The sequence below is a fragment of the Aythya marila genome (genome assembly GCF_965140915.1).
Source record: "Aythya marila genome assembly, chromosome: 1".
Lineage (NCBI taxonomy): Eukaryota > Metazoa > Chordata > Aves > Anseriformes > Anatidae > Aythya > Aythya marila.
The window spans coordinates 133,669,479-133,911,276 of record NC_139042.1 but is presented as its reverse complement, the minus strand read 5'-3'; the positions used below and the strand labels follow the sequence as shown (position 1 = coordinate 133,911,276).

General features: G+C 40.6%; 4 protein-coding genes and 1 long non-coding RNA gene across 10 annotated transcripts; all 5 read right to left on the bottom strand.

The window, feature by feature from the left end:
- Nucleotides 1-26,054: 26,054 nt before the first annotated feature.
- LOC309874082 lies at nt 26,055-42,056 on the bottom strand. Its single transcript, XR_014316776.1, has 3 exons — nt 41,885-42,056; nt 29,777-29,858; nt 26,055-26,143 (listed from the first exon to the last, which is right to left on the bottom strand). It is a non-coding gene; the product is annotated as an uncharacterized lncRNA (long non-coding RNA).
- Nucleotides 42,057-48,198: 6,142 nt separating this feature from the next.
- Nucleotides 48,199-72,070, bottom strand: PARVG (parvin gamma). 2 transcript variants are annotated; one of them, XM_082751866.1, is made up of 13 exons: nt 71,919-72,070; nt 67,136-67,238; nt 66,536-66,600; nt 63,797-63,899; nt 62,625-62,765; nt 62,101-62,216; nt 59,868-59,923; nt 58,938-58,960; nt 57,407-57,468; nt 57,225-57,293; nt 56,046-56,147; nt 52,077-52,149; nt 48,199-50,906 (listed from the first exon to the last, which is right to left on the bottom strand). In XM_082751866.1, exons 2-13 carry the CDS (start codon nt 67,212-67,214, stop codon nt 50,827-50,829), a joined length of 969 nt encoding a protein of 322 aa, XP_082607992.1. In that variant the 5' UTR covers nt 67,215-67,238; nt 71,919-72,070; the 3' UTR covers nt 48,199-50,826. The 2 variants fall into 2 exon arrangements, with proteins under 2 accessions (XP_082607992.1, XP_082607993.1); XM_082751867.1 differs by lacking the exon at nt 62,625-62,765.
- Nucleotides 72,071-73,928: 1,858 nt separating this feature from the next.
- PARVB (parvin beta) lies at nt 73,929-159,144 on the bottom strand. 4 transcript variants are annotated; one of them, XM_082770411.1, is made up of 14 exons: nt 158,822-158,951; nt 143,303-143,361; nt 130,445-130,534; nt 127,683-127,753; nt 117,198-117,300; nt 111,135-111,275; nt 110,163-110,278; nt 97,170-97,228; nt 93,992-94,011; nt 89,219-89,280; nt 86,426-86,494; nt 83,989-84,090; nt 80,674-80,746; nt 73,929-77,686 (listed from the first exon to the last, which is right to left on the bottom strand). In XM_082770411.1, exons 2-14 carry the CDS (start codon nt 143,346-143,348, stop codon nt 77,610-77,612), a joined length of 1,029 nt encoding a protein of 342 aa, XP_082626537.1. In that variant the 5' UTR covers nt 143,349-143,361; nt 158,822-158,951; the 3' UTR covers nt 73,929-77,609. The 4 variants fall into 4 exon arrangements, with proteins under 4 accessions (XP_082626537.1, XP_082626535.1, XP_082626538.1 ...); XM_082770409.1 differs by lacking the exon at nt 143,303-143,361 and having other exon boundaries at nt 158,822-159,143; XM_082770412.1 differs by lacking the exons at nt 143,303-143,361; nt 158,822-158,951 and adding an exon at nt 142,066-142,116.
- A 4,467-nt stretch (nt 159,145-163,611) lies between these two features.
- SAMM50 (SAMM50 sorting and assembly machinery component) lies at nt 163,612-186,309 on the bottom strand. Of its 2 annotated transcripts, XM_082766160.1 has the most exons (16): nt 186,209-186,309; nt 184,500-184,610; nt 182,874-182,975; nt 181,578-181,673; nt 180,077-180,164; nt 178,633-178,739; nt 176,352-176,482; nt 176,093-176,180; nt 175,478-175,606; nt 174,704-174,775; nt 173,447-173,533; nt 172,085-172,155; nt 171,228-171,295; nt 170,575-170,721; nt 169,277-169,418; nt 163,612-168,436 (listed from the first exon to the last, which is right to left on the bottom strand). In XM_082766160.1, exons 1-16 carry the CDS (start codon nt 186,227-186,229, stop codon nt 168,391-168,393), a joined length of 1,506 nt encoding a protein of 501 aa, XP_082622286.1. In that variant the 5' UTR covers nt 186,230-186,309; the 3' UTR covers nt 163,612-168,390. The 2 variants fall into 2 exon arrangements, with proteins under 2 accessions (XP_082622286.1, XP_082622287.1); XM_082766161.1 differs by lacking the exon at nt 181,578-181,673 and having other exon boundaries at nt 163,614-168,436.
- Nucleotides 186,310-187,438: 1,129 nt separating this feature from the next.
- Nucleotides 187,439-205,967, bottom strand: LOC309873741 (1-acylglycerol-3-phosphate O-acyltransferase Pnpla3-like). Its single transcript, XM_082751436.1, has 9 exons — nt 205,718-205,967; nt 202,100-202,332; nt 201,076-201,141; nt 198,276-198,485; nt 197,064-197,124; nt 194,628-194,843; nt 193,513-193,645; nt 192,540-192,656; nt 187,439-189,816 (listed from the first exon to the last, which is right to left on the bottom strand). The coding sequence occupies exons 1-9, from the start codon at nt 205,902-205,904 to the stop codon at nt 189,519-189,521; spliced, it is 1,521 nt and encodes a 506-aa protein (XP_082607562.1). The 5' UTR covers nt 205,905-205,967; the 3' UTR covers nt 187,439-189,518.
- Between the last annotated feature and the right edge of the window lie 35,831 nt (nt 205,968-241,798).

Genomic DNA, 241,798 nt, shown 5'->3' with positions numbered 1-241,798 from the left:
AATCAGATTTAAAAGATATCCCTGTGCTCAGCATTAGAGACAACCCACATTTCCTCTTGTGCTTTCCCAGGGTGCTTGAATTCCCTAAGGAAGCTAAGTGTCCAAGTGCTACACTAAGGTACCAGTTTCCACGCACTGCTAATTCCACCTTTTTGCCCATAAAAAGTGGAATTTAGTTACCAAACCATCTTGCATCATTTTAGATGCCATGGGGTGCTCCGGCTAATCTCCAGCTGCCGTCATTTCAGAAAGAGCATGCATTCCTTAAATCCCATCATCTTTATAATATTCTCCATTGGAGCCCAAACACCTCAGACTACTGAAAATATGTCTATGGGCCCCAGGTCTGGGCAATCAAATCCCACCTTACATAACATACCCAAGTTATCACATGCGTAGTTTGTGGCACGACTAATACTTTGACCACAACATTTTTCCCCCACTTTTTCCTAATTGTCTTGCTATCATTCATGGTTCACTGGGCTCATGGATGCACTTTAGTTTTTGTTTGTTTGGTTGGTTGGTTGTTGTTGTTTTTGAACAGAAGCAAGAGCTAAACCACTTTGATGCTCAGGAAGAATAAAGGTCAACAAGATGCTGCTCTTCCCTGGATAAATGTATATAAATATTCGGTGTATAAATTCTGAAATTTAGAGGGTATTCTCTCACAAATAAAGAGTTATTGCCATGAATGCAAATAGACAAAACAACACAAGTTTTTTTAACTGGAGGCAGTTAGGAAAACTCACAATAAGCCTTCAAGGCCAAACCTTTCAAAGCAGAAGATGTATATTATAGCTCAGTTATTGCTATTCAGCATGTTCTGCCTGGCTTGTGGCCTTGCAGTGATCATAACCAGATTGAATTTCCCCAGGTACATTCTTGATACTAATACATGCAGTAAAATTTGGATATCTTATTCTTGCCAGGTGTTGAGCATCCTCTTCTTCCACAGACTAGAGGAAATCTGAGGTTTCATAGTCTTGATGGATCAACATCAAGAAATTTCCCTAAAATCTTTCAGGCCTCAGATAATATTTCAAAGTGTTTCTGATTGCTCAGAATTGGTCACGTCAGGCCATGGAAAAAAGGTGGTATGTATTGTATGCCGACATTTTAAAGCTCACCTGGAAAAACAGCAGCTGAAGGTTTTTCACAGTATAGGAGAGAAATATGAAATCCTTTTGAAGGGCTTTACGGTCTCAGAAGTTAGACAGAATGTTTTCTGTCCTATCCTGGGATCTAGTCTTTAAAAGGCTTTTGCAGTTTGTCTACTTTCAAATACAACTGCAATCACAAAACTTAAATACTAGAGATATGTATGATCCAAAGACCCTTACAGGAAAAACAAACAAATAAGCAAATAAAATCAGTAGTTTCACCTAACTAATTCAGTTAAGTTAAAAAAAAAAAAAAAAAAAAAAAAAAAAAAAAAAAAAAGCACTATCAGAGAACTATATCTCATTTTATTTTCAAGAAGGTTAGATAAAGTTGATTAATTAATAATTAATTGTATTAACATGATATCAGATGGCTAAGTGTCAACAGCTGTATAAAATACAAGGAAAGAGTGATGTAGGAGCATTTTGTTGCCATGGAAGGAAAACATTACTTCAATAGCCTCTCCTAATTTATAATTCCTATAATTGTATTATCTCATAAGGATAATAACCTCCAGGATATCTTGGTCAATGACAGTTCTGTTCAACTGCAGTGTTCTCAGACCAGTTTTGTTAGATAACATATTTTCCAGGAATATTTTGTCCTAGTCTAGCCAATCTTCAGACAGAAAAGGTCACTAATGTACCAGCTCAGTGCAGCTCTAGCTACAGCAGTTAGATCACGGACTGTATGCACAAACAAGTTGTACCTTGTTCAGTGTAAAATTAATCTGTTGGAAGTTTGAGCACTAAGACTCAGGAAATTATTACACAGCTAAGAACCACTCAACAAGCCCTTTTGTTCCCTGTAACACTACTCAACATCATCAGCCAAGCATGAGAGGCTGAGGCCAAGCAGCTAAACACTGAAACATCTTTCCCTGCAGAGCACTTGGTGGAGGGACTGTCAGGAGCAAAGCATAGCAACACATTTCCCAGAACAGGCAAGAGACTGGAGACAGTAGCTTTACAGCTTCAAAATTACAACAACCTGCATGTATTGTCTGGTGGGCAGGAGACACTAAGTGGCAGACAGGGGTCCAAGAGTTATGTTCCTGAGCTTGCTTTCTTAAGCCTTCAGGAACTGCCATGCCTTGTGAACAGCAGCAAAACATTTTGTCTTGCTTTCAGAATTAGAGCTTCCCTTTTAGAATTAGAGAGTCTGGATTTTATCACAGCACCCCACATTGCCATCTTGAAAGTGGCCAGCTCTTCAGATCTCCCACCTGGACTGAGCACTTCACTCCTGTCTAGCCAGAGTGGTCCTCTCAGTGCTCCTCTGTGCCAAAGAGCAGTCTTTTTTAGCATCTATGTGGTGAAGCTTGAGAAAATCATTTTCTTTCTAGATCACAAAATAATTTTGTGAAGAGAAGCAGCACTAGGGCTGTCCCTCAGCCCCAGACAAACAAATAGAAAACAGTCTCTCCTGAGGGCCACGGAGGCCCTCCCAACACCAAGCAGAAGAAGAGAAGTGTACTTTGAAGTTGCTATAGACCCTTTTTTCCAGGGAGTATATGCAAAGCTTACTGCAAAGGCACCAGTCAAAAAGTTGGCCTACAATACTAGATTATGACCAGTTTTCTCTTTTGAATATGTATTCACATATGAAATACATATGGCCTTGAAAATCTGTTCATAGTCACCCAATTTTCTCTTTCTTATATGTTCTATATTTGAAAAAATCACTTCCCTCATTTCCTAATGTATCTCACACCACGTTTTTTTCAAGCAATACAAGCCATCATATGCTTTAACCTTGTCAGGTCATGTAAGCTAGGCAGGGGTGGAACAGAATCATGTGGATGGGATACCTACAGCACATCTTTAGAAAGTACAAAAAAAGAGGTGCTTATGAATAAATATGTGCCATCTTTCCCCCAGGGGGACATAAACCAAAGCTCCCAAGAAAAATGGGACTGGAATCTTGAATGGCCCATGTTTTGAAACCTGCTGTAATTAGTCTGGCTTAAAGCCCAAATTAGACCCAGGCTCATTTCAGCAACAACAAAAAAGGATCTGTTTGTTGTATTGCTTTGATATTGAAGAACACATTTTTCAAAGAGCATCTAAATTTATGCCTGATAATTATAAGCACGATTATTTTGTACCAATGGGATAGTTCGACAGCCAGCTAAATGGTTGGCACACAGAGTTGCTTATGGATGCAGAGTTCACATAGGGAAAATGTATTCACAGCACTGATATCTCCTTGAAAATGTCACAGTACTGCCCTAAAGCTCTAGAGAAAAAGGCTGAGCCAGTGTACTGTCTCAGCTCTAAAAAGGAGGCTGAGGACCTTTTTTGTTTTCACAACTTAGTTGTGAAATATATTAAATTTAAAACCACAAGTCACAAAATAAAGACAAGGTTTTAAAATGCAATGTTTTCGGTTCAAAACAACCTAATAATAAACAGGCAAAGAGGTTGCCCTTCCCACTCATGCCCTTTAAAAATTCAATATAAAATCAACAAAAGCTTGAAAAATTATGGTATCCCTTGCTCTGCTCTTCCTCTATAGAGCATAATTTCCTGTATTCCTATTCATTCTGCTCCTGAATTGTTCAGGCAGTTTCTTCTATCAGAATTGATAATATTTCATTGCCTTTTATTGTTTCAAAAGTCTGTCAATTTATAAAGCAGAAAACTTAGCCATTCATAAGGGCAGAATTAGAAAAAGAATTATTAGAAATCCCTTTAAGTCCAAATTCTAGTGTCATATTTGTACAACAAAATACTATATGAAGGCAATTCTCTTTCTTTGCCATCTCATAAATTTCCATGTCATCCTATAAAATAACTCGACAACAAAATCATTGTGGTGAGCAAGCCAACAATTATAATTATAGAAAGTAGATGGAATTCAGTCAGCCATGAAACACTGAAATTACTTAGGTGTATGAAAATGTGGCTAATCAGAACAGCATGGTTAGATGCAGTTACTCCAGCCAGAAGGAGCTTGAAATGCCATAAAATATCAAAGATCTTGAGTGTCACTAACAAACCAGAAATCAAGAATGGCTCCCTCACATAGCTAGAATCCAGTCTCGTAATTATTCACCAGGTAAATTGTGACCAGTCAGCTGTACATACTTCAGCCCAAACTACAACGTGTGCAGCCACTGTAATCCAGTGTCTGAGGCAGTTCCAGTTGTCTCACACATGAGAATTGCCAGCAGCAATATAGAAGGGTACATACTGCTAAAACCAAGGGTTTCAGCATTTACGTAAGTATGGGAGCTATGAAGTGTTGGTTATACAGAAACAACATTCTGAAAGATATATATATATATTTAATAGTTGTGTATAGGTAGTGCCAATTAAAAAACATATCTAGTGGAAGATTTTTTGGAGGAATAATCACTGTTCAGTGATTGGTGGGAGAGAGAAAAAAATCATGGAATCCAATCAAAATGGATTTTAGAAATGTAAATGCTATTTGATTAAAACAAAGTTTGGGGAGTGTTCTGTGCTCCATTTAGAATGAACCGTGAAGGTTTCTTCCTACCAAATAATTAGCTTAACTGGAGTGAGTCTGTGCGTATGTCCAGTCTTTGAAGAACAATTTTATACCAGGAGCAACAAAAATCTTTTTATTTTTCTTTCATTTTGAAGAATAAGCCAGGTAACAAGTGTATTGAAAACCATTTTGACTGTGAACAACACAAAACTCTAAGTGTCCCATCTAATGACCCTCTCCCCCTCCACAAAAGGCATCTTTGCTCTGATCCACGTTTCAGATACTGCTGTCTGTCCCAGTCTCAGTAAAAGGTCATCCACAGACTCAAAGAATGCAAATTAAAATTTAATTGAGCTCTGAAAATAACTTTTCATCTCTAATGATGTGTTATAATCTCCCTGCAAAATACTAATAATTTATAAGCCTTGTTGAGGTAATTGTGTTTACCCAAATCCCTAAGTCTGAAGTATTGACGTGCTGCATTTTAGAGGCTGGTAACAAAGACCCAATTCAAGAACATTCATTTTAATTTAACTTACTGATTTTTATCCCTCCACACATCTTCCTGAGTCTTTTAGAGCCAGGGAAAGAAGGAAAATAGAAGATACTTCTCCCAGCCTTCCACATTCTTCTAGCCTTATTCCCCTCATTTTTCTTTCAAAAAGGTCTCCTGTGAAAGACTGCATCAGCTCAGTGTGGCAGAAAGCAGTAGTTGCAGTCCAATTCAAATAGCAGGAATACTTATGATAGTGTCAGCACATTTAAAGGGTCATACTGTTACTGAGAACCTACCACATTGATTACAAATATCTTTACAAACTGATAATTAAGACATTGAGGATATATGTTTTTCATGAAAATGGTTGCAGCTCCTGGCAACTCTGATGGTGATGAGCACCTCAGAAGAAATTAATGCAACAGAGCTATAAGAAAAAGGTCCCAGAGAGGTGCTGTGCAATGGGGTGGGCCTACACCCTCATGTTGCTCTCTCAGTAACATTGCATGCTTTCTCTAAATGCCACCTCTTACATATTCATTATTTTTCTTTCATTATTTCAAGGGAATCTTGAGAGGGGAAAAAAAATTAAGATTTTTTTCCCAAGACAAAAACTTTGGATAACCCAAATGCTCAAAAGCTCGGAGGAAAAATTGAGAGTCTTTATTCTTAATCTCCCATTTTTTAAACATCCAGCATTTTCTACATGCTTAAAGTTGAAAATTGAATTTATTCCACCCTTTTCTGCTTCATATTTAGATAAGCAGAAGTTATCTAGAAACACACTGACCAGAACAGTTAATTTTTATGTAAAGTAATAGATTATGGAAGGTTACAGAGAGCGTGGAAAGAGTGCATCAGAGTCACGTCACCAAGAACTGAAATAACGTGGCATGTACAAGCACAAATGAGCAACCAGGACCTTTGCTACTATTTCTGTAGTGTTTTGCCACCACAGATAAGATTAGAAAATTATGGTGACAATGGGAAGAGAGAGAGGAGAAATCTTTGAGTTAAACTCTTCTGTAAAATGGCACCCAGGTTAAAGCAGGAATTCAATAATTTCCTTTTTCATTTCCAGAGAGACAAGGGACAGGCAGAGGATCCCCACTTTGGTGAGCAAGGAGGTAAGGTGGGATTCTTGTCTGCCATTACCATCCATTCCTCCTTTTACATTTAACACAAAGAAATCAGTGTTTGCAGGCTAGGGCACACTGGTGGCTCTTTTAGATGCTGAGATAGGGGTACATTCACAGCAGAAGTCCCTTTTTTTTCCCCAGCTGTGAGGGGAGTCTTAGCAGTTCAAAAAGGTACAAATATGAGGAGCACCAACATAACTGAGATCCCACACACAGCCTGTGGAGTTTTCCAGGGTCTGGAGACTAGTCAGCCAGTATCTGGAAGGTAAAACTATGTATTTGCAAGAAAGGAAAGACAAACACATATGAAAATCTAGGATCCTCAACACATGAGCTATTCCATCAACACATTATCCCCTTCACAGAAAATAAGCAATATGTGACCTAAATTATTTCTAAGATTTTTTTCTCCAAGCATCCCATAAGAGGTATTGATATGCTTCAGGATCAATAGTCACCATCAAGATTTCCTTTGTCCATGATTTTTATGAGCTCTGGGAAGCTGCAATGTAAAGAAGCTTAGATTTGGGGGATATTTGGGAATATGATTACCAACCCTGACCTTAATTGACAGAGATCACTTCACTTCACTGTAAAGGATTTGTCCACTCCACATCTTCAATCACTTGCTCTTTAAATAAGATCTGCAATATTTTTCTAAAATTTTCCAGTGGGCCATATCAATTTAGGACTGTGGAAATAATAAATAAATTAATAATAATGATAATAATAAACACCTGCAGCTCAAACTAAGGCAGATGTTCCTTGCAGGATTTTCCACCCCTTTTTAAGTTACTGCATAAAATCTAATCACACTGTGTAGTATCTGCAGTATGCACAACATTTATCACTAAAGTTTTCATTAGTTAAAATTCATTCTTATCAGTAAAAACACAGATGGCTCCTAAAAAGCTGCTTTTTCTATACCAAACGGTCTTATACATCTTCATCCCATGCTTTGTAGACACTTAACAGAATTCTTTAAAAAACTGTGTTTCTTTGTGGTGCAACATTTTAGAGCATATGTTGCCATTTGATTAACCGTAGGACTACTGCATATTTGATTCAAGGAGTGGTGTCAACATGTTGTCTCCTTTTTTTTTTTTTTTTTTTTTTTTAAAGATCTTTGACATTAGAGTGACATATCTAAAAGCTGTTAGTAATTTCTATAAATCAACTCACCAATTTTAACTGTATCTGTCAGTGTGTAATGAACAGTGTTTAGCTGACTTAGGCTGCTTCCAAATGGGAAATACTATGAAATCTCATAAAACGCCTTCTAAATTTTTAGTTGTGGTGGACTGAGTTTGTCAGCTTGCACAATTCTGCATGCTGCCACCACTGCTTCCTCTGCAAGCTGCATTTGACAGGATTCTGGTGGGAGAGAGAGTTTTTCTCACCCGCCCAAGTGGAAAGACTGCTCTCAGGGCTGGTGCAGAGGGCTGTGAATGAGGCAGAAATGCACAGGCTCCATGATTTCCCCATCATGGTCCCTACATGCTCCCTGCTTTTCTGCAGACACCTGGCAATGCACTCATAACACCAGAAGCTGAGTGACTGGTTGCAGAGTGACCGACTACTAATGAAACACTTGAAACACCCATTACTCTTACAGAACTGAGAATCAGAGTGGAAAACTGAGACCAAATATTTATACAAACAAGCCACACGGCTGCAGATCTACCTATCTAGTCTGCTTCTATCAGCTGCTTTGTTAAAGAACACTTGGGAACCAGGCTGAAAGATTGTCTTAGAGTGAGAAATTATGTACAGAATAATTAATCCCTTTTTCGTTACTTGCTTACAAAATATGTTCATGTAAACAACCACTCTCTTTTCCTTATATACATACACACTCCCATTCTTGTTTCCCATCTAAAATAATAATTTCCTCAAGAAATTCTGCTGTAAAATATTAGACTACCATCCATAAAAGTTATCAAAATAGCTACTGATCAGCCAAAATTATTTATGCTAGCATCCAAATTAGCATCAGACTGATAAATACATGTCAGTCTGAAACTGCTGACCCTACAAAACAGAAATAGCTAGAAGGTCTTAATTTGACATCACCCAGATTGCCACCATACCTTGAGGTATATCAATAACAGTAAGGATGCCATCCACTGCCCAGAACTGGATGTTTAATAGGATCAAGGGAGCAAAAGACTGGACCTGAGAAGTAGCCTTTCTTTTCCATCGAAAAAGATTTATTTGTCACTTCTGTGGCTTATACGAAAGAAAGAAAGAAAAAAAAAAAGTGCTCTTTCCAATATTTAATTATTTAATTTAGGGCAGAAGTATCTCAGCAAAATTTCCACATTGCAAAGAAAGGGATAAAAGAGAATTTAGTTAATGAACCTGTTCCTGAAAATGTGATAGCATTTCCCCCACCTTCTCTTGTATTTATCTATTAAGCATAATGAAAAAGCTTGTGGACCAGGTACTCTAATGCAAATGGCAGTTTATGAATATAATATAGGCTACTGAACACACTGCAAGCAGCAAGACTCTTAAAAAAAAAAAAAATCTCCCTTTGTCTCCATGACAAATTATTTCTGCCATTTGCGCTAATTGATTAAATATCACAGAATCACAGAATTTTCTATGTTGGAAGAGACCTCAAGGTCATCGAGTCCAACCTCCAACCTAACGCTAACAGCTCTCCACTAAACCATATCCCTAAGCTCTACATCTAAATGTCTTTTGAAGACTTCCAGGGATGGTGACTCCACCACTTCCCTGGGCAGCCTGTTCCAATGCCTCACAACCCTTTCAGTGAAGAAGTTCTTCCTAACATCTAACCTAAAACTCCCCTGGCTCAACTTAAGCCCATTCCCCCTCGTCCTGTCACCAGGCACGTGGGAGAACAGGCCAACCCCCACCTCGCTACAGCCTCCCTTGAGGTACCTAAAAAGAGCGATAAGGTCACCCCTGAGCCTCCTGTTCTCCAGGCTGAACAAGCCCAGCTCCCTCAGCCGCTCCTCGTAGGACTTGTTCTCCAGGCCCCTCACCAGCTTCGTTGCCCTTCTCTGCACCCGCTCAAGCACCTCGATGTCCTTCTTGTAGCGAGGGGCCCAAAACTGAACACAGTACTCGAGGTGCGGCCTCACCAGAGCTGAGTACAGGGGGGGGCTCATATGAGGCTGATAAGCACAGTATGTGGCATATAGAGCATCGCAACTTAATCTTTGGGTCTGGTTTAAAACGATGTATCCTCATGGATTTCAAAGGAATTATTTCCAATTTGTCTTTCAACTTATACCCTTGCATCAAAATTAAATAGCAAACTGGTTCTAAAAAATGAGGTCATTCAAGACTAAATCCGTGTTAAGCAAGACAAAAGCACAGTTATTGGCATACTGAGATTATTAGAAGCACTAGGAAATCCCACAGCAGCACATAAGCCTTTAAAAGTTTGGCCAAAATTGTACTGGGACATCTGAATGGGAATGGCACTGGCAGCTCCCAAATTCTCGGTTCTGTGAAGACACCTAAGAGCAAGTCACACTGACTGCTATAAAACTACTGGTGCACTGCAAGTCCAGTGTGTACTAGGCCATAACAGCATGTTGTCCCGCTATCATTGAGAATGCCAGCATGAGAGTAAATACCTACTGAAATAATGAATTGATTCAGCCCTTCCTCCTCTTCATGCTCTGTCCTAGAAATGGCCATCAAACTTTTAGAAATATCTTTACTATGCAAAGGAACAGGAGGTTGGATGTTTCCATATGCTGGATGTCACCACTGTTATGGTGTAGCATGACCTGCATCAGTTATTTGCAATTCATGTTGTATGGCTGATTACTAAAGTCACTGAGAAATATTTCTCCCCTCCCCAAGAGGCTTCCAAATGGCTGATTAGCATGTACAGAAGAAATATTTGGTGAAAACACTCTTTTGCCTGGGTACATGCTGATAAATATATTTATTTATTTTCAGAAACAAGTGTTTTCTACAAACACTAGATGTTAAAAGAATGAAAAAGATAAGGAAATGGTTTGAAATCTAACATGTCAGAATGTCATCTTCATTTGACTTCAAGTAATAATGATAACAATAACAACAGCATAAAAAAAAAAGTAAGAATCGGAAATTAATATAGTACTTGTGGGACAAAGTGAGTCAAAAATAGAGAGGGTGCACCACAAAAATTACCACTCTATGAAAATCTAGTTTAATAAATTATTTTACACCTATTAAAAATAAATAAATAAATAAATAAAAATCCTCTCTATCTGCCTTGCTTTCCTTTTCCTCTGTGAGTCCAAAAAATTACCACCTTAGTTTGAACACTAATTTCATCCAAAGGGATGCTGTGTGTTAACCAAAGATGATAAAAAGGATTAAGATGCTATGGGCTTTATGAAGTCAGATAGGAGACTCATTAAATTCTGCTAGCAATCTACCCTGCTGCCTTACAGGCAATTTTGAATTGAGGTATTAGATTTAGGGACTATGTCTTTCTACCCAATTCACACAGCATCATCTGTAGCTCCTGTTTATCCAATGTCTCTTCTGCCTCTAAGGGCAGGAAGACGACTGTCTCAGGTGAGACCCATCTTCCTTGTTGAGGCTCTAACCAGTGCGTGACCTTCAACATGCCTCCCTGATTACAAAAGGAACCGTGTGCCTTGACACTTTATGAAACGCTTCCCAATGCATGGTGGATGAAATTGCATTAAAGGCCACAGCATCGGTTGTCTCGGTGCTTCAGCAGTCTCATTGCAAAGTGGAACTGACTGCATGATGTTCAAGAGAGTATCTAAACAGATTCAAAAAAGCAAGCAGAAAAATGATAATATCAGAAACCCAGCCAAAAAAGCAGAATGTGTAATTTGCCTCAGTTCAGAAAGAATGAATAGCAGAGCTGGGAACTGAAAGCAGAAAGCAGATCTTCTCGTCTTAACTTTAAAAATATCCATTGACAGTACTACCTTTCCCAAGTGAGATTTGATAGAAAAGAAGCTCTTTTATTTATTCTTCCTCTGAAGGAAAATTTCACTGTAAACAAGATGATATAGCGAGGCAGAATCTAATCAGAACTGGGACAGCATCTGGCAGGGCTATCAGTATTGATGTTCTAAGAGCCTAAGTCCTTCTTAAAGGACTCAAGGGAAAGTGTTTGCTCCCCAGTTCATGAGTCTGTCTCAAAGGCTAGCTTTACCCTATAATTGGGGTAACTGGATTAAATAAATTCATAAGGTAGCTGGGAAGGGGTGTTTGAGCATGGGTGTTAGGCAACAATTTAGCTTCAGTAATGACGGATGTAGCTGGGTTTCAAAAGCCATGCTAATCTTCACAGAACAGATGAAAAAAGCTTTGATCAAAATGCAACTAAGTTAGGAAAAAAAAAAAAAAAAGACAACATAAAGAAAAAAAGTGGAGGATGTCCACGACCAGTTTAAGACAATCTCACTTTTTATGAGATAAGAGTCATCCTATTGTTTATAGGAGCATAAAGGCTAGCCTCATGACAACAAAGTCCTTAACTCCTTTTATGTTTCAGAACAATTGCAAAATCAGTAATGTTACAATCTTATTATAACAAAAATGCATCTGCCCGTTTTTATAGAACTATTTAAAAGTGGAATAAATTGAGGTATAGTCTGGAACAATTAAACTGAAAACATTTCATAACACAGAGACTCTCTCATACACAACTACCTATTACAGCTCTAACAAGCAGCATGTACAGCCACATTGCTTCAGCATCCAGACTAGTTTTTAAATGCTTGTGGTCTTTCCACATGAGCCTGTTGTGTTTTTTTTTGTTTTTTTTTTTTTTTTTCCCAGAAGGATCTCACAATCAGAACCTATTTTCAAGACATTCTGTGTTTTAAAATTACTTGTTTTTTTCCCTTATGTATTTAGAATCATTTGCAAATATGACGACAGCAGATTTTTTTTTCCCATGTCACTATGTTTTGTGATATTTGCTGGACATGTGCATCTCCTTTTCAGAAATCTAATGAACTTTACAGACTATTGGTAAGCTGTGCTTTAGATCTAAAAGAGCTGAATTCTCTTACTGTGTTCCAAATTAACCACAGTACAACAGAAACACTTCACTATGGAGAGGCAGGCAACAAAGATGGCAAAGATTGCACTGGCAACAAGTTATTATGATGTATTACAAAAACAGACACAGTTATTTAGGGATGATAGATACAGCACCCAGCCTTCACAAACAATTTCTTCTTTTCTAAAAATTTCAGACCTACAACAAAACACAATCTACTGCCTATGGCATTAAACTCCTTCCCTGTGTTATGGGTTTTATTATGAATAAGAAAAAGAGGAAAAATGTACTAAGTGCTAGATATCCATTGAGAGAACCTTTTCTAGGTATTGCCTGAGGAGTGGCAGTGCAAACCATTGTAAAAGGGCAGCATGGCTCTTTTCAGAAGCACAGCTGGCGCTGTCAGGTTTGAACCTGAGGACAGGCCAAGAAGCAGCAGGCGCTTTCTAACTAGATTTGCAACAAGCAGCTCTTCAGCACAGAGAGGTCTTTGTTTGGGAAAGACATTGAAGCTCAAGGCACATTTTGAAGAATAAGGCAAGTGATGGAAAACACTCAATAAAAGATACAAAAAACAAAGCATTCAAAAAGAATTGTGCAGAGAAGGGCGACGAAGCTGGTGAGGGGCCTGGAGAACAAGTCCTACGAGGAGCGGCTGAGGGAGCTGGGCTTGTTCAGCCTGGAGAACAGGAGGCTCAGGGGCGACCTTATCGCTCTCTACAGGTACCTCAAGGGAGGCTGTAGCGAGGTGGGGGTTGGTTTGTTCTCCCATATGCCTGGTGACAGGACGAGGGGGAATGGGCTAAAGTTGAACCAGGGGAGTTTTAGGTTAGATGTTAGGAAGAACGTCTTTACTGAAAGGGTTGTGAGGCATTGGAACAGGCTGCCCAGGGAAGTGGTGGAGTCACCATCCCTGGAAGTCTTCAAAAGATGTTTAGATGTAGAGCTTAGGGATATGGTTTAGTGGGGACTGCTAGCGTTAGGTCAGAGGTTGGACTCGATGATCTTGAGGTCTCTTCCAACCTAGAAATTCTGTGATTCTGTGAAAAAGATACAGCACAGTGTTGTCTCTGCTGTTTAGTTCTCCACTGCTAAATGGTGATGAATGTGGATGGAGGTAGACCACAGCCAACTTGGAGGAACGAAGTGCAAAAAGTAATTTGAAACAAGGAAAAAAAGAAAAAATAAAATCACCTTAGAGCTGAGTAACATGTCAGATCACCCAAAGGAGGCAGATGGCAGCTTTCCTAGAAAAGCAGAGATGAAAGTGGTACAATTAAAAATGAAGCAAGGAGCAGAATGAAGATTGCACTGCCCCCATTGAGAGATAATGAGATGTCATTTCCAGCAAATAAGATAAAAGAGGTCAACTGAAAGAGTCAGTAGAAACTCAAGGAATGTAGAAGGAAGATTATGATAGCAGAGACAGTGTTAACAGAGTATGTAAATTAATTGCTTACCTTCCTGATCACATGGTGAGATGTGAACTGGTGTCAAGGAAACTGAATTTTATTTTTCAGGAGATGGTAGGAACTAGGACAAAACAAGCTGGTAACAACAAATTAGGAAAATTATTGGGTCTCCTCAAGCTTCACCACAGATTTAGAGACTGCTAAAAGTGTAAAATCTGATCACTAGCTGCAGAGAGAATATCAATTAGAGCAGCCAGACCCAAATACCCAAATACTTAGCCTGAAAAAAACTTCTACATGGATTTATGAAAGAAGAAACACCAAAACTAAATGTGGTAATGCTTAAGAGGCAAGTATTAATAAAGGACACTGGAGCACTTGATTTGGTATTCTGGGCTAGCAGTCAGGAAACAGCTTGGCCTGAGACCTTGAGGGATCACACACGCAACAAATCTCTGCCCTTTGTTTTGTTTTTACACAGTAAACTCTCTGGGTCCAGTGCTGCTCAAACTCCAGACAGTCCACCTCCATTAAGGATCCATAGCATAATGCACTGAGTTGTTTTACATAAAAGCAATCACATAGGACCAGGAATAAAGTAAAGATTAGAGGAAAAGCCTAGAAATACCTTTTATTTAAGAGCAAGAACAAAAATCAGCATTCCAGAAGGAGAAACATGGGAGAAAGTAACAAAACGTTGTAGATGTTATCACAGCACATACTGTCTCAACAGTGAGCTACAGTAAATGACTGGAACAGCACAGAAAACAGAAGAGATAAATCAAATTCAGAAGAGCATGGAAAGTTGAGGAACATTGGCAGATATAGGCTATGTAATGTACAGCCTGATGCACATGAATATTCACAGGTCTTTGCTGGGAACAATGCCAGACATGCTTTAGGCTATCTATTTGCTTTCATTTACTTTCAGTGGAAAGTCTCCAAATCTGTTTTGTCCTGGATAAGCATAAGCATTCCATGTACACATCTCATGTGGTTGTACCAGTGGATGCAAAGCTTTCATACAGTGTTTCTTTTTTCCAGACAGATAAGCATATCTGTTAACCAGGTTTCCTCTATCAGCAGGTGCTTTTCTTTTTTTTTTATTATTTTATTTTATTTTTTCCCAGTTATTTTTCTCCATAGAGGAGAAAATGAACAGGGCATGAGAGAAAAAAAAAAAAAAAAAGTAAAGGAGACACACTCTAAAACATGCAAGTATTACTAAAACAAGGTTCAGCTAGGTAGGGAAAAAAGGAAGATAGATGACATCTTATATGTTTGTCCTCTCAGCTGCAGCAATTTACAAAGAGATCCAAGCCTGGTTTAAAGGAGTGGTTTAAATGAGTTCCCTTAGGTAGTGCAAGCCCTCTGTCAGCCTGGTGCACAGCATGTGCTCATCACCCCTGCTGGCAGTAGCAGTTGAACTAGACTGCTCTGAGAGCCCAGTCATCTTGTTCAGGCTGTGAGGAGGGAAACAGGGCTGAGCTGACACCAGGTTTGACCCAGCAGTCACCAGATTTTTTCTTTTAAGTGTGAACAGTGGTAAGTAGTTGAGCAAGTGATGAGACCTCTCAGTCAGTGGAAGCAAGAGTTTGGTAACTTCCTCTTGTGTTAGGAGGAATTTCCTTGCTTTTTAGGAGCAGTGGGAAAGGTTTTCTCCTATCTCAGCATCAGCTAGAATGGGTCCTCTGACCCTGCTGTCAATGAAATTTTGCTGTCTCTGGGTTATAAAGTATGGGACATGACAAACATGCCTCATTGCGAAAAATCATACATATCTTCAAAAGCAGTTATAGATGAGGTAACTTGGAATATTTCTCCAGCATTATTGTTAATTAAAATAGAGCCATTACGCTAAACCTGCACTTTTCTTCCAGGTCTGTGACACGATCTCATGCTCCTTCTCTTCTCCAGAGGGTTGCGTGGGTGCTCATCAGGACTCACCCTTTCACAGCCCAGATGACACAGACTGAAACAAGCACTCAGCCCTATGAGGGAGCATGCATAGCTCAAATATCCTCTACAATACCTTTAAAATTTTCCATTTCTGAACTACTGCAGTTTTGTTTTCCTCACAGAAAAATCGTGAAAATGTTGTCTTCTCCCAGTACATTTAAAAGCTCTGTATTCCTTATCAGGGCTGAAGGCATATTCAGTCAACTCTGGCATACTTTAACTGGTATATTAAAATACACATTAAAATAACGCCCTATTTAAATTAAAAAAAAAAAAAAAAAATACAAAATGGATATAGCCCAAAAATACAGCTCAGAAAAGGAAGGAGGGAAGGAAGGGAGGGAGGAAGATAGTGCTAAGAACCATTGCTACAGGATAACATGTTGACTAATGATACGAAACTGTTGGCACATTTTGGAGTGTTTGCTTATCCCCAACACTATTAAGAGTGAGAAATTAAGAAGTCAGAGGAAAACTAGTGAAAGCTTCTGATTTAGAAAGCTGAACCATACAGAACCACAGAGAAAGCCTTGACTGCTCTAGTCCTGTATCATCTGCTTGTGACAGAGCAAAATGGGACCTTGTATCAACATGCAGTGTGCTTGAAAACACTAAAGGAGGACCTGCATACAAGAAATTGTGTCCTGACCAGAGACAAAATACTGAAAGGGTCAGGTTTAAAGGAGCATAAGTAAAATACCATTTTGCAGACATCAGTTAATCTCCTCTGTGAGTAAATTCTGAAAGACACTGTTAGGTAATTTTGGTGAGTAAGGATGAAGTAGATACTCCAGAGGTCTTAACCTGAGTATTGTTTGCATCTTTTCTACCTTCTCTAGTTCATGTTTCTAGTTGAGAGAAACTAAGGAATTAAATTTCTGTCTCTCCCTCATTTTCTACTGAGTTGCAACCACTTTTAATACCATGGCTAGATGCTAAGTCCTTCAGGGGGAGGTTCCACAAGCCAGTCTAATGCTATCATGAACAAACAGACAAGCAATCTGAGGAGCCACGTGTAAGAGGCTTGACAGACTGCAGTTTGGGTTATTAACTCTACCTGACTATTCAACAAGATGTCTTTATTAAAAAAAACAAATATCACACAGCCTTCTACGGCTTGCATATTTCAGAATTTTTCTATCAAAAATGGTTTCGTTTCCACACTGACCATGTCCGAATTCCTCCTCATTGCTCCCATAGAGCTCTGAAATTATGAAAATATTGTAGTACAACTGCATGTAGAAAACACAGTTTCAGCTAAGGCCTCATTGCAACAAGCCCTGCTTATTCACAAGATTAAAAATATTCCCTGTTATAGCCTAAATATAGAAATGAAGAAAAAAAAGGAGAAATAAATCCTCACACTTTGTAGCTAAGAAACCAAAGCTCCAAGACATGCAGAAACAGCTCCCTGCAGCTGGTTAACATTTCTAACAGTCTTCTTTCAACATTCAGCCTTGTGTGACAAAATATCCAAAGACTGCAGCACAGTTTTTAGATGTCTCTGACACACCTAAACCAAAGCCACTCAAAGTCACTGAGCCAAACACCACAATATAACCTTTTTCCCTCCCTCAACTCTACCCAGTATGTTATCTTCCCAGTGACTTCTCAGTATTTGACATAAAACTAATTCACCTTCACCCAATGAAAAATAAATTCCACATGGCTTCCAGCTCTGCCATGAGAAACTAAAAAAAAAAAAAAAAAAAGTCTCTAGTCTCTACCTTAAATCGTTTTCCATCTTCTTTTCCTTTCTCATTTTCAACAACTCTGTTAACGTGCCCATGTTCACATATTAATCTTTTTATCTTTAAATCAGAAAAATATCCAAGTTTATATCTATCCCTATTGAACCAATCACAGAGACATGCATTTCATATCAATGTTCCACTTAAATCCCATAGATTTCAGTACTTTCAGAATGTGGCAGACAAGCAGTAGCAGCTTAACTTTTTTCCTTATTAATGACAGATAGATGACTAGTAAATGAATATACATCATTCATCATCTTTTTATTGATAGTGGAGGTGGTGATACCTGACTCTCTTATTAAAAAACTCTTCCCTGATATACAGATTCATTGAACTTAAAGCACTGAAGAGGAAGCTCCAAGGCTGCTTTTTGAAAGCAACAAGAAAAATATTGCTTCTTAGCATAAAGCTGGGGGAAAATGTTGCTATTAAAATTTTTTGAAAAAGTGTTTTATTGAGAAATTATTGAGATGATATCTCCCACAATTTGAAGGATTATATGACAAATTTGCAGAGACTTTTCCAGTATTTTTCTGTGCCTTTGCCACTCTGGCTATAGGTACATAGAGAGAGAGTTTGGAAGTTTCATTCCCCAAGTGTATTATCTGCTCTTAGCTTACTCTTTATAGGTCTGCAGAGGCAAATCCAGCTTCCCCGCCTGTGTCCCTCAAGCACAAGGTGTTGTGTGGTCAGAGGGGAGCTGAGGTGGTATGGCTAGAAAAGCAGGCACATTGAACTAGAACTGTCTCCTGCGTCAAGGTTGTTGTGATCAGGCAGCTATATAAATACTTTTATAGCTGACCAACCTCCACCTCAAGAACAGTTTTTCCTCCACTACTGCTGCAGGAAGGTTACTGAAAAACCTTATTGTCCTGGCAGCTGAAAACCTTCTAATTGTCAACCAAAATACATGCATACCCAGCAAGCACCTGTTAGTTACTCTTCTATTACAAGCAGCTTTTTTTTTTTCTCGATCCAGCTGCCTGCTACTCCTCCGTCCTCAGATAGATAAATATATGCTCCCAGCTTTGTGTCAGCAGCAAATTCCATTAATGTATTCTTACTTTTTCTGCCTGTGTCATTAAATAAGTACTAAATAAAAATAATCACAAAAGCAAGTGATGAAGTCCAACTGGCACATTTTCTTACAAAACACCCTGTTAACTGCCCACCTCTATTCACTCCAGGACAACAGCGTAAGAATATACCAGACTACCTTCCCCCTCACATCTGTGCACCAGTCTTTAATACTCATTTGTATCCTGGGTTTTTCTCCCCAGCAGTGAAATTATGTAACATTGCTCAGTGTTGTGCAAGTATTTTGAGCAACCAGTGACTCCCTCACATGTTTTTTTCTGATAAACTGCAATGGTTTTGGAAAGGAATGTATCTTTTGCATTGCAAAATGTCCTTTCTCAAGTCCAGAGCACTCCTTAGAAATGAATAGTTGTGTGTGCCTGCATACATTCCTTCCACAGACTAAGACAACAGAGACCCCTACAAGTATCACTGATTACATACACATCTGTTGGTCAGAGATTTATTTATCATATCATGCTGCAGTTTCAAGATTGTCGTCAACTAGCTACCTAGCAACCATGAAAATCACAGGGTCAGATAATTTGTACTGATCAGACACCCAATCAGTTGATTAACTCCAATTAATTTGGAGTTCGGTTTCTTAATTTTTCAGCCACCTGTTCCCAGGGAGATTTCAACCCTTCTCAGTGTTTCTCAATGAACAATAGCTCAGATAGTATCACTGAATTTTGAATAAATATCTTCCTCTCAAGAATTAAGGTGCATACTGCTTGTTATATATGCAGGAAGAACAGCAATAGAGTGAACACTGCAGCAGCACAAAATGTTCCTGTGCACATTGAGTAGAAATTGTTCAATAGTGTATTTTTTACACCTGCAAGTTTTCGTTCCCTGCACATGACCAATTAGAAGAAGCAAAGCCTCCTATTTACAGTTTGCCAAAATCCTGTTTTCCCAAATGTCTGCATTTGGAAACAGACTCCTTTAGTTTGGATTGAACCTTCCTTATTCTTGCCTCTTCCCAGTGGAGGCAATACTTGATTTCTGCAGGCAAATTTTCAAAGTGATAGAAGAGAGAACTGATAGAAGGTTCAGTCTTTGTCCTCTTCCTAAAACACTTGAAAATAAGTGTAATTAACTCAAATTGCATACTCCAATAAATTGCCAACAATTGAATGGTCACAAATCTCCACAGTTACAATTTGAAGTGTTGGGCAATTCCCTCTCTAATATTCCATGGTCCTGTACTAAAAAGAGATCATACAGGAGAGATTCACATTTGGCTCATATCTATACAGGCTTCTGTCTTCATGCTTAAAGAAATGAAGATGCATGTATACAGATGCCATAAGTCAATTCTAGGCAGCATTGCTCATTCTTGGGGTGAGGGGGGACGGGGTACACAAACCACTGTGTACAGTCCTTTTAAAGATCCGGCAAGTTTTTAACACTCTTTCATAGAGAAAGCTACAACAATTCATAGGTTGTTATAGAGAAAGGCTCCTACCGCATCCTGCATTCAGTTGGGCCATGTGTCATAAGGGTTATGCACAAACTGTCCTCTGCAACCAATATTGTTCTAATTAGCACGTACACCCTATAATCACTTTGAATAACATTCTAATGTGATATTTGTGATTTTTAAATTATGTTAATGCTTTTTATCTCCAAGTTCTGACTTCTGCCAATATATAGTGAACACACACAAAGAAGTCCACATTTATGACACCTCTAGGACAAAAGTGCACCAGACCTTGAAACAGCTGTGATATTTGCACAGGAAGTAACAAAAGGAAATACAGTTTTAAAAGGGCCTGTCTTGTGACCCAGAAAGAAATAATGCACTTTGAGAGAAGCATACACTAAGAGCTTCCAACTCTAAGAGCTTCTGTATGGAAAAATAATGAGGCAACAATTCTTTCTTCAAATACCCAGTCAAGCTGTAGGACTGCTCAGTGGCAGGGGCTGCTCTTGTACCATTGATACAGGCAGCTGCTGTGTGCAAATGGGAGGCCAAGAGAATCATACAATCATAGGATCATTAAGGTTGGAAAAGACCTCCAAGATCATCTGGCCCAACCTTCACCCTACTACCAGTGTCACCCACTAAGCACCAGGTCCCGTTCCAGTGCCTGACTACTCTTTCTGAGAAGGAATGTCTCCTAATTTCCAACCTGAACTTCCCCTGGCACAACTTGAGGCCATTCCCTCTTGTCACATGCATCAATCTCCCTGATTATTAAAACACACAGCTTTTCTTTCAGTTAAGTAGCTAAAATTAGGTTTTAAGTGCCTGTAAGTGAGGTATTCATTCACCGGCCAAACTTTCAGACTTGAAGAAATACCCTCTCTTTCTTTCCCTTCCCCCCTCTAACAGCACATAGACCCTCCAGACACGAACTGAAGCTTGTGTGGGACAGGGGCCCTCCTGGAAACACTCACCTTTAGCTCTCCAAAGATGCAAACCAACACTGTGGAAGAGGCAGGCTGGGACAGCGTAAAATTAAGCATTACTGCTTTTGAAGTGCTGTTAGGGAGTACTGGGCTGCAGCTTAACAAAGGAGAGGCATGGCTAATTCAGACGGAGCTGAACTCACTTTGTCCTTAGTAAAACATGTATCTTCTCACCTTGTCTTGCAATGTGAGGTACAGACTGCTTTTGCTCCATATTAACATCTCCACTGTTGGAAAGCTGCAGCATGAATTGTCTCCTGCTTTGCCACAGCAAGCTGCACTGAAGATGCAAATCCTGGCTGGCTTGCCAGCTCCATTCAGCACAGGAAGGCACCACAGAAGATCACAGGATGGCTTAGGCTGGAAAGGATGCCTGGCAGTCACCAAGCCAAGCCTGTTCCTCCAAGCAGAGCCAGCTCCCAAAATAAGGTGCCTGAGGGCATTTGTCTGGCCAGCATTCAACTCTCTAAAATGTAGGCACCACCACCCCTCTGGGCAACTTCCTGCCTATTTGTGCTTTCATTGGAAAGGAAGTTCAGAAAGGAATATATCAATGTAAATATTTTCTGACTTCCTGCTAGTTAAGTGCATGATAACATTTCAGGTCAATTTTTTGAAGAGAATTCCTGCAATATGATGGACAACTTGAAGCAAGATGACTGCTACCCTTGATTTCATTTCAGGAAAACATATGTTTGATTGTAGGAATTAATTTTTTCAGCTAATATTTTGAAACTTCTACAATACGACCAAATTAAAATGATAATAACTGTGTTTGGCTTGTTCATCTTGCACAATGGCTGAATGTACATTAAGGAGGAGCATGTTAATTAGTGCTAATTTGCATGAGATGAAAGCATTGGTTGTACAGAAGCTACGAGATACAACTTAGATACTTTTTACCAGGCTGATTTTTAATTCATTCAGATTAACTGAATGGTTGTACATGTTACTAAGGCTCTGGCCAAAAATACAATTCCAGCTGCATCCAGAGTTACATGAACTCACTTTGCTGGAGATGCACACAAACATGTATCTGATAAATACCTACACTCTGACAGTACCTACAGCTCTTTATAGGGAGTTAATCCTAAAAGAGAGGTTCTACTCCAAAGATGTCGTCCTTTCACCCACTTGTGCAGCAACATCCACATCATTTCACAAAGGCAAGTATAGTTTCTTCTAATTACCAGCTTTGCACATTCAGACCTGGGTATGAAAATCAGACAGTATTCCCTCCTTTTCAGGTTTATTTATACAGTAGCCTATGTGGTAAATTAGAGACTTGTAAATGCATGCATACAACCTCCAGACTAAATCGCCAGGCCATGACCCAAGTGTGGCATTGCAACTGCTACAGGCCAGTACGCTGGCTGGTAACAATGCTGGTGTTTCCTATAGGATCGCTCAACTAATTGCTTTGGTTATTTTTCCCTCCTTGATTTACTGATTCAGAAAATATCCTCTCTGCTACAAATATACTCTGTCATCTTTAGTCATGCAAATAATGCACGATTCCAGTGGTTTAATTAAAAATAAGATCAAAAATTAGAAGAAAAAAGTCATAACACATCAAAGTAACTGCCAACACTACCTCCATAAGCACTGATTCTGTTCCTTTTGAAGCCAGCAGAAATGCTGGCATGTATACTCAAAGTTAATTCAGACATTAGAGAAAAACAGTACTTCCATTACATACCTTAGCTCCCTCTGATATGCTTGCCTTCTCCAGAAGGTTGCTGAAGTGGCCTGATTTCAGTTTTAGAATCTGGCATTAGGAGCTATTGGTTGTCTTCCACTCAGAAGTCTATACATGAAGGAAGAGATTATCATCTTTCTTAGGAAACTAGCCTGTTTAAATCCAAATTTCCTTTGGATTTTTATTTCTTGGACACATTTCAAAATTTATTAAAAAAAAAATACATAAATGAGCTCCACCCCAACAATTTCTGTCTTCCAAAACAACCACCCTACCCCTGACCATCACAGTCTGTTTTCTATCTAGTCTCACCCAATAACCAAGATTAGCACTACTGGATAAAGGCTATAATCTGTTGCCCACTGAGTTTGCTTTTAAAGATTATACCACTTATAATACTAATACTAAGAGGGAAGGGGAAGAATTAACAATTAAATTAAAGAGAAAGACTGTTCCTTTACCATGGACAATGCATTCAGGGGAGAGAGAAGAAGGCAAGTGCTGCCACTTCGTAGCTGCATTACATGGTAAAAAATGCCTAGCAGCTAACAATCTGTTGTGGCAGTCAAAGCAATAATTTTCTTTATCTAACCCCCAAGAAAAAAATCTGTTTGACCTAAGGAATTCAGCAAACATGGAAAATGATGATATGATGACGATAAGGTGAGAATTACTGAGAAGAAAGAACAAACTGCAGACAGAACTAATGCTTTGCCTCTAATTGAAAAGCTCAGGAAAACCAGGTAGTCACAGATCCTTGCAAATCAAATAAAGTTGTACATTGTGAATGTTATCTGATACAAATTGTTGAGAAAAGGGCAGCAGAGGTTCCTAGAAGCAAAAACTTTCTCCATACTAGATGCATTTCAGCACAGAGAATTAGATGAGTCAATACCTAATTCGGTATTTAATATACCATTGAACATTATAACTGTAAGCAAATGTTGGCATTCAGGGATAACAGTGGCAAACAAAAGCAAAATCACTTGTAGCAGAATGCTGCTAATTTGCACATCATTAATCTTCATGTCCCATAATTCAAATGCATAATGACAGTAGTCTCTCTCTTTGTCTCAGCAACAGCTGAATAACGGTGCTGTACTGTAATCTCAAATTATGCATTCAACAGTTGGAGGTGGGGCTGATAATACCATTTATTATTAATATTGCCTAGCATCACCCACACAGAGCCACGCTTGCAGTTGCTTATAGAGCTGTGCCTTCCTTAAGCCATCCAGATGGATGTGGGATGTCTTCCTTAAGGAGATTTTTTTATTTTATTTTATTTTATTTTATTTTATTTTATTTTATTTTATTTTATTTTATTTTATTTTATTTTATTTTATTTTATTTTATTTTATTTTATTTTATTTTATTTTATTTTATTTTAAAGCTTGAAACAAGATAATTTAATTGCTCCTGAAAAAGTGGGCCTGTGAATGGGATGTGTTTTTCTCTGGTGATCTTTTTGGCAAACTGATGCTTTCTGCTTTTGGTCAGCACCTTGGCTGGGGCAGTAGGTACCTCTTCATCATCCCATGTTGTCCTGGCAATCAGTACAACAGCTAAGATGTAAGAACTAACAAACAACCAAACACTCTGCCTCATCACATCTCACAAGGTTTCTATGGCTGAGCATCCCACACATGCACAATCAGCTTGGTGCCACCAAGCATTTACATTTCTTGACAGAGGACACACAGCCTGTCCCTGACACAGCCTCCTGGCACCACAGCCAGGCAGGAGGGAAGGCAACCTACATTTGCTGAGCAAGGAAACCCACATGGGAAGTTCGAAAGCCTGGAGTGGGCTAGAGAAGAACAAGATCATGCTAAGTAAAGAAAGGCAGAGAGGAGCCAAAAATGGAACAAGAGGGTGGGAAGAGCAGAGGAGAGCTGAGCAGTGGGAAAGCCAAAGCACTTGTGCACATTAGACCCTTTCCCTCCAGTGCAAGGCATGGAACTGTAAACCCCAGGCTCTGCTGGTGAGCATTATATCATCCCTTGCTGGTCTTGCTTCACAGAGTGTAACCACCCACCACTATTACTGGCCCACCCTTAGCCTTCTGGCTCCTGGTGGAGGACCTTCAGTCCTGCTGATGACCCACATCAGCATTGCACCAATATTTCTACTTCATCTTCCACAGCTGCAGAAAACACACACAAAAAGTTTAAAAAATATATTCTGAATCAAAGGAGCTGGCAGTCAAAAGTTGGAGTGTATGAAGTTGGAGGCAAAGAGGGGAATCTGAATTTGTCTCCCTCATGCATGCACAGGAAGCACAATCTTTAAATATCTGATCCTGGGCAGTTTTTCCACAAATCACCTTTAAAGATCTGTGTACACAGGCTGTCCTGCATGGGCAGTCATTCTGCTTCTCTAGTGCCTCCAGGCTCTATGCACCACCCGCTGTTCACAGCTTGGGCTGAAACTGCAGCAATTAGTTCTTCTATGGTTTCTCTTCGACATTGCCACCAATGGTACTGTATCCATTTTTAAATAAATAGCCTCCACTTGGTGCATGAATATAAAAATCAATATACACACAGAGTAGCTTGACTCCAGCTGTGCTCAGCATATCTGTAATTCCAGATACCAAGGTCTCAAATAAGGAGACAGTGACCATCCCTGAAAATTTGGCATGTTTGATGAGTAGCAGTAGTAGTAGTAGTAGTAGTATATTTTAGTGGACAGAGCTAGGAGTTATACATATAAAATCAATATTACTTGGTATATCTGAAAAGATATACCAGATGCAAACGTTTTCAACATGAAAAAAAAAAAAAAATAATCATTTTTAGTCAACCTACACAGTATCTTTCAGGAAGAAATGATCAGTTTAATTTTCTTTCAGGATAACTATGTTGAAGACCTTTTAATTTCATTTAGTATATGTCAATTTTCAACAAAAATGACATTTCATACTAAGAAGCCAGTAAGTTTCATCACAAAATTGCAGAAAACAAGCTCTTTCAGTGTTTTCCGTGGGAAAGGACAGAATCCACAGCTCCAGGACAGAAATAAACTGTCACGATTAGATAATCATCTGCTTCAACAAGTATCCAACAAATGTGCAAGGGTCACACGCATGATAACTTATTTTGCTGAAGTACTACAGCAAGGGAAAATACGTTTATGTGATTATGTTAGGCTTTCTGTAGTTTGCACACATAAAACAGCATGATAATTGAACAAGCTTTCTAAATGATGGCAATCCCTGACCTTGGAACTTTAAGAGGTTTTGTTCTGAAACCCACTGTTGTGCTTATATTTCTATAATAAGTTGCAGCTTTTTTATAAATTCTGATATTTCTCAAAAAGAGTCTTGACAAGTCTGATGTTGAAGCAATTTTTGATTTTATGTGTAAAACTTAAATGTGAAACTCTCAGTATGGAAGGAAAACAAAAGATAATCACAGATCCCAACAAAACCACAGCACAAGAAAGCTGCATATCATCCTGTCTCCATCAAAGAATGCTCCACATCCTTCAGCACAGGTTTCTGATACTCAGACCCTCCTCTAGGCTTTTGCTGACCACAGAGTCACTGTGAAAGCAAATGGGAAAAAGAACAATCAGATGCAGCTACAAGAACTGAAGATCAAAGCTACTTACATTCCAATCAACCTGATTATCACTGCCTCTCTTTGAACCTCTGGAATCTAATTCACTGTGCCCATTCCAAAACTCCAATATTTCACAGGGAAAAAAAATCACAGAAAAAAATAGAGAGATTTTATATATAAAATATTTATTTTACATATATACATATAAAGTATATATGTGTGCATAAATATATGTATATGCTTGTATATATTTGGCTATATACAAATTGCAAAAAGAGTGTGTCATGAGTGAAGCATCATATTCACTCCCTAACCTGCAGATTAGGAATGTGGTCACACAAATGACTGTCAGGATTCTCCAAACAGACTGTCACACTGACCACCAGTGCCTAAGATTTCTACTGATCATTGCAGTGGTGAGAAAAGACTAAGAATTAAGGTGAACAAAACATCCTGAAGCCATCATCTGATGCCTCGAGGCTCCCAATTTAGAGTTTCTGTTGTTGTAATGGTATCTGTCAGTATCCAAAAATTTAATTCCTCCTTCCAAGCCATTTCTACATAAAACTGAGAGAGCTAAGTCAACATACTGTTTTTGCAGCATGCTTATAAATACTTAATTCCATAAGACAGCAGATACAGAAAGCACAGCAAAGAAAGCACGCCTCATTGAGACAGAAGGCATCATCATGGAAATACGCTTTTTGCTGTTGAAGTGATTTCCCTGGATTACAACAAGTTGGAAGGGTTCCCATAGCATGGGAGTAAAGCATTTGAGATATGCAAAGTTATGCTTTAGCACATATTCCTACTTAAATATATTAAAAAGGGAGTCCTAGAGATGGAGAGAGATTGTTATTGATAGTACTGCAGTGATAGTAAGTCATCATTATTTGTTGAATACCAGCAATACTTTTCACTCTTATCCATGTTATAGGAAACTTAGAAACCTACAATCAGACAAACGTGAACTGAATGTAAATAGTTTCTGGTGTTATCCAAAAAATCTCAAAAAAGATTAGAAGTAGCAACTCAAACTACTAGCACCATTTTGAAGGCTTATTAGTTTACCCACTTTACAAGATATGCAAACTGAAGTACCTAGGTGCTTCTTCCGTGAATTTACTGCAAATTAGTAAAAGAAACTGGATAGAACTCACTCCATAAACCCTTGAAAGTGAACAGGCTTTGAGGAAGGTTTTTCATTATATCTTTCAAACTACAGAAGCTGAGCACCAGAGTAAAAAGAACCAGACAGATGGAGTCCTCAGATAATCAGCTTTGACTATGTTTGGATCCTTTCTACTTTCATCTCTGCTAATACAGTACTGAATGAGCACAGAAGTCTGTTTTAAACTGATACTAGAGAAAATACTTATTTACATGATAAACTTCATGAAGTAACATGATTAACTCAGTTACAGGAAGTGACTGTGATTCCAGGTGCATTTCTGCCTCACTCCCAGGGTGATTTTTCTCTATGGAACAGATTTATTCTCCTGTTGCATTAAAAACAACAACAAAAAAATGTCTATAAGTGAGTAAAGAGCTAAGCCACTGCAAGGCCTTAGGGTACCTTGTAGCAATCCACCTCAAAATCCCATTTCCAGCTAAACCATCTGTAATTTCATGATTAAATACTCAATCTCAAAATTTCATCCTTCGTGAAAACATTCCTCTAAAACATTTTTCCCCTTTTGTTTTAAAACTCCCAGTTGTTTTCCTGTCATGTATGGGTTCTTTTCAATGGTTTGGCAGGTGACAGTAACACATGCAGAATTTTAATTTCTCTCCTGCTCTGCAAAGTCTCTACCACACCTGTTTGCAGATCCTACTCACCCAAACACCTTGTGTACCACGAGGGGCTATTTGTCTCCCATTACACAACCCAAAATCCTCTCACGGGTATTGATGTGGTGTAGCACATGAATATTCAACAAGATACTTGCAGATCCCTTGGATCTGTATAGCAACAAGCAACAAATGACCTTTCTATCAGGTGTTCAGAGCAACTCTTGACCAATTATGTAATTTAATATGTCCAGTTACCTTTCATTATTCTTTATTATTCATATTTTGTATCTCCTCCCCTCTTAGAGTCTCATTTGAAGTATGAAGTCTCCCATGAAGCAGGAATGAAATTACAGTGACCAAGTTTTGGAGCAATTGAGAAGACTGAACTTGTTTCTTAAGAAAAAATAAGCTAGCTAAATATGTTAGGCCCAAGAAAAAATAAAAAGCATGTAAAGTAACAGTGAAAACAGACAGTGAAAAACTGCAAAGAGTAGTGTGTGTGTAAATTTATTATATTGTGAAGTCCTCTATGCAGGCCACTTTCAGCAGAGAAAAGCCCTGTGAGAAGCTCAATGAGTGGAAGGTAGGTGTTTGGGGCATCTCTAGTTAAAATAAATAAATAAATAAATAAGATAAGTAGGGTACAAAATCAGCATAACTTGGATGTAGGTACAATAATATTCTGTCTTCAACAGGTTGCTAGTAAATATCATGGGCATAATATTCATAGACTATGTTATGAAAAAATTGTGCAGACCAGTTAACTGACATTAAAGAAGCACTTTATGGCTTCAGAAAAAATGGAATTTGTTATGTAAGGTGTTTGTGTGGGGGAATTACTACGCAAACATAAATAATGAAACAGAGATTGGCAGTGGTTAGCCACTCTAGTGTGTCTTCCACACTTGCCATTTGGATACTGAGAAAAAGGACAGTAAATGGATCACATGAACACACCTGTAACAGAAGAGGAAAATGCATGTGGCAATGAGCCATCAAAACCTCTGCAGAGCCAATGGGAGCAGTGATGTTCATCTCAGTGACTGCCACAGTCTGGCAGGGACTCACTGAAAAAATTGACCTCATACTATGCCAGGAGAAACCTACTTTCCATAGCTGCCACAGGCCCCAAGGAAAGGAGAGCATCACTGAGGTCATTCTCATTCCATGTGGAGGATTTGAACTGGTGGGGGGAGTTCTTTGAGGCCCCAGAACTCTTCTGGCAGTAAAATATGCCAAAAGAACTGATTCTGTAATTCCTCGCTGGAGGTAACTCATTCTCGATTTTGTTTCCCCCTCTATCCAGCAAGTTAATAAGCCATATTCCATGTTTTGTTCACATGCCTTTGGGAACCTGACTCTGAAATAGGCATTGATAGTGAAATTGCTTTTTCTGCTGCTCTTTAATAAGGTAACTCAAGCAAACATTGTAAAGGCTAATTCAAATAATTCCATCACCATCAGTCTGGCCCTGTCTAGCTGTGGTGCACTGCTTTGTTTTGACTCACAAGGGGATTTTGTCTTCACTAACCACCCTACTCCAGTGGGGATGCATTACAGATCATTCTGATAATTCACCTGTTGATAAAAAAACAATTTCAGTCATTAATGTGCTGCCTTTTAAGTATGGCTTTAGCAAGCAGACAGGAGCTGTGAGCAGAAACTGTTTCCTAACTACAATCATTTGCTTCCCAGCACAGCAGTCCTTGGGCCAACAGCACATCACTAACCAGGTAATAGATGCTCATCTCCTGCATGTCTACCACTTGATTCCACTCTGTGCTACATAAGTATATCTGTATATCTTCTGTATATCTTACCTGTGTTCATGAAGAGTGGCATACGTGCAGCTGACATGGCTCAAGTTCACTGTGTGGCATAATCAGCTCTTGTACCTCAGTCCTACGTGGAAATGAGAAAATAAGGCATAAAAGGCACACAGCATTATTCATCACTGTTTTCTAAACGAGCTCAGGGAGAGGTTTTTGGGCTTTGGCCAGCCTGAAAAAAAACCCTGAGGGCACATCTGAGGAGGGCTGCTAGATCAGTGTCTGCTATGCTGCTTTTAATGTGGTTGAAGTTCATCTGTTTCTTTCCTGTGCAGAGACCCTGGCACTTTCCTGTCATTAAACATGAAGCCCATACTGATCTGTCTCTTGCACTATTTCTATTCTTCAGGGCAATGGCGCAATCCAAGCACCCCCCAGAAAGAAATCAGTGGCAATCAGCAAGACCCCTAGTGGGTTCTATGGAGCATCAGGTGTTGCCCTCAAATCAGTGCAGGGCCAGGACTGGAGTGAAGGAAATCACTTTAACATCCATTTCCTTCTCAAAAGTGCAGCATCATTTTAAGAGGATTCTGCCTATTTTAGCTGATTAGAGTTTTGCAGAGGAAAGCCATATCAATGCTGATGCCATTTGGACTTCATGGCAAAAAGGCCAGGGAGCACAGTCAGCTAGTCCCTATACAGTTAATGTAGTGGCAACATTCTTGCAGGATGCGGACCACACCAGATAAACATGCTTTGGACATCCCTGGCTGACATGGTTAAATTATTTTTTAATGAGATAGCTGGTTACTGTCAAGAACTACTAAAAGCAGAGTGCACCTCAAGGTAGTGAGTACCACCGGGAGTCTTTAAATAACACAATCTCCATTAAACTACAAGTGCCTCTGTCCTTCCTGGGTAAAAAAGTGCAAAACATTCTCCAGCAGAATTGTCTATCTCCTTTAAATCTAGAGAAGAAAAGTCAGCAGAGCATCTTCCAGCAGTCTGAAAAATATATATTTGGGGAAAATAATAACAACACACACACCGCCCAAAAACTAGGGATAAGTCTTAAAACTAACCAATTCTATTCAGACCACCTACTGCTGATCCAAGGCATAAATTGACAGGTAGAAGAATGTTAGGTCTATGTACCAAGACACAATCAGCCTGTACAGAACAGCAGTGCCATATATGTAATGAATGTACTTGTGAACACACTCAGCTTAAACTGTATGATGTCTCATGCCTCACTTCATGTACACAGCACCACAAGCCAGGATGAATTTCACTTGGTGGCCTTGCACAGAGCTGTGTATGCACAGCTCCAGGTCTATGTTCAATCACCTAAGACTGGATCCTATGCCTCATACTGGCATGAGCAAAAAAATTAGGTACCCCTAAATCCTTCCATCATAGCATTTTATGTCTCTACCTGAGGACTGTCATTTAAAAATGGACAAAGAAATTCTCAGGTGGTCTTCACAACATCTCATCATGTTCTAGCACCTATAGCACACAGTGGATTCCAGTACTGGGAAGCTTGAATTATCATACTGAGATTAAATCTAGCATCCTTAGCTTGCACTAAGCATATCAAGCTGGGTTGTTGGTCTACAAAAAAATAAGCATTCACCAACACTCTCCTTGATTTATGGAGTATTTCCCTGTTAATTCACTTCCCGATGAGAGTGCTAAAAAAACATGGAGTTTTCTTTCAGCGTTTAAAATCTTAGCTGTACAATACCAACAAGAATCTTAGCTGTACAATACCAACCTTTCATCTGTCAAACTTTCATCTGTAAAAACTTCCTTACAAAAGTCACAAGCTACTATTATCTGCCTTAACCATTCTCTTGCACAATTAACTGTCTTAAGGTATTTAAAAAGCTGGTTCATTTACCAAGCCCATTTTACCAAGCCCACCATGCTCACCACCTTCAGAGACCTTGCCACCACCCCTGGAGTTGGGCAGGGGGACCACACCTCATCTGGAGACATCAGTTGTCTTCTCCAGTATGTCACTCGCTACAAAATCAATCCACCTTGCAAAGCACTTTCCTTAAAAAAAATAAAATCCCTCATTAGAGGGCAGCAACCACTAAAAGCATCCATTAAAATCCATCCTCACTGACAGGCAGGTATAAAAATAGACTAGCAGCAATTGGCTTACTAGAGCTGTCAAATCACAGAAAGAAAACTCTTGGAGAGGAACATACCTCCAGCTATCAGTTAATTTTCCAGTACACTAAGAAAGGTTATTTGCTGCAGGATTTTGCCATGTTTGATTACGAATCAGTTAAAAACCCACCCCCTTCCTTTGGAAGTACTGGTTGTCTACAGCCATTTCTCCAAAGATAATGCAAACAGGATTTCTATAAACTTCTTCAGCTGCCTGATAGACAATTAATTCTTAAACCACTAATACTGGTTTTGCTTCTGCACTCAGATGAGAGTAAATCTGAGATATCAGAAAGTAATAAGGAAATATCCTTGTTCATGCCCAAATACCTTTGCTACATGCAAATGTGGCTACATATGTGAATAGGCTCCAGCAGCAAAGTCAGCACAAATGTCTGCAGTTAATCAAAAATAGCTTATGAGTAAAATTGAAGTGAACATTTCATGCTGCTACTAGTATTGCAAAGGAGTGTTTCTTCATTTGACTGGCTCCAAGCCAGCAACAAATGGATTTTCTAGAGCTGCAAAGTTTATAACAGATTTTGTTCCAGAGGAAAGTTGCGAGTAGGAGGTGGCATCACCTTCAGCACCCACGCTAGTAGCTCCCCTCATAACAGGTAAGCACCCAGGTTTCCACACTCATCCTACATTTGCTACATTTGCATTTAACGGATGGTGTCTGTCACTCTCACAAGCACTCAGTGACAGTCCTGTTTGGCCTGGGAGCTGCTCTGGAAGACATCCAGACAACATCCCTATGAATGGCAGACTGCATATTTCAAAAAAGATTTTCCAAAGTCTTCTAAATTTGGCTCTACTCCCACTGAACTTAAAATTAAGTAAATGCTGGGTGTCTTGGAAAAAAACATCCAAAGGACCCAGAAAGTACAAGTTTTGGACAATATCAATTCTTCCCTAGGGTAGAGGGAGGAGAACAGAAAGCATAGCATGCTCCAGTGTATACTCCATCTCTTCTTGCACATGGTCTTACCTGAGAGACTTTCTTCTCTTCTGCCTTGAATATTGCAAGGTCACTTAACTCTTGTGCAAAGCTGACTGTGAATTACTGCTCTTATGTGCTGGCACCATACCCAGTTTCTATAGGAAAAAACTCACACAGAGCAAGATTGTGAGAAGTCAGAGAATAGAGAATTTCCTAGCACACTAAATAAATTCATTTGCTGATGGACTTTGGCATATGTGATTATAAATCAGTTAAAAACTTCCTTTGGAAGTACTGGTTGTCTGCGATCATTTCTGCAAATGATGTGGTCACAGCCACATTATTGAAAAGTCAGCTTATATAAGGTAGGACCGTGGCAAAGATTCAGACCTGAGACACATTTCTCAGGCTCTGGCCAGCAGGAGCAGTACAAGATGAGACCCTTAGTAGCAGGTATAAGTTGACATTAAAGCAGACTGCGTTTGGCCTGCCATTACTGTGACCTGGTCTTTGGGATGTTCAATATATTAGCTCAGCTCCAGGACAAACAGGTAACTTGACAGCAGCTACATATTGTCACTCGTCTGACAAAGCTAAAAGATTACAAGAGCCAGAACAGCTGAGTGTGCTTTCTGGATATATCAGACCAGTCCAGGTGTCGGCCAACTCAACTAAGTACTTTTGTTTGGATTACATTATGGTGTTTTCAAGAAACACTTTCAGAGAAGGGAAAAACATGCAATGACACACAGAGAAGGACCTGAAGAAACTAGTCTTTCCTAAGATCCCTTAGAAATGTGATCATTCATGCTCAGTATGATCAAGCTGTACACAAAGATTTCTTTAATATTCGTTTAAGATCCATGCATGCTTAGCTCTTAATACGGTTTACTGAATGTGTCTGATCATACCTGGTACTGAATCTAATATACCAACCTGCACAGACATGAGGAGTTTGTAGAAAATGTATTTTTTTGCAATAAATTCTGAGATGTTTTATGTTGCTCCCATTCCAAAATAGAAGGGAGGAATTATTTCAAAAAGTATAAAAAAAGGTAATGAAAATACAATTTTGTACCAACTGGAAAGAGACTGAGGCTTTGGAACGTGAATCATTTTCATGGATTTCAGATTGCTTTTTCTACTCACACACTCAAGAGTCCTTCTTCTACCTCCATTCAAGAGCACAACTTCTAGCATTTTCATTATTTAAGAAACGTTGGTTATAGCAGATGACATAAAATGCATTAGCTGCCTACTTTCGCAGAGATGCAAAATGAACTTCAGTAACATACTATGAGCTGAATTAAATTGTCTGCCAAAAGCAAGCAAACTTTTTTAGACAATCTGTTATTTGACACTCTGCAACCAGCCTGTTGTACCATCTGCTCTATATAACGTGCATGGTACATGTTTTACATGGTTTCTAAACTTAGCAATGAACCAGAGTCAACACTTTCACAGTGGGGATTCCCTGTAAGAAATTTTATCAACAATTCTTGCCCTTTTGGCTTCATGTCCAAGATCCTAGAAAATCCCTTTCCATTTAGACTTGTTGCCCTTCCTTACAGACTCTATACCCTCAGGGAGACCAAAATACGGTTCAAAGCATACATGTATCTCTGCTGGTGATCTCATGAGTAACTCTAAGGGTTAAGAAAGCACTAAGACTAAACTTGTGGCTCTTGAAATGCTGTAAGGACACAAGCTTTACATGTGGTTGGGTGTAGAAATTACATGCTTAGATTTCTCTTACCTAAGACACTCTAATTGGGAGGAGTCTTAGTGTGAGAGCTATATTCCTCTTGTCTGTGCTGTAGTTGTCCCAGTAACAACCTGAAAGCTTTGCCTTGGAGATACCCATCCTGGCATTACTGTTTGATATTGATAAAGTCCTTTGTCATTACAAGATTTCTTGCACAGTAAACATGCGAAAAATCTGCAGAGTGTACAGTAAACGAGAGGTGTCAGCTGTTGAGGTACATTCTACACATACCTAACTCTACTGCAAACTCTACACTGCAAACCTGACTCTTCTAGAAGTTACACTACTACACATAACAATACAGCAGAAGGTACATTCCCATCAGTGGGAGACCAGCTGACTTGCAGAAAACAGACTCCACAACCTATAAAATTGTAAAGTAAGTATGTTTATTCGGCACTGCACACACACACTGAGCACAAGGGGGTAGCTCCACCTAACTTGTGCACCAACGGGTACTGGCAGTGTGCTTATATTAGTGGGACAAATGTATATTCATTTAATTTCCTGTAAGTCTCTTGTATATTCATCAGGTCTCCGAAGAATCATTAACATAGGTTCCATCTCTATTTGTATGTGTACTAGCATTCTTGGGTGGTTGGTTGTCTGGCATACTCTGGTGGTCTTCTGTCGAAGGCCAGAAGTCTTCCTCTCTGCTTATCTTCTGGTCTTTCCTGTCTTTGACAGACCTAGCAGTCAAGCCAATTCTTGCTGGTTCCATTATCTACTCATACAGTCTTCTGTTCCCTCATCTTTGGGTCGTTAACATATAATTGTGTTAGCTAAGACCGAGGAATAACCATCTTTTATCTTGTTCCTTCTCACAGCATCCAGAAATCCTACACACAAAAAGTCCTGGTGGACAACAAACTGCATAAGAGGAGTCCAATCTGCTGGGGTTCTCAAAAATTCAGAATTTTTCAACACCTCCTTATTCAACATCTTCCTGCCACAAAGAGAGCACATCCTGGGAAAGTACACACATGCACACATGCTCGCTACCTTGAATAAGAAGGTAAAATGGGGATGGAAAATTAGCTCATTAGCGTGATCTGGACATGTGATCTGCATCCCTAACATACTGGTTCAGTCAAAATGCTATGACTTTTAATTTTTTATTTTTTTTTATGTTGGAGGAAGGACAAAGGTATTATTCTTGCATACCACTGAGAACCATTTTAAATTCTTATACACAGCAGGTAGCTGGTGTTTCCAGAAATTTTTCACAGCTTTTTTGCATTGCAAATGTGACTTTTCTAGAAGACAGCTTCCCAGTGACACGTTGGAAGCAATGAACATGGAGAGGGAAAGGAATAAGCACTGCGAAAAGGCAGCTGCTTGACCATCCAGGCAAGCAGCACAGGGGGGCCACTAGATGGAAGGAAATTTGGGGGGTAAGGAGTCAGAATGCCCAAATATTGAAATATGAAGGAGAAAGAACACAAGTTAGATGCTTGAAGGAGTCTGTGATTTGAGGTTTATTCATGTTTTTGCATGTCTTTAGTTGGTATGTCTGCAGAAAGAGCTGACAGAATATATACATCTGGTTTCGCTAACACTTCTTGATATTCTTACAACTGCATTGTAACTTAACATGGTCCAAATTATCTAAATTCTTTTCTATGACATAACAGAGGTGAAATTGCACTAGAAACACATTTCTTTAGACTACTTTAGATTTTAGTTAAGGTCATATGATATATTTGCAACACTGTTTCTAGTAAAAACATCCATGCTAAGAACTTGTGGCCTTTTGACTCTACACATTTTATTTTTCCTGACTTTTGTCTCAAAAAGCTAGGCTAGTGCTGTGTGTACAGATTCTAAAATATTTGTCATGTTCTCCAGCCTAGAGCTGGCAATTGGCTATGCAACAAGTGTTTCAGAAAGGTAACCACACCAAGGGACAACCTTGCACCCATCAATGCCCTGGACTGTCCTGGAAGGAGGGGGATGATTGAATGTGATGGTTGATATTCATCATTAAAATAAAAATACTTCTCCTATGGGAAAAATGGTCTTTAAACAGAAAAAGGAGGGGAGGGAGTCAGGGGAAAGACGAACAATGAAGAAGGGAATGTATTTGCAGTACACCACAGACATCTGAGTTCTTATATTTCATGTTTCCATCTTTCCATCATGGGCACAACCCTGTAGTTGGGCTCCATTTCACAAGAAAAACTTAACCATACAGCTGCTGTGGAGCCCTTCCTCCCCACAACATGAGGAAGCGCCCAGTGTGGGCTGTAGCTCCCCAGAAGAAGTAAAGCCTGATGGGTGCCTGGGATATAAATGAAGGGGCGATCATAAAACACCTCAACTGCAATTCCCCAGAATTATATGACAGGAGGATTTTAGAACCCCAAACCTGACAGTTCTCACCCTAGCAGCCGGCTGCTGTTCTCCAGATAAAATTAATCAGCTTTTGACCAAACTCCTCCCTTCACCTCTAACATTTATCAGTTATTTCATATTATTACATTGACTTCCTGTCAAGGTGTGTGAAACTAGTACACCCTGAGAAAGAACATCAGTGGATAATGCCCTTAAAATTTTTAATTTTAGGTCGTGGGTGGAACAGAATGGCTTAGGGGACTCCAGATGTCATGGCATGGCACAGGAAAAGGGTATAGATATCTGGAGGCACTTAGATATCGGGGCAAAAGGTGCCTCAATATGCCTTTTTCAAATTCAAAGTGCCAATGAAATAGAAGTGTGGGGGTTTTATTTTAAAATTACAGAAAGTACCACCAGCTGACAGAGAAGATGGGGAGAGAGGATGTTCCAGCCTACAGAACTGTTCTCTTGATTTGATTATCTCTAGGCTCTAAACTCATCTCTCCATATTTTACTCTGTGTCCTGTTCACCTTGTCATAATCCTAGAACATATAGAATAATGCAAGAAACACATCTATCTCCATGGCAAGTAGATGGACACTATTTTGCTTGTGAAGCCTGCAAAGTAAAAATTTGATCTATTCTTTACAGTAATATTAATCAAGTAAGGAAAAAGAAGTGTGTAAAAACTGTCAATTTCATCTATTCTTTATCATAATATTAATCGAGTAGGAAAAAAAAAGGAAAAAAAAAGTGGGTAAAAACTGACAATGGCTGTTATTCTTTAGGGAGATTTTAGAAGCCTGAGACAGAGCAGCAAGATCTTTTTACACGCATATACACGCACCCTTCAAAGACATAGGAAGAATTTGAATTAGCTGCTTGCATGGTTTGAAAGCCTAATTGTTGAGGAGACTTTTAGAAGCAACTGTGGGGATGTCTTCCTGAAAGAAGCAACACAATAGAAATCATAGGAAAAGAACAAGAGGAAAAAAAGAATAAGGGAAGGACAGACACAAAGAATAGGCATCCCCTCCGAGGAGCACAGGTGCTTCTCCTTCTTGCCAAAAGCATTTAGGATCTGCCAGAGCTTGCCCTCCAAAGTTCTGCTGGTCAGATCCCAGCAAGGCACACCAGCAAGGTCCCCATGGGAGAGCTTTAGCCAGCCCAGTGCATTAAGAAATGGCCATGTCAACCTGCAGGAGGCAGCTCCCAAGGAGGAGGATAGGTCCCGATCTCAGGCCTGTGGGAGCATCACCATCCCTAAACTTACCCTGGTATTCATGTGGTTATTTCACCACAAATGGTGCTTGAACAGGGACTCCCTAAATGAACAGGGACAAAAAAAATGAATGAACAGGGACCAGCTAACAGAACAGGGACAAAATCAAAAATGAACGAACAGGGACAGGCTAACAGAATAGGGACAGGGACACTGATCACCTCATGAAGATAGGTTCAGCTGAATCCAGCAAGCTGAAAGGAAACGTACCCAACTGAAAGGAAGCTCAAGCTGAAAGAAGTGACTTCTGGTTGCCGCTGAGAGAAGCAGACTCTGCGCTGAAAGGAAGTGCACTCAAGCTGAAAGAAGCATTGTTGAAAGAAGCGTGCTGAGAGAAGTGTACCCGTGCACACAACTGCCTCTCACCAGGCTAAGGCAAGCCACGGGAAACATGGCTTTAGTAACAAGGAATGTCCTGGGAACTTTCCAGCTTATTCCCAAAAAAACAGGGAAAACCAGTGCCCTCTGCAGCCTTGAAGCAAATGCTTGTATGGGCTACCACGAATGACCCCTTATTACAAATCAGACAGTTTACAATCCTGAAACATGGGACCAAACTGGGGTCAGGCTTTGGGACTCTGCTACTAAAAAAAATAAGGTTGTGGCTGGATTGCTCGGCACGTGGCAAGCAATCTCTGAGGCCTTAATGAGCCATGTGGGATCACAATCAGAAACATCTGGTTTGCCAGATAGTGAGGGAGCTGCAGGCTCATCCACTGATCCACCTGCTACACTATTGCCCCCCCTGCCGCTACCACCATCACAGCAGGCCTTTGCTGTTATGCCCCCTGATGACCTGGACGTTCCTTTTGATCCAGGCCATATAAACCCTGAAAAGGAGCCAGATCTGTTTCCTTTCGATCCAGGAAGAATAGCATATGTAGGGCCTGAAGGCTGAGTTGCTTAACAACTCAAAGTGAGACATATTGTTTCCATGACTAGCCCCTGAAACTTGTCAGTGTCTGTAATCAAGAAAAAAAATGGAAAGCGGAGACTGTTACATGATTTGAGAAAAATTAATGAAGTCAAGGAAGATATGGGAGCACTTCAACCAGGATTGCCATCTCCAACTATGTTCCCCCAGTCATGGACATGAATAATAATAAACTTAAAGGGTTATTTTTCAACATTACACATTTGCCAGAATTCAGAAAACTTCACTATGTTTATGTTTCAATTGATACCTTTTTGCCTGCATGTTTGCATCTGTCCGTGCAGAAGAAAGGGTAAAGGATGTGTGTAAACATCTTCTGTTAGTTTTTGCGACATTAGGAATCCCCAAAACAATTAAAACAGATAATGGGCCAGGATATGTGGCCCACGCAACCCACTTTTTTTCAAGAGTGGGGCATTCAACATCTGACAGGTATACCCCATCCTCCCATGGGTCAAGTACGGGTCAAGACAAAAAAATAAAAATAAAAGGGTCCACAGTACCCTAAAAGCTATTGTCCTGGTTCCAGCCAGGATAGAGTTAATTAATTTTCCTCCTAGTAGCTAGTAGGGTGCTGTTTCGGATTTAGGATGAGAATAATGTTGATAACACGCTAATGTTTTAATTGTTGCAGAGCAGTACTTACGCTAAGCCAAGGACTTTTCAGCTTCTCGCTCTGTCCTGCCAACAGGCAGGCTGGAGGTGCAGTGGGAGCTGGGAGGGGACAGACCCAGGACAGCTGACCCAAACTGGCCAAAGCGGTATTCCATACCATCTGACATCATACTGAACAATATAAAGAGGTGGCTAGATGGGGTGCGGGTACTGGCTGCTCGGGGATAGGCTGGGCATCGGTCAGCAGGTGGTGAGCAACTGCATTGTGCATCACTTGTTTGTACATTATTATTAGTAGTAGTACTATTATCATTATTATTTTTCTTTTCTGTCCTAATAAACTGTTTCTATCTCAGCCCACAGGCTTCATTTTCCTGATTCTCTCCCCCATCCCAGAGAGGCAGGAGGAGAGAATGACTGTGTGGTGCTTAGCTGCCAGCGAGGTTAAACCACAATAGCTATGCTTCAAAAACAAAAAAGGGGGAGTATGGGTATGACCCCCCAGGAAAGGATAGCTAAAGCATGCTATGTTCTTAGTTTTTTTAATCAATGGACAGAGGAAGGTCCTCCAATTCACAGACATTTTAATCATACTATGTTAAAGTCAGTTAAAGAAAGGGCATAAGTCATGATAAAAAAAATAAGCACCAATCAATGGAAAGGGCCCTACTCTCTAATCACTTGGGGCTGAGGTTATGCCTGGCTTTCAACAGGAGCCAGTCCAAGATGGGTGTCATCAGTCTCATCTGCCTCAACATGATCACAGCACTCTCCTCAGCGATTTGGACTCCAGCTCAACCAAAACACAACATATGGGAGTGTCCCGCTGGCACATGCAGGACCAACAAACAGGGGCTCCAGGAGCTGAAGGGGAAGCCAGAACCCACAAGCTGGGCAGCACTCAGTGCCTGCCTCTCCCAGGGAAGTGGTTACAAAGATTGTTAAAGATAGGATTAGTATGCCTGATAGTTTTTCTCTGTGTCTTGATTTGTGTTAATTGTGCTTTCTTTGTTAATAAAGAAGGGGGAGATGTGGGAGTGTTGCCATGGGGGTCAACAAGCTGTGTGGTTGGCGATAACATCAGACTGGTGATGATGAGGCCAGGAGGAATGTAAATAAGTTAGAAGGAACAAAGAACGGAGATGTCTTGCTGTCTCAAACTGCACGTTCTCCAGCCATTAAATCATAGAATCAAATCATAGAATATCTTGAGTTGGAAGGGACCCACAAGGATCACTGAATCCAAATCCTGGTTCCACACAGGACCACCCTAAAATAAAGCCATGTCTGAGGGCGTTGTCCAAATGCTTCTTGAACTCCATCAGGCTTGGTGCTGTGACCACTTCCCTGGGGAGCCTGTTCCAGTGCCTGACAACCCATTGGTGAAGAACCTTCTCCTAATATCCACCCTGAACCTAATCTGTCACAGATTCATGCTATTTGCTTGGAGCCCTGTAGAACCCCACTAGTGACCATCCACCAGCCTGATGTAACCCTATTTACTCTTGTTGAGGGATTTTTGAAACAGCAAAGATCCCATGGCTTTGCAGCTGAGCAAACCTAGCTACCAGGACGACTATGAGAAGTTCCCATGACAGTGTTCCCACATCGCCCAATTGAGGAATTTAGAAAAATATTGTTGCCAGTAGTTGGCTTCAAGGACAAGGTCTACATGACTGCTAATCACAAGGGGGTTGTTTTCTTGCAGGTGGGGTTGTTTTCTTTTAGTTGTTTGTCTGAGTGCTTTTGACCAATAATCTTGTGTGAGACACTATCCGCCCCTGTTAAGTTCACTATAAAAGTCAGGCTATTTGGGTAATAAAATGGAGCATGATCTGACCTGTGTCTGTCGTGTTTTCAGCCGTTCTTCCTGCAACATATGGTGCCCGAACAGGCTGAGAGACCTGACAGACGCTGAGAGAAGCTGAGAGACTTCAGAGACCCGGAGAAGCCCTGTGAGACGCTCAGAGACACAGAGAGACTTTAGAGGCATGGAGAGCCCTGAGAGACGCTTCAGAGACATGAACAGCCCTGAGAGACATGGAGAGACCTGACAGAAGCCAAAACACCTGAGAGACATTGAGAAACTCCAAGCACCGACCCGGACACAGAAATCGCGGTGAGACGCGGAGACAAATCGCGGTGAGACGCGGGGACAAATCGCGGTGAGACATGGAGATTGATTGATAGAAATCGCGGTGAGACGCGGAGATTGATTGACTGATAAAGATCGCGGTGAGACGTGGAGATTAATTGATTGATACCGAGATCGTGGTGAGACGCGGGAAAGTGACGTAATCGCGGTGAGACGCGGGACATCCGGGATCGAGTTGCTACGGGAGACCGGAGGCGTCAGTAAACAACAGCAGACGACCCCCACCGTGTGGCGAGTTGGCACATAGCCGAGGGGTGGAGATCACGACCCTGCAGCCTGTCTGACGTAACCATGGAGGAAGCGGCTGTGCAGCTTCTCTCTAGCATTCTCTCTAAAAGAGGCGTATCTTGCAATGTAAAAAAGATCAAATCCTTGGTACACTGGGCCCAGGCGGAGGGTTTTCTAAAGGAAATCCTTCTAATTTTTAGCCCAGTTGAGTGGCGGCTCGTAGGAGATCATTTACGGGATACAACCATCATAAGCGGAAAGTTTGATAAAGATCTATGTATGACCTGGCTTGCAGTGCTTAACGCGCTGTGTGGTATAAAAGCCGAACAGCAGCCGGCTATGGCAGCAGCGCAAGCTTTCTCAGTACTGTCTGGGACTGACAGACCGCCGAGTATGAAACCTGAGACCTCGGAAATGCAGCTGACACGATCTTTATCATTGGTTCCTACCCCGGTTCGGGGTATGACCTCTCCAGTAAATCAATCAGCAGCAGAAATAACTAAGGGACTATCGGAGAGGAGTGCTGATGGGGAGTGGGGGCTGCCCTCCCCACCCCCTGTGCTGGAAAATCTTGATAAAGCTGTGCTGCCAGCATCGGTGCCGCTGCCAGGCAGCAATAAATCCACTCGGGATGCTTTGCCAATGAGAGGTGCAGCAGCAGCTTGCGAAAATTGACCTTCACTGAAGGAGCTGATGGGTACACTGCAAAGAAAACAAGACCTGATTAACAGACTGGAGTGGAGACTCAGCTAGCAAAACAGAAACAGCTAAGGACTGAGGAACTCAAAATTATTCAAGAGGAAGCTGCCAAGATCAAAGAGTGGGTAACATTTAAGCTGAGAGAGCTTGAGCTAGAAAACTACCACCTGAAAAACTGTAATCAGAGGCTGACAGAGCAAATTAAAGCCCTTCAGGATACATTGCAAGGTATGACCAGCATTTCTCCCTTTAAATCTCTTTGGAGCTGTAATTCTCTGAAGTCCAGAGCAACACAGACTTCTTTACCTGAGAAGATAGACCAGAAATCTATGCTTCTTGCACCTGCTTTCAGGCAGCTATGGCAAACAAGACCTACCAAATGTGTCTTCTCTACAACATGCATCGTCCTTGCCAATGACACCTTCACTGAGGATGGAGCGGACAAATCTCTGCTTTCTCAGAACACACTGAAACTCATGTCTGACCCATCAAGCTGGAATCTCTCTGCAGAAAAAGACATATTTTCAACCATAAGCTCTGAACACAGGTTAGGGTGCTCTGATCCTGTGTCTCTGGACCCTCCAGCTGAGCCCACAAAAGTCCTTGGGGCTTTGACTTTCCGGTCTTCACTAGAGGGAAACCATTGCACTGTGAGCACCTTGCAACAAGTGTCTTTGGACGGAGCTGACTCCTCTGATGATCTGAGTGCCAGGTTCCGTTCCCACCTGGATTCCACTTCCTTAGGAGAAATAATGACCATGCTTGAGGGCACCCTCCAGACTGCTGGGCCACCCCTGGCCATGTCAACGTCAGCTGTTACAGCAGGTTCCATCTGTCCAAGGAGGGACAGGTGCTCCGACGTCATACGTGATGCTTTCATAGAGGGGCATAGGCATGCTACATTCTTGGCCTGCCCTATTATTATCAACCCTGTGCAAGGCACTGGGTTGTGGCAGCCGCATGACTGCAAGCTTGTACAACAAGCTTGAAAAATGGTTTTGGACTATGGATTACAATCCCAGGTGGCTCGACAGATAATTCAATGCATTTTTCAGGCAAAACCAATGTGTCCACTTGACTGTTGAAACTTGGCGTGCTTATTGTTAACTCCTTCCCCATTGTCATTGTTCGAAAGAGAATGCTTGTAGTTACCACAGGGAGAAGCGGGTCAACAGCGTCATCCAGGGGACCCCTTGTATGGGATTACTGCAGAGATGGTAAAGGGAACAGGTCCTTATCTCAATACGCAGATTCAGTCGCAGTTCCCTGCGATTATTCACCAAACAGTTGTGCAGCTTGCACTGAGGGCTCCTCCTAGTCTCCCAGGGGAAAAGAAAGCACCTCCATTTGCATCTGTAGAACAGGCCCCTGGGGAACCATATGCTAAATTTATCAATCAGTCCAGGCAACCAGATGTGGTGGCACAGAACTGTCAGAGATTTGCTTTTACGGTACCCTCCATTAACAAACAGGCCCCAGCAAAGCACTATGAATGGCTAGTGCTTCTACAGGGGATGAGGGATTCCCCTACATTATGTCAATTATATGTGGCCTGGGCATTACAACCAATTCAGACAGCGTGGTGTGATGTAATTATTTACCACTATATGGATAACATTCGGTTTGGTAGGCCAGAATGCTTCCATGATTCAGATTTAAACTTTATTTGGGATACTTTGGAACCAAAAGGGTTGAAGATAGCCCTAGAGAAGGTTCAACAGAAACAGCCATGGCTATACTTGAGATGGAAAATATCAGACTCTACTATTCATCCCCAGATAGGTGATATAACTATGGTATTACATAACTTGATAAATGTACAAATGTTCCTGGATAATATTCACTGGGGTTGCCACATTGTACGGATTACCAATGACGACTTAGCTATATTACTACCTTTATTGCAGTGCAGGACTGCGAAGACGCAGATTACGCTTACAAATGACCATCAGCAGGTTCTTTCACAAATAGCTTCTAAGGTTGCAGCCAGCATTGCTTGCAGACATATAGTAGATGTTGCGCTCTCTTTCATAATTAGCAATCATGTGTCTCTTCAATTTGCGGTGATTGGTCAGTGGCAAAAAGAGAAGGGAGAGAGTAAGGGGCGACAAAGACAGAAACGGTATCAGGAGGATGCCACTGACACTAATAGCATGGGTAATAGGAGTAGTATACGTGACACAGGTGATGGCAAGGGTGGAATGATAGGGCAGCATTTTTGAGTTCTGGAATTGATTTTCCTACAGAATCAGCCAAAAATTAGTGTTCCATATTCTCCCATGGGCCAAGCGATGGTTGAACGATCACATCAGGTTTTAAAGGAACAATTAGTGAGACTAAAAGAGATCAAGAACATTGATGAACGATTGTCCGAGGCATTGGTTGTCTTGAATCACTTGTTTGACTAGTGACTAAGACCCTCCTGCAAGTATTCATTTTCAGACAATAAATATAGCAGCACCAAATGTGTTACCACAAGTAAGAATGAATTACCGAGATCCTGCTACAGGAACTTGGAAAGGGCCATACAGGTACAGAAATACAATTAACACCTGTGATTACAATGACACTGCTAGGCAGGTTTTCGGGGCTTATGGCATGGAGACAAAGGGCAACAACTATAGCATTTGGAACAATCGTACAGCTATGGCCTTACCTCCTGATGTTTTTCTGATTTGCGGGGATAGGGCCTGGCAAGGTATCCCTGTAAATGCTATTGGAGGTCCATGTTACTTAGATAAACTCACTATATTTGCTCCTAGCTTGTCACAGTTGTGTGAGATCACCAGACATAAATGGGCATTGCTCGCACCGGATTGCAATGATAATGTTGAATTGCTTGGTGTTGCAGCTAGAGCGGCATTGGCAATTTCAGTGCCAGGAGTGGCATCTGCGGCCACACTTAACAACTTAGAAAAATTGGTATGCTGGGCCGAGAAGCAAGCCCATACCACAACAGAGATACTTGAGGAGATGTTGCCAGATCAAAATCGCCTGCAACACGTGTTCTTACAGGATCAAGCTGCTATTGACTTCTTGCTTTTGGCTCAAAGGCATGGGTGTGAGGACCTTGAGGGAATGTGCTGTTTAAACCATTTTGATCATAATGGGTCAATTCACAAATCCATTTCTTTCCTGAAAGAGCACATGAGAAAGATTCAAGATGATATCAATCCTTTCAATCGATGGCTCACTGATTTGTTTGAAACGATGCATAGATGTTTACTGGGATTAGTCAAAGAGGGATTAAGGATTGTTTGTTGTGGTGTTAACCATCATTGCATGTTGTATTGTAATAAATGTGATTAAAGGGTTACTTGCAAAACTGTTACATCGGGCTTGGTTTGCTCAAAAAGAAAAAGGGAGAATTGTTGAGGGATTTTTGAAACAGCAAAGATCCCATGACTTTGCAGCTGAGCAAACCTAGCTACCAGGACGACTATGAGAAGTTCCCATGACAGTGTTCCCACATCGCCCAATTGAGGAATTTAGAAAAATATTGTTGCCAGTAGTTGGCTTCAAGGACAAGGTCTACATGACTGCTAATCACAAGGGAGTTGTTTTCTTGCAGGTGGGGTTGTTTTCTTTTAGTTGTTTGTCTGAGTGCTTTTGACCAATAATCTTGTGTGAGACACTATCCGCCCCTGTTAAGTTCACTATAAAAGTCAGGCTATTTGGGTAATAAAATGGAGCATGATCTGACCTGTGTCTGTCGTGTTTTCAGCCGTTCTTCCTGCAACATACTCTAACTCTTTGAGATTGACCCGTCAGCAGGTTGTTTACCACTCATACTATGTATTTACCTAGCTGTATGCTAAGGATATTGTGAGAAGCTTTACTGAAACCCAAAAACATCAACTGGCTTCCATTGGTCAACTACGTGTAATTAACTAGCTGTAATTGGTCAACTAGCTGTAATTAAAGCTGTTGTGCATCTTCCACTTCACTTGAAGTCATCATGGTAGCTCTGCCCCCTGCACCTGCTCTTCTTTCCATAGACCTTTACCACTTGTAGTGGGTTTAGGTGGCAAGGTTTTGGTAGCAGGGACCCATAGGGGTGGTTTCTGTGAGAAAGATTTAGAAGCTGCCCCATGTTTGGGAAGGGCTCCATTGTTTTCCAGAGCCGCGCCAATAAGCGATGTTGTTTTGCGCCTCTGTGAAAGCATATTTAAGACAGAGAAAAAAACGCTGCGCCACACAGCAGCCAGGAGAGTGAAGGGAGTGAGAAACAGCCTTGCAGGTGCCAAGGTCAGTGTAGAAGGAGGGGGAGAGGTGCTCCAGGCACCGGAGCAGAAGTCCCCTGCAGCCTGTGGTGAGGACCATGGTGAAGCAGGATGTCCCCCTGCAGCCCATGGAGTACCACAGTGGAGCAGGGTTCCACGCTGCAGCCCGTGGAGGAGACCACGGTGGAGCAGGTGGCCCTGCACCGACAGAAGCTGCCACCTGTGGAAGACCCCTGCCGGAGCAGATTCCAGGCCGGACCTGTAGCCCGTGGAGAGGAGACCACACAGGAGCAGGTGACCTGGCAGGAGCTGCTGCCCGTAGGGGAGCCAGGTTGGAGCAGTTTTCTCCTGAGGGATGGACCCCGTGGTACAGACCCATATCTGGAGCAGTTCTGGAAGAGCTGCTGCCTGTGGGAAGCCCACGCCGGATCAGTTCATCAAGGACTGCATCCCGTGGGTGGGACCCCACAGCACAGGGGACGAGAGTGACCGAGAAGGAGCGTCAGAGAAGAAGCGCTGTAGACTGACCATAACCCCCATTCCCCCGTTCTCTCCCTGAGGGGGAGTGAGAGAGCGGCTGTGGTGAAGCTCGGCTGCCCACTCGAGTGGAACCATGACACCACTTCACCTCTGCAAAGACACCTTTATATTTACAAGGCAGAGTGTTTTGGAAAGGCAGGACAACAGAAAAATGAAATTAAGCAGGAGTCAGAAACACTTCGGATCTCTTCCAAGTCTTGGCCTTGCTACACGGCCACAAGTCACTTACCTTTGAGACAAGGACAACAACAGAAGCTGCTGTAGGGCTCTTTTCTGGCTCCAAAATTCCTGGACAACATACTGGCCATTTAAGAGTGAAACAGGCTGTAATTTCTTTCTCAGCAAAACTTTGACACAGTCAGTCAATGACCTCACTGTAAAAATGAACAGTCAACTGCAGGTAAACTTGCTAACCTAGCTACAGACACAATAAATTAAAACCTCAACACCTTAATAGTCCACCCCCATTTTCCATCAGAGATGGTTTACTGTCTGGTACTTAAACATGAATATTGCAAACTTTATATGTTAATGAAAAAGCTTGCTCAAAGCTTAGTTCATTCAAATATAGTTAATTTTCAAGCTTAAAGAGTAAGCAGCTTTGCTTTTCATTAATACATGTATTTTTCATTAATTTTCATTTTTCATTAATACATGTATACACTTCAAACAGGAAATGGAAACACGGTATCTTGATGTAAGACAAAAGTAATATCTGAAAACAATAATATATATTTCCATTTTCCCCAGTTTCATACTGTTGGAGTATTCTTTTTTACCTCTGTCAGTTTATATTTACTATTCAAACCAAATCTGTGACTGTATCTCAAATGTAATGTACTTGTATATTCTGCACTGGTTTATGAAGTGGGTGCCTATACAATGGATTAGTAAAATTCCATAGCATGACTTAGGAATCAAACACAGGCTCCTTATCAAAATGTTCAGAGACATCAAGTGTGTTATAAATTGGCTCATAGAATAGAAAAACAGATTAAAACATTCTTATTTGGTCTTGCTGTATTTTTTATTCAAGCACATTATCTGTTTTCTAAAGAATGACTTGTTTATAACAGGGTTAGACAAAATGATGTTGGGAAGTGAATACAACCCTTTCTTTTACTAAATATCAAGAATCAGACTTGGTTGCCCTGACAACAATCTGCAGAAGTGCAAGCACCAGATTTACTTACACCAGAGGTGTGGGCCACAAAACTCAGAGCACACAGAGAAAAATCAACTATTCCCTGAGCAGTGATAACCTCCCAACCAGGCAGCACCAGCTAATCCTCCCCCCATGCCACCTTTACCCAAGGCATAGCCCAGAGGCTATAAAAAAGCCACACACTGGAAATGATTTCTGGTCACAAGCAACAGGGATGAAATTCAGGTTAACAGACTTGGTGGAAAAGGCTGCACTGCTACCATATCTCTGCAAATTGCTCTTCTGCTCCCTCACCCCTACCCTCCACCAGAGATAGCCCAATTTTACCTGCTCAGTAATGATATATTGTGCAACCTACTTAAGATATTACAGCTATGGCAGCAGGGATCTGTGAAGCCAGAACAAACTTTAAAAGTCTCCCGGTAAACTGTTTGAGCCCATTAAGGAATAAAGCAAGATACCTATGGAGACTTGACTTGCACATGAAAGTACAAGTATTTCTGATTTAAGTCTTTCAAAATGTCACATACAACTAACTTGTGTTAGGGAAGCAATTTGATCTTGCAGTTTATTTGCACCACACATTGTTTTTTTCTCTGTAAAAATATAACAAGGTAGTTATTGGTGCAAAAAGGAGTACGCTCACAGCAGTTTGCAGAATGCTTTCATTTAGCAGCTGTGAATTATTACCATTTTCAAAGGCAGGACTTGAAGATTTATCATCATTGCTATCTAAGGATCTTTCTTTGGCTAGGTGATCAAGAACTAGACACAACAAATTCTCATCTGTTAATGTCACCACTTGCACTTAGTGTGCTTTGGTGTCCTGTTAATACACAGATGGAGGATCAGATCAGAGATCAATTGTCAGAGCCACTGACTGCAGGAAACTAAATCAGTTTAGATGGAAGCCAAAATAATATCAAGATTTTTTGTTTTTTAATCACATCCCAAGCTTTATGTAACACAAACATGACATAATTTTAAGGTCAAGGGAGCAGATAAAGGTTTTGAAGGAGTTCAGATTTAAAACCTTAGAGAAAGAGCAAGGGTGACAATTGACATGAATTGTGGTTAGCTAGCTGCATCCAGGGGGGCCTGCTGAGTTGTGTGAGGGTGTTTGCCGGACAAATGCAGCTAGGAAAGTCCCACAAGAGTCTGAGAGCTCCCACATCATGAGTATGCTGTTAGAAGTGGCACAAACTGAGTTTTGTTACTTCCAGCAATGCTTCCCTCTTCTACCAGTTGCAGAGTAAACCAAACCAAGTCCACCCCTGTCTGGAAGGAAATGCAGTCATGTCAGTCTCTCCTGTAACATGCTTGACATCAACATTTCTGCTAGCCGCATGTTACACTAGGGCTGCAACAGGCTGAAGCTGGCTAGTTTGGCATTAGCTTAGCAAGAAAATCAGGGCATCCTTCCATAGCTGTGCAGGTGATCCTTCTGTAACTACTGTCTCACATCAGCGTGTGATCCTAGGTCCCTTTTCCAGATTCAAGTGAGCAAGTGATGAAACTTTTATCAATGACTGTGGTAAGTTCCAATTTCATTTTGGCTAGCTATTCATCTGGTGTCCAATCTACAGTCTCCTGTCTGAGAACAGCTGGCCACCTGTGTAAATAAGTTTTTGAACCTGAATTTTCATACTATATGCAGTCTTCCTGGAGATGCCATGGTTGGTTTTCCCCTTCTCCTGTTTCCAGAGCAAACCAGAAGCAGAAACACAGGGAGATTGTAATAACATCTTCCATATTCATTTCCAGAAGCAAAGATTCCAGAATCTTTTACAAGCATGTGTTACACTTTGCAGCATTAGGGAGTCTCAGAACAAACAAGAGAGAGAGAGACAAGGAGCTACAGACACAGAACTACACAATTTACTGGCCCTGGACATGCACTAACTTTCAGTTACTCAGGGTGTGTGAAACCTTGCACAAATACGTATTTGAACATACAATATTAATACAGCAAGTGTCAAACACAAGTGCATACACAGTGGCAAACAGAGTATCCAAGTTCTTGGTCTTGCTCTTCATGTTTCTTTAGTCTTGTATTTGGAATACAAGCAATACAGAATCCGCATTGTAGACTTCATATCTCCTTTCACAATATCTGTGGATGCACAAGAAACAAACAAACATCAACAACAACAAAACAAAAAAAGATGAGAAGTATTAGCAATTCCTGGAAGAAGAGGAAGCTGCAACTGCCAAAGAATCTTCCACATTTGCCTAGTTATAACACAAACGTGGACTGTCCAATTGCAACAAAAAGCAAAACAGGAACCACAGAGTTAGCAATTTATGTATGTATTAAATGAACATAAGGAAAAGGGACCTTTCGCTGCACTATCTTGCTGGAAGACAAGATAAATAATGCATAGTAATAAATAATTCTTAGCTAGCTCAGAACAAGAGGACAGAGTAGATAATTTAATAGGACTTTACACCTTTTTTTTTATGATTCTCCTGTGGCATAACTCATGTTGGGAATTACCTTACACTATTTTTTGCTTGTAATGTTTCTATCACGTTTTGCTGCTGTAGTTTGTTTTCTTTGTTGTTGTTGTGTTTTTTTTTTTTTTTCTTTTAGTTTTCAGCTTCCATGTTCTTGCTAGGCAACCTGCCCTTGTGTTTAATAATTACAAAGGAAGATGATAACTGATTTAGAAAGTTTACTGTTCTTCTTACATTGTTGTAAACCACCAGAAGAAACACTAACAATGAAACACCAGCAGATGAAATCCTTTAACAGTAAATAGCATAGCTGTAATAAGTACTTCTAAATCATACTAAATTCAGTCACTAGCTGAGAATTTTCCCTATGACCTACCAGCTATTCTAGCTTTAGGTAGAGCAGTCAGTCTTTCTGATCCTCAGGACATCTTCTGAAATGTGTCTTCCCATATGAAACAAGTTTGTTTTTAAATCACTAAAACATTTTATGAGATAGGAAAACAGCTTTCCCTCCATTTCAGCTGCTGCACATTCACTAAAAATTGCCACTGTTCTAAATCTGTAAAACATACTAACTTATTAAACGGTTGAAGTTTAGTGTAAAGTTACTAAAGTTATAGCAATGCAACATTTTTAGCATAGGAATAAAAATTGTTCAAAACCAATTTTCAGCTTTATTATTATTCATTCTGAATGAGGAGCTATCGGGCAGTCATAAAATGCACAAGAGCCACAGTGCAGAACCTACTTTCTTCAATTACTCTAACTTTTGCAAGCCAGGATGTTAGCAAGTCTATTCCAGACAAGTCTGTGTGTCATGACTCACCTTCAGAGTTCACAGAAAAATTTAGAAGACCTCCATCTGTCAGCAAATCCAATGCAAGGTTAACATTGTGAAGCTGTGGATGAGAGAGGGACAGATCAATATAACAGAAAGTACTTTCCATCTAGCAGCACAGTGGCCAGGATGTTTTCAAAAGCATTTCTCTAATAGCTGGAGTAAGATACTGATTCATAAATGTGTACTCACTGCATTAGTTTTGATGGAGGTGCTCTTCAGAACTTCTATCAATTATCACATAAAATCAGATGTAAAATCCATCTCCAACAAAATGTATCCCATGAGGTGGGAAGAACAATCCATTTATTTAAAAATAGACCTTGCATGTGAAAGCCTTGTGCTAATTGATGTTTCCATGGGGAAAAGAGGCTAGATTCATAACTGGATCTAATAGATGCATGGAATTTATGTCTACTTATTTTTAAAATTAAAATAATTTTTAAAATATCCATATGCTTACTGCATTTGGAACTATATATATATTTATATATAAATGAAGTAAAAAGATGTCTATATTTCATTAAGAATTATAAAGATTAGAAATCTTCTGATTAGCTACATTTGTGAGGTAGAAGTTTCTGCTTTAATGTATGAAGATGTATATGCATGGTAACAGTAGTGATGATATCTACTTAATATTACTCAAGAGAAATCAAGCACACCTCTATGAATAAAGGTTGGGGATCTTTTCCTGATTATTTTTTCTCTCTTGTTTTTTTTTCACTTCCCCACATAAAAGTAGCAACAAAGGCATATGCAGTAATTATGAATGATATTTTAAAATAATATAATATCCCACTTACTAGCTTCTTACTAGTTTAAGGGCAGCTGTTTATTTGGATGGTAATTAGCAGGCTCCCTTGCTCTAATGAAGTACCTGTAAGAACTTCAAATTGTTTCTTCATACATTCCATAGGCTACCGAGCAATTTATCCTTCAGGAGGTACATCATAAAACACTGCCATGCTGTTCCCTATTATCTTCTGACAACAAGCACTGGGGTCCTACTTGCATAAGCCAAGAAAAAAACTGTGTGCTCTGAAGTGAAGTAACAGATTTCTTTTTTACCAGGTTCTGTGATATACCAGTAACTGTAACTGACAATTTGAACTCAAGCTTGTTTTCTTCCTTTCATAGTCAGCACATGGGAGAGCTTAGGCTCATACACATCTAAACAATTTTCTGATCAGAATGAATAAATAAAATATTTTCTTATTTAATTGGCACAAGTAAAAGGGTCACGTTTTTCCCTTTGTAAGCATATGAGATTTACAAGGAAAGAAAACATGCAGATTCCAAAATAAACCTTCAGACAGAAATACTGATAAACCAAGAAAGGCAACCTAGAAAAATAAGCTGTTCCATCCAGCTGCATTTCCAGACTATAAAGAGCTGGCAAATTCTCTAGGATTTACAATCTGACAGAGATTGGGACATTCGGGGTACTTCAACTCCAGGACTCTTTTGACAAAATAAACTAAGTCTGCAGTTTTAATATACATAGGCGCCCTCCCAGGTTTCATCTCCTTACCAATGTTCACCCTTGTTTCCAGCCTGACATATTTCATAATTATATCCTTTGTATCAGGACATATGCTTTTCTATCAACATGAGAATACAGGTCTAGACCTTATTTACAATTTCTTATAATTCTCATTGTTTGTAACAAACACCCAGAAAACCTGCACCAAATCTACCCACTCACAACATGGACTTCTTGCACCTGCAGGCCAGTCACCTCCAGGATTTTGGCTCCTTCTTTCCTCAGCTCTCCGGTCCCTCTAATGTCCTCCTTGCCCTTTTCATTTTTTGTTTTTGTTTTCCTCTTCAGTACCATTGCTTTCATCCCAGTACCCTCTCCTTGTGATTCACAAGGTGTATGTATCAGCTTCAAGCTTCCAGCTTGAGTAAAAGTTGATGCACCGCACTGATCTCAATTGCGTGCATGGTTGTCACCATTTTTATAACACAAATGAGATATTTTAAATCTTAGCAAAGTTTATATTTTCACACTTTACTGTACCAATTAACATCAAAAATGATAGGGAGGAAGACGCCACATGGGGATTGAAAGACATATTTTATGTACATATGACAGCTGAACAATGGTAGTTCAATATTTTTAGCTATATTAGCTATATTGTCATCCTGCCTTTTTCTTTTTTTTTTTTTTTTTTTTTTTAAACAAATAGAGAAGAAATAAATGGTAAGTTGAACATTTGGCAAAATGTTCAACTGCAAGTCAAATACTTTAAAGAAACATTGCTAGAATGTGTATTATTGTATCAAACCAGTACACAATCTCATTGTATCCCGTTCTCTGGGGCCAGTGAACAGCACATGCAACAACGTAAGAACTGCTAGAAGGTCTGAGCTCTGGTTTGTACCTAACATTTTAGGACATCTCATTTCTTGAAAGAGATCTGTAAGGCCTGAATAAGACTAATTCAAAAAGAAAAAGATTACCTACAAAATATTAAATGAAAAAAACAGTAATCAACTTCCTCTGAATGAAGTTACTAGAAATGTTAAAAGTTTACTTTTAATTCAATGAACCAGAGCACACAATTTTGGAAACAGGGCAGAGGAAGAGAAAGGGAAAGAAAACCAATGCAAATAAGTGCTTTGATTTTATTTGACTCAACCCTTCAAAATATGTTTTCCTGTTCTGAATCATCTTAGATATAAAACCTAAATTTTCTTAATACCTTTAACAATCATCAGCTTACAACAGTGACTTTTTGACAAAATCTGAACCTAGGTCTCAGATAGTCATGCTTTTAAATGTTTTAATAAAAAGCCCCGCAGAAGTACTTATTATTTAGTAAGGGACCCCTGAGAATTTTCATCACAGATAAATAGTGCCCAAGGTGATTAATTGTGGTTAGACTGGGAATCAAGAGAAAGATTCATTTGTGTGGGAAAACCCCAAATGCAAATCACATCAGAGGAGAGATTCCCATCTCAGCCAGCTCTCAAGCAGAAAGGATTTGACACATTTCACCTTCAGAGATCTAAATTCACACAATCCAGAAAAAACAGCCAGGGTTTGATATTTTTCTGAGCTGTCCAGTGACTCATGGGAAAAAAGTTCCACAGCTTTCACTGATTTTACGGTGAGCAGGCATACAAAACCATCAACATAACTAACGGTCATCATTGGTCAGCTTCCTAGAAGTGCCAGTGATCCAACATGGTCAGCAACTGAGCTTTTGTCTCCTCTGTGATCCTAGCCACACAACAGACAACTTGAAAAGATCTCAAATATCCCAAAATATTTCAATATCATGGATCTGTGGATGAGGCTTTCACAGCAGCATCCCAGCATCCACTACCTTCTGGTTGATCCTTTTTTTTTTTCTTTGGAAGCACTGAAAAATATGCCTGTTGGAGGTTGAGAATGGAGCCAGGCAAAGCTGGCTGGGTAGATTACAGCTCCCAGCCTTGGGAGAGGAAAAGATTCTCAAAAGCTTCTGAAGCACAGAGGGGACTTTCAAAATGTTCTGGTCATGTCTCAATTAAGGTATGGCGTAAGGAAAGCTATATGGATCCAGTTCTGTTTTGCACAATATGTCATCTGGTTAAAGATGTCAATTGTAGTACAGACTTGTAGGAGGATAGCACATCAGTTCCCTGCCACAGAGAGCCTCTGATTTTCACTGGAAGGCTTCAGAAGCATGTATCTACCTAAATAAATGCAAGTAATAACAGTTTGCCTCACATGAGACAATATTTAGTTTTTGAAGGAGAAACAACCTGTCCCAAAGTACTTCAACAGTACCTAAAGCCTGCTTTTGGATTGTCCCAAAGAACTACCAGCAAACACCATGCACACATATGACTCTAAGCGGCAGGAGTAACAGTAAGACATAGGGCTCTTCACTGGCATATGGAAGCAATAAATACACAAGATGTTTGAAGCTTCAAGCTCTAAATGATTAAATAACAAGTTACCATCTCTGTGGTGCTGGCTGGAGTCAGGAAGAAATCCCTTAAATTCAGAAAGTAACCCTCCAGTTGTCCAATTAACAAAAGTAAGAGAACTCCATCTGCAAACTAAAAAAAGGAACAATCTGAATATTATTTATTATGTGGACTTTTAGTAAATTCTTCAGATAAATGCCATTCTAGTGATAAAAGAATTGCAATGGTACTCTAGCAACCAGATGGTCCAATGACTCAGCTTTCTTGACCTCTTAGACGGTGAGCTTCGTATGTACTTACGTAATGTTGCTAATCTCATATTAGTAAAAATATGACCTTGCAAAAGACCAGCTATTAAAACAAATTGTTCCAGATGTGAAAAGACTTCAGACAACCACAAGCAGCAAACACTTATGCCTAGGGGCTGAGATTTATGACAAAACCCTCTCAGAATTTCCTTCCTCACAGCTGTCCACCAGAAAAACCCAGAAGAGCGATGGAGCATGGCCACACTCCTCATCTATGCAGCGTAAATCACAGGGACTGACACTGCATCCAGGGGCTGAGTGACTGAAGCAAAGCAGGACTTGATGGCTGATTTCTTCTGTCATTACTATGCACATGTCTGCAGAAGCAGAGAAAGAAAATGCCACTGGGGATGTCCCCGAGTTCATGTTTGCTCACTCCCCAAAGACAGCATAGGTGTGTTTATGGGACCTGGGAAGGTGATCCTCAGGTGTGCAATGAGCACTTCATGGACTGCAACTTCATGGACTCTAAAGAAGCTTGATGTTCAGAGGATGGGGCTTTGAAATTTAATGAAAGTCAGACCTTCCTACCCTAAAGCAAATCCAGCATTAAGGATCACTAAACACCAGCAACCAACCTGGCTTTCAGTGTAATTGTCAGAACGAGCCTCATTTCCATCCTGACAGAAAGAGTATTCAGGAGTTCTCTGAAAACTGGACTCTGAAAATTACTCCCTGTAGCATTACAAGGACCATGCACTGTTCAATACAACGTTATATTTTACCACTACTTATTAGCTTCAGAAACTTCAGAGACTGAAGCCTCACATCCTAACCCAAAGCTAGATATAATTGTGATGTTGCCAAGAAAAAATTGCTACAACAAAAAGGAGGAAACCTAATGGCAAGAGGAAACACTCGAATGACAAAACATGTTGACATACAGCTCAGAGCAGGCTACCTGAGATTCCATGTCTTTCACATTTAATCCTAATTTTCCAACATGCTGGTTGACGAATTGCAAAAATACCTAAAGAAAAAATAAGGGGAGGAGAGAGGGGAAGGAAGGAGAATTTTATTCAGTGAAGTTATGAATTATGTTTTACCCTACTGATTTTGTCTGTTAAAGAATAAATAAATTACCTTTTTTACATCATCCAGTCTATCTGGAGCACGGCTAAATAATTCATCAAAGGCATCATCCACTGTATCAAAACAACATTAATTGGTATTATTTGGAACAACTGTCATATCAAAGGTTTAAGAAGGCTTGAGGAAAAAGGTGATCACACCTTATAAGCCAGGAAAGAACAAAAACTGTAGGGAGAAGGGGAAAAATCCTACTTTTGAATTTAACACGGGGCAGTAGTAGAAGCTTCCTTTTGGCCTGATTACATCAGTAAAAAACAATTTGCTTCATTCAGCTCTCCCATTCTCACCTGCAGAGATTCTCAAGATCTGTGCTGCACCAGTTCTAGCAGCAAAACTAATTGGAGAATGGGTTTCTACAGTGCAGGAAAGCAAGCACAGCTTTGCTTAAGGAAGATTCCTCCTAAAAGCCAGAAACAGAGAAACCCCTGCTGTGAAGAAGCTTCATTGGGTTTGCCCTCCTTCCCTGTTAGGGTGTTGCTGCAGGAGCACTGTTAAGAAACAGGTGGATTCATCACAGCTCTGAGCCACAGTCTGCAGCCCGCAATAGTCTCACCAACTAGAGAGTCCTCTTCTGGAGCCATGCTCTGGGACTTTGCTCCTTATTAAGCAAGCTGCCTTAAAAATAGAGACAGCATTCCAAAGAGTGAATTTCAGATTTCTCTTTCCAGCAGAATCAGCCTACTAGAAGAAATACCTAATTACAGTGTTTTTTTTTTCACTATATCAGCCTACACTAGAGGCCACTCAGCAGAATAAGTGATAAATACATATTAAATGATACATTTTGCACCTCTGCGAAGGATTAAAATGCTAACATAAAGGGCACAGCAGAGAATTAAACAGTTGCACTAATTCATTGAGGATGAAATGTGCTCCTTTCCAGAAAGGAGGAGCAGCTCATGGTATACAAACCAAAAGCCTCACACTGAAGCTTAAGCAGTGCCCATACCTCCTGCATGCTTTGCACACATGGCCATTTTTCACCTCAGGTGTTTCATGCCCCTCAAAAGCCCTAAGGGTAAAATCTCTGTGGAGGCTGCTTGTTCTACTGAGGTGCCTCCCACCAGCGGTTTCCAGAATCTCATCTGCAAGCTGCAGAAAGGAAATGACATTGGAACTATTTACAGGCAATGAGAAGCACAATCCTCATGGCACTGTGCTCATAAGTAGTTCCAACAGAGAGAATGTGATCAGTACACACTGATTATTTCTTTTAATTCAAGGCATACTTTGTCCCTTACTCAGGGCTTCTCTGCTGGATCATCAACCCACTGTATCATTCTCTGTCTCACAACCCATCCATATTTTGCCCGCAATCTGTGAGCAAAGCAACCACCTCATTTCCAAACTATATTGTGCTGATCTCAACATACTCTAACAGGAGACATTTGGAAAAAAAGTGCTAGGAGAAATCCATGAATCTTCACTAAATGTAGTGGGAACACGCTGATTTTTTCATGAGGTAAAAATGGGTCAGAATCTCAGACAGAGCAACACTGAATTTGGCAATGCCAATACTTACTTGACTGCTCTTCTAAATTCTCTCTAGACATGCAATAAAAAGAAAAAGAGTTAGAAAAAGCAATCAGCAGAACTAATCTTATTCATAAACAAAGCTTATCTGGACCATCAGGCATCTTGTAAAGCAGGAGATACAGTACAAAGTGCCATTAACTTTATGTTAGAGTAACTTTCCAACAGACATTTTTAAACACACTATGTATCTGTGTAGGCATCTGGAAGCATATGAGTTTTTAACTGGCCTAATGAACATCTATTTTATAAGCACAATCTATAATAACCTCTTTCAATAAGCTGTTCATGATATTAGAATTTGAAGATGTTCTAATGTATAAAAGATGACAGTAGAAAAATCTGCTTCTAGTTCTTGGAATGATCTCTGTATTATCTCAGTGTATAAATGGTATCCTACTATTCAACTCCTTTAATAATGATAGCACCTCACAAACTCAACAAGCTCAAACCTTATTTCTTCAACAGTAAAATAAGGAAAAAACTGACTAATTTATCTTAAATTATGGGCACAATAGCAATGAATTAATAGTAGATTTAAACTACTGTGGCTTTATAAAATTTCCTGTTTAATTGGGGACTTTTTTTTGTACAAATTTACAGTACTAGATGTCTATTACTATATGTTACTATAGCCCTTGACAATATCAACCTCAGAAATACTTATATACATTTTCTTGCAGAAGTTTAAATAAAGAGTAGAACAGGAGGGTATTATAACCTAATACCCAATCTGAAGAGAAAAAAAAAAAAAAAAAAAAAAGGAAAGAAACCAGAAACAATTCACATGCATATATACATGTCTGGTTTCATGATTTTTGTCATCATCGTGATCCCAGCTGTTTTTTCTAAGGGGAAAAATACCCACAGTATTTCCTTTCTGATTGACAGTGTGCAAAGCAGATACATTCCTTCTTACTTGCTTCCTGTGATATATTCCACTGCACTTGTCGTCTTTAATCCTTTGGAGGTGTTCTGTTAAGCAAAAAAGTATTTTTGGTTTAGTTACACACAAAAATCTGAAAGCATTAATCACACTTTCACAAACTGTTTGCTGTCTTAAATGATTACCAGAGAGCATTTATTTAAGAAGTCCAGTACAATTAGTATAGGCACTTTCAGAGGTTACTGCTCCCTTCTGCTCTCTTCACTCTTCAACCACAAATGACCTGTTTCCCCAGCAGAGAAAGCCAAAGCAAAAGCATGAGGCCCCTCAGCTGGTGAAGTTCAGAGACTGACCCATTCACTTGGAGCCTTGATGAATGTAATAAGCTGTTCAGGGCAGACACTGATTTATTTTGTGAGCCTCCCTGCATTAAGTGTTCAGTTTTACAGCACCACAGATGCTCACCTCTCTCTTGTGACGACCTTGCTCCATAGCCTACCACCCATCAACAAATCCTCTTGCACAGGACTTAGGTTTGGTGGGTTGCTTAGATTTAAGATGGTGATTCTCACTGTTTCTGAAGGTACTTTGGGCCTTTGTTTACAGAATCACAGAATCATAGTAGCATTCAGGTTGGAAAAGACCTCCAAGATCATCTAGTGCAACCCTTAACCTAGTACTAAAGTCCACCACAAAACTATGCTGCTAAGTTCTACATCTAAGCGTTTCTTGAAGACCTCCAGGGATGGTGACTCAACCACTTCCCTATTCCAGTGCCACACAACCCTTTCAGTAAAGAAATTTCTCTTAATATCCAACTAAACCACCCCTGGTGCAACTTGAGACCATTTCCCCTCATCTTATCACTTGGTGCTTGAGAGAAGAGCCCAATCTCCCCCTTGCTACAACCTCCTTTAAGGTAAAGCAGAATAAGGTCAATCCCGAGCCTTCTTTTCTCCAAACTAATCAACCCCGGCTCCCTCAGCCACTCCTCGTAAGACTTGTTTTCTAGAGCCTTCACCAGCTTCATTGCCTTTCTTTGGGCACAACGTGTTTATGTCCTTATACCTTTTTCCCTCTGCATCTATCACCTTCCTCAACAATTTTCCCTTCCTGCCCTAAGACACTCTCAATCCCCTCTTCCAAGCCTATGCCTCATGGGCTTTCCTCACTTTTCACTTAACAATTACTGTTCCACTGGGTCCATTAATTTCTCCTATGAAGAACCAGCTCATAACCGTAACCCCATCATTTCCATAGCTACTCCTCTCTCTCTCTCTGTTTATCTCTCAGGGCTAATATCCATTGCTGAATCTGCAGTTTCATAGGTAATCCCTCCTGATTTCTGCGCAGCTGAGGCACTTGGAGCCACACAGGGCACTAGAGGAAGTGCTCCTTTACAAAGAGTCTGACTTTTCACTGATGGAATGGATCCACATGACAAGAGCATCTGACTGTGGCACAGCAGCATGCAGTTAGACTCCAATTAGACATCTGAGGGTCTATTTGTGCTTAACTGGTAGGCTGGGATGGGGTCCCAGACAAGGCTGTCCTGCTGGACACTTTGAAACCTCCTAAAGTGAAATACACAGCTTAAGTGCATACATGATCCCAGTTCCAATTATGATCCTCCAAAGACGCAAAGTGTTAGGTAATGCCATACAGTGTGCAGAGCTTCCAACATGAATGAATTGCAACTGTACTGTTAAAACTGTGACATAGTGGTGCTAATTTTCGCAATTGTATCCCAAATTGTGGGCTATGTGATGTTCTCTTGAAGTCCCAGAGCTGACTTTAAGAAACACAACAGAGGAAGAAATCATGGTGATTTCAGCTTGTAGAGAAAAATATCAAAATGTGACCCTAATGGACAGTAAAGACACCCTTTCACTATAGAAACAAATCCTCATCATTAAACTAATGTCATGATCAAGGAGTGCAGGCTTCTACTTTAAAACACTTAGAGATAGCACAAGCAAAATTTCCTCCTCTTTTTTTTTTTTTTTTTCTTTACAGAGATCAACAGCTGTTTTCAGTTTGAACCATCCATTTTTGGATCAAGGAGAAAAAATGGCATAGTGTTTCCATCCTTTTAAAGTTACAGTATCTGAACTGAGTATAAAATGATGGTCTTATCATTAAATTAAAGGGCATAGTTCACAGAAAATAAAAATCTCTCTTTTACAGCTGCACACACAATTCTCCCTAATTCTAAACAAACTAAGTCTCTAGGATCTTCAGTGACAAATATTAAAACTATGATTACCTCAATGGTGATTGTTTCCACTTGAACATTTGGAGGAATAGCCAGACTGGGTTGGAAGTGCTTTGCTATTGCGACCAGAAGATGCAGGGTGCTCAGTAAGTCCTTTGTTAAGATAGCTATTCCATGTAAAGAAAATAAACAACATTTAGTGTGCAAAACAACTAAACCTCATCATAATATCCTAAGTAATATCCCTGTGCGGAGCATCCCATAATCATCAAGGGCTATAGCACAGGCAGGACACTGAGTTGGAGTTTATATTATATGACGATTCAGCAATAACACAAATTAAAAGTCCTTTCTGTGAGACATACACAAGGATGTTGAGGGCTGTTAAGCCACAATCTCAGAGGATGGAGTTGCACCCAGTCATCATCAGATATTCCTGTCTCACTTGTGATTCAAATAGTAATTGCAAACAGATCATTAAATTACTGGTCTGGCACCCCTTTGCCTCACAGCAGTCTTATAACCAGGGAAGCCCTGGGGTGAGTAATTTTGTCCCATTTCACTTCGGAACCTACATTCCACACTCCATTTCAGCTGACTTTCATCCAGTTGCAAACACTTATCCATAGCTTCCAGAATCACGGAGAGTTTTTGCCGCTGTTTTTTTTCTGTTAATGCAATCTTGTCAACATCCAGCTTGAAAGATCCTAGTTTTTCTTTGACAGAGAGCCCATATCAATAAGGTTGCATTTAACACCACCAAAGAGGAAAAAAAAAAAAATATATATATATATATATATGAAGTCATAATAAAGCACACAAAGTCTTGTATTAAATACCAGTACCATTTAATAGCTTCCATGGCACAGACCCATGACCCACAGGCATATGCCTTGTTAAACTCCTGAACTCTCTGAAAGCCTCAGTAAAATCAGTGAAGCTCTACTCACGGGGAAGTACTCAGCCCATTCCTTACAGCAGCATCCCCCATCTACACATTGCACTCCACATTGCTCCATTTCCTAGTGGAAGCTACAGGAATCTGACAAGTGAATCCTTCCTGGGGATACTGCACAAAGGCCATACCAACTCACATATATAGAAGAAATCCAGCTCAGGCAAGAAAACTGTGAAAATAAGCTAATCCAATTCACACTGCTCTCTTCAGCCTTGGGAAAAAGGAGATATGACTTGAAAGGCATCCCCAAAGAGAGTGAAAGGAGAAAGAAAAATAAAGCAGAAACGGGAGAGACAGAGAAACAGAAATGGTTCAAGAGGCCGTTCCAAGAGGGCACGTATAAAAAGCACATATAAAAGCACGTTGTAGTATACACACGGAGCCTCTTAGATTTTCACCAGTTCCAGCTCAGTGTATTAGACCTGGAACCTTTTACTTCCTTCTTTTCATTTTTTTTCCTTTTTATTTTTTTTTCCAAGCTGGAAAACATGAATTATAGTGCTGATCTCCTGATCCCATCCAATGCTTCTGGCAGCATCACAAGTCACCTTCAGAAGGACTGTAATTTCACACTTCCAAGTTAACTTTTTTATTATGTTAACTAGCAGACAAAAAGACTTTCTGAGAAGAAAAATAATTGTATAAAACAATAGTGGATCATCAGGCATTTGTTCAGAATTACCATTATCACAATGTTCATAGCTTTTTCCATTCAAGAGGATGTTTATTCTTTCTTCAAAAAGTTCCTCCAAGATTTATTTGCAAGCTCAAGCCAAAGAGGCAGCTTACCCAAGAGATGATGAAGTACCAGTCCATCATACAGATCTTCTTCCAGACTTTTAACTACTATGTGCTCCTGTTTCAGAGTTGTGTTAATCCAGTCAATCAATAACTGTGGAGGAAAACAAAGCAGCTGAGAATTAGACTCTTGTTGTTTGGACAAGTCCTCAGTGCTATGCTGTGTTTCACCTCTTTCTTTCATCCCTTATCTCACATCTCATTTTGCCTTCAACCTCTACTTCCTTTGTGCTTCTTGGTTCTTTTATAAAGAAAAGGAAAGTTAAGTGGCAGTTAGTTCTCCCTAGTAACACAAGGCTCGCTGGCCAATTTGAGGCAAATTTTTAAGCGTGGTATACACCTCAAGTTATATTCCTATGAATTTTGTAGAAATAGATATACAGATAGAGAAGCAGACCCTATTCCCAATTCTATTAGGGAAAAGGCTTCAGGGAAGGAGGATTTGGAGGAAAGGGAAGGGGAAAGGGAAGAGGATTTGCTGAAGCAGAACTGAAAAGCAGCAGCACCAGCTGGCTGTAAATAAGAACCACTTTCAAAGGGATGGATATTGCTCATACTGATATTGTTATCACTGTAAATGAATATTTGGAGTTTGTTGTATGGACAACACCTTCCTTACTTGCTGTAAACAGAAGACAATTCATAGCAAACCCCTGTAAGTTAGCCAACAGTAACAAAAGTATAAGAAATTGTTTGTAAAAATAAAATATAAATCTCTGAGATGCTTGAAACTGCTTGAGGAGGAAAAAAAAAAAGAGAAAAGAAAAAAAAAGCCTAGCTCAGGCACTTCCCTGAACTGAGGAGCTGACAAAGCATGTGTAGCATACTTCCTCAACTAATAAGTATACACCGTCTTCTAAAGCAGAAAGCTGTGCTCCTCAGCTTGCAGGTTAAGATCTGGTGATGCTATAGATGTGCAAGGGATAAACCTGTACCCCAGGTGTCACAGTACAGGCAGGTGGAAGTCAGAAAAGCAGAAAGTACTGCTAGACATTGATATCTGAGATTCCTCGTCGGCTACCTCAGCTCTTCACAGCCATGGCCACAGCCTACAGCTCAGACAATTCTTTCAAGCCCAGTTATTGGGGCTCTACTCAGCTGTAGAGCAGAGTTGTGTCTAAAATGAGTAAATCAGAAAAGGAATATTTAAAGACATTTGCTACTGGCTTCTAAATGTAACCATATTCTCTTTTACATGCTGGTCAATATTTATAGTCACTACAGCGAGCCATTTCACATTTCCTAGTTCCCAAAAACCTTTCAAAACAAAAATGCAATGCAATACGGTTATTTTCCCAAGTGAGTTTCTTTGCTTCCCTTTTTCTTCCCTCAAAGGTAAGTAACTCCATGTCCCCCCACACTCCAACCTCTTCTCTGAAGGAGCCACAAACTCTTCAGATCAAGAAGGCTAGTGGTGGCACTGGTGGGCACCCATAGGATTCCCTCCTTTGGGTCCCAATTTCTACCTCCCCATCTTCCACAGAGAGGAAATTAGACAATGAAAAACAGTCTTTCAGGAGTCTCTAAGAGAAAATGGATTAAGCACTGAAGCTAACAGAAATCTTCATATAGTGAGGAAATCTCTTCATTTTTGTCAGTCTGAAAAGAACAAATTCAGTGACGCTGTAGACAACATAATTGCATTTTGCAGCACTACCTTTCAGATTTTCTCCTTAATATAAAAACATTGTGAAAGCCTGACACAAAAATTAAATATTTTTGATCAAATGTGCATGAAGGTTTAAGAAAACGTAATATAGAAGCACACATATTTATGGATTTATGAATGCCATATAACACACACATCAACACAAAGCTTAAGCTTGTTTTTGCAACATTCATAACATTTTTAGTATCTCTATAATGCAACAAGTGCCGGTTTCAAAAGAGACATGCCACTTTTCTTCCAGGAAATTTCAGTATGCTAGTTTCCCCCGGGCTATGGCATTAGAAAAACGCAGTGATTGAATGCACGGGGGAATTTTCAAAATTGCTCAGAAATAAAGCACTTTCCTGTGAAATAGGATTCCTTCGCAGCTACCTCAAGCAGACAATGAACTGCACAGCTGCTTGAAGGCTTTACTCCTGAATTCCAGTGGTGACTTGCACACCCTCACCCCTTCTTACTCTGCTGTCTTATCCCCTTCAGGCTGCACCACAGCTTGCCCCAAGCTGGTGGTCACTGGTAGCCAGCAGACAGGAGGCAGAGGACAAAAGAGAAGACTGCTGTCAATCAGCACTGCAATCCGACAGCCTGTTATCATGGGATCAGGAAAGTCAACCTGAATGTATTCAAACATCTCCCATTAGTCACAGCAAGTGCTGACATGGATTTGCTTTCAAATCCATCTGTCTCAGTTGGATTCCTGTTGCCATTACGCTACTGATACAGTGAAGTCACAACCAGGTACTTCAGGTGCAACTCATCCATATGTCCCAGGTTACAAGAGAGATTATGCAAAGAACTCAGATTTTAAACCTACCCTCCATTTCACACACAGCAGTGACCACTCTGGTGCACTATCAGCACTCAAAAGCTTGGTGTTGCACTTGGCAAAAGCCCTGGCATTCTTGTGCACAGATCAAGTGCCAGCACCAGGACATGTCCACGTCCTGAGAGTGGGTGGGACTGGGGCCAAGGAGCCAGGTAATTTACATGGCTGAGCAACCAGGCAGCAGGTGATAGCAACACAAAGTGAGGGTTAAGTGCTATAGCAAAAGAAACGGTACCAGTTTTAACTCCTCCAATTTCGGATTATTGCTTGCAGTGGGTTTTATGAGTTTCTTCTTCTCTCCTATGAAAGGAAGTAAACAAGATCCATTACAATTATCAGACATGACTCAAGTTTTCTATAAAATCTGCTATTGGTTTTACATTATCCAGTATCACTAACTGACATATGTAGAAACTGTCATTTTTTTTTATTTTAACTGATTCTCTGTGAGGAAGAAAATGGCTAAGCAGACTATTATGACTGCTGTCAGAAATTATGTTTCAATTTAATTCAAATCAATAAAATCTACAGGGACAATTCTGGAAACAAATTAAAAACAAAAAACAACAACAACAACAAAAAAACCTTGGGCATGTATAAAATTTAAATCTCAGTTAAAGGATCAGCTAGAAGTTGTGAGTTGTGTCATTTCTTAATGACCTGCCTCGAGAGAGTCAGAGGCTAAATTAACCACACACACAGAGTTTACTTGTTGTTGATAAAGCCATGGGAATGCTGCTGAAAAATAAACAATTCATTTGTACTGCAAGTTTTTTGCTTAGCAATTCAGGTCATTCCTTGGACCTTTTTCTGTCCTGGCTCACAAAGTATGTACCTGGAGTGATGACATTCTCAACAAGGAACTGATTAAGGGCAGCAGGCTGTGTAAACACATTTAAGATGTCTGGATCCATTGTATATTTTTCACTCCTGGTAAACTGGTAAAAGATAAAGGGAAAAGGAAACACGGGTAAAGAATACATGAAAAGATCAAAGTGAATGCTAGGAAGAAAACAAACTGAAGGGTTGTTTTTTTTTTAAGTTACTATTTATTTTTAGAAGTAATCCATAGGTCATCAATCTGAAAATACCTTCATTTTTTTCTGCTAATAATCAGACAATAGGAGGAAAAAAGCCCTTTAGTACTAAATCTCGCCTTAATTCCAACCATTTCATTTGAATTAGATTAGTAAAATCCTATTTCAACCAAAAAGAAAAACCTGTTTTCTTGTTATCAATACACATATGCTATAAAAATGACCAATACTTAAGAATTATTAAATCAAGAATGTGGTAGTTAAATTAGAGACAAGCTTATAAACAGTTTTTGCTACTAGACCATCTGGCATATTTGTGGAAAAAGAATGGCATACTTCTGTGTATACAACTCCAACTTCACGTTAGAAGTACAAGCCATTGCACAGCCTCTCCAGGATTTGTACTTCATACACAGATTGGAAAACAACTTTCCTACCCAATCCAGTTGTCCTGAAATGAAAGCAGAACAGCACTACATAACACAGAGATGAAAATTCCTCGTCAACAAACCCCAAACTATGGGTGAGGTTTTCCAAGATGGCTAGGAGTCATTCAGAAGGACAGCAGAAGCCAGAGAATTGGGCTGTGGGAGCAGGGCAGAAGCCACATAACCCTCCAAATAAGTCCCATCAAACAGAAGTTCACAAATAAGAGGTTGGCAAGATTATCTCCTACTTTTCTCAGTCTCAAATCCAACCACAGTGCAAGCAATGACAAGTCTGAATTTTTAACCACATGTATAAATTTCCATGCATAAGGCTGTGCCATGCTGCCTACACAGCACAAAAGTTAGAGCCAGGCTCTACAGGCATCTTACAGAGTAAGAAATGTTCACTTGTAAGTGCTTGCTTTTGTAGTCTTCATGTTCACGTAAAGGTTATTCGTTCAAGCCTACAGGACTAAGAAAACTAGGATGCTTCAGCTTGGCAAAGTGTAAAAGTTAGGGACAGTAGTACCTGAGTAGTCTCTTTTAAAAATAGATGCAAAAAAGTGGGATGACTCTTCATTAAACCAAAGGTAGGTTAACTTCGGTGCAGAAGAAAGCAGAGAGGTGAGAGGACTACAGACGGATTGTGTCTCTGAATCCCGGACTATCATGGCAGCATATGCACTAGCACAGGCCAGAGGTCTCATCCCTCCTTACAGTCCTAATGAAAACCAGAGCAGAGCAGACAGCAATATGAGCACCAGGAAGGCTTTTTACACTCCTCTGAACCATGCGTTCCTAGCTGCCGGTGGAAGTGGAGCTCCAAGCAGGATGGACTGCTCTCTAACCAATGCTGCTCTCTAACCAATAGTGCCACCTCCTTGTGGAAGAGAAACACTCTCTTCTTGCTGAGGTTCAGTGCTGCAGGGCCTCTGAAGGAGAGAGGAGGCAGGTTTAGTTCCTTTTTAAAAGAAAGCAAGATGCCTCACGTGGCAGGGTCACACAGGAGAGAATTTCTACTGTCTACCTCAGACATCTAAATTAGGAGCTGTGTCTCTCAAGGCCCCCTATGTAGTCAGTAGCCATGGATAGGCACCTTTAAAGAGCAATCCAGAACATTTAAATGAGGGTCGTGGCCCACCTTGCATTTTTCAACTACTCCTTCATGCTGTTACCAGACAGTCTGAGTTGCTAAGGCAGGTGCTTGCAGTTAGACACGAGGACTACCCAGCCCTATACACACAGTGGAGCAAGAGAGTTTCTGCAATTGCTATTCACACTGCCCACAGATGGTCCCCAAAGTGGCATTTCTCTGATAGCTTTATACTCCAAAAAGCACAGTGCCACTCTGCAGGCTGAGTATTCATTAAAGGCTCCAGTCAAAGTGCATTATGAACATGTATTTTATCACAGATTTTGCAAAGTCAAGACTATTGGGACTAATGACAAGACTAATGAAAAAGCATTTAATTGCCATATCAGTCTCGCAAAACAAACCAATATAAAACAAATACCCAGCAAACCACTAGAGAAGAAGGGTCACAAGAGAATCTTTCACTATAGCGGCTGCAAAACTGAATGCTGTGTCTAGAAACATGGTTGGTAATGTAAAATAGTTAGGACAAATTGAGTCATTTAGTGCCTGAGAAGCAGCTGAACAATCTGAGACAAGACTGTCCAGCTGGAATAAACTGGGAGGGAAAAAGTAATTAATACAGAGAAACTTAAGTCCAACTTACTTTTAAATTAGGTTTCTGACACCTGTTATGTCTTGGGAAGTCATGCTGATAAGCCTTATGTAATAGTCCATGTAAACCACAGCTTATACCAACTCAGCTTTGCTGCAATACTAAGCTTGTGTCTCTCTTACACTTTCTTTGAATATTTACACATAAAAATAATGCATACTGCCTGCCACATCCTTGGTCTCTTTGGGCTAAGGAACCCAAACATCAGAAAGCTAGTCTTTTAACATTTGGAAACCTGTAGAAAATGGTCTGAAATTGAGAATTTGCAGCAACAAAAGCTAACGTACTCCAGGGCCTCAGTCCCGTGTGCCCTACTTGGTCAGAATAGTCAAATGGCCATACTGAGTGAGACAAAATATCTCATACCCAGACCCTTACAGCACCCAAAGTCAGATGCTTAGGAAAAACAAACAAACAAAAAACACAGAGCATACACAAGATACTTCCCTAAAACACTCTCATGAGCTTCAACAGCCTGCAGTTCAGCCTTCCTAAAGCAGAAGTGGGGTCCTAGTAGATGCTGCCAATAAATTTACTTCCCACAAACTTCCCAGCCAGCCCTTGAAGGCGTTTCTCTCTCACCATTGCAAGGAGTTGGAGCATGGCTTCACATGCCATGGGGAACCACCCCCTCCAGCTCACTCTGAACGAGGGCTAGCTCCCCCTGAAACTTCCCACTATGCATGTGAAAAGGAGACCCATTGATTCACCTTCTTCGCATCACTGTTACTGTACTACTACCCTACACCCTCAACAGTCATCTCTTTCCAAAGCTGAGGAAGAAACACAGCCTATGTCTTAGTCATCCTTTGCAGTCTGACCCGTTGGTCATCCCAGGTGCCCTTTTCTGAACCCTTTCCAGTGCTACCACATGCTTTTTGTACTGCTGGGGAGGAGAACCATGCAGATTTAGGAAGATGCCCTGTAATGTTCACTGCACTATTCTGCACTCCTTTCCTCCCAATTCCTTATGTCATTTGCTGTTTTGATCGCTGCTGAGCTGACACTTTAATGGAAGTCTCCATTATATCCCCAAGATCTTATTCCTAAATAGCAACACTCCACTCTGAGCTTATTGTTTGTCTGTTGAGCTTGTATTGTTCCTTTCCCCCTCCTCACATTTATCCACACTGATTTTCAACAGCCATTTCAGGGCCTAAGAACTGCAGCTCCTTAGCATTTAATAGACTCATTACTTATTCCTAATAATTAGTGTTCTCAAGCAGTCCCTCATGTGGCAAGACTCATTGCTGTGAGGCTTGATCCAAGGCAGTAATCTTTCAAAAGACAACCTGCTGCAGAAAGAGCATGAAATGGAACATGACGGGGTTTGGACTCCTCCCTGAATTTAGCTGCTTAATGAGAAATAGGAAGGGATGGGAGATTTGGTTCTTAACCACAAGCCTCTGTGTTGGCTGCAACTAACCTTTGCAGATCATCACTTAAATTCACTGCCCATGCCTGTTACTGATGTGCTATTTTCTCCAGCCTCCTGCATGAATTATTTACGGCTACTTGGAGAAGTGATCATTGTAGTAGACAACTGCTTGAATATTGATTGTAGTGGCATTTCACAATTGAATTTTAAAATAACATTCAGCTTTAACTATTCAAATTAAATTATTATTTAATTGTTTAATTGTTCAAATGAAATGGCTTAATTTGGTCCTTCATTGTCTTTTACTGAGACATCACAGGTACACACGCTTGTCCATTTTAAAGGCAACAGGTGTTGTCTTTCTCCTGTGCCACCTGCTGAGGTACAAGCAAGTGAGTTTTATTTAGCCAAGAACTAGGCTATTGCATAATGTTGCAATGCAACAATGACAGATAAAACAATTAATTCTCTAAGTGGGCCAGATCAATTCACTTCTCCTTGACCCTTCACACAGTCCGGCTCCCAGATACCCCTTACATATGATATAAAGCATTAACAAGTGAACAGCAGTCTCTGACATCCAAACTGACCATAGAATGTATGCAAGACACTTACTGACGTTACCAAGTTGTTTCAACTGTTGAATTTCCTGTTTGAAAAACACAAAAGCCCTACTCTGCGTTAGCACAAACACATTTCCTAGGAACAGTTTTCTAAGTAGATCAGACAAAACAGGGAATAAAAAAAAAACAATTCTGAATGCCAATCATAATATTTCTGCCTTCAGAAAACCTGAATTAAAAAAAAAAAAAAAAAGAGAAAAAAAAGGAGAACATGCATTGTCCATCCAGTTTAAAACTTACTTTTACTTCCTCATTCAGTACCAGACTATTCAAGAGCTATTTTTGCTCACTAGCATCAGAAGAGACATTGTCTCAGCAAGAACAATCCACGTGGATGCAGGAAGTTTTACAGATAAAAAAAATAATCAAAACCGCACCCATAAGAGTCCCTTGCCCAGACTTACTATTCTCTCCTTCAGTAATTTTCTGGCAGTTCTTTGCAGATCTTCTCAAAGGAAGTGGGATGCAATTTGCCAGGAGCTGAGGCTGCCCCTGAGGTTCGGCTCCGTGCTGAAGCTGCAGCTCCTGTGCAAGGCAGCAGGAAGTACATACACTGTGCACAAGGGAAGTTGCACTGCGCAATAGTGACTGTGCTCAAAAATGAAACCAGATTTGCATCCGGAACTTCATTGTCTGTGTGCTTGGTCCCTGCTGGAGACTGGAATAAACAGAAATACAAATGCAGGAAACATGCATCCCTACAACTCCTGAGATACTGTCATTCTTCCATAGTACTGCACTGTTTACTAGTCTGCCTCTTGGGGGTGACTCACAGAGCAAATTTTCTTTGCATGTAATAATTGAACAACCAACAGCAGATAAAATTATCATGCTACATTACACCTTTAACTCTTGGTCCTTGGAGCACTTTCTAACGCAGATTGTCATTTTTCTTCCTACCTGGCAAAGGGAGCCTAGGCAGAAGGAAATGAACTCATTTGTCCTTGAATAGCTAGTTAGCCACGCCAGGGTCCAAAATGCTCATCTGCTACAACAGTTACCTTTACTAGGTAGTGCAGATGCTCTGCACTCCCTGTTTTATCACAGATTATAGAGGGAAAGCTCCCCACAGCCATCACTTTCCCTGGACATCTCCTTCAGGTATCATTGACAGTTGTTAACTCTTCTGGAAAGAAAACACGATTCTGCAGTCCTCCATGAAATCCCAGAATGAAACAGACAATCACACTAACTAAGCTGGTCTGGTTTAATGCTATTAAGAAACTGACTCCTGTGTTTAGCTCCACACCATAGATGAAAACTGATAGTTCTGCATGAGCTAAATGGGATAAAGGAAAGTGGGCTGAAAACAGATTTCCAGCTGCCATGAATTCCTAGTGACTGAGAATTTAATTCCAAATCTTTCATCTAAAGGTCGAAGTGAAAACTTAACTGTATTTTCTAAGCAGATAAGCACAACATTACAGCAAATCAGAAAAGACCTAGAGTACCTTCTTATTTATGCAGGAGTGCCTGCCACAGCCTAGAAACGTAGAGAGCAAAACCAAAAAGAAGGTACCGTTGGAGATGTTGTTGCAACCTTTAGACAAATTCAGTTTCATACCAGCAGGCAGAGGAAATATGAAGAATTAAAAATTGGGAAATTGATCTCTAATTACTAGATCTCTCAGTGCTTCAACATTTATCTTGTTTCTTTCTTCATTCACAGTACAATGTGACAATACTAAAAGAACAGCAGTCTCAAGCACACATGGTAGACAGGCACTTTTTTCCTCTAAAATGTTGTCAGAAGTGCATGAAGTGGCCAGTCTTCTGTAGTACAACACTACTAAATTCCGTAACAGAGCTGCATTTGGTTTTATGCCCATCTCCCCCCACAAAACTCTGTACGCTCCCAAAGCACACCTCACATGCACATGCCCCCATACACCTGGCCCTCATATAAAAATAGCAACTGAAGAACAATTCAAGGAATCAGCAGTACTCTCACTAATAACAAGTTCTGATAATGCATTTTCCTGTTCTCCCACATGGCCTTGCTTTATAAGTGAGCCACTCTCTGTTCCCTTCGTACCAGAGCAAGCATACAGGCATTTTCAATGTCATGCCACTCTTGGTTGTGCTTCTGGCTTCCCAAGTGCTCTGCAGACACATGCAGGACTTCAGCTTTGTAAGGCCAGGCCTCCCTCCTGTGTGGCTGCAGAACTTGGCCCTGAGCCTTCTAAAGGTATTAGAGGGTGTAATTCATTTTTCTCCCGTGGAAGGGAGAAGGTGAACAACTTGATCACCTGCCACATCCAGTGGCAGGGAAATACCAAAAAACAGTTGATGAAACGTACATAAGAGTCAGACAGATTTGGTTTGCCTGCGCGTCACCAAAGCCAGAAACCTGAGAGCACTGCTTTGCTAGGTCTACATGGATCACCATGTATCTAGGACCCCCCTTGATGAAGAAGACAGCTACAGCCCACCTTTCAAAAGTTCTTCCCACTGATTTGCCCACTCAGACAAAAAAAAAAAAAAATGTAGAAAACCAAGTGATCATCATTTATTTATTTGAATAAATAGTACAATTATCATAAACCATGCACAACACTCCTACTGTGATCTCTAGCAAACATAGCATTGCATTGTAATTTGCTTACAGTACACAACTCTTGTCACAAAGCTGGATGTGTCCAACATATGACAAGTCCAGAATTTTATCTGCAAGGCTAGTTTTAAGTATGAAATCCAGAGTAAACACTGTTAAAAACAGTAGAAAAGATTCTTTAAAAATACATTAATACTGAAAGCACAAGGGTTGGGGGAGGAGGTGTAAGAAGCCCTTTAAGGTTTAAGCTGATCAAAGAAAATCTGCCATTGCTGCTTTTTCAGCCTGAGAAACGGGATGCAGCTGAAGAATATCTGGGCTTCTTCTGTGGTAATACAGCTTACTGGAACTGAGTATGTCAAGCAGATACACCTAACAGGCAAAGCTGTATGGGCTTGAAAAGACAGACATCCATTAAGTACTTAGAAATATGGACACTTTAACACTGCAAAGCATTCAGCAATCCAGATGAACTCAACCAGATTCAGATCTATCCACTGGTACCTCAGGAAACATACCTAAAATTTCAGTAGAAATGCAGAGTTCATGAATAATATTCTTACCATTCAGTTACCTTTTGAGAGTAAGTATCACGGCTATGTAACAAAGTCGTGCCAAAAACAGGTGTTCAGAGATGGCTCTACCTTTATTGCTTTTCCTGTAAACTGAACTGCCTGGGATGAAGCTCCAGTTCAGTTAAATCCATTCCCTTCCCAGCCCAGTTAGCAATAAAGACAGCATCTAAGAGTGACCTGGCTAGACAGCAAGGAGCTAGGGAATGAACAATGCATTTTCCACGTGCAACATTTACCAATAGACTTAAAAACATAACACAACCCACAAGATGACACCTGCCCCCAGCCTGTCCAATGCATCAAGCCTGCAGTCTTGACTGACTGGAATGTTAATGTAAGGAATGCTAGCAGGGGCCCATGCCTCAGGTTGCAGAGGAGGGATTTGGGTTTCTGCATAGTGACCAGAAACACCTAACTGAACAAAATACAGACTCTTAAAATGTGTTATGTTCACATCTGCTCATAGGCAATTAAATATCGGCCATAAATTTCCATCTCAGAAATAGCCATTCCTTCTCCCAAACCCAAACTGCTCTAATCAATCTCCTCTTGTTACTTTGTTTGCTTTTGATATTAATACTGCCAGCAATTTTAAAACTAGATTCTCTGGAAGTCTTTGCCAACATCTCAGAGAATATAAATAGCACTGGCACTTCCACATCAGCTGAAGGGAAGTAGGAGGAATAAGAGCTCTTTAACAGACTTGTTTCCCACAAGTACATTGCATTAAACAAAAAAAAAGTTTGAGAGAACCTTTGGTTCAATCATTTCCCAGCCTCATGATACACCTATTTCACAGCACAGAAGTTAGACTGATCTTATTAACTAGCCAGCAGAGCTGACCCACCTGGCCTTAGTGCCTCTGCAAGTCTCTGCAATAATTGCCAGCACCATGGTAGAGTCTAAAGGCCCCATCTGAAATTCAAGTCATATTGTACTAGGCATTGTATAAACAGCAAGAGGTCAGCTTCCTCCTAAAGTACAAACAAGCACTGATTCCCACAAAGCCTTACAGGAGAGATGGGCCTGAATTTTTTCATGAGAAAAAAAAAAAAGGGGGAAACTTCTCTTCACCTTTGGTTTGGAGGCATGAGGGGAGGTGGCATAAATAATTCATCACCAGAACTCAGAACCCCAAAATATGAAACAAAGAAGCAGAAGCTCATTTCCCATCTTCCTAAACTTAAAAAATGTTTAAGGAGGGAAGGAAAAAATTCCTGATGTAAAATTCTACAATTCAAATAGCACATTTCCTCTTGAATTCGAAAGGTAAATGATTTTTAGCCGAAGAAATCAATTTTGGGGGGGAAAAAATGCCAACCTACAAGACTCAAGTGATTCCAAAGAGCAGAGCAATGCCACCTGCTTCCTCTTTGGGGTACTCTGCCTTATGTTTCACACAAAATCATGGCTGCCCATAAAAGAGAAGTTGCTGCTGTGATTCTAATCATAGGATCTATGATTCTATGATGCATAAAAGCAGGAGTCAAATCCTTCCCCTAGGCACTCCAAGGAAAGGAGTGCTATTATATACATATTCCACAAATAATTTACTCTGGAAATTACAATTCCATTTCTTTGGCACAGTTCTTCTCCAAAATCTACTCAGACAGCTCATGTGCCAGCACAGCCTCCTTGCACACACAGCTATAACGAGTACACCACCAGCCAGGAACAGATCTGCAGATGAAACCTGTTAAGTACTAAGAGGTAACTTCAGTCTATCAGATAAAACTCACAATCCTTTTGTTTTTAAAAGGCATTCCCACTAAAATCTGTAACAGCTTAGAGACTAGAGTGCTAGACCAGGGTGTAGCAGAGTATTTATTGGGATGACACAGGGCAACTCAATGAAATTAGTTTAAAGCACAACTGAACATCACCGAAGAGCTTCAGATTTGAAGCACTAACCATTGGCTTGCACTGGATACACCTTGTCTAGCACAACCCAGCGCAATGCTCAAGTAAAGGCAATCTCTCATTTATACAGAAATAGTTTTTCACTCTTTAGGAAGGAAAATACATAAAAACTGTTTATAAATGCATGATCACAAAAACTGTACAGCTGCCAGTAACTTCAAGAGGAATCTGACCCATCACCTTAGCTACACAAAACGAAGAGCCAGTCTTTAAACTGCGAAACTCATTTTTCCCCATGTACATTTCAAAAAGGGCTGGGGGCAAAATGCATTAATCCAACCTGGGCATATCTGACCAGCTCCTGACTGACTGACTGGATAGAAGCTGCATGCTTAAAGGATGGTAGTGGTTCTATCAACCAAATTTCTCCTAGAATGGAGAAGAAATAAAAATAGACATGAAAAGATTAGATGGTTATCCCACTGTAAGACTTATTCTGTGTAAACACTGAATGGAAATAACACTGGTTATTATGAGGTGAACACAAAAACTGAAGGTTTTGTCATGTAGCTTCAGATAGTGCCTGTAATTTGACCCCACCCACCCAACAGAACATACAAAACCTTATTTAAAAGAAAGGGCTCAGCTTCTAAATAAATTCCAATGCTGATTTTGTATTACTAATGCTTAAGCCTGGAAAATCTCCAAATGGTAATGGTAACCAAGAAGTTTGCTAAAGAAAGGTTATTATAAAATCAGAGTCTACAGACAGACATTAATAAGTTCTCATGTTGTCCCTGCTTATTTAAGTAGTTAGTGGTATATTTCTTTTATCAAAAGAACATTTGTTGATCATAGCAAATCAGACCCAACAGTATTTTCTGGTAAAAGTGTGAAATATCTACACATTTTCAATCGACCTAGAGAGTACATGTGCATTATTTTTAGTGGGATTGTCATATAAACAGCTATAGAGAGACCACATCAACTGTAGAAAGAATGCATGAAGTATAGCATAAGGCACAAAGGGAGTGTGCAGAGGGCATTTTTATTGTATTTTTTGTCTAAAGAGGCTGGTATGACGAAGACCTCAGCAGATTCCACGATCATTCCACATTCTTGTATTTTGTGAACAGATTGTATAGAACTCTGAGGGTAGACTTCAGATCCAAATTGACAACATCTGTGGAAGAAAAGGAGAAATTCTTAATTTGCTTTTTGTTCTCCACCATTTACCCTCAAAGGAACAAAAGTCCCCACATCTCTGAGCCTGCAGAAACAGCTACAAAAATGTTCTGATCTCCCTAAGCCAAGCTTTTTACATGTCATGCATGATGCACTTCAAAACACCCTCATGATATTACAGTCACAGCTAACTTCTCTGGGAAATGTAAGAAAGAGAATTCCCTTCCTCATCTGATACTGGTTACAGAGAAGGCCTGCTTCTGCCTGAAACCTGGGATAAAGCCTCTGGGAAATGCTACCTTCTGGCAACATCATAGGTAGAGTACCTTCTGAGTTTTCACCAATGACTTTGCTAGCCAGAGAAGAAGCAAAGTAGCCACACACATCTTAGTAGATCCTGAACCTCATACACCCACAATCAATGCCAGGACCTCCCCACCCGTCCCCCCACCCCACACTGGATAACTGTCTATAACCTCCACACTTCATCTGGTATTTTCAGTAACCTCTCAAACTTTTTCCATGTATTGTTTCACCTAACTTATTTGTGATTCTGTATTTTGCATTTGCAAAAGAATCTTTTGCTGTCCTAAAGAAAGGTAAGATCCTAACTGCTGTGAAGTAATACATCCTGAAAAAAAAAGAGAGATCTTACCTGGATGTATGAAATATGTTTCTAAGTTTTCCAGGTATCACAGAAAGCTGCTTACTACCATAGCATTCCCAGTGAGACATGAGCCAGAATCAATCATTGCTTCCTCTGCATCAAAACCCAGTTCCCTCTGAATGGATTTTGAATGTATACATAAATTTAACCATTCCCAAATGAGAAACAACACCTTGCAACAGCCATGCACTTATAAAGCTGGCAAATCAAGGCAAGTATCTGCAGTCACCACCCCTGTGGTTGTTTAAGGAAAGGCTGGATGTGGAGCTTACGGACATGGTTTATTTCGTGATGGTGGTGGTAGGGGAACGGCTCAACCAGATGATCTTGGAGGTCTTTTACAACCTTAATGGTTCTATGATTCTAAGGGACATCTATCAGCAGATTTGACCAGGGATGCTGACAGCCTCTTTTGTTTGCAAAACAATTAAATCAAACACTCCTGGCACTATGAATATATATAATACATACATACATATATATATATACATATATATACATATACACACACACACACACACACACACATATATATATAAAGGCCCCAATAGTCAGCCTTAAGTGAGAATGTAGTGGTCAGAGATGTTTAGGGAATCTGTCCCCCTCCTTCTAATTGTTTTTCTTCTCCCCATGCCGCACATCTTCAGTCTTCCACTGAAAGCAAGGTGGGTCTTTTCCCTCAGCCACTGTTAACCCCAGCTCAGCTGCCATAGCATGAAGAGGTATGATCAAGCCTGGTGGGGTTCAGTTCTTTCCTCTGGCTGACATCCAGCTTCAGAGGCAGGAACTGCCTATGATATAAACCAAGATCAAGGTGCTAATGGTGAGAAATAGAAATCTAAAGGGTAGAACAGAAACACAGCTAGAAGCACAGAAACCAGGGCACATGCTAAGATGTGATGGGATTAAGTGGCAGCAAAGAGCTGCTGCAAAAGCTATGGGTTCAGCTGGAGCACATAATCTCCAGCAGTCATGTACTACATGACTGTACTGCCAAGATCCTGATGCTACAGAGGATTTGATAAAAAATACAGTGACAAGCAGAGCCCAATACATTATTGTCTCGCCCAGTGGAGGAGCTCTTCAAGCAGTCAGTTCTACAGGAAATTCCAGCCACACACACAAGCAAACTCACTAACAGCTGTGAATCACTGCTAATGGGAAGGGGTACACAGACAGATGAGAAAGGAATACACACAAACCCTGCAGCAGCAAAAGAGGCATGTTCATTGAGCTAATTTGGCTCTGACTTCTATTAGAAATTACATTTTCAGTCAGAAAAAACACAAATATATTCTGCTGCCTACTGAATCTACACACCTTGTCTGGAGCAAACAAAAAGTATGCTCTGGTAGAATACCAGTCATGATAGGGTAAGGATATAAAACAGACCTACAAGAAGGTAATTTCCTCTTTAGAACAACTGATGAGAATATAATTTAAAAAAAAAGGGGGGGGGGGGCAAGTTTTCAGTTAGACAAGTTATCTTCTAGGTTTTTAACAAAATCTGTATCTGGAGACAGGCTTGTCTAGCTGATCTGGTTTCTTTTTGTCGTCTTTTTAACCCTTCCACTCAAAAACCTTACTTTCCCAATCCTGCATTCATATTTTTCCACTTTCCCTGTTTTCCACATACAGCTATTGACTCAACTCCAAGTTAATGTCTTGCTTCATGGAATTCTTTTTCAGGAGCACTTTTCATTCCCAAATGTAAAAGAACAGCACTCTGACAGGATATGTACTCACTTAATATTGTTTTTTGTCTTTTTTTAACCACTACAACCAGCTCCACTATTTGTCCACTAATCTATTTGCTATCACCAATTTGTCTTATTTTAAGTCAGACTGAACATCTCCTGGGGGCTCCTCATTTTTCACTTTGTTCTGTAGAAGCCTCTAATACATATAATAGTTTGTAACTCTAGGAATAAAAATTAGCAGTCAGAAAGTTTTAATTCCTCTTTTTAGCATACACAATAGTTAAGAGAATCAGAGCAACAATTATGAGAATTAGACTACGCAAAGCTTCCTGCTTGGACTGTGATTGAGAATACCAGATAAATGTATAATATAGCACTGAACAGCTTCTGAATCATTCACTAAAACTAGATGTGCACACCTCAGTAAACCTATTCCAGACAAGAAACAGAGGTAAATATATACCCCAGATGCAGACGATGAATCCTTTGGAAAACTGTCAAGGTTCACATTTACTCTCCACCAATTAATACTCCCATTATCTTGAATGCAGTTGCACTTGAAATGCATCTACTATTATGTATTTATATATGGTTTAAAGCCACATGTCACAACCATACCTTCAGGACGAGCTTTTGGTTTTTTGAGTCCTCCATCTTGCATCAGCTCAAAAGCAAAGGAAACATTGTGGACCTGAAAAAGGAAAACTGCTTAGAACCCTGAAGTTATACAGGCATTATAAAACCTTTTATGAAATTTTTTAAAATGCTTTGTTCTCTCCACACTGGAATATGAAATGACAATTCCATTTAAATCAATAAAAGACATCTACATGTTCATGCATGACTGAAAGTACTTTTGAGGGAATAAGAAATTAAAGCTTGTATCATTATAGGGCAAATATTGATTTTTTGATACACAAGAAGTAATTTCAAATTTCCAAGTGTAAAAAAATACCAAAAAAAAAAGCCCAGTAAGCCTTGATCTCAGTCTCTACAGCACAGGCCTGAGAGCTCCCAGTAACAACTGGATGCATTTTCAGAGATCTTTCTGCTTGTACCCAAAGCTCAGCATTTCCAACTACAAAGCAGGAGTTCTGTTGCAATCCTGGCAACAAGCAATATTAACAGAAGTGACACAACTGAACAGAGATGACAAAATACACATGGGTATGTCAGAAATAAGAAGACTAAACTAAGTATTTTCAATTAATATTACTCTTCTGCATTATCAGCTGTATACTAAGCAACATAAACATCACATCATCAGGGAGTGAGGCATCTTGGTACTTTAGCTTCCTCTGCTTGAAGAGACAACATTCAAATCAGATTTCTCAAATGAAGGTAAGTGAAACGGTTCGTGGTGACAGTTGCTAGGCAGACTGTGCAGTGAACTTGCAAAACAATCTAGGCACAACTGTGCAGAAAAGGAGACAGCACCCTGAGCAAGCCTCCAAGAACCACACATGAACATAAAGTCAAAGAAAAGAAAACAGACAAAAATGAAAAAGGAAAAAAAGAGGTGAGGCTAAAAGAAAATATTCATGAGGAGGGAACTGTATAGCTTAGAGAGATCTGCACAGAAGCTTTCTGAGTCATGCTTAATGAAATTTAAGACAGGTAATTTGGATTATGAGTTCTGTGCAGTTTTGTCTCTGCAAATGACAGTTCTGGAAATACATAGCAAGAGGAAGGGATTTAATTAAAGTTAGTTATCTTGGAAATCAGGGACTTTAGCATACAAAGCTCCCTGCAACAAGGAAGGCAGGCCCCCTTCACTGGCACTTATTGCTCAGGACTTTATTAATCTCTTTTTACCTGCTTCAGTTTCCCCTCATTCACTGGAACAAAAACAGTAATTCTGCAGATGAAGATATTTTTTCCCTTCCCAAAACACAGTACCTAAACTCTTTGATTTACAAACTCCCTTTCCACAAGGCAAAGTCTCCACTCAAAACCACATTACTTCAGGAATACTGGATAATTATTATGAATTTAAACTATTAACAACAAAATCTTGACTGAACCAGTACTGGCTATGACTCAGCATCCTGCATTTCTAAAAGGCAGAAAACTCAAGCTATTGGGATAAAAAAGCAAGAGAAAGCTATCAAGGCGAGCTTGTTTAGAAGACAGTAGACAAACATGTTCCCACTGCTCTATCAAGTTCACGTACAGTATACAACATTCTAAATGAACTAATCCCCATTCTGTCCACAATCTTAACACCTAAAGAAGCTCTCTTGCCAGTCTGCCTTCAGAGAACCTCTTTAAGCTCCCAAATAGCAACTAGTCACCTACCAATGAATTAAAAAAATGCTATATAACCCATAGAATCAGCAGGCTCAACCCATTAGGCTAGGTCCATAACAGCTCTCATTTGGCACACCTCAATTTCCTCCTGCAACGCTGAGATGATCCACATTGTCAAAGATGGGTTATTGTACCAATGGTAAACCCTGTCCCTCAGGGAGCATTACTGGCACTGAGGGGCACGCTGAAGTTGTACAAAATACCCACCATTGTAAGCAGCCCTTACCATACAAAGCCTTTTCAATCTTCTCACTTATTGCAGTGCTTCCACTCCTGACCTAAGCACATCCTGGCTCCAGTTCAGCCAACACTAGACTTGTATCATCCTCACTACAGAACCTAGCAGAATGAAAAGCAAAGGGCCAAAGCATTACTCCAGCACAATCAGGCTCAGACTATTCCAGTATCAGGTACTGAATATACCCAGATATGTGTGCATGTCCAGGAACAACTGCAGAAAGAGGCAAACTTGCATATGATAATAAAGCACACATGCTGTGTTAAGCCTCTCATCACTAATGCTAGGAATGACACAGAATAGTGCAATGAGTGCATGGATAAAAGCAAGACACTTATTTTGTCCCCTTCCATTTCTAATACCCTGATTAAGACTAAGACCATCCAAGACTTCAAGTAACCCATTCTTTTTTCCACAAAGCTCATTATGTCTAAGGTACTGTTAGACAGAAAGTCATTCACTCCTGACCAAAGAGAAGAAAACAACAACAAAAAGACAAGCTAGTACATTCTCTCAAAAATTTAAGAGCGATGTTGGCAATGACCTTGCTAGGAACTGGACACAAAAACATGTCTGTGTTCACAGACTGGCTTCAGACAGGCAACTCCCTCCCTAGCAGGATTAGGGCCTCCATCTTGACTTTAGATCAGCTACAAAACACATTGGCACTCAACATACAATTTCTAATCCCAGTTCAACCAAAGATCATGGCCCATGTACCAATTCTTACACTACCGCATATCAAGCCTATCAAGTGCATATTAACTAGTGATATTTAGTTTCTAAGAACATCAAATAAACTATAGAAAAAGAACCATTGGGTGTTAGGCAACTGACACTACTGATATCAGGGGTTAGTTTTTAGGGCTGGCACTTTGTGACCTTAGGAAGAAGCTCTATCTTTACATCAATCCCAGTGTACAAAATGCAGATGAAGAGGAGCTTCACAACTCTCACCTTTTGTCTTTCTTCTCTATTTACGTGGTAAACACTAGGCAATGCCAGGCATCATCTCTACTGTCTAGCATAGTAATGCATCCCTGAGCACAAAAAGACTTCAGGCAGTACTGCAATTTAATAAATAACTTTGATTATGAAAAGTACTATACAGTACAAAGCACTTATTACTGATTTATTCCTTTTGGATGTTCACGAGTCTTGTGTGGCATATTATGTTTTTTTTGCTTAACTATGGGGAATTTACCTATTTATTTCACAAGCAACTTTTTGTAGTATTAACTATCAAGTGTCACAACCAGTGCACCTTTGCTACAGCTCCTGAAGAGAAGAGTATATCTACTGGGCACAAAGAGAAAGCAAACAATGATTGAAAAATATCATGAGGTAATAAAGCAAAAGGAATACAACCTAGAATTTCTACCCACCTTTTGATCAAAACTTTCAGGCGTTAAGTAGAAGTTGTGAAGTGGAACAAAATAGTCTTCAAGAAGACCCATGAGCAAAACCAAATAAACACCATCTGCAAACTAAATAGAAACACTAGTGACATTTCTAGGTTGAAGCATCTGTTTTCTAATAAGCATTCATAAACATGCAGAACAATGAATACTTGGACCAAATTATGCACATTGATTTCTAGCACTGTTGTTTGCTAGCACAGAGGCGTAAGACAGTTCAGAAGTCAGTGACTGCGCCTTTCAGGCATAGCAAGAAACCGACAGCAGGTGTAACAAGCATTTAAGGCTTTATTTCATCTGCTCCCTGGATTCACCAATACCCTTGTAATCATCACTGCAGCTGGGCAAGCTGGATCAGACTTGTTTTAGGAGCCTGTTCCTATAGCTGCTTTCTTATCAGTTCTTAAACAATAACAAAACAGGATACAAGGCTTTCTCCCTATATATGATAGCATTATTTCCTCTACCCTCAATTCCTGAATAAAACAAGCCCACTAGCTATAACCCTAACCCATTCAAGAGCATGTGCCAACAAACATTTAAATTACTTATACGTAGTGAATAACTCCAGGCAGTAGAAATTAGAAGCAATTCACCTAGGAGTTATATACAATTTGCACTCCATAGGGGTGTTGAATATTCAGTCTGAACAGGCATAGACCAAAGCAAAAATCTTCTGTATCTCCAGCCAGTTTTCCATTTATTAGGTTACTGAATATGTTGGGGTGAGGTAAAAGTACATATACCCGTTCTTGCTTTTGCTCACTTTTTTAAAAAAGTTCATTTCAAAAATAAGTTTTTGCTCATTTTATTTTATTGAGGAATCTTGCCAACTTCACTGCAGTATTTAACAAAGTTTTTTTCATTAAAAAAAAAAAAAAAAAAAAAAAGAAAGTAAAGAAAAAAAAAGACTTCCTGGGAAACCCTGTTCCATATTATATACTTCCAGTCCTACTACTATAGTACATGACAGTTTCAATCACAATCTATCTTCTCAAATTGTGAGTGTTGAAGATTCTATACACTGCCCTTAATCTGAACTTGAAATTAAATCTCCCCTGTCACAGGTAAAAAGCTTAACTTCACAAAATAAATTCTTTCAAGTCAAAATAAAATGTTCACAGTTTCTGTAAATACTAAATACCATACCAAATACTCTCAGCAATTCTGTTCAGTATCCCTACCAGACAGGAAGACTATTTACTGTCTGGAGGAGGGGGCTGTATTTAAACAGAATTCTCACTTGTGATCCTGATATGGTGTATGTGACATTCTCTAACCTTTTCAAAAGTAAATTGCTGGGTACTTCCAAGGCATTAAGCAACAATTTCTTGTGACAAATCAGATCCAGTCACCCATTTACTTCAGCAAAGCTATAAAATAGCAGTGGATGACTGGTACTAAACCAAGTCAGACTCAAAATCAATTACCAATATCTAAGGAATAATTCTTCAGATTTTTTTTTTTTTTTTTTTTTTTTTGCCAGGACAATAAGGTAACCTCCTTTCCACAGCTCACTGAACTCTGGAAAGAATATTTGTTTCTGTTTGTAAAACTCAGCCAAAGAACCAGTCTGAAAACTGCATAATTTGACCTGCAAAGTGAGAACTAACCCCACTGACACTTCACTGAGAACTATCCCCACTTCACACCTGCTTAAAGTTTCTAAGCATATTCCATGCCTGGTTATGTGCTAGAGGGAGGGAACTCCTACAGAGCTGACTGTGGTGGTAGACAGTTACCTCAGCTAGCTTTAAATAAACTACCTTGGATACCAATGACAGTCAAGCCATGGCAGTACATGAGTTCAGTTGCTAATCCACACTGCTGAGAAGCAAGCACAGTTCACATGCTCACAAGATAGCAGGATAAAGAGGAGGACATGAAGGCCTTCACTGCAACATCAAAATATTTGCCAATCCCTCTTTGATGCGATTAAAGCTAGCACTGGTATTTCTATGATGAACTGCACACTGCAGTGCCAACTCCTCCTGAGAGCCCCAGGCATTTATTAAGAGCTCACACCAGTTCATTATGAACCCTCACTGCTAGAAAGACAAACCCACCATCTACTCATAACTATAGCAACTGCTTTACACCACACCACTTTGATCCAGGAGACAAGCTGCCTGGAGATCCAGCCATATTCTATGGTCATTAATATAGACATAATAAATATCCAATAATTTTACCTTACAATGCAAATTAACAATATGAAGCATATGTAGACATGAGTAAAGGAAGCAAACATCAGTCAACATCATTACTACTTAAAAGACAGAGCCCTGATCCTATAAATTAACATGCCCAAAGATAAACAATCCTATAACAGAGTTTTATGGGGAAAGGACCTACATTTGTAATTTACACAGTTAGATTACAAACAAAAGACCAAGTCTCCTACCTGGGTTTCTAACTCAGTTACTTCCAAATTCAGTTTATTCAAGTGTTTGTTCACAAAGGTGATCAGAGACTACAAAAAGAGAACACCAGAACCAGCGATGTTGAAATTACAGACAATGCTTATGTGAAAGGGTTAACATACTCTTATAAGGCATTTTTAAGCTTAATAAATATGACTGTGTGCTATTTGCTTTGGCATAAATAAGTACTTTAAACTGAAAACTGCTTAGTAGTTATTTTTGTTGCAACATAAGCCAGAAGCCACCAGGTGGTGCTATTACATACTTATAACTTGTTATTTTTCTAGTACAGAAAGCATACTTCTGTCTTGTGGGGAAAAAAAAACTTGACGACGTTGGTTCTTTTGCAAGTTCTTTGTGAAGATGCAGCCAGCAGTAGGTGCAGTTACTGTCCACACTAATCTCTTCAGGTTGTTGGAGAAGATCCACTGCCTGGAAGCAAGGCATCAGCAACACTGACCTAAGACTCCCAACAGAAGATACCAACAGCGCACGGTTCAGCACTCACCTCTCTTCTTGGAGTGATGTGCGCTTATAAATTTCCAAATGACAGTCACAATATAACCCAAATCTTTTCTACACATTTCAATTCCTGCAGGAAACAGACATAGAATCATAGAATCATAGAATATCCTGAGTTGGAAGGGACCATTAAGGATCATCAAGTCCAACTCTTGACACCACACAGGTCTACCCAAAAGTTCAGACCATGTCACTAAGTGCACAGTCCAATCTCTTCTTAAATTCAGACAGGCTCGGTGCAGTGACCACTTCCCTGGGGAGCCTGTTCCAGTGTGCAACCACCCTCTCTGTGAAGAACCCCCTCCTGATGTCAAGCCTAAATTTCCCCTGCCTCAGCTTAACCCCGTTCACACGGGTCCTGTCACTGGTGTAAATGGAGAAAAGGTCTCCTGCCTCTCGACACCCCCTTACGAGGAAGTTGTAGACTGTGATGAGGTCTCCCCTCAGCCTCTTCTTCTCCAGGCTGAACAGGCCTAGTGACCTCAGCCGTTCTTCGTACGTCTTCCCCTCCAGGCCTTTCACCATCTTCGTAGCCCTCCTCTGGACACTCTCCAACGGTTTCATGTCCTTTTTATACTGTGGTGCCCAGAACTGCACACAGTACTCGAGGTGAGGCCGCACCAGCGCAGAGTAGAGCAGGACAATCACCTCCCTTGACCTACTAGCGATGCCGTGCTTGATGCACCCCAGGACACGGTTGGCCCTCCTGGCTGCCAGGGCACACTGCTGGCTCATATTCAACTTGCTGTCTACCACGACCCCCAGATCCCTCTCTTCTAGGCTGCTCTCCAGCGTCTCATCGCCCAGTCTGTACATGCAAGATCCTGCTTAGCCAGACAGGTGATAACATATCAAAGCAGAGATCTGTCTGCTTAAAACACTTCCAAGGGGACAGACACACAGTTGGAAGTTAACATTTCTATCACACGGATACAGTTAAGTTAATTCTCTACCAGCATTGGCAACACTCTTTTAGAAGACTTTCTGACACCACCAGATATTTGTCACCCTGCAGCCCAGCCCTTCCTTGATGGAGGACAGCATCTGGGATATAAAAGCCTGTAAAACTGTCCAGCCAGAATGATCTGGATAACTGCAAATACTGTGCAGTGTAGCTTTTCTAACCTGCACCATTTTGACTGAATCTGATAAAGGAGCAGTTGCTGAGGCAGTTATACAGTTACATGAAGCACTGATCTCTGGCAGGAGGGGGATAAAAGGACAAGCAGCTGGCTGGAGATGGTAACCTTTTAACAGAATCACAGAATTTCTAGGTTGGAAGAGACCTCAAGATCATCGAGTCCAACCTCTGACGTAACACTAACAGTCCTCCCTAAGCTCTACATCTAAACGTCTTTTAAAGACCTCCAGGGATGGTGACTCCACCACTTCCCTGGGCAGCCTGTTCCAATGCCTAACAACCCTTTCAGTAAAGAAGTTCTTCCTAACATCCAACCTAAAACTCCCCTGGCGCAACTTAAGCCCATTCCCCCTTGTCCTGTCACCAGGCACATGGGAGAACAGACCAACCCCCACCTCGCTACAGCCTCCTTTAAGGTACCTGTAGAGAGCGATAAGGTCACCCCTGAGCCTCCTTTTCTCCAGGCTGAACAAGCCCAGCTCCCTTCAGCTGCTCCTCGTAGGACTTGTTCTCCAGACCCCTCATCAGCTTTGTTGCCCTTCTCTGCACCCGCTCAAGCACCTCGATGTCCTTCTTGTAGCGAGGGGTCCAAAACTGAACACAGTACTCGAGGTGCGGCCTCACCAGAGCCGAGTACGAGTACAGGGGGACAATCACCTCCCTAGCCCTATTGGCCACACTGCTTCCTATACAAGCCAGGATGCCATTGGCCTTCTTGGCCACCTGAGCACACTGCTGGCTCATACTCAGCCGACTATCAACCAATACTCCCAGGTTCTTCACCGCCTGGCAGCTTTCCAACCATTCCTCTCCCAGTCTGTAGCTCTGCTTGGGGTTGTTGCGCCCCAGGGGCAGCCAAAATAACCTGTGGCTGCAATCTAAGAGTCAATGTATCTATCGGTGCTGCACAGAAGAGCCTGTATCAATTAACAAGAGCAATCAAAGAAGAGCCTGACTGAAGCCAATGAATCCAGGTATCACCTGGCTCCGAAACAGCGACCCTTTTTATTACTTCACAATCATTTTCTGCCATTTCCAGATCTTTCTGGATATTCTACTAAAAGTAAAAAAAAAAAAAAAAAAGTAGAAAATCTTACTTTATTTTTCTTACCTTTTTGACTACGCTGAGTTTGTCCGGCGCATGATCAAAAAGTGTATCAAAGGCATCACGCTCTGGTTTTAAAAAATTAAAAATAAAAAAATAAAAAAATAAAATCAATACACCTCTAATAGCCAAGTATGAGAAGCAGGTTACTTGTCACAAGCTTAAGTGCCAGTTTCAGAAAGCCAGAGACTCAAGCTAAAAGTTCTCACCCCATTTTGGTGTCTAAACACCAAAGCAAACTGCACTGGGAATTTTAGGAGTAACTGCAAATAAACATATAGTTCTTTGATTGCCATTTCCTATTATTCATAATTGTTACACAAAATAAAGTAGGTGGAAGAAAACGTAAAAACAAATTTTGACTCAATCATAACCTAATCACTGAGCCACTGAAACATCATCTGGTTTTGTTGCACTACAGAAACAATCATGGCTACATTTGTGCCCACTGGTCAGCATCAAAATCAGATGCTCCTATGATTAATTTTAAGCCTACCTTTAGTACCACTGACTTCATCAAAGCTTAAAACTGACCACATAAGTAAAACCTGCTTCAGCACTCTCTAAAGAGCAAAGCTTACATACAGTATAAAGATTTAAATTACTGTAGAACAGTTAAGCCTTACCATTGCACAACATCTAATCCAATCTTAAAATCTACTAAAGTGAAAAGAATTGTGCAATGTGTCACATAGTGGCATTTCAAGGCTGACTGAAATTTTCCAAATACTGAGTTGTTTGGATGATATTTAAAGTTGAACTCTCATCGTCAGGTGAAACAAGAAAAAAACTAAAAATATAACCACTTATAGCCAATTACATTTATGTTTTAAAAAGATACCAAAAACACTGTTGAAGTGTGCTGGTTTTAAGCTGTTAAATTATTCAACACAGCTTTAACAGTTTTTCTGCACTTAAATTATTTTTATTTACAGAACAGAACACATTTACAGAATCACAGAATCATTAGGTTGGAAGAGATCTCCAAGATCACCTAGTACAATCTCTGACCTAACACTAACAAGTCCTCCACTAAACCGTATTGCTAAGCTCTAAATCTAAATGTCTTTTGAAGACCTCCAGGAATGGTGACTCAACCACTTCCCTGGGCAGCCCATTCCAATGCCTAACAACCCTTTCCATAAAGAAGTTCTTCCTAATATCCAACCTAAACCTCCCCTCGTGCTCCTTGTCCTGTCACCAGGCATGTGGGACAACAGACCAATGATCACCTTGCTACAGACTCCTCTAACGTATCTATAGAGTGCGATAAGGTCGCCCCTGAGCCTCCTCTTCTCCAGACTGTCTTCTCGCAGAAAATCCCAGCTCCTCCAGCTGCTCCTCATAAGACTTGTTCTCCAGGCCCCTCACCAGCTTCGTTGCCATTCTCTGGACTCACTTGGGCACCTCCATGTCCTTCTTGTAGCGAGGGGTCCAAAACTGAACACAGTACTCGAGGTGCAGCCTCACCAAAGCACAGCACAGGCGGACAATCACGTCTGTGGTCCTGCTGGCTACATGATTCCTGATACAAGCCAGGATGCTGTTGGCCTTCTTGGCTGCCTGAGCACACTGCTGGCTCATTTTCAGCCGACTATCAACCAATACTCCCAGATCCTTCTCTGCCAGGCAGCTTTCTAACCACTCATCTCCCAGCCTGTAGTGCTGCTTGGGGTTGTTGTGCCCCAGGTGCAGGACCCGACACTTGGCCTTGTTGAACTTCATACAGTTGGCCTCAGCCCATCGGTCCAGCCTATCCAGATCCTCCTGCAGAGCCTTCCTACCCTCGAGCAGATCGACACACGCACCTAACTTGGTGTCATCTGCAAACTTACTGGGGGTGCACTCCATCCCCTCACCCAGATCATCGATAAAGATATTAAAGAGGACTGGCCCTTGTACTGAGCCCTGGGGGACTCCACTAGTGACCGGCCTCCAACTAGATTTAACTCCATTCACCATGACTCTTTGGGCCCTGATATCCAGCCAGTTTCTAACCCAACAAAGAGCATGCCAGTCCAAGCCAAGAGCACCCAGTTTCTTGAGGAGAATGTTGTGGGAAACGGTGTCCAAAGCCTTACTGAATTCAAGGTAGACCAAATCCACAGCCTTTCCCTCATCCACTAAGCACGTCACTTTGTCATAGAAGGAGATCAGGTTTGTCAAGCAGGACCTGTCTTTCATAAACCCATGCTGACTGGGTCTGATCGTCTGGTTGCCCTGCAAGTGCCACATGATGACACTCAAGATAATCTGCTCCATGAGCTTCCCTGACACTGAGGTCAAACTAACAGGCCTATAGTTTCCTGGGTCTACTTTATGGCCCTTCTTGTAGATGGGCGTCACATTTGCTAGCCGCCAGTTGACCGGGACCTCCCCTGATAGCCAGGACTGCTGATAAATGATGGAAAGCGGCTTGGCCAGCTCCTCTTCCAGTTCTCTCAGCACCCGCGGGTGGATCCTACCTGGCCCCACTGAGTTGCATACATCTAAGTGCTGTAGCAGGTCGCCACCCATTTCCTTGTGGATTGTGAGGGCCACATTCTGCTCCCCATCTCCTTCCACCAGCTCAGGGTACTTTGTATCTAGAGAACAACTGGTCTTGCCACTAAAGACTGAGGCAAAGGAGGCATTAAGCACCTCAGCATTTTCCTCATCTCTCGTCGCAAAGGTTCCGCCTGCATCCAGTAAAGGATGGAGATTCTCCGTAGTCCTCCTTTTGGTGTTAATTAAAACATTTATAATGTTTTTTATAAATACATTATTTAGCATAATAAATACAAAAAAGAAACATTATTAAAAAAAACATGTATATTATTATAAAATAAAAAAAACATTTTATAATGTATTTATAAAAACATTTTCTGTTATCTTTAACAGCAGTAGCCGGATTGAGCTCCAGATGAGCTTTGGCCTTTCTAATTTTGTCCCCACGCATCCTTACAACATCCTTATAATCATTCTGAGTGGCCTGCCCTCTTTTCCAAAGATCATAAGCCCTCTTTTTTTTTTCTCCTAAGCTCTAGCCACAACTCTCTGTTCAGCCAGGCTGGTCTTCTTCTGCGCCGGCTCGTCTTTGGGCACGTGGGAACAGACCACTCCTCAGCCATTAAGATTTCCTTCTTGAGAAGTGCCCAGCCTTCCTGGACTCCTCTGCCCTTCAGGACTACCTCCCAAGGGACTCTGCTAACCAGTGTCCTGAACTGCTCAAAGTCTGCCCTCCGGAAGTCCAAGACAGCAATTTTACTCATCCCCTTCCTGACTTCACCAAGAATAGAGAACTCCACCATTTTGTGGTCACTCTGCCCAAGACAGCTCCCGACCACCACATCTCCCACCAGTCCTTCTCTGTTTGTGAAGAGAAGGTCCAGAGAGGCACCTCCCCTGGTAGGCTCACTAACCAGCTGCATCAGGAAGCTATCTTCCTCGCTCTCCAGAAACCTTCTAGACTGCTTCCTCTGAGCTGTATTGCATTTCCAAGGAAGTTGAACTCCCCCATGAGGACAAGAGTTGATGATTTTGCAACTTCTGCCAGCTGTCTGTAGAACTCCTCATCTATCTCCTCATCCTGGTTTGGTAGTCTATTACTGTCCTCCACCAGGATGCTTGCCTTGTTGGCCTTCCTGCCAATCCTAACCCATAGGAACTCAACCTTATCATTCCCAGTCTCAGTCTTGAGTTCCACAACATCAAAGCACTCTCTAAAAGAGCCATACCACCACCCCTTCTGTGCTGCCCGTCCCTTCTGAAGAGCCTATAGCCAGACATTGCAGCACTCCAGTCATGGGAGTGTCCCACCACATTTCAGTGATGGCAACCAAGTCGTAGCCTGCCTGCTGCACGATGGCTTCCAGCTCCTCCTGTTTGTTGCCCATGCTGTGTGCATTAGCGTAGATTTTGATGATTCTCTGCTGCTAAATAAACATATTTATTATTCACATTCCTTTTGTATCCAAGGATGTGTTTTTTAGCCCCCTTCCATTACTTATACTTCAGGTACCTAATTACATATTAATGTAGATATTCTACAAGGCAGGTACTGTTCACAGATTTTGACTGGGAAACAGAAACTAAATGACCTATTCATCATCACATGCAGTCCCTCAGAGAAATCCAGATCTCTCCAGTGAATAGTAAGTGATTTACCACTGCTAACAAAACTAAACGGAAAAAGAAAGAGAAGATCTCTCGGAAGCACCACTAAACACTTAATTTTTGTTTAGAAGACCAGATCTATGGCGGGTAATGTCTCTAAAATCTGGTGAACATGGGGGAGAGAAGACAGTACTCCTTGCAAAGCAATTAGGACCAGTTGTTGAAAGTAGACAGACAGATAAAAAGAGCTTTCTTAGACCTCATAGCATGTACCTTTGCTTAACTAATTTTCACATGTTCACTTATATATAAATTAGATGGTCACATTCTAAAGAAGGTGTCACTTACTACTGGGGATTGCAAAGATTTTTGCTTGAAAGCCATTAACAATGGTACTAGGAAATATCGCCCTGTGTAGCATTTTTGCTATTTGTTACATATGAATGAAAACAGACGAACATAGATGAGTCTAAAGAGCAAAAGCAGCACACTGAATGATCTGGTTCTGCCCATTATGCTCCACATTTGTGTGGAGTAAGAAAACCTGCCCCCACAATACATTCCAACCCTGTGCAATTGCTTAATTCATTGTCTTGATCTGCTGAAGGAAAGCAGACAAGATTTCTGTGCCTGACTTAAATTTAAAAAAAAAAAAAAAAAAAAGCAGTCAACTTTGTTACTTACCAAATCTTCCCATCATCATCCTGCAAGTCAAAGCATTCAAAGACATTGGGTTAGTTCATGAATAATCACTTTGAAAAGACCAGACCATGGGCTTAATGGGCTATTTCCTGCAAGATGCTGAGGGCTAACCACTCCTCCCCATGTCAAGAGGCAGAGTATTTGCAGACCAGACCCAACGTGCTGCAGGAATGTCCTCAGCAGACCACCAGTGATGTCAGGGAGATGCATTTGAAATGAATGGAAATGCATACTTGTGTTTTATACAGAATTGTGATTTTTTTATGTTTAACTATTTTTATGATGAAGAGTGAATGAATATATATGTTTCTGTGGACAGTTTCCACATACAGGGTCAGCAGAAACCACACCAGCTAAACCACACAGCTCAAAAAGAGCAAGGCTACCTATCTCACTTTAGTCTGTTTTATCTGAAGAAATAAAATGTCTATTGTATATGAATATAATGTAAACAATACCGCCACATATGAATTATATACAGTCCAGTGACATCACCAGGCATATGCAGATATTTATCAGCTAGGAATCAGGCCCCAGTTTGCACAGAGGAATTTTTAAAGTATTCAATGAATGTTGTTTTCTGCTGATTACTGCATTTTCTGTACCTATGTGGGTATGCAACACATTAAACAGTAACCTCCTTTTCTATAATATTAACACATTCAGAATAAAACACATGCATAAACATACAGGAGTATCTGTAAACGTCTTTCTTGCTAAGAAATGTCCAAGCCCCACTCCACAGATCACATCTCACAAACCACATCAGAAGGAGAGGATGTCCTGACTATACTGTTCAAGAGCATGGGAGAGAAGGGAAGAATTTTGGCCCACAATACAGAGGCAGAACTTAGATCCTACAAAAAACACTATGGAACTTTAATGTCCACACATACATACAATGATCTCATTTTTGAATGTTTCCATCCGAAAGATCTTCCCCACTGAGCAAGCCACATGGTACTTCATTAATCTTCAAAGTCAGAGAAAGCTGAGCCAACTCCACAGGAAGCCAATGCACTGATACACTGAAGGAGGGCTCATGTAAGCCCCTGTGACATAAGCTGCCTTCAGACCACGTGAAGGAGAATCTCAGCTTTTATTTGCAGCCAAAGTATATGTCTTGCCTTCTCCTTATAAAAAGAATTGTAAAAATATAAAGCAAAGTAAACCCACTGCAAAATCTGGAGAATGAAGAGTTTTGTTTATTTTTGTTGAACTCTAGTCCTCAGGTACTACATGAAAATAGCAATCTCATCTCTCCTTATAACTTTATTAGAGTATCATTTCAGTTTTGAGAGTTACTGCCTTTTGTCAAACTAATCTGCCCTCAAATTATCTACAATAGCCCTTTATTTAGGTGAGGCAACAGCACCAGGCAGAAATGAGTTTAAAATGGTGACCTGCAGAAGGCAGGAAAAAAGGCCCACAAGGATTACTGTCAATGAAACATCCAGTTAAAAGCTTTTGTGACGCAAGAACGTCAAGAAGATACTTCTGTAATTTGGAACGTATTTCCAGAGACAAAGTGATTTTTATATAGTTAAAAAGTGTTTTATATGGAGTGGTAATTCGTGTCGAGAAAATGGTTGATATTAATATAGAAGGGGGAGATTTGAGAATGTGGCCATGGGGGTTGGAAAGCCCCATGGTTGAGATGACATTAAACTCTTAACGATGAGGCCATCAGGAATATAAAAGAGTTTAGAGAGAACAAAGAAGGGTGATTCAGGAGACTCCATGCAGTCTCAGGGTTTCTTGTCCTCCAGATGGTTCCCTTGTTCTCCAGCTGTTAAGGCATGGATGTTTCCGGATGTTTGCTGTTGTTGTTACATTCAAAGTTGTTTGACCAATGAAAAGCTGTTATGAAAAGAACTGCTGTGGAGAGAAGGGTATAAGAGGGGAGCCTGCCCTCAAGATAAAAAAAAGGCAGCACCATGAAGTTACATCAATAAAGAAGCAGGAAAAATAAGTGAAGAGGAACAGGCTGGCAGAATGGAGACCAGGACGGGAACAGGCACTTTGATTGCCTCATGAAGACAGGTTCGGCCAGACTCAGCAAACTGCTCAGAGAAGCTCAGTACAGAAGTACTGAAAGTACTAAGTACAGAAAGTCGCTGGAAACAGGCGCACTGGAGCTGGAGAGAAGCTCGAGCTGAGAGAAGTGGACCCGTGCACACAACTGCCTCTCGCTGGTAAGCAGTTGCGCGTTATGGGGAATCATACGTCCTTAGGAACAAAGACTGTCCTGGTAACCTTACAGCTTATTCTCCTTATTAACAATTGGACAGTTTATGAGCCTGAAATATGGGACCAAACTGAGGTCAAGGTGTGGGACTCTGCAACTAAAAATGACAAGGTTGCAGTGGGATTGCTCGGCACGTGGCGAGCAGTCTCTGGGGCCTTAAAGAGCCATGTGGAGCCACAATCACAAACGTGTGGTTTTCCAGATAGTGAGGGATCTGCGGGCTCCTTTACTGATCCGACTGCTATGCCATCAGTCCCTCTGCTGCTACAGCCATTGAAGGTCTTTGCTGTTATGCCCCCTGTTGACCTGGACATGCCTTTTGACCCAGGCCTCTTGGCCTTCACAAGGAGATGGATACACTTTTCTTCGATCTGGGAAGAACGGGATACATAAGGCCTGAAGACCGAGTTGCTTGACAACTTAAAGCGAGACATATTGTTCAAAAGGAATGGAAAATGGAGACTGTTAAGTCACGGAACTGAAAGGATTGTTTGTTACCTTTTATGTATAGGTGTACTCGATTTTACTAAGTTATGGAACTTAAAGGATTGTTTGTTACCTTTCCTGATTGTACGTATATATAGGCTTACGTGTACTTGTGTTTAGTATGTAAAGCAATGTTCTGTATATTTAGAATGTTTGTGTGTGTGTGCATGTTGGTGGAGTTCCCCACACACCCAGCGCTGTTTACTTGCCTTTTATACCTTTTAGAAATATTTGTTTTATAAATTTTACAAAATTCAGATTGATTTCAGACCTCATTTATAACAAAAGCAACACACTAAGGGATTTTGTTAATTTAGCAGGAGCAGGGGGAGGTGATGCAAATTATGCCTCCATTTTGTTTTTGTGAGGAAATTCACAACACGCACCACAGAAACACACTTTGAAACTAAAGCATTTTGTGCTTACTCTGTTGTAGTCGTCAGCTCCTCTGTAACATGAGTTGTCTGAAGAAGGCCTTCACGTTTCTGGAAGTGATAATAGAAACAGAGACTGAATTAGTATAGGAGAAGATGAACAAGGACTCTGCAGCATTCATCATCTTTCAGAGTCCTGGGGGAGAAAACTGAGTAAAATATGTTTGCTAAGATGAACATTTGTAGGGACAGAGGTGAAACAGCTGACTTGGGAGGGTTCACTTCTACAACAGTGGCATTTATCAGACTTGACAGCCAAATGAGTATTTGGGAAATGTGTATATATTTGCAGCCGATAAACTCGTTAACAATTCTCCTCCTGAGACCAGAGTCAACATCATACCTGGAACACAAATTAGAGAGAGTATGTGAGCCCCATCTTAAAGTCCCCAAGGATATTTGTTTGTGTCAGTGTCAACCAACAATTTGACACAACCAGCAGCCTGGCTCTCAGGACAGGTCTGGGGCTGAAGTAACAGACTGCTGCCCCCATGCCAGGGCCTTCATGTGCTGGCAAAGCTCTCTATGCACAAAGTGGGCTCTCCTAGAGCAGGTCACCAGTGTGACTACTGAGGCCACCAGTCACACTCCTGTCAGGAGCCATCATGGAAACACAAGGAACACAAAAAGACTGACCTGACCAGTGATTTCATGATAGATAGCATCCCCCTGTTACTGGATTTTGTTTCCTTGGGATAGTTTTCTGCATGAGTAAGAATTCTACAACCCAACAGAGTTAGCATGTACTGAGACCCAGTTTCAAAGCAGCTTCCTCCATGGTAAGACACAGACCCATGATATGAGGGGACTCAAATGGTTTTGAGTCTCCCCAAAGTATTGGACACATGGGACACACCTCTTGGAGGCTGGAAATGTTGTTACCTAACTCAAAAAAACTTCTCAGCATCTCTTTCTGAGTCAGTAGGTCCCTTTTAAAATTATGGGACACAGCCTGATGCCTGAAAGGGGGAATTTCTCCCTGCCTTCTTTACGCTGAAAAAGCTGGCAACAAGAGCTCAAATCTCAGCAGGCATCTAAGAACTGGGTCCTGTCAGAATAACTGGCAACACAATTAATAAAGAAAGCTGCTAGCTCTGGTAAGCAGGGTAACGACCACCCCCAGGCACAGCTCTTTACACATATGCCATCTCAATCATTTTCACCAGCTGAACCCCAAACAAGAACCTATTATGGAGAACAGCTTTGAAGAGAAGCACATCCTTCCCCACAAGCAATCTAAGAAATACAAATTGAAATCAAAAAAACAGTAACAAGAATTTCTTCCCTGCCACTCCCCATTCAACAGAAGAACGCAGCGCTGCTTTCTCAAACCACCCAGGGAGCCTGGCTGAAAGCAAGGTGGGAGCTGCTGTCTCCAACCGCTGTGCTGTGGCAGCTTCCCACTTGAGCCAGGCCCCGCGCTGAATCCAGCCCGCTGGCCGTGTCTTCTCAATGTCTTACTTCCATATTACAAATGCATCTTACTCTGCTCCCCTGAAGGAGCCAGGGGAACAGCACCAGAAAGTTTGGTAAAACAAGCCAGGATGACAGTATAGATGGGAAAATTAGGAAGTGTCTGACAGGGCAATATTTTCTTGCAAATGGAACTTTATTGCATTCCACCGAGTCTCTGCTGTACTTGCACCAGTTTCTGGACCTTCCATTCACTGTGTACCTCAGGGAGAAGATGCTATGCCCTGTGAAAAAAAGCTCAGTGAGTGGTGACCAGTGAGTAATGCCTCCAAGCAGCTGACAAGAAAGAGAAAGGGATGCCCACTCTGATTCCCAGTGGGTGAAAATGACAGCACTTCTATGCAACTCTCTCAGAGGCAGCTGAGCATGCTGCTAGTATGAGCATAGCTCCCCTGGCCTTGCAATACAAAAACAAATGTCATCCTTCGATAAAAGTTGGATTCTTTGCATAAGCACCACCAGACACATTTATTCTTCATGCTGCCTTGCCTCTGACTTTTCAGTCTGCAACTCAGACTACAAGGGAATTACTGCAAAAATACCTCAGATCTCCCAGCAGCACCAAGGTGGGACATGCTGCAACTTTTAAAATGGGGAAGAGGAAAGCTAAGTGTAAAAGAAAGCAATTACTGAGCCTTGCAAAAATAAGCAACAATCAGAGAGCCTTAAAAACAATTTTTACCCTTACTCCTGAGAACATTTTTGCTTTCCTGAATTACAGCATTCCATCATCATACAAGTTCATGTTTCAGTTATCAGAAGGTAAAGTCAGCTGGAAGAAAAATCACAGCATTTTCAGTTCTCACTGGAGCCGCTCACTGAAATAATAAAGTTTCAACCCTTCCTGCCCTCACTGAGGAGGGCTAGAACAGGAAAATGTTCATTGATACCAGTATTAAAACATGTACCATCTTAGATTCATAACTTAGCACTTGAAGTAGCTGTCAACAGGATCTTAAGTAAAAGACCCACTTAAACCCTTGCTCTGCTAGGACACTTCAGATATAACTCTGACTTCTATTGCCATTCTCACATTTTCTATTTCACTCAAAAAAGAACAACAGCCAACACCAAACAAAATAAAAAATAAAATAAAAAAAATAAAAAACACAAATCTGGGGGTTGATTTCAAAACAGGTTTGAAAGTAACTCGGTTTCAGAAGCTTCACTCTTGAGAGGGGCTACCTCATGGTGCCCATTATAAAACAATGTAGTGTTTTTCTGCTGGGTTAATCTTGTTACTGTTCTGGGTAATACAGTAGGTAGACAGATACATAGATAAAAGTTCTTCCAGCCAGGGAAAGTAAAACGGAAAGTGCTCTCCAAAACAATTGTGGATTTTCTAAGCAAACTACACTGTGCAGGACCAAAAGAAGACAGTGTATTACTTGACAGATAAAGATCCAACTATCTTTCTCAGAACAGCGACTGCAGAAAGTCTCTGTCTGTCACCTCAAGACTTGAAAGGATAGAATTCAAGGGAAGGCAGAAGCACAACCAGCCTGTGGAGATCTTGATAAATACTTCTCATGTAGGACGGTCCTATCATAATACTATTTCATTTTGTGGACCAGGTCACTAAAAATTAGAGAAGAGAAAGCCCGTGTTTCCACAAGCTAAAAAGGTGTTTGGCATTGCTCTTGGATGGGCTATGAAAATGTACACAGCTTCATTAAGCAGTAACTTGATAAGCCAGTATGACAGTTATTTTCACAGTGTAAACACAGCCCTTCTGGGCAAGAAGCACTTCACAGATCTATACAGTGTGTGAACAGCTCAAATAAACTGATAATGTTAATTCTAAGTGCCAAGGACAACCATGAAAGTGAGACTGATCTAGTTTTGAAAACTTCAGTATAAGTGCATTCTTGCACAATACTTCTGTATTGTGCAAGGTTTTCTTGCTCAAGGGCCAATTCTGCAAAGAAAACAAAAAAGTCTCTCTACAAACTATTGATTAATCCCCTTAAATGCATATGCAGGCAAGAAGAGGCATTTACCCAAAACCTCTCTGAGCAGCCACCTTATATTAATTGTGATCTAGTTTGACAGAATCCTAATAATGATTGGGATCTGTAATAAGAGATCGTTTAACAATTGGTAATTATAATAATAATCTTCTTAATAATAGTTTTCTTACTTGAATTGGGAATAATGCTAACCTCATTACCATTTTTCTATTTGTCAGTGTAACAAAGGCTAAAAAAAAAAACATGTAAAGAGATTTGTGTTACTAAACCAGCATGCATTTTTAGACTAGATTATGAATGCTGAACTACAAAAATTCAATTTACCAAACTCTATGGCCAAAATAATTACCTTCTGCAGGAACACTGCAGAAGAAATATGTTTCAGTATACGTTGTGTTTTGCTTTCCACTTAAATAAACAAGTGGAAGCCTAGCAATGAAACAAGTCTCCTCTTACACAGGCCCAGCTAAGGTAAGCTCAGAACCAGCAGTTGCCATAACCATCTCCAGGACTCAAGGCTCTAGGTCCAAGAGTGAGAGTTTACAGCTCTCAAGCTTAAATTAACCCTCCTTGTAAATAACATGGGCGTTTTCTTCCTCACTCCTTCCCTCCCTTTCCTTCCTTCCTTCCTCCCTCCCTTTCCTTCCTTCTCTTCCTCCCTTCCTCTTTCCCTTCCTTCTCTTCTTCCCTTTCTCTTTCCCTAGCTCCTGTCAGCATTCATTGCATTCCATCTTCATCTCAGCCCTGTCTAATCTTGAGGCTCAGAGGCCCCAGGGAACAAGATCCTCCATTTAGGTGTCCACTTTATACCCCATTGTGTTGGGTCTGTCTGAGCTGGAGTCACCTTTTCCCTGCAGCAGCCCGCACAGTGCTGTACTCTGCACTCGTAGCTGGAACAGCACTGATATCACTCCAGTGTTGTGTCTATAGCTGTGTAGTGCTGGCACAGCATCAGGACTCCTTCCAAGCCCCCAAGAGCCAGCAGGCTGGGGGTGGGCAAGTGATGGGGAGGGGACATTGCCAGGGCAGCTGACCTAAACCAACCAAAGGGATATTCCATAACACCTGATGTCACACTCAGCAATAAAAGGGGGGGCTCTCATGGGGGAGGGGGCTGTTCCTCCTGAACAACCACTACGCGTTTGAGGCCCTGCTTCCCAGGACGTAGCCGAACACCGCTCATTGATGGGAAGTAGAGAATAATTTTTTTTTCTCTCTCTCTGTGCTTCCACGCGGACTGATTGTTTCTTTTGTTTCTGTTTTTCTTCCCCATTCCCTTTCCCTTTAATTAAACCTTTCTCATCTCAAACCTCGAGTTCTCTGTGTTGTGTTTTCTCCCCCTTCCTCTTTGAGGAGAGGGGGAGTGAGAGAGCGGTTGTGGTGGAGCTCAGCTGCCCACCTGAGTAAAACCACCACACCCATAAATATACATAACATATTGTCCTGGTTTCAGTTAGCACAGAATTAATTTTCTTCCTAGTAGCTGGTGGAATGCTGTGTTTTGGCTTAGAATGAGAAGAGTGCTGATAACACCCCGATGCTTTAATTGTTGCAGAGCAGTGCTTATACTAAGCCAAGGACATCCCAGCCTTTGCTCTGTCCTGCCAACGGGCAGGCTGGGGGGTGCAGTAAGAGCTGGGAGGGGACAGACCCAGGACAGGTGACCCAAACTAGCCAAAGGGGTATTCCATACCATCTGACGTCATGCTAAACAATATATAGGGGTGGCTAGCCGGGGGGAGGGGGCCGGACTGCTCGGGGTTAGGCTGGGCATCGGTCAGCGGGTGGTGAGCAATTGCATTGTGCATCACTTGTTTGTACATACTATTATTGCTTTCGTGTTATCACCATTGTATCATCATTATTATTATTATTATTATTATTATTTTCCTGTCTTATTAAACTGTCTTTATCTCAACTCACGGGCTTCACTTTCCGTTTCTCTCCCCCGTCCCAGGGAGGGAGGGGGGAGGGTGAGCGAACGGCTGCGTGGTGTTTGGCTGCCAGCCGGGTTAAACCACGACAGTCTTTTTGGCGCCCAACGTGGGGCTCGAAAGGTTGAGATAACGGCAGATCTGACCAGAGTGTGTTAAACTAAAATTGGTATAAGTATTAGACCTGCTTAATAGTCACTTGTCATAATGCTGATTGCTTTAATCTCAACTGTGCTGCGCCTGTTTTCCAAATTGAGTATTATAGCACGTTATTTTCCGTATGTGCTCTCTGTCATGTTGTTTATCCTCTCCGGGCCCTGGTTTCAGACCATTATAGTACTGTGTGTTGTATCAGTGGCTTATGAGATGATGAAATATCTGGCCATGACTCTAACCTGGTATTTGTACTCAGTAACATCTTCGATTCTATACTTTGGAAACTGTATTTTGGAAACTATTAGCAATTGTATCTGTTGCCTTTTTTCATTAGGGAGTCAATCTGTGGAGGGGAAAGGGGAAGATAATTTTTCTTACTTGATCACTCTCCCTTTCTCCTTCACCACCCCTGTACCCTCCTTGATCACTCTCCCTTCCTCCTTCACCACCCTCTTATCCTCCGAGTTTATTACAATAGCTCTCCAAGATATTGAATATCCTTGGGATACTCAGACCAGCATAGTCCTGTTGTTCTGCCTCCTGAATGCACTTCAGGTTCTGCTTAAAGTTAAACAACTACTTAGGAAGCTCATCCGGAGATCTGCCCGGAGGCAGTATAGTTGTGGGTGGCAGGGAGTATGGGAGGATATGGGCAGGCATCTAGACCAGTTGGCACCCCCAGTGTTTTGGAAATTCACCCCTGAACAAGTGCAAAATCCTCAAAAACTGGCAGAATGCTTGAATAAAAGGTGTCGCGATTCGGGAAGTTCCAAAGTAACACAAATCATTGTAACATGCTGGGGCCTGGCTTACGCCTATCGAGCTGCCATGGATACTGCTATCAACTTAGTGACAGACCCTGCGGCCACTCCAAGTCCCGTGACAGATCCAACGGCCACTGTGACCCCTACGGTGGACTCTGCAGCCGCTCCAGTCCCAGCTTCTGCAGATGCTCCAGTCCCAGCTTCTGCAGATGCTCCAGTCCCAGCTCCTGCAGCCACTCCAGTCCCAGCTCCTGCAGCCGCTCCAGTCCCAGCTCCTGCAGCCGCTCCAGTCCCAGCTCCTGAAGCCGCCCCAGTCCCAGTTCCTGCAGTCGCTCCAGTTCCAGCTCCGGCCGCTACTCCAGTCCCAGTTCCTGCAACTGCTCCAGTCCCAGCTCCTGAAGCTGCTCCAGCTCCAGCTCCTGAAGCCGCTCCAGCTCCAGCTCCTGCAGCTGCTCCAGTCCCAGTTCCTGCAGTCGCTCCAGTTCCAGCTCCGGCCGCTACTCCAGTCCCAGTTCCTGCAACTGCTCCAGTCCCAGCTCCTGAAGTCGCTCCAGCTCCAGCTCCTGAAGCCGCTCCAGCTCCAGCTCCTACTGCTGCTCCAGTCCCAGCTCCTGCAACTGCTCCAGCTCCAACTCCAGCTCCTGTAGCCGCTACAGCTCCGGTTCCTGCAACTGCTCCAGCTCCTGTAGCCGCTCCAGCTCCTGTGGCCGTGTCAGAGAAACGAGCTGTAGCAGTGCAAGTTGACCCTGCAGAGGGCATTCCAACCCCTGTGGCAGACCCTGTAACAAAGTCAGAGAAACGAGCAGTAGCAGTGCAAGCTGCCCCTGTAGAGAAGGTGAAAATATGGTATAGAAATTCAAGTCGTTTAGAACGCAGAGAGTCTTCTGCCAATCCAGGTAAGGCTTCTGCCAAAACTAAGTATAGAGATGACGAAGATGATGACGACGCTGGGCCGTCAAGGATTCAGGAGGAGGAAGATGAGGATGCCGAAAGAGCAACAGTAACTACCCGAAGCCTAAACGAGCGCGAGCTACGAGATGTGCGAAAAGATTTTGGTCGCTGTATAGGTGAGCAGCTTGTCACCTGGCTGCTCCGGTGCTGGGACTCTGGAGCCAATTGTGTGGAATTAGACGGCAGGGAAGCCAAGCGGCTGGGATCCCTTGCTCGAGACGCCGGCATTGACAAAGCAATTGCAGATGGAGCACGACCCACCAGCCTCTGGAGGCGTCTCCTCTCAGCTGTGAGGGAAAGGTATCCCTTCAAGGAAGATATTTTATGTCTACCAGGCAAGTGGACCACTATGGAGAAGGGAATCCAGTACCTGAGGGAATTAGCCGTACGGGAAGTGATTTATGAGGATCTGAGGCCCGCTATACTCCAACTGAAAAGGAGATATTGGCAGCATATGAAGGAGTTCGATCTGCTTCGGAGGTGGTCGGTACTGAAGCGCAGCTCCTCCTAGCACCCCGATTGCCGGTACTAGGCTGGATGTTCAAGGGAAGGGTCTCTTCTACGCATCATGCAACTGATGCTACGTGGAGCAAGTGGGTTGCACTGATCACTCAGCGGGCTCGAATAGGAAACCCCAGTCGCCCAGGAATATTGGAAGTGATTATGGACTGGCCAGAAGGCAAATACTTTGGGATATCATCAGAGGAGGAGGTGGGTCGTGCTGAAGAAGCCCCACTGTACAACCAGTTGCCAGAGAATGAAAAGAAATATGCCCTGTTCACTGATGGGTCCTGTCGTATTGTGGGGAAGCATCGGAGATGGAAGGCTGCTGTATGGAGTCCTACGCGACGAGTTGCAGAAGCTGCTGAGGGAGAAGGTGAATCGAGTCAGTTTGCAGAAGTGAAAGCCATTCAGCTGGCTTTAGACATTGCTGAACGAGAAAAATGGCCAGTTCTCTATCTCTACACCGATTCATGGATGGTAGCAAATGCCCTGTGGGGATGGTTACAGCAATGGAAGCAAAACAACTGGCAGCGTAGGGGCAAACCTATCTGGGCTGCTGCATTGTGGCAAGATATTGCTGCTCGGGTAGAGAACCTGGCTGTGAAAGTACGCCACGTAGATGCTCATGTGCCCAAGAATCGGGCTACTGAAGAACATCAAAACAACCAGCAGGTGGATCAGGCTGCTAAGATTGAAGTAGCTCAGGTGGACCTGGATTGGCAGCATAAAGGTGAATTATTTATAGCCCGATGGGCCCATGACACCTCAGGCCATCAAGGTAGAGATGCAACATACAGATGGGCTCGTGATCGAGGGGTGGACTTGACCATGGACGCTATAGCACAGGTTATTCATGACTGTGAAACATGTGCTGCAATCAAGCAAGCCAAACGGTCAAAGCCTCTTTGGTACGGAGGACGATGGCTGAAATATAAATATGGAGAGGCCTGGCAGATTGATTACATCACACTCCCTCAAACTCGCAATGGCAAGCGCCACGTACTTACAATGGTGGAAGCAACCACCGGATGGCTGGAAACATATCCTGTGCCTCATGCTACCGCCCGGAACACCATCCTGGGCCTTGAAAAGCAAGTCCTATGGCGACATGGCACCCCAGAAAGAATAGAATCAGACAATGGGACTCACTTCCGAAACAACCTTATAGACACTTGGGCCAAAGAACATGGTATTGAATGGGTGTATCACATTCCCTATCATGCACCAGCCTCCGGGAAAGTTGAACGATACAATGGCCTGTTAAAGACTACCTTGAAAGCAATGGGCGCTGGAACGTTCAAAAACTGGGATACGCATTTGGCAAAGGCCACCTGGTTAGTCAATACTAGGGGATCTACCAACCGAGCTGGACCTGCCCAATCAAACCTGTTACGTACTGTAGATGGGGATAAAGTTCCTGTAGTGCATGTAAAAAATATGCTGGGTAAAACAGTCTGGGCTACTCCTGCCTCAGGAAAAGGCAAACCTATTCGTGGAATTGTTTTCGCTCAGGGACCTGGATATACTTGGTGGGTAATGCAAAAGAACGGAGAGGTCCGGTGTGTACCTCAAGGAGATTTAATACTGGGTGAGAATAGCCCATGAACTGAATTGCACCATGTTAAATAGTATATTATACTGTATATTATCACTACCATGATTACTATAGGTGACTAATTAGAATGTATGGAAAAGAGTGTAACCTGAGCATGACATAAATGGTATGGAATAAGGGGTGGATAGATGTCCTGGTTTCAGTTAGCACAGAATTAATTTTCTTCCTAGTAGCTGGTGGAATGCTGTGTTTTGGCTTAGAATGAGAAGAGTGCTGATAACACCCCGATGCTTTAATTGTTGCAGAGCAGTGCTTATACTAAGCCAAGGACATCCCAGCCTTTGCTCTGTCCTGCCAACGGGCAGGCTGGGGGGTGCAGTAAGAGCTGGGAGGGGACAGACCCAGGACAGGTGACCCAAACTAGCCAAAGGGGTATTCCATACCATCTGACGTCATGCTAAACAATATATAGGGGTGGCTAGCCGGGGGGAGGGGGCCGGACTGCTCGGGGTTAGGCTGGGCATCGGTCAGCGGGTGGTGAGCAATTGCATTGTGCATCACTTGTTTGTACATACTATTATTGCTTTCGTGTTATCACCATTGTATCATCATTATTATTATTATTATTATTATTATTTTCCTGTCTTATTAAACTGTCTTTATCTCAACTCACGGGCTTCACTTTCCGTTTCTCTCCCCCGTCCCAGGGAGGGAGGGGGGAGGGTGAGCGAACGGCTGCGTGGTGTTTGGCTGCCAGCCGGGTTAAACCACGACAGTCTTTTTGGCGCCCAACGTGGGGCTCGAAAGGTTGAGATAACGGCAGATCTGACCAGAGTGTGTTAAACTAAAATTGGTATAAGTATTAGACCTGCTTAATAGTCACTTGTCATAATGCTGATTGCTTTAATCTCAACTGTGCTGCGCCTGTTTTCCAAATTGAGTATTATAGCACGTTATTTTCCGTATGTGCTCTCTGTCATGTTGTTTATCCTCTCCGGGCCCTGGTTTCAGACCATTATAGTACTGTGTGTTGTATCAGTGGCTTATGAGATGATGAAATATCTGGCCATGACTCTAACCTGGTATTTGTACTCAGTAACATCTTCGATTCTATACTTTGGAAACTGTATTTTGGAAACTATTAGCAATTGTATCTGTTGCCTTTTTTCATTAGGGAGTCAATCTGTGGAGGGGAAAGGGGAAGATAATTTTTCTTACTTGATCACTCTCCCTTTCTCCTTCATAACATATACACACATAACATTATATATAACAGGAAAGGATGTGAAAATATGTTCTCCACAGACTTGCCAACACTACAGAGATGGAGAGTCCTGAAGCTGTGAAATAAGGATGAGGAAAGAGCAGCTTTCCCTCTTTACCTAAGTGTTTTTTTTTATTTGTTTGTTTTTTTCCCTCACAAATCGCCGCTACAGAAGACACTTTACTGTACTGGGCAGAAGGAAATTTCAGGCATTAGGGTGACAGAAGACTGTAGACCACTTTATATTTGTATTTCCTCCTTACCTTTCTAAGGTAGTCAAGAAAAAAAACAAACTAGTCTTCTATTTACATTCATGTTACTTTATACCTAATTCACCTTTCTTAAAATGGAGAGAACTATAGGAGCTTGAAAGCAGCTCAAAATCCTCTCTTAAAGAGAATGCATAATATTTACTGTGAGCTAGGGAATATCTGTCAATTACCCACTTACATCATACCCTGTACCTCTAGAGCATTCAGGCATGCAGCCTAGAAAATGCCATTATTTAAACTTAAAGCAAAATGGGGCTTGCCTAACCAACCACAATGCAATTGCATCTTGTAAGGGGATCTACATTTGCAAAATAGAGACCAATATCACTTTATCTTCTTGATTTTTTAAAGGAATCCTACTACAGCTTGACAGCTCTAACAGCAACTGGCACGTACAGGAGCATTTCCTCAGCCTTTTGCCAGAAGCTGAGCCTGCCTCGCGACAACAGTGCTGAGCACCACAGCAAACAGTCATGGCATGATCAGAAAGAGTAGCCAGCTGCAACAGATCTGTCTAGAGTTCCAACAGCTGTTCAGAAAAGCTGGGTTCACATGCTGCAGATGGTACCACCCAGCTTCATCTGGGATAGAAGGCAAAATAAAAAGCAATAGTAAGTATACTCCGAAAGCAGAGTACAATGAAAGGAAATGGTCAACACCACGCAGGGAAAGGAAGAACTATAGCAATATCTAAGGCAGGAGGGAAGAAGTCAAGGTTCCTAAGGTCAGATCTATTCTCCATATTTAAGGAAAGCTAACAAAAACGCAAGGCTGTGCAAAAAATTATGAAACTCCATTAGTAAACCAAGGAAAACAACATGTCTGAATAATAAGCCACTTGGGAAAAACAACACCAGTAACAGGCTTCCCAGAATGAGGAGATTCTATGTGCTGAAAATCCTTTCTGTGCTATCTGTGTCAATGGTTTCTCTAAACAAACAAAAAAAAAAAAAAAAAAAAATTCTGAAGTGCCAAAAGTTAGAGACGCAACTATTTTACACAAAATCCCACCACATGATTTTGGCTTCATATTGCATTAGAAAATCACATAAGCATTTAGGTCAGGAAAGACCTCCAAAATCAAGTCCAACCATCACCTAACACTACCAAGTCCATCTCTAAACCATTTTGCTAAGCACCACAATCACATCTTTCAAATACCTCCAGCGATGAGGACTCCACCACTTCCCTGGGCAGCCTGTTCCAATGCTCCTTCTATGAAGAAATCCTTCCTGATATCCAGTCTAAACCTGCCCTGGCACAACCTGAGGCCATTTCCTCACATCCTAAAAAGGCGGTCCTAAGCATATGAGAGATATGTTCTTGGAATCACATTTAAGTACACAAAATGCATCCCAGGACTGGGACTCACTGAACAGTTAGTCGGCTGAATATGAGCCAGCAGTGTGCTCAGGTGGCCAAGAAGGCCAACAGCATCCTGGCTTGCATAGGAAACAGTGTGGCCAAAAGGGCTAGGGAGGTGATCGTCCCCCTGTACTTGGCTCTGGTGAGGCTGCACCTCGAGTACTGTGTTCAGTTTTGGACCCCTTGCTACAAGAAGGACATCGAGGTGCTTGAGCGGGTCCAGAGAAGGGCAACAAAGCTGATGAGGGGTCTGGAGAACAAGTCCTACGAGGAGCGGCTGAGGGAGCTGGGCTTGTTCAGCCTGGAGAAAAGGAGGCTCAGGGGCGACCTTATCGCTCTCTACAGGTACCTTAAAGGAGGCTGTAGCGAGGTGGGGGTTGGTCTGTTCTCCCATGTGCCTGGTGACAGGACAAGGGGGAATGGGCTTAAGTTGCGCCAGGGCAATTTTAGGTTGGATGTTAGGAAGAACTTCTTTACCGAAAGGGTTGTTAGGCATTGGAACAGGCTGCCCAGGGAAGTGGTGGAGTCACCATCCCTGGAAGTCTTTAAGAGACGTTTAGATGTAGAGCTTAGGGATATGGTTTAGTGGGGACTGCTAGCGTTAGGTCAGAGGTTGGACTCGATGATCTTGAGGTCTCTTCCAACCCAGAAATTCTGTGATTCTGTAACAACTAGGACAATAATTTTCTAAATAAGCCAGGAGCAGATAGGAGCAGCCTGGTAGTGTAAAATTAGAGTGATTATTTTGATCAAATTTTCATATGACTTTATACTCACCCGTACCACCACCACTTGTACAGACACATGTTCAGGCAGTCGAGTGGGAGCCTGGAAATGCATTGCCAAAGCTACCAGAAGGTGAAGAATGGAAATCAGATTCTTGCCATGGATTGCTGCGGGGAACAATGAAAAGGAAGCAAATAAAAGAATACTGATGCCTTATTTTAAACTAATACCCCTGGGAAAAAGGTAGAAGAACTAAAAATATGTTTTTCGTGAAGACAGTCTTCTTGTTTCCTTCTTCCTTTTCCTAAATTAACGAAGTTTAGGAAATAATTTTACAGGTAGCAGAGCCTAGATTTAATTCCCTTCAAGCTACATAACAAATTTAGGATTCCAGACACTTCAGCTCCCTCCCTAGTCAGTGAAATAAAAACAAATGGACTCAATCACTTTCCTTCCATTGTACTGGAGAATACTAGATAATTCTGCTTTTAGAAAATGTTCAAGGTGTTAACAAAAGATTACCTGGCTGTAAGAGACAAAAAGCACCCACAACCTACGTGAACCAACTTCCCAAACTTCATTCTCACTTTTGGATCGTAACAGGCCAAGCTGGAACACAGGGCACTTTCTGCTTAGCCTGTCAGAAACAATATCCTTACACAGGATGAAGCATCTTTTTGACTCTCACTGTGGTGGCCTGAAGGCTTAAATCATCCTCTTGTAATTGAATGACTAAAAAAATTCTCATGTCTGTAGGATTCAAATTCAGGAAGCAAACAAAAAAATGCCTAACGAAAGCATATGCCTAAAGAAACAGCACTTCAATTATCCCACAGCCATGTTTGTCTGTCCTTAAACAAAGATCACAGAAGAAGGTACCAGTTACAATCCATACATGGATTTGGTAATACATGCAAATAAATAAAAAAACATGGTAAATCGTAAAGAGTATGATCAAGCTATTGATTATCACGCCCTCCTCTGCCTGTGAAGCTGAGACAGAAAGCATAGCTATGTCCTTACAGTCAACGTTCCACTTGATTGTCCAGCCATGGGGTCGAAGTAAATCATGGACAGCTTCCAGAACAGTCTGCAACTTTTGTTTCTGACCAATTTCAGATTGCGTCACTTCTGCTACATTCAGTTTACGGTCAGCCAATTTTTCTGTATTTGAGGAAAGCAACAAAAAAAGAAACAGGCAATATCAGATTAAACAAGGAGCTGCGTGGGAATAACAACCACAGAATGGTGGGGATCAAAGCTGCGCTCTGATAGAATATTTTCAGCAGAGTAATTTTCCACTGAAAGCAAACCTTTCATCAAAGTGTGTCAGTTCCAATAAACCCTGTGATAGAAAACTGGTAAGGTCTGGCAGAACATGCTCGCCAATCAGGTGTCAAAATATATAAAAAAAAATATAAAAACTTTCAGACAGGCAACAAGTTCGTAGTAATACTTACTGTGCCTCCTCTTTTCTTTCCCTGCTGAAAAACATGTGGCACAAGGTAGCCTTCTCTACACAAGGGACTTCCACTAGTTCAATGGACTTTTCTAATAAGCGAAGTTAATTTAGGAAAAAATAAAAAAAAAAGTGCTTGGGTGGACATTTACTTCAGCTTAGTGAGATCTATTTCAGGTTAGCTGAAGGTCTAAAGGAATCTAAAGGAAAGCATGCCTTCTCAACTCATGAAGAGTCACAGATTTATAGTGACTTACTGGAACCCATTTAGAGAAATACGTTGGTACAATATGGTCATGTTGTCATGACATTGTCACATCATAGTTGATTAATTCCACAAATGAACTAAAGAAGCAAATTTTGTAAAAGGCCATTACTAAGATTTGAACTTTGTTTCTGTAATATAATTATTAGTTGCCAAATTCATAGACAAGCCAGTTCTTCTCTTCCTCTCCACTGTGGCCCTCCTGCCAAAGACATAGGAGCTGAATGTCCCTCTCACAAAAAAAGAAAGCTGTGGAAGGTGCAGAGAGTTCTCCAGCTGCCAGAGTGATGTAGACCACTCATCTGTTTTCTCCTTCCACTCTAGAGAGTCACACTCACTATGCTCCTGGGACTAGGAAATCAGGACTGGATCAATATATTCCAACTATATATTCAAGTATTTAAAACAAAAAAAGAAAATAACATACTTAATCAAAGTAGTTTTCACAAAATGGGATGGGCTTCAGAAACATTCCTAAGTTGTCAAGACATATTATTCCAATAATGAAAATACTTCTGGTCTCAAGTTCAAGAGTGTGTCCTCTAAACATTTTTCATAGCTGTGTATATTTTAAAACAACAGAAAAACAGAAGCATTTTAATAACCCAAACAGAAGAGATTTGTAATTTATCAATTCATGAGTACTTTTAACATTTTGAATGTTTCTATCAATCTATATTAAGAAATTTTTATCATTATCAAAATACTCTTAATAGGAAAAAAGTTCTTTAGCCAAGGCATCTCTGAGCCTTTCTTAAGCTGACTGCCAAAACACTTAAGTATTATTTTAAACAATCTTGGATTTTATTTTTTTTTTTAATAATCTGTCCTAGAAGATTCATTTGTTATGTTATTGTTCCTATCTACTCTCAGCCCAGGTGAACTTCCAGTCAGCAGGAAGAAATTTATTTCTCTTTACCCTGACACCATGTGCACCAAGCCACTCTAGCCACTCTCAGTAGCACAACTTGTACCTGTTGTGTTAAGGGGTGTAGCCAATTAACCGTTTTGGGTCTGGTAGGATTCAGGGTACTGAACTATCACAATCACAGATTCACCAATAACGCATTAACTGTCATGGGTCTGGTCAGATTCAGAGCACTGAACTACCAGAGTCACAGATTCACCAATAACATATAACCGCCCTTACTCTAGTTGCATTCAATGAGAACTACCACAGCTAGGAACAATGCACAAATTATTACAGCAACAGGTACACGGGTTCTTTGTATTGCTACTGATAGTTACTGTCTGCAAAAGCCAGCTAGCATGCATGAAATATACAAGTGCACAGCTTGGAAATTAACATGTTAAAAGGCACAAAGACTCTATAGAAATTTCTAAGTTTCTGCGGAGGCACACAGTATAACCAAGTGTTCAAATCTCACAATCTCACCCAAAGGTCCAAAGGTGTCCCAATGGGGGGGGGGGGGGGGGGGGGGGCAGAACAGAGGCTCAGCCCATTGACTGATCCCAGGAGTCGGGAGGTCCTCAGGATGGTGTATTTCCTCAGAATGGTGTATTCCCTAACATCCCCTCTCTCTTAGGCCAATTTATACTATTCTCTATCTTTTAGGTGGAGCCTGAGTGACTCTAGTCAAGCATATCTTACTTACGATTGGTAAAAATTTTTCCCGTCTCTGTTTAAAGGTATAGGCTCCAAGAAATTCAGAGTGCGTGCTCTGTGAGGGGTGGTCGCACTGTGGAGGCAGGTAGCTTTTGAGATGGAGGTGTGTTTTGGTATTATAATGATATTATAATGAGCAAAAGGAAACTAGGATACAGCGTTTGTCAAAACACGACAGGTCATTGGTTTAGGGTAGCAAAAAGTGCAGCTTATTGGTCTTGGTGTGCACAAGAACAATCAAGGCTCCACCTGGTCACAGAGCCTAGCTGTGGTGTCTCCACTCCACTCTATGCTCCGTACTGTTCCTTAGAGTTCCACCAGGTTCCCCCAGTGCAATAGCATCTAAGGTTGGAAGCCTAGGGAACGCTCAGGTAATGCAGCTATGACCTACCCTGAAAGCCTCTTCAGTGCTGTACATTTTCTTTAAAATGTGAATGTTAGTTTTATTTTTGTAGTTACTTTAGGCAATTGCACCACAGTACCTTGATAAAATTAACTAAGAAAGGAGCCCCACCTGAATCAATCTAACAGTCACTTGCAAATCTCATACTCCAAATAGCTTCAGAGTAAACCCACTAACAAACTGTTGTCTTTCATCTGCCCATCAAGACAGATCTTCTTGGAAACATCTCTCACATACAAGAAGTAGTAACTATTACTTGAGGTTTAATGATCTTGGTTTGTCAGCCCTTCCTGTAGGTATAAAGGACTTGTTACAAAACAGTGGGGTGACTTAATTGTGAGGCCTTAAGCACCAGAAGCACCACTAGCATGACATGCTTTGCTGCCTATTGCATCACTGAGAAAGTATGAAGTTAGATAAATTCAGGAATATACGTTTTGCTGAAGAAATCAAGGCACCACTGAAAAAATCATGTTGAGAGACTGGGGCTGAGTTGTGATGGATTCAGGCTAGGGGAAAAGTATTTGGTCTCCTGTCAGATGCCCAACAGTAAGAAAATAAAGAAAAGTCAGTCCAGTCAAAAGTCTCAGGCCTGCAAGATGTATATGATCACCTCTCCTCCTGTAGGATAAGCTAAGTCCAACTGTATGGCCATGTATGTACAGACAACTAAGCTCTTTCTACACATATGCAAGCCAGAGGGTGGAAATCAAGGCCTCCACAGACACGTTCCCAACAGCAAATGGCTTTTATGAAATAAATTACCACCTGCCCAAACACCGGCATGTAAGCACAGGAAGTACAGTTTTGCCCTCTTCTTATCCTCTAATGTCAGACTGATGTCACACACCAGTGTCTATCTTCAGCACTGAGACCAATTTGCAAATCCATTTGCAATACTTCACCCTGCATCCCAGAAAGGACTCAGAGCAATGCCAGCTCACCTCTTATTTCAAAGAGCTTCCAGAGAAGCAACAGTAAGAAGGCACACACCTGTGGTGATTTTACTCAGGTGGGCAGCCGAGGTTCACCACAGCTGTTCTCTCACTCCCCCTCCTCAAAGGGAAAGGGGGAGAAAATACAATGCAAAGGGCTCAAGAGTTGAAATAAAGACAGGGAAATCACTCAACAATTATCGTCATGGGCAAAACAGATTCATCATAGGGAGATTAATAAAATTTATTGCCTATTACTAACAAGCTAGAGAAGTGAGAAACAAAGAAAACAAACTAGAACACCTTCCCCTCCATTCACCCTCTTCTACCTCCACCCCCCAAAAGTGGAGTAGGCAAATGGGGGCTGCGGTCAGTCCCTGATGCTTCATCTCCACCATTCCTTCATGGTCAGTCTCTGTCCCTGCTCCATGTGGGGTCCCTCCCACAGGATGCCGTCCTTCCCGAACTGGTCCTGCGTGGGCTGCCCACAAACAACAGCTCTTCAAGAACTGCTCCCACATAGGTCGGTACCACAGGCTCTATCCATCGTGACCATACTGCTCCAATCTGGGTCCCCCACGGGCAGCAGCTACCCCCAGACCCCCTGCTCCTTTGCGGGTTCCTCTCCACGGGCTGCAGCTCTGGCCTGGGGCCTGCTCCTGCAGGGGCTCTCCATGGGCCACAGCCTCCTTCAGTGCAGGTCTACCTGCTTCACTGGGGGCTCCTCCACAGGCATGGAGATCTGCTCCACCATGGGACCCATGGACTGCAGGGGGACAGCCTGCTCCATCAGGGGCTTCTCCACAGGCAGCAGAGGAACTTCTTCTGCATGCCTGGAGCACCTCCTGCACTCACCTTGGTGGCTGCAGGGCTAGTTCTCACTCTTTGCTCTCCCAGTTGCTGTTGTGTAGCAGTTTTTTTTGTTTGTTTTGTTTTGTTTTTCCCCTTTTTTCTTAAATCTTCTCTCACAGAGGTGCAAAGAACATCACATATCAGCTCAGCTCTCGGCAGCAGTGGGTCCTTTTGGAGCTGGCTGAAACTGGCACTTATTTAACATGGGGCAGCTGCTGGATTCTTCTCACAGAAGCCATCCCTGCAGTCCCCCTGCTACCAAAACCTTGTCATGTAAATCCACAACACCTCAATGTTAGGACTGGCAAGGTAATTTACTGAGAGATTTATGTAACAGGGTAAGACTTCAGCTCCTTTTTCTGAATGCCTTTATGTAAGAGTACCAGAGCAATGTTCAACTGGAAATTCTCTGTGAGAGACAAAAACCACCAGATGCTATCCCAGACCTGGAACTAATTTGCATTCACACAAATACTCCTCAGCTAAACTAACAATACTCTACCTCACCACACTATGGCTGGATGGTCCCAGTTACAGTCTAACCAAAAAGTATTAGAAGTACTGTCATTTCATTCCTCAAGCTACTTTTAATGGCACGTAAATTGTTATTAACCAATTGTAAAAGCTTATGTTCAGCAAAACACTGCAAATCTTATTTAAGGAGCATATGCAGAAAATTCAGTAAGAAGCATCAGTTAGCACCAAAGGAATTAGCAACACCAAGTCCTCTTGCCCCACTCTGACACACGTATCCATAACCCAGCCCACTCTTGAAAACATAACATAGGCAGATGGCTTTCAGCTTACTTAGCTGTTTCCAAGAAACTGTGTGGATCTACATTGGCACTTGAAGCTTCAAGTCTCTTTGTTTGCTAAAAATACCCCTATAAATCAATGCAACTTCATTAAAGTTCTTCTCCATTGTGCTTCTTGCATAAGCACACATACCAACTGCAGAGATGTAAGGGGGTTGCAAAATCACAGTTGCTTAACTGAGTATATCCCCTCATGTATTATTTGCATAGAAGAGCACATTGTAAATATGTGCCTGGTGTCATGCATTCTCTTTTTTCCTTGTTTTTTTGTTGTTGTTTTTGTTTGTTTGTTTGTTTGTTTGTTTTGTTTTGTTTTGTTTTGTTTTGTTTCTCCCTTAAAAGTAATTCAGTTATGGCCTCAAGAATAGCTTTCGGTCCAAAAAGCTTTCAGGATCAAACTGCAGAAAAAATTTTGGGCCACATGTCTCCTGCTTGGTCTCCCGCTGTAAACACAAATTTCTTCACCTTTCTTCTGCCACATTTCAGATCTCTGGATTATTCTTAGTCCACAAATCAGCTACCTGAGACTCATCCCAATTTCCACCCCTTTTAGCAGTCTGCCTGAGAAGAACAGATGGAAAACCTGACAGTGTAGCTATCACTGAAACAAACGGTATCCCTGGTGAGATGCCAAGTTACTGCACAGACTCCCTACTGTCTGCAGCTTTGGAAGGGATCAATTTTGGACTCCTTCCAGTCTTTGGGGCCACCTTCTCTTGTGTAAACTCACCTAGCAACTTCTGCAGCACCTGCCCATCATAAAGGTCCTCTTCAAGATGTTTGACAATGATTCTCTCCTCCACCAGCACATCATTAATCCAGTCAATTAGAACCTGCAAGTACAGAAAGAGGAGACAAATGTGTAAAAAAAAAATACTGAAATATGTTCCTTTGAGCAGTAATCAGGAACAGAAATATATTCCATGAAATAACCAGGAATAGTAAACAGGAGGAGTAACCGTATTTATGTATTTCCAAGTTACAGAGAAAAAACAGAGATATTTTTGCTTTTTCTGTTTTTAATTCAGGTCTGGCAACATGGCAATCGTAGTGCCCTCTGTTTTTCCTCTTTAAAATGTCTCCTCATTCCACCAATGCTAAAGCAAATAGCAACTAGCAGCTCTACAGCAATCATCTTTGCTAGTATCTAACAAACCTGCTCTCCAAGTCCAAAAAATCCTGTCATCTGTTTTACACAATCAGCAGACCTGCCAGTAGAGAACAAGAGTCCCACAAACACAAAGGCTCCCAGCACTCCCACTGTCATCCCTATCCTGAACAGACATGAGTAGTAGACCAGGAAGAAGAGCTTCGGAGAGGAAACAGTGAATGCTCCCACTAATAGGAGCTAAACAGACCCACTAGATAGATCCTTGCCATTAAGCAAAAGGACTACGCATTTTATCTTCAGCTATTACAGAAGACTGTAATTAAAACTTTGGTTAACTGGGTCTGATAACCATTCAAAAATGTATGTATGTAATAGTCCTCTTATGCTGACCACCATAACTATAAAAATCATTGTCACCTGCAAAACAGGAATGAATGTAAAGAACTTTTAAAAAGAAAAGGAACTGAGTTAAGTTTTCCAGGTGCCAAAGATAATATTTTCCAAACAGTTACAGGAAAAAACGCATTGACTGTTTTAAGTTGGCAGGAATGTTTTCCTCCGATCAATTATTTGGAAAATCAAATTACTTGCAAAATAATATAGTTCTGTGGGAAGAGATGTAAAGTTGCTGCTAAATCCTTGATTCATAAGGGGAGAAGAGTATTGCCAACCACAAATGTTCAAAATACATTAAGGGGAGCTACGTTAAAAAAAATGAGCATCAACTAAAAAGTCTACAGTTTTTAATTTGCTTCACATACAACTTGTGGATGCTTTAAATTCACTTTCTGACTAGGCCCCATAATTCTGCATCTTTTTTGCAGTCAGGATAGCTAAGAACTTTTTGTTTTGTTTTGTTTAATATTCAAGACATTATGAAAAAAAGGTAAATAAAACACAGATAGGATTGCATTGAAACACACATGCGTTGGCAATCCTACAAACACGAATATTTGAGTATATTGGTAACATGGATATTTAAGTAATTCAGCCTACTTACTGAGGTTCACTGAGTCTACCAACTTCAAGGAAGCTTTGTTAGGCTTAATGTTCAAAAGTAAGTTCACAATCCAAATATGAAATTCTTATGCTTCATCTCTAACCTGTATCTTCAGCACTTACAAAGCATGCTGAAAAGTGCAGGGTTGAAACTCAGCTCTAAACAGCATAAGCAGCAAATTTTAGCTGGGTCATATGGCAACCAGTCCATCACAGAAAGCAAGGACCATCATCAATGCATATAGAGGTAACTCAAATCCTTTTTGCCCCCTACAGTGCACAGAAGGAGGAAAACTCTCAATAATAAAAATAACTCTAAGTATCAAAAGTGGTCCTCTCTACTGCAGGTAAAGGAAAGATAAAGTGACATCAAAAAATAGATGTGGATATAAAAGGATAAGCTCCACACCAGTTTAGTTGCTCTACTGCTGCCCTGTAATGTTGCAGGAGCCTTATCTATTACTTGGGTCATTCCCTCCATCAGACGGTCTCCTCTGTGTGGTTATAGTTACCACTGTTGTTTCGACATGTGCATCCAAGACCCATGCTCCCACACCCACCTAATGCCATTTGTTGGGCAGGGGTATCATCCAATTTATACAGAATCACAGAATCATCTAGGCTGGAAGAGACCTCCAAGATCACCTAGTCCAACCTCTAACCTAACACTAACAAGTCCTCCACTAAACCATATGACTAAGCACTACATCTAAACCTCTTTTAAAGACCTCCAGGGATGGTGACTCAACCACTTCTCTGGGTAGCCCAAATTAGTTCATTAGCCTGAAAACTAGTTCACTGGAGATTATAGCCAGCAAAAGTTAAATGCAAGAAGATGCAGTCTAAATAAAGCAGCAGAGTTCTGCTCTGCAGGTGGGAAAACACAACCACATTTGAAGAGAAAACTCCAATTAGCTATTTTTGTCTCTTTCAATCTTTTTCAGAAGACGGACATTTATGGTAAATGGTTGGAGAGAGACATGAGACAAATTAGTAAAGGACTGCCTTATCTGAAAAACAATGAGAAGAGGAATGCTATTGTTGGCCTTGAAAACTATTCACCAGTGATACAGAAAAGCAACTCCTAAGTAATGAGGTATTTTCTTGTCGTAGATCATCTCAGAAGAGATTTTTGAAGTCTTTCAATAAAGTGACCACCCAATTCCAAAATTCCAAAAGCAAGGCTTTTGACACCGTCTCCCACAGCATTCTCCTCAAGAAACTGGCTGCTCTTGGCTTGGACTGGCGCACGCTTCGTTGGGTTAGAAACTGGCTGGATAGCCAGGCCCAAAGAGTCGTGGTAAATGGAGTCAAGTCCAGTTGGAGGCCAGTCACTAGTGGCGTCCCCCAGGGCTCGGTGCTGGGGCCAGTTCTCTTTAATATCTTCATCGATGATCTGGACGAGGGCATAGAGTGCACCCTCAGTAAGTTTGCAGATGACACCAAGTTAGGTGCGTGTGTCGATCTGCTTGAGGGTAGGAAAGCTCTGCAGGAGGATCTGGATAGGCTGCACCGATGGGCTGAGGTCAACTGCATGAAGTTCAACAAGGCCAAGTGCCGGGTCCTGCACCTGGGGCGCAATAACCCCAAGCAGAGCTACAGGCTAGGAGAGGAATGGTTGGAGAGCTGCCAGGCAGAGAAGGACCTGGGAGTGATGGTGGATAGTCGGCTGAATATGAGCCAGCAGTGTGCTCAGGTGGCCAAGAAGGCCAACAGCATCCTGGCTTGTATCAGAAACAGTGTGACCAGCAGGGCTAGGGAGGTGATCGTCCCCCTGTACTCGTACTCGGCTCTGGTGAGGCCGCACCTCGAGTACTGTGTTCAGTTTTGGGCCCCTCGCTACAAGAAGGACATCGAGGTGCTTGAGTGGGTGCAGAGAAGGGCAACAAAGCTGATGAGGGGTCTGGAGAACAAGTCCTACGAGGAGCGGCTGAGGGAGCTGGGCTTGTTCAGCCTGGAGAAAAGGAGGCTCAGGGGTGACCTTATTGCTCTTTACAGATACCTTAAAGGAGGCTGTAGTGAGGTGGGGGTTGGTCTGTTCTCCCACGTGCCTGGTGACAGGACGAGGGGGAATGGGCTTAAGTTGAGCCAGGGGAGTTTTAGGTTAGATGTTAGGAAGAACTTCTTTACCGAAAGGGTTGTGAGGCATTGGAACAGGCTGCCCAGGGAAGTGGTGGAGTCACCATCCCTGGAAGTCTTTAAGAGACGTTTAGATGTAGAGCTTAGGGATATGGTTTAGTGGGGACTGCTAGCGTTAGGTCAGAGGTTGGACTCGATGATCTTGAGGTCTCTTCCAACCTAGAAATTCTGTGATTCTGTGATTTAAAAAAATCACCTGAAATTAAGCTGAAACTATCATATGACAATCAAATCCCCTAATATGAAGATGCTTCATTTCCCTAAGCCCTCAAAAGCATTGTTAAATATGACTTAGGATGCTAAACTATTTGAAACCTGTACTTAACATGTTATTTTCTCCTGTGCTGAATAGTATTGAAGTCAAAATCCACAAAATGCCAAGGAATTAAAAACAAAAGTCTAGAAGTATCTTCTAATATAGGAGCCAACATCTTATTTCCAAAAGTTTAGGTACAGAAGAATTATGAAGCAGCTTTGGAAATATTCTCATATGGGTATAGATTGTTTAAAAAGGGAAATACTTACACTATGTAGTACTTAAATGTTTCAGAGAAATCTAGTACTGAAAAAATTTTGGGAAAAAAGTACATAAAAGGATACAAACGATACGAGGTCTAGCCATAATTATTTTTTTTAATAGAGTAGCACCTGAATGAAAGAAAAATACCCTAAAGACTGTTCTAACTTTAGTATTCAGACTACAACTCCAGCTCTGGTGGGAAAACAAATTTGTAATTTATATTTAAACAAAAAAAAAAAAGTTTTTATACCGTCCTTGAAGAGTGACAAATGTTGCAACTTAAAACAAACAAACTCCACACACCCCCGGTTTTCCTGCTGTAATTCTTAATTTCTTGCGTGTGTCTTAATCAGGAGCCTGGAAAATCTTTCTGCACCGATTTTTATTTTTAACTTTTAATTTTTGCAAGGGATGTAAAGCACCATTTTGCTTATTGAAATGACTAACACACAGAAATGCATTATGACTCTTTTTTCATGGAGAGTCAATGCTCCAGCTCTTTACAATTGCTCCTTCATGCAAAGACAGAAGCAGAAAATATTCAATAACCTGGATTTCTAAAAATTTAAACCGTTTCATACAGGCACAGAGTGGGAAGCAGACATAAGGTGAAGCCAGAGTTTTTCCTGTGTGTGAAAATATGCTTAACTTGGATCTCTCTGGCCTCAAACTCCTCTACCCATTCCTTCACATCTGTGTGTCTGTACTTTACGTATCTTCACTTCAATATTAACTTCTAAGGTAGGGCTATATTTGCTGCCTTTAAAATGTGTGTAAGAGATGCATTGCAGGACTGAGGAATTGCTTGACTGCAAAGCCTGTTGTCCCAGTGTCAGCCCTAGCACCATGCTTCTCCTTACATGCACTGGCTGGTGAAACCACCACCAGATCCCATATACAGCTAACGATCTTGAGTTCACCTCAGCCTCACCTTGTTCAGTACTTGCAGGCTCACAAAGTAGCACACTGGTACATGGAAATGTTCGTTATGTCTCTTAATTAGAGCACACTTTTATGAAAAGCTATTTTTCTATGAATTTTTCATAGAATCATAGAATGGCCTGGGTTGAAAAAAACCCTTAAAGATCATCTAGTTTCAACTCCCCTGCTCTGGAAAGGGTTGCAAATCACTAGAGCAGGCAGTATAGTATTTGGGATTAGCAGTGATTTTAAAACTTTTATATATCCCTGTGTCCTCAAAATCATGCCTGTCCTTTCACACATATTCACACTCATAGAAAACATCTCTGAATTGCATCAAATGCTCAGACACGTGTTTGTAGTTGTAAAATTTCCAGTGATGCTTTAAATTCTGACACATCCACTTATTACATCCTTTTTTGGCCAAATACATATGCCTGATTTAATGAGCCATACTGCATTACTAAACACTGTGTTTAAAACTGAAATTTTCCGTGAGGCAGAAAGCTCTGAGAAAAGAGTGGTAGAAATCCAGAAGGAAAAATAAGTCATCTGCCTGGCCTATTTAGTTTTTAATCCTCACGAAATGGGTTTTTATATCAAACTTCACCAGCTCCGTGAAGTATTTTATTCTGCAGGTTTGCTACTGCCATAGTGGCGAGGCACATTCAGAGTGAATCTGCAGAGTTCAAGGGTATAAGGACCCCACGGCCGCTCTACAGATTAATGAACAAAATGGAAAACAAGACAAGCTGCATGAATGCATCTGGCACAATGAGAAAATGGGAACCCCAGTCACAAAAACAGCAAAGAAAGGAAGCCCTGATTTTAATGACCCAGGGAGAATTAGGAAGCACAAATCAAAAGTATGAAGGTTTAAGTGACTTCAGGGTTGAACATATAAATTAATATTAGAAATTCTTACTCAGGTCCGGAAACTGTTGAATAAGTACAAAGTACTGGCCAGCTGCAAACAGAGAGAAGGCTTCTTGTTTTTAAAGGCAGGCCTTTGAAAGAGCATACAGGAAACAAGATTTCATTTGGTCACACATGAAACCTTACCAAAACAGCTTCATTTTGGTTTTCTCTTCACCACAGTGAATTTTAAAAAGCCGTAAGTGTTGACATTGAAAAGGTGGTAATTTATTGGAAAGTAACTTATTTACTACAAATTCAGAATGCTTACACATTTCAGATAGTACCTAGAGCAGAAGTGTTTGATCCATGCAAAGTTTAGACATTGAAGTTTAGCTTTAAGGGCCAAAGGTTGTTGCAGCATCAGTTGATCTTACCAAGTCTCTGATCTTACCAAGTCACCTTGCAACTCTTAACTTGCTGTCTTTGGTCAAGGTAAGGCATTTACTAACAGAATCCAATTTTTGCAAGCTCCAATTGTATACTTTTGGATTCAAATGGTAAAAGCATATTGTATCTATCAAAATACATGAGAAAAGCCTAGGGAATCTGCCACTTATGTTGGTGGCATAATTGTCAGATCAGAAATGTATGAGTATATTTCTAAGATTCTGATTCAATTCCTACAGCCTATTAAGTACAACTATGTTTCGGATCTTCTACCTCAGTCACATCTGAGCCAGAAGGGGATAAAAAAGATTCCTTCTACCTTTGCATCCCATACACAAAGAAAAATCCATGAACAACAAGGAAAGCACACACAGATCAGCCTCCTAAGTTTTGAACACATTTAAAAAGAGAGCTAGAAGAGCCCACCAACACTCTTTAGAATTAGCAACATGGATCAGCTAAGGTATTATAGGTATTAATGGAAACTGAACTGTAAACAGATTTGCAATAACATAATAGCAAACTAGACTTGATTCTAAGTATCACAGACATTGTTTCTTCTTGTTTGCTCCAGATACATCACAGGATACACTTCAGGATCCAGTCACAAAACAGCCCAAATGCAAAACTCAAACTCTTTCATTTAGTTGTTCTCTTGTCACTTAGCAAATATTGGATGATATGTAAAAGAAGCTCACGTATTTCAGACACTAGAAACAGAGTATTTTGTGAGTAAATTATTTATACTATACATATAAATAACAACACATCTTTTCCTGATCTGAATTTTCAGCTTTGGGTCTGTCTAGCCATGTCCCAAACTGCATTTGCATGCAGAGCAAACAAGGCCATGCAGGGAACTTATCTAAACAAATATGAACATATCACTTCATAGTGACAAATTGTGGTGAACTATTTTTAGAACACTGTCAATGATGATAACAAACAACACTTTAAGGTGTAATTTTAGTTCCTAGTGATTTTAATATGAGCAATAGGATTTAAAGAGTGTATTTTTGCATCCCCAACAAAGCAGCCTTCAGTGAGGGGATTTACTCTATATTTGCTTTAAGAAGAACGAGTTTTGTTTTTTTTTTTTTTTCCTTTTGGATTCTTCATCACCACGGTGTTACACAGTTTGAATCCCAGCAGCTCTGTCAAAATCGCTTCCAAATGCTCACAAAAGCTTACACCAAACAATTCACTATGCTTATAATTCCTATGACACCAGGCTAGTAGAAATTCAAACAACATTTTGCAGAGACAAAGAGGTATTAAATCAGTGTCAGCAACAGATATCTCTGCTTCCTTTCTGCACTGAGTTCTATCTACCCCAACTGCATGTGATTGACAGGGGAACAGAAACACTCAAAATCAGTGATGGCAAACCATTGGCATGTCTTACTCTGGTGTTGAAAGAGATTTGGGCTGGCACCGATGAAACTATGTTATACTGCCAAATTTGAAGAGGCATCAGGCTCTGTTGCTGCTATTGATACATATTTCCCTCTTTGAGGGAAAAAGAGAGAACTACTTTGAAATGCAACAACCTCAATCTATTCAATTCCCTGCTCCTTGCGAGGCCATGGAGATCTTTGATTTCAAGCTCTGTGGGGCAGACAGTCTCTTCTCCTGGCTGCTGCTGTATAGTATTAACATGGCTAATTCTCATCCAGCACTGGGGCTGCCAGAAAATTTCATTAACCACTGAGGAACACAAAATTAGGAATAAATTGTTCATTTGCTTGTATTACCCTCATTCTGTGGCATAAAACAGGTTTTGCCAACATGATTCAAACCTCTCCTTGCCTTACAGATTCACAACAACATAGTGTGAAATGTTTTTCTAACTACATCCTTGTAAAAACTCAACTGCAGAGAGGTATGCAAACGTTCAGCAATTACCTAAATTACATAATTTTTCAAGTAGGCACTCTGCAGGACACATCTCTCTCCTTGGAGGATGATCCCAAGGAAACATTGTGAAGTTACATGCTGTTCCCTGCACCAGCTGCTGCAGTTTAATTGGTAATAAGGTACCCTCACTTCATGCAAGTGCAAACTGGCGTACTGAACCAGAGCCTGGTCCTGCAATGCACTTCAGGCACTCAGACACAATCCCTAGTCCTGCTCTAAGTTTGATTTTCATTCCTTCTGAAGGTTTTCAGCCTTTCAAAAAGAAAAACATAACCTTGTTAGACTGTGACATCCAAGAAAGACTCACCACCTTATATTAAATTCAAAAGCAAAATTTCCAATTTAAAAGCAATTATAATTTCAGTATCAAGTCTCCTGTATCACAGAGTACATTTGGTTTCTTCACTGCAGAAAATATGGTTCAACTGAATTATTCATGGTAATATTACCGCTCCACTAGCAAAGAAACCACAGTGTACTTTGAAAGAGTGGTGCAAGACCACTGTACATTTTGAAAGAATTAATGGATCTAGGTATTAACAAAGAAAGAATGTGCAAAAAAATTAAAAACACACTGTATTCCAGGTAAATTAGAATAACAAAGAAATTTGAACACAGCTCCTTGCTAAACCCTATTTGATGTGGTTTTGTAATCCTAAACATGTTATTGCACTGTTAATAACAGATCATTGGGCTTGTTTTAAAGATCTAGCAGGTGAACAGTTTGCTGAGGCATTCTGCGAAGCATATGCTTGTAGACAGAGGACATGACAGTATCCTAAAAGGAATGTGCCACAGCTCACTCCCCTGTCTGGAGTGGGTAAACACTAGCCAGATTTTTCTGACCCACCTAGCCACAGTTGAACTGCTGTTTCTAAAACATACATATATATATATATAATTTTAATTATTAAAAAAAATAAAGAGGAAGTGTACCGGGAATTATGACATAAGCACAAACCCTTTTGGGGAAGAGATCATATCTGTTCGGAATTGCCAGCACTTCTGTTTCTGCCCAAGCTTTCACTATGCTAATTTCAACAACCTGCCAGATAGAAAAGGTTCTCCAAAATAGCAATCCTTCAAGACCAAACCCTCCATCATAGCTTGCGGAAACTACAAGCACTGCCAGGAGGGAAGAAGCCACACCTCATGTCAGCACAGCTGGGGGCACATTATCACCAGCACCTTGGGCAAGTGTCTCCAACAACAATACCGACTCAGGATGCTCTGGTCCCTGCCCAAGACTACAAGTAAACTAGGGACTTTCTACCTCCCTGCCACATAAACACAGACACAGCAATAACCAGGGAAAAAGAATCATGAGAGGCAGAACCACACAAAACAAAACAAAGTCACTTTGCAGTGCTGTTGCTCAGAATGTAGAGTAGATATAATTCTCTGTTCCAAGAAGCCACTGAAAAAAACGTAACCGAAGTTCTAGAAGACAGTAGGCTCTTTTTCACAAATCTTGAGTTATCCATTGTTAAAGTAAGAACAGTAGGAATTGCACAAAAGATAATCAGAACAAATTCATGTTTAATAATTTTTGAGAAACTAAATTATCAAGTTGTGAGTTAGCAAGTTCTCATGAAATTCAAAATCATTGTTTTGCTCAATGCCTTATTCATACACAATGGGCAGAAAGTAGACATTAGCTAAGGTGTCCATCAGTTCACTCAGCTGTTTGTCTCCATCCATGCTCTGGAGATCAGTATGCTATTCAGGATGAAAACTGAAAAATTCTAACGGCTTTAATTAATAATATATAGGACCAACCTTCTTTACCCTTTTTCTACTTTTTTTTTTTTAAAAAAAAGAAAACAACAGAGTATAAAGGAAGAAGAATCTCATTTCCAACCTTCCTATAACATCATAGGTCTCCTTAGTCTACCCTACCATGTGCTTGCTCATTTTACATGTAGTCCTACTCTTTCCTTCCCAGAAAACTCTCTAAATCTTTCCAAGGCTCCTTTCATGTCTTTGTAGAGAGGAAGAACCTACATTTATGTGCAATGACTACAGTAGATCAAAGCTAAGTATTGATCCTCCCTTTAATAATCACAAGGATGTAAGTGGATAGCGGAGCTCTATTTCATGGGTGCTCTGACATTCAGGGTTTCTTGTTTCTCTCATTGTTGCTTTTAGCCCTACCAACAGCATCCTTGTTTGTCTCCTCAGTTTTCACAGATGTACTTCAGTTACAAGTTGTTCCTCCTCATTGTATTCATGGTAACCAGCTTGTAAATGGCTCTGGCTCAGTGGTTAAAGATCTGAAAAAAGACCAAGTACTGATATCCTACCTTGATCAGTTCTTTGAACTTGGGGTCTTCTTTGGAGTTAGGATCAATCATAGTGCGCTCCTCATTCTCCTCTGTCCAAGTGAAATGGGAAACGAGTTAGATCAAATATACATTGCTGAAATACTGCAACAATTACTATTCATGAAGTGACCTGTCAGCTGATTAAGAAATGACAGTGCCCAGTCATCACCCTGGCAAGAGAATATCCAATGATCAAGTATTAGGGTTTTTTTTTAACAGTCAAACAAAGATAATACGACTTCCTAAAAATAAATTGTTTCCACTGACCTCCTCCAAATCAGATCCTGCTCTGTGTATGCAGAATACATCAGAAAAATCACCATTCTCTATACTGCAGGGCATACTAATACTAACAAACCAAAAAGGGCAGCCAATTACTTTCCTCTTTCTCCTCAATTTGTATGTAGTTTGTATTTGAAAATATAAGGATATTTTCCAAACTACTCTACCTTGAAAAGTAAAGCAAGCTTATGGCACTGCACTTAGTGCAGCTGCTGAGACCCAGACTGACAGTCTGTGCTTCCCTAAAACTTGACACGTAGCAAGGGTCACACACATGTGGCCCTGGGTGCAGGAACTGCTTAATCTCTGGGTAACCCAGAAAATGAAAATTACCCCAATTTACATCAGTTCTGCTTATGTGTGCCGGAAGGACATAAAATATATCTCTCAGGTATACAGTCTTCTATTTCTTCTGTTACTGTGGGATGGCAAGATGTGGAAAATGCTCTCCAATGGCCAACCATTCAACTACAAGAGGTAGGAATGTAAAGATTAACTTTTAGAATGGATGATTTCATACTAAAAAATAGGTAGAAAAATCAACTTTAAATCTGTAAAGCTAACAACCAAACAGCTTTTGGCAGCTTTTTTTATCTTCCCAATAGCATGTGTGAATATATGCATCACATTCAATGTTTATATGCTCTTGTAGTTATGTAGTTATGTATATCAGTATTTAAGAAACAGTTGGAACAAGTGTTGTATTTTAAATTCTGTTGCTTGCTTTCAAGTAGTAGACCTCTCTCCCTGCACCCTTCATTTTAGCTCCTTTAGTAGTTAAGTGACAGCTGTTATCAAGGTTGGATTTGTTCAAGTGGAGAGCAAACCTTGGCTACTACACAACAGGAACACAAGAACAGGTGGTAGTGTCAAAACCGAATGAGGAGATCCACATGCCTTCAGCTAAAATAATAATTTATAGACCCTGTAGATTTATCTTTTGATGAGTCTAGAGAGGCAATTTGAAATCCTATATTCCATTTGATTTCCCAATTCCTTCCAACACGATGACAAGGGAGGGTCTTGGGTATGACCACAGATTGGGCCATTGCTACTTTGCATAGAGGAAATCTTCAAAATCTGACAATGACCAATATACCATGACTTGCTAATACAGTGCTAGATCTCACTGCTCTCAGGTGGGAAACATGACCCTCGCAAATCACAAGGCAAACTATACTATCCTACTGGGTTACCTTAGGCTTTTCCCAGACGTTTGGGTTTGGTATTTTGCAGGGCCTTTAATATTAATAAAAATAAGACCCTTTTATCTGAACACTCTTGACAAATTTCCACAAATCTAGGAAGACACATGATTTCTTCAGCTGTTTTGTTTTTTGTTCTTTTTTTTTCCTCCCTTGTTCCTTTATTTCCTCATTACCCCCTGGGATGAGTCAGGCACTCTAGCTATAAGGAAGTGACACCCAGTACACATCCAAAAAGCTGCAAACTGAAATCCTGAACAAGACCCGTAAGGGTATACAATTCATCATGAAGTTTTGCTTAAGGATCACCAGTGGTCATGGCTTTGCATGACAGGTCTTCAAAACTGATTTTATTATTTGCCACCATGACAGCTTGCTTCAGCTTGCTTCAATTAATTCTGTAGGTTAAGGAAGTTATGTCCAGGAAAGAAAAAAAATATTTTTTTTTCCAACAAGCTTTAAACACTTACTGCTATTACATTATGTTGCTGCTCTTTAATGGACTTGGCAGGGAGGGGAACTGGAACTTGAATACCTGCCTTCTTTCTATAAAGCATTCCTCGTTTTACATATTCCCATATTATTGTTTTCAACAAAATAAATGTTGATTTGTTCATTATCAGGTCCCACTGTGCTGCAACATCACTTGCAAAGTGCCAGCAGTAACCAAAGTCAGAACCTGGCATCCAGCTGTTAACAAAAGTGTAGCACACACATTGAGTTGAGGCAGTTTAATGGTTCTATAGGAACCACAACACACACTTCTGCTACAGACTTTCTGTCAGTTGATCCTTCAGTTTTGCATCTATATGTGGAAAGATACTACTTCCTTACCAAAGAAGGATGTCGAAATAAAGGACAAATAGAGACTGAAATGCAACTAGACAATGGATTAACGACACTGAAGCAACTCTTAAATAGACAAACTCAGCAGTATTTTCCATCTAATTCTTTGCAAATCCCAATTTTCTATGTTTTCAGGATGGCCATAGAAAAATTCAAGTCCTCTGCCAATTCCTTGAGCAAGACTATTTTCTTCTACGCTTACTTAAGTGTAGCTGCATAGGTGGCATTGCTCTTTAAATTCCATTTTAGCATCTCTATTTCCTAGTCTATGTCTATATACAATGATTCTCAATTCTCTCAATTTCAACTTAGCCATCTATATTCAACAAATAAGAAGTGGATATGGAGTCACAGTGGCAGCCTTCATTAATAATAACATAGTTGAGTTCTGTAGCATGAATACTATACCTAAGAAAGTATCTTCTGGATGCATGTCCACAGTGCTTGGATTCATTGGTGCATTGATTGCATTTTTACCCTCTTCTTGCAGGTCACTCACTGAGGAGAAGGAAAAAACAGAAAGAAAGATTGTAATAAACGCAAAGTTTCTGTATATGTAGGGGTAGAAGACATAGTAAGAACAAACATCTGGTAGATCCATTTCAAAATGTGCCCAAAGTTTATGGAACGAAGAACTGCAGCTAGAGTAGAAAATAAATTCAACAGAACATCCTTCTATAGCTAATAAAACTGAGCCACCAGACTACCAGCTGAAAATATTTTGCAAGAAACTCGATCCTATTGTAAAAGCAGTGTCAGAGTGCTTGTTTCTCTAGAATGGAGGCACGTAAGCTTTGTCTGCAGAATGGCCCAGATCTACAGCAGACAGCAAACTGTAAAACCAAACTCACTTTCTGATACCACCACCATCACTCATTACCACCTTTTACAACTGCAGAACACCAAGAACTATTTGCCACTGGCCTCGTTAAAAGCCTCAGAGAATCCCAGGCAGACCTACCAAATGATGAAAACGTATTTAATTTTAGCATTGCAACTGGCTGAAGATAGATATTGCATGGTCTGGTGAACACAAATTTGGAATCTTTCAAGCTCCCAAATGTACCACTCAGTAACAGTTGGGCAAGTCAGCAGAGTATGCTGCATCAATGAAATGGATATTAAAATACTTCCCTACATGTTGCTACATGGGAGAAACTGAATTTGAGTAAAAATTAAATAAATAAAAATTGTTTAGTATTATAGAGCTCAACAGTAAGAAAATCAGTAACAGTACTATAACATTTCTACACTCTCCACGGTCTGGTCTATCTCCCCCTAAACTCGGATAGCAACTACTTATTATAAGGCAACCTATTAAAATACATGCATCTGAAGCAGGAGATAAAAGGAGACTGCAGTAACCCCATCTATTCAGTCACAGGTCTGCGTTAGCACGGACTAAAATCACATGCAGAAGCACTGTTGTATTTCAGTCTCCTTTGGGAGAGGGGTCCAAGTCCCATATTCTTTCATGGGTAAAGCAAGGATTTCCAGACACATAATTATAAGATCTACAAGGGAAGCTTCTGTGGGGAGGGGGGGGAGGGAAGCAAAGGATGGCAATTAACTAATACTCACAGTGTGCTAATAAGCACTTTTGTCAAGAATAGTCAGCATTCCCCTTTCCTGTTTGAAAATCAAATCACAGACTAATCATACGCATGCATTCTGCAAAGGTTACAAAATCCTGCATAAGTACTCACTTTTTTCCAGCTCAATATTAGTGGAAAAGATAGCAATCCTACTGTCCCAGAAGAGGCCAGGAACAACAGCATACTGCAGTCCCCACTCCTCCTCTCACAGATACTTGAAATGAAGGCACTTAAGACGAGTTAGTACATCTCTTAACTCCATTTTGAAGATATTAGCTAGTTCTGTTTCACAGCATGATACTGAGCATGACTAAAATCCTCAATTACGAAAAGCTGTTCCTATGCTCTGCAAGCTGCAAACACCAGTCTTGCATTTTGAGACCTTACAGCTTGCGAACTGTGCTGAAGAGGCCAGTCAGAGCTGAGGTGGCACAAAGCATGGGGGCAGGGGGCCTGCCAGCCACCAGCACAGCTGCTTTCTGTATTGTACTCCTTTTGAAAAGGGAAAGGAGCAGAACAGGGTCTGCAGGCTGAGATTTAGCCTCCTGAATAAACATCATTATTAGCAAAGCTGTAATTGTACCTTTTCTGCATTCGTTCGTATTTTTGGAACGTTCTCCAACCAAAGGTCAGGGAGCTAAGAGACATCACACATCAGACCAAACAGCTTTCACAGTATGCCTCACCCTGCCCTGCTTGCACTTGCCAAGTTAGAGCTTCTTCCCTCAAGCAGCTCCTGCACTGTGATGCCAACAGGAATACAGCCACAAGGAGGCATAAGGAAAGTTGTGTGGGAAACAGACATTAAAGGGGAAGATTTTTGAAGTACTCTTAGGTCTATAAATGCCGAAGTTCCACTTAAATTATAATTCCTTATAGATGTAACTTCCTTTTCATTATTAAAGCACTTCTGTCATTCTGGGAATGCCTAGTGTTTGGTAAGGTCAGAGCATTGGTGTACCTAATGTTTTGCAAATGCAGAAGAGAGCTGCTGAGCTCCTCAGGGCAGTGAATGCACGGTATTGTCTTCAGTGCATGCTACATAAATAAAATACTGCATACATTTCAAGCCAGACTAATTTTAAATGCAGTTAAACTGTTTTTATTCCCAAATGTTCATTTAAGATGATACATTTTCCCCCCTTTTTTTTTAATATCAAAATGATCTCCACACTCTTCCTAACACAAATACCTTGTTTCTGAGCAATTTACTAAACCAAAAGAAAACATCAAGACGGATGTGTGCCCTAAGCCCCCTCCCTCCAGTCACTCACGACATGAAGAGCCACGTAAAACCCTTATACTTGCCTTCAGATCCAGCAAGACTTGTCTAGAACAAGAGCAGAGCATCCTGCCCTACTGCTAACAGCAAAGCAAAGCCGCTTTGGTAGAAAGCCTTCCAGTGCTTGCTGCCCAGAAAGCCCTAGCCACAGAGAGCCCATACACCATGTCCTAAGCTTATGAAGAGGTTCTTGCTGGAAACATGATCTGTAATACCTCCTTTTTTGCGATGTTTACACAGGAGCCCTGCCATTTCAGCCCCCCAGCACCTGGAGGTCCATCACACACATCTGCAGATGAATTGCGTGGGCAGTCTGCGTGCTGAAGGGGCAACAGCAACTGGATGAGGGGCTGACACCTCGATGCTGCCAGCCCCAGCTTAATTCAGGCAGGGTGACACTGACATGGGAGGAGACACTCAGATGGCCTCCCAGCTGTCAGGCTGGGGCAGGAGCCACAGAGGAGGGAGCAAGCAGAGCGCTGCTGCCAGCCAGGATCCTTCCTATCCCCGTCACTTCTGCAGATGACCACGTGCTTGGCTTGGCCTGCTGCTGCCTGCCTCAGGGCAAGTACAGAGACAAGTCCTTTCAAGACGGCATTTTGTGAGGATAGTGAAAGCCCCCTTCATCCTCTGACCAAAGCATGGCCAGGTTCCCCACCCTGACAGCCTGCCCCAAGGACACGTTGGTTCACACAGCAACAGTCAGCATGCAGAAAAGCAGTCATGCTCAGGAGTATAAATCTGCCCAGGTATTCTCAGTACCTGTCAAACTCCAGAACCTTTCCATAATGCATTTGAAGAAATGCTAAGGACCTTTTCCCTGCTCGCTGCCCCCAGTACTCACTTATCTCTGTCGAACAGACAAAGAAACAAGAGCAGTAAAAGGAAAGTGCCCCACATCATTAGGAGAAAAAACAGAGAATCCAAATATAAGCAAATGGAAACTGATAAACAAACAAACAAACAAACAAACAAACAAAAACTTAGCCAGGATGGAGCAAGAGGTACATTTCTGAAAAGAACCTGAATGATGCTTTAATGCAACACATCAAAGAATGTGTTTCAGCCCATGCTTCACAAACCCAAATGATGTACTCCAAATGATTAGACTGATGCCAATACACCTAGTTTGGCAAACACCAACTTCTCCTACTTCGTAACAGCCACAGTGATTTTAGCTGTAAGGCTTACACTGGACGCTTACAGGGAAGGATCCATCTATGCAAAACGGCATTTTACTGCGAGATCAGAGCTCGGCTTGCATACCAGGTTTCAGCCACGTTAAGTCCCCCATGACACATTGCTGCGCCTTGCCTGCTCTCCACCTGCCTGTTTGCAGGAATTCTTCTTTTCCTCTGCCCTTTTCTGCAAGAAACATTTTCTCCTGTTGTTCTGGAGCAATTCTTTGTATGCTCTCTAAATGAGATCTGAGTAAAACATCTTTCTACAATGCCCCATAATTCTATTTCATAGGTCAGTCAGGGAAGCTGCAGCAGGGGAAGACAGCAGAGGTAGTTTGAGTACAGACTGGGACAGCAATCACTTAGTCCAGACCGGTTCCAGTCGATGCGGATCTGTTGCTCCAGGCTGGTTTGATCACTCCACCAGCAGATGTCTCAGTGCCAGCACATTTCCTGCGAGCAGCCCCAGCAACCCGGGAGAGCTCTCCTGCCTGCAGATGGACCTCAACCCACCATGACCCACCACAAGGCCCTGCTGAATGGTCACAGCTTTAACACTTTAACACTTGCAGACAGTCTAATGACTCTGCCATGAACCTGCACAGGGTGGGCCAGGTGTAACCACGGCCTTGGAAAGACCTCTGGCAGAAATAACAGGGACTTCTCCCAGACGTCTGTTACAGCCTGCCTCATTTCTGGCTTGGGATCCCCTCTCTGAGCTGATCCTCACTTAGGAGGCAGCGCCAGTCCTCTGAACCACCTCAGGACCGTGGCAGCCAGCACTAGCAACATCCAAGTGCAAGGTGGGATGGGCAACTGGCCAAGGTATTCAGCAACAGCCTTGATCTTCTCCCTAAACCAGAAATTTAAATTCACACCTAAAAGGTCACTTCTTGACCAGTCCCCTGGAAAGCAGCAACGGTTCCTGGAAGCTCTCCAATGTTTTAACAGGCTCCTGGCAGTATTGGCAATCAACATGGTTTAGTCACAGTGGCAGTTATTGTGGCCTTTCCAAAAAATTAATAAATATAATGAGCAGATCGTATACACACATGCTACACAGTATAACATCTTTAAACCAGGTAGGCTGCCTCGGTGCATGGAGTACAGGCAAACTGCAGCAATTAGCTGCAGAAAGCTGGAAGCACCACCAAGGCTGTTGAGTATTTCTCACAAGTAGGGAAATAAATGATCTTTAAAGTCAGCAGGAGCACTGTGACAAGAAGAAAAGTCCCTGCTTTCTCCTTTTTATAAGAAAGAGCAAGCCATTGTCAACTTATTGGATCCTTTCTACCTTCACTCTTAATAATATTAGTATGATTTAAAAAAAAAAAAAAAAAGTACATAGCGCAGCTCACCTCTTAAATCTTTACTGTTCACTGCTTTGTTACTAAAAAGTTGACCACAAGCTTCTGCCTCTTACAAAACCAAATGCTACTTAATTTTAGCTCTAGTTATTTCTGACTGCAGGGCTGAATCTCACCCCACAGAAAGCAGCAGCTGCTGTAGTGCTCATCATGGGACTGTGGATATGGTGCTTTCCTTTGTTATACATGGAGTGGTAATTCGTGTCGAGAAAATGGTTGATATTAATAAAGAAGAGGGAGATTTGGGAATGTGGCCATGGGGGTTGGAAAACCCCGTGATTGAAATAACATTAGACTCTTAACGACGAGGCCATCAGGAATATAAAAGAGTTTAGAGGGAACAAAGAAGGGTGATTCAGGAGACTCCATGCAGTCTCAGGGTTTCTTGTTCTCCAGATGCTTTCTTGTTCTCCAGCCGTTAAGGTATGGATGTTTCTGGGTGTTTGCTGTTGTTGTTATATGCAAGGTTGTTTGACCAATGAAAAGCTGTTATGAAAAGAACTGCTGTGGAGAGAAGGGTATAAGAGGGGAGCCTGCCCTCAAGATAAAAAAGAAAAAAAAAAAAAGAAAAAGGCAGCAGGATGAAGTTACATCAATAAAGAAGCAGGAAAAAGAAGTGAGGAGGAACAGGCTGGCAGAATGGAGACCAGGACGGGAACAGGCACTTTGATTGCCTTATGAACATAAGTTCGGACAAACTCAGCAAACTGCTCAGAGAAGCTCGTACAGAAAGTCGCTGGAAACAGGCACACTGGAGCTGGAGATGTGGGAATATAAATGTTGTTTTTGCAGAGTTACATTGTTTAGAAGGAAGGAATGTGGTACTGAGATATGCTTACAGTGATAAGAAAGCTTAAGCAGGTGACCTTGTAAAATGCAGACAAACAGACTCCTTAGGACAATTAGGTGAAAATCACGGTGTTAAGTCAAGTCAGGTAAGTGAAGAAACATTACCACTTCAAACAGTAAAAATGTCAAAAGAAATTTGAAATTTAACAGGCCGGCAACTGAAGGCCATGCATTGTTTGTGAAGCATCAGATAGATTGTGAACCTGGATTACCCACTCAACTCGGTGGGGACACAGGGGAGGGTCCCGTCATCAAAAAGTATATAAACTGTGTTTTGGAACTAGTAGATGCGCTCTCTCCTGCTTGTGGGGCGCCCGCCATTGCAATCGCGAATAAATTACTACTTCACCTGAGCCTAAATTATTGGCTACGGAGTGTTTCTCACAGAGAGAAGCTCGAGCTGAAAGAAGTGGACCCGTGCACACAACTGCCTCTCGCTGGTAAGCAGTTGCGCGTTATGGGGAATCATACGTCCTTAGGAACAAAGACTGTCCTGGTAACCTTACAGCTTATTCTCCTTATTAACAATTGGACAGTTTATGAGCCTGAAATATGGGACCAAACTGAGGTCAAGGTGTGGGACTCTGCAACTAAAAACAACAAGGTTGCAGTGGGATTGCTCAGCACCTGGCGAGCAATCTCCGAGGCCTTAAAGAGCCATGTGGAGCCACAATCACAAACGTGTGGTTTTCCAGATAGTGAGGGATCTGCGGGCTCCTTTACTGATCCGACTGCTATGCCATCAGTCCCTCTGCTGCTACAGCCATCGAAGGCCTTTGCTGTTACGCCCCCTGTTGACCTGGACGTGCCTTTTGACCCAGGCCTCTTGGCCTTCACAAGGAGATGGATATGGTTTTCTTTGATCTGGGAAGAACAGCATACATAAGGCCTGAAGACCGAGTTGCTTGACAACTTAAAGCGAGACATATTGTTCAAAAGGAATGGAAAATGGAGACTTGTTTGTACAAGAAAAGGAATGGAAAATGGAGAAACTTAAAGAATTGTTTGTTACCTTTTCTGATTGTACATATGTTTAGGTGTACTCGAGTTAGTAAGTTATGGAACTTAAAGGATTGTTTGTTACCTTTCCTGATTGTACGTATATATAGGTGTACTCGGGTTTAATATGTAAAAGCGATGTTCTATATGTTTAGAATGTTTGATGTTCGTGTGTGCGTGTTGGTGGAGCGTAGACTCCCTGCATACCGAGCGCTGTTTACTTGCCTTTTATACTTTTTATGAATATTTCTTTTATAAATATTACTAAATTCAGATTGAGTTGAGACTTCATTTATGCCATAATCAAGAAAAGGAATGGAAAATGGAGACTGTTAAGTCATGGATCTTAAAGGATTGTTTGTTACCTTTCCTGATTAGTATGTATATGCAAGTATGTATAGGCATACTTGCGTTCTGTATATTTGGAATGTTTGATGTTCGCGTGTGCATGTTGGTGGAGCGTAGACTCCCCGCACACCCAGCACTGTTTACTTGCCTTTTATACCTTTTATAGGTTTTATACCTTTTATAAGTATAAATATTACTAAATTCAGATTGAGTTGAGACTTCACTTATAACAATGTCAAACTCCATTTCTACCCAACTCAGGTCAGTGGCATGACCCCCATCTGTATGCACTTCAGGTGAGAGGTAGACACCAGACAATTCCTCCTGAGGAAGCTGACCAGCCTTACACAAAAGATCAAACATCTCCTGGAGCTACCACTTCCCATGGGAGGTCTGAGACAAGAGGGCAATGGTGCCCTGTGGGGCAAGGGCCTGCTCCTCCCCTTGCTCATCACATACCAACACATGCAGCCACAAGCACAAAATTCTACCTGACACCTGAATGCCCTTCTTAAAAAGAAGTCTTCAAAACTGTAAGCTTTCTAGGAATGCTTAAAAAAAAAAAGTTTTGCAAAAACTGGCATTTTCCAATAAAAACGGTTGTACTGGCACACGTCAAACCAGACCCAAACATGGTGTGCGCTGACACACTTTAGACCGTCTCTTTTCTAGGGGCAAACCGCACACGCAATTCACCAGTCTGCTGCTGCATTACTAATTGCTTAACATTTACAAAAGGCTCTGAGATCTTTTGGTGGAGAATGCAGGAGAAAGACAAAGCCTCCATTAATTACAATAGAGAATTAACAATCCCTGTGCAGATCAAAGGCAAATATTTGATCTCATTCACATAATGGCACTGTATCAAGGGACTGCACTCAAACCAGAAAAGTAATAAAGGAAATTATTGATATGCCTCAGCAAGCAAAGAAAGCACTCACAATGGCCAGGATCTGTCACTTGAAGAAATTTACAGCTAAAGACAGTTTTCAGAAAAGAGCTGTAGTAATCTTTTTGTTTTAGTTGCAAAGAGCAAGCCACACTTGCTTATATGGACATGTTAAACTTACAAAGATGAGTGGCCTATTTTGTGACTGACAGAACAAAGATCACCCCTGTATTTTTGTCAGTGGAAAAATACATATCTACGGTGGCAGCAGCACATGTAACATTTGAGCTAGCCAGAAACTTTTATGAAAAAATGAGCCTTTGTGTTGATTTGGAGGATGAAATATTGTTTTCAGTTTTTTACCATCAAAATCCTTACCTATGAGTGCTGCTGTTTTTAATTGTGGTGAAAAAAGAAAATCTGCATTTTTGATGGGTGACACCTGTGCTGAGTCAAATAACATTAACACTGCTGCAGCTGTCCTGGGTAAGCCCTTCACGTGTATGAGCTCTCCTCAAAAGAAAAAGGGTGTGCTAAAGCAGAAGGGGGAGAGAAGAAATAGCCTGGGAGAAAAGAGACCAAAGCAGACCACAGCAACTATGAGGAGCTTTCAACATCACCAGTGCTGGCAACTAAACACCAAACCAAACAAAATAAGAAACTGTTATTACTAAGTAGAAAGATTTTTAGCCCTAATTGCACAGCACACTTCAACACAGCAGGAAAGCAGAATCCTACAATAAGCAAGCTGCTGCCTGCTGAACCAACGCTGCTTCAGTTCACTGCCCTACCTGGCTGAATGGAAGCTCCTGCCCTTCCGTGGGCAACAGAACAGAAAAAGCAGAGCTGGCCACCACTGCTACTGCTGCTGAGGTATCTGAGAAGGGCCCCCTGACCCACTATTAATCTGGCTCTGATAACAATTTACAAAGCTAGAGCCAGACCACAGCTTCATGGGCAAAAATCAGCAGGGCTATGAGCCAAGGTGAGCCCATTGCATCGGTACAGTGCTGAGGTTTTCAAAGCAGTCAAATCGATCCTCCCAAGCTTCACAGCTGCCACAGGACAAGGCCAGAGCTCATCTCATCTATTTCAGTCCCCTTCTGCTCAGCTCATGCAACAGGTCTAACACCCACACAGTAAGAACTTAACCAGGAATCCTCAGAAATCAGTTCTGCAAGGCAGAAAAGCAAGACACAGACTTTGACAGAAGCATATAGAAAGCTGTAGAGCTAAACCTAATAAGTCAAGATTCACTATTTTGCGGTAAGCCCCTGCTTCCTTTTTCCTTAATTACTGCCCTGAGCCATAGCTATGCAACTGTTTTCTTTGGTAGGCATCCATGCTGTCATCCAACGGGCACTCCAGACTTCCCCTCCATCCCTAGCTGCCACTCACCCCTTCCTCTTTGTTTACGGAAGCCATGCCATGACACAGTGTGGAGGCACAGCATGGCTGAAAACCAACCAGCTAAGACAGAAAAAAATAGTAATTTAATTTTCACTGTACAGATGCGCAAACACTAGTGGCTGAGAAAAAAAAAATGTTGCAGAAGTAAGACTGTAGAAAGGAATGGTGTTTAAAAGTGTTTACAGAGTTACAGCTCCAGAGGTCAGGTTTTCAAGAATGAAAAAAGCCACCCAGTAGCACACTGAACAGATATGCCGACCTGGTCAGCTCTGCTTCACCCTCCCTGCATTGGCCGTACAGCAGCATCCCAGAGCTCTGAAAATAGCACAAGGTTTTAATACCTTTCTTTTTGCCAGATAGTAGTATATTTTCAAGGACAGGAATGTATTTTCAATTACATTTATGTATTTTCAAGTATATTTTCAAGCAGGTCACAGCAAACAGTTCTGACATTTTGTCTTCCCTGCCCAAAATGAAACAATGCTCCCCTTCATGCAGTTGAGCAAGGAAAGGACAACAAACTGAATTTTTATTTGTAGTATCTTTCAGTATTCTCAGGATGCATATTGACTGCTACAATTCAATATTGTGATCACATGTGCACTTCTGAAGTCTGGAACTAACATTTGGGTAGGAGCAGATCTCCTTAAGTTAAATATCATCTATCCACTCATTACATGAGATTTCCTTCCTGTTTCCTGCCTCTTGCACTAGTTTTTGCACAGTCTTGCTAACAAATGAAAATATCTTTCCAGTAAAGAGATGGTGGTCTCAAGCCCTCAAGTCTGTATTTTATTTCTAAAGCAACTGCATGGCTCTCTTAAGCACTAACAGAATATAAACCAAAACTAGACAGCTTCTACACTCCAGGACATAAACTGGATGTACCTTTGACATTTGTGTTGTGCTGAGATTGTAAAAAGATTGCTTTGATGCCCAGCGTTCTTTGACATGGCTGCGTCCTCAAATATCATAGGTAGTAACTGTACCCTAAAAGTGGCTAGGGAAAGCTACACTCCCTTTGCACACAAATTCTACTTGAAAATGTAGGAAATGCACTTCCTCAGTCCCCCTAGTTAAAATTCCATCACAACATACAAGTGGTCATTTCTTCCCAAGAAGCAATGTTGGAGGATTTTGTTCTCCCACACACGTTGCACGAGTGCCTAGACAACTTCCACCTGAAAGAAAGATGCAAAATCAAATCTGTCAGATGAGAATACAAGTAACAAAGTCTGACGAGAAGAGGAAAGAACCAAAGGGGACTTCTGGCTTTAATATGCCCCCACTGGAAAACCTGCAAGGCATTTTAAATTTCCTGCTATCAATTCTCCATGAAATAGTGTATTCCACTATTCAGCACTTAGTACTTCAAGGCTTCTGTGTACTCCTATAGCCAAATATAACAGGCACAAGTAGGCAGGAAAACACACATTCAATCTAGAACTTGGTCTGAGATCCCTACCTAAGCAGACTGATTTCAATGAGCACCAAGCATCAAAAATCTTCCTTAACCTAAAGCAACTCGAAGAAAACAGAATCAACTCATTACGTAAGGTATCCAAGTCTGATGGGTCCAGCCAAAGCCAATTGACAAGAGAAAGGCAGCAGCAGAGCTGAAAGCATTACTCTGGCATAAAGATGCCTAGTCCACTCATTCAGTTCTTGATTTCTCTAGCATAACAAAATCAGGGAGAAAACAGCACTGAAGTTTACCACCACCCACAGTCTTTTCTCTGATCCCCCATACATATCAAACCGTCCAAACTTTATGAAGCAAACACTTGGTATCAAATAAGTCACCACTACTGCACATGGTAATATGTTTTACACCTGAGCTCATTTCCATCCCTCCACTGCCTTCTTTCCACCTTCTCCTCACAATTTGAGGCTTCATTTGCAGGTACCTGAATGAAACCAATTCAGTCAACTAATGACCTGAGCAGTTTTACATGCTTCAGCTTACTGCTTTCCCCACATCCATCACCCTACTTTCCAAAGGCACCAAAAGACTGACAACCACCAAAAGCAGTTCACTGTACAAACACAACATTTGCTGTCACCTTTTCTTCTGAGCATGTCACAAGCAGTAAAGAGGAACAGACTCACTTCTGAAGGCAGTGATGGCAGATGAACACGAGAAGCAACAGAAAGGCAGTCTTCTCCAGCTGATGGTACAGAGCTCAACAAGCAGCCTTCTCGCAAACAGAAAGGAGGATACATCTGTGACTTGCAACTCAAAAAAAAGTACTTTTTTTTTGCTTGTGCAACATGATTCTACAGGAAGAGTAAGCTGAGATAAATGCAAACCACAAAAAGCGCATGTGCCTAATTAATGGAGTTGCCCAAACATCACCCAGAAAGATAAGGAAAACATTTAAAAAAAAACTCATATATTTGCAACACAAATATTTAGGATGTTCTAGTGAATATTAGATTTCAGTTCAAGAGAACACACAGGAACGACAGAGAGATATGCAATACTTGAGACTTGAAACTTTATCCTAAAAAAACAATACAAACTTTTCAGAGTATTTATATACTAAGGTTACTCTTGCCCACGTCTACCTTTTGTTTCCTATCTACATCCAGGGTACCAAAGATGTGTACTGAAAATGAACTGAAATATCTCACTAAACAAGCAGACTCTGCAGAATACAAATAAGTTTTCTCAATGGTTTCCAGACCAGCCATATGTGGAAAATTATTTTACACATTGCTTACAGCACCAAGGGAGCCTGCCAGGACAAGTGCTTCAGTGAAAAGAGCTACAAACCTCACAGTAAAATAAAGTTTGCATCTCAGAGCCGAGACAGATAAAAGCCAGTCCATGAGGGAAAAGCACAGTGAAAATAATGTCTCCCATGGAAGTAGTCAGATGCTTAACTCTGCCTGGGTTAAGTAAGAAATACTTAAAGAAATACACTATCACGTTCTAACTAAGATGCTGAAGACCACACAGAAAGAGAAGCCCAGGCCTCTGACTGCTATTCCAGTCCAGTCTCCCAAACACAGCCCATAAGGAATAACAAAACGAAATCGTGAAACAACAGCCAGCCCAAGAATCACATCAAAACAAGTCCAAGGCACAAGATAATGTCACATTTTGCCTAGTATCAAAGGACCTATAGCTATATTATCTGTTTATTTAAACAGCACGCAAACATTTCACACAGTCTGCAGTTCTAGCTTTCTGTGGTATCATTTAAAGACTGCACAGCCAGTATCAGGTCCTATGACCTAGAAAACATGGTCTGCCAGTGGGGCCAAACATCTTAGAAACCTTCAAGTTCATCTACTTGTCAGTCCTAAAGAGAATTATAACAACACAGCCTCTCTGACTCACCTTTCACATAAAGAAGCAGCCACAGCAGCAGTCCAGTAGAACCCATGCTTTCCTTCCCACTAAAAGGGCAGACAGTGAAAAAAGAAAAAAAAATGTAGTCTTACTAGTATGCTAGTGCAAAAAATCAACAGTCCATGATGAGAAAACAGTTCCTTGCACATCCTTGTATTCACACACTCAGAAATCACTATGCCACAGGCTCTTCACTGTCATGCTGTTCAAGAAATGTACTTACTCCAGCCTTAGAAGGATCTAATTTCCCAGAGAGCCACGTAAGTTCATAGGGAAAAAATCAGGGTGGAAGGGACCTCAGGAGGTCTTAGTCGGACCCTACTCCTCAAAACAGAGTCAGCTCTGAGATCAAACTCAGCTGCTCAGAGCTTTATCATGTAACATCTTAAAACCTCCAAGAACAGAGACTGAACAAACTCTGAGCATCCTGTCCCATTGCTTCATAGCCCCCATCAAGACAAAGTTTCTCCCTTTATCCAGTCTGAACCTCACTTGCAGTAGTTTATTCCTGTTGTCTCTTTCCTCCACTATGAACAGCTGGCTTCATCTTCCCAGTGATCTCCTCAGAGGTACTAGCAGACTGCTTACAGAAGATCTCCCCAAATCCCTTCCTCTCCCAGGTTGAACAAGCCCAGCTCCCTCAGCCTCTCCTCACAGGAGGAGTGCTCCAGCCACCATCCATCCTGGCAGCTCGCTGATGAATGTATTCCAATTTAGTCGTGTCTTCCCGGCACTGAGGAGCCCAAAACTGGCAGTACATGTATGTCAACTTTTGCAGACAACACCAAGTTGGGGGGTAGTGTCGATCTGCCAGAGGGTAGGAAGGCTGTGCAGAGGGACCTGGACAGGTTGGATTGATGGACAGAGGCCAATGTTCAACACGGCCAAGTGCCAGGTCCTGCACTTTCGTCACAACAACCCCATCAGCGCGCTACAGGCTTGGGGCAGAGTGACTCGAAAGCTGTGCAAAGGAAAAGGATCTGGGGGTGTTGGTCGATGCTCGGCTGAAAATGAGCTGGCAGTGTGCTCAGGTGGCCAAGAAGGGCAACAGCATCCTGCCTTGTATCAGGAATCATGTAGCCAGCAGGACCACAAATGTGATCGTCTCCCTGTGCTGTGCTCTGGTGAGGCTGCACCTCGAGTACTGTGTTCAGCTTTGGGCCCCTCACTATAAGAAGGACATCAAGGCCCTGGAGTGTGTCCAGAGAAGGACTACAAAGCTGGTGAAGGTCCTGGAACACAACTCCTATGAGGATCAGCTGAGGGAACTGGTGTTGTTTAGTCTGGAGAAGAGGAGGTTCAGGGGAGACCTTATTGCTCTCTACAACTACCTGAAATGAAGGTGTGGGGAGCTGGGGGTAGGCCTCTTCTCACAGGTAACTAGTGGAATTATTAGTGAACTAGAGGGAATGGCCTCAAGTTGTGCCAGGGGAGGTTTAGGTTGGAAATTAGGAGACATTTCTTTTCAGAAAGAGTAGTCAGGCATTGGAACAGGTTGCCTAGGGAGGTGGTGGAGTCACCATCCCTGGGGTTGTTTAAGGAAAGGTTGGATCTGGTGCTTAGGGACATGGTTTAGTGGGTGACATTGGTAGTAGGTGGATGGTTGGACCAGATGATCTTGGAGGTCTTTTCCAACCTTAGTGATTCTGTGATTCTGTGAACTGGAATCTAATGAGTGCTGCGTACAGGGAGGTAACCACCCTGCTCAAACTACTGGCTGTGCTTCTGTTTAATAGGAATCTTTGTTGCAATGGCACACTGATGGCCTGTGGTCATCTTGCTGCCCACCAAGACCCCCACAGCCTGTCAGCAGAGCTGCTCCCCAGACAGACACCTTTATGCCCATTCTCTTGCACAGCAATCGGTTGTTCTACTTTTACTCTTCCAATATAATAGATATTAAATCTTTCCCACTCCCAGTACCACCCCATCTCACTAGCTATGCTGTGACACAGCAAATTGGTCAGCCTCCCTGGGACAGCGATGCTCATCTCCTGTGCATTCAGCATAAAACTGGAATTCCTCAGCTCAGACAGTTTCAAAGGAGTTGCACTTTCATTCTCAGACAATCCTCTTACCAACCACTGGATCAACTTCACCTTTGCTGAGTAAATAATGGAGATGAGCGAGGATGCTTCTGCCAGGATTCTGGCATGTGACACCATTAATGGGAAGAAAAGTCTCTCACTAAAAATTACAGTTACGAAAAAGAAATACATGCTCATTCCCCCTTGGTTAAAGAGCAGATGGATTAAGGCTCTTTGCCAGGTCCTGAACTGTATCAGCAAATGTTGGTGCCTGTGAGCTCTCTAGTAATGTGTAAATGTCAGGAATTAAGGAAACAGAAATATACAGTTGGAAAGAGAGTATAAAACAAACACCTTATATGTCAGAATCATGGCTTGGTCAAACATCGCTCCCTAGCCTTCTTACCACTCATAATACTAATGTCAGCAGAGAACAGCCACCACAGGTAATTTTTTTATATTAAACAATACTAAGCTGAATGATACCTAGGATCCAAGGTGATGATTTAAACTTTGGCCCCTCGCTACATTAATACAACTGCATCTGCAGTACTGCAGTAAAAATGGGCATTTTCAAGACAGTGGTCTAATCTCAGCACAATCTTGTAAATGGTCAAGAGGGAACCTATTAATCTGAATCTGTGTGAGCAGTAAGAGGAAAACCTCACAAGTACCTAGTTATCCCAGACACTTCATGGAAACAAATATACATACCTTTCTCCTTCAAAGTATACTCAAGGCCAGTCTCCACTTTCATATGCCAAAAAACAGTATCAGTTTGTAAAACAGACAATGTCAGACCTGCTATAGAGGAAGCAGCCTGGTTTTCTCCCAGGTGTAGTCACCTGTTCTGAACACGACATCCTGCACCCAATTAACATACAATTTCCTAATGATGGGTCTCCATTATACGTGCCTGTTTGGTCACCTAATTAGAGTGAAAATACCTGATACACCAAATTCAGTACAGATCCAAGACATATCTACAGTGTTAGCATTCTTGTGTCCTGACTGATTTTCCAGTGGAACCAATTCACTGCAACAATACTGGGAGCAATACACAGGGAGTAAGGCCAACCATAGCTATGAGGAACAAATTTTCAACCCTGTACCTGAAAGAAGAACATTAAGCAGCACAAGCAAACCTGGATGCCCTGGTACTTTCTCCTATTCTACCATTTCTGATCAATACATTGCCAACCTTGCGAAGCCTCGCTGTCCACGTGCTGGACTAGGCAAGCCTGAGACCACATAACACCACTCTATTTTAAAAGTGACAGGAGTCTGCATCTGTTTAATAACACACATGCATACATCTGCCAAACAGACCTAGTGGAAAGACACTTTCTGAGGATTACACATTTTTCTATTTAACGACAGTGAAAAAGACACCATGCTCCATGTAGCCATCAGAATCACTCTCCTCATCCAGCTCTCACTGACTGTGTATGCAACCACCTCAGCTAAAAAAAAAAAAAAAAGTAGCAGGGCTACACGGCAGCTATAATAGAAAATATACTATTTCTTTATATATATATATATAGCATAATCATATATTCTATGATTATGATTCAGCTACTCAGAGAAAGAAGGACTAAAGAAGGAACTGGAATTCCAGGAGCCAGAACAGTTTGCTTATTTTACAATCAAAATGCAAGCTATATTTGATCACCAGACACATCTCAGGGATTATAAAGAAGCCTTTTAACTTGGAGAAACAATCACTGAGAGGCAAACCTGAATTCCCAAACATCCTGTTGATTGCCACTGGCAATGCCACATACAGAATGACGTTCTGCGCCGCTGAGTCTAAAGGCTCCGGAGAGAAGTCCACAGCTGGTGTATGGAAACAAATTGCATGTCCAGCATTTATAATTAGAAGCTTCTTTGTGGGTGTATGTTCCCCCACAAGGAAGTGACAGTGATTTAAGAGCCCAGAGCTCCAGGCCAGCACACTCTGCCAGGTGTGCATGTTCTCTCCACATCTGGTTTTCAGAGCAAGACTTATATGGATTCAAACTACAAAACCCTAAAACCACATATATTAGCCACAATACTTCTCCAGTTAAACTATATCTATCTATATATATACATGCACCTAAAACAGAAATTATGAATTTTGGCTTGCAGCGTTCTACTTGGCCAATGAAAGAGTCCAAATCAGGAAGCTGACACCTGAGTAGGCTGAATACACCCCAGAGCTATCACTTGGCCACTGACCTGCAAGTTCTGCAATACAGAGGTTCCTGTTCCCACTTCCCCTCCACTCTCAGCCTGCTCCCAAAGATAAACTGGGGTCACCATCACCCCCAAGAGACATGCTGGTTTAGCTCCCCAGCCCACAGCCCTGCCTGCAATGGTGGGGTCAGTGTGTGCTGTCACTGGGTGGCCTGTCCTGCAGCAGAGCTCCCAGGAAGCCAGCGCTCCTGAGAACAGCCCAGAAGGGCCCCTGGCAAACAGCAGCACTACAGCACATGCCACACTTCCCTCCACCTCCTGTCCCTCAGCCAAGGCGGAGAAGTGTAAACATCACCTCTGGTCATTGCCTGAGGCAGGTATGCCGCAGCCACACAAGCGGTACATAAAGCAAGGGCCATTCCCTGTATGTGTCATACACTGAGGAGAACACCTGCCACCGAGATGCATACTTTACAAGATACATTCAACAACTCTGATGACTGCGTCAGTTGATTTTGCAATGCCCCTGGGGGTCAAACTAGGCTTCATCAGTGACAATGCACGTGTACAGCACATTTCAATTTCACAGAGCAAACAGAATGTACAAGAAAGAGGATGAGCAACTACTGAAGCCACCATACCAAAGAGCTCAAGTGAAGGGCAGTAAGGCATCTTTCAGTGGACACCGTCACAGATGACCAGTACCATCAGCCACATCCAGGCACTGGCACAGGTTGACAGCAGATCAGATCTTTCTCTGGAGCCATGTGGTTGACTTTTAAGTCACTGCCTTCTACATTAAAGTACCCATTTGTTCAAGGAACATGGACATTTGCTACAATGAACAGAGGTCAGCATAAGAAAAAGCCTTTGGCGAGACAAGCCTCCCCTTCTTTCTTTCTTGCTGGCCTTCAGGTCTCCAGAAATAACTGAACAGAGCTTGAGGACTGGCCCTTGGCATCCTGCTTCAGCAAAGACTTTGGCTCACTGGCATAAGAGCACAGAAAGGCTGAAAATGCTGGAAATAGAGCAAGACTGCAAGGTTATAAGGAAAGTACAGAGCCTTCTGCATTACCAGCAGCACCTAGGGCAACAACAAAACATTATGCTATATGAAAGGTGGAAAACTCCCCCTCCTTATATGTTAGTGTCTTATGTCTGTATGTCAGTACTCTCTTATGTATCCATTGAGACATCATGTCCCAGGAACACTGACAGAAACTACACCTCAGAGGTACCTGTTGACAGGCCAGTACTTCCAGTGGTACCCAAGAAATCTGAACACAATTTCCTTTGAAAACTAAGCCACTTGGTAAGAAGCTTTGAAGTACTAGCAACAACTGCTGCTTCTGCAGCTACAAACTAGAGTCTCCTCAGCTCTGATGATAACACCTGTACACATAAGGAACACACAAAAATTTCTCATCTCAGTTGAACAGCAAAGCTGTAACTGTTGGAACACCAATTCCTGTAAACAGAAGACTCTGCCTTACCCTGGTCTGACTGCAGGCCACATAACCTTGGATCCCTTAGCAACAAGTCGTTCTGACATGCTTCTGCAATGGAAAGAGCTTGCCAGATAATCTCCCAAATCTTCTAACATCAAGGTTTAATCCAAAACCCATGCATTGCATTGAAAAACTCCACCAGCTTCATCTGGTTTTTTGATTTGCTGACCTGTAGCAGTTCTTAAAGTACACAAAAAGACATTTAGCACTGTTATGCCTAAGAATAGTAAGACTTCTGGACTATTGCCAGCATGCAAATCAGTAGGATGCATTTGTATTTATACAGAGCTCTGAAGTATCACAACTCTTAAAAACAAACACTTAAGACAGTATGATGCCATGCACTGCAGCACACAGCCTAATCTCCCCACACAGGTTCACCAACAGGACCAGGAATGGCCCATTCACACTGTCCAGCAAAGAGCATCTGCATGGACTTTGCATGAAGTCACAACTTCGCAGCTGCCTCGCTTCCTGTCAGGTCTGCATGTAGCCCTCCACACATCTAAGTCTCACAAGACTCACACACACACTCCTCGAAACAGAAACAGCCAGATGTCTGCATCTAGAAGCCTCTCCCAAGATATTAACATTCACAAATCCTTTAGAAGTAATGAAAAGAAACAGGTATCACTGAAACATTGCCTTTAAGTGTAAATTAGTTTTTAAGGAAAAGAGAACTACCTGTCCAGTTCCCTGAATTAGTACTTTTAAGAAATTCTGGAATCTGGCTTCGTAAAACTAGAAGTCTTTATAAGCACCTTGCGAAGGCTTTATGATAAGGCATACCAATGTTCTTACAATTATGCTCATTTTAATGATTTCAACATTAAATATTAACAATTTTAGAATGTTTGGTTGTATTAAATAAAAGCAAGTCACTTTTTTCAATTGAGACTGAAGAGCTACAGAGCTATTTTGCATACACTTGCTGCATCCTGTCAGGGAGAAAAATTTTCAACTGTAATTAAAAACTCTACCGTCTCACTGAGAGACTACGCCTAGAGCTGTGTTGGGCAAATGATCCCAGCCTTGATGCAGTTACAGGAGCAAAATGTGTTTTTATGACACTGTAAAAAAGATTATTCTTGTGCACATTAAGCTTATTTTGGTGGAGACATTGACATAAACTATCTACAGTAAAACTTTTGCCAGAACAGAACTCAGTATTAGAGCCCAATCTGGCACTGCTCCAGCAAGACAAAACTGAAGACAGACCTGGTCAGAGGAACAAATGAGCCCTTCAGGAAAAACTCAGCAATTGGGCTGCACAGGTTCTGACTGGAAATTTAAGTCTCTGTTTAAATTAATAGCAGAAAGGATAATAAGTTCAACTTGAATTTGCATATGTCTGCGCACAGTCTTCACATGGATATATAGACATATCTAGAAAGGTATATAATTTAATTAATAGACATATATATATAAATTTATAATTATTTAAAATAATTATATGCAAATTCCTCTCTTAAAAAGCAAGTAGTTTTGCTTAGCCGGCATTCATCTCACCTTCAGCATCAAGCACATTATGATGCACAAATACACTTCCCCAGCCAAGTAACCTCTCCGGCTACAACAAAATTACCTGTGTGAACCAGAACCACAGAACCAGAATGCCACATACTCTGTCTCTCCAGCCAACATGGGATTCACTGCCCCATACTATGGACACTGAGAGTAAGTTCAGGTGGGGGCGAGCTCTAACACATATCTATTGAAGGGAACAGCCTGAACATATATTGAGTATCAGGTCAGGAGATAGTAGGAAGCAGCCAGTTGAAGCTTTTATCACTTTGTACCCCAAGGATCTGCGAGAGGCTGATTTGCTCCCAAAGCTTCCTGGTAGGTGAGAAGCACCATGAGACTAGCCAACATCCTGCAAGTTACTTGGCACTTTACTGCTATTAAGAAATATGGACATGCTTCATGACAAAAGCTCAGGCACCACATCAGCAGCACATTCCATCCTGAGCTTTCTGGGCACCAGATGAATGACAAAGTCCAGTCAGAGTTTGGAGCAATTACTCCGCCAGCACCCATTCATAAAGAACGCCTGGGAACAGCCAGCACAAAATGCCATCTGCAATGGTGAAAAACACTTGTGACTAGGTCAAATACTGGGCAAAAATAATACAACCACAAACAGAGAAGGACTGGTGGGAGATGTGGTGGTCGGGAGCTGTCTTGGGCAGAGTGACCACAAAATGGTGGAGTTCTCTATTCTTGGTGAAGTCAGGAAGGGGATGAGTAAAATTGCTGTCTTGGACTTCCGGAGGGCAGACTTTGAGCAGTTCAGGACACTGGTTAGCAGAGTCCCTTGGGAGGTAGTCCTGAAGGGCAGAGGAGTCCAGGAAGGCTGGGCACTTCTCAAGAAGGAAATCTTAATGGCTGAGGAGTGGTCTGTTCCCACGTGCCCAAAGACGAGCCGGCGCAGAAGAAGACCAGCCTGGCTGAACAGAGAGTTGTGGCTAGAGCTTAGGAGAAAAAAAAAAAGAGGGCTTATGATCTTTGGAAAAGAGGGCAGGCCACTCAGAATGATTATAAGGATGTTGTAAGGATGCGTGGGGACAAAATTAGAAAGGCCAAAGCTCATCTGGAGCTCAATCCGGCTACTGCTGTTAAAGATAACAGAAAATGTTTTTATAAATACATTATAAAATGTTTTTTTTATTTTATAATAATATAAATGTTTTTTTTATAATGTTTCTTTTTTGTATTTATTATGCTAAATAATGTATTTATAAAAAACATTATAAATGTTTTAATTAACACCAAAAGGAGGACTACGGAGAATCTCCATCCTTTACTGGATGCAGGCGGAACCTTTGCGACGAGAGATGAGGAAAATGCTGAGGTGCTTAATGCCTCCTTTGCCTCAGTCTTTAGTGGCAAGACCAGTTGTTCTCTAGATACAAAGTACCCTGAGCTGGTGGAAGGAGATGGGGAGCAGAATGTGGCCCTCACAATCCACAAGGAAATGGGTGGCGACCTGCTACAGCACTTAGATGTATGCAACTCAGTGGGGCCAGGTAGGATCCACCCGCGGGTGCTGAGAGAACTGGAAGAGGAGCTGGCCAAGCCGCTTTCCATCATTTATCAGCAGTCCTGGCTATCAGGGGAGGTCCCGGTCAACTGGCGGCTAGCAAATGTGACGCCCATCTACAAGAAGGGCCATAAAGTAGACCCAGGAAACTATAGGCCTGTTAGTTTGACCTCAGTGTCAGGGAAGCTCATGGAGCAGATTATCTTGAGTGTCATCATGTGGCACTTGCAGGGCAACCAGACGATCAGACCCAGTCAGCATGGGTTTATGAAAGACAGGTCCTGCTTGACAAACCTGATCTCCTTCTATGACAAAGTGACGTGCTTAGTGGATGAGGGAAAGGCTGTGGATTTGGTCTACCTTGAATTCAGTAAGGCTTTGGACACCGTTTCCCACAACATTCTCCTCAAGAAACTGGGTGCTCTTGGCTTGGACTGGCATGCTCTTTGTTGGGTTAGAAACTGGCTGGATATCAGGGCCCAAAGAGTCATGGTGAATGGAGTTAAATCTAGTTGGAGGCCGGTCACTAGTGGAGTCCACCAGGGCTCAGTACAAGGGCCAGTCCTCTTTAATATCTTTATCGATGATCTGGGTGAGGGGATGGAGTGCACCCCCAGTAAGTTTGCAGATGACACCAAGTTAGGTGCGTGTGTCGATCTGCTCGAGGGTAGGAAGGCTCTGCAGGAGGATCTGGATAGGCTGGACCGATGGGCTGAGGCCAACTGTATGAAGTTCAACAAGGCCAAGTGTCGGGTCCTGCACCTGGGGCACAACAACCCCAAGCAGCACTACAGGCTGGGAGATGAGTGGTTAGAAAGCTGCCTGGCAGAGAAGGATCTGGGAGTATTGGTTGATAGTCGGCTGAAAATGAGCCAGCAGTGTGCTCAGGCAGCCAAGAAGGCCAACAGCATCCTGGCTTGTATCAGGAATCATGTAGCCAGCAGGACCACAGACGTGATTGTCCGCCTGTGCTGTGCTTTGGTGAGGCTGCACCTCGAGTACTGTGTTCAGTTTTGGACCCCTCGCTACAAGAAGGACATGGAGGTGCCCAAGTGAGTCCAGAGAATGGCAACGAAGCTGGTGAGGGGCCTGGAGAACAAGTCTTATGAGGAGCAGCTGGAGGAGCTGGGATTTTCTGCGAGAAGACAGTCTGGAGAAGAGGAGGCTCAGGGGCGACCTTATCGCACTCTATAGATACGTTAGAGGAGTCTGTAGCAAGGTGGTCATTGGTCTGTTGTCCCACATGCCTGGTGACAGGACAAGGAGCACGAGGGGAGGTTTAGGTTGGATATTAGGAAGAACTTCTTTATGGAAAGGGTTGTTAGGCATTGGAATGGGCTGCCCAGGGAAGTGGTTGAGTCACCATTCCTGGAGGTCTTCAAAAGACATTTAGATTTAGAGCTTAGCAATACGGTTTAGTGGAGGACTTGTCAGTGTTAGGTCAGAGGACTCGGTGATCTTGGAGGTCTCTTCCAACCTAGGTGATTAGGTGATTTTCAAGCAAAGTACGTCTGTGAGAAGTCTCAAGCAGACACTAAGCAGTGGCTAAAGCACAGCTGCAGCATGTTGAAACAGAGAAGTTTAATTTTTTGCAGAGCATTCACACTGATGTATCTCTGGAGACTACACAGCAGATAGCATTAAAAAAAAGAGCTTTTAATAATTTTCAGTATACCCTCTTCCAGTGAAAGATGAGATCTGTTTTCCAAGCTAAGTCCGATTCTCCTATCCTGTTGTGTTCAAGGGGATGCCTTTGAGTTGAGATGCGCTTATCACATATAAAGGCAATTAAGTAGATCTGAGGAACCTATTTCTGAACCTCTTTTCCCTCCAGAGAACAATTACATGCAGAATCAGCTCCATCAATTTTATAGGAATGATTAAAAAAAAAAAAAAAAAAAAAGCATTTGCTCCAATTTAATTCTGTTGTAGAGCCTATTTCCTCATGTTCTTCCCTCAAGAAAGCCAAAATTGAGCGGACAACAGTTCCATCTGAATAATTTGAAGATGGGCTTTAACCTGTGTAGAGCTGTGGGAAGCGCAGATGCAGATTATGCAGCACCTCTACCTAACTACCACGGCACCAGAGAGGATTCACAAAAAGTTTCTTTCCCCAGCTTTGTCACTGGCTCGCCAGCTGACCGTGAGCTAGCCCAAGAAACCCAACAGTTACTCACCCTCCAGCTTTTCTTGCTGCAAGGCAGAGGGAAGGACTGCTGCCTTTCTGTGGGAGAAAGGAATTTGCCCTCTAGTGAAACACCCACCAACCTATGTACCAAGCTGGCATGCCTGCAGGCAAACACAGGAGGAAACTTTGCAGGACCACACCATCTGACTGTTACACTGAGGCACAGACCCTAACTACAGTGCTTTAACCTGCTCTGATATGCATAAAATCTGTATGTCATCCTGCAGCTGCCGCCTTCTGTAGTGGTCAGTTTGGGCTCCTTTCCCTCCTTTCCCCCACCACCACTGATTTCATCAGGCAGCACAACAAACTGCTCTCTTCTGGAGCACTTTGCAAATCTCTGTGCTCATCCTCCATCATTCCACTAGAAAACAACTGAGCAATCAAGTCTCTTGTATTTCTCTGGATGACTCCTCCATATAGACTATATATAAATATACACACAGACACACGTGCACAGATAATAATAGAAGGCTTATTTAGCCAAACACCTGCTGCTCAAATCTTTCCTACGGTGTGTTACGAGGAGAAAAAAAAAAAAAAAAAAAAAAAGCACTGCAAGTAACCCAGAAGTGACACTTACAGCAAAACACCTCCTTTATTTCAGTTCAAGGACATCACTCTTTGACTGACAGGAAAGGGGAAGTTTTTTAAAGTTCCTTTTATAGATCAAGACAAAATAGAGCATTATCCAAAACAGCATCTAGTACAGGGTCTGAAAAGACGTTTAAAAACTGTACCTTGCTATGAGCCCTGCCAGGACCTCAACAGTTTCCTAAGGTATTTAAAGCAGATTTTGGAGCATCTGAACAGCTGTGCTGAAGTTTTATTAATCACAATGCAGATCTGGCACGTCTTGAAAGCCCAAGATATACCAAGACAGAACCATTTCACAGTAACACCAGGCAAACTTAGACTTCATACGCATTTCCATATAACCTAATATGGGAGGGCTGGGGGGAAATAAACCACATGGTCACATGAGCACTGGAACTAATGCATCCCACTTTCCCCAGGATGTGTGCCATGACTGATTGCAACATACAGAAATGCTCACTGTCACAGTCTCCCCATAGACTTCATTTTTCTGATCACTTCACTCCCACATAAACTCTCATATCTTACACAGGTCAAGTTGGTCAAGTTCATTTGCAGTTTTTCCTGCAATGGTGATCCACTAAGGTCTTTCTGTTCTAACCGCATTGCTCATTTTGACAAAACCTGTAGTCATTTAATAATCCTGATGCTAGTTCTCTCTCAGGGCCATTTTTAGCCAAATGATGGGTGAAAAACATTCCTGGAAAGGAAGAGGAAGGAAGGAGTCAGACAGTGAGATCACATATACCATGGCCATAGGAAATCAGACTAAAAATGTTTTTTCCCAACAAACATCTGTGGTTGTTATTTCTTTTAAGTCAGGTTTGAACGTAAGTCAGTTCATCCATAAAAATTCAGAAACAGGAATATAACATTCAACAGCATAAAGCAAAAGTTCAAGGTACAAATTCAAAGACTTCCTTGGACAGTTAAACAACGTATAGACTTTGAATCTCAAAATGCTTTAGAATTTGAAATCTTAACCACACTTGATCTCCAGGCACCTGCTTACAAAGCATCATATCATGCCATACTGTTAAAGCAGGAGTAACAGCAAAGTTGCTTACATGTCACAGTAAATACTTTGAATACCACCACAGTTACTATCTCCACGATACCTAGGAATTGTATTTATTGTCCCATCATAAAGCAAGGTTATGAGCTTACAGTGGTAGTTTTGATAAGCCTAATGAACATTCCTCTCTAAACACAACCTCTCTAAAAATAGATCACAGCATGTAAGGTTGCCAAAAAATATTTACACTTAGTTGCTTATAGGTCAGCAGCCACATATTATGGTTATTTATGACATGGCTGCCACCTATGATAAAAAAAAAAACCACACTCATAGAAGGAAAAAAAAAAAAATCAGTATTATTCTACAGATCTCTAAGCTATGTAGCTCCCAGGTGAGTTGTGCACAAAGACTAAAAGGATTAATTTAACTGCATTGCAACTGCTGCATGGACCAAGTTAAAGGTCTTGTATATACACACAGTCAAGATGGTGATAACAGGCTTGTATTTACACTATGATAAAAAAGACAGGCCAGCAAAAGCAAGAATTATTAAGAGCTCTCCGGCTTGCTTACTTCTCATGCTATTAGGGGAAGAGGAGGCAAAGATAGTTTGGTTGTGGCAAGTCAGCAAACAACATTTTATTTATTGTGGAGATTAGCTGGTGTAAAAGGCAGTCTACAGTATTGGAAGATCACTCTGACCTCTGCTGGTCCACTCAGAGAAGCTGAGCAGAAACTGCCTGAAGGGAGGCCGAAGTCCCCAAGGGTGAAGTGGTTCCCAAGCACAGAAAAGGTTGACCATATTGTTTTTATGTGGTCTATCAACTCATTGTCACTTAGGTGAACTTCCAATTTGCTTCTGTTTCACAGTCTCATACCAAGATTTAGCTTCTAGCCCTGTACTTTGTTCTGGTGGCCCGTCAAGTCCTAGCACAAGGCTTGAAGAGCCTCTCTCCCTTGACACTGATTCCCACCTCAGCACCTCTTCACAGCTTAGCCCTGGGTCCCCTCCAGTTTCAGGGCTGCGGTCTTAATGACCTGCATGAGAGCCACCAATGCACAAGACACAATGCACAAGACAGCTCAAAGAACACCTTCCGTGGGCCTTAAATCTTCCAAATGAGGAAAAAGTAGAAGGGTAGTAAGCAATTTTCCTCTAAAATGAAGGGCTTCAATGGCCCACAGCACCATAGTGCTGTGCATAAGCACATCATGACCAAAAGACAGCTCCCAGGGTGGGGACTGTGTTTTCTCTGTTCCCCTTGTCAAACTGGAAGGAATACTCAGATTAAAAGCTGAGTCACACATTTCCATTTCCTTCACATCATGCTGGCAAAAGCATAGCCATGCTTTCTATATCACCACAGCATCAGTTCCGCAGTGAACACAAAAGCAGCAACTACAACAGGCCATCCTACAGCAAGGGGAGCTGTGGCCACAGGATCTGACAAAAAAATAATACACAAACTCAGCAAAATGGCCCCAGCTGAGTGACTGCAGCACTCTGACCACGTGACTAGTCTCCTTAAAAACACGGTCTCACAACAATGACAATTCTTGTTGAAGAGGCGCCTCCAACCTGTTTAGGTTTAAAAGTCACCTTTGAATGAACTACTCTTCCCAAGCACGCAGTTGCCATCCCCTGCTAGAAATGTGTTTTCTCCACCATCTTCCTTCAGAAGTAAATGACATCATGGTAAAGGCACGACTGCTTCTGCTGCTCCTCAGCAGAACCGTAACACGGAAACTTGATTTAAAATACATAATGGAGGAAATACCAGTAAGCCACACCAGAACAACCAGGAGAAGGAAAGGGAAGCAATTTCCTTGAGATGGGTTTTGAGGCCAAATATTTTAAGTATTAAAATCTGCCTTCTAAACATCACAGGCAATTAATAGACTCAACATGGGCAAAGCATGCTCACTCAACAGCCAGTCAAAAGGAGACTGAAATTAGAATTGCTTCCTACCCTACACACGTCTAGCACCACAACAGAGCCAAGGCCAATTTTAACCAGCCAGAAAGCCAAAGACAACTTTTTTGTGTAGATAGGGAGGCATGTTGTTTCAGTGCAAGTAGTACTATCTCAGCACAGCCTCTGGTGTAAACAGACAGCTATGAAAACACGTTGTGGGAGTATCTAGATGATAGGCCAGCTGTGGGCAGCTAGCAGCATGCACCCCATGAAGCTCCATGCCCCTAAGATGGGTGCAGCATCAGCTGGTACTGTGGCTGACAGAGCTTCTTCCAGGAGCCCCATGCCAAAGGGGAAGGCGAACACCTTCATTCTGTCGTGTGGGGGGGAGACACCTTTTTGCTTAAGTTAGTCAGTCAGTTACGGAAATCCCCTGTGCAAAATATCTGTGCCAACATAAAAGTCATGGATAAAACAGGCACAAAACACAGGTGGATTTAATCATTCCCTCGCAGCTTTTACAATCCTCACACTTCAACTAAATTTAAAAAAAAAAAAAAAAAAAAAAAAAAAAAGACTCCCACATTGTCATCAGAAGTTTATTTTACAGAAGTAAAGCGGGTTCCCCTCCCAACAGCGAGCGGCCGAGTCAGGCAGCGGCCGAGGGCGCCCCTCTGACTGACTGACTGAACGACCGACCGGACTTCGGCGACCAACCGCCCCCCAGCAACCGCCCGCGGCGGTTGGGGCCGCTCCTCCTCCGCGCCTCGCGCCTACCCCGGCCCCAGCTCAGGTCCAGCTGAGGCTCCACGCCCCGCCGGGGCAGCGCCCGCTCACAGGCCTGAGGGCGGGTGGGTGAGCAGGCAGGCGGGCACGCCGCGGACCCAGCTGCTCTTTCGCCCTCCTCTCCACTGCCCCGGACGGCGTTGCCCGGCCGGAGAACAAAGAGGGTGTCTGCCCTGCTCGGGGGCTGCTGAGGGGGCTCCGGTGGGATACACTTTTTGCCCCCCCCGCCCGCTCGGGCAAACTCACCCTCCTTGGCTTTCTTCTTCCTCGCCAGGGTGCCGCCGATCTTGCCCAGGAACGACTCGTCTTTTTTCATCCTGTGGGGCCGCAGCGTCGGCGAGCGGATGGGAGCAGAGGACATGGGACTTGGGAAAGGGAGTACCGAGGCAGCCGGCCCGAGCCCCGCCGTGCCCTGTGCAGGAGTGTGGAGCGTCCCGCGGAGCCGAACAAAGCCCTGCGAGAGGCGAGGAAGGGGAAAGCTCCCGTCTGGCCGCGGTGGGGAGCAGGGGGCGTGCGAGCCTCGGAGGCGCGGAGGACAGGGGGCGGGGTGGGAGCCGCTGCCGCCGGACACAGCGTTCTTCCACGGCGGGGAAGGCCGCGGGCGGCGGGGGCGGGACGACATGGACATGCGACTCGGGTGGCGGCCGCTCCGGTGGGATGTACCGGGCACCCGGAGAGCCTCGAGGATAAAAAATGAATAAATAATAACATTTGAGGTTTCGAATGTTCAAATTTGAGGAGGAGAGCTGTGCTGATAGGGGTTAGAAAAGGGGGGGTGAATGGACTGCAGCTGTGGCTTCCCCTCCTGGTGCAGGGTGAGGGGCTCCCTGGGCTCCTCTGAGAGGCGCCACCGTAAGCAAAGCGTATAGGCAGAGAAACAGCCGAAACCAGTTAGTTGTGATCCCAAAGAAGTTTTCATTACGGCACCAGATGGCGTGATGAGGGCTCTGTAGAATACGCATTAGAAACATCCTAAAAGAGTTCCTAGTGTTAGGCTCTGATCCTGCAAAGTCTGATGCGCATACTTAACTTTAAGCTCCTGAAGCGATCCCATTGACTTTAATGAGACTACTGGGTACCTAAAGTTATGCACATGCCCTTGGCCATGCTCCTGCCACAGCTCCCCGTCAGCAGCCCTTACTCCAGCACAGAACTTGTCAAGTCAAGGCGACTTGACACAGAGTCCACACACCCAGCCTAGGGCAGCTTGCAGGACACATTTTCCTGCCTGATCGGCGCAGGAGCAGCACTACACAACGCATCCTTGACTTTGCCTTGTGTTTTCAAGAAAGGAGACTGAGTGTTTTGCATTTCTGTTGTAACTGCTGTTACTTGGAACGGTTTTCTACACACAGAGACACCATTAATTACCTATATTGCATTTGTATAAAAATATTTGTTGTTGTTTTTGTTTTGTGTGTGGAAAGTATTATTTAATACAATAGCTAATGACATTGAAGAACACAATGCTTTCTCACATCATTGTGTCTAATTGGTTTTCTGTCTGCATTTGAACCATGGGTTGCCTTAGGGTCTCCACTCCTGCTGTTGCATTTTGCAAATCAACAGGAGAGTGAAAAACAAAGACTGGCAACGCACAAAACCAAGGGGTAGTCACAGGTTTGGAGCAGGACCTGCTTTGAATGTTAGCCTGTAATGGATTAGGTTTCCAGGCTATAATGTCCCTCTGCTCAAGCCAGCTACTGCTCCAGCACGAGGGACAAAGTCACCCACAGCACTGCTGTGCATCGCTGGCAAAAGCAACTGGGAGTTGGGAGCGCTGGCCATGTGTCGCCAATGTCCTGTGTTGCAGATAGCTTGAGCCAGGGCTTCTCCTCAGATTAATAAAGTTCTCTGAGCAATACTGCCACATCTCTAATTTTCCCACACTAACATTACATTGTGTGTTTCCACACACAATAAATATCTCACAAAATAATATGCTTTGCGGATTTTAACAGCAGTAGCTGTTCCTGCAAGCAATGCTTCTTGCATTCAGCTTCTCTGGCCAGGCTGCTGAGCTTCTCCATTCAGGAGCCCTGGAAACTCTGAGCTTAAAAATGGGTTGTTGACAAACAAAATTCTGAGGAAATCCTGAACAAAGTCTCTCTGAAGAAAGTACAACTCCTCCAAAAACAAATGAGGCAAAACAAAGTTGTTAACACCCCATGCTTGAGACCTTCAGGGAGCACAGCGAGTCCCACTGTACATTAGGGCAACCCCTCACCTCTGGCCCAAACATGAGTACAATGTGTTGAATCATTGGGATTAGAAATCAGAGAGCGATTGATTACGAATGAATAAATGCTATATTGCAATGTACTGCGCCTGTGCTGCACTTAGGCCTCCAGGTAACAGGAGCCCATCATGGTTCAGACTTTAACAAAGGGGTCAGAGATAAGGAGACTGCTTACAAAGGGACAAGATAAGGAATGTTAAACATACAAGGCCTCCAGATAACAGGAGCCCCTCAGACCCCAAGAACCAGATCAAACCAACCTTATGGCCCAGATTGTGACCAAGGCCTCAGAGAGCATGCGCAAAGAGATGAGGTGAAAAGTTCAACCCTGATGAAGACATCTTACTTCATCCCCATGACCCTCAATGCCCACCACCACAAGGCACTGAGCAAATACAGACAAGAGGAATTTATGAAAATGACTTCTTGTAGCTAATTTTAATACTAAGCGGGGACCAGTTATGCATATGTATATGCATATTGGGAAACTTCATGCATATGTAACTCTTTACTGCATATAACCATGGCAAGTTGCCACGTCAGGTGCGCACGACTTTGGTGGGACTGCCCCCTTGCTGCCCAGCACTGAATAAACATACCTACTTTACGATCTTACTGATTGTGAAGTCAGCTTTCTGTGAGTCAGTATAGATTCACTCTGATTGATCACAGACTCCATCACAAAAACTGTCATAAAACATTTTTGTTTTATGTTTTTGTTTGGGTAAAGAGAAGCAATGGTCTTTACAAAGAGCACAGAAATGAGGCCTACTTGGCCTATTGTGTTCAGCGGCCCTGCTCCCTCCCAGGTCTTCAGGGAGCATTGTGAGGTGTCCCCTGATGTACCAGTGCACCACCAGTATGCTCTGCACAATTTCCAGCTTCCAGCAGGTCTAGCCCCCAGGGTGGACCAGTGGTGCCCGCCTCCTCTTCCCCACGCTCTGCACACAGCAAATTCCCAAGGCACCCATCACTGACACAACTCACTCAGCCTGTGAGCTGCCTTGGAAGGGTACAAAGTGTTTTAACAGTTGTGAGGAGGCATGTGCAGCCCTGGGATATGAGTTGCACTGCCTGGCATTAAAAACAAAAACAAAACAAAACAACAACAAAAAAAAACACTTTGCCAAGTTGAAGAGCTGTACAAGCTAGGAACAGCAACCAGAAGGTGATTCTAGTAACATGATAAATTGGTGTCCAAACAGAGCACAAACACAGGGCATATTTAAATTGTTTCTTTAAGCACTGGTCGGTCCTGAAACTTACACAGATTTTTTTTTCTTATTCCTGTCAAAAGTGTTTTTTTTTTTTTTCCTCTTGATTTCAGAAAGTAATTTCAATAAGTGGAAATCCTGCTTAAGACATTGGTTATAACCTCAGCTTCTCTTCCAGTTTCCTTGGCATGTCCCAGACCTGCCAGTGGCTTTCAATTCTGATTTTTATTTTTTTTTTTATTGCAAGATACGAGGAAGCATCCTGTGATCAATGTTGCATGGAGCATACAAAAGGGATTTTATAAGGATCTGCCCGCAGTCAATGTTTAACACGTAGCTGATACAAATTGCAGTGACCACACGATCATGTCCACAACATCCTGGCTCCATGTACGTGTCTACCAATACTCCTCTCCCCTAATCTGCTCATATTTTCTTTAAAGGTTACTGCTTCACCAGGGCACTTGTGTCATGCTTTGTTACAAAAGTGTTTGTCTTAATTCATGGGTAGCCCTACCCTGCCTTTAAAAATCTGTGAACTTTATGCTATGCTACTCTGATTTTGTAATGTATGGTAAATCTAAACTAAAAACTGAGGAAGTTGTTCTTGATTAGACAGCCCACTGCCCCAGCCTTAATCAAACATCCTCTTTCCAGCAAACACTTGATCTTTATACCTCACAGCAAGAAAAACCTGTCTTGTGTTTGCCTGTGAAGGATCTTTTGATGAATACTATTTATTGATATGGCTTCTTGGGAAGGACAAATAAGTTTGTTTTCCTGAAACAACAGTGTATTGCCCATAGCAGAGGAGTTTTACCCTGTTCAGTTGTTAGTGGAAAAAATGGATTAACATTCCAAAAATTTCAGGTATTTTACTGTGTAGAATACTACAACCAATTCAGTTAATACACATTTTTCCAGTGAATATTTCAAGACTTAGAGTCATTAACAAGATGCATTTTTGCCAGTCAGACTCAGTTACGGTATGAATAGATGCATCTTTCACACAGTTCTGAGTGTACTTATCCAAAACCGCAGCTGCCTAAATCCCTCAGTACCAAGTTGGCCAGTCAAGTGTTTTTGCATCATTTAGCAATGGTAGTGTCAGTACTGTGGGTGTTGAAGAGTTGCATAATTTATTAAACACAGCTCCTCCAGCTTTTTTGGGGAATGCTCTCAAAATCTTCACAGAGTGAAAGATCTATGATCTATAAGACTTGTGTTACAATACAAGCACTGGCAGTAAAATTAACTCCTGTGCAGCAGATGGCTCAGGACAAAGACCAGGCATACACTGCATCCACAGAGAAGAGTCCATGCAGTTCTTTCCACTTTGTAAGTTAATGTTAAAATAAGTATTTTGGGTTAACAGAAGGGAAAACAAAACAAACAAAAAAAGACAGTGGTGGGAGGGAAATAGAGTGGTAGCCTTACTTATGCCGAAGAGGTACACGAAGTTATTCATTGATTAAGTTGCCCATTTCATTTAAGGATATTATATATTTTTGCAAAATTATGTAATTAGCAAGGAATTTACCTGCATTCAACAGGCATAGCCCAAGTGAGATAGCTTACAAATGCAATTTTCAGTGCATAGAAAATAACCTGAATCCATAAAACAAATACTAGCATCACTGCAGCACATACAAATGTTAAATTAACAGCAGGACTACCACAGTGGTTGTTTCATTTCATAAAATTAACACTGAAGTCTTAGATTACACTTAGCTTTACTGCATTGTGGAAAAAACTTTTTATCCAACCTTTAGAGAAAAAAAAAAAAAAAAAATCAATCACTTCACATACCAGAATGTTTTTATGAAATTGTAATCTGAAAATCTGTAAGTACAAACTCCAACCAAGAAAGCACAAAAATTGGTTCACAAGCTATACACACAGTCCAAACAGCATATAAAACTTAACCAACCTAAGTACAGCACTTGAAATTTAAAGACTTATATGCAAATATCTTTCAATAATTTAAAGAAAAACACACAAATACATCAATTCACCTCACTTTGATATCCTATATGTTTATAACAGAAATGTTTAAATTTACAGCCTAAGTAGGAAAAGTATGTCAACCTATTGTAAAATAAAAGGACCCTGGATTGTTTGAGACAAGAAGGGAGTGTCTATGGCAAAAGAAAGCAGTATTACACTTCAAAATAAGAAAACAAAACAAAGTTCAAACAAACAGTGCTCTTCTAAATAGGATATGAAGAGCTTATGTGAGGACTTTCATCACGTGTTTGTTAGTCTTTAATAATTTAACTGGCTGATAGCCATTCTGAGTGGCACAGCTGCTGCTGCATGAGTTGAATGGCCTTCCATTTGAAGTCTGTGCTCTGTGTAAAGAGGAGTACTGAGGCAGCCAGTTACATTATTCATTGAAACCTTCCACACAGAATGAGATACCAGCAGTTTATGACCCAGAAAATTCTCTCTGGTACCCTCTTCTGTCAGGAGATTTCTGTGAGAGTATAGTCATTAAGAAAACACGTCTTTCAAAAAAAAATTACACTGGAAAGACCAAATCTAGTTCAAAAATCTATTTTAATTTCATCCCAGAATTGTTAGGTTTAACATTTTGCTGAACACTTAAAAGTCTGGATTGACATTTGCTCATTTTAACATTGATAGTTTTTTTTATAGGTTTTTGTTGTTGTTGTTGCTTCCTCTACTTTAGCATTTGATACTCCATTCAAAATGAGATTAGTGTAATTAGGTGTGTCACAAAGTAATGGTGACCTGGGATATATGGGGCAATGGTCTCTCATAGTTCTTCACATAATGAATTAAAGCAGAACCACATGGTTTTTCAAAATAGAAAATCATTCCATACAGTCTTCCTCTATTATAATAATATGCATACTGATTTTTCTCAGATGATAGATAATTTAGACATGAGATGCTATTATTTTTTCTCTCTGGTCTACCAAATGATTGAAAATGCTTTTTTTTTTGTTGTCATTTTGGTTTTATTTTTAAATAATGGTACTTGTTCACTACTGAGGTAGAAATGTGCCTCTTAACTGATGCTACTGATTTGCTTCAGAATAATTTATATTACGTATTCTAGTTGAAAATTTTTTACAAAGACCATTTATTCCATGCAGACATTAGCTCTATAGCTGCAGACCAGTTTGTATTTTCTAACAATGGAAGGAAGCTGAGTGCTCTGACTTGCACAGACCACATTCTGCATAAAGTCTTGTCCCAATTAACTTAATATCACCAAGAGCACTGCAGCTGCTAACAGCAATTTAGCACTGATGGCATAAACCATGCAGTAAACTCCACAATTTCAAAAACCTTTTCATGGCAGAGAAATTGTGTAAAAATTCTTCTCAAATCTGTTGCTAGCACTGGCGCTGCCAGGTTCTAGGCTTTTTAAAGAGATGAGAATGCCAGAAAAATACTGCTATCTTGCACACTGAAATTCTGTAATTTTAGGTGATTTTCTTAAGTTATCCCATACAAAATTCAAGATAATATGCCAGGCATATGACCAACTTCACTATTCCCATTGAGGAATGAGGCTTTTTTCCCCCTGCAACATCAGTACAAATTACTATTTTCTCATTCAAGTAACTGCTCATGCATACCAGGGAAGGGAGACCCAGTCTGACCCATACTCACATTTCCATCTGTCTGTATATTTTATTGTACATGGGCAAGTACAGTTCTGCACATTTCCCTCCAAGGACATGACAGGGACAACACTTTCTACAAAATTCAATAGGTATTTTGGAAAGGCACTGAGTATCAGACATTAGTTGCTACATCTCTGCTGAGATTTTCACTAACAACAGGTACAGACCTGTATTAAGAAAAGCACAGGCCAATAGCAAACGTACTTTTGTTTGAAGCACATTACCATATTATAAGTTTGCATCCTATTTTATTTTTAAAGCTTGTATTTTTCAAATCAAATGCAGTTTTGCTCTCAATATCACAACAAACCTGCCCCCTACACTCGAACAACCTCCCTGTTTCCTCATCCACCTTCGCCCAAAGTCCCCCTAACAGCTTACTCATTAGCATTGCCTCATGCCACCAGCTCTCCCAAACATAAAGAATGTTCTCAACTTTGTTTTATGCAGGTGGAACAGCTCCAATAAATCACTGCCTTAGAACTGGTGATAGAAACACTAGCCCTGTTACTGATGCATTTCTCTGCTCTCACTGGTTCAGAGGTGCCCTCAAGACAGCAGCAGTAAGACTGCACAGTCCTTGTCCCCAGAAGCTCCTGCTACTTCTTGACTATAAGGAAGGTGCTCTTCTCCCCTCTCCAGGTCTTTTTTAGCCCGTAGAAAGAACTGTAGGCACTGAAAAAACACCACAGCCAACAAAGCTCTGCTTCAGATGGCATCTGAATTTCCCCATTCATCCTTTAATTTATTGTATAGATCAGTTTTCTCAAAACTTAATTGTAAGCTAGATTCTTAGTGCACAGTTTAAGACTATTTCTACTCAGGAAGGCTACCTTGCCCTCTAGAATAGAAAACTGATACTAGTTTAGGACTCTCACACAATATTAAAAGACTAAATGTGAGAAGACTTCAATAACAATGCACACAAAATAGAGTTCCTAGGGTATCAGAATGCATCTATTTTTATCAACATTACCAAAATAAACTTGGAACTCCTGGGAGAAAATCCTAACAATATTTTAGTATCTAAACATTCACATTATTCTCACTAAAAATATTTTTGTATGTTAAAATGTAGATAGTGCTGGAGAAAAAAACCTTTACATTTGTTGACATTCTTAACATAGTGTCATATTTTATCTTGTAACAACAAAAAATCATCAGAAATGCTTTGTTAAATATGTATCTGCTATACAACCCGTTAGATACACACACACACAAAAATCTTTATATTAAATGTTGGTATTTGAAGTAGATCCGACTTCTGTAATTCACACTTTGTTTTGAACATCTGTGATCCTGTTGATAAACTTTATAAAAAGGGGAAGGATGTTCAGTCAAGTGGAGCTCCGCAAAGCTACACAGACCAGTTTCTAGGCTTTGTATTTCAGAAAGTGAGTTATCAACATGAACAGATTTAGTCACTGTATTAGTACAATAACAATATATACCACTGCTAAAGCAGTGCATAAAACTGTAGCCTCTTTAAAGAACAGCGTGCCCGCCAGCACTAACTTGACTGGGAACAAGATTTCATGAATCCTGACATCAATCAGCAAAGTCACACAGCTTCTCAGTATGTGCAAACCCATGCCTTTAGTTGGATAGAAGAAAGTGGGAGTATAATAGTTTGTCTAGCACTGGTTCTTGAGCAGAAGTATACAATTACATTAGGAGATTTAGAGTCAAGGACAGACTGGACAAAGCTGGGAAGTTCTACTCTCCCAGAATATTATTTGTATTGTAATTCTATCTTTTCCAATGCCTAAAACAACAACAGAAAAGTAAATTTAGATGCAGGAAAAGTAGATTACAGGTTCACTCTCTTATAACAACTGAAGACTGATGTAGGTCTATCAACCTATCTAAACTATCTTCAAAAAGTCCTTCATTAGGACTGAACTAGTGAATTACTCCAGTCTCAGAGGCCACTTTTGTGATTAGCATCTAAAAAAGGTAGTAGTGAGGCATGCCTCTGACACAAAAGCAAACAAGGTAGCATCACGTGATCACTTCCAGATGTCTGTTTTTGCAACTGCTACAGAAGATCTAATCAGCAAGACCCAAAATCAATGGCTTGACTAAGATCACTAAAGACTCAAAACTGCCTCAGAGTTGAGAATCTTTCAAAGTTATTCTTGAATTCTAGCATTCACTATGCTAGGCAAAGAACACATTTACACATGGATGATTTTACAGTAGTGAAACATACCTGAATCAGAACATTCTGCTTCACTAAATACCATTATTTTTTGTACCAAATCATTTTTGATGCATTTTGAAGATGGAGAAAAACTGTTACCCCTTAATTTCCACTCCGACCATACACGCACTGGATCATCCCAGCACTTGAGAGACTTCCAGTTGGAAGACTGAAGGCTATGCAGGCCAATGACAATTACAGTCATGTCGAATGTATTCAAGAACCAATTTCCAACACAACTGTCTCACTTTTTATGAAACTACTGCTAAGTAAAAACTAAAATAGCTAGAATCTTACATTCTCCCATCTTTGATAAGAATCAGAGGTACAATGAACCTTTAGAGCATAATTCTTTTAATATAGTTTCTTGTGGAGTCTGAGGTAAATCACTCAAATGTGTATCAGTATTTCAAGAAAAAAAATAGACCATATCAAGCTGTATAGTCTTGATTTCAATTACAGAGCTCAACTTCGTAGTACTGATGTAAATAATTTCCGTATTATAGAAATCTGATTCCTGCTCCAAACTGAACACCATCACATATCCTGAAAAGACACAAATAATAAACAACATAAGTGATTTATAGCATACTGATGAAATTAAAATTAATTCGCCTTACCCCCAGGCTTCCAAGGCTTTCAGTCTCTGGAAAGTTACAGTTCAAACTTCAGCTGACAAAGGCTCTTTCAAATAAATGCTTTGCCAATCTGTCATCCATATGGAGTGCTTACATTTGTAAAATAAAGCCCATAATTTTCAAATTGCTGTTATTCATTCACATTTCACATGAATGACACGTAGAAACATAATCTGATTCCTGTACAAAATAGAGTTTCTCCTACACTATTCATGGTACTTCACAGGCAAGAGCCCCAATTAAGCTTTTCTATTACATATTTTAATATTTGCTTGGTGTAGGGTAATTGGTTGCTAACAAATTGGTTGCTAACAAATTAGATTAAGTTGTTCTCCCTTTCTCATTATCTATACAGTTACACTTGTGTTCATTTTTCAAGGAAAGACATTGAGCTTGCTATTTATCCAATCATTTGTTTTTGGAAGGCTTCGGAAAATCCTGTGAGCTGTCTGAGTGATCATTTCCCCTAAAGAAATGAAACCTGCTACATAGCTATTTATACTTTTCAACACCTGATGTCAAGTTAAATGAACTCTGAAACCTGATATAAACAGGCTTAAGCTAAGAAGTATTGTGAAACCAACATAAATATAACCAGCTGAAAGAAAAGAGCATCAAGTATTGAAAAAAAATCTCTGAACTGTCACTGAATAAATAAAAGACAGCAGTTCTCTCTGCCAAAACCAGACAGAAGTGCAGTCACTTTTAAAACTAGTTACTGTTAAAGAAATTGGTGTAAAAAACAAACCTGTCACCAGACTGTACTCCCATGGGGAAACAGTAATTAAGTTCCAATCTAGCAATGTTTCCAAGTCGGAGAACTATTCCGGCACCGTAAGACCATCGGATATACTCTGCCAGCTTCTGCAGGTGAGCTCTGGGACCATCACCTAAAAGCAAAAGACCAGGAGAACAAGAATCAAAGTAGATGGCCAAGATGTTCAAAGACAAGCTGGAATGCCAGAGCTAGAAGACTGACTACTTGGGAGCACCTTCTGAAGATTAAAAATTTATTACCCACAAATCTTGTAAATGCCAAGTAGTTTGGACTCAAACTACCCACTTCTAAGGTTCTGTTTGAGCTTCTTTTCTCATCACATCTTATGCATACTTGCATGAATCCAGAAATGAGTACTAAAACTGAACTAAAAGTCTTTAGCTAGCTCTGCTAGTTTTAAAGCTGATTCATCTGTTTTTTTTGCACTGCATATAGTACAACCCTCTCACACAGATGCCATCTCTCTTCATCAAGCAAGGGAGACTATATCAAATATCACAATATTCCTGTACTGTTTTTGTCTGAGATAGAGTTAACTTTCTTCATAGCTGCCCATATAGGTGCTATGGTGCTTTGTTTTGGATTTGTAAACAGTGCAGTGTTGATAACACACTGATATTTCAGCTATTACTGAACATTACTTATGCAGCACCAAGGCTTTCTCCATATCTCTGTCATTCCACCCCCCAGCAAATAGGTGGGCAATGGATGAGAATCAGAGGGAAAGCACCTGGGACAGCTGACCAAAACCGACTGAAGGGATATTCTGTACCATATAACATCACTCCCAGTAATAAAACTAGGCTGAAGTTTGCCCGGTGTTACTGTTGTTTGGGGCCTAGCTGGGCATCAAAGAAAAATCCCTTCAACTACCACACCTTCTTCTATCCTCTAATGCCACCACTTTTTATTTAGTCCATCTCCAAAAACGTGAGAGTATCACTATAACATCACTTTCCAGTCTCCTTTTAGAATGTTATAAAACAGCAGGCATGATTCAACTACCCCACACTAGTTTATGAACACCAGCAATTCACAGATTCTGATGTTGCCATCCTAGCTCTCTTTCCTATAAGTTGTGCTATGATTTATGCAAGGAGTAAAAAAAAAAAAAAATACCAAAAACAAAAACACTGGCAATCCACCAAACATGCAAGTTAACAGCAACAGCTTTTTGACGGCCTCCAAAATATGGGTAGTAAACAAATTGCTTTTGAATAAATACTCATAACAGTTCTCTTCTACTTTACAAGGCTACTGAGTCTTACCATAGTTAAGATTGCAGAGATTTCCAGCATTGAGGAAGAAATGTGTTCGGAAAAGGTCTCCAAAACCTCCTCGACCTGGCCGGAAAGGTAGAGGAGTGTACAGATGCAAGCCTCCAGCCCAGTAGGCATCTCCTCCCAAGTAATCACCTATTTATGGAAATGCAGAAATCAAAGCATTTACTGTGAAATACAAGAAAAGACCCAGCTCTTAAAGGTACATCCCCAAGTTGTTCTTAAAGGAAGGGGGAGGAGGGAAGGGGGAGAAGGGAAAGGGGAGGAGGGAGCTCTGGCACCTACTTACTTATTTTAGGAAAAAATATACACTGGTGAAATTCCCTTTAAGAAATGTTAGAAAATGGTGTGTATTTTTATGCACAAAAAGTCTAAAGTCAGTACAAAGAGAACAAATGTAACAGTAACCTACGCAAGTACAAACACAGGATTGTTTTATAGATGTAACTATGTCTTAACTAAGAGCAACTGGGCTTTTTTCCATTGGAAACTAATATATAACGACAGATCAAAGACCTAACAAGTCCTAAAAGGGAGCAATTATTCTAAAGCTATGAAAAGCTAAAGGATAGAATTTGAGTCTTTGTTACACACTAATACTTCCAGTATTGTTAGAAGAGTGGGATTTAAATGTTTCAGACCTTCATTCTGGGGTCCAATGCTGTACATACTGAATCCTCGCACACTTGTTGGTCCACCAAGGTAAAACCTAGTGAATACAGTCAAATTTAGGTTAATGCTTTACTTGTAAGGGTGTATTTGAAACTATCTACTCATACTTTTAACACTGCTTTTCAGAGTTACGGGTGAGCTTATAAAAAGCCTTGTACAGTACACTTAAAGAAATAAAATAAATTACATAAAAATCAAAATCCTGACACATTTAGCAAAAATTTCAAACTAAATCAAGTACTAAACATCAAAACTAGTTTTCCATCATTTACAAAGATGAAAACAGAAGGTACCCCAATACTGAAGAATCAGAACCCTGAATCTCAATCTGTTGTAAGAATTTTGATAGAAATACTCTAGTTAAGATCCATTATATGCGAAGTTAACACAACTGACATTTAGCACTTCTTGTAAATAAATTTAAATCTAAATGCTTTCTGCTAGTGATCTTTAAAAGGAGGTGTTGGAAGGCAAAATTAGAAGTAAAGCTATTATGTAACTTGACTTTATTGGTAAAGATACCTACAGTGTTAACTATGCCCAATATGAAATTTTGGAGATGGTAAATACTCGTTTGCAATTGCAAACATTGGCAGGCAGAGCTACTACTTAGCAATAACAAATTTATCCCTCCCCAATACGAAAATGAAAAACAGAAAACTTGTTTTGATTATTAACATGCAACTAAAGCAAATTTTATTTTATTATCCTCAAAATCAGAGCTACTTCTGCTTCTCTCTTCTGCTATACCATTTTTTTCATACATTACCTGGGTTGACTGCAAGAAATTAAGAAACATTTAGAATGAACAAACAAACAAACTTGCCTATCAGCTATACTGGATGGCTTGTCTCCAATAGGTACTAGCATTCCACCCCAAAGGGATGCCGAAAACACCTTTGGAGGAAAAAAAAAAATATATATATATTTTTTTTTATTTTTTAACAAATACATATTATTTAGTTTCCCTAAAAACGGTGTTAGTAAATTTCCATTGCTTAGTGAAGGCAGAGCTCCCATTAGTCTGACAGAAAGTTGCAAATGTGCATGCATGGATATCACACCTTCAGTAATTGTATTTTCAGGAAACTCATTGCTGCCCTCTTTCTACACTATGCAGTGCTACACCTTGAAGTAGGACTTTAAACCAAGAGCTACTTTCACAATAGCTAAGGGAACACTCATGCAGCTCCTACTTACTTAAAAATTTTCACGCCTTGAAGTAAGACAACACCTGTTGACATAAATTACTTCTGGCAATGTTAAACCTGTAGAAGGCTAAGTCCAGCAAATAGCTACCAGTAAAGTACAATTATTACCTGCCTGTAAATTAGCCTTGTAAGTAAATCAAACTACATCTATCTTTTATAACTCACTATGTTGACATACATTCCATATCACATTATCACAGAATTGTCTAGGTTGGAGGAGACCTCAAGATCATCAAGTCCAACCTCTGACCTAACACTAACAAGTCCTCCACTAAACCATGTCGCTAAGTTCAACATCTAAACGTCTTTTAAAGACAGCCAGGGATGGTGACTCCGTAATAACTGCTTATTTATCTATTTCTTGGGAGCCACATACTCTAACAAACATATTTATTCATTTGCCTCTTGTCTGTGTACAAAGCAGAAGTACTACTACCAAATGGTGAGATCTATTGCTAATACCAAGGCTACGAGTGTTGGATAATTCCCCTGGTCTACACACCACTCCTGCTATGTTCTGCCCTAAGAGTCCCAGACACCTCCCCTGTCATAAGCACATGTGAACTCATCATGAGGTACAAGCACATCTCGTTACAGAGCACATGCAAAGGCCAGTTGTACCCAAGTCCACACTCATGGACAAGGGATCACAGAAAATTATGTACACCTTATGATGAGACTTGCTTCACTTTCATTCGCTTTCATTTCATATTAGTAGCCATGGGAAGAACAAAATCCTTTTTATCTAGCCAAGAAGTCATTGAATTACTTCATAGTAGGATATCCTGTCTTGGTCAACTGAAGGTCAGCAAATACATATTTAATTTCCAAAAATATAAATCAAAGTATCTACACCATCAATCTTTCACTTTCATCATATTTTTCTAATCCATGGTGAAAAATCATCATAAGACACTGATTGATTCAGTAACCTCATTTGTTAATTCAATTAATAAGATATCTTTTAAAAAAATTACCAAATCCCAGAGAAGCTGCTTATTCAACTGAAATTCAAAATCCTCTTTCAGAAATCTCACGTCTCCACCTGTATAGCCAGCTAGCTCCTGCAAAGACAGAAATTTAAAGTTGTAAAGCGTATTATGTGTTTCTTTCAACACAAAATCATCATGCCTGCATCATCATAAGCAGTGTTTTCTGAATAAGAAACACAGACATTGGATATTGAGACACCTGAGTTTTGGAGCAATGAAAAAACACACATAACCCTTTTCTTTCCATTTTCTAACCATTTTCTTTCCCCCATTTACTGTATACGGCTATTAGAAAATTTACTGTATAAGGCATTAAAAAAATTTCAATTTTCTAACCATTTTCTTTCTCCCAAATACTGTATAAGGCTGTTGCTTTCTAAACCATTTCCATAAATGAGGATACAAGAGAATGGAGCTTGAAAATTCAGCACCTGAAATCAAACCTCATTTTATTTACCTAGGACCTGAGATTTCATATGCACTAAAACAGGGCTGAAAAGCCAAAGACAAATGACTGTATTACACCAACACTAGCTGAATAGAATAAGTGACTGAAGCAGCGTTACAGGCAGCATGTAACAATATGCTAACTAAATTCCGAATTAGAACCACCTTTCTTAATCAGAATAGTTCACTGCTGCTTACAGAACAGCAGCACTTCTACTTCCAACGGCATTTCAAAGCAGCCTGCTTCTGAAACACTCCAGAAGTTAATGCTTCTGAAGCATTAACCCATACAGCAGAAAAGCTAGCTTTTCTAAAAGCTCTAAACATAACAAGAGTAAAAACCATTTTCTGTGTTAAAATAATACATGTGTATGTGCCTTTGAGAGTTATTTTTACCCTATCTTTCAATTTTAATTCTAAGATTTGCGAATTTTGTAAGTAGCAATATGACCACAGTCTGGTAGCTTTACCATGCAGTGACAGGAAACAGGAGACTATTATCTGCCATCTAGTGTAGAAACTGTCAGGGATAATGCATCTCAGCTAATAAATGATTTAGTGCTAATGGCACAAAATGAGCTGCATTTTTTTTTTACCAATGGTATACAAATGAAAATTTGCTTCTGTTAAAAAATCACAATTTTAAAAAAGTAACCACTAGTCTTCATTGTATCTTAGTCAATTTACAATTAATTTAATTTCAGGCATTTTTTAATATGAATGGTAGTTAAATAAAATAAGAGTTACTCAAACACACATATAATATCCAATTATGTATAAATGATTTAATACTACCTGATTAATTTTCAGCAAAGCACCTCGTTTTGGCAAGATTGTAGAGTTCCGGGAATCAATTACCATGGCATGCTGAAAAGAATCAACCAATTATTTTTCAGTTCACTTATCTATTGAATACCACAGAGTGACACTATTATTTTCAATCAAAACCTGTGCACACAGTGGAAGACAGCCACAGTTCCAGTTAAGGCTTGTGTAGCTCCATGGATTTGGAAACAATATTCCGACAGAGTAACTCCGTTTTGACTTTAGAGGCCACATCATATATATTTATGATTTTTGGTCATGGAACACATCAGAAATATGGCAACAATGCCTCAGTGTGTATCAGAAACTATTTGCAGTTACTGTCACAAAATTCATCTCCTACAATGTGACCTACAGATCAAAGATGACAAGCAGTCAAAAATTGCGTGTATTTAGAAACAGCAGAACAATCATAGGATGAAGAACATTACTGATACTGTCTTCTGCAAAGTAAGATAATACTGCGAAAATAGATGGCAGATGACAAGGAGGTTCTTTTACACAGCCTTGAAGAAAGAATGGGCCAGCCTATGTAACAGTCAAAATGCAACAGTCATTTTTTCAAAGTGTCTTCTCTTTGGACCTCCTGGGTGAGTGCATGAATGACCAAGCATGGCAAAAGACATCCAAAATAAAACATACTACCTACTAGGAAATAAGACAAAAAGTTCCTTTGCAATCATTCAAAAATATGAGATTACTCACAATAAGACATGCCACATTTAAAATGAGTAAAAGCCTTACAGAGAGGGAAGATTTAAGAGAATGTCCACTTTCTTCTCGAACGGAGAAGGACGCTGTTCTAGCAAGGCAGCCAAGCTCTCTCCACACACCCTCCCACTTCAATGTGTGATTGGTCTTCCAGATTGGAAACTACAAAAAAAAGGGCAATTTTGCTACAAAATTAAAATAAACAAGGCTCTCTCAAGTCTTATTTATACACGAATCTGTGCTTTTTCTTTCCAAACTTTTTGTCTCAGGGAGAAATAATTTTTTATGTGGGAATAATTCTGCTCCAACCAAGAGAGTTTGAAAAAAAAATATCTTGAACTAGATTGAGCGAGGCAACCACCTGTCTTTCTAAAATGCTGCTTTAAACATTAAAAATGTGAAGAAAAACACGTTGAGCATTTTTATATGGTGAAAATAAAATTACATTCTAGAAAAGACTTACAATGTATTACCTCTGTCATTTTAAAATTGACATCTTTTAAATAATAACAAATTTGCCCTGTGCACAAGTGTTTCAGTCATTTTTCACACAGTAAAGCAAATATTTGCAACATATTTGCAAATATTTGTGAGCTGAATCAAATGTAAATGAAGCATGTATTCCACAAACACCCCTGCTACACTTACATTAAGTTCTGTTGATATTCCTCTATCAGTTTCACGAAGAGAGCTCCAAGGGAACTGTCCAGTTACTTTATACAGGTTAACTGAAAAACTGAAACAATATTACTGGTAGATTTGCAAGTGAAACTATATTTAAGTAGATGGAATTTTACATTATCACAAAAAAAAAAACCAAACAGATCTACGAATAATTTTAGTTATTACTCAATGAAATATCTTAAAAATTCATTAAAAAAGAAATACTTAGAAATGCATTCCCTACTTTCTTTCAAAGTTTCCAGGCTGTGGTTTGAAGAATGACAGGCCATATGAAGTTTCCTTTGTTCCATATGAGAACTGGAAGGTTACCTTTTCTGCACGTCCAAAGAGATTGGGGAACTTGAGCCCAAGTACCTAAATAAATTAAAAAAATAAAATAAAATACACAGTTATCAGTTTGCTAAATTGCGTCTTAATCATATGGTGAAGATATGCACATCTACCCTAAGAATGTGAAATAAAGGCATTAAAAAATACTTGTAACTGAATGTGTTGTTCTTGTAAATTAGGTTTCTCTTTGCAATGGCAGCAGCCGTTGCAGTAGCACAAGTTACGTTTAGTATCATCATCCATTCTTTAGTCCTGTCCAATACCTGCCGACATAATCTGCATTCTCTGTATCATCAGTACTGCTATTATTTCAAGCAAAATTTCCCAGCCAGTCTGGAAGCATGGGATAACAAATATTTGGCAACTGCAGTTTCCAGCTGATCATCAGGAAAATTATCTGCCAGGTAGGGTTCACTGGTACCACAGCAGGAAGCCAATAGAAAATCATCAATACAGAGCCACTTACAAATTTTTGTTTTGAGGAACAAAATATTTTTGCAATCAGTCCTGACGGCAGCACAATGTACCATCACAATTTTCCAGAAACTGGAACTGAAACTGTTAAATGTTTTCCCGTTCACACAAAAATTCCCTGTATCCTATTCACAGTACTTGGTCCTTTGGCAGAAATGATAGAACGAGTTTCCCCCAGTCACAGATACATCCAGGATTGTTCTGTTGTGTGTGCTATTTTAAAATAACATTAAAAAGACAAAGTCGATCAGGTTTTTAAAGCTTAACAGCTATTGGAAGGAAATCAGTCATCTGAACTTTGTGATGGTGGCTACTATGCAATTATCCAACTAGAAACCACTAATCCAAAGGGCTATTAGTACAAAATATTATATCAACAGGCTTCAGATGAATTTAAGGGATTAGAATAGATGTCAAATCAATTTAACTCTTAAAGAAACAATCTCTGCTGCCACAATTAGGTGTATACATGAACATGCTTTTATATTGTTCAAGTGTTTTACTTCTCTGTAACAAATGAAAATTAAATTGATAGAGAAGCTGAGTTAAAAAAAAAAAAAAAAAAAAAGAGAGAGAAACCAAGGTAGTTTTCAGACTGTTTTCAAATTGCACTAGAACTGAGCATTGGGTTTATGTGTCAAGGTTGTCATAGCAAGGGGGGCTGCAGGGATGGTCTCACCAAGAGGAGACCAGGAACTGCCCCAAGTCAGGTAAGAGCCAGTTACAGAATTCTGTACCAATTTCATTCAGACCATGATATCCTGAGCATTGATCTCAGCAGCAGAGCTGCATAACCATTTCTCAGTTCACTAGGTTACTATTTGCCCTGCACTCACAAAAGACCACTACCTGACTTGTGCAGTATCTTATCCAGTTAAAAATACCCCTAGGAAGAAAAAGATGAGTCCCTTGATCTGGCTTATCTAGCAGGCCCAAGACGAGCTAAACTGTGCACATGAGAAGGCACAACAGGTACAGGAATGAGCACATGAAAGCAGGATCTATTTAAACTAGCACCACTGTTAAAGCCATGTTAACAGAACAACAGTATGTCTGTTAGTTTTTGTGTTAGTTGGTATATATTTCTCACACCATATTTTAATCTGATGCATTCTTAAGTGAATAAAATGGAAGTAAGTCCCATGGTTTATAATGGTCATGGAAAAACCTAGCATTCTGCAACCCAGATATATATATATATATATATATATATATATATAACTACTAGTGAGCTAAAATAAGTGAAAAATTAGAACAATTTTTAAGTCAAACCTCAAGTATTCTGATTGAGAAGAAAAAACATTTAAATAATTCTCATAGAAGCTAGATGCCAAACTGCTTAATGGTTTCTCTAGTAAATAAAGCATCTTAAATACTATCAATAAATAACTGAATTCATTTTAAGAATTAAAAAAAAAAAAAAAAAAAAAAAACAACATACTGAGGTGGAACAGCTAATTTGTGTTTATACAAAGTTCTTCTCTCATGTGAAACAGGCTTTTGCTGAGTGAAAGCCTGACTAATACAAAGGCTCTTCATAGACAAAAGTCTGACAAAGCCTTAGTAAAGCCGGATCAAGAAAATAATTTGGCTTGGATCAAGTCCTCACTTATCTAATCATCAAATTCCTTGCTAGGTTTGAAATGTGAAAGCAAGAGGAATATCAACAGGAATCAATTAATATTTGAAATGATCCGTACCATACTGCCTTCATTGTTGCCAACCATAGTGTTATAGCTTCCAGTTAGTCTTCTTAATTCTGTTACCTCAAAGGTTACATCTAAACCATTTGGAAGGGCATCATCTCCTAAATAAATAAAAAGCATCATCTCTAGATGGTTACTTAAAAAAAAAAAGAAAAAAAAACAACCAACAAAAAATCCAAACCCACAGACATAAGATCACTTGATTTTTATTATTTTTTTTTAACTGGTTGAATTGAACAATAATAAAACCCCAACATTACAAAGATAAACAGCTCGAGGAAAAGATAGTGAGGGGTCTAGAAGGCAAGATGGATGAGGAAGAGAAGCAGTCACAGCACCAAGCCTGACAGAGTTCAACTCTCTCAGACATGGGGTCTGATTTGATTTTTGGGTGGTCCTGTGTGGAGCCAGGAGTTGGACTCAGTGATCCTTGTGGGTCCCTTCCAACTGAGGATATTCTATGATTTTGAGATGTTGTTTGGATGTGCATTCAGAATTTTTTTCAATCAAAGTGCATCTGGCTTTAATCATCAACTTGCTAGTTTAATAATGAATTAGCAATATTTATTACCCACCTACTAAAAACAAAGCCATACACAAATTCTTATGTTACATGAAATATAAATTAAAGTGGTCCAGACATGTCAAGAATAACGCTGTCAACTAGAGCAGAGCTCCCAGCACTTTGTGGCTAAGTGCTGGACAACAAAAACCATCCGGTTCCCTCAGGGCTCTGGCTGAGGCAGCTGTTCAAAAAACACAGCTGTCAAGGGTACCTAATTCTGCTTGAAGCAACTGGGACAGCAGCCCATCACTAACAGCCTGTGCAACTGCACTGCATTTCCTTCTCAATAATGCCACCTTCTTCTGCTGAAAAGAACACTGAGGTTGCAAAGCGATCACAAGACTGGAGATGCCAAATGAGCCTTATTGAGCAACCTGCATACACACAGCTGCCCCATATGTGTAAGACCATTTTTAATTACAAGCATTGATACAATTACTAGTATTTCCATTAAGCACAACAAATATGTTGATATAATATCACTTAAGTGAGTTTAATACATGGAAGTACAGGAAGTACTTTCAAACTCTTCCTCAAGCATTTATCCTTCCTCTGAAAATTTGCATTAAGGGATGTGTACTGTAATTATTTCAATGCTTGAAATTCACTCATTTTTTCAAATATACAAGTAATAATTATACACATATGCGCAGCCACAGGCAAATACATCTTTTTCATCTGGATATCAGACATAGGCACTTACATTCTTATACATAGCACACCTTCACGTATACCTAAAATACACAACGCTCTCTCATATACCTTTATAAGTTATATACACAAAAAATGCCTGACCTATAGCACAGGGAAAAGTACATTATGTGTGTCTGTGTGTATGAAAAAAAAGGTGAGAATTAATGAGGCAATACATACCTTGACAGGTATCAATCAGAACCTCTACCTGTCTAAAGATTCCTAGACGAAGCAACTTTTCACGAGCTTCATGTGATTTTCTCATTACCTACAGGATGAGATAAATAGCTCAGTCTTTCAGCTTACTAAAATAGTATAAAACAAGATGCTGCTAAGTCATGCAATATTTACAGATTTTGTATACACAGATATATACATATATATATGTGCCTTCAAAATAATCACAACCCACTTTAACATTCAAATCTATCAAGAAATTAAACCCAGAGCATCTGGCTTAATTTCCTACCTAGCTTGCATCCTAATTGTTAGAATGCTTAAACCTATTATTCAAATTGGTTTCAGTACTTAAATCTTACACATCTATTTACTGGACCCATGCTTTTCACAAAAAAAAAGAAAAAAAAACACATTATCCTAATCTATTAAAATCTAGACCAGCCTACACGTAAAGACTTAATGACTCCTTTGCACTTTTTTACAGTGCTAAAAGGAAAGATGCCTAAATTAAAAAGTTGGCACGCACACTTCATCCATAATTTCACACACATACTCTTTTTCTGCCCCAACTGGAGATAAAACCCAGTGAATCTCATTACGAATTCAGTTCCATAATCAAGCACTACAGAGGGACATCTAGTCAGAAAAAACACACAAAACAAGAATTTTGTCTTCATTGTGTACTTGACCTTCACAGCCAGAGCAAGACAATTTACTGCCAGCTGCACTCCAGAAGGAATCACCACCTAGAAGTACAAGGACACACAGCCTAACTTACGCTTTCATCCATTGTAGAGACTGCCACTGGTCATTTTTGCTGAGCTCCAGTAACTTTTCTTAAGCAAATTAATTGAAATTAATTGATGTGATTTTTTTGGACTTCAGCAAGGCTTTTGACACGGTTTCCCATAGGATCCTACTGGACAAAATGTCCAGCATACAGCTAAACAAAAACATCATACGATGGGTGAGCAATTGACTGATGGGCAGGGCTCAAAGGGTTGTGGTAAATGGGGCCACATCTGGCTGGCGGATGGTCACCAGTGGGATCCCTCAAGGCTTAATTTTAGGGCCAGTCCTCTTCAATGATTTATAAATGATTTGGATGTAGGAGTAGAAGGTGTTTTGAGCAAATTTGCCAACGACACCAAACTTGGAGGAGTTGTGGACTCTGTTGAGGGTGGAAAGACCTTGCAGAGAGTTCTAGACAGATTGGAGAGCTGGGCGATCACCAACCACATGAAGTTTAACAAAGGCAAATGCTGGGTCCTGCACCTGGGATGGGGCAACCATGGCTATATGTACAGACTGGGTGATGACACACTAGAGAGCAGTACCGCAGAGAGGGATCTGGGGGTTGTGGTTGACAGCAAGTTGAATATGAGCCAGCAGCGCGCCCTGGCAGCCAGGAGGGCCAACTGTATTCTGGGGTGCATCAAGCATGGCATTACTAGTTGGTCGAAGGAAGAGATTGTCCTGCTCTGCTCTGGTGCAGCCTCACCTTGAGTACTGTCTGCAGTTCTGGGCACCACAGTATAAAAAGGACATTAAGCTGTTGGAGAGTGTCCAGAGGAGGGCAACGAAGATGGTGAAGGGCCTGGAGGGGAAGACATATGATGAGTGGCTGAGGTCACTGGGCCTGTTCAGCCTGGAGAACAGGAGGCTGAGGGGGGACCTCATAATGGTCTACAACTTCCTCATAATGGGGAGTGGAGAAACAGGTGACCTATTCTCTGTAAATACAGAATTTCACACAATTTTTCTAGGTTGGAAGAGACCTCAGGATCATCGAGTCCAACCTCTGACCTAATGCTAACAGTCCCCACTAAACCATATCCCTAAGCTCTACATCTAAACGTCTCTTAAAGACTTCCAGGGATGGTGACTCCACCACTTCCCTGGGCAGCCTGTTCCAATGCCTAACAACCCTTTCAGTAAAGAAGTTCTTCCTAACATCCAACCTAAAACTCCCCTGGCGCAACTTAAGCCCATTCCCCCTCGTCCTGTCACCAGGCACGTGGGAGAACAGACCAACCCCCATCTCACTACAGCCTCCTTTAAGGTATCTGTAAAGAGCAATAAGGTCACCCCTGAGCCTCCTTTTCTCCAGGCTGAACAAGCCCAGCTCCCTCAGCCGCTCCTCGTAGGACTTGTTCTCCAGGCTCCTCACCAGCTTCGTCGCCCTTCTCTGGACCTGCTCAAGCACCTCAATGTCCTTTTTGTAGCGAGGGGCCCAAAACTGAACACAGTAAATACCAGTTGTATGACTTGCGGGAACGGTGTTAAGCTGAGGCAGGGGAAGTTAGGCTGGACTTCAGGAAGAGGCTCTTCACCAAGAGGGTGGCGGCACACTGGAACAGGCTCCCCAGGTAAACAGTCACTTCAACAAGCCTGTCTGAATTTAAGAAGTGATTGGACTGTGCACTTAGTCACATGGTCTAAACTTTTGGGTAGACCTGTGAGGTGCCTTGGAGTTGGACTTGATAATCCTTATGGGTCCCTTCCAACTTGGGATATTCTGATTCTATGAAAACCTCCCCTACCCTGTTAGCAATTCTCAAACAGGAATGGTGAAGCTGAAAATATGCGATTACTGTTTGCCATCTCTCAATGCCTTTGAGCTAAACACATCACAAAATACAGTATCACACATTTAAGTTTGTCTTCCATATGACAAGTTTAGAATCATCACAAAACTAGGCAAAGTTGCATCACATCTGAGAAAAGCCCAATGCAGGAAGATAGAAAACCATAACATGAATTTTTAAATCGAGGTGTCATTCACTATAGTACTTACATCAATGAGATTTTTAGCCTTGAAAACATCAGAGATTTCATACATGATAATGTCATCTTTGGTCCTTCCAAGTCCATCGAAGTGTACATGCTGAACGACCACCTAAAGGTAACAGATGTTGAAACACAAATACTGAGCTTGCATCTAACAATGAGCATCAAAAACAGTTAAAAAAAAAACAAAAAAAAAACAAACAAACACTTTTTTATGTATAATTATTATTACTTTTTTTAAGTGAAAAAAAATCCTGAATATTCCTAGATTGATTACTGCTAGCCTACATCAGGAGAAATCAGTGCCACCTACGTTTCTGGAAAACTGTTCCTTTAACAAGAAAAGTAAAGAGAAAAAACTCGAATAACCAAATCTAATACTGTTTAGAGCAGAAGAGACAGTAGTGGAGTATTGCTGCTGGGGTTTCCTAAGTGTTAAGATGGTGAAATAAGACACCACAGAAATAATATTAACATATTGAGACACTTAAGGCAAAGCATGTTTTTAGCTGTAGTTAGCCGTTTCTTGCATCAGCTACACATAAGGAAAGAAAAAAAAAAAAACAACAACAACAAAACAAAACCCACCTCAAGTCATATATATTTAAACTATTAAAATTCTTACTACCACTGGAGCTTTGTAGCTTAAAGTGCATATTAATATCACAGCATTATCTCTTTTCTTAAATATATTCATCTTTTTGTATCATTAACTGAGACCATTTTATGTTAAAAATCACAACAGATTCCAGGTTAGCTGATGCAATAACTGTAGTGCATTTGAATTTCCCTTATTTTTCCAATCTTTTCAGTGTATTATAATTTTAGGGATAACTACCAAAAAATCCTGCAAATGCTTCATGTATTTGTAATGAATAAGATAGCAGAATAAGAACAACCTACCATTAATGCAAATTGCATAATAAAAAAAAATATCAGAATAAATATGGAATAAACAAAATAAAATAATAATTAAAAATATATATATTACCAAGCTTCTAGGGCAGTAACTCTGAATTGAATAAGGAAAAGGAAAATTATACAGAAACTACGATGATGCATGACATCTCTTCCCACTAGTATGGTTAAAACTATTATGAGCCAAAGCAGACATATGAAATAAAAATCAAAATAGAACAGAAAAACATCTTTTGCTGAAGTTAGTATTTACCATAGTGACATAATTCACGCAGTGGCCGTTTACCCAAAACATGGCTAAACATATAATCATAGAATGATTAAGATTGGAAAAGAACTCCAAGATCTGGTCCCAGCCACTGCCCTACCACCAATATCCCCCACTAAACTATGCCCCTAATACTGCACTCAAGCAGATTAAGGACTGTTACATAGCTTGCTGCTAAACAGTATTACAGGGCAGAAATCTCTTATGAAAGAAGGAAGAAATCAGCATCTAGAAACACGTCTATTAGCTCAAAGCTTAATAATAACCCCTGTGGCAAGTTAAAAAAGGACAGAAACTAGACAACAACAGATTAAATTTACGGTACTAAATTTAATTCTTTCACATCTCACACCATAGTTTAGAAAATTCCCTCAGGAAAAAAATGAAAGTGCCCTAAGACATTTATGTTAAGAAAAAAAAACATCAGGATGTTGACGTGGTACCTACATCTTTGTTTTCAAGAATTTCCTGCTTGGTTTCAGGTTCAACTTCAACCAGCTCGGCTTCTTCTCCCAAGGCACCAAAGTCTGGCCCACTCATTGGAAGGGGCTCCAAACTCTGAAAGTATACCAAAAAGCTCCATTTAATATAGTCCGTGATTTGCAAGTTGTCTTCTTTAAAGAAAAATGATGGTTCCTGACCCTGTGTTCATCAGGTCACAGGGGAGCAAAAAAGATAAACAGAACAACTAAAGTGAGGGGAATTACCAGCATACTTGTTAACTACGTGCTTACTGACAATTTTAGTGAAATAAAAATAGCTTCCATGATTTATCAAAATAATACTGCCCTCTTCCAAGAATAACCTTATTTGTAAAGCATGCATCCTGTGTTAAACATGAATTGTACCTTTTTTTTGTTGTTTTGTTATTATTTTAAAATAAGTGAGCCAACACTTAGCTTGGGTTTCTGGGAGCAAGAGGAGTGCAAAGGATGAACAATGAAGAAAAGAGGTGTGTTCAGTGCACTACTTGGCTTTACGTACATTTTTACATACTTTTGTATTTTAATGTCTTTTAAAAGCATCCTTCTGAGTAATGTTCAAGAACCTCAGTCCCCATCCATCAGAGCTCTTCAGGTGAGTGTTGTAATCAAAATGTTTTGCAGTACATTATGGCTTTATCTTGAAAGAGCCCTACAGTAATAAGACTCTTAACAGAAGACAATGGAATCAAGCAAGAGTGAATATAGGTTTACCTGCAAAATCAGAAGCCAGGATTGGATAACTCTGTAAATACACTTTTAGTCTTAAATCACTAATTCAGTACTTGCTACATTATTTAAGAATTACTGGAATAGCAAATTCCTGTTACACATCAGAAACAAGTTAAAACAGTCCTTCCTTGCTCTCAATAGCTCTAAGGCAAATATGGAATGCACTGCCTCCACATGATATTGAATAGCAATTCACAGATGAATGTGAAACCAAAAATAGGAGAAAAATATCAAAATATAATTTAAGTCATGCTAATGAGGTTCAGCAAGGCCAAGTGCAAGGTGCTGCGCCTAGGTTGGGGTAATCCCACACATGAGCACAGACTGGGAGAACAACTCATTGAGAGCAGCTCTGCAGAAAGGACTTGGGGTTCTGGTGGACCAAAAGCTTGGCCTGAGTCAGCAATGCATACTTGCAACCCAGAAGGCCAACTGCATCCTGGGCTGTAGCAACAGAGGGGTGGCCAGAAGCAGGTCGACGGAGGGGATTATCCCCCTCCCTGCCTTGTGAGGCCCCACTTGGAGTGCCGCAGCCAGCTCTGGGGCCCCCAGCAACAGAAGCATGTAGACATCTTAGAGCGGGTCCAGAGGAGAGCCACAAAGATGCACAGAGGGCTGAAGCACTTCTGCTTTGGGACTACAACCGCAGTTACGCACGTCGCGATTGCAGGCGTCTCCAGGTCGGCTCCCCTGGGCCGCGTTAAGGGAAGGACAGCGGGGCCGCTCCGCGGGGCCCCTGATTGCCCCAAGGTCAGCGCAGGCAGCCCCCGGCCGGGACAGGCCGCTCCCATGTCCCCGTGCCCCCCCAGAGGGAACCCGCTCGGCCACCCGGTGCCGCCACCCGGACCCGCCTGAAGGTCGCCGAAGGGAGAGCTTGGTGGAGGCAGCGAGGCCACCCTCTCGCGGTCCCTGCCCAACCGCTGCCCGCGGCGCGGCCCCTACCCGGGCGTACACGGTGCCCATGGCGGCGGCGGAATCGGCGACGGAGACCTCTGGTGTTCAAGGCCGCAGCGCGGGGGTGGCCATGACAGGCGGCACCGCCCCGGCCCTCATTGGGTGGCGGGGGGGAAGCGGTGGGGCGGAGCCAGCGGCGCACGGATGTCGCAAAATGGCGGCGCTCGGCGCCTACGGGACACGGGCGGGGTAAGGGTCGTGGGGCTTGATGGAGGGGTAGAGGGGAAGGGGCCGCGGAAGACGTCGAGGCTGTCTCCGTCGTGTTTGGAAAGTCGTGGCGGTCAGGTGGAGTCACCGATGACTGGAAAAAGGGAAACATTGCTCCTGTTTTTAATAAAGGGTAGAAAGGAGGACCCAGGGAACTGCAGACCAGGAGCCTCCCCTTTGTGCCTGAGAAGTTCATGGAACAGATCCTCCTAGAAGCAACGTTAACGTACATGCAAGACAAAGCTTCACCAAGGGCAGATTCTGCCTGACCAATCTGGGCCTTCAGTGGTAGAGTGACAACATCAGGTGACAAGACTGACCTGTCACCTAGGTGGACTTCTGCAAGGCCTTTGACAGTCCCATATGACAACCAGATCTCTCAAACTGGATGTGAAGGGCGGACCTTTCAGTGGGCAAGGACTTGGCTTAAAAAAAAAAAAAAAAAAAAAAAGGCAGGTCAAGGTAGGGGATCATCCCCCTTGCCCTTGTGAGGCCCCACTTGGAGTATTGTGTCCAGCTTTTAGATCCCCAGCACCAGAAGGATGTGGGGATATTAGAGTGAGTCCAGAGGAGGGCCGCAAAGATTCTCAAAGAACTGGAGACCTCTCCCATGAAGAAAAGGTGAGAGGGATGGGGCTGTTCAGCCTGAAAGAGAGGATTCCAGGCTGATCTCACTGCAGCTTTTCAATACTTACAGGGGGCTCATAAGAAAGATGGAGAGCATATTTTTGCTCAGGCAAATGACAGGAAAATAGTGATTGGTTTTAAACTAAAAGAGGGTGTATTAAGATTAGATTTTGTGAGAAAATTGTGAAGCACTGGAGCCCAAAGAAACTGTGGAGGCCCTATCCCTGAAGATGTTCAGGACCAGGTCAGATGAAGCCCCGGACAACCTGATTTAATGGGTGGCCCCTGGCAGGGGCGTTGAAACTGGATGATCTTTAAGGTCCCTTGCAACCCAAGCCATTCTATGATTCTATGAAATTAATGCATTCTGACTTAAGTTGCAGTCAGTCAGTTATACTGCAGAAAGCTTAGTAACAAGAAAATGTGGTAACAAAAGATTGTCTTTTTATTTTAGAAGAATTAGACAAAATTGGAGCTATGCAGAATGGAAGAAGGGGATAAGATTGCTTTAAATCTATTTAGTAGAACTACCTCAGTACCTAGAAAGCAGAACTTGGCAATCACACTTAAATTCTAAAAGATACTGTTAAAACTAATTGTATGATGCTCTGTTAAATGTTACAGAGAACTTGAGACAATAAAACTCAGAAGTTCTATCTTTTAGTTGTGGTTACAATAACAATTGTTGTTACTATTACAATTCTTGCAAATTTAAAAATACATACAATAAGTGAATAAAGCAGTTGAAATAAAATAGCACCAGTCTTCTGTAACATAAAATTGATAGCTTGACAGTTTCTCCCCTGTCCCCCACCATTCTGAAATCATTTTAATGTTGTAAAATTTAGCACTTTGAGTGTAGCGAAATCTGGGAAACACAGAAATCATTTAAAGGCTGGTCTGATTCAGAAACGCTAGATTTTGCTATCTGAAAGATTTCTACATAGCATAGTTGACAATACAGCAAGAGACATGCCCTTTTCTTCCCTCCTGAGCATCACATTCCTAACTCCTTTTACAGGATGCTTTCAGTAAGCATGCAGAGTCTCTTCCCTGGACTGTACCTGGATTGCCCAGAATTCATATTCTTGAAAGAGAAGCCTTCAAACATCATAGACCTGCCCCATCCCACGTGCGTAACTTCACCTCTGAAGACACAGTTGTTGCCTTCTACTGTAAAAACAACTGTGTCAAAGACATGATACCAAAACATCAAGAGGGGAGTTAATCTCAGCAGTTACTTATTTTTCCTGAAGTATTCATATACTGATATGTTGTCTTTATTAAAATTATACATAATGTTTGTAGTGGGGTATTTAAAATCCTCATCACTCAACACATAAGAGTTGGCTGGTTTTCAAATCATAATTTGAGGCCTTTGCACATGGCCCTGGATATTGCTACTTTGATAAGTCTTTTTTGCTTCTTCCAACAATTGTTCTTAGAAAGCTTCCTTTGTGCTATCATACCTCACTGAGATAGAAAAGACCTTTTTTTCTTCACCCCTCTAGCAAGAGCGAAGTGAAAGGAGAGAAAAAAATATCTCAAGCAAGGCAGGGGAAATTATCAAGAATGATTGGGTAGCAATTAGAAGACCAAAACAACATCCACCACTTTCTATACATTGATGTATGTTAATATTTATGTGCCATAAAGTTAAACACCTCAAATTACTTTGTGCTACTAATCACAGCCACTATTTTACCTACTTTTCAATACTTAGTCAAGTATTAAGCTCTTATTAAGTACACAAAAGTCCTGTGAAGTCACTGAAACTGCACCTGTTTACACTTCATGTGGAAGTGTCCCAGTTCTTACAACTTTTTCCACTGAAGTATTTAAAACAAGAAAGAGCCATAGAGGAACTTGAGCAGTAATATGAATTGTGTAGTAAGTAGAATAACCTAGAATAATACTGTTCCTACAGCATCTCATGCAGACAACTTTTCCATAAATAGACCAGTATGTTCAAACTGAAGGCAAACAGACATAGGAAGCCACTAAAAAGCTCAAAATGTGTAACTCCCTTTATGTAGTACACATCCAATTTCATTTAAGTGTTATAAAAGTAATCCCAAAACATACTATTAGGAATTGTATTTTTAAAAAACTTTTGTTTTCAGTGTTTGTCTAACAAGCTGCTTACAGAATTGATTTTTTATTTTGAAAGTAGACTTTAAAAAGCTAATTTCCAGAGAGACTTTTTTTACTGCAATCCCTATTATAGTTCACTGAGCTGGTGCTTAGACAGACATGCAGTCTGTTACTTCGTAATAGCAACCACATTTATTTTTTTTTTTTTTTATAATCCATAATATATAAGAATTTTTAAAGGCAGATTTTTTAGGAAACTGTAAACAATACTGCAAGACTAATTGGCAATAAAGAAAATGACCTTTAGTCTTTTAGGATTTAAATTTCTCTGCCAAATTGGAATTTTGGAAGTTTGGAATCTATTTCCACATTAATTTTCTGGAATTAATTCTGGACAAGTTTGGAAACTTGTCTCTGAGGAAGAGTCAAAATCTATTTCCAGTCCAGACTCATCAGAATTTGGGAGAAAATTAGCATAGGAGTCTGACTGCTCTTTTGGATTAGCAGAAACATGTTTCAAAACTGAGTCCATGTGTTGTGAAGATTCCCAGAGCCAGGTTTCAATGTCCGCAGAAGAGTGAGGCATTTTAAGATGACAGTATGAGGAATGAAATTCCACAGCAGATGGGGCAGTTTGACATTTCCTTAATGATGCATATTTGTCTTTCCTGTTTAAGAAGAAAAAAAAAAAGATTAATAATGTTTCAATGACAATTCTATTACTGTTCAGATATTTTACAGGGAATCTCCAAGAGGAAGAACACTACAGGAAAAAGGTTAATACTAAATGCATTTATTGAGTTAGGACGTAGGACAACAGGAAAATAATCTTAAAGCAATCTTACCTAGAATAAGGTAACCTACCATTATGTATTTTCCATAGATGTAGGTACAAAATTGTTATATTAAAAATCATCATACTGTTCTGATACCACGTAAGTTACCACTTAAGGAGTTCTGATCTCCCCCAGCTATCCACCTGGAGTGTTTGGTCACTTACCAATCACAGCGGTTAGCCAACATTAATTAGCATGGTCTCAACATTCACAAGCAAAGATAGTTGTTTGACTTTATGAACACCATCTCTGCATTACACTTCACAACCAGCTATGTATCACCAACTTAAATAGCTGGAACAGAACTTTAAGCTTTACAACAGCACCTGAACCACCAGGTTAGTCCTTTGTAATTTGAGAAATAGGAAACTGAAGCTGTCACCAAGAATGCACTTTTTTTTTTTCCTAAAAAGTTATGTCTCCTCTCTTTCAGTGTCTTTGCAAATAGACAAAAAAAAAAACTACAAAAACATATCAAACCACCTCTCTTCTCCCCCCCCAAAACAAACTCCCTCCCTATCACACTTTTCAACTTCAGTTTCCATACTTGAATTTCACATGCACTAGGAGATACCATCCAGAAGGTTAGGTTTCCTAAGAGGATGTCCAAACTATAAACAGCTCAAATTTTCACAAGATTTAGGTCTGACTGCAAAAGAGAATCTAGATCTGATGACATAAGGAGAGAGTTAAAAACCAGCATGGGTATTACTTTCTGCAAAAGCAGCAATAAGTTCTTGATGGATGCTGAAACACAGCACATGCCCGGTTGCCTGTAGAATACAGTGCAGGATTCTACATACAGAGCCTTGGGACCTAGCTACTTGAAGATGAAATCCACTTAAAGAAAGGCTTCAGAAAACTTTGAGAGTTTTTTTTACAATGTAAACAGTTCTGTGGGAGTTGATCACTATTGTGGTTTAACCCCAGTAGGCAGCCAAGTACCATGCAACTGCTTGCTCACTCTACCCATGTGGGATGGGAGAGAGAAGTCAGAGGTATAAGCACAAGAACTTGTGGGTTGAGATTAAGACACTTTACTAGGTAAAGCAAAAGCTGCTTTAAAAGCAGCTGCTTTAAAAGCTGCTTAAAAAGGAAATTATTCACTGTCTCCCATCGGCAAGGAGAAGTTCAGCTATTTGTTACTAAAACAAGGTCCATTACACGTAAGTTTATTGGGAAGATAAATGGCATCACTCCAAATATCCACCCCCTCTTGCCTCCTTTCTTCCCCCCAGCTTTTATTGCTGAGTGTCGTGGTTCCACTCGAGTGGGCAAATGAGCTCCACCACAGCCGCTCTATCACTCCCCCTCCTCAAAGAGGAACGGGGAGAAAATACGATGAAAAGGGCTCAAAGGTTGAGATAAGGACAAGAAGATCACGCAGTAATTATTGTAATGGGCAAAACAGACTCTGCATAGGGAGATAGTAAGATTTATTGCTTATTACTAACAAGCTAGAGAAGCGAGAAACAAAGGAAAGAAACCAAAAGCACCTTCCCCTGCCATCCACCCTCTTCCACCTCCTTGGTGCCTGCAAGGCTGTTCCTTACTCCTCTCACTCTCCCAGCTACAGTGTCACACAGCGTTTTTTTTCCCGTCTTAAATATGCTCTCACAGAGGCGCAAAACAACATTGCTTATTGGCTCAGCTCTGGTCAGCAGTAGGGCCTTTACCAAACATGGGGTAGCTTCTAGATCCTTCTCACAGAAACCACCCTTATGGCCCCCTGCTACCAAAACCTTGCCACGTAAACCCACTACACTGAGCACAACATTATATGGTATGGAACGTCCCTTTGGTCAGCCTGGGTCAGCTGTTCTGGCTGTGTCCCCTCCCAACCTCTGGTGCACCCCCAGCCTCATCACTGGCACAGCAGTGAGAGAAACAGAAAAACTCTTGGCTTACTGTAAGCACTGCTCTCCAACAACTGAAACACAGGTGTTATCAACATTATTCTCATCCTAAGTCCAAAACACAACACTATACTAGATACTAGGAAGAAAATTAATTAACTCTATCCCAGCCAAAACCAGGACAATCAATCAGTCATCATTAAGATACCATAAAAGCACAAAGGAAAAGCCATGTGACCACCATGCCCTGTTTTATGACCAAGAGCTTGCTCTTTACACATGAAGTCTTTCTCCCAACATTTTCCAGTTCCAAACTCCCACATCTGATTCAGAATTTCTTGAGCAATCTTATTCTCTTTTTTTACTGATTGTTCCAGCTGCTATGGAGCAGAGCAGAAACAAGGTCTTTTTCAGTCCAGTGCCTGCTCTGTAACACCCCCAAAAGCATAAGCCTATCAACAGGCAACACCTCCACATCTCAGGTATGTAGCAGTCATTGATCAGTTATAAACAACAAACTCCACCCAATGTTCTTAAAAAACAAAGATAAGGGTTAGAAGCAGTGAGAACCATTTTGTGCTACCCTTGAGAAGATTATTAAATCCTGTTTAAAGGGGGAAACTTAGTAGTTCTTGAAGCTCTGATAAGAGAGAATTCCAAAAAAATACATCGTCCACATGCAGCAGCACACCAGTTTACCTGTATGTACAGAAAAGCCTCCTTTTGGCCTGGGAATAAACTGTACCAGCAATCTGACAAAACTGTTCTTGCATCCATCGAACATCAGCCGGCATGTCAGGAAACCAGTTCACTAACCTACAATCAAAATCAAAATACACAGGGTACTTTGAATGCAGTAAAACTGAAGTACATTATATTTCCACACACCGAGTCCCACATCCAACAAAGTAACTCGGGGAGAATGAAAGCTGTGTTAACTCCCATACCAGTATCTCCAGGTCTTCTCAATCTCTCTAAATTTTCATTTCTCTCACTCATCTCTTTTCTACAAGCTAAGAAAAAAAGTGCAACACACAACACTATGTCTCTGATCTATGCTTAGTGTCTGACAAGTGTGTATTCTATACGTTACCAACTTTTAGGAAAAATGAAGGAACCTCCCGGTCTCTGAGACCTTTCTGCATAGTAGGAACTTGGTGGTCAGTTTAATGTTACGTGGGAAAAGAAGAACAAGAGTAAGGCAGAAATAGAACAAAGTCACAAATACATTCTTTTTCCTTACAGTACTCTTAACCTCAGTTACACTGGGGGGAGGGGGGAACACCATGTAATTCTGTTGACTGCTTCTCATCTGTCAAATACGATGCAGAAGGGCCATGTTAAGTGGCAGAGAAAAAAATATTTTACTGCATAATATAGCAGTAGTAGTAAAGAATCTGCTCCTGGCAAACACAATTGATTGCTCAAAAAAAGTCCCCTTAAAATACAGCTTTTAGTAGTTTGTTGTTTTTAGAAATCTTAATACATGTATGTTTATCTATCCTTAGACTATGCAGGTTTTAGGAGGATGTATTACTTAGGTAGATATTATGGTCTTTAGACAGTTAACACTTGAATAATAGAGTACCAGAGTGCCTACAAAAAAAAGTGTATCAGCATTCATTTATACTCAAGTATAATAAATATAAAATTGTTCATGAAAAAGTTTTACCGTATAGCAGCAGAATAAGCAGACTCCACAGGCAGTGTATATGGTAGCATCAGATAGGATATCACTCGTATTGGGAAGAGTTTAGAGAACTGAGCATAGAATCCATTTGGTTCTTTACATGCTTCCCGCAGTGCTTAAGAATAATTGTTTTGAAAAAAAAAATAAATTATTTGAAAACTGTTTAAATAATTCGCTCAAGGTTTGGTAATCTTCAGTCAATATTGTGAAGTCTTACTGAACAATGCTCAGACAGAAACTAAAAAAGGTAATCTCAAGGCACTCTTATCATAAATCTTCTCTATGCTACTTCAAAATACATGAAGCACTGACTAATTCCACAGGGACAAAAAGGCATTACCCTGAAATTTTAAGCAATAAATATAAGCATTAATTTATGATGAGAGGATGTAAGGTTCCCCTCTCCAAAAAATATTTATGTATTTTATACAGCATTCTTGTCTTATCTGAGACTGTGTAACTTCAAGGAGTTTAAATTCTGGAGTTCCACACATTCCAGTTGTTATTCATGTATATATAGTTTCAGAAGTTTCACACTTTGGATTTTGTTCTCCTAGGTCACTGGAACTAGGAATTTCAGATCTTGATAATACTGTTCAGCATCTACAAAAAACCTTGGTAAAAATTATAGATTAAGAAATATTAGAAGTGTTCCTGGTCTATTAACATCTTATTAAAAAGTCAAGAGAAACAGACAATTAGAAATCTCCTGAAGTATGGTTTAAAAATAAGATGGTGGTAACTGGTATTTGGATTTGAGGTTCAACTTTGTTGTGAAATATACACTTATAAAGATACTGTGGATGTGCAAAATATATCCAAATCCAAATAAGAATCCTGTTCATGATTCCACAGTGTTAAAAGTAGCTCCTTCTAAGCTCAATCTTATTTTTGTAGCTAAATCAAAATGTACACATTCACATTTTGTGAGCATTTAAACAACATTTTTGGCTTGAGCTAGTCTCTAGTTTCATAGGGAATTACAAGATTAAATAAAAAACACCTAATGCAAATTATAAGATAACAGTAAGGCAGGGGGGCAAGTTGGGAAATCAAAGTTTGTCATTTAAATTTACAGAACAGTCTGAAGAACATACCTTTACGAAGCCTAGGAGGTAGACTCTCAAATATGCTCTTCTCCAAAGGCCATGAATTTTGCTTTATCTGGTTACTGAGTACTTCCAGTTTTGAAGTTTCCACCCTGTTGTTTTCAGAACTATTTTTTTTCTTCATATAGCCAACATGTTGCATAGCCTCATGAGGATTTCTTTTAGTGAAGGACAAGCTGACATAAATTGAGTCATTCAGAATACCTGAAAGAGTCAAGAACTTCCACTTAGGCTCACTCCACAGATCTTCAGAGTACCTATACTCTGTATCTTTACAGAAGTCCTTATCCTGAGGGAACATTATCTACCCAACGTCCAATACACTTGCTCTTATAAGTCTTCAAACATTTAGTAATATTGATGAACACTCTTTTGCAGGTTTAGGTCTTACTTTAAAACAAGTTCTAAAGAAAATGAAAAAGTGAGCAATTAACTGAAACTGCATTGGAAACACACAGTCATTTGCCAAAGTTGTTCTCCAGCAACAAAGGAAATAGCTAAAAGGAAGAAAACAGATTTTGTTTTTCCTTGAAAGGAAACATCCTCAATGCATGAGACCAATTTGAGAAATTTGACATGGCAGTTTTCACAAGAGTACTGAGCTACTGTCACAATAAGGCAAAAAAGGAAAGCAAGTAGGGTGCAATATTGTTTAAACATTTATTCAAAGTATAGATCTAAATATCTGTTGCCTTGCAAAAGCAGTGGATTCCAATTAACAGGTAGCACTTCTAATTGCCTTAGAATTGAGCATCAGAAAATAAGTAGAAAGTGAACTATAACAAAAAGAGTATTTACATTCAGTCTCCAGAAAAACAACATGAAGTTACTATACATGTATATAAAGACTACCAAATTTAACTAGGACACACACCTACATGCAATAGAATCTATATCCTACTTACAAGCACTCCTAAAAGATAAATGTCAGTCAAAAGACATACAATGAATATAGCAGAAAGTTATCTAAATCAACATGTTCTTTGGGGGGGGGGGGGGGTTGGGAGGAAATCACAGAATTGAAGGGGCTGGAAGGGACCACAAAAGATCATCAGGTCCAACCCCCCTGCCAAAGCAGGGAATACCTCCTACAGCTGAAATAGCTCAACAAGAAAGGATGAATAATGAATGAGTTTGGAGAGGCTACAATTATCACTGATTCACACACTTGTGACAGAATAAGAACAAAGGTATCAGTAGTACAAGAAGGAGGACAATAGTGCAATACAGAGAAGATGTGTGGGAAAGACAACATGGAAGACCTGCAAGTAATCTCAGACATAGTGTCAGATAGAAATGTGCACACAGGAAGCTTGTGAAACAGTACAGCAACACAGCCCATCTTAGCACAAGCAACCTCAAATGATAGGCTGGGTTCTTTATGTAAAAGTTGTGCTTTTAATAATTTCATAAAGGATCTAAAGTGGGACTCTCTCAGTAAATATGTAATAATATTACTAGAAATGAAACTCTTAACCTGAACTGTGTTGTTCTTTAACGTTGACGAAATTGTTTCAAGGAAACTTGAATATTTAATACGTACTTTTAACAGAGAATGAGTAATGAGCACATTAAGCTATGACTACATTACAGCACTGCAGATGGTACTAGCTCTAATAGCACAAGTATCACAATTCAATTTACATTTCTCTAATCTGACCAAGTACTATCTCCAGTTTGCTTCTGCTTCCAACAAATACAGGGAGTAGGCATACCTTACATATGGTTAATTTCATGCTAATATTAAGTTGTTGTTTTTAACCTGTCTGTCCCCAAGTTGATCAAAGAATAGCATTTATCAATATAAACTATGTTACTGGAATTGAAGAGCAAGATGAAGCAGCTGTTAATTCTTATTCATAAACTTATCCAGATCCCAGTAACTGCTACAGTACAATTCCTCTTCTTTTAAAGTCTTTCATAATACAAAGTATTGGTCCATTACTAATTTTATATTGTTAGCCAGCTCCCAGTTCTGGACTAAAGAGTTCACCTACAAATTTATTTGGATGATACAGAAGAGGAAGCTATAAGAAGCAGGTTACACAGGAATGGGTAACAATTCCTATCCTTTAAGGATAACACAGAAGAAACTAGTAATATATTTTTCCTGTAATTAGAATTTCCTGGTAATTTCACTTAACAATACCGTAATATTCACTTCATACAAGTTTGACAAAACCCCTAAAGTGCAATTTCTACATGACAGCACAACTGCCTCAGATGACTAGTGACTACTATGATTTCTATCAACTGAAATTCAGAATGAAAATATAACTTACCATGATGCCTTCAAAAAGCCTCTATGACTTAGCCCCTCTTAGCTACTTACAACCGCTTCACCCATTTTTTTTTTTTTTTTTTTTTTTTTTTAAACCCAGGTTAAGACCATATCATCACTAATTGTCCACAAGTGTAACATACCATTCTCTTTCAAGAATTTAAAAGCATCTGAATATCCTTGCTCACAAATCTCTCCTAGTACCTGCAAACAGAGGGTAAATTAGTCAGCCAAATAAAAGGAGATTTAAGATCAACAGTTCACAGAATGGAAAGCCACCTACATCTACCTTTCATCTTTATAATTGTAGAAGTTTCTTACAATTGCTCTAATTCAACATATTCACGTCAATAAACCTACTGTGTGACACACATGCAATCATGCATATGTAAGCTTATTCTTCAACTATCACAGATGTACTGATTTACTCAGCTAAAAGGACAAGATTCTAACTGTTCGCAAGAGTTTCTTCCTTTGGCTAGTCTATGTTAGAAGCAATGTAACAGGGTGGCTTAGTAGAATATGCCAATTCCCCTCTTCCCTTCCCATGCTTCCCAATTCCCAAAACAGAGAAGCCAGCTATGCAATTCTCATGTTCAAGTTCAAACTTAGCCTTCCACATGAAAACATCTTTCACCAGATATAACACCAGCTCAGCTAATAATGTACACAGTCCTAGACAAAAGAAAAAAGTTAACACATACATAAGTTAAATTAATTTTTTTTCCAAGTTGTCAAAACCCTCTTAATTGAAAAAAAAAAAAAAAAAATCTATAGTAGTCAGAAACATTTCTCCTCTGTAGTATATCCCAAACCAGTTGGCAAAGTCTGTTTTCTTTTTTTCAGCTTCAGCAACTGCAATTCAAGCTATTTCCCTCATCAGATCCGCAATTACAAGTGCTTAGCAGAATTTAAAGGCAAGCTGCCTGCATCAGGTATTAATAAGTTTACAAAGACCTGTTGCTTCAGAACTGCAAAGTTCTGAAGAAACTGATTAGCAGGTAAACATGAAAGGACTCTAAACTGTCTGTTATTAATTTACCAGTGTAGATTTTATGATAGAATCCTGTGTTAATTCCTAAATAAACAGAGAAAGCCAATACCATTTTCAGTCAGAGAGACTAAATAATAAGGAGAATGAGGTCCCTTCCAACCCAAGCCATTCTATGATTCAAAGATCATCTAGTTCCAACTTCATTCTTCTAGAATAAAGACAGGCTACGAATAAAATAGAAACAAGAGAAGCGTCAACAGAAAACCTTATATGACTAGATGAAGTGCTAAGATTACCATAGCTTTCTGCAAAAACAAAGCCTATATATTGGAAAAATGTTTTAGTAACTACATGAAGTTACCTTAGGTTCTGGTGGAAAGAGTGCTTGTGTTAAACGATAAAGGTTCCCCAAACTGAGCTGAATGCTGGTGTTGGTCAAGTTCATTTCATGAAAATTGGCTGAGTTCCCCTTTGGGCAGATATCACACTCCCCAGCAAAAGGTGAAACTGTGATTGTATTCTTAGATTCATACTGAGGCAAGTTGTCACTGATTCCTCCATCCACATAGCGCTATAAAGATTAAAAGAAGTAAAAAGAACATTGAAATTTTCCAACTAGCAGATTTCCCATTAGAGAACTAAATATCACTTAAAAATAATAGTACAGTCTCTGCCTACGTTCCCAGACTAAACATTTTGAGTAGTATGTTTTGTCCTCTTACGTCACTTAAACATTTGTACCTATAGCTCCATAGATAGTCTAAAAGCATTCTATTTGTGACTTTTCTGGACACTTAAGAAAGAAAAAGTCCTTCTTTCCAGTAGGATAAATTTTAGCCAGTTTGTTCTGACAATGTCAAAAGCCCATTCCTCATTACCAACTTCTACTGGCTCCATTTTCCTCCCTCCTAACTAGGCATCAGAGAGAACTGAAGGTCCTTCATAAAATGGAAAGGTAAGGTAATGTTTTGAGCAAGAGAAACCTGGATTATCAGTTTAACCTGTCTTGATACTCACTCCCTGAGTATTCTGAGAAACACATTAGGAATGAGGAAGAGGACAGCTTCAGAGCAATTTATCCAACATACTGTTTTAGAGCAGCTTGTTCATACCTACTAGCTTTCTCAAACACTTTTTAGACTCAGCAGTATGCAGCTGCTGACAAACTTCCTCCAGGTGTATAATGCAATCACCAAGGTACTCAGGCAATCACCATGTCCTTTGTGGAATTACTAAGCAAGCTGTTTGGTCAAGAAGCAAGGGTGAAACCATAGCATGCAGTCTTCTCATTAAATTATTCAAGGATGGAAGCAGACATCCGATTTACTGTTCTACATAAATACTTGTTGGTTGTGGTTTTGTTATTTTTTGCCTTTTTTTCCTTCTTCAGTTTCTGTCCATTTATTCCCCCACAAAATGTTTAATCCCAAACACTGTGTTTGAAAAGTGTAAAACAAACACATCACACAAACACTTCACAAAAAAAGGAAAAAAAGTTCATCTTGGAGAAGCACCTTAAATCCAACAGAAACTAGCCTTTGGCATTTCTACTGCTTACAGAATAGCTAGCCCAGATCTGAAGTTGTGTTATATAATAAACTTCAGCAAACCTGTTTCTTTTGCTGACGGTTACCACGCTATTGAATGTAACATGGTCTGCAATGTAATATTCAATAAACACTCTGAGCTTCAGTTGTTGCAGTAGATGCACTTGCATGTGCTGTTGCATATTACTAGTACTGTACATCTATTGGAAGTTATCCTCATGTCTTTGGAAGACAGGGTATAAAGACACAAAGCATCAAGCCAATAAACAGCAAGATGCTACAAAGTTTAAATACTAGACATTCCACTGTGTTTACACCCTACAGGTCTCACACCAAGCATAGGGAAGTGTAGTACTATCACCATGATACAACATAACTTCTATGCATTAAAATCATATCAAAATAATCACAAAGAACAAAAAGATACGATTCCTTCTTTCCCCTTGCCTCAAAACAGAACCAAACCAAACATCTCTTCTATGTTTTTGTACTCTGGACTAAGCCTTTTAAAATAACATTGTTGTCTGGTGACAAGGACTGAATAGCCAGATAATCCTGGATCCACCTAAACCTTGGCTTCAGTCCAACGTCCTGTTTTCATAACACCTTTAATCTGGAGGATTTTAAGAAGACATACAAGGTTTAGAAATACAGATAAAGATAAATCCCTATACAGGTCTAATCACTTTTGCTTTAATTTCAGCAGCAGAAGAAGATACATTTCATGGCTATCCTTGACCTTTTAGCACTTCCAGATAGCCTTCAGAACAGTCTGTAATCAAACACTGTTAAGGAAGTTTTGAGTTTTCTTTCAACATACTTCCCCTCTCCTTATGTAAGGAACATTAAATTTGGAAGGAAAGAAATTGCAAGTTAGTGCAACACCATAAAAAAAAAAAATATGATGAAGTGCATGCCCACTTTCAGACCTGTTAATCAAAACATCTGCAAACTATACTGATTTTTTTGCAGTTGTTGCCCCTTTAACGTGGGATTTTAGAAAACCCAGTATAGCCATGAAATATTAAGAGGTTTTGTAACCAAGAGTTCCTGTGAAGTAATGGGAACAGACTGATGATCAATCTCTTTCATATTTAACACCAATGACAAGAAATTAAAAAATCTTTGGTTATATCTAATTGAATTGAACTTCAATTCAGTTTTAAGGCAGATTTATCTATACAAAGAACATGCAGATATACAATATAATCTCTCAGATTTTTTTTCCTCAAAATAAACAAGTGACCCTTCCTATCAATTTATGCAGGTGAGTGATCATCACTGTCTTCATTAAATATTCATCCTTAAGTGTTCACTTTTGCTAGCTTAGAATACTCTATTTTAATTACTACATCAGCAAATGAGACATTTCAGGGGGGGATTTTTTTTTTCCAGGATGGAGAAGACATACATCTTCCACTTCCAACACATCTACTGTTCCCTTTCTCTTTTCACAAGCATATACATATATACATCTACAGTACTAAAAGCTCTGATGAGAGCTTATTTATTTTATTGTAGGATAACAACAACAACAAAAAAAGTATATACATTGTCTTTTATTTTTTTGTGAATAGCTACAAGTGTTTTTAAAAATCGAAAACTAGGACTTACCACACCTCTAAATGATGGTGGAATTAGGCCACAATAAATGGGGACAAATGAACTACAGATCAAAGCCTGTAGAAAAATGAGATTACATAAATTAAATGGTAATTTTTCTATTATTATATTTATCCTTTATCTTTATCTCTTTAGCTGTTGGCAAGAACAACTGAACCGAAAACAAACAAACAAACAAACAAACAACAGCAAGTATTCTTCAATAAAAAGAAAAAAAATATTGTTAACAAGCATTATTTTACATAGACAATTGAGGGTGTTCAAACTTCTTTCTGGCATGCAACCCCAATCCATTAAAAAAAGATAAGACTCACTAAAAGTCCATTTGTAGAAATGCTAATTAGCAAGAAGAAGTTTATGATCATTCCCTCAAGCTACACATTTTCACAGAACCACAGAATCATTTAGGTTGGAAGAGACCTCCAAGATCACCTAGTCCAACCTATGACCTAGCACTAACAAGTCCTCCACTAAACCGTATGTATCACTAAGCTCTATATCTAAACTTCTTTTAAATACCTCCAGGGATAGTGACTCAACTGCTTCCCTGGGCAAGGAAGTAGAAGTACTTTTCTGAGTAACCAAAATAACTAATGGGGGACACTAGTATTATCCCAGAGTAATAATATAGAACTAGGTTATTCACGGATATTAAGAAATAATAAAAAAAAAAAGTATTTTTGACTGTTTCCTGATGACTGCTTTTATAAGAATAACCTTAAAAAAATTTCTTCATTAAAGACATTGTCATTAGATACATAGCACTTCATCCTTTTGTCCAGTCTTAAAATGGCCTTTGTCCATTTTAAGATTGATCTCACATATCTACTCCCTCAGTTCACAGATACATTAACTGGGAAAACAGAATAAATTTGGCATAATGAAGGTTGAATTATTTTTTAAAATACTTTCAAAGTAACAATATCTTTAAATTTTTAAAATGGAAACCCAATGGAAGATATGAAATGGACTTGAGATTACAAAAATGTCAAAAAGTTGCCAAAAATAAACATACCTGGACAACTTCTTCTTTAGAGTTAAAATTAGATATCAGTGTATTTTTACCATCTGATACTCTGGTTAGTGAAATACACAGTCTGCCTGAAGACAACTGGTGAGTGTTTTCTGGAAGATTTCTCATCAGTCCATCTCGTATTATCTTTATCACGTTGAAGGAAGGATGAAGAGGTCCAAGATTTCGCTTTCTAGCTTCTTTCGCTAATGCCAGAACATCTGCACAAGCTTCAGCTGCGAACAAAATGCATTTCATTTAAGAATAGAAAATATGCCAACAAAAAGAAAAAAAAAGAAAGAAAAAGATACCCCTCCAAGCCAAACTTTTATATAACTAAAGTTTTTATATAACTAAATCATCTCTAAAGCTCCAACTTTTCTTTCTGATTGCCAATATGAAAATTCAAGAGCTTTTTAATACATGAAATAACTGTCCACTAGCATTTAATTGCGAGTTGAGAAGTATTCTGAGAAGGAAAAAAGTAGTCACCTAAGACTTTCAAATAGTCAGAACTTGTTCTCATGAAGACTCTGCCACTAAGTTATTTATATCTGTTATTTCTAAGTATAGGTATAGAATAGCCATGTAATATGCTTCTGTTTGGAATTATTAATTCTAGAAACACATTCTTTAAGAAGGAAGGAAGCAAGCAAGCAAGCAAGATGAGTAACCTTCCATAAGCATGTATGCATAGAAGTATTCCACATGCAACATCCATAAAAGAAATCCATAAAAACTATACAACGCACAGATCTTAGTTCCGCAGTATCTCTGCTGAAGAAGTTCATCATAGCCTGGGTTCACCACCACTAGTAATACCTGCTGGGCTTTAACCCAACTTAAAATTTCAGGGCATCATTTAACTTCCTTTATACATAAACACAATAAAGAAGATATTACATGGGAACTTCCAGTAGGGAGCTTCAAGAGGGAATTTTTTAAAGCAGTGGATAAGGAACGCGGGGGAGTTCTGCAACACCTCTCACACAGGTCTCCATTTCAATAGGTGTTTTTTTTTTTTTTTTTTTTACCAATATGTAACAGACATATAATCGAATTTTCTTCAATTAAATCAGCATTTAGGAACTAGATCAAACCACTACAGAGGACATGATTGTTCCTGAAGAACAGCTAAACCATTCTATCAGCCAGAAACCTAGTTATGCTTAATGAGAATAACAGCTCATCCTCCTGTCAAGGTTTTGTTTAAATACTTAGTATTATGCTTCTCCAGGGCATACTTTGTGGATATTGCCTGATAAGCAAGTCAACTTGGGAGAAGAGGAGGAGGAAGGTCAAAGTAACAGGTTTAACCTGAGTGATACACTACAAGGTCATTCAAAAATCTGTTCAGAACTTGCATATTTTAACTCACATAGCTTCTTTCTGGAATAGATAGGATTCAACTTATCAAGCTAACCACAAACACTGCACTGAAAAGAACTTTGCTTTTGAGTTCAGATTTACTTTTGAAAATACTATCTTTCTACAAAGCTTTTTTTTTCCTCTCAAGTAGGAACACCTCAGCCTTTCTTAGCACACTAAACCAAAAACCTATGCTTAAATGAGTACGCCCAAAAAAACCTGAGCCAATAGATTTATAACTGATTACCACCTCACCACAAAAATACTGCATGTCCAAAGCCATCTATGGAGAAGATCTAAGATGAGTGCACCTCAACAGTTCCAATTTGGATCAACCCAAAATGTGTATCATCCTCAAAAGAACAGCCACCTCTGAGCTTCTACCTTCATCTTCCCCCAAATGCAATGAAGGAAGCTTCTCCCTCAGTCTAGAGCAGTACAATTCTGTTTTCTCTATTTAATGTCTGTTCACAGTAAGTCAAACTTGAAAACCTACAGACTCTAAGTTTGTCTTTCCAACAGGTAACAAAAAGAAATCCCTTTAGTCAAAACATCTGGCTACAAACCTCCAAGAGGTAAAATATGCAAACCAGGTTTAGTCAAAAACCCTGTTCAGAGCTACACATCCACACTTGTGGTTTTATGTGTGAGGACAAGCATAGTAATTCAAGCCTGGGTCCAGTCAAGTCTTGAACACCTCCAAGGATAGAGTTACCACAATTTCTCTGTGCATCTACTCCAGTATTTTGTCACTGTTGTGGCATTTTTCTTTTCCTCTGATCTAATCAGAATTTCCCATTTTCCCCACTGTGGCTGCTGCCTCTCATTCTTCCACCAGGCATCTCCAAGAGCCTGGTTCTGTCTTCCCACTGGGAAATGCAACTGTGAAAATAGGTGGGGCTTGGAACAATAAGTGCAGAAATTAATACTGTGTGTTATATCAGTTAACGCAAAATTAACAACTAAAAAGATGCAGAGTTAACATCTGAATTCCTGCTAATAACTTAAAGATTTTAGAATATGTCTGGTTTTGAATTGTCTTGTAACATTCCCAAGTGACTTAAAAAAATGTTTCCAGAAGAAATACACTTGTACATAAAATATAATACCTTGGGCAGTGGTGACAAATGCACTAGTTAATCTAGTGTTTATAGAAAAGCAAAAATTCCACTTGGCATATAAGAAAGATGTTGGAATAATTTTAAGTTTACAACTATTAATTATTAAAATACTAAAAATGTTTAAAGCTGTTAATATCACATATTGCCAGGTAAACAATATTTTTTGTGTGCTTCAGAACATTTCTTATATTTATAGCAGCTTCCAAGTCTTCTTGAATCACTTACAATATCTAAAAACTTAGCACTGGATACGTACTAAAAACAAATAGCTACTGTGGATAAACATGGCTTGTTTTAAAAGCTGGTACAAGGCTCATAACAATTTATGCATGCTGTGCTAGTACCTTCAAGTAAATTTAAATTAAAGTGTTTAAGTAATACAAGTTTATTGCTAAAGCTTTGAAGAAGTTAAGCATGACAGATAAGTGGCCAAGCTGCAGGGACAAGCATTTCATAGCACAAGCCCTTCACAGGTACAGAGAACTTCTTTACATTTTAGTGATGAGCTCAGAAGTTTAAAAACACCACCAAACCCTCTCCAAATTCAACATAAGTGGTTTTCCTCCTCTATCTCTGAGCAAGGTGAAACGTGAACTTAAAAAGTCTCCTAGTTCTAAACCTCTTATGGCTCCTGTGAACAAAAACTATCAGTTTTGCATCCCAAGCCTTTATTCCGTGGATCTCTGGTTTAAAAGGAAAATAATTTTCAGATGTTTCATACACATTTTAAAATGCACTTTAGTCACTACCCAACAACCCGAATATTTTTCACACATCAGGCTGCTTTAACTTCTAATTTATTATTATTATTATTATTATTATTATTATTATTATTAGCACATCTAATTTATTAAATAAACATTTATTTGGGTTATAGTCGGTCCCAAATAAGTCGAAGTAAAGTATACGGTTTTGCTTCCCGCCAAGTAATGAGCGCTTATTTCCCGAGAGAGACTACAGCTGCAAACTGGCATTTGTTACTATCACACACCACCAACAACTCAGCCACTTCAGACACAATTAAAATCAGTTAAAATCAGCCGGTCCGTCTCCTCCTCCCCGCACTACACGGTTCGCACAGATCGCAGGAAGGGGAACCCTCCCCCCACCCCATAGCCCCGCCGCCCCGCACCCAGCGAACCGCCTCCGACCAGCACGGCGCCGGCCAGTGCTCCGGCCGAGGCGCCGTAGATGTGCCGTGCGTCGCGAATGATGTGCGGGGCGTGCTCCTGCAGGCAGGTGGCCGCGCCGATGTGGTAGACGCCCAGGAAGCCGCAGCCGGCGAACGACACGCTCCAGCCGCGCTCGCGGTCCAGCATGGCCACCAGCAGCTGGCCGTTACAGCCGCTCGCCGTGCTGCTGCTCCAGCCACCGCGGCGTCCGTCGCCCGGCGCGATACGCGAGTGCGGGGCTATCCTGCGGCTTTCCGCCGCTGCCCCGCCCAGCCCCGCTGGACAGCCAATGGCGTACTGCAGCCCGCCGCCTCGCCATGGCCCAGCGGCGGCCCAGCCAACCCCAGGGCGGATGCAAATAAAGCCCCGCCCCCGCCGGGTGTCCCCGTCCCCCCTCCGGCTGTGAGGCGGGGCCTGGCTGAGGGGATGACGGGCTAAATAAACGCGAAGATGGACTTACAGCTTGCTTTCGGCACCGAGTGCGTTAGGTGGCACGCCCCAACGGCGTTTTAGGGACAGAAGCACGGGCAGAGGAGGTAAATATCACTCCCAGCCCAAACAACTAGCGTCGTCTGATGGAGCTTGTGAGGTCCCTGGCAGACTGAGCGACCGACCGCAGGAGCCAGGCACAGAGGGGCCTCCGGAGGTTTCACATCGGCACCTTGAGGTGGCTGAGTTCTGCCAGAAAGCCTGGAACGTGCTGACAGCTTGATGGGCCATCAGTGATTAACAGAGAACCATAGCACCATCTAGGCTGGATACATCCAACTATCCACACATCCAACCACATCCCATCACCAGCCCACCTCCCTCCCCGTAGGGTCACCTGCAACTGCCTGAACAGAATTGCTTAATGCCCCACCATGTCACCACATCTAGCCCAGCAGCAAACAGGCCTGTTGACCAACATATGCTACGGAAGAGCTGTCTCATAGCCACATAACACCCCTATGAAGAGGTGTCGACCAGCCCTGACTCTGGTCTGCACCAGTGTAGTAATGCCACTGTGTCAGCTCTGTAGACCACCTTCCCTGCTAGCCCAGACACTTCTGTGGAGTAGGGCATTGCAGGCCAGAGAGGTGCACAGAAACATTTAGAAAACAAGTACTCTGGAAGTCTCAAATGCACCTGACTGCTTCCAGGCATGATTTATCTTCCTGGAGAAAGGCGCTGGTATCCTCTCATAGTTTAAGAGGAACTGGTAGTTGTATGTGACAACCCTCCACAAATCCCAGAGTTCCCTAGGGCTGGCCTATGAGAAAAACAGAACAACGTATCTGAAATCTTTCAGGATTTAATTGCTTTGGTCAGGGCTAATGAAACCCTCTTTAGCTATCTGCATGCACCACCCTATCCTAACAACAGAATTCAAAAACATCTTGAAAGAGACACAAAGGAGCTCACACCTCCAAAATACACCTAGGAGAGAGGTTGTGTTGTGCAATTTTTTATTTGCAGGGCACGCTGCCAGAAAGAGACAGAGCAGGGAATCAAGCTCTTTTTCAGTCTGGGTGGGCCTGAAGCCAATTCTGAAAAATTACTAGGTAGTTCTACCAGCAAGATCTTGAATAATCCTTGGACAAAACGCACACTATCAGGAGAAACTCTGGATTTTGTCTGAATGAACACCACAAGCACTGGGTCACACCTTCAGTTTTCCTGTCTCTACCTCAGCTCTCCAGCCACCTACATCTATTTGCGGCATGTATCTTCATCCATTCATCATCTCACCATTTCAACAGGCAGAGCAGAGTGTCTTAAACCCAAACATGTCCATCACTGAGGCATTTCTCTTCATTTAGGGAAGAAGGTGTAAGACTGAACCTATTTCAGCTCACAGGGAAGGAGAGAGCTGTAAATAACGAGGGAGCCACATCCCACAGTTCCCAAGTCCTATTTCAATTAAAATACAGTGACCACTTTTTTCTTCTTCTTCTTCTTCCATTTTCTTCTAAAAGGCCAGCTCTCCTGTATTTTGTATTCTATCCACGTGTGTGTATTTATTCAGAACTTATGTACAAGAGAGTACCATTTCTTAATCCATACTTTTTGAAAAGAGGCACAGATGCTCAGAGAGGAACAGTTCTGTCTGACTGCAGAAACGCATAGAATCACAGAATGGCTCAGGTTGGAAGTGACCTTAAATATCATCTAGTTCCAAACCCCCTGCCATGAGTTGGCATACCACCCACTAGACCAGGTTGCCCAGGGCCTCATTCAACCTGGTCTTGAACACTTCCAGGAATGGGACATCCACAACCTCTCTGGGCAACCTGTTTCATTAATTAGATATGGAGAACCAATGAAACGGTAGAGGATTTTCAAAGGATTATCACATCATATTTTTTTTTTTGTGACTAATCTGTTTTGCAGGCTGAGATCAACTCCATTTAAAAAATAATTTTAGTCCTAACCTGTCACTAGAAAGCTGTGCCTGAACCTCATTTCTTTAATAGGTGGGAGGAGTCTTTGCATTTTTACCATAAAATGATACACAGCCAGTTCATAACCATCTACTTTTTCACTGTCTTTTGACTTTAGTAACTCCTTTCTTTCACTGGCAATGCTTGGAGCAATGAACCTTATTCTCAGCCAGTCCTCACGTGTAACACTTGGGTAGCTGGGCTCCTCCATCCCTTTGTCACCAGAAAGGCACTACAAATGTGCCATGACCAGTCCAGTAATCAGTCCTTCAGGTGGGGTATCACTAGAGCCTTACAGCCTTTGCTAAGGAGGCTGAATCACTAGTTCTGATTAGTTATAGTCATATTGTGATCAGCTGATAAATTCAGGTCCTTCCTCATCTCTGCTTATTTTTTTTAAATTCAATTCTCCTGTACACAACACCAAGTTTTCTCTCTACATGGTACACCCCTTCCTGTATGTGCTTATTCTTTTTCAGTACCAGTTTTTATCTCCTCTGGTTGCTCCATAACAGATCTTACAATTTCTCCACTACATCATCTCCGGCTTAGTGCATAGTTTTTCATGCAAAATATCACCAGAAGTACACAGACAAGATGGCTGCTAGCTCCCTTGCCTGGAAAACCATCTGTTTCATCAAAAGCATAGATTAGTATGACACATTGAACCTTTGTCTAATCACTTGGCTATCTCCCTTTTATCTCCAGGCCTATAAAGATAATTGTCCTTCCTCTCAAAACCTATTCTAATTCTTTTTTGTTGTTGTTGTTTTTCACATTTTTACTTTACTCATTTAATTCCAAGTACAAATTTATCCGTCCTGCACCACTCATATGTTTAGGATAAAAATCCTCAAGCTAGCTCTAAAAACCGGGCCATCCGAGAAAGATGATGCAACCCATCACAAGCACTACCAACTAACCCTACTGTGGTTGTACAATATGTGGTTTCAAAATTGTCTCATTTATCTCACATATCTCACATACACTGTGCTGCAATCAGTGTTGCAGACATCCTAAATCCTTTACTGAATCTACTCTGTAATAATTTCCCAGTAAATACAGGGAAATGAAGTAAAGCCTCAAGCAAGTTAACAGAAATTTAGTGAAGTCTGACGGGGATACAATCTACCAGGAAACTTGCGTGCAGCTTAAATATCTGTAACAGATGTCAACCCAGCCCAGTCAAGGGGCTGGGCATATAAATTCAACAGGTGTGCCATCTGTCTATAATTTAGCTGCTGAAAGCTTCTCCCTTAATCCTTTCCATGTAGCTACAATACTTATTATGATTTAGGTGTGTCATTTTCCTAAGGTACTGATTAAATATATTGGAAAAGAAGAGAGAAAAGCAATAGTGCATTTGTAAAGTGCTTTTAAACTCCTTAGAAGAAAGATACCATTTAAGTATTAAGTTTAATGAAGGCATATGATTTATAGGTAAAGGAACCACAAAGGACTGAGCACAAATAGGAAGCAACAAAGAAGCATTACTGGACAGGTGACAAGTGATCAGGTCTGAGACCTTGGGGGAGAAAGAGTATGAGCCCTGGTGTCTTTGTTATTCAGGTGACTCCTTTTTATGCATCCTGAATATGCTAATTTACCAGAGGAATAATTTAAATATTTTACAGATGAATTTTAATTCTTTCTTATAGTCATCCTGTGTTATTTGGGCACACCCTAAGGGAATACCTACCACCATTGGTGGCCAGAGGACTGAAACCTTGAAAATGCATGAGAAACCACAGGGTAAGGACAGGAGAGTGTTGAATTACAGAGGGAGGTGCACTGAGGACAAATACTAATCATAACCTGGACAAGGAATCCCTTTACGTTCCTCGTGCCAAGGCTCCACATGCACACTGTGCTGCTCTCTTCCCTGACTTCTGCCACAGGGCTGCATTTCTGGGGAGCAAGGACAGAGAACATTATTTAAACTTTCCTGAATATAGCTTTTTACAGTTTATCATCAGTTTGCAGCATCACCTGAAATATCCTCTACTCTATATTAGCCTTTGCAGAGAATTTGCTCTTGGCAAAAATATCATTCTTGGTCCATAACTGGCTTCCAGTTCTTTCTAAAACAGTGGTATCAATGAGCAAAGACATGAGTAGTTTGTGTGGTTATTTTTTTCTGTTCACATGTCATAGCATGGCTCATTAAGCTTGCAGACATCTCAGGTTAACTACTCTCAGGTTTCATTGGCAAGCAATGGAAAGTAGGTCATTTTAGTGAAAGATACTGACCTGCTTTTCCCTTGGGCCTGATCCTGCTACTCTTTGGGAAAGACTTTGGGATTGAGTTAATGTTTTGGTAATTATGTTCCTAAGTTATTATGGCAGGGAGTAATAAAACTGTACAAATTATGGAGTATGTTCTCAAAAACTGCTGTACAAAACTAACACAGATGCTGGTAGTTTAAGCAATTTCAGTGCAGCTACTAAACTTCACAGGATAATCCTTATGCATGCTTTGAACTAAAGCTAAGAGGCCTGTTCTGATTTCCAGTTGATGGTGGACTGAGCTTCAAAACAGACAGGAGATTCTTAGATCTGGGTGCATCCCATGTTTTAAAAATGCTACCTGTTCAAATGCTGAATTCTACTGCCAACCTTCACTTAAAGCAATGGGGGATGGGGAAATGAAGCAAACCAAATTCTGAAAAGGTAATATACAGTATATTCTAAGTAACAAAACATTCAGCGCATTTGGCTTTGACCGTCTTGTTAACAGGTCTCTGTGAAGAACAGAACAGGTTTTAAGTGGGGTGCAGGGACATGCACTCCATCACACACACTGCATCACTGTGCTGCTAGCAGGAGTCTAGTTAATCCACAGCACATGCAACCCACTCACTGATAGTCACGAGGTGGCTATAATCAAAGGTAGAACTGTACACCGCATGCTAAAGAAAACAGTGACTGAACTGTGTTACTATAGAGTCTTGCTTTGTCAATTTATTTCTAAAAGTCGATAGAAATTCTCCTGCACATAGCATATTTTCATATTTAGAGGTTGTCTGGAAACCAGCGTAACTGGTTCTGGTAGAAGAAAATGACATTTCCTATTTTGAATTCCTTGGTGCAACACGTGGTTTTCATTCTCAAAGTTAAATCTTGAGGGTAACAATTTGCTTCTCAGGTCTGATACCACAGCTGTTGCCTTTAGTCTTCATTACTATTGCACAGAACAAATAGCTTAAACTATTTCACATTAACAAGGTCAAATTTTAAGTCAGCTATGTTTTCACAGCATTTTTGTTTCACAACTTTGTGGCCTGATTTGTATGTGGCAATAGTTTATTGCCAAAGACCCCTTGGTGCTTTATATATCCTACAAATGAGATACAGCAATGACCATGCCCATTGCTAATTTGCAACCTTAGCTCTTCTGATGAGTTATTTTTAAAGTACTTGGAATTGTTTAAAGACAGGATGCTAGGAAAAAAAAGAAAAAAAAAAAGAAAAAAAAAAAAAAGAGAATGGCTAACAAACTCTGAAAAAAATTCAGACAGCCACCAGAGTTAGATTTTTCAAATCTTGTCTTGTAGAGAAAAAGTTCCTTTTTCTGTTTGTGGTGGGGCTATTAGAATGTATTGTTTCCTCTTCAGCTGTTTCTACATTAACTATATTTATTATTTAATGGCAATTCTGGATATAACTATATATGGTAACTTCTTTGTGGCAAATAATGTGCTTTAAAGACCTAATATCTTATCATTAAAAGGCATAGTAATCAGCACCTTACAACAACGGAGAGATAATCAAAGCCTCCCTCTGTGGTCTTGACCTAAGAGAAGACTTTAAACTTGCTATTGCTCTGAAGACTAGATATTTGTCTTCCCAACTCCGAGACCAGTAATACTTGGAGAATTGTTCTAAAGACAGATATGTAGATAATGAACTGTTTCTCTAGCAGAAAACTTCCCCAGAGTTATGATACATTTTGAATCTTTACTGGTTGGTTTGTTGTGCTGCAATCAAGATTGAAGATTATTTTATATTCACCTACTTACCGAGGTTTCCATTCTATATAAAATAGGTCACAGAAACAGTTGGTCCTTCATTCAGCACCACTGAGAGGTGGAAAGAGAAAACTGTGGAATTAACATTTGTAATAAAAGGAAATTATAGCTTGTGTAAATAGTAACTAGTAAGCTGCTTAGCATGCATTAGCCCTATTCTTTACATTTGAAGATACGGTAAGAAATTACGGTGAAAGGATTAAGGAGATGAACACAGGTAAAGATGCTGTCAGCAGAGTATGTCAGCAGGATTCAAACATATACAAGGTGCATGAACATAGGTCTTTGTTATAGTAGTAGTTGTGGCTCCCTTGATTCTTTAAATACCAGGGATTTGAAAAGTTCTGTATTTCTTGCAGTTAGAGAAAGGAAGAAGCTTATACCAAACAGTTGTACCTTGCAGATGGCTAAACCAAACCACAGCCTGGTTGAGAGCTATGTAATGCCAGCACAGCAGGCGCAGGGACTTCAGGTGCCACAAAGGAGTTCAGATGGTCTTAGTCTTTCAAAGCAAAGACTCCTAGTGAGCTCTTGGGTAGTAATACCAACATGATCAGTCACTGCCCTTTCCTGTGCTCATATGAGCATCTATGCACAGTGGAGTGGCTGGAAGAATTAATCTTCCAAGAAAAAACACTTTCCTATGGGGTGTTTCTCAACCTAAACAATTCTGCTTCTCAACTGCTAAACCCATGGCCTCACTGTGGACAAGCTTCCTTGCTGTTTTTGTAAAATGGGTGACCTGGAGAAAAGGGGCCATGCCAAGAACCCCAAAAGGAAGGAGCATTCACCACACAACGGGGGAAGGAAGTTGAGGCTGGGGGTAGCCTAGGTGGATGTGATGTATGCTATGCTGCACAGTGTTTAGGGACCCTTCTGTTCAGAACAACATTGTAGGCTCAGGGTCTTAACTTATCTTTGTGTTATGGAGAAGTCGGACAACTACTCTGTGTGCATCATGACCACTCATGCTAATTTAATACTGCAGCTTGGAGGCTTCTAGTTCTCCTAAAAACGGGAATGAAAAAGCGAAGACAACTCAGTGGGTCTGCCTTTTCCCAAAAGGTCTCGGAGGACTCTGTTACTGACATAAGCTGCAGAGCTAGGAGTTTGGACCAAATAGTGGAGAATACTGCTAGAGGAAAGTGGCTGAAACCATCACAGCTGGCTACAGCTTCATCTGTGTGTCAACAAGCTGTTACAGGAGTAATCTTCAGTGACTTTCCTCTGCCTGCACCTCTGTTTTAATCTCTGAATTAGTGTGAGGAGGATGATGGGGAAGGCTCACCTCCCTGCAGCTATGCTTTAACAGGAATAGAGACCTTTTTGTTTACAGAGGAAAGATGTTATGTAAGTTCATCAAGGAAGGCATCTAAGCTATGCATGTCTCATTGGCTTAAAGTAAACATCCGCCCTCATCATTCTCCTGTCAGATATTTCAGGCAATTAACTGTGCAGGGGTCTGGCTATTATAAATCCCATTTTGAAGAATTTGCAATTCCTCAAAATTCTTGCTGCATAGGAAATTTAGGCTTAGCTTTAACTCGGTGCTGTAAATTTTAGCCCCACGCATCAAGCATTTCAAGTTAGATGTTGAAACAGCAAATAGAACACCCATCTCTCTATGCAGGTCTAATTGTTTCATTTTCATCTAGCTGCCACTAGATAATAGCTAATTGTTTAGTTGTTCAACAGGCAAGTGATATGCACAGCAGAAAGTGGGAACCTATTCTGCTCTCAGCTTCCCAGGAATCCTATGGAAGTTCACTACCAGCAAAAATTTTACTCTAGATTTCCAATGTCACTGGTTGTTTGAGTGCCATTCTAAATCAACAACTCCTTATCTGTTTGTATTACCAGGTCCAGATCTTCCATTGCTGCAAATCAACACACTCACACTTCAGATCTACTGGTAAATTTGCATTTAGTTTTAGAAATTGGCCAACTGCTCTGCTAGAGCACCTTTACTTTCAGTAAGTTTTCAGTTTCTTCAGTAAACTTAAGTAAAGGTAAAAAAAAAAAAAAAAAAAAAAAAAAAAAGTTAAAAAAAAAAAGTAAACTTCAGTAACTTCAGTAAAGGTCACTAAAGGTCACCCAAAGTAACCTTTACTCTTCAGTTACTTTTTATACCTTTATTTTCAGTGCTTCCCCCTCACTCAGTGATGCTTTTTGCTGAGAAAAAATAGTATAAAATTTGTGCCAGAAAGACAAAATGTACTATACCCATAAAGTAGAATGGCAGAGATGAACTGAAAAGAGACTTACCACCTACATGGTATGTCTGCTACAACTTCAGCTGAGGATCAGGGATAACTAGAAAAAAAAAAAAAAAAAAAAAAGGCTGCATGTAGTTCTGCTGTAGTTTGACGTGAGGAGGGAGCTGTGATGCTGAGCAAACATGCTGTCCTGGGTGGTAAATGACAGCATGGGGACTGCTGCCATTCAAATATGTCCAGTGAAAGGGACCCTAGGTCCACTTTCCCTCAAAGAAAACAGCAAAAAGAAACAAAGGAGAGAGAGAAAAAACATATGTAGTCACATCAGTTCTCTCCTACATGTACAAGGCTGAAGAGCTGCCCAATGTCCCTAGTCCATGATAAGTGTGCTTGACCAATGTAACATTTTACAATTTTGAAACAATTTTGAAGGAATTTCTAATGGTACTCAAGCTCATAATAAATTAAGTCAGTGAAAGTCTTTCCTTTTACTAGAGACCCTGGAACACATCCATAAAGTAGAGGCATAGGGCTTTGGAGGATTAAAGCCTGGCTTTCACATGACAAAAATGTAGGATGTGATGGTAAAGAAGCAGTTAAACAACTAATCTCTAGACAAAGTGAGCATTTGTCAGGATTTGCCACTTCTCCCACTGTTGTGCAACAGTCTTGTAAGTAACACAGCTGAACAAATTAATGAAGGATTTCAGAACATGTATGATGTCAACTGAAAAATGAACTTTTTATAGCTTTTTAGTGTTTATAATCAAAATGTAAGTAGGGTTACATTTTTGGCTAAAGACAATTTGCATAAGCCATGGTAAGGGCCTGTATCATTAAGGAAACTTCTATTGGTCTCCACAGGAACAGACTGAAGGCCTCATTTAACACACTAGGGAGGCCAAAACTATCTAGATTAGAGCCCATCTCAAGATACTTCAGCTAAAATACAAACATCTCATTTAACTGCTAACTGAATAATTTTGAAACTAATTCCTGTAACTGATCCAGGAGCTTGACTTTGTATATTCAGAGAGTTCAGTTTAAAGATTTTTTTTTTAAATGGTAAGTACTGTCTGCTACAGATGTTATTGTTGCTGTTGCTCAAGAAAAAATTGCATACACATTCCCATTGTACATTTGCTATTTTTGTATTTCTAATACAGTTATTTCAGTCCTAAATTCATACTGCACAGTTCATTGACTAGTGTTAAGTGAATCTCCCATAGTAATACACCTTTTATAGTACGGATTTTCAGGTTTTACTTTGGTAAGCATATATGTTCAGAATTTGTCACCAGAGAAATAGATTCATACATCAAAGTTTTGGCTAAATTCTTGAAAACTAATACAGAAGATTTTCCAAGCAAGCAGTGTCAATTCATACACTGATGCTCTGTTTTTTTTTTTTTATAGCTGATGTTCTAAATTTATTTAAATGAAGATCAGATGCTACACTGAAGTATTTGCTGCAGTTCAATATAAAACTTTCCCTATCATGTTTTTCCTCTTGACTTGATACTCATATCTGATAAAACCTATTTTTGTATCACCAAAAGAAAAGCTGAAAAATAACAACAGAATGAATGCATACCCTCATGGTTGTTTAACACTCCTTTTTTAATGATTTTACAGCTTCCTTTTTCTGAGAAAGTCTAGTATTGTTACCTGTGTTTGCACTCTGATTCAGAATTTAAACCCAGATTATTTTTTTTCTTAACAATGCAGAAAAAATGGCTATTTGGAAATACTTCAGTGTGAAAATGCAAGTGTTTCCTTTGAATAAGCAGTTTTGGTGATGTTAAACTGTATGAAGTGTACTATACAACTAAAACCAAATGAGTTTAAATGAAATATTTTACCCTACTGGAAATGAATTCATTGTTAAAGTTAAATGTAAGTGTAGAAACAATTATTTTGTTCTTTTTCCATTGAATATTGCTGAATTTGTCACATTCCTGTGATTTACTATTATTTCCATGAAGTTGGGTTTCTGAAAGATGCTATGTTGTGTGTTATTTAGTTGAAACTGATATAAATTGATAATGTTTAACTACTCGTACTTTTGCTTTTGATCTTCACTTGTGCTGGTAGACAAGAACAGTGGCAATTAGCTCAGAGCCATATTCAGCAAGTCATGGCCTTTATTCAACTTCATCTGTTCTTTCCTCACTAGAACAGGCTATTGGCATCTTTGAACAACAATAGTTTCTGTAATAGAAATATGTGAATGTATTCCAGAAATTACGGGTGGTTATCACTACTTCACTGATGCTTTTATTGTTCATTTTATTGTTCATTGTCCATTTTCTCAGATTTGCACAAGCCCCTCACATAGAAGGACACCCCATGCTCATGGACTTCCCTCACCTTTTCATCCTTGTAAGATTTCTTATTCTGAAACAAGTTATTATGTAGCTTATGGCAGGATTTTCCTTTGGACCAGGAGTATGACATCTTTCCCAGCTCTGCTCTACTGCAAGACCAAGGACTCTCAGATTCCTGGTGCTTCCATATTTTGTCCATTTGCCCCTCATCCTTCCAGTTTGTGTTCCTTCCTCTTCTGCTTCCATGTTTACATGCTCCCCAGTCTCCTTTCCTCCTCCTGTCACTGCTCTGCCACTTCTCTGATCTTATGCTTACCCAGCTCAGCCATGTAAGCTCAGAACAACAGGAGTGAATAGCTTGCTGGTTTAAAAAGATGAATTGGCTTAGCAAGAACCAGACAAACAGGGACAGTCTTTTCCCCTTCTTGTCAGGAGCCAACTGGTTGATTGGCTTGGTCTAATACAACTTCAGCTTAAGACTGGGGCCAGTGCAGTGAGGTTAGGGATGCTGATGCACTTACAGTGATCTCATGTTGTGAACTGTGAACAGCCCCTCCTTCTCTCCATCGGCTGTGAGGGGCAAAAGGCACAGCACAGTGCCAGCCAAAGCTGGTCAGTGGGTGAGTCAGCTGCGTCTGGTATGAGAAGTGACTGATATTTACCTCCGCTGCCCTCTTTCACTCCCAAAAAACATGCCATTGAAAACAGACTGCTGTTGTATCTGACTTCAATTCTTTCAGAAGCCTTTTGTTGTTGTTGTTTGCTTCTATTTCTGCCATGACAAAAGAGTTGTGAAAAAAATAAAAAAATCCACAAATCTTATTTGCTTGTTTTGGTCTATCCCTCCCTTGCACCTCCAAATTCGTTGTTTAACCCAGGCACATGCAGGTGCAGCCCTATGCACTTCTGATGGCTGTAATACTGCAGTGGACCACCCCCTGTAAAATGTAAGACTTAAGTTATATATAACACAGTAATTTTCATTGTCTTCTCAGTATGTGGAAAAGAATCTAAGGCATGAGAATGCACAGTATTTCTTCCCTCCCATAATCCATTCGTGTTTACTAATCTAGGTCACTGTTTCTCCCCCACCCCTCCCCAGCTTCCCATCTGCCAAATGTTGATTTACTAAAGGGAATTTGACTGTGGAGTGATAGATGTGTCAGTTAGGTTGTGAAATAGCCAGAATTGATCTCAGTTCTTAGCTGGTAGATTCAGAGAAACTCCTATTTTAAACTTTACTCCATTAAAAGGACTGGTCCTGACTTGTCACATGGAATGGATTATACTACTCCAGAAACAGAAGTAAAGACAACAACCTCTCTCTAACCAAATAATGCTACAGCATTGATTTGGTCAACACGAGAACAAGGTGTTTGGTTCAGTTAATTTCAAAAGCAAATGGAGATTAGTCTCACTAAAGTGAAGCTCTGAATAAGAAAATTCCCTGTTTCTATCCACACTTTGAGGCAGGGCTGTATCTGTCTGCTACCCATTGATTTCCCACTCAGCCCTCCAGATGTACACACAGCTAGGCACAGTGCAGTTCCCAACCCCTAAAACCCAGAGGTGGACTGTGCTTCTCTTCAATCACAGGTAAACACAGAGTAATACAGTCCTGCTAAATTAACCCCTTCTTTGCTGCCTCTAAAAGGGACAACATATCTCATTGTACACTAAATGAAGATAATACTGATTATTCCCAAGAAAAAACACAAGGTCACAGGAAGCTTGTAAACACAACAACACGTGCCAGGAAGAGGATTCACTCTCCTACAGCAAATCCTTACATTTCCACCTCCCACCCCCAGTACTGCAGCTTTTTTTTTTTTTTTTCCTGCCACAGCGAAAACGCTTCAACATTTCTGGATTTTCCATGGAAAGGGGAACCCAATTCTAGGCTAGGGCAGAAGAAACACCACTACTTTTCTTTCCCCTATACACACAGCAATACAAGTGAAGATTAACTGGGAGACTAGGGGGAAGAAAGAATACAGTTAGTTAGGATAAGCAATCTTATCTTTAGATGACCTCTTCTAATCTCATTTGTTGCCAAAATCAACATAAGTACAAGTTCTGCATATTCAGAAAACAAAAACACTCTTGGTAGCTTTCATGTTTATCTTGCCTTAAATTTGCCAAGCAGAACTAGAAGCTTTGCATGACTTCACGGGTTCATTTCAAAGTTCAGTTAGATAATTATGATTATGTGCATAAAGTTTCAGTCTAATGTCAGGGTAAACTGTTCCTCTTTACTCAGAGAAGACTTCCATGCGACTTTCCACCTCCATTGTACCATAGAAAAGTATACTTGTACAGAACTAACAGCATAAGTACTGAAGTACAACTTTAGGTCTTTCCCTGTCCCATTTCTATAATCTAAGGTGTTACCCAACCACAAATTAATTCCTTCTGGACATTCAAATACCTGTGTAAACTTTGTGTGACAAGCTGTGTGATCTGAGATTATTAGCGTAAATGCTTTAACTACGTATGTGTCTGCATACTTATAGACAAATGCTTCAACCTTGATGGCTGCTTACATTTTTTTTCAGCTTTTTCTGAGTACTGAGAATGCTGCTCTGTGTTCCAAGCATAGAAACCTGGTCCCAAACAGCAAGATGCAGCATCCAAAAACACCAAGATTCAGTTGGGATTAGCTGCCACAGAGATTAATACAATTCATCTCACGCCAAGCCTGTTGGCTCTTACTGGGCAGCTAATTCAGTTTTGGCAAATCTCCCTCACCACAGCCATACAGGCAGACAAGAGACCACAATGCACCCTACAGCGTTTTCATATCCAGAGCTGTATAAACATCTGTCTAATGGTTGCATTTCCCATCAAGTAGTTACTGAGGTTGAGGTATATTTGGTAACACAATTAACATTCTAAGAAGCAATAGCTGAAGTTGACGTTTCAGTTTCTAGTTGCTATCCCAACGTGAGAGGTTATTTCTTGAAGAGGCACTTGACACCTGTGTGCTCCGAAGTCAGAAAGTTAAGGCACACTGCTGCATGTAAAAAGGCTAGTTTAGGGGCATATTTATCTAGGCAAAGCTACACAATGGACAGGATGAAGGTCAGAGAGCAAGGCAGAGAAGGTCAGACTGGAAACAAATATGGGTCTTGGGTGCCCTGTGTTTTGTAGACACTTGGCTCTGCCCTCTAGGCTCATGAAGCCTGCTGTAGCCAGCCAGGCTGACTCCTCATGACTTCAGACAGCTGAACAAACTGCAGCACCTGCTCAAGGCTCATCAGCTGCTCTTCTGGTGACTCATTACAGTGACTGCTGGCAGAGAACGTGACACCAGCTGGGCTTTTGTTACCAGGTCTGCATTCTTACAGGCATTAGGACTGCTAATACTTGTACTTCTGCCTGTCCTTGAACACTCCTTTTTCCTTGTCTTTTTAGGGAGCAGACTCCTTGCTCTGTTGCCGTAACACAAGGCAGCCCTCCAGCCTTCCTCTAGCACACACTACAGTTCTGTCCTCGTTAATCTAGCCAAAAGGCTTTTCAAAGAGAAAATGTTGATAAAGAAAGGACTTTCTCCTGTTGTCAGGTGCAAGCAATCTATTCTCTTCATATAAAATACCTATCAGCAATGTGTGAACTGTGAAAGCTACCCCTAGCATCAATACTCCAGAAACTGTCTAACACATGGAAAACAAAATCCAGGAAAACAAAAAAAAAATTACATCGAGTTTCTTTGTTTGTTTTTAAGCCTTAAGAGGTTTACTCAGTCTCCAGCTAAAAATATTTTTCATGGAGGTCACCAGTGATGGGTCAACTCAGATTAGTTATAATTCTATAATTCTTTCAAGAAGCTTGTGGAGACAAGCCACATTTCCTTTTCCATTTCTAAAACGTGCACATATTTAAATCAGGATGATGGGGGATGCAAGTAGTTTGAAAGTCTTTAGACAAGTCTGAAGTTACCATCTACTTCAAAAAACACAATTTCATGTAATCTACATTCCAAATGCAATGTCCAACAGTGAGAGTTCATGGAATTGGTTTTCCCTACAGTTTGATGTGAAGGCCCTAGTGGAAGCTCTCAGTTGTCCAGCTGTTATTAACTCACTGATGAATCTTAGAAGTATAAGAGGTCCAATGTCAGATGAAGGAAACCTATTGCACACATCTTGCCTAGTGTATATCCCAAGCTGCCCAAGCAGTTCGTTGATTCTCAGTTGTAGAGAACTCAGCCAGCTCTCAGCCCAGGATCTCAAACATTTCAAAATCCAATCAACACCAATATATAGATATATTCCTACAGCTCCTAATCTTGTGAGCTGGCTGTGATGTGTCCCCTAAGGGACACATCCTTTCCTTGGTATCTATTTTTAGCTTTAGTAACCCCAGAACTTTAAGTTCCACTCTCCTGCTTGATGCCGACTCCATTATATTTTTTTCTGTCCTGAGGAATCAAATCAAAGCTGTCTGTCCTCAGAATATAGTAAATCTCCTGACTGAAGCAAGTACTTCAAAGCTAGAAACATTACTTCCTAGTTCTGAAGAAAGTGTGAACACTTCAGGTTCAACACCTACAAAAACACCTATGAAAAAGGTGAAAGAAGGAAGTGAAAACTAGATCGCACTGTGATTTCAAGTTGCAGCTAAATGACTAATTCCTCAGATCCCATCACCTTTAAAAATGCCAAGAAACAACTGAATGACTACTTAGCTGTTTTCAAAATAAACCCAAGGAAATTTGTTCAGTATGGCCATCATACCCACCAGGTAGTGCCAAGTAAATGTTAGACTACAAAATCTTTATTTTCCAGAACAGAATTAATGCGAGATTGTTTACATTTATGCCAAGGTTTTGTCCATTCAGTTTCATGTACTGTGGACTGTCAGTAGCACACAGGCTCCAGGTTAAAGAAACAGAGCCCTGCAGCAGCAATAGGAACCACTTCTATGTTGCATTGTTCCTAATACATATATTGTTTTTCTTATAAATAAATATCTCTTATATCATACAATTAACTTACATACTGTTATTCTGCCATCAAGCCTGATTCCCTAATTTAAAATAATTCTCATTGAAGCACTTACTATCAACATCTTTGAGCCTTTTATTTCCTCCTCCCAATAAACTCTGAATTTACAGAAGACTGCAGCTCATCCTCTCCTTTTTTTGCTTTGTAAGGCAAGAGAGCAGCTACAGAAGCAATCAAAATAACCAAGAAGCTGATACAGAAGCAAATAAGCAAGAATGAACAGCTGATGCTGGGTAAAGGAAGGAGATGGGGAAGTAGCTGCTGAAGAGAAAGTATGGTGGAATGGCAGTCTGGAACAGCTTCAGAACAAAAATGGTTAAGTGTAATGCACACAAAGCAGCTGCTTCAAGTGTAAGAAAGCATCCTAACTCTATTTGAAAAATTATCTTTTGTTTAAAAAATCCCAATGTCAACTTTAATTAATCTGCAGTTTCCTGAAATGGCAAAACGAGCTAGATTCTCAAAACACTGCACATCTTGACAATGCAACTGTGTCTGTCAAATGTCCATTTCATAATTAGAAGAGTACAGGATAAAGAAGGACCAAAGCAGAGTGACTTTTATATTTTGAAACAACTCTTAAAAATAACAGAAAACATGATAGAGCAGAGAACACTGCACTGAGAACACTGCATTGCAGTAGTCATTTTTGTAAGTTGAGGCATACATCTGCAGCATACATGTATTTGCAAGTACAATCTACAGAATAACAGAAAAAAAAACTTGCTGCAGATCATAAGAACCAGATACAATTTATGAATGTTTTGTCATACATGTAGCCCATTTTCTGAAATTTCAGCAGTTTGATTTCTAGGTTTCTAAATGCAGATTCAAAGAGCCACTGAATGTTTCCTCTGCATTTGTTATTAATACATGCATGGAAAAGTAACTATTTTTCTCATTCTAACCCTTTTACCTTCCTTTACAGAGAATGAACAAAAAAGCACATCTATGACCTAAACAGTCAACCACTTCTTGCAAGGTACAAGGAATCACACAAATAGACCTTTGTTGCTTTAGGCTTTAAGCTTGAATCAAAGATTTGGTATGATCTAATGGGTTATCACTACACTTTTACACCAGGGAAAACATAGTGCTCAAGTATTTAGAGAAGCTAAATTGGCATATACACGTGAATGGTGTTACAGTATTTACCAGTAAATATGTGACAGGTATTCCATTAACCACCATTGTTTAATTCTATAGCTTTTCCTTTTTAAGGATAACAACATTAATCTAGAAGGTAGTTATAACACAGATAAACACAGTCTTGCTCTGAAAGCAGAGTTTACAGACTCAGCAGCTAAAGGCCCATACATGTTTCTTCCGTTTTCTCAGTTCCAGAAACAGATTTATTAAGACAAATTTTTATTTCTTTTTTTTTTTTTTTTTTTTTCTGGCTTCATTTGCATGTAACATTATGGAAAGTAATGCAGGTTTAAGCATGTGAGAAAAAAAACAGGTGCAAGAGAACTAAGAAATGGATTTAGCTCGTTGTGAAAGAAAAAACACTCCATTTAGGTCAGATTTTCAAAAAGGCCCATTTGACACCTGACTGGCTTTTGGAAGTGCAACAATATAATTAAAGAATACATGTAGTTCGAACAAGAGTTACATGGTCATACAATACCTAGAACTAGTGAGGAAAACAGACTCCATATTACAGCTAAAGCTCCATTCTTTCATTTGCTTTCTCCTTCCACATATTGCTTACTTTAAGAGGAATCTTTTTTTTTTTTTTTTTAAAGAAAAAAACAATTAAAACCATATTTAAATCCAAGACCTGTTCATCCCTGTGACAGAAGAGGTAAAAAGCAATGCAGTTTATGCCCAATATGCATCCCTACTGTTAAAGCATCTGATAGTCACATCTGTACCCTTCAGTAGGAAACCACCCCACTGAAAAAAAAAAGCAGCATCTGAAGTTTCATCAGGCACTACAATTTCAGTCTGTGAATGCAGATTGAATTGTCTGAAATTGCAAAACATCTTTTAAATTGCATGGAGCTATACTACTATTAAGTGAATTCTCTAGCATTGGAAATGATTGCCAGATTAAATAAGAGTACTGGGTACATCCTGATTGTTTTTGCAATCATAAAATTACTCATTTTGAAACATGCAGGTCTGACTCTGGTAATGACTTTCAGTGCAAACCAAAAAATGAAGAACAAGGACCTGGTACTTAATTTGTAAAATAGCCTGGCCACAAGTTCATGTGATAAATCTACAGAGCAGGTCTCTCTGTTATCCTCTTCTGAAGGCCAATGCTCCCACAGCACAGTTGTTGAGAGGAGTGGAAGCATACCTTATTTGCTTCAGTGCAAAGTCACTCATTTTAATTTATTTGCTACAGAGGCACAAGAGTGACTGAACTAGCCTGGATGACCTAGTAGTAAAATAGATCAAAGGAGAGTTCACACAGTGAACATACACTGCTACGATAGAAACGTCTTGCTGGGGGTAACAGGAACACTCATCCAAAACATGGCAACTTCCCATCATTTGAAAGATGGCTCTTTCTTCAGGTGGTGGTCACATCAGGAATGAATAAAGAAGGACTGGTCAAAGATACAGTTCAATTTGAAAAAAATAATTTTGACGAGAATAATTCAGGCTACTTGTTCAGCACAGCTTGTAATGAAGGTACAGTGGTGCTCCAGAAATTCTGTACAGGCTATCTACAGTTTTCACTGTTTCATGCTGTAAATACTAAAAAGTTTAAGAAACATGAATGCTTTTTGAACATACAGCCCTCCATTATGAATAAGAAGTTGAAGCTCAATAATAAATTTGGGCCTATGTGTGAAAGGCAGATCAGACCTACCCAAAGAGCATCTCCTGCCCAATGATGTACCACCACAGCTGAAGCCCTTACCCTTGTTTCAAAGGAAGGCCTTATGTTCAGCTGCAGTCCAGGACATTAACCTGAGCTTGAGCTTCTGGAGGGGGGAGAGCTGTACTTTGGAAAACTACAGCTGAGCAAGGAAACAGTAAGGACTTGGGCAAATTCACTGTTGTTAAAGCTTCCCTTTTCCTAATGACTGTTACAAAAAAAAAAAAAAAAAAAAAAAAAAGCAAACAAGAACAGCTGTAAAGCATAAAATGATGTGCATGTCAATGCCAATTGCACCTCTTAACTTCATAGTAATATGAACTTCACAGCTGCAATATGAAAAATAAAGGCACTTTGCCTTGGTATTTAGAGATTTACAGAACAAATTTCTCCATAGCATACTAGCTTGATTAACCAGGGTTAAGAAGCTTATGTCATTCTATTTCTGACTGAAAGATTCAGAAGAGAAGACCCTTGGATTTGGTTTTGCAATTAGAGAAAACCTCTCTCCAAATCACCCATCACAGCCTCCTTGGTTAACTCCTCCTGCCACTGCCTGCCAGAATGCTTGTTATTGATTTAGTATTACTGCCTTGGAGCTATGTTGTGATTCAAAGATCGAAGCCGAAATTCCTTTAAGTGGTATATTCTTTATTGCAGCGCTGGATGCACGGGGGATCTCTCCACCTATCGTGCATACCTAAAGCGGAAAGCAGTCTTGAATTTATACAATCAATCTATCAATATTCTACAAGCACCTATACATATGCATTACCTATCCCCGCCTTCCCTCGCTTCTCATGCTAATTAGCCTTTTGGCACCTTGCGCCTGTGTAGAGCCTTCCAAGAATTGTGGGCAGGGGTCTTTGGGACGTGGGCAGGGGTTTTTGGGAGGAAGACCCCGAGTCTTCCTCACAGTGTACTTTTCACCTTTGGTCAGGAATCTGCTGAATTGGCAGGTTTCTTAATTGCAAGAGCTGGTTGTTGCTAATTCTTCCGTTTGTTGTATCTTTATAATGAATTCCAATGTCCAGTTTTGAGATTTATAGTCCTTATGTTTGTTTCTCTGTCCGTCTGCCACTTCCTTATCATGAGTTCCAGTGTCTTGTTTCGAGATATACAGTCCTTGTCTGGGGATTGTCCTTGCCTCCCCAATGCCTCCCCAATACCTCCTTAATCAATCCCCCCTTTTCTTTTCCCATGCAAATTCTTTTGCATCAGATACTTTCATTATTTACAGTAACACAACAAAGCAGGCATCTAAACAACATGCACACAAATATTCCTAATACTACTAATGCGATTAGAGCAATGAACACTTGTTTCAACCATTGAAAATTGGGCAACCAGGAGGTTAACTTATTCCATATTTCACTAAAACTCCACGAAAGATCATCTTTACTGATATCATGTAGGACCCTTGTCTGCTTCCATATTTCTTCCAGGTCGGTAGAGATCCTTCCACTCTGATCTACATACACACAACAACTTGTGTTTATTACTGTACAGACTCCCCCTTGAGTGGCCAGTAACAAGTCTAGGGCCATCCGATTTTGTAATACTACCTGTGATAAACTAGATATCTCTTCTTGTTGAGCCTTTATAGCATCCAGAGTTTTGTTTTCTAACTTCTCTATAATTGCAGAAATATTAACTATCGCCTTTTCCAATTCACTCACTCCTAACCATGGGATAAACCATCGAACGAAACTATGAAAAGCGGTGTGTCTCTCTATCAATGGATTGTTAATTTTTCGTCTGATTCTCCGCATATGAGTTCTCAAGTAACCTCGAGGCACTACATCATGTACTGTCATATTGGGGACTACCGCTCCAAGAGTGCAAGTTCCCTTCCAATTCTCAGGCAAGACCTTACGGGCTGTATCGTTGCATAGCCAATACCACCCTTTTCCTTCTGGAACCGTCCAGCTGGTTGAATTTGCCCAGCTGCTAGTCATACTAATATCAATTGTTCAATTACAAGATGTCTGATTTCCCACATAAGTAGTATCCGTATTTATACAATGCTGTTTTCCTATACCCTTAGGCGGGTTACACCTTTGTACACATACATAATAGGATTCTAACGGCATGAAGCTACTCACTTCTAGTTCCAAAACTTCTTAATATTTTCGACCCCAAGATGTGTTTTCCCACAAATTAGTCCAAGATAAGTTTGCAGGCAACGGAATCCCGATTAACGATACACCCTTATTCCCATGCTGTGGCAGATGGGTGCATACCCAACAGTTCGTCTTATTAGTTACTTGAGAAATTGTTTGTATTAAGGTCAGGTGTAAGTTCTCATCCCAAGTTGCCCACCCCGAATCCGAGAACCGCACCCCTGCAATCATTAGGATCTGGAAAACCGTAATTTTGTTGGTCCAATTGGAGTGGTGGTCTATATCCTCGCCGGGACCTTCTTCACCCTTGAATTGTGGATCGAAGCTGCTTGCTTCTTAATCTTAATGGCGGTGTGTGTTGTCAGTAATACTTGGTATGGTCCCATCCACTTTCCTTCCATTTTTCCTGTAGGGGTTGTCCTGAAAAAGTCTTTATATATATATAATTCCCGAGCTTAAAGGGGTGGATTGGTTGATCCAACCCTCTAGCCCTGGTCCCTAAAACAAATTTATGTACTTTATTTAATTGTTTCTGAAGTTCAGTTATATAAGCATATAAATATTCTGATCCTAACTGCGTTAGGTCCTCTCCACTAAATAGAAATTGCTATGGCCTTCCATATAAGATTTTGAAGGGACTCAAATTCCCTTTTATTCTAGGTTTGACTCTAATTCCAAGTAATGCTAAAGGGAGGGATTGAGGCCGTGACAAATTAGCTTCTTATCCAATTTTAGCTATTTATTGTTTAATTAAATGGTTCATTTTTCTACCTGTCCACTTGCCTGTGGTCTATAAGGAGTATGCAGTTGCCAATCTATCTTTAGAATCTTACTTATCTGTTCTACCACTTGTGCACAAAATGTGAAAACTCTATCAGAAGACATTGCTACTAGAATCCCAAAGCATGGTATTATTTCATTTAACAAGACTTTAACCACTTCTCTTGCTTTGTTTGTTCGACAGGGAAAGGCTTCAGGCCTTCCTGAAAATGTGTCAGTCAGAACCAGTAAATAATGATACCCCCCTTTTCTAGGGAGTTCTGAAAAATCAATTTGCCACTGTTGCCCCGAATAATTTCCTTTACCGATTATTCCAAATTTTATTCTATTCTTGGTATTGGGGTTATTGTGTAAGCAAATGCTACATTGTCGAGTTACTTGTTTTATCATATCGTCCCACTAATGTCTGACTCAGGCTCTTATGCAGTGTGCCAGCTCCCCAATGCGTTTTATTGTGTTCTGTAAGAACTATGGGCCATGTCAAACTAGAGGGTATTACTATGTGGTTATCTTTTAAATATACTCATCCATCTGGTTTCATTTTACCTTTCAAATCTTCAATTAATTTTAAGTCTTCTTTTGTATAATTTGGATATAGTTTGGATTTTACCGACTGGTATCAAAGACAATGCCTTCACCTCAGTTATTTCAGCTGCCTGCTTAGCCTCTGCCAATCGATTTCCAATTTCAAAATCGGTGTTCCCCTTTTGGTGTCCCTGACAATGCATGATAGCTACTTTTTCTGGTTGTTTTACAGCCTCTAACAATTTTAAAATTTCTTCAGCATACTTTGTGTTTTCACTGAGCGGTCAGCAATCCATGTTCTTTCCAAATTGCTCCATGAGCATGTACCACGCCGAATGTATATTTAGAATCTGTCCAAATATTTACCCTTTTTCCCGCTGCCAGTTCCAATGCTCTCGTGAGAGCAACTATCTCCGCCTTTTGAGCTGATGTTCCAGGGGGTAAAGGCTTAGACTCGATTACCTGCTGAGTAGTTGTTATAGCATATCCAGCTTTACGTTGTCTTTGCGTAACAAAACTGCTCCCATCCGGGAACCAAGTTTCTTCCGCATCTTCCATGGGCTCCTCCTTAAGGTCTGGTCGGCTAGAATACACAGTCTCTATAGTTTCTAAACAATCGTGAATCACAGGTTGTGCCGGAGCATCACTAAGAAAAGAGGCTAGATTCACAATATTAGTTATCACAATTTCCACGTCGTCCTGTTCTACCAATATTGCTTGATATTTCAAAATCATCAATTCTTGTTTAAGTTGTTTAAAGACTTTTTGTGCTTCTCCAGTCCAGACTAACTTTGACTGGTTAATCTTTATCAATTCACATAGAGGCTTTACCAATAGTCCATAATTATAAATCCAAAGGCGACACCAACCTGTCATTCCTAAAAAGCTTTGTAGCTCCTTTACCATTTGAGGTTCTGGAGTCTGGCAAATGACTTCCTTATGTTCAGTTCCTAGTTCTCGTTGTCCTTCCGAAATTTCAAATCCCAGATAGGTCACACTTTGTTGAGCCAGCTGGACTTTCTGTCAAGAGACTTGATATCCATTTAAACCCAGAAAATTAAGACGACTTATAGTCCATTGAATACAACTCCCTTTAGTCTCGGTAGCTATTAAGAGATCATCTACATATTGTAACAAAGCACCTTCGGTGTCCGGAGGCATCCATGTTTCGAGTTTCCTTGCCAATTGGTTTCCAAAAATAGTGGGGCTATTCTTGAATCCTTGAGGTAGTAATGTCCATGTAAGCTGTGTCTTTCTGCCTGAATCGGGATTTTCCCATTCAAAGGCGAATAGGTTTTGGCTTTCTGTGGCTAAGCCTAGGCAGAAGAAGGCATCTTTTAAATCCAGTACGGTAAACCAGACTTGACTATTCTTTAATTTAGTCAGCAAAGTATAAGGGTTTGCCACTACTGGATGTATATCCTCAGTGATTTTATTTATGGCCCTCAAATCCTGAACTAGCCTATAGCTTTTTCATCTGCCTTTTTAATTGGCAATATGGGTGTATTGTATTCTGATTCGCATTCAATCAATAATCCATACTGTAAAAATTTATTAATTATCTCTTTAATTCCTTTCCTATCTTCTATCCTCAAAGGATATTACTTAACCTTAACGGGTTTCTGTCCTGGCTTTAATTTAATAATTATTAAGGTCACATTTTTAGCTCTTTCAGGGGTTTCAGTAGCCCAAACTCCTGGACATACTTGATCTGTGATCTCTAAAGGTATTTCACTTTTAGGGTCAGTTTGTATTAGTGCCAAGCTTAACACATTTGTTAGTTGTTCTTCTCCTATTCTTAATTCCATTTTCCCTTTTTCAAAGACAATTTCTGCTCCTACTTGCTCTAATAAATCTCTACCTAAGAGTGCCCATGAGGAGTTAGGCATATATAAAAATCTGTGTATGCCCCATTGTTTCCCTAACTTGTACTTCAAAGGTTCACAAAAATAAGCCTTTTCGGTTACACCTTGTCCTGGTTTCAGTTAGAACAGAGTTAATTTTCTTCCTAGTAGCTGGTAGAATGCTATGTTTTGGCTTAGGATGAGAAGAGTGTTGATAACACCCTGATGTTTTAATAGTTGCAGAGCAGTGCTTATACCAAGCCAAGGACATCTCAGCTTCTTGCTTTGTCCTGCCAACAGGCAGGCTAGGGGTGCAGTAAGAGCTGGGAGGGGACAGACCCAGGACAGGTGACCCAAATTAGCCAAAGGGGTATTCCATACCATCTGACGTCATGCTAAACAATATATAGGGGTGGCTAGCCATGGAAGGGGGCCAGACTGCTCGGGGTTAGGCTGGGCATCGGTCAGCGGGTGGTTAGCAATTGCATTGTGCATCACTTGTTTGTACACATTATTAGTAGTGGTACTATTATCACCATTGTATTATTATTATTATTATTATTATTATTATTATTATTATTATTATTATTATTATTATTATTATTATTATTATTTTGTCTTATTAAACTGTCTTTATCTCAACTCACGGGCTTCACTTTCCATTTCTCTCCCCCGTCCCAGAGAGGGAGGGGGAGGGGGAGCAAACGGCTGTGTGGTGTTTAGCTGCCGGCTGGGTTAAACCACGACACATCTTTTACCCTAACATAATAATTCTGTAAAGGCATTAATGCTTGATTTAGAATTGAATACGTTGCCCCATATCAATAAGAAATTTCACTTCCATTCCTCCCCTAGCTTCATTATAACCAGTGGAGGATCCGCTAGGGTAGATTCCCCAGGTCCCCGTTATTCCTGTTGAAATCAGGGGTCGATTACCCTAGGAAAAGGCTAGTCAATTTGTCCTCCAAAGCCAGGTCCAAACCGTTTTGTTTTATTTATTTATTTATTTATTTTCATTACATTTCAGAGTTGGTCCAAAAATTCCATAGGGCTTTCTTTTAGACCTTGTTGGAAGCATATTCTCAATTCCCAATTCATCCAGGTTTTAGTATTTATTTAACCGTTCATAATTTTCAGGATGATTTGGGTCTTAGTGGGGGTCGGTCAGGGGAATGCAATTGTCCACAGTTCCCTGAGCGGTCCCATCGGCAATCTGAGCTCGCACATGAACTCAGGTTGTTTTAAGAGTTAACTGCTTTTCTGTTTCTGTGACTACTCTCTCGGACCCATCGTGGTCCCTTTGCCCTGAAGGGCTAACACCCGTGATTTTAAGATCTCTGCCTCGGGCAGAGGCAGAACTATTAACATTCCTACATCCTCTTTCCCTGCTCATTCTACTTCAAACACCTTTAACACTTTCAACAACCCTTTTAACACTTCCTTTATCTTTCTCCAGCCTGTACTTCTCTAATGCCATCATCAAAGGCTCAGTCAGGGGCCAACTTAATTCCGTACCTTTTCCCACCAAGATGCTGAAACATCAGTATACAACATTTCATCCTTTTCTGCTTCTCAAAAAACAACATTAACTGTAGCAAAATATTATAGTTTAAAGTTCCATTTAGGGGCCACTTTTCTCCACATTCCAGCTTATAAAGCGGCCACCACTGATTACAATATTTTATCAGGGTTTTCTTATTTTCACTTCCACCCGGAGCCCCCCCTATATCCTTCCAATGACTCAAAATACAACCCAGCACACTTTTCTTAGGAATTTCACTGCTTACTCGCCCCCCCATTTTCCAGTTTACACTTTCAGAATACACGTGTTACTTACAAAAGTGTATCACAAAAATGTATCACTCACAAAATTACAGGCACGCAATATCTTTCAGTAGCGATGTCACAAAGCTACTATTACCAGCAATATTGCTAAAATCACAATAACAATTGTCAGAGTCAAATTCCACATGCAATAAGTCAGAAAACCGAACTGTGTAACACCGTAACGATATCTCTCTTATAACAATGCCACGAACCTACTATTACCACCAGAAAAATAGCCAAAATCACAGTAACAATAACCAAAGTTAAATACCATACTCCATGAGTCAGAAAACCGAAATAGACAACACAATTCCAGATGGACCTTAAAGCGAGCTCTTTCCTTAAGGTCCCCAAATATACTTATGGTGCTTACCACAAAGTATATACCAAACACTGCCTCGCAGAAGATCACCTTCTGACTTACAGACAGTTCCAGATACAGATGGACCCCAAGGTCCCCAGATATACTTGTGGTACTAACCACAAAGTATATACCAAATACTGTCCTGCAGAAGTCACCTTCCAACTTACTGGACAGTCCCAGATGACCGGTCTACCAGAAAACCAAACCAGAATAAAGAATATACTCACTTACAATGATGGGGTCCTTGTCTGCCTCCGCAGTGATCCAGTGAGTCGAGGAGTCCCTCCGGGAAATCCCGGGGGTACCCTAGGGAGTCCTGTTCCCAGCGGGTCCTGCGGTCCGGCAGAGAGGTTGTCCCATCTGGGGTGCCAGATTGATTCAAAGATCGAAGCCGAAATTCCTTTAAGTGGTATATTCTTTATTGCAGCGCTGGATGCACGGGGGATCTCTCCACCTATCGTGCATACCTAAAGCGGAAAGCAGTCTTGAATTTATACAATCAATCTATCAATATTCTACAAGCACCTATACATATGCATTACCTATCCCCGCCTTCCCTCGCTTCTCATGCTAATTAGCCTTTTGGCACCTTGCGCCTGTGTAGAGCCTTCCAAGAATTGTGGGCAGGGGTCTTTGGGACGTGGGCAGGGGTCTTTGGGAGGAAGACCCCGAGTCTTCCTCACAGTGTACTTTTCACCTTTGGTCAGGAATCTGCTGCTGAATTGGCATGTTTCTTAATTGCAAGAGCTGGTTGTTGCTAATTCTTCCGTTTGTTGTATCTTTATAATGAATTCCAATGTCCAGTTTTGAGATTTATAGTCCTTACGTTTGTTTCTCTGTCCGTCTGCCGCTTCCTTATCATGAGTTCCAGTGTCTTGTTTCGAGATATACAGTCCATGTCTGGGGATTGTCCTTGCCTCCCCAATGCCTCCCCAATACCTCCTTAATCAGTTGTCCAGGAGATATATCTGTACTAACAGCAATTGAAAGCCCTTTGTATTCATCTGCACATAGTTCCTTCAAGGCTGTCTTACTTCATGTTGATTTTTCATGCATATCCAAAGAAATCTCTTTTACTACTTATCTCAAAGCAGTGAGAAAGATTCAGTGACAGCTTATTTATCTTGATTTCTATCTGCTATTTAATACTTTGAGTAGAGCACCTTCAATTACATATAGAATGTCTACAGTTTGATCTGAGCTGTATTTGTTAATTTAGTGTAATTCAAGACATTCAGCTTGAGGAACTCTCTATCATGATTTTTAATCTAAGTAAAAAAAAATTAATTAAAATTATAAAAAGCTTTACCTGTAGAGCCCTAGAGCTGTGTATTAAGTCCTGACTTGCTCAGAATCAGGTCACTAAAACAGACAAGGATCCCTAGCATTCTGTTTGCCCAGTACCAGAGGAAAGAAGTCAGACTCCTGGGATACACTTCTGAAGTTTTTCTTGCTCCTACCCCAAAGAATTTTCTAGTTCACAGCATCCACAGGAAGCATGGGAGTCCATTCTTACCTAGTGTATAATCTGATGACTAGGCCACATTCCAAGGAGGTGGATGATGGGATTTGAATGTCTCACAAATGTGTTTTGCATTTTGTTTACCAAGACCCTCATTCAGATTTCTTCAGTGTAAGCACAAGAGAGGCTCACCTGCAAGAAAATCAGATACTTCTTAGACTTAATGTAGTAGCTTTAGATGGCATCAGAACACAGGCAGACTCACAGAACAAAGTATGAGGTCAGACTCCCATACTTGTTGATACAGAACTTCTTGGGCAACAGCTTCTTTACCAGCCTCTTTCCCTAGCAATTGTCCTCTGTGGCAGTCTTTGAAACAAACAAGTTTAAATTCCATTTTGCCCAGCCACGTAGCTGAAAGTTGAACAACCATGAAACACTGCGAGTTAGTTTGTGCTGGAAAGAACTTCGCACTGAACATATTCTGGTAAACATACTCTTACGTTTAGCTCTGAAGAGGCTGCTGTAAGTGAGGAGGCTTTGGCAAATCCATCATAAATACTCCTGAGACAAAAGCATTCTGTGTATTTCATAAGTAGGGAAAGAAGAGGTTGAAGAGCTTGAGTTGAAAGTCAAGTAAATCAGAGCAAAACTGGGGTTAGAAATTAAGAGTTCCTTTTACCAGCCATGTGCTTAAAATTCAGGACAATACTATGTCTCCTAGAATATAACTGATTAGTATTGTTTCTCTTTCAAGAAATTAAGTCTACATCCCTAATTCATATGACAGAGTTCCACAGAAACTAGTGAGAAAAGAGTTTATGCATTTAAATTGAATATATATATATATAGCACCTGTTTTTGAATATATATATATATTATATATTATATATTATATTATATTATATATATATATATATATAAATTGGATATATATATAGCACCCAGAACCTGTGCTTTCTTAGTCCTCAGCACCTAAACAATGATAATAAAGGTAGGAATAATACCAGTGATTAAGGAGGTATTGGGGAGGCATTGGGGAGGCAAGGACAATCCCCAGACATGGACTGTATATCTCTGTCGTGGTTTAACCTGGCCGGCAGCTAAACACCACGCAGCCGTTCGCTCACCCTCCCCCCTCCCTCTCTGGGACGGGGGAGAGAAATGGAAAGTGAAGCCCGTGAGTTGAGATAAAGACAGTTTAATAAGACATGAAAATAATAATAACAAAATAATAATAACAATAATAATAATAATAATAATAATAATACAATGGTGATAATAGGAAAGTAATAATAATATGTACAAACAAGTGATGCACAATGCAATTGCTCACCACCCGCTGACCGATGCCCAGCCTAACCCCGAGCAGTCCGGCCCCCTCCCCCCAGCTAGCCACCCCTATATATTGTTTAGCATGACGTCAGATGGTATGGAATACCCCTTTGGCTAGTTTGGGTCACCTGTCCTGGGTCTGTCCCCTCCCAGCTCTTACTGCACCCCTAGCCTGCCTGTTGGCAGGACAGAGCGAAAGGCTGAGATGTCCTTGGCTTGGTATAAGCACTGCTCTGCAACAATTAAAACATTGGGGTGTTATCAGCACTCTTCTCATCCTAAGCCAAAACACAGCATTCCACCAGCTACTAGGAAGAAAATTAATTCTGTTCTAACTGAAACCAGGACAATCTCAAAACAAGACACTGGAACTCATGATAAGGAAGCGGCAGACAGACAGAGAAACAAACATAAGGACTATAAATCTCAAAACTGGACATTGGAATTCATTATAAAGATACAACAAACGGAAGAATTAGCAACAACCAGCTCTTGCAATTAAGAAACATGCCAATTCAGCAGCAGATTCCTGACCAAAGGTGAAAAGTACACTGTGAGGAAGACTCGGGGTCTTCCTCCCAAAGACCCCTGCCCACGTCCCAAAGACCCCTGCCCACAATTCTTGGAAGGCTCTACGCAGGCGCAAGGTGCCAAAAGGCTAATTAGCATGAGAAGCGAGGGAAGGCGGGGATAGGTAATGCATATGTATAGGCACTTGTAGAATATTGATAGATTGATTGTATAAATTCAAGACTGCTTTCCGCTTTAGGTATGCACGATAGGTGGAGAGATCCCCCGTGCATCCAGCGCTGCAATAAAGAATATACCACTTAAAGGAATTTCGGCTTCGATCTTTGAATCACCAGGTTTCTATATTCCAAAGGCTCTAAATTATACCTAACAGCTAGGCTTGCTACTGACAGTAATGCACAGTGTTCAGAAAAACTTAGATCTACTTGTCAGTAAAATTAAGAAGTCCTGTTGAGTCATATTACACCTGAACAGATGACATTCTTGAAACACTGTGACCTCTGTCTTCACTAAAGGTCCACCCACCAGAGATGACTGTAGCCATTTGTGGAAGACATTACATCTGAACTATTTACAGGTGATTTCATGACACAGCTGATGATACATCCAGTATTGTTACGATACCACCAACATGCCAGCAGATACTGTTCTGTAGTCCTTGTGATTCTTTGGACTAAAGAACCATATTGCTAGCTGTATTAGGAGGAGGTTGTAGCCGAAAATGGTTTGCAAACAAAATCTCTGAACTTTGCAATAGTCAACATGTGGATTTAGAAGCTGAAAGATGAGCTATTTCATTTCCAAATGCTGCCTGTGATCTAAACAGTGCCATTGGAAAAAAAAATATCAGCCTGCTCATCCATTCACATATCACTTCAGAATTTGTAGGGCAGAGTGGCTTTGAATCCTGGCTTATAGCAATGTACAGTGGTAACAGTTTGTTAGTCTCCATTACATTACACCTGGCCAAAATCAGGCCACCATGAATTAATGCTGCTAGTGTCAGAGAACCAGTCATGGCATCTCTTACATAGGGAAGGTTGCTAGTTTTGTGTAGTTATTCATAGGAACCTGTGGGTTCTTCCCCCTGTGTCTTACACAGTCCGTGCAGGCACTGCTCACAGCTTGTCCTGCTCCTTGAGGAACAGATTCTTTGTGGCAGGAAGAAAGGAAGAGCCTAGCTTCTGCTTCCTGCTCCACAAAGGCCCTCAGGGAGTACACTTTTCATGAGATGCGACAGAGGATCAGAAAGGAGATATCATGAAATGGCTATTGCTACTCACACAAGATGCCTTAGCAAAGCACAGGGGAAGTCCAGCATACAGTTTCTCGTGTGCTAACAGCTGTTCTGTCGGTTGTTATTTACATAAGTGTAGTTCAAACAATTATATGAGAAAATATTTTCCTCCTTTCATCAGCTGCTGCACCAATGCCTGAACAAATGTGAGGAAGATTTACTTTGCCCTGTGTTCACTATGCAGCAAGGTAACAGTCCACACCTGCAACTTGTACTCTCTAATGTGAACTCTAGTATGAATATTTTTGAGTAACTATCTTTCCTCAAGGCACCTGTTACATTTCTTTCTGCCTTTTCAAGTTCTTTCCAAATACCATTTCCCTGCTGTTGAGCTTCCTACTAGAATCTACCAGCCCCCTTTCCTCAAATTAACTGCAGAAGCAGCAATTTGGTAGGTCTCCAGGATATTTAGCCCTGTAGGGGTTATCATTGCAGACTGCCCAGAATTACAGAAGAGGAAATTAAAATAGTCCCTTACAATTCATCTTTCTCTACTATGCACATATGAACCAAACGAGTGACTAGAAAACAGCTCAGGAGACAAAATTTGGTCTCAGGCAACGAAAAGCAACGCTGCCTCTGAGGATGGGAAAGTAGTACTCGAAGTGTATGATTAAATCATATATGGTACTACCTGTTTTTTTTTTTTTTTTGTTTTCTTGAGAATTTGAGATGTTCAGCTAAGAACAGTGCTGCGTGGAGGCACTGTTGTATCTAAAGTTTGCAGGTAATACGTATCAGGCCTCACCTGCCCCAAAGATGCTGATCAAAGAGAAGGAACGAGGATTTTTCATCAATTCTAGTCTGTAAGAGCTACGTTCAGTTTTCTACTACACCACAAACAGGCTGTCTATATGATAGATGTGTTTTGTTTCTATTTAGTAAATCCACACAGTTGCTTAGCTGTAAGCAGAAGGCTGAGCTGTTGCCTGAGAGCACTGAAACTTCTCTGGATCACTACACAAACCTGACTATGCCACTGCCTGGCTTGTGTGGAGTCAGCTCAGATTTGTCTTTTAATTTACACATGCTCCCAGTTAACTGCACTTGACATTCTGCAGCTGTTTGAATAGCAGAAAACTGATATGAAAGCACACACTATGAAGTCCATTCAGAAACTCATAGGGTCTTATGTGTTTAAGTTCTGGGATTTGAAGATTATCATATCTCTAAACCAATGTCTAGATATGAAAAAAAAAAAATCTAATATACTTTTAGAAGCATAAAATATATGAAGATGTTCTCATTAATTCTCATCAGGAACAACAGCAACTGCCATTTCTAGAACAGATTGCTTTGAGAAATAGCTTCTCCAGCTAAATTCAGAAGCCTTCCAAAAGGAAAGTAAAGCTGAGACCCTAGCTCTAAAGCAGCCATAGCCAGTTCACTGCTTATTTGGCTACTGTTTCTGTGGGGTTACAACCTTAAATACAAGAAATCCTGTAGATCTGTAGTGTGGGATCACTGGAGATGTTCAAATCTGGTCCTTCAAAAGTAAAGCAATTTTATAAGATACACTACCCTTACTATGCCAAGATAGTGAAACTAGTATACCCAAAGGCTACGCAGTTTTCTGCCTCTCCTAATACACTGAGAATTAAGAAATAGTTACCATAAGAATACAGTGAAAGCCACATTAATTGCTGTCTTGAAATGATCATCCACCTCCAGTGCCCTCATCTTGCTAAAGAGATTATTTATCCCCAAACCATGTCTTCAGCTTTAATAATGGCATAAGTAGCAAGCATAATAATAATTAAGCATCAATGATAGCCTTGTTATATATTGATATCAAATTATACTTTCTCCTATAAACAAATATGACCAACTGTTGCTGTGCCCCTTCTTAAGGGAGGCTGATGGAAGCTAAAGGTGGTGAAGCTACACATCCATGTTCATCTATGGAAATACCAAGAGTTTGCAATAGAGTTTAGATTCCTATGTCCCAGGCCAGCACTGTGACTACAAGGCCATTTGGCTTCCAAGAAGATTTCCAGTGAAAGATAGAGCATGTTAAGTTAGAAATCTGCTTTTCCTTATGGCTCAGTCCCAGACAAACATTTGTGCCTCAAAAATTATCCCTAATGGTCATTTTTTGAATACAAATTATGTTAAAAACAGCTCCAAGCTCAAAATTCTGGGATGATGGACTATAGCTGGAAATATACTGATAGCTAAAGTGATCTACAGCCCACTATAGGGAAGTATTTACAGTGTGGCTAGTTGAGGTATGCTAGATATCCCATACTGTCTTGCCTGGTGGAATTATCATTGTGTAATTTATGTGATGTGATGATGCTGGTTTACAAAATTCCCATTCTGACCTTTCAGGAAAGGAAAGCCATTAATCTGCACTGTTGACTTGTTTCCTGCTCATCATCTTCTCATGTGATCTTTGCTTTGACTCATCCAAAATACTGGTGCACCTCTTTCATTTGTACTTTTGAAGTGATCCCACAGCATGCAAAACATTGGTTTTAGTCACTTGCCTTTTGTCTCCCTCTCCTCATTTCAAGCTTAATGCATATGATGCACCAGCAAAGTGATCACATGCTTTCTTACACTGTTTAAACTGGCAGTAAGACAGGCTCCTATTGTATATACGTCTTCCTACATGGCCTTCTGGGAAGTGTAGTGCTAAGAATAAAGATTATGCATGAAGTCTACCAGTATTCATGATACAAGTCTGCTAACTTTGAAACTCTCCATATTATAATTTTAGAAGCATTTTAAATTTGTAAAAAGTATAAAAATAAAAATTGCTATGTTGCATGTTGCAAGGACCTGTCTCAGTGAAACACCAGAAGGTGACTTGCAATACTTCTGAATTTAATGCTGAGTGGTCTTCCACAACCTGGGACATTGAGCAATGGTCTCTTTCAAGTATCAGCTATGAACACTTTACAAATACAAACCCTCACATTCTGACTCTATTGAACAGGATTACATCAGGGAAATGTATGCTTTGCATCAATATTGTCTCCTAGAAAGACCTTGAATCTTGCACTTGGATAATAATAAGAGATCCCTTCAGAAAACGCTTGTGTACTTGCACTGTTTTAGAAGTGGGAATTTAAACACAGGGAGACTTTGTTAATGTTATACAGAAAAGAGATACAATTCCTTACTGTCCTAGCTGAGGCCAGAGTGTTCACTCTTTATGGGGTACCAGAGACAAAACCCAAGACAGTGAGTGATGATCAATGGCTTATTTCTCAGCCCCATTCACTAAATAACTAGGACTAGGACTGTGTGCTTAAAGATCACATTGCTCTCACTCAGATATGGGCTGGGACTGTAAGAAACATTACTGGAAGTTCATGTGTATTCCCTGAACAAGCAAACATCTCTCAGAAAGCAAGGTATTATAAACATCACATGCTTGTGATAGCATTTATAGGTTTCAGGTCTAAAACTAAACAGTAGTTGGCACCTCAACATGTGGGAGTGGTCTAGCTTCCTCTGAACCCTTTCCTTCTGAATAAGCTTGTCTCTCCAACCCTGATGCAGGTTGCTATTACAATGCTTTAATAAAAAGGTAAGGCAGAACATTGCCAAGTTTATCTTTTCATCAGATAGATTTTTGAAAGAACTATTTGTGTCTGCAACAGTACACATACACATCTCAAGACAGGAATGTTCTTTACCATAGCTTCATCTGATAAGCAGGCAAATCTGGTAGCAAAGACAAGGACATCTAACTCTTCAGGAGCACAAAGGTTATAGAAGTGCTTTTTGTAGTGACAGAATACAAAAATACAGACATACCTAAACAGCATAGGAACAGTTAATCTGTTTCCAGGCTTGAATCCTGCTTCCACTGATCTTAAAATGAAAACTTTTCCCCAAAGTCAATATTTCATTTTTTCTTCTAGGATCTCCTTTTCCGAGTCTTATCCAAGTTTTATACAGAGGGTGGTCCAGTGGCTTCTAGTAACAGTCTTTCAAACATCCTGTAGTCCAGCAGTCTGAATTCCCAGCAAGTATGGTGCACATCTCATACATCAGACCTTGGTAAGTGCTGGGCAGGTGATCTGTATACCTGCAGCAAATCCAGTATGTTGAATATTCACATGCATACATCAGCTGTGCAATTGGTGCACTATAGGTCCAATGTGCTTATATTAGGATTCACCATACCTGATCTTTCCAAGGACAGTTAATCCATGACAGCCAATTTCTCATCTCCATTGGGCTCCAACTGCTCTTTCATTCAAAACAGAAGGTAAATGAAAGCATTCACTGCTAGAAGGATGCTCCAATTATTACTGTACCCCTTGTGCTAATGTCTGCCTGGCTTTTTTCCCTATATAAAGAAATTCCAACCCAAGACACGTTTGGACAACTCCTATTAACTTAAAAGGAAAATAGAAATAGAGTTTTCCTATTGTCAGGATGGCTCCCTCCTCATGATATACGCAGCAAGGTCTGTGTGCACACCTGAGGGCTAAGTTAGGAATTCTAGAAGCAAAATTAAATCAATAAATAGCAGCTGAGACTAGAATTCAAGTCTTTGTCTATTTTGTTGTGGTTTGAAGTTATCACTGATACAATTTAATGATTTTAAGCATCAGAAAACATTAACAAATCTTGTCTTGATGGTTATCTAGAAAACCCCACAATTCAGCTTCCCATAGAAAATCGCAGCTTTGAACTATTTTTTTATTTTTATTTTTTTTTAAGCAATGGAAGAATAAAAAGAAAACAGACCTCTTGAAACACCAATGGGAAGAAAATAAGAAGCACCAGCCCCAGAATACCAGTCATTTCTAAGTTCACAATATTATCTTGAAATATAGAATGCCAACCACACAGATCCTTGGATTCTCCAATCTTGTTAACCCACCTTTCAGAAATATGTATTTCTTTATTTAAGCTGCAAAAGTTCTTCTAGATTTCTAGAGAGAATTTTGACTTTGGTATCTTGAAGGAACAGGTTCAAAACTAACCCTGGCATCACAGGGATTTAAACACGTATTCTCAACTTCTACAGCAGTTCTTACTAGTCAAAACACTCCAGGGTGAATTGCTCTAAGTGTATATGTGTGTGTATATATATACATATTAAGCTGACCCACTTCTACAAATTATTTTCATTCAAGGGAGATATATATATT

Bases quoted from the DNA above. Each gene is read 5' to 3' on its own strand.
- LOC309873741 (XM_082751436.1), bottom strand. From the start codon at position 205,904: ATGCTGGACCGCGAGCGCGGCTGGAGCGTGTCGTTCGCCGGCTGCGGC. The intron at 198,486-201,075 runs GTAAGTCCTAGT...TAATCTTTATAG, and splicing joins CACCATCATTTAGAGGTGTG to CGCTATGTGGATGGAGGAAT. The intron at 193,646-194,627 runs GTATGTTCTTCA...ATTATTCTTAAG, and splicing joins ACCTCCTAGGCTTCGTAAAG to CACTGCGGGAAGCATGTAAA.
- PARVG (XM_082751866.1), bottom strand. From the start codon at position 67,214: ATGGATCCAGACATCTTAAATGTGTTTACACAGCCTGCTGCCCTTAAT. The intron at 62,217-62,624 runs GTAGGTTCCGAA...TACATGGAATAG, and splicing joins GCTGAAATGGAGTGTGGAAT to CTATCTTAACAAAGGACTTA. The intron at 57,469-58,937 runs GTAAGTATTGGC...GTTTTGATACAG, and splicing joins GAATTTAGAAGAGCAGTCAA to TGGATGATGCCTTTGATGAA.
- PARVB (XM_082770409.1), bottom strand. From the start codon at position 158,936: ATGTCCTCTGCTCCCATCCGCTCGCCGACGCTGCGGCCCCACAGGATG. The intron at 110,279-111,134 runs GTAAGGACATAG...TGTTCCCCGCAG, and splicing joins AATCAAGTGGAACGTTGACT to CAATCCATGGCAAGAATCTG. The intron at 86,495-89,218 runs GTAAGAAAAATA...CTCTTTTTGTAG, and splicing joins AACTCAGCGTAGTCAAAAAG to TCTCTGATCACCTTTGTGAA.
- SAMM50 (XM_082766160.1), bottom strand. From the start codon at position 186,229: ATGGGCACCGTGTACGCCCGG. The intron at 175,607-176,092 runs GTAAGTGTAGCA...TTTTTTTTGTAG, and splicing joins GAATATCAACAGAACTTAAT to TTTCCAATCTGGAAGACCAA. The intron at 169,419-170,574 runs GTAAGACTCAGT...TTTTGCTTTTAG, and splicing joins TCTCTGCAATCTTAACTATG to GTGATGGTCCCAGAGCTCAC.